Source organism: Mastacembelus armatus, chromosome 1, assembly GCF_900324485.2.
Source record: "Mastacembelus armatus chromosome 1, fMasArm1.2, whole genome shotgun sequence".
NCBI lineage: Eukaryota > Metazoa > Chordata > Actinopteri > Synbranchiformes > Mastacembelidae > Mastacembelus > Mastacembelus armatus.
The window spans coordinates 12,761,183-13,049,540 of record NC_046633.1 but is presented as its reverse complement, the minus strand read 5'-3'; the positions used below and the strand labels follow the sequence as shown (position 1 = coordinate 13,049,540).

Sequence of the window (288,358 nt, the reverse complement as noted above, 5' to 3'; positions counted from 1 at the left end):
ACTTTCTGCCTTCTCTCCCCCATTGTTTGTGTTTTCTCTCTCTGTCCTCTCCCCCTCTATACCTTCTACAGGTGTTCCTGGTCCTGGATCTTGTGCAGTTACTGGCTCCAACAACCTGCACATTGTTTATTTATTGTTTATTGTTGTTCTTTTCCCTCTACTCTATCCACTCTAATAATAATCATAATAATTATCATTATTATGACTATTAGTAGCATTCTTCTTCTTCTTCTTCTTCTCCTTTCGGCTGCTCCCTTCAGGGGTCTCCACAGCGAATCATCTGCCTCCATTCAACCCTATCCTCTGTATCCTCCTCACCCACACCAACTATCCTCATGTCCTCCTTCACTACATCCAAGAACCTCCTCTTTGGTCTTCCTCTAGGCCTCCTTCCTGGCAGCTCTAACCTCAGCAGCCTTTTACCAATGTATTCACTGTCCCCTCCTCTGAACATGTCCAAACCATCTCAATCTGGATTCCCTGGCTTTTTCTCCAAACCATCTACCATGAGCTGTCCCTCTAATGTACTGATTCCTGATCCTATCCATCCTCGTCACTCCCAGAGAGAACCTCAACAACTTCAGCTCTGCTACCTCCAGCTCTGCCTCCTGTCTTTTTCTCAGTGCCACTGCCTCTGGTATTCAGTGTGAAAAACATGTTCAAAGAGCTACAATGAACACGAAGCCATAATCTGGTGTGATCAAAGATTCTCAATAATTAGGATTTGACAGACAGAACTAAGTTCTTTGGGTTGTTTGTATTGCATAGTCACTGTACGACTCTTATATAATTTATTTTTAAATTTATTTTCTTTCTTCCCTTTTGTCTTTCTTTTTTTCGTTTTTTTCTATATCTCTTCCTTGGTGGCCTGATATATTGAGTCATGTTTCATGTTTGATGTCAAGTCATTATCAGAATCACATTATCCATTCTATCCTGCTGTATAGGGCTACTGTATGGGGCCTGTGTGTGTGTTGTACTGTCTCATTTTAAGGCCAATGTAATTAGCAGTCTGACCTCATGGCACAGCACAGCACCAGTACTGCTAATGACCTCTAATGACCTCACAGCCCCACATATGTGTGTGTGTACATGGAGTCATAAAGCTTCTGCAGCTTTTCTATCTGCTCTTCTATTTGGAAGAATATAATGCTGTTCATAGTAGTTTTGATAAGTGTATTTACATCCTACTGAAAATCAGCTTTATTATGATCTTAGATTAGGTAAAACACATTTTTGGACACCAATGTGGCATTGCATCATCTGATATTAAATACTTAACGTGTAAGTGTTTGTAACTCAATTTAGATAAATTTACCCTCTCTAAGCCAGAGTTCTGTATTATTTACAAATGACATGAGTAAATCCAGCAGGCCTTTTCAGCTCACTGGACAACAGAATTGGGATTGTTGCAACCATAAGATGTGTGTATTTTGCACTAAAAATGTGATATGTCAAATTTAAAATGTAAAGCAGCATTTTGAATAAAGATTAATAAAAATCTTTAAAGTGATTTTGATGAAGCTGACTAAATCAAAAGGCCAGTGTAAAATCTGACCTTTAAAATAGCTATAAAAATTGAGGGTGTTGCCAAATAGATACTTTATTCAACCCCCCATGGGGGAAAATTCAGATTGTCCAGCAGCTCTTATATTTACTTCACACAGAATTGTGGCAAAGCTGTTTGCCTGTGCTCCTAGGTCCAGTTTACATTTTAGTTACTAGTGGCCTACATCACAACATGGTTTTGTACGGTAAGTATTCAGACCCCTTCACTTTTCAGTTATGTTGCAGCCTGATACAATTGTTTAAAATAATTCTTTCATTGAGCTACACTCAGTGTTCCATAATGACAGAGTGAAAACAGAATTTTACAAATGTGTTTAAATTTATTAAGATAAAAACTGAAATGTCATTTACAGAAGTACTCAGACCCTTTTCAACAACATGTGAAAATTAGCTCAGGTGCCTCCCATTTCTCGAGCTTTGCTGAGATGTTTCTACACCTTGATTAGAAAATAAAAATGTGAAGGGTCTGAATACTCTGAATGCACAGTATGCAAGTTACAAATGTCTGAAAAACTGATTTTCATAAATATGGTCAAACATATATTTCAATTAACTTAATGCGTAGATTGAATATAAATTAGAAGCACATTAATGTCACTGGCACATTGGTCATCTTTTTTTATAGAATGACATTGTTCAGAGAGAAGGCTGCTCATCCCTGCCCCGAAACTGGAAACAAGTGGCCCCAAAGTCCAGGTGGGTGGGTGACTGGTGAGATGGCCGCGGGAGCTGGAGCTGCGCTAGGCACCTCTGTCTGGGCTTGGGGAAGGGGAGACGCCGGGCAGGTGGGAGGCGGCGAAACAGGGAAACAGGGAACCGCCGCTGCCTCACAACCTCCTCCAGCCGGGAAGTCAAAGGTGAGTGCCTCCACGTGACTGTCGGCAGCTCCGTGGAGGTCAGAACACGAAGGAACCCCGAGGTGTACTCCTTCTCTGCAATCCCCTTAGCAGCGTCCGCTGGGTCCATGAACTTTTGGAGCATTCTGTTATGATGCTGGTGGTTGGTGGTGGTGGTGGTAGTGGTGAAGGAGAAGGCGCAGAGCCCCCTCCTTTAGTGATATGAATGAACATAACACTAGTAACGTCACATTCATGCTCCAACAAATGAAATAAGGGGGTATATATACATACATTGGAAACCAAGGACTAATAAAACACAGGTGAAACTAATCTTACTAACAAACATAAATCTACCTATCACTACACAGGTCAGAAACAGGAACTCAGGCATCAATATAAAAGTCCATAACCCAAAACCGAAAACTCACTTCATGACAATAAGTTGGTGTTAGCATTATATTCACAAATATATATCTGTGATTGAGGCGCAAAGATAGCATGTTTCAACAAAGCACAAAAATAGCTAACATATAAGACAGATAAGAGTTCACCACCACTGCAGTGTTAAAGAGTGAACCACAAAATTATCAGGTAACACACTGAACATAAATTACCCAAAACTGTAGCCTAAATATATTTTACTTCTACCTAAGTGTAATTTTATGCTATACTAATGACTTGATTAAAGTATAAGTTTTAAAATAACAAAACAGGATGAAGTCCCTCTGTGTTTTGTGTTGGTTTGTAAAGTGTATGCCACTGTCAGCACTGTATAAGCTTTGAAGCACAGCTGCTTGGAGGCACATCTCTCCCATTGCACTGCATGTTAAACTGTATGTTCAGGCTTCTAAACATGCTAAAACTACTAGTATGCCACTCAGTCATTTGTACCATCATTGCTATGTTTCCTGTCTTACAAAATGTAGAATATGTCAACAAGTCGTTGAAATGAAATGTTTTATCCATTTTTAGGTTTCTTTTGAGTAATAAGCTGAATATGGCCCACTTTTTTAGTGCTCAAAGTAATGTGCATGAAAATAGATAGATAGATAGATAGATAGATAGATAGATAGATAGATAGATAGATAGATAGATAGACAGATAGATAGATAGACAGATAGATAGAAGTTCAGATTGTCCAGCAGCTATAGATTAATAAATTACTAGAATTAGTACAAATACTGAAATATACTAAAAATACAATCACTTTCATGCCACTTGGCACTTTGGCACTGATATCTTCGTCTTAAAGAGACATTAGTACTGTGATCACTACACATCATGTTAAGTCGATGTTAATTCTTAATTTATTTGCAGTTGTCACTGAATTGTCCGAATGAAAGAACAACAATATGACATCTGCCATGATTTACAGATTATATAAGCTTTATTGTAATCCTCATTGTCTGAGCTTTTAATGGTATTAAAATTACTTTTATACCTTCATGTAGAATTTTTGGTTGTGTGAAATCTAGCTGATGTTTCAGAATTTCCTCCCCTAAGGTGAAGGGTTTGTTGTGTGTCAAGGAACAACAATGCCCTATTCATGTTGAGGCATTACTGAGACCTGGATGAGACCAGCTTTGACACAATCACATTTAGTTGTCAAAAATGCTCTCAAAAATCCACACCAAGCAATGGAAAGTGGAGGGATATTTTAGATCCAATGCACAGCAAATGTAAATGCCAATTAATTTTTCTATTTTTTCTGTTTTCAAGTAATTTGGCAATTTTTACGGTACACGTAGCTCGTCTTTTCTTTCCTATGGAGTGTCTCCTGCAGTTTCAGGAGCAGCTAGGAAGTTGTTGAAGCAGATTCAAAAAGGTTGACACATAGTGTAGTAGTACACTACATATACTTAATTGGCTGTTTAATTTGAGAGAGTCAATTGGCACTGACACACTAAAACTGACACAGCTTTAGGTGACATCAAAAAAATGCCCAATTTGGTGTGGTTGAATAAATATGCTGCCAGTAGAATCCAATGTTTTCCCACTTACAGTAGAAGATTAGTATAGGATCTTAGAAGAAGATAGCTATGTGGATGATGTCCTGATTTCTTACAATGGCCTGAAAAGTCTTGACAAAAGCACAGAGAAGGTTGAGTGATTCTAATAGCTGGTGGATTCAACCTTAAACCTTGAGTCTGGTGTGAGCAAAATGGAAGGGGCCAGCAGGCACCTGAAAGTCCTGAGCGAGAGAAAAGAAAAAGACAAGGTCTTTATACTTAAACCAAAAGAATAAGGATGAAAACAAGACCTTAGGTGCCAGATACCTGGTGGCAGAAGACCTGCACAAAGACCTGCAAAATGAGCCTTTCAGTCAGGAATGTGGTTGAGAGGGAATTAGTGCAATACAATGCAGATCCAAACGTTCGTCATTTGAGTCATGTTTTTCCTCTGAGGACAAAATAAACTATTTGTGGCTGTCTGGAACATATGAAGCACTTCTTCACCTGCGTAGCATGTCAAAAAGTGCACCAGGGTTCTTTTTGTTTCGGGTCTCCCACAGACCGCCGGGTTATTTTACTTTGGGTCTCCCACAGACCGCTTTATGGGTTCATCCCGAGTTTCTGATTTCCTGAGAGCCCTGCTTGGTTTTACCAGAATTCGTTTGAGCCAGTGTCCCCGAGGCCACACAAATTCTGGTTTTGATTGAATTTCATAACTCAAGTCCTGATATTTTTAGCTGGCATTTCGCTGCTAACCCCTCAGCCTGATATGAGCCAGTAATCCACTGAGACTGTACTCAGCTTGCATGACCTCAACGAACCAGGACCCACCTGGGGCTCCTAGAGAGCCAGAAACTCCCAGAGACTCCCTTCACACAAAACTCAATAATTTCTCTCTGTTTTAAGTCCCTACTCAATTCACTTATTCACTTATAAAATTCCTCTTATCTTACAGGAGTCCGTCTCTGGTCTCTCTTTTCAAAATTCAATCACGTCACTCCTCTCCCCTCACAGCAGAGCCCAGCCTCTCAATGCTAAAAACCGTTCTCTTATGGGACCGGGGCGGAGGACTTTCAGTCAGGAGTCTTAGACTCCCCCCGTGCATGGTTTGTAGGTTCAAACCTGGAAGGAAGAGGAGATGTTGCGATCCCGGACGAGCCTCCAAGTTTGTTAGGTAAATTCTTTAACAAATAGACAAATAGAGGACAAACTTCGGTAAGATTAAATAGAAGTTTTACTTGCAAGGAGTAACAGTCACAAAGCACTTTGGTACAGCATGAGAGTCACTGGCTGCTTGCAGCCCAACACATCAGTTTTAATGGTAACACAAAAGGGAGGTAATTTCCCACAGAAAGACATCTGGGCCCTTATCAAATAGGCAAGGTTAGTGCAAACTGTTCTCATTATGAGAAAAATTATATTTCCACAATACACAATAGGCCCTATTCAGCACTGTTTCAGTTATACTAAAGTAAGCTGGATTAGGTAACTTGAGGGTAAACATTTTTAATTTCTCTAACACACTCCTGCCATGCATTCCCACACTTAAAGTTTGAGAAGCCCAAAAACAAAACATGAATAAATAGCAGGAACACTGCTGAGGATGAGGAAAAAGTCTTGAATATTAAAGGGATGAAAATTAGCTAAACAGATGTTGTTTGACAACTGAATAACTGTGTGTAGAAAAGACAGAGCAAAAGTGTTAGCAAATTATGAGTGACCTTCCACCAGAGCATACACGGCCAGTCAGACCATTTGTATACACAACATTGGACCTGCTTGGACCATGTGAAGTCAAGTTAGAAGTGAGGAAAAAAGTAAGACTCAAGGTGTGAACTTGAGTCTGGAGCCCAGAAAAATTTCCAAAGAGAGTAGAGTTGAACTCCAAGGTCAAGTTCCATCGGTGTCAGATCACACCATCCGTCGCTGTTTGAGCCAAAGTGTACCATTATTTTTGTCCAGGCTAGTTTCATTAGTTTGTTTCTTTAAATGCTTCTGTTGAACTACTATTCAAAAGCAATGTCTGCTTTTCATTAGTTAATTTTCAGCAAACTTTTAATTTATTATTTTTGCCAGTTTCAAGGTATTTCAGTGACCATTGTGGGTTTTTCTTTCTTTAATGGAAGGGTCCCAACAATTTTGTGTGTATATATATATATGTGTGTTTTGTTGTATATATAAACCTTACTAGTACTGGGTGGGACACCCTTTTACCTTCAGAACTGCTTTAATTCTTAATGGCATAGATTCAACAAGGTGTTGGAAACATTTTGGTCAATATTGACATCATAACATCATGCAGTTGCTGCAGATTTTGCATTATCCTGCTGGAAGTAGCCATTGGAAGATGGGTACACTGTGCTCATAAAGGAATGGACATGGTCAGCAACAATACTCAGGTAGGCTGTGGCATTTAAACAATGCTCAATTAATACTAAAGGGCCCAAAGTGTGCCAAGAAAATATCCCCCACATCATTACACCACCATCACCAGCTGGAACCACTGATACAAAGCCGGATGGATACATGCTTTCATGCTGTTTATCCCAAATTCTGACCCTACCATCTGAATGTTGCAGCTGAAATCGAGACACATCAGACCAGGCAGCGTTTTTCCAATCTTCTATTGTACGACTCTGGTGAAACTGTGCAAACTGTAGCCTCATTTCCTGTTCTTAGCTGACAGGAATGGGACCTGCTGCTGAAGCCCATCTGCTCCAAGGTTTGATGTGTTGTGCATTCAGAAATGGTATTCTGCATGCCTTGGCTGCAACAAGTGGTTATTTGAGTTAGCATTGCCTTTCTATCATCTTGAACCACTCTGCCCGCTCTCCTCTGACCTCTGAAGAATATAGCAACATGTGGTATTAGTACTTTTGTCAACCTTGATGATGTCACTGTAGAGCTTTCAGAGGAGAAAAGACTAACAGGATCCACTGTCATTCCACTAATGGAAGTTATTCCATACCTGAAGATATTCCATCACTCGCAACAAAAAAACCATTTGGTTGGGGCAACACATAATAAGACATTTGCAAGAAAGGCTTGCAAATTTAGTATCCATGAGCATAATGTTGCTCTTGAATTTTTCAGCCAGCTTACAGCTGCAGAAACTGTAAATTTCAGCATCAGGAGCAACATCATTGGTGTCATCATCTGCATCAGCTGATGTTAGGGCTGCAACCTTGCCAGGCTGTGTTGTAACTTTTTATTGTATATTTCACTAAACATACTAAATCACACATTGTCTACCATAGTACAGAGTTGGCTCTGTTAATAAGTTTGTCCAGTCTCTTCCTGTCTGTGATTAAAATCCTGCTGCCCTAGTGTATATGAGTCGAGGGAAACTCTCTTTCTGTTCCAGAAACACAGATTATTTAAACTTGGTACTATGATACTTTCTGAAACCAAGATGCTCACTGGCAAATGTCTACAAGATGCTCTGAGTTTCTGTCTCCTCCTTTGTGTCAAGACAGTTAACTGACAGAAACTGACAGAAACTGTCAGACAGTTAATTGAATTTCCTCATTCATACAGTTCATATTGAAGTGCTGATGGGAACAAATTGATTTTCAGAAATTTGGATCGTGAGAAGCAGATAAAATTCCAGATTAGACAGAAGGCAATAATTTATCTTTACTGATGTGAATTTTTTTAATGAACTAGTCAGTGTAAGGACATCAATCTCTCCTCGCTTGTACAATGTGGATTTATCCTCAGTTAAGTATAAAATCTATAGGCTGCACAGTCCCTTATTACGCTAGCACTGTGTGGATAGGCCTTTTGGAACAACTGTCAATTTGTTAATCAGATCACCTCCTGGCAGACTTCAAGGTTTGCCATCAAACCAGCACAGCACAATATTAGAGACACCAGGGATTTTTTTTTTTTATTTTGCAGGTTGACAATAAAGTTGAAATGCTAAGAATAAATACGAAATATAATGTCAAGCAGGAGGATTGTAATCATCATTTGGAATGAAAGCCACTGAATGTGTCAAATATGCTTAAAACATATGAGGTTATAAAAGTGAGCCTATACAGTATGTCTTGCATGATGTTCTTGTATTTCATTTTGAGCTGCTGTCATGTGCACTTTTGGTCCATTGGATTACACATAAGTGAATAAACTTAGTCACATCCCACCACTTTTTCATCTCTGACCAACTGTTAAAGACACAAAGTTGGTTGAACTAACTGATCAGCTCTTCTGGACCCCTAAATACAGATTTTCCCATCTCAGGGTTAAGTCAAACCTGCTTTCTGGAACACAACCAAGATCACTTCATATGGCAAATGAATGCAGAAAACTAGTTAATCCACAGGCTGTTCACAGGCTTTTTCTTGGCACTGTATAACTTAAGTGGTTTAGGACAGACATGGTCTCTATGCAGTTATGGATTTTCATGACATTTGGTTTCTAGAGTTCCTTGGATTGGCCCTGCTGGGAACAGTCATGGTCCTTCAGGAGGACTGGCAAAACCATCAACCTAATAGTATATTTTTTGTATTGAAGTTTTTGTTTTGAAGTGATTACTGCAGTGATTTTCATAGTGACAGTAGAGCTAAACTTGGCTAGCAGAGTTCAGAGACCACCTACAGAGATCAGGAACCATGTCTGGAATTGGTAGGTGGTTCCTAAGGGGATGACGGCTGGTGCTGAATAAATGGACAATGTGAGGAAAATAATGTGTATTGTATTGTATGAACTATAAAGCAGGTCAACCTTTTAAAGTAGACACCTGAATCAAAAATATCAATCAGAAAATGATTATACATAAATATCTGTTTTCCAGTGTCCTTTGTTGTCTAGTGTAATGTCCAATTTAATCTTTCTCCTAAAACATTATTTATCACTATTAAAACATTTATCACCTCCTAACCTTTAGCATTGGTGGGTCTGGGCTACATGAACAAATCAGTAACTCACATGCAATTTTGTGGCACACAGAGTAGCATAATTTAAAGTTTACTAAAAGAACAGTAACCTGTATGTATAAATTACTGCTGTATTGAAATTTTGTTACAAACCAAGTTGTAACAGCTTCCATGAACGCAACATCATATGCATCTGTCATAAGGTTTATATGTATACCTATATTATAAACAAGAGTGTTTTAAAGAGTAAGGTATAAGGAATATCACTAATAAACACTGGTTCACCATCAGTGAGGTTAACTCTGTTTGACCCTATGATTCACTCCAATGAAATCTGACATCTCAAAAAATAACTATATTTAGGCCAGCTTCTGTGACTGTGTGTGTTTTGTCTCCAACATGGCCTCAGGCATGTTGTTGCTTACCTCATTAGTTCATGAAAGAATCACCAGACCACCATGACACACACACATGCACACACTGCTGCCTATTGTGCTGTGTGGCAGCTCCACAGCAGTGATTAGTGTCCAAGTGTCTTATCTCTTTGACAGACAAAGACCCAAAATGTCACTGAGTAGCCATTCACACACTGATGAGATACGTGTCCAGTGTGTGTGTCTTTTGTGCAGTCCATACAGTGGTCTGGAAGCTAAAAGGATCATTTCTCTTCGTTAGTGTTCATTATTAACATGTAGCCTGCAGACACAAAAAGACTCACTGTATGTGGCCTTGTCCCCTGGGTGAATATATCAGTGCAGTTCCACCCATGTAGAGAGATAGGCAATCAAAACTCACGAGTATATGGCTTTAGAGAGAAGTCACATCTTGAATTCAAACCAAAGCAATCTAGCCCTTTCCATAGAAACCGGAAATAGGACCAAACAATTGAACTTATTCATTCATGCATTCAGATCTCATTTCCAGCAAGGTCAAAGGTGTAAAAAATGGGGACACCAGGTAGTGAGAACTGAATTTTTAAAACAACTGACTCCCTAAGGTTTATACTATTTGTGGTTTAATAAAACCATTTTCTACAAACAACAGACATGCCACCCTGTTATCAAATTGAATGCTGCCCAGCCCTGCCCAGTCTTGATATCATATCCATTGATGTCACAAACAGGAAAAGGTGATAATGGCCATCCTTCTCACAGCACTATGCCAACCTTAACCAAACCAAACAGTAGACAGCTTTCCTGTTGGGTGTATGGAGATAGCGGGACTAAGTTTTATTTTGATCATTATAGCTACTGATGAAAAAAAAAACAGGAAAAATATGTTGAGAAACATAGAATTGACAGTATATATTGTTGCACAACATTTCTAGGTTTTTATTTAGACTGAATAATAGTGGAAATAAAAAAATAAATATAACTTACTTAGAGTATTTTTATTTGTTGTACATACGGAACACTGGGTCTTACTGGATGGTTGAAGCAACAGTGTACAGTAATGTCTGGTGGAAAGCATACAACCCCAATACCAAATTCTTATGTTTGATAATATGACCTTATACTATATGATATTTAGATGTACAGCTAGGAGTTGATGCAAGTCCATGTGCAACAAAGAAAACCAAGACAAGAGACCCCAGCATCTGAAGGCAAACAATGATTTTGCATGGACCCACCAAGCTGCTGAGCAGTGTCACATAGTGTCACAACATGCAAAGATCTGTCTGCACGTTCATCAACAAAAACCTTGCTACAACTTCTTCTAGACAGTCAGGTTTGATCATTTCAGCTGTGGCTGAATTAAAATGTCCAAATTTCAGATATTTCTTAAGGTGGGACTATATATGGTTAACATATGTTAACCTGCCTCTGCACAACCTGGAAGCTCCTTTCAGGCATCATAGCAGATAAGATGAGTAGGCACATGGATCAATACATGAGCGGGCCCAGAAAGGAACAAGTAGAAACACCAGAGAGGCTAAGCACCAACTTGCATCAACTCCAGGTAAAACACCACCTGAGACTGCAAGACCAGACAGACCAAGCTGTGCACTGGATTGACCACAAGACAGCCTACGACTCAATTCCACACACATGGATCATCGAATGCTTGAAATTGTACAACATCAATAGGACATTAAGAGCCTTATTAAAAAACTCAACAAACCAAGAGGTCAACTGCACAAGTCACTATTAACCCTCTGGGGTAGACAAACGCACCGGTGCATTCTGTAGCATCTTCTCCTGATATTCTGAAAATAATTTAAATTACTCTGTCAGTTTTGATCTTACAGATAAGAGCAGTATATCATTCAAATCTGTAAAGGGTCTACTTTTATTTGTATACACTCATAATAACAAAACAACAAAATGATGTGCTTTTGTAAAATAAAGAAAGCAGACAGTGTGCACTCTGTCTTCTCTGTCTCACCTCTCTTCACAGACATAAATAAAACAACCTGAATCTCAGCAAATACTTGCCTCAAAGACATGAAAAATATATGTATAGAAAGCTTGAAATGTCGTCTTTTAAATGAAACAATTCAAGTTGAAAATAATCTCTTTTTATGTAATCTGTATGAAAGTAAGCAGTGGTACAGTTTCTCCTGTCTCACCTCATTACAGCTAATGTGATCCCACCTCGCACTGAGCATACTGTTCATATGGGAATGATCTGAGGTGAGCCAGGTAACTATCTATATGCCCCTGAGAAATAGCATAAAACGTCAAACTTCATCACATAATTGACTTACTTTTTCTGCGAGTTCGGATGATTGCACATTACATGGGTGAAGAAGCACTTTGAATGGTTCTGGACAGCAACGAAGAGTTTACTTTGTCCTCAGAGGAAGAATGCGACTCAGATGATGCACATTTGCATTTTGAAGAGCGACTGGACCCAGAGGAGGATATAATTCTTGATGAGCAATTCCCTCTCAGCCACATTCCTGACTGAAAGGCTCATTATGCAGGTCTTCTCAGGTGAATCACATGATTTTTCATGATCATGCATGCCTTCTTGCATATGCCCTTTGTACAAAAAAAGGGCCTTCGAAAAGTCAGTGTATTGTTTTCTGTGGATGATTGAACAAGATGATTTTCACATCATTTTGAAGCAAATACTCTAGGCTACAAGATCCAGTGTTCAAAAGTCTTGTTCCGTATGTGTTTTATGGTCTTATTTCAGTGACTTAAAAATTTTAGGTTTTCAGTAACCATGCATAAATTCTGTTTTCACAGAAACACAATCATGTATAAACATGCTGCTCACATATTATTGTAGCCCAGTTTGTGCTGATTACAGTGTTATCAGACTTTAGACATTAATTTGTGTAAAAGCAACTGTCAGGCCATGTCAAAACTTTCCCAGGGGCCCTAAACACCCTTAGACCCCAGAGGGTTAAGTGTGGTATCCACCAAAGAGATGCATGTCCCCGCTGCTGTTCTCCATAGGTCTGAACCCCCTCAGCGAGATCATCATCAAAAGTGGTTATGGACGAATGTTGCAACCATCAGCCACTTCCCCTACATGGATGATATCAAGCTGTAGGCCAGGAATGAATGAGACATCGACCCACTGATCAATTTCACTACATTCTACAGCATCAACATTGGAATGTCATTCAGATTGGATAAGTATAGTCGGATGGTAACAAGAAGAGGGAAGGTAGTCAGACATCAAGACAAGGAAGCTCCTCAATACTTGGAAGGTTTCACCCCAAATCCAGCATCCTGAGACTGTACACTAAGCGGAACCAAGGAGGCTGAGGACTAGTGAGTATCAGAACCACTATCCAGGACCAAACTGCTAAGATGCATGACTAACATCACTAAGATGGCCCCATATGATGATGTGCTTAGTGAATACCTCAAGCAGAAGAAAACTGAGTAGATGGAAAAGGACCAAAGACCCTTCATGGAAGGAATGGAAGGAAAAACTCCTGCAAGGTATGTGCCATCGGCAGATAGAAGAATTGGCTGTGCCCACCATTCCTATGTCCTGTGTCCCATCAAGGTGTGTGTACTCCAGTTGCTTTATGCAAATACTTCTCTGCGAGCTCCAGTTTCTGAGTGGTGGCCTGCTTTGCTGCCTTGACCCAATTGGCTCCCATCTGATGCTTCGTTGGTTGGTCTAGAACTCCACTCCGTACCACTCAAGCGCGTCCACCTGCCATTGCCAGTCTGGATAAAAAACCACACCTTCAGCCAGCCGGGGCGGCCGGGATCAGCTGTCAACAGCTCTGTGTCTCTCGTGTGCTGTCACTTAGTATGATATACTAGTAGTTGTGTGACTTGTAGTTAACTGAGACACCTATAGTCACACGGGAGAAAACTTGGACTTATTTTCTTCCCTTTTCTTTCTTTTTTTGTTACATATCAAAATTAGGCAGTAGAACCTGATATTGTGGTGGTATAGTTAAACCTCCTTTCTTGAGTTCTTTTCAATCTGTAAATGATTTATTGTTACTTACATTCACCCTAGCAGAGCTCATCGTAACAGGCTATTATTGAAAAAGCCTACCAGTGGCTGGATAAAGCTGGACTGAAAGACAAATGTTAATGGCTAACCAGTGGACGAACAGGAGAACAAGGCCATATTGATAGATGTAACAATCCCACATGGTTGGTAACATCAGAGAGAAACAACATAGGAAACTTGAGAAACACTAATGTCTAAAAGAAGAACTGGAAAAGATATGGAAGTTGAAGGCAACAGTGGTTGACATGGTAACTGGAATACATGTGTCTATAACCCCCAATCTGGCTCCATCAGGTCCCAGGAATAACATCTGACATCTCTGTTCAGGAGAGTGAGGTCCTAGGAACGGCTAAGATACAGCACAGGCCCCTTAAGCTCCCAGGCCTCTGGTAGAGGACCTGAGCTTGAGTAGATAAGTGGGTAAAGATAATGATGATGATGAAGTGCAGATGACAGTCAATAATACTGCAGAGAAAATCATTAGGCACAAAAATGTAAACACGTTTGTGTTGCAGTATTTAGAAGGTTTTCTCTTATATGGATGCTGCTGCTGTCACTTGCAGAAATGCAGGGTGAGTGTTGCAGACACCACTCAGGTCAGAGAAAAAAAAAAGATCCTCAAAAGCCTAGTAATAGCTTAAAGCTGCACTGCACATACTCACACAAACACGCACACACACACACACACACACACACACACACAAATAGCTGTAGTAGTAATGTTATTATTGTAATTGTGCTGCCAGTTTGTCTGTGTGTCACCCTCATCCTGTCCCTAAATCTGACTGGACAAGTCAATGTTTGAAGAGCCAATTAGGACACAGAAATAGCCAGTGTTAGTGTCATCTAGTATTACTGTGTTAGGCAGGGGTCACCTTAATGGATGTGTGGTCTAAATCACATTGTGGTGATACACATATTACTTAAAATTATCCATGCAGTACACCTTGTATGGAATATGATATAGCTATGATTCATTGTTGAAACATCATCTGGTCTGCATTTTTGATAAAATGTCAACGTCTCTGCAACAAACTGCCAATTCGCAAAAATGCTCTAATTGCTACATCTTGCCTATTTAACTTCATATACTGGGTTGACATCAGCTAGATGTATGTGTGCTAAAACAACATCTTTCTTTTTTGGACAACCTGAACTTGAGTGACCCAGGCAGCTCATTTGAGATAATATTTATTATTCATTGTAATATTGCCCTTTAGTTAATCGTTATATGTATACAGCAAAGTAGGACAGTAGTTGTCAAAAAATATGTCAAAAAAGAGTGAAAATTTTATGAGCTACTAGACTTTGCTGCCTCCTGCTGAGGTGCAAATTCTAGAATGTTACTGTTGTAAATTAAAATAACATTTCAAAAATTAATGTATACATTTATTTAATTAATTTATTAATGTATTAATTGTTATCCATTGAAGTATGTGGTTTACCTTAGTAAATTGTACACTTTTGGAAGGTTTCATTTTCATTAGTGGCTAGGCCCCCTAAAGGTCTGGGGTGTATCCACAAAAGATCATCATCCATGGACAAACTGTAAAGAGTAGGAAGGACTTTTAAACATTCTGGTACTAGTCAAGTTCCTTTTTATTTTGACTGGTATTTATTGCTATTTCCAGACTTAGCGCTCGTTAGCCTACCAGTTGGCTTAGCTAGCTAGTAAAGTGTAAAGTGTGTAAAGTGTGCTTATAAAGTGCCTTGAGATGGTTTGTATTGTGATTTGGTGCTATACAAATAAAATTGAATTGAATGAAACATAGCTGAGGTCTTACTGATGATTCAAGAGCTACTGTAGTAGAAGATTCATTTATGGCAGCTATAGAAAGCATCTGATGAATTTTATCTCTAGTAGTTATTTGTAAAGAAACTCATGAAGTCATCACTGCTGAGAGCTAAGGGAACACTGGGCTCAACAGAGCTGTGACCTTTTGTCAGTCTGGCTACAGTGCTGAAAAGAAACCTGGGATTGTTCTTATTTTCCACTATTAGTGATGAATAGTGTGCAGTTCTGGCTTTACAGAGAGATTTTTTACATGTTAATAGACTGTTTTTCCAGGTTAGATAAAATTCCTCTAAATTTGTGGAACGCCACTTCCTTTCCAGCCTTCGTGATGCCTGCTTTAAGGTACGGATATGTGAACTGTACCATGGAGCTAATCTCCTCTGATTCACTAACTTCTTTTTCAGAGGGGCCACAGTATCAAGAGTTTCACACAGTGAGGCTACAGCACTGTCAACAACATGATCAATTTGGTAGGGAGTAGGATTGAGGCAGCTGCCCTCCACTGTGTTGGCACATGGCATAGATGTAAATAAAGATGGAATCATTTTCTTAAATTTATTAACAGCATTGTCAGATAAACATCTACTGTAGTGGAATTTTCTTACGAATGTTGCATGATCCATTATCTTAAATTCAAAAGTTATTAAAGAATGATCTGACAAAATAGGATTTTGGGGGAAAACTATTAAATGTTCAATTTTGATGCCATATGTCAGAACAAGATCAAGGGTGTGATTGAAACAGTGGGTGGGTTTATTAACATTTTGAGTGAAACCAGTTTAATCTAATATTGAATTAAATGCAGTGCTGAGGCTATCATTTTCAACATCTACATCAATGTTAAAATCTCCCACTATAATGACTTTATCTGAACTAAGCACTACATCAGACAGGAAGTCTGGAAATTCAGTTAAAAACTCGGAGTAAGGGACAGGTGGAGGGTACACAATAACAAATAGAACTGGTTTTTGTGTTTTCCAGTTTGGATATGAGAGGATAAGAGTGAGGCTCTCAAATGAGTTATAACTGTTCTGAGGATGAAAGTTTAATAATAAGTTTGAGTGGAAGATTGCAGCTACTGCTCCACCTCGACCTGTGCTTCAAGGAACATGACAATTTTTATGACTGAGGGGGGTTGATTCATTCAGACTGACATATTCATCCTGCTGCAGCCAGGTTTCAGTGACACAGAGTAAGTTTCACCTGGGTTTAATTAGTCTTTTGTTTCGAGTCTATATAGATATCTCTGTGTCCTTTGTTGGGGCATTGACTGATGCATGCTTATGTTAGCACCCGTTTGTGAGGGATTTCCCTTTTGTTAGACGCTGTGTGGCAGATTATGTTTAGACGCAGAGCGGCGGAGTTACAGTTGCCTAGACAGCAGTTGGTGTATTGTGTATATGCCTGAGCCTGGGGGATCCAGGCATAATAAATGTTTGAGTGTCCTGCACTTGGGTCCTACGTCTCTCCTTCACTACCACATCACCTCCACCTTACACATTTGCATGGAAATAGTAGCATTACATTGTCATTGTCTGGAAGTGCAACATAGACATTTCTTTTACAGATGAAAAGCAGCATAGTTCATATTAAATATGTTTAATACTCATATAAATACACTATGATATCAAAAGAAACACCATTACATCCTTCACAGAATGATAAAAGAATTCACACACATGGGCACACATACACACAGACACGCACCTTGTTATCTTCAGAGTAGCTAACAAACTTGTTTTTATGAGGATCAGGTGACCAAGGCCCAGATCTTGAGTGGAGGAGACACCAGGCTAATAGAAGGCCACCCAGCTTTTATGCCCTGTCTGGATAATCAATCTACTGGCCAGAGCAGAAACACACGCACATACACACAAAGGTAGGGGGCCAGGCTTTACAGCATGAAAATGACATAACGGAAGTATTCTAAACCACAGGTGAAGACCAGCAGAATTTCACAGTGTGCCTGGAAAAGTTGAACCAGTAACCTGACTAATGCTTTTGACACTGTTGGTGTTGACAAAGAATAAACAAATGGAATGCAGTTTTGCTCATTATTTTTATTTTTGTTTGTCTGGTTTCTGTAACTGACTTTATAAGATATTGGTTACATGCAATGCAACAAATATATCTTTTCAGCTACATTTTATGGCAAAGCAGGAGAGCTGCACATGGATCAAGTGTTTCGAACTGAGAATAATTCATGAAGCAAGATTGTGTGCAAAGTTTAATTTCACTGTATATTTCACAGTATATTGGCCGCACAATCAGTGATGTTCTACTCCTTGACTCAAAATAATAACATCTATCCTGGAGATGTTACAGGAGGAAAAACGTTTTGGTTATTAAAAATACTTCCACAGAAGAATTAATTTTAAATGTCCAATCTTCCAGGCTACCATTTAATGCGTGATCTAACAATTAAACTGACAATTTGCTAAGTAGGTGTTCAGTGTTGTCTTCACATGTTCGTCTGGTCCTGTGAGATTAGTGATAAGACTCGTAACATCACTCAGTTAATAAAAACTAAAGGATGTCAGTCACATTCATATGACATGTAAAATGAGCATCAGTTGTCAAGACTGGAATACTTCCCACACATTACAGTACATTCACACCATGAAGACCAACAGAGACCATCCTGAGAGCTTTTCAACATCCCTTCTCCAGCCATTTCTGAAACCAATTTCTCCCTTTTTGCTGCCCCCACTCTTACTCCATGCTAGTTTCTGTGCAGGGAAAGCTCAAAGAAATTCTGCACTATTTTTATGGTCACATTCCAGTCCATATATCTGCCACACAACTCATCAGCTGCTTTGTAAGTGTGTGTGTGTGTTGCAGTGCCAGCTAGTTCTCTGCCCCCTACTGAGGCATGGAGATAAAAACACAACTTTACACTGCCCTCATCAGAACGTGTTTTTCTTTTTATTTTAAAGTGTGTGTACATGTCTTTTGATGGTTGTGTGGACAAATTTTAGTTTGGCTGGTCCTTGTCACTTCAAAGGGCTCTTTGAAGGTTTAGATTTAGTTTTACGTTGAGGTTAGATTTAGGTTTTTGTTAGAGTAAGGGGCTGGGCCCCGCATTAGGTAAATGAGTGTCCTCACATTTAGGATATAGTAAGACCAATGTGTCTGTCTGTGTGTGAGACGGTGTGGTGTGTGTAAATGTATGCACATGATTTAGTTTTGTCATTACACGCAAATATGCAACTTTCAGTTTATACAGGTGAGTGTAAGCACATACGCATAGGTACATGGTTATGGTTTGAGGGGATTATTGAAATTCCTCTGAAATGTGAATTAGTGTGTGTGTGTGTTTGCATCCTTGTACTTGTATTTTTGTGAGGACCCTTAATTCTATCAGAATAAGGAAACTGTGGCAAAGAGAGGACATTTTGGCTACCTCATTTTTCATGCTCCTGTCTGAGAGTTAACAGTTGGTTTTAGGTTAGTTTCAAGTTTTATTCTCATGTTCCTTGCAGCACAGGTCAAGGCGGAGGAGTAGCAGCAATCTTCTACTCAAGCTTATTTATTAAACCCTCAACCCAAACATACTTATAGCTCATTTGAGAGCCTCACTCTTAAGGCCTTTACACACAGGAATGACATTGGTAAATGTCTTGAAAAAGCAAAAAAATTGGAGGCAAATTAAACACATCACAGATATTCACATCAAATGCAACGTAAAGATATGCGACTACAGCTTCTAAAAGGTCACGCTACAAAAAATGGATTCCTCATCAAGCGATGATGACCTTGTGCTGATCAAAAAAGAAAATTTGGGGTGCACCAGAACAGTCACTACGTTGCACACAGTCACACTCATCATGCGGTCTCAAAACAATGCAGAAAAACTGGTTCATGCATTTGTTAGTTCAAGGCTATAACTCGTCATTATCAGGATGTCCCAGTAACTCCATAAAAAGCCTCCAGTTATTACAGAATGCTGCAGCCTAGACAGGAAAGATCATATTTCTCCTATATTAGCTTCTCTTCAGTGGCTCCCTGTAAAATACAGAATAGAAAAATCCTTCTTCTCACATACAAATCCCTTCATGATCAAGCTCCTTCATACCTTAAAGACCTCATAGTACCATATTATCCCAATAGACCACTTCGCTCTCAGAGTACAGGTCTACTTGTGGTTCCCAGAGTTTCTAAAAGTAGAATGGGAGGCAGAGCCTTTAGCTATCAAGCTCCTCTCCTGTGGAACCAGCTCCCAGTCGGCGTTCAGGAAGCAGACACTCTCTGTACTTTCAAGATTAGACTTAAAACCTTCTTTTTTGACAACGTTTATAGTTAAGCTCAAGAGATCCTGAACCATCCCTTAGTTATGCTGCTGTAGGCTTGAGGACTTCCTATAATGCACCAAGCTCACCATTCTTTTCCTCTCTTCTCCTCTCCTCTCTTCTCCTTGTCCTGCTAGAGGGTTCTTCTGTTAGAGGGAATTTTTCCTCTCCACTCTCACAAGTGCTTGCTCATAAAGGATTTGTAAAGTGCTTTGAGAAAATTTTATTGTGATTTCGGTGCTATAAAAATAAACTTAATTGAAACTGACTTCAGAAACTGAAGAGAGTCTCTGCATCCCATTCCCCACTCTGGATTGTCAAACTTCAGGTTGCGTAATAAAGTCAGCCATATTTCTAAAGATGAGAGCCACACCATCCAAAGTATTATGGATGGATGGTTCCTCGCTATCATACCAGATTTTCTGCAGAAAGTTGCCCAATTAACTACGAAGTCTATATCGTTTTCTGGACACTGTCTAGATAGCCAGCTAGGAAACAACAAAATGTGGCTGGACATGTTGTCACTGGTCTGTTTGGGGTCCGACATTGTTTTGGCAAAGTTACACACAGACTAATCATTCATTTTAGTGGCTGTGCCATTGTAACTGATGACAGTAGCATGGTGCCTGAAGGCAGCAGGTGGCTGTAGTTGGGTGCTAATATGGTGAGGACTGGGGCTGTAGATCTGTGGTTATGTTCTGTTATGTTATGTGGTTATGTTCTGGCTATGGCATGCCTTGATGATGGCATAGTCATTGAGGCCTTGCCGCTGAGCCCTGGAGAGGTAGCTAGCTGATGTACTGGCTGATCAGATCTGAAGAACTGACTGGTAACTGCAGCAGTGGTATTTCCTGGATGATTTACATCCAAGGATCCCAAGATGGATGACAAGATGGGTTCCCACAAAGACAGAGCATGACTGAAAGGAAAGCGGAAGGTATAGTTCTGCATAATCCAGGAAAGCATTGGAGTCAGTCTGCCACATAGTACTCAGGGGTAATAGGAGCAACATTTTTAATACTTTCATTTCTTAGGAAGGTCCATAGATCTACAACCTTATCAAGTTCAGGAACTAGGGAATTCACAGGCTCAGGAGACGATTCAAGAAACAACCCTCCAACTCATAAGCATGAGGGTGTTACCTGAGGCTGTGTAGCTAACACAGATCTGGCCAGAGAACAGTCCCTTTAGGGAGCATTTGTCTGTGGAGCCCATCTTTTAGCCATATCCTTCTGTCATTTTCTGTATTAGGGCTGGTCTCAAACACATAAAGGTAAGGCACAGGGCACAGGTTTTTATTAAACTAAAAACAACCAACTTAGTGTGTGCCAGGGAACAAAAGAAAACTGAGATAAATGTAAAAGCTAACCCTGAACATGAAAATACAAAACAGAGGAGACAAATAGGCCTAACTGTAATCATTTGAACCAGTTCATCCATCCATTATCTATAACCAGGGTTGCTGCGTGCAGGAGCCAATACCAGCTGACATTGGGCAAGAGGCTGCGTACACCCAGGAGAGATCACTAGCCTCCTAGACACAGAGACACAGAGACAGACACACACACTAATATTCACACATACAGGCAATTTAGAGTAACAATTGACCTTAACCTGCATGTGCTTGGATTGTGGGGGGGAACTGGACTAGCCACGTAAAAGGCTACAGGTCAGGATTTGAACCTCAGGTGTTTTTGCTCTGAGAGGCAAAAAAGCTTGCGGCATGGTATTGCCAGGCTGTCACTTACTTATTATCTCTTATTTACTATTACCTACACAACTACTTTGGGTATGACTAAAGTTTATTTTATCTTATCTTATCTTATCTTAATCTTATGTACTAACCAGGCAAAATCCTACTTGATGACTGAAAGTATAGATTTGGCTTGACAACAGTGGATGCAAAATAAACAAATTAATAACTAAAACATTTCATTCCATAAGTTTGTGTTAAAACAAATTGAACAAACAAGTCTTAATCATTGTATCTTATAGATGCTTGTGGAACTGAAAAAAAAAATTAACAAATGAAACCATACTGAGAATAATTCAAACATAAGCTAATTTCACAATTTCAAAAAACTAAACCATAAATGCACAATTAAACTACAATGAAAACCAAAGGTTAGATTTTACTTGAGTCAACCACAGTTCTGATTAAGTATACATGCAACAGTACAGACAGTTCATCAATCACCTGTTGAACAAGCAGAATGCAAACCTGGCAAAATGCAATGTCTTTGCGTTTCCCTCAGTCTGCTCATGCATTCTAAGAGGTGAGTTTAATTACCGCATATGAACATTTGTTCAGTTCTTGTAGAAACTGGGCAACTGACATCCTCCTCTCCACCAATGTACAGAGCACTGGGTGTGTGAGTAGGTGGAGGGGCAAAGGCAACACAGAGGGTACTATTAAAGTAAATTTGGATTGGATCACAATTTGATTTTTGAGGATGCCCAATATTAAAAGACTCAGATTTGGATCTGAAAAAAATCCCTAGTCAGGAGATTCTTAATATTCTTACTTTGTGGATGAATTTGTTTTGATGAGGGCAGTAGAGAAAAGGTCACAGGTTCACCAAATACATTTCATCCTCTGGTAGTCAGAAATGTCTACAGAAAGTTCTGTGGCAAAAAAATAAAAGGACCAATGTGATCATGTGACACGAAAAAAGCAGAAGACAATGTAGTTGATCTCATGTTACAGACAATACTGATTGATTCGTGGATTTTATTTCAGTATGTGCAGTTGTTAATAGCGCCTTCAATTTTCCATGTCTTGGGGCAAAGGTGAATCTATTTATATCACAGACACAGCCCAGAACTAGACCACATGACATAACCATTAACCAGCGGGGTGTGTATGTGTCTGTGGACATGTGTGTGCTCGACAGGAAGGATCTACACATTATGACCTAGGCACAAGCCAGGGTTAAAGAGCACAAATTTTCTGTCTGCCTATTTTAACACTCTGACCCCAAACGGCTTCTGTGACCTTCTAAACATAGATGCACTACATACACATAACTCTCAATACAACCCCAGGACTCTCCATTTATATTTTTCAGGCTATTTTGGGTTCTGAAAATCTGCCAGAATGACAGATTTGGTGGATACTGTACAGGAGTTGGGTGTGTTTTTCTTAGACTAAAAAAAAGCTGAAGCATAACTGAGTGTTTTTTGTTTGGTTTAACTGTTTATAAAACTATAAATCTTAACAAGTAGAACAGTTACAGTGGCACAGAAAGCAAAGAAAGGCAGTATGCTGACAATTTCTGGAGATTTAAAGACTAATATAAGTGCTTCAGAATTCAGTTGTTTAATAATTTTATCTTTTGTATATCTTTGTTACAGTAATACTGTGTTTGTGAGTTACTGTCTATTGGTTAGCAGCCATAAACTGGCTGGAGCAAACTACAGCTGAGCCACAAGTGTTTCATTACTTTTAGAATGACACATTACTGGTGATGACTGAAACAATACATTGTATGTAGAATAGGTAATTGCAGATTGATATTTTTGAGGCTATTTTATTGAGATAATTGACTATTTTAAATATTCTTTTGCAGTTCTGTCGGCAGATGCAAATTGGGTGTTGCTGAGAAAGAACTGGGTAGAAATGAAATCTAAATCAGTAGCATTCGCAATTCAAACTTGGAATTTGTGACTTAATTCTACTTTTTTGCAGTTATTCACAACTAGAAGTGTTACTCACATTTATTTGTTTGTACTTCCATCCATCCATCCATCCATCCATCCATCCATCCATCCATTATCTATACCTGATTATTCCTATTTAGGGTCAGAGGGACCTGCTGGAGCCTATCGTAGCTCTGATTTGGGTGAAAAGCATGGGGTATGGCCTGGACAGGTCACCAGTCCATCACAGGGCCACATAGAGTCAAACAACCTGACACTCACTCCTATGGGCAATTTAGAGTCACCATTCAGCCTGACATACATGTTTTTGGACTGTGGGAGGACCCAGCGAAAAAACCAATACAAGCACAGAGAGAACATGCAAACTCCGCACAGAAAGGCCCCTGCCTGAATCAGGAACCTTCTTGCTGTGAGACAACAGTGCTAACCACTCATCCACCATGTTGCCTTAGTTTGTACTTTAACATAATTGTGGACCTGCCTTTTCCTTGTTTCTCGAGAAGGGTGTGAACAGGAGATACATACCTCAGCACCTGTTCAAGAGCTGTAGGAATCAACCATGTTAATGAGGATGGGGGATAGAGACAGAAGAAATGTTCATTTTTGTAAATATGTGAAGTAAATGTGTGTTGAATTATTTATAGAATTCTGTATTTGTAAATATTTATTCTTTGTATTTGATGTGATATGGTGTTGGTTTATGTAAATATTTCTGATTTTCTATAATGGTGGACTTTGTATCTTCCAAGTGGTTGGCATTAAAGACATTAGGTTGCTTTGAGAAAAAGCTTGTTTTCTGTTTCTGGACTTAAACACATCAGCCATTTCACTTTATACTCATGGCTCTGTGTGACTTAAAGCTTCCTCTGGTCAAGTTGACACACCACGTCTATAAAGGCTCTTCAGAACATTATTAGTAAGCTTTCAAACATGAGGAATTAATGTGTGTATTAGTACCTCTTTGGTGGAGAACAAACTTAAAACAGTGTGAGAACCTAATGTTTCTGCTGACCCCCAGACCATTTGTGTGGTGCCATCATCAAAACAAATATTTCACTTATACGAAAGAAATACTAAAATCTATAAAAAAATAGTGTATTCATACAAATTTGATCTTCATCTAGATCCAGAGCAAAAGGGAAAAATGATTTATTACATTATTTTTCTTTCATCTCTGCCATCTATTATTTTCCTCCTGTTTTATTTTGTTGTAAATGCTATTTGCCCTTATAGCAATCTGGTTATGAAACTAATTATTTTCTCCAAAAAAAAAAAAAAAAAGAAAAAATCTCAAAGAATTGTATTTATAATCATAAATATAAATGTAATTAATGAGTTAGTCAATACTAAAATTGTTAATATAATCAAACTTCAGTAAATTCTTGTTTCCACATACTCAGTTTGAAAGAAAAAAAGATAGACACAGGTAATTCCTAGTTGTTTGGGGTCCCTGGCTATATAAATTGAAGTGATTTAGCTGAAGACAGATTACTACTGAGAGGCCTATTACAGCTAACAGTGCTGTGTGTGTGTGTGTGTGTGTGTGTGTGTGTGTAACATATGGTTTCTGATGACAACCATTTAAAGGTGTCAGACTGGAGCCACAGCAAATTATCAAAGGCACGCACACACACATTCTATTCCTGTCCCTTTTTCTGTGTCTTTGTCTCTGTAGTCTAAACAAAGCTGTTATCTGGCTTGTTATTAGATAATGGATGACAACAGGTCACATGACCCAGGTAGTTGCTAAAAGCAACATCTTGATGGCCACAGGGACTTCATATTCTGTGTTTATTGGTTTATTGAACAGGTTATTTAAGTGAAATGTCTTATTAAAGAAAATAAACATGAGAGCAGTTATCATTGGCAAACAATGAAATGTGGCTTCACAAAATACATTAAGACCAGAGAAATGCATGGACTTCACTGTTTTTATGTAGGTTTATTTCAAAAGGCCACAACTTTGAAAACTGAACAACTTTTTTAAGGAAATCATTTTTTTCTTTCAGTGCTGTAATGAATGACAACCACAATCAAACTAGCCACTGCTTTGCTTAAATTGAAGGGCTTCAAACATCTACAGTATAAACTATAAAAATCACTTGAAGGCAGGATGTCCAAAAATGTAATAAAAGTTTCAACAAGACAGATGTTTGTCAATCTTGGTTTTTGTTTGCTGACTGAAAGTTCCACATACAATCAGGGAAACAGACACACACCACTGGTGCCATGACTGGCGCCAGTGATTACGCTGTTAAGCCAATTCAGTTTCCTGTGTTTGGTTTGATGGATGCCATCATCTTCATGGATCTAAAACAGGTAAGTGTGCCCCCACTACCAGCTCCAAGTAGCAGGACAGACACATGCACACACTTAGCAAAATGTGCTCCCTAAACTCCTTCAAAACATATAAATTGGTATAAAAAAATAAATAAATAAAATAAATGTTTAAAAAAAGAAAGAGAAGGTCTGATAATGACCCATTAATTGCTAATTACACAACAAGAAACATTACTTTTCAAACTAAAAAGAATTTTTCATCAATATTATGAATAAAGAATATTTATTACGTTATTCAAATTCTAAAAAATATGGTATAGGAGTTTTGATTGTATGCCTCATCTTCTCCTCACTGGTTGTGAAATCATCCCTTTGTAACATGTCTCAAAGAGAAAAATCCACCATTCTCATTCCATATGGCCTCAGCAGTGTGTGTCAGTTCAAGGGTATAATTTTGAATTTTGTTCTTTTACAATGGAGTCAAATTAATAAGGAATCCCTTCACTGTCAGTATAGTCTACCAACCAGCTTTCAATGTACATACAGTATGGCATGTATTTCAGTAAGTAACATAAAAAATGTTTGTAAAAAATGGTGTGTGTATTGGATCTAACGGACGACGTTGATGCGTTGTAGGTTTAATTATATGACAGCATGAAACACATCGGTGATAGTGAGTAATCTTAAATGTTACCAAAGCATTAATTGCACTAAGAATGTGACAGAAATTGTAGTTTTTGTGTGTCAGTGAGGGAAAGAGAGAAGAGAATAAGAGGGGAAAGAGAGAGAGACAGCTGGACTATGTCAGCACTGATGAGAGACATTCCTGTTAGTGTAACATAACCTTCCTACTTCTGTGCTGATAACACTGGCACCTCTTTCTCTCTCTCTCTCACGCACATGCAAGCTGCGCACACACACACACACACACACACACACACACACACACACAAACACACACACTCATATCTCATGCAGTGCATCACTACTACTAATATTATGGGAACCAGAATGTGGGTCCAACTGTGTGTTAATTTATTCCACCACACAAATACACATTGCTTGTGTTTCAGTGACCTCATGGTGGAAAGAGTTAAGATAACAGTTCTTATCCATTGTACACACACACAGCATGTATGCTTGTGCATGTACACAAGCACACACATGTCAAAGTAATGGGTTTAAAAAAGTACATACAGAGCTGCTGTAGAACACACCTTTCCAGGATTGTATGTATGTTATGTGCATGATTTGTGTGTTTGTGTCCACATATTTATAATCTACCAATATCATATTTTGTGCTTATTGTGTATTGATTTTTATTATTTTATAGATTTGTGAATGGTCTCTGTTTAAATGTTGTCCATAGTGTAGTCTCCATATTATGTGACTGAGTTTCATATAATGATAGCAATAACATTATCACATTAGTTGAACATATCTGGAACAGTAAACTAAGTCTGATGGTAATATCATTATCTCAATTGCTATATAGGGAAAATTTGTTGCAACTATTTTATTTTACACCTAGATGGCACTTGTTGCATGTTTAGGAACTGATGTTCTGCAGATGAGCAATACATTTATGCAAGAGTAACTATCTGAATGTTTTGTCTCTCCAAACCTATGCAACACTACATAGGGCAGTGAAAAAGGATACTGAAAGTTTTCGTTGTGCTTCACTTCGTCTATACCAAAAACACGCTGTAAGCAGGGTAGCTGCAACTCTTGTGCTTCATGTGTATCTACACATACATATAATGCACATATAGTGTTGGATTTTTAATGCCCAAATCATTGTTGTCACGTGCCTACCTTGAAGCTTAAAACTATATATTGTTTGGATTCAAATTTCGACACAAGGGAAAGTAGGCTGCTGCTTTTTGCAAGTGTTAATCAAGAAGGAAGAAGTAATGCTGTCATGGTGTGGTGTGTGAGGGACGAAGGAGAGGCATAGGATGCAAATGCAGGACACTCGAAGTCTTTATTTACTCCTGGATCTCCTAGGGCTCAGGCACAAACACGCACAAACTGTCCGGGAACAAAACACCGCTTTGGCAAAACACACTAAACTCACCACATACATAAAGAACAACAGTAGACATTAAAGCTCCGACAAGGAACAAAGGAAAAGAACAGGTATATATAGGCAAAGGACAAAAACTAAACTAACCCAGGTGAAACAAATTCTTATAATGAACCTAAAGCTACCTATAACCATTACAGGCGCTAAACAAGAAATTAGACAAAATAAAAGTCAAACCGGAAACAGAAACCTAAGATCACAACAGTACCCCACCCTCAAGGGGTGGCTCCCAGACGGCCCCAAAAGTCCCAACACGGAGTCCCCGTGTGGGTGGGAGGGATCTGGGTCCAAGTCAGGGTGTCCCCTTGAAGATACACCTATCGTCAAAATGAGCCATCCCTCTGGCTTGATCGAGGCGAGGTCCGGGGCCGTTTGGGAGGATGGCCCCTCAGGAGAGCCGGAATGCTGTCGTACTGGGGTCAGGTGCATCTCACCTGAATGCCGAGAGACTGGAATCTGTCTTTGGACCTCGGCATGAGTGCCTTTGCCATGACGCCGAGGGACTGGAACTGGTTGTTCGACCTCGGCGTAAGCTCCTTCACCGCGACACGAATGGCAGGGTGTCTTTAAAGCAGTCTAGTCGGGATGGGGTCTAAGAGACATGTTGATAATTTAGATGAAGCAACTACTGATGTGAACTCAGAGAGATCTATGGGAGAGAAGCAGTCTAAACATAACTCGGGTCTTACAGATGATTCAAGAGCTACTGTAGTAGAAGATTCATTTATGGCAGCTATAGGAAGCATCTGATGAATTTTATCTCTAATAGTTGTGACTTTATTTGTAAAGAAACTCATAAAGTCCTCTCTGCTGAGAGCTAAGGGAACACTGGACTCAACAGAGCTGTGCACAGCACTTTTTGTCAGCCTGGCTACAGTGCTGGAAAGAACCTGGGATTGTTCTTATTTTCCTCTATTAGTGATGGATAGTATGCAGTTCTTAGCTTTTTTATATGTTAATAGACATTTCCAGGCTAGATAAAATTCCTCTAAATTTGTGGAACACCACTTCCTTTCCAGCCTTCGTGATGCCTGCTTTAAGGTATGGATATGTGAACTGTACCATGGAGCTAATCTCCTCTGATTCACTAACTTCTTTTTCAGAGGGGCCACAGTATCAAGAGTTTCACACAGTGAGGCTACAGCACTGTCAACAACATGATCAATTTGGTAGGGAGTAGGATTGAGGCAGCTGCCCTCCACTGTGTTGGCACATGGCACAGATGTAAATAAAGATGGAATCATTTTTTAAATTTATTAACAACATTGTCAGATAAACATCTGCTGTAGTGGAATTTTCTTCCAAATGCTGCATGATCCATTATCTTAAATTCAAATATACAGATCTGACCATCACTCATTTCTTTCAAACAGTAAGTTGTCTTCTACAATCAAGCTGCAAGCACAGTCACATTGTGCAGAGCACCTGGCAGAGCACTTCAGGTATTTCTGTGACACTACAAATGTAGTGTGCTTAGAAACTGGACAGGAATAAGAAGTGTATGTTATCATACTGTATCAGTCATGAACAATTAATTGTTCATGTAATTGTAATTGTTGTAGAATGTTTATTTTCATGTCAATACTATCAGTTTTTCAAACAGATATTTTGCTATAGGGGAATGCTTTGAGATCTGGACTGTAGGCTGTACAGTTGTTCGGAATAAAACAGGTAACAAGGGGAGAGAATGATGCACCGTGATGCACAATATACAACAAAGGAGTCAAACTATGGTGATGCTGTAGTTATGTTGTATATAGTAACCATTCAACTACCAGTTTATGCAATAGAAAGGTTGTGTTCAAATTACAATTAAAGAAATCATAGAATTACATACTATTCCCCAAATGACATATATTGCTTTTCCTGTAGTAATATTAAATATAAATAACGTATGATTTCTTTTTTCTCTTTTTGTGAAATAAAGATATTTTAGCTACATAGCTTTTTATGGGCATGAAAACAAAATGTTTTACATTTAATATAAAAATCCAAATTTTCTAAAGACCAATGTGTGGGGGCGATCACCAAGTGCCTTGATTTTTATTGTGATTTGGTGCTATACAAGTAAATTCAACTGAACTGAATTGAAAAATTGGTTTTAAGTATACTGTTTTTGTGATTTTCTATGTCAGTTACATCCAAATAGACTCTTGGGGTAGCACCAAACACCTCTCAATGTCTACACATTCTTGTGCATATCTGTAGTTCATTTATTTCCAGTCCTCCCTGTCTCCCATATACTTGCCTTGTTACATCTTTTGAACCCCTTTACCAGACAATACCCATGCTTGTGCACACGCCACGCATCCATTATCCAGAGGGTCACAGGAAATAATCTACTCAAAATAATAATTAAAAAAAAAAAGTTAGTGATACCTTTTGATTGGAAAACACTTTGGAGCCCAAGTCTGAACCATTTCTGTGACAAACAACTTTGTCACAGATCAAACTTGGTTTCTGCATTCTTTATAAAAATGCAACTTTTAAGCTGTGTTTCTTATATTTTCTTTTATGCAGTATGTAAACCATTTACATATATAAGTCACTTCAGTGTATAAGTAGCATTTCTAGTTATACTATTTATAATCTAAATTAGCCTATGAAGAACGTTGGCTAGGCATAACAAGCACGAAATTCATTCATCCGTTAAACTGCGCCAACATTGGCGTAGAGGGAGATGAAACTTACTTTATTACCTGCACTTTGAAATCTGCAGTATAGCTCTTTCTCTTTCTTTCTTTCATTTTCACTTGTATTACAGTAGGAGTTTAGTGTGAACATAAACATTTTTACTTTTTCTATGGTACAGTATTATCTTCAATTGAGTCAAGAGTGACATCTAACACTAATGACTGCTTGACAAAATTACTGTAAATATGCACGCTGTATAAATTACAGGACAAGCCAGAGGAGCAAAAAAGTGCAATTTATAATCTGGAATATATGGTACCTTCCCTTGCTTTAGACTAAAATGCACCTAAAGTAGCACTGCCAAGGCCAAAATGTCCCACATATGTAATGGTGACATTGTGCATATTGTAACTAGGTGGACAAAATAATGCTTCTATGTTTTAATAATTCTAATCCCACCCAGTGGCTGAATGCTGTACTGAGAAGGCACACTCCTACCTTCAGTGTTAGCATTAAACAGGTCATTTGGGCCCAGGATGAGAGTGTTTTGTTGCAATGCAACAGGGTTAAAGTTGAGTGTTTGACCTTGTCCCATCTTTCAAAAGGCTCTGGATAACTATGTTTACCATGTTCTAGGTAATATGAGGCTTTGCTCTGTCACTCTAATGGAAGGAAACTGGCACTGAGACAAATATACACTTAAACTCTTTTAGCTGCCACTGGGCACAGCTAAAAGTGTGTGTTTAAGACAGAGATAGAGTGAAAGAAACACTAACTTTCTCACTATCTTGGCACAAACACTTGGCACAAACCCTCTCTACGCATAAATATATTGACCCAAATCCCCTACACACACGTACATGCACAGTGTTCCCCCATATTAAGCCTTATTGTTACTGTGTAAATACTACAATTGGCCGGAGGGCTAACTTCTCCATATATAGCTCTATCAGAGTGGTCTTCAACCCTGGTCCTCAAGAGCCACTGTCCCGCAGGTTTTCCAACTAGCCCTGCCCTTCCAGTTTCTGATTGGCTGAACACACCTGATCCAGGTAATCAGCAGTGAGTAGAGCAGGGATATCTGAAAAACAAGCAGGACAGTAGCTCTTGAGGACCAGGGTTGGAGACCACTACTCTATCATATTCAGTCATAAGACATACCATATGTTTATATAATGATTAAACATTTATCTTGGCATCAATAGAAACATTGTCTTATCATAATGTTGTTTCACTGTGTGGCAACTATTTAGCTTCAACATTGTAAACTTTACTATTTACAGTATATGTTTTTCTGAGAATATATACCACAGCCTGTCTATGTCACCACGGTGAGCATGCAATATACTTGAGGTGGTTGTGAGTGAATGAAAAGTTTATGCTTTCAAACATCATACTTTGATGTGATATTGAGCAAATATGTTCCACCTCCCCAACCTGGACGGCAGCAAACATGCAGTTTGACACAGAGAAGACTTTTTATGTTGTTACAGACAAAGAGTAATATGAATAACTTTTTGGTACTTAATAAACCCAAATTTGACAGAGGTTTGCTCTGGAAAAGAGAGGAATGAAGGTTAGCTGCAGTAAAACAGAGTACATGTGTAAATGAGAGGGACTCAAGTAGAACGGTGAGGTTACAGGGAGTAGAGGTGAAGAAGGTGGAGGATTTTAAGTACCTAGGGTGGTCAACAATCCAGAGCAACGAAGAGTGTGGAAAAGAAGTGAAGAGATTTGTGCAAGCAGGTTGGAATGGGTCTAGGAAAGTGTCAGGTGTGATGTGTGACAAAAGAGTGTCAGCAAGAATGAAAGGAAAGGTGTACAAGACAGTGGTGAGACCAGCAATGTTGTCTGGTTTAGAGACAGTGGCACTGAGAAAAGACAGGAGGCAGAGCTGGAGGTAGCAGAGCTGAAGATGTTGAGGTTCTCTCTGGGAGTGACAAGGATGGATAGGATCAGGATTTGTAAATGGCATGATGTATTATGGAGGTGGCATGGTGGGGTGGAGTTTTCATGTTCTCTCTTATATAGTGATCCCCTATATAATAAGCAGCATAGATCAATGGATGAATTCATAAAGTGAGTAAAGGTAAAGCATGTGTTATTGATGTATGAGCTTCAGTGCATAGCAAAAATTTTATAAAAGAGCAATATCATCAATTACACTGATACCGAGTAGCTACAGCCCAGCCCCTGGTGGCTTCTGCCTGAAATATTTGAGGCAGCTGATGCTTCCATGAACACATAAACAAAGATAGTCATCTTGTTGTCTCACTGGGCAGACAGTGGATGTAGAGTGGATGCTCTTTATGTAAGGCAGAGGCAGGGGTGGCCTGCAGCTCCACTGCGGTTACTCCAAACTTTGAGGAAAAAAATGTATGAATAACAGTTACCACAGCCTTTCTTAGAGAGCATCATCTTGATTTTGGCAATAGACCTTAGCTGAAAGAAACTGCTTTAACAATAGCACTAATCTGCTTATCGAAACTCAATCAAAAATGACACTAAGATTTTCAACATAGTCATGAACCTTTGAAGATAGAGAACCAAACTGATTAGCTATGTGAGGGGTTGTATCTGGTGGGGCAAAAACAACAATTTCAGTTTTATCATTGTTTAACTGTTAGAAGTTCATGTCCATCCAACATTTTATCTCACACAGGAGCCAAACAGGCCAGACAAAGAACCCTTCTTATTTTTGATAGGAAAGTAGAGCTGAGTGTCATCAGCATAAAAGTGATAAATTGTGTCTCTGTGTAATATGACCAAGTGGAGGCATATATAATGCAAACAGAAGAGGACCCAAAATGGAGCCCTGAGGTACACCATAATGTATTGGAGCATGGGAAGAAAAACAATTCCCTACTTTAAAAGAAAATGTTCTCTCTTTGAAGTAAGAAGCCAACCAATCCAACACAGAGCCACAAAGCCCAGCTGAAACTTGTCAAAATTACTAAAAGCACTCAGGTATGAAGAGATCTGATGGTCAACAACTTTTTCCAGAACTTTGGAAATGAAAGACAGTTTAGAAATGGGTCTGTAGTTATTCAAGTCATGCTGGTCTAAATGAGTTTTTTTATAACAATGGCTGTAGCATGTTTGAAGTTAGTGGGTACAACCCCATTGACCAATGAACTATTAACAATAGTGGTCACAACTGGACTTAGAACTGAAAAAAACCCCTTTAAAAATGTGAGAAGGCAAAACATCAGAAAGGCAAATTGAAGATTTCATACTACAAACAATATCATGAAGCTGTGAGGGCGACACAGGTTAAAAAAAGTTAAAGAGTACTGTCACAGGGGGCATTTCAAGGGATGAAAACCTCTAAGATGGAATATTAGAGCGAATACCCTAAATTTTATGGATAAAATGTGTTAAAAACTAGAAACCTCAAACAAAACAAAACATTCAGCCAAAAGCAGTGCATCATTCCTTCTGCCTCGTCTCCCACACGACCATGTTGAAAAAGCAAGTTAGCCTGAGCGCCACAAAAAACCACCCACAAAACTCATTGGGTAGGAAAGGAGCAAACTTGACAGAAATGCCACAGACATTTAATCCCGAAAGATAAAAGCAGGTAACAGACCAGTGAGAAAGTGGAGACTTACCCATGGGATGATACATAGCAAACCTGGGGGTAATTGAGGGATTGAAGGCTCGCGAACCTTCAGTGACGAGCCGAAAAGAAGCTAGTGTAGTAGGCTGAAAGTCCAATCACAGATGCAAAAGTACAAAAGTAATCCACATATGAAGGGTGCTAATATTCCCAAAGTCAAGGGTAAAATCCAGGGCAGTAAAATGAGATAAAACAAAAACATAAAACGGGGATCACCGGAGAGCAGCGGCAGACAACCATCCCAGCATTCATTTGTACTGGTAGTACATTACAGAATTGTTGCTTCTCAAGTCTCAGTGGGTCTAGTACTACAAGTAGCATTTTTCACTCAAATATTCATATGATCATTTCTTTACACCTGTTACATTCCCTCACAGGGGAATGTTGGATTTGGATTGCTCCGTGCCTTGGTGCTCCCCTTCTCACTGCCCCCAGTGTTCTTTCGTTTCATTGACTGATTCCTGAGCTCCTGAAAAGCCAATTGTGGTTCACCAGCACATATACTGTATAGAAATGGGAAGCTGCACTAATGAGCCTTTCAGCTGCTTCTGTTGCTTGACTACTGACTGACTGTAAATGCAAGGTATTTAGTCAACAATTTAGTCAGTCAGATTGAGCTGGGGTTTATATAGAATTGTTGCTTAATTTAATATTAAATATTTGTTTTAAGGGTAGCAGATTAGGATTTCTCCCTTTTCTACTATCCATTCAGTTGTCATTTTACCAGACTTGACTTTTGAGGCACGCTCAGATGCATACTGGTCAAAATGCAAGTCTGAAATATATGTACTATAGTAATCTTTTCCCCGTCAATATAAACCCCGGTTTCCTTCAGTCACATCAGCAGTTCGTCAGTCTGCCTACCTGCTAGTAACTTACCTTGGCTCATATTAAAATTACACATGCACACACCCGGAGCGGTGGCCAGCCAGCGCTGCGGCGCCCAGGGAGCAGTTGGGGGTCTTGGGTGCCTTGCTCAACGGTCTCACCTCAGTCATGAGGTGTACAAAAACAGTAAATTAAATAAAAACAATAACATGCAGAGATAAATTCAAGGTAAACACGAACATTTCAATGACATCCCTCAATACCCAGTAGAATTGAAAACCTGAGATAATAAATTAATTTTTAACCAAGTTTTAAGTGTAAGTAGAGTTGGAGCTTCCACAGTCTATGTGCAACTACCAAAAATGCCCGGTCACCCCTAAGTTTTAATCTAGACCCAAGAATAATTAGAAGCAGCTGTGTAGCACATTAAGGCGCATATAAAGTGTGTTTGCACTAATACACATACCTGTGCCACTTAAATCGTCTCATCCTCAAAGTCAGGGGGAAGCATGGATCAAGTGCCTTAACCAAGATGATAGGTCTAGATAGATATAGATATAGATATAGATCCCTGTATCAAATCATTTGGACGGGTGTATATGTAGTTGTCAGCAGTTTCTCCTGTGCAGTGCATGCATACATTTCTAACACCATCTGAATATCCCTTGTCCTGTGTAGTGTGGTTTGTGGAGGATTTATACTGTATGAGCTGTAAATTTGGGTTTTGAATCCAAATTAAATATATATCTGATTCAAGATATTTTGATCTAGGCTAATGGATAGATCTGCCTCATATTTTGAGGTTGGGAGAGAAATCAGCTTCAGATATTAAATATATATTTTGGATAACAATTGACAGGTTGATGAAATTGCTTACCATTGAAACTAGGGATAAGTCAAGTTGATTACATTTGAATTTAGCTCGAATAATGGATTTTAATTGTAGTAATTTTAAGGAACCCACAAGGCTGTCAGAGAAATATTTATGTTAATGCCTTTAAAGGAATTATCTATGTACTATGCTGTTTGATAGCTGATGAAAGGTAGGTCACAGATGTTTTCTTTGCAGAGCATTTGCGCTATCTCCCTACAGTAGTTGTCTCGTGGATTATGATGAATCCACTTAGAGATATATTGTAATCTATTTGCAAAGAAATTGTGAAATTGTGCATGTTTAGTATTTTGGGATAGCACAAGGTCTAGTTTATGGCCAAGGTCATAAGTAGGGCCAATAAGAGAATGATAAAGCAAGGTCATGCCTGCACACTCACTCCAAAGCCACAAAATTATTAAAAAAACAATGTTTCGATCCATTCTGGAGCATCATCAGGTCACACTCTTACAAAATATGAAATCAAATACCAAATCCTAATATATTACTGAAAGCAAATGGGCTGTGATGTTTTAACAGGGACACAAGTGAAACCAATCAGCAATTAGAGCAGCAGAAACCCTTAATAGTATTAACTCATTGAAAGCAAAAAATCTTGGTAAACAAATGCATATACTCAAAAACATATGTCCAAATTTTCCAAAAATTTGTTACCAAGACAGATATGTGAACAGAAGATTTCTGGCTTTAGAGTGAATGTGCAGGCATTATGTTTCTTTAGTTAAGTCATTTGGATAGTCTGGCACCTAAAGAAGGGATGTGCATATAACTACTTATTTATTTTTGCTTCAAATGCTGCATGAAAAAAAGCTTTCCCCTTTTTTCAGCATAGGCTCTGTCATATCATACAACAGTGCTAAAAGCAATAAAATACGAAATTTCTTGTACAACTTTCCCTTGATGAGTTGTACCAGTTCTGAACAGTGAATCTGCAATCTTCCTGCTCACTGTAGCTTTGGTTCCCTGAAATGAGCTTAGCTTTTCATAAAGACTAGAAAATTGCTAGCCTGCCTATGTAAAAGATCAACAAAATCCACCGACCAGCACCATAGAGCTCAATAATTCACACCTTATAAACACAATATATCTTGTTTTATACATAATAATAATAATACCAGATCTGTTTTTCAAATAAGCAAAAACTGCAGAAAGTTACTGCTCACAGCCATAAAAGATTACTTGTAAAAAATGGTGGATGTTTTTGCCACTGGCAGCCAGACTAGCTGTTTCCCCATTTCCAGGCTGGTGACTGTAGCCTTATGTTTAACAGGGAGATATGGGTGATTGATATTTGATACTTGATATATAAGGTTAATTCACGTAGCATACTGCTCTCTTACTCATCTGAAAATATAAAAGTATGCATAAAATATTAATATATAATATAAAAGTGTTTCTAGTGTAGTTCCTGTACACACTGTTCCTGCTTGTTTAAAGATGCAGCTTTTGTTAAGATGAGATAAACATTTTATCTGGAAACTGTAGACCTGGGTAAAAAAAAAAAGGCAAATAAGAGAGAAGTAGGGACACATCAGCAGAGAAAAGCAGTGCTGACCAGATGTCTCAGTGATGATGTCCAGACTAGGTTCTGGACCAATGTAAATTCAATTATTGTGGACCACAGACCTGTGTGGTGTGCATTTATTCTTTTGTGTATTTATGTGTGCATGTTTGTTGTGTGCTCGTTGGCTCCCTTGCCCTAGCCCTGTGTCTCTGGCCCAAGAAACCAAAGGTTAATTGAATTTGGTCATGAGATAATTGGTGCATCCCCTCTCTCTGTATGTATTTGTGTATGAATGTGCATGCAGTGGTTGATAAAATAGCCCTTCAAACCATCAATGTACTCGGACAGATGTTTTGGCTTTGACTAACTGTTTCCCTGTGTATTTGAATTTGTCAGATTTGTATAAGTTGGCCAGGTTCTATACAAAAACAACATAAAAGTATGAAAATCCAATCAAGGTTTTTATGGATAAAAATAGAAGCACCTTGTTATTCAGTAGCATGACATTGCAGCCATCAAAGGTCTTTATCAAATTATTTAAGACAAAAACAAGAATGTTGAGCAACTTTTCAAGAGCTGCAGAATTAATGATTACTAACACATCACTAAAATAATTTTAATACTGAGCTGTCACTGTAAAATGTAGGTGCCTAATGGTTCATATTGTTTGTCACATTGTCACATTGTGCTAATAATATTTAATAATGTACTATTAATGTTATGCTTAAGATTAGTACTTAAGCTTGATACTTAAATGTTGCAGGTCTGCACAATAAATAGCTAAGTCCAAAAGGGAAATCATATTTTGTAATTTGTCTAAATTAGGGAAAAGTGTGTTAGTGTGCCTGGTGTGAATAAATTAAGATGCAGCAACTTCATTACAAAGGTGTTGCTGACTTTTAGAGCATCACAGTGATGACTATAATGGAAAATTTAACTGCCCATTAAGTTTCACTGTTTCAGGTACCCAGACTTTTTAAATAACACTGACATTACCACTTTAATACATTTTTCACTTTAAGGTGAGTTTTTTGTTTTATTTACATTTTTCTCCCTGCTGATTATTAACTGGTTAGACAGTCTGACTGAATTTTTCCTAAAAAAATACACATTTTTTTTGTGTGTGTATTTTTGAAATACAAAAATAAATGGGCAGATAAATGCTTCTGCTCTCTGCATGTATAAGTATACCTAATACTACCTATTAAAAATCTAAATTAAATATTTCATGTCACAACAGTTTATGGTACTTGTCTTCAGCCGAGTCAGATTAATTTTAAGGTGGGTATAGACCCAACAAAATTTGGTGTGGTCAAAATTGGTCAAATACGTTAAGTAAAAAATCAACCCAAAAACATACATAAGGGGTCCATGTTTGAGAGAGAGGATGCATCTAGTGAAACATTAGTCCACTAAGATTATTTGAATTATAAATATAAATGCAGGACCTGAAGGGATAGGGTGTTTAGTGCCTTTAGCTGAAAAGTCTGTGATTTCTTTTGTACTATAGGATTTACTGTGTGACCAGTTCAGGTAAGTAACCTATTAAACCTGCCTCATAAACATTCTGTGTGTGGGCGTGCATGCATGTGGTGCATGTGTATCCCTTAAATTATAAAACCACTTTGCAGTCATGCATCAGTAGCGTTTTTGCTTGTGTGTCAAGCAACTTCAAACATCAACATAATCCCAGTACTTTTAAAACTTTATGATTGTTTTCAAGATGGTTTTAAACTGAGGTTGTGTAGTTTTATTAATGCATGTTCTGAAGTCAGTAGCTTGATCGTTGAAGTGAGTAAGGATAACCCACCATGCTTGTAGCACGAGCAGCATTACAATATGTCAATTGTTCATCCACCAAAGCTCCATAGTTTGGTGTTTTTTGGAATTGCTGTAACTAGAACTGCATTATCATTTGCATTATCACAGCCTTTTTTTCTGATCTGGAAATTGTCTTTTGAGCTGGACTCATTGAACCCATTAATAGTGCTCTTCTAAGTGAACAATATTTCATACACTCTTTGAGGATAATTTTTCCACAATGTATAAGTTTTAAGAATAACTGGGAACAACCACTTGCTGTTTTACTGTTGTAGAACAATCAAGACATCTCCATTGACTGTATGTTTCTTTAACCTTTTTCCTTGATAAGGCTATAAGACTGTGATGAAACCTCCTGATTATTAAAACAGAAATGATCTCCAGATGCATGCTTTTGAAAAAACATTCTGATTTCTTTTTGATGTAATATGGTCTTGCCATATTTCATCCAGAAATTTAACATACTCTTCTATTGAAACACACTTAAGTAATACTGAGTAAAACCGGCACTAGTAGTATTACCAGCAGCAGTACCCAGAAGCTTTCTCCCTTCATTGAATATTTTTCAATGATACTCCCTCTATGTCCAAAGTCACTAAAGTATCTCGCTAGTGGGAAAGTGATATGTTTTCTTCTAATGTAACTGCAGTGTTCACCGATTCTTCTTTAGCATGCATTGTATTATATGTATGTAGGTATGTATTTAGCTGTTTAACAGCATAGTGGATTTTAGAAAGTTTTCTGACCCCTGCTGGTCATAGAGTCTTTAATTTCAGTCAAGTGCCACATGCTGGATTACAAACCAAAAACCACTAAACAATGTCCAAGTATGTCTGAATCATAAGAAATTTTACCTGGCTACTGTCAAGTTTCCCAGGTGCAGTCACAGAGAGCCTCAGCAGTGCACATTGTTGTGGGTGAGCTGAATGGATGTGTTGTATCTATTAAGGTAGGCATGACAAAGGGAAAAACATCTATTATATTTATTAGATTATTTATCTAGGCTACCCACTACATTCACACATCCACTGTTTTAATGTTAATTATAAAACAGCAATATCAGAGTAAAAATAATTACACGTCAAAACATTTGTTTGTTGTTTGTTTCATATGTAATTTGTTAACATTTTTTCTGGACTAATGTGCATGACACAGAAGTTGTTATAATATGGTTTGGCCACTAAGCCAAAAAACATGGCTTATTAACTGCTGGATCCAAATACTGAAGGCCCAAATTTCATCTATTAAGTTTATAAAATTGAATTATTAATCTTTAACTGGGAGAATGTAACTCCTGAAACTGACCAGTGACATTTCAGTTGGAACTAAATAAACCTTTGGGCCCCTCACTGGTGGAAGAAATACACCGAATCTTTACCTAAGTAGCAATACCAAAGTATTAAAACTCTCTATTAGAAGTAAATGTCTGCATTTAAATGCTTACTTAATTAAAAGTACAAAAGTATAAACACCAAAATATTCTTGAATTAAAAGTAGTGATTATTCAGAATGACACATTTTATATTAATGTATAGCCTATTATACATCTGGATTATAATTATTGATGCATTATTGGGTTCAATAATTATATGATGTCAATTACCTTTTATACTTATATTTTGAAGTACTTCATATACTACAAATGTCATATATCAAACAGATGTATTTGTTTGCACTAAGAATAACAGTACTAAAAAATCTGAATCTACTATTTGAGCTTACTATTAACATGTTCACTCTGTAACTAGCAGCATGTAGTTTAAAGGAAAACTCTCCTTGACTAAAGTCTGTGGGCATGTAGCTAAAAAGCCTTTTGTGCATGTGTGCATTTGTGTGTGTGTGTGTGTGTGCGTGCGTGCGTGCGTGTGTGCGTGTGTGTGTGTGTAAAAGTGACCAGGAATTCATTAGTTGAGAGGAAGCTCTATGCTGCAGTCTGCTTTCTCTCAGTCTGTCGCACACTGTTTTTTTCCCAAGGCCAAGGGGATATCCCTTGCACACACATACACACACACACGCACACACTCGAGCATACACACACACAAACATGAATGCTGATAGAACCACACTTGGAAACACAGAAAGTAAAGGAAAGAGTCAGCACACACATGCATAAAGACTAACAGATCTTTCCACACACATGCCCTGATCAGCGAAATTGGCAGCTGAGTGTAAAATGTCAACAATAAACAATTTCTGGACTTTTATCTGAGCTGTGTCCTTCATTAATATTTTGTAGCTCCATTTAGATGTGCCTTTCACTTACCTATAACAAGAAATAATACAGCTTTTGGAAAGGAAAAAAAACCTTGTTCCAAAAATGTCAACTCTTCAGGAGCCAAGAATAAATATTGTTTATAAATATCAATAAGCGGTAGCCTGTGTTACAGTCTGTATTCAGAATTTATTTAATATTGTAATTTTCATTTTCTGTGTAAAATTACTACAATGAACCAACACAGCTAAGAAATGAGAATCTAAAAAACATAAATCAAAACAAGAGGCACAGGTAGTCACCCAGGCTGAGGAAAACTAATCGTATGTTAGTTGAATGTAAAGATATTAACTATTCTTGTCAATATTCAAAGAGTTTTAGATATTGAATGATACACTCTGAATCTCTGCTACAGAAAGCCTGCAGCAAAACTTGGAAACCTACATATTTGTGTATGGCTACACTCACTCCTTCATTGAACAGCATTCAGAGAGAAAGAAAGTGTTACTTCTGCCTGTGTTTTGTGGTTGAAAAGCGTGTGTCCGTGGTCTGCTAGTTTTGTTCCAGGCTACTCTGTGCGGCAGCTCTGCACTGACTCCAGCCTGACACTCCAGGACAGGACCGAAGGTAGGTCCCATACCAACCAAACAGCCAGCATGTTACTGCAACAACGTGCTGTCACTCATTTTGTAGAAGTAAACAAATTCAAGATGGATATTCAGGGTGGATTAAGAATTAAAAGCGGTTCTGTGCGCTTCGTCTGCAGAATGTCAGCTGAGCATGACATTAATATTTTCTGCATATATCGCGCTGATGCTCTGTTAATGACAGAAACTGCTTCATTTCTGATTCCTTCATAGTTTAGTTTTTTAGACTGTGGTCGACGGGGACGAAGACAGAGAGAGAGAGTGAGTAATGAATAACAGCTAGAAGAGGCTTAACTCAATAGCAGCGATTAAGGTTTTAAACAGCTCATGAACGAGGACACGCAGCCTGTGTGAGCGCGCAGATCCTGGATATCTGACACAAGAAAGTGAGCAGGTAAACAACCGGAACCAATAGCAAAATGAACCTTAAGTACGAGAAGGTCTATTTATATCGGTAAATCACATTACAATGCAAGGAGGCTTTGATTTATAACAATAATTGACTTTATATAGCCTAATGTTGGACTCAAGAATATCTGCTGCTGTGACTTTCATCTCTAACCAATAATTATTGCTCATGGACTGTTCGACGTGTTACACGTGATAGATTATAATAATAATAATAATAATAATTAATATTATTAACAAACATGCTAAATTACATGTAGCCTAAATCCATTAAGAAAACTGGCTTTGCCTTCCCTGTTTGAAAAATTGTATTTATTTTGTTATATTTACCATATTTTATATTTATATATTTTCTTTAAAATGAAGTTGTGCAATATTTTCATGTAGGCGTATTGTGGTCTATAAATATGCCAAAAGGTTGTTATTATTACTATTACAATAGAGCCCCGTGCACTTTAGCCTACTCTAGGCCTATAATCTAAATTGCAATTACACTGTGTTGTATATTGTTAAAAAGAAAGAATATAGGACTTACCTTTCATTGTGTTATAGCATATATTTAAGCTAATATCCTTTTACTTCTCTAGAACAATATTTCATGCGTTGGGGTTGATAACAGTTTCACTAAACTGTAAACAACTTGATTGAAAACACTAGGTAGGTAAAGTGAGACACTTTTTTGATAGACTTTCAAAAAACTTTTTAACTTAAGTTATATGTAAATAAATAATTCAGAGAGAGTGTTAACATTTTTATTTTTTATTTATTTGGATAAAGACATTTTTAAGAGACTACAGACCTTCAGACATGCACAGCCACCTTGATCAGGCAATGTTAAAGTGGGATAGCCATCCTTGTATTGAAAACTAGTCTTTTAAAACAGAATAATATGAAACATGCATACTCATAATAACTATCTTATGGAAAATAAAAAAAAAATGTTGGGTTTAATATTGTAATAACAACAATCATGTAAAAGAACATTCATTTCAGTTATGAAGAAAATTTTAATTCTTATTTATTGGAATAGCTTTACCAATGTTTCATTGTGTTCATGCCATTACTGCAACCATATCAGAACATTAAGAGGAATAAAAGAATTAAATAGGCCTTGCCTCATTTTCCCTCTTTGCTTTCTGGGTTTTGAGGACCATATTCCTTTGACCGGTCTCTGCAGAGTTGATTTGGGAACATTCCAAGCTCTCGCTAAAAATCAGAGTTTTCCCTTTTCTTATTCCCTTTCGTCTTGTTGACTGTCATTGCGTCTTTGTCTCCCCCTTTCCCTTTCTTTGCTTTCCACTGCACTGACTTTCATGGCACTCTCAGTAATAGGTAGTTAAAGAATCATCAGCTATTTGGGTTTAAAAAACAGTATATCTTAAAACAGTGTCCCACTTTACCTGAACTTACAATGTGGTTGCACTGTACAGTCTTCCTCTGATCAGAGACCACGTCCACTGTGATGATGTCAGACCAATGAAAACCACTGTTTTGTGGAAAGAAGTGTTGTAGAACAATTTTAATATTGGCTTTGGTGACTGTGACTGATTCTGGACATATTAAAATTCGAAAATGATTAAAAGTCCCAGTTTACCTGATGTTCCACTTTCCCTGAATTCACCCTACTTATTAAAAAAAGTGTGAGACAGAAGTCAAAACACAATAGGCTATACTATAGAAATTTCCTAGAAATTTTAATGCCACTTATGAAGAGCAATTATATAACAGCTGCGTGAGGCTGAATGATAATTCCAGTATTTGTCTTCAATAAAGTCAAAGCCACAGCAATTTATGTCTTGGTGTTAATTTCCACATACTACCATGCGGATGTTAATGGCACCGATGATTAAAGCGGGGTAGGGGCTGACCTTTAGTGTGCGTGCCTTACAAGAGTAAACAACTCACAAGAGCCTTATTTTCTGATGAGGGTCGGCTCTAGATGATAAATGTTAACCCACAGATGAAGCCCATAAAAAATGCAACTTGGAAAATATGCACACAAACACAGGTAATCTATAATACGTGCATGTGTTTTTGCACACACAAAGTAAATTTGTCACAGCATTTGTTTTGTCAGTGTTTCTGAGTTGCACATTTGGTCCAGCTGTATTTTTCTTGGTTGGAGTTGGAATAGACCCAACAGCACCATAAACATTTTTTCTCTGGAGTTTTAATCTCAACTCTACAACCGTTAAGTTGCAACTGATGGAATTCATTACTATAATACACAATTTTAATGATCTCTTGCACTGCATTTTTTTGCATTGGAAGTACATTGGTAATTTCACTGAGCACCATTTGCAGTGTAATGTGTGTCTTTTGTCTTACTTTGTCTTTGTCTTGTCTTTGTCTTCCTGTTTAACCCAGAAGACAAATACTGCTGATTTGCTCTGTAAATTGTAATAGCTGTACGAATTTACATCAATAAGTTAACTTCACTTGGTTATACGCAGTTCTTACTAGCTTTTATAAATTAAGGAGTATTCACAGGGTGAAGAAACCAATTTAGTTATTGAGTGAAGCTAACTTCAGCTGTCAAGTAGCAACAAATGAAACAATCACATCACTACACCAGTCAGATGCAGCAATACACAAAACTGCCTAGTCTACTGGAAGGAATAACAAGAAGAAGTAACACAGGGTCAGTGGGTCTGAGCAGGTGCAGTGGTCATCTTCTGCATGCAGAGGTCGTACAAAATTAGCACCTAATTCTTGGGAGTGTTGGAATGTGGGCAAGGAAAGAGACGCCTGGACCATTTCATGAAGTCTATTTTTGTCTTAATAAGAATAATAAGCTACCAAGCAATCAATATCACCTTGCCAAATTAATGGTAGGGGAAATGTTACTGAAATCAAAATATTTCAAATTGAACTAAACCCAATATTTTTTCTGTAATACTTTTAATCATGCACATATAAAGGAAAATGTAATATACAAACTACAACAATATGTGGAACAGTAAGTGGAACTTTCAGGTATTTTGCAAAAGCAGGCCTCTGCACTGAACGTAAGTTGCCAAAAACATACACATGTGGACAAAATTGTTGGTATGCTTCAATTTAAGAACAATCCACAAGGGTGACTGAAATAACTTGAAACTGACAAAAATAATAATAAATAAAAATTTGCTGTGAATTAACTAATGAAAATCAGAAATTGCTTTTTAATTGTGTTCCAACAGAAGAATAAAAAAAAAAACTAATGAAACTAGCCTACCGCTAGAAAGGATTGAAAATAATTTGGCCATAGGAACATGTTACACTAAAGTGGGGCCTGTAATTAGCATCACAGGTGTCTTCAAACTTGTAGTCAGTCAGTCGGCCTATTTAATAGTTGAACTCACTGTTGCTCCTGTTCATAACAAAGACACCATTGCCTACCTGGACTGCAAAATCACATAACACAGAGATAGGTTCTTGGAGCTTTATCCTGCACAACTCTTGCCAAAACACCACTATCTTGATCATTATTCTCAAATGATTGAATGCTTTGGGCCTTTATTAGGGCAATGGACTATGAGGTTTGAGGCGAAGCATAGCTTCTTTAAGCAAGTAGCTCATCATACCAATTGTTTCAAGAACATACCACTTACATTAGCAGCCAGACACCAGCAAATGATTGCATATTCACTTAAAAAAAAAAAAAGGCTGCAGTCGTGGCCTAATGGATAGAGAATCAGACTTGTAACCTGAAAGTTGCAGGTTTGAGTCTCAGGACCGGCAGGAATTGTCGGTGGGGTGGAGTGAATAGCCAGTGTTCTCTCCACCTTTAATACCACGACTGAGGTGATACCGTTGAGCAAGGCACCAAATCCCCAACTGCTCCCTGGGAGCTGCAGCACCCCACCCAGGGTGTGTGTTCACGGTGTGTGTGCACCTTGGACGGGTTTAATGTAGAGCACAAATTCCGAGTATGGCCACAAAGTCACTTTCATGTCATATCATATCAGTGCATCCCACTTTAAATCCACATTTTAAGTTACAAATGTTTCCACACGTTCTGACCAAGGAAGTACTCAGGCAAACCTCAGGAAGAAACACCCTGAGATCAATGAGGTGCATTTTGCCCAACATGCAACCATCAAATGACTCACCTACAGAATTGGTGTGTTAATTCCTTATGGTTCAATTAGTGGTCTGCTTGAGTTTGTAGAAATTCTTCAAATGTAGATTGTCAAAAATAGTTTGACCTTTGTAGTAAGAATATGGCGTGCATGGTATCATGAGCACTTCAGAGCTTATGAGTTGACTACATTTCCTAGTACAGAGGTTGCCTTAGTTGAACTTGATGGTCTGACCGATGCCTATCCACTCTGACTACATAAGCCGGATGGTTACCTTATAGGTGCCAGGAGATTGTCCAGGATGCACCTTTGATCTCACAATTTATAGATGGCCTGCCCTGTTACAATGAATGAAGTGAATATGGATGATGTTGATATTTTGTTTGATGTTTTATTTTGTTACTGCGTATCCAACTGACCCCCAACTTGACAAGTACACAAGTTACAGTTGAATTATTTATTCAGTAAAATCTTATTTTTCCATGTAACACTGGTTTATACAGAGTTCCCAAACCAATTTTACGGGGGTTTATAAGTATAAACTTTCACATTTTAAGTCTTAATATTTTCTTAGTCCAGACTCAGATGTTAGGCTACAGTAGCATGACTAGATATTTATGTATAACGACAGATGCACAATTAACATTGAGAATTATTGTCTGTTTGAGTTTTTATATGCTTTTGTTATAAACATAAAACAGGCCAGAAAGGGTGTTAAAAGCTGTCTTCCACTCATCTCCGTGTCTGATGTGTACCAAATGCGTTGCGTAGGTCCAATTTAGTAATGAGTCGTGCTCCTTTAAGTAGTTCAAAGGCTGAGGTTAATGAGGGTAGTGGATATGGAATCCCCTGTGATGGACTGGTGACCTGTCCAGGGTGTACCCCTGCCTTTCACCCGAGAGAGAGCTGGGATAGGCTCCAGCAGATCCCTGTGACCCTGGCTTTCAGGAAAAAGCGGGTATAGGAGATGGATGGATGGATGGATATGGAATCGTCACTGTGATCTCATTGAGGCCTCTGTAGTCAATACATGGACATAGGGATTTATCTTTCTTTTCCACAAAAAAGAACCCAGCTCCGGCTGGAGATGAGGAGGGCCTGATAATGCCAGACTCCAAAGAAGTGTCTATGTAGTCTTTCATAGCTTGTCTTTCCTTAGGTGACAATGAATACAGGTGTCCTTTAGGAGGACAACTACCAGGTAATAAGTCAATTGCACAATCTATGTGTAATCTAGTATCTATGTGGGTGTAGTGCTGTTGCTCTCTTTTTATAAAACATCTCTTTTAGGTCCCAATAACAGTCAGGCACCCCTGAGAGATTGGGGTAAGTCTCATCTACCTCATTGATATGCTCCTGGGATAAGCTGGAGAAGTAGGGCCCCCTTTGAGAGCCTGAGCTACCTTCCCTTCATTCTGAGACTCCAGGCTCATCTTTTCCCGCAGGAAAACAGTTCTTCTGACAATAGTTGCTCCACAGATTTGCCCGGTCACCCAGTCCACTCTGTGGTTATGTTTTTTTAGTTCGTTCTCTAGTAACCGTTGATCTACTTTTACGGCAATCAATCCGTTCAGGTCTGTGGGCAAGTCTACCGAGGTTAAGTGATCCTTCAGCTGAGGTGAAGAACCCAGTGTCACCCATCTTCTCACCAAAGGCAGAAGGTATTCAAAATTTTGTTTAAAATTGTAAATAATTATTATATTTTAAAATTATTTTACAATAAATAAATGATCAAATCTGTTTATTATTTTATATTATCCTGCATTACCTAAGCATGTAGACCACTGAAACTGTTGGTTGGTGTGCGCTAACAAGTTTAATATCCTAGCTGCAGCACAATATCGCAGCTGCAGCACAATATTGCAGCAGACGAGCCAAAAAGCAGAAGGTGGACTGGGAAGATGAGACACCGAGAATGATGGGTGAAGTGGAAGAGTGCTGTTCTTCAAACTTTCTGTTTCTGAGTCCTCAAAAGCGCAAGTAGGATCTCTTTCTCCCATAGTCTCTACTGTCTCTGTCCTCTCTCTCTCTCTCTCTCTCTCTCTCTCTCTGTACCTTCTGCAGGTGTCCCTGGTCCTGGAGCTGTATATTGTTGATGTGCAGTTACTGGCCCCACCAACCTGCACATCCATTCATCCATCCATCTTCTACCGATTATCCGGGGCCGGGTCGCGGGGGCAGTAGCCGAATCAGGGATACCAAGACTTCCTTCTCCCTGGACACTTCCTCCCGCTCTTCCGGGGGGACACCGAGGCGTTCCCAGACCAGCCGGGAGACATAGTCCCTCCAGCGTGTCCTGGGTCTTCCCCGGGGCCTCCTCCCGGTGGGACATGCCCGGAACACCTTCCTAGGAAGGCGCCCAGGAGGCATCCGAAACCAAAGTCTTTGGGTTCCGGGGGGAGTATGGTTGCAAAGCTGAAACTTAAAGGATTTGGAACCTGCACAATTGTTGTTTATTGTTGTTGTTCTTTTCTCTCTCCTCTATCCACTCACCCCAACCAGTCGAGGCAGATGGCAATGAGTGCACATTTCACCTGTGAACAGGCTAGAGAGCTGATTTTTTTTAGATCTCCATTAAGGTGTATTTGATTTGGAAGATCAGGAGGTATCTGAAGAAGAAGATGAAAAGGAATGCAATCCAGAGCATGAGGCATCATCTTCAGATGAAGAAACCCATCAAGCTAAATGAGAAACGTTTTTGTCAAAAAATGGTATGATGACATGGTCCTCATCACTATATAACAACAAGAGCAGGATGGCAGCACTAAATGTCATAAAGATGAGTCCAGGTGTGGAGTTTGCATGTTCTCCCTGTGCTTGTGTGGGTTTTCTCCAGGTACTCTGGTTTCCTCCCACAGTCCAAAAACATGTATGTCAGGTTGATTGGTCTAGCTTTTCTGGACTGTGAGGTCTGTTGAAAACCTGGAAACAGAAGTCTACGGAAAACCCACATACATGGACCATTACCTTAGAGAACTGCAGCTACCCAAAGTAGTTAGGGTGTGAGGTTTTTATGCATGAGCGCAGGAAGTAGCTTGACAGAAGGACTGAGTTTTAATGTGTTATTAAGCATAAGAGTGGCTGTGATAGAGGTTCAGGTGAACCAGGCACAATACAGAAACCAAACGTAGAATCCTCATAACACAACTCACATCAGTGAAAAGCTTAAACTTAAATATTCAAGGCAGTAACAAATTAGAAAACAGGTTCAGGTCAGATAATTAACAGAAATGAAGGGAAGCCCAGGAACAAGTAATGAGTAGCAGACAGGAATAACTTCAGGAAAACATATCAGTCTTACTGTTCCATTTAGGTCAGGCAAATAGAACTCTTACTTAAAAGTCCTGGTTAGGAACTCAGGAATCAGGTTAGGCATTCGGGCTAAGCTTATCATGAGTCACTAGCGACACCGGCGATTCTGTTCCGAGTCTCCCCAGTGGGTCGGCCGTTCCAGCCGATGCCACTGAATCTCCTGTTCCTGACCTAAGTGGGTTGGCCAATCCTGCTGACACCACTGCCGTCTGACCTGGGCTAAGGGATCACAGACTCAGAATGGCTGTCCGGAGACACAGGGTGGTAAAACAAAATGGCACTCATTTGAAGAAAAGGATGTACATATTTTGGACAGAGAGCATAGATGGTTTAAGAGAGTGGTCAGAGAGGCCATACATGTTCAAGTGAAAAAAGTGAAACGAGCTTATTTAGGTTAGCATTGGAGTGAAACTAACTTGGAGTATAAATTTGAGATTTCTAACCAACCAACTCGGACACGTGGTTTCAACTTAACTACTAGAGATCCAGTTGCCATGACTCAGCTTCTAGATGAAACAAGACTTTACAAATTTGATTTTGACTTAAATTATTCATACAGTACTGTATCTAAGAGCACTTACATTCGCAATTTTGCAGTGGTAATTAAAACCTAGTAGATATAGCTGAGAGGGATGCAATGGTTCAGTTTGGTTTGTACATTGGTTTTGGGGTCACAGTTTCAGTTTGCTTTTGGTACGTTTTGTGCCCAAGAGCAAAAAATTCTACTATTACCAGAATTCTCTTTTAATTCCACTAATAAAAAAAATAAATAAACCTTTTAATTTCAGACAAATTTCTGTATGACTGATGCTACTTTCAAATGCAAACATGAAAACACTTAAAAATGTTAAAGTGCCTCTTAGTCTTGCTAAATCTTTAGCAGTACACATCCCCACTGCACAGGTTATTTTCTTGTGTTTCTCTGTACTGGCACTATAGGCTTGTTGCATGACTATGTTGGAAGTGTTTCCAGCTGCTTATGGGATATGTATCAAGGAATCTGTGCAGATAGTTTTATTTCTGTTCATGTTTTATATACCTCATCATTGTATTCAATGACAAACCCAAAGTGTCCCCATACCACAGATTTGTATGAAGACAGTGCTTCTTCAAACTGTTGCCTCTTGACTCCGTTCGCCATGGTGTTTTTCCTTTGTTTTTTCTTTTTAGCACTTCTATGAGGTCAACTCGGCTCCAGTTACAAAGGAATAGAGGGTGGAGCATAACAGTGGTGGGATATACTTGCGGGATTTATTTTTTATCTTCAAAAGACCTGGTATAAATCAGTGCAGTGGTGGCAGCATGTTGCGTCAATCAGCCTTTGGCAATGTATGCAGTAAATACTAGAGCAAATACAGTGCTACTGAGCACAATGCATCAGTCAGGGTGAAGTTAATAAGCTGTCAGTGAGCTCAGTGCCTAAGAGAGGTTTTTTTTTTTTTTTTTTAATTCTACCCATAAAGCATCTCTGTACCACTTAGCTCAGTTCACCTCTCCCTCAGTCAGAGGAGGGGTCAGAGTGAGTAACAGGGCAACAGAGTGAGACCTCATTCCACAGCTGGTTAACAGATGGCTGGAGCTGATATACACCTCACATGGTATACACTGTATATATCAAGCTAACAGGCTACAGCTAAGAAAATAGCTAACTACAAACACTTTTTGGTTGGAAATATTTTTGATTCGCACTGATTAGCTACATTGCGATGGACTGGTGACCTGTCCAGGATGTACCCCTGCCTTTCACCCCTAGAGAGCTGGGAAAGGCACCAGCAGATCCCTGTGACCCTAAATAGAAATAAGTGGGTATAGATAATGAATGAATGATTAGATACAATGTATGTCAAGAGTGTGTTAATGAGGACATGAAAAAATATTGCAGACATATTGGTCTCCATGTTGTGTTGAAAATGTCAAATGTTTAAAAACATTTTCAAAGGAAATATGTGAATATTTGTTTTAAAATAATCTTTGATCAGACAGCATCAATTGCTGTTCATCTAGAGTTTTTATATCCCAGCCTTAGCATTGACAAAACGGCTTTTTTTTTTGTCATCCACATAATGCTCAGTGCTCACCTCATTCAATTTCCTCCTTCCTTCCTGTCTGGAATGAAAACATAAGCTAGCAGTTCTCTGCCATCCTGAAGCTGCACTAGCAGCAATAAATCTACCAGCAGACGGACACAGGGAGGCAGAGGGAAACAGTGATCATGTCCTTGTGTTTCTTGTGAACTCATAAATCATTGAGAGCATCTCTGTTTGGGCTTCGTGGCCCTGCCAGCTGTTGCTGAGTGTTGCACAACATCTGACAAGGAATGAGACACGGGCAGCAGAGTCTTCAGCAGAGAGCTCAAACTCTGGTTAATAGCTGTTTAATAAACAGGGCAAAAAATATCAACAGGTCTTTTGCAAATTTCGTATTAGTTCATTCACACTGTTAGTTTTGCTAAATACAAAATATTATTTATACTTACTTAAACCTTACCAAAGCAGCAAACAGTTAACTCTAGCCAAGTTTTATAATAATATTACCAATACATTTTATGTATAGATGGTTTTTAAGGTCACTGTAAAAGAAGAGGAAAAAAACAATGATAAATAGTACCAATAAATACAGTAATAATAAAATGAATAGGATAATAATAATAATAAAATGGAACAGTCATCAGCAGGTGTAAATTAAAACATTATATAAAAGATTTGATTTGACTTTGAAGAGCAAAGAGTGTGAGAGGGGTATACAAGGCAAGGCTAGGCAAAGTTGTGAAGTATGGTGCCCCAAAGTGTTCAAAACTACATAAATAAATATGCCATTATTATTATTATTATTATTAAATTATTTATTTGAATAAATAAACAATTTATATAATATGACCATGAAATTGTATGCAACACGTCTTTGCTATTCTGCTCAATATTATGAAATTGTTTTCATTGTGCTATATATACACACATATATATATATATATATATATATAGCTCAAATGACCCAGCTGCTAATGGATGGGACTCACCCAGAGTGGCTAACTGAAGGCAGGACAGTCCTGATCCTGAAGGACCCCCAAAAGGGAACAGCCCCAACCAACTAACGCCCAGTAACCTGCCTCTGCACAACATGGAAGCTCTGGTCAGGCATCATAGTGGCTAAGATGTGCAAGCACATGGCTCAATACATGGGCGGGGCCCAGAAAGGAGCAGCACCCTGAGACTGTACACTAAGAGGAAGGAAGGAAGCCAAGGACTGGTGAGTGTCAGAGCCACCATCCGAAATGAAACAGCAAAGATCCAGTACATCAAGAAGGTGGCCCCGAGCGATGGAGTACTCTCAGGCAACAGAAGCCCGAAGTGGAGGGAGAGGAGCAAGAACCATCATGGCAGGACAAACACCTGCGCAGTATGTACCACCGACAGATAAAAGTGGCTGATATCGAAAAGTCCTACCAGTGGCTTGAAAAAGCTGGACTGACAGACAACACAGAGGCACTAATCATAGCAGCACAAGAACAGGCCCTGAGCACAAACTCAGTAGAGGCTGTTGTCTACCACACCGGTCAGGACCCCAAGTGCAGGCTGTGCAAGGATGCCCCTGAGACAATCCAGCACATAACAGCAGGTTTTAAGGTGCTAGCAGGCAGGGCATACATGGAACGCCATAACCAAGTGGCATAGTGTACAGGAACATATGTGCCGAGTATGGGCTGGAGGTCCCAAGGTCAAAATGGGACACACCTCCAAAGGTGAGGGAGAATGACCGAGCTAAGATCCTGTGGGACTTCCAGATACAGACTGACAATGGCTAACCAACCAGTTAGCCACAAACAGCAGAAGAAGGGCGTAGTGGTAGATGTAACAATCCCAAGTGATGGCAACATCAGGAGGAAGGAACATGAGAAGCTTGAGAAATACCAAGGGCTGAATAGGTGTATCTGAATCTGTGAATCTGTAATCGGCACCCTCTGGGCTGTGACCCCCAAACTGGGAGAGTGGCTCCAACAGATCCCAGGAACAACATCAGAGCTCTCAGTTCAGAAGAGCTCAGTGCTAGGAACAGCTAAGATGCTGCGAAGAACCCTCAAACTCCCAGGCCTCTGGTAGAGGACCTGAGTTTGAGGAAGACACACACTTTTTTTTTTTTTTTAATGTCCTAATTTATTCAATTTTAAACACTTTGGGGCGCCATAGAATTCTGGATCAGTTGAAGATTATGCAAGGTCCTCTTTGTTTAGCTAGACGTTGCCTAGCAATGCAAATAACAATGAGATTAAAATTAGTTATATGTGTGGATTATGGCACATTCAATTTCTAATTTGATTATGTATGGTATTTTTTGACATTTGCAAAGAACCAGTGAATGAGACACATGCACATCTCATTTACACAGTTGCTCCGTCTAAAAAATCAGTACAATGAGGTTAAAAAGGCCTCACAAATCTGTAAGCTGAAATTTATCAGGTATTGACGCTTGTGTAATGAACTAGCTAGACAATAACATCTAGTCACAATGCACTAACACCCAGCAAGAACCCCATCATCGGCCTGTAACCATCATTTGGTCTTCTGGGTACTGTCCACACTGTAACCCTTCTGCATATGATTGTATTTTTCAGTAGACTGTTACGTTCATTTGTATCATGTTGAAATGTTTTACTGTCTATTCCCTCCATAATTCATACTTTATCATATGGGACAGTCAAATGCTTATTTCTTTAAGATGCTTATAGTTTCTGTAATCCACATTCTGATAATGCTGTTAAAAAGTTAAGATTACCAAGTTGCTTTAAGAAAAGGAAGCATAGAAATCTGTTTGTTTGCTGATCCTAGTCCCTTGCTGTATGTGCATAGTTCAGCTCAAGTATAGTCATTGAATACACTTCACCCTGGTGCATTAACCTTTACAACCACATGTGTATCCATACTGTACTTGAATAAAATACACATCCATCTTGACAAAGCTCCTGTCATTTTTAGGCATCTGCTTAAGGCAAGTAATTTGTGGTGATTTATTGCACTTGTATACTTACCTATATTTTTTGCAGTTGTATTTCCCTTGATTTATATTTTATTTAGCTACATTTTAAGTGGTTAATATGATATTCCCTGTTCTGATATATGAATAATTTTTACTGCTGTGCTCCTACAACTCAAGTTTTTTTGGTGCATCAAAAAAAAAAACTATATTAATTGTTGCTGTCTTTGGACAGGACTGTCTTTGCTCACTGTCTTTTAACACTTACCTCCCCATGTCTCTTTTCTTTGCTGTTCATCTCTCTTACTGACTTATGTGGCCCTCCGGCTTCTGATTCTTCCTATTCATGCAACTCATGTCAAGATAGACAAAAATGTATTTATTCAACAGATAACATTCATTTGATACTTTTGTCCAAAGTGGTTTAAATTTTTCACCTCATTCTATAATTTATTCTTTTTTTTTTCATGACTAAAAAATTTGGGAGCCCCGACCCAACAGACAGCGAATAAATATTTAACTGATGATGACAGTACTACCATAGTTTTTTTCAGTAGATTTCATTTCATCTTGTGGTTTACAAGGACGTAATCTGACTCATGAGGACCTAACCTGATTCCTGAGTGTCTAATCTGATTCTTGTCTACCTTGATTCTTGAGTATTTGACCTGGATTTAAGTGTTAGCCTGCCGGACCTGAACTGAATACGTAAGCTTGATTTGTCTTGCTGGCTACTCATTACCTTTATCTTGAATTCCGAGGAATCCGTATTTGTTTAAATTGATTCCTTCCGGTTAAAGACCTTTCTCTGCCTAATTAAAAAGTATTTCTACCTGCTTATCCCATGGACCAGTTAAGTGATGAATTTTGAGTGGGAATACAATATTCTGTCAAGTTGTAAATCTGAACACCCTAGAGAACTCAAAAAACATGACCATGCTCGCTGGCTTGTTCAGGTGGGGGTAGACAACATTTTTATTGTAGTTTTATATGTGATTTTGGAATAGTTTTGGAATATTTCTGTCACATATATTTTTTCCTACAGTGTGAAAGTTTCTATACAATTGCAAAACATGTATGATATCCCAGTGATGAAACACTGAAACATGTTCAATTCAAGATTTATTGTCATTTTTATATGCACTAATGTACGTTAAAAAAAAACACGACATTTTGCCCTCCTGGCATATAAATACACATATGTATAAAATATATAAAGACAATTTAAATATATAAAAACATTGAAAACAACACAGGGAATTAGTGGGGGGAGGCATGACAGTGGGAGTGTGCACAGTTTGTTAACGATTCTCACTGCCTCTGGGATAAACTTTGCAACATTCTGGTTGACGTGGCGTGAAGGCTCCTATATCTCTTCCTTGATGGCAGCAGGGAGAACAGTCTATGACAAGGGTGTCAACAGTCTCTGATGATGCTGATGACCCTGTGCATGCAGCAGTGGTTGAAAATTTCTTCTAGAGAGGGGAGAGAAACACCAATCTTGCTTGCAGTTTTTACTATCCTGCTGAGCTGGTGCTTCCCCCAGTGCCTTGCAGTTCCCGAACCAGAAGGTGAAACCATATGTCAGGACTGATTCCACAGCACCTCTGTTAAAATTGGTAAGGGGCCTAAATTTTAGAAGACTGCAATATCAATAAGCTCCAGCCTTAATGGGGCTGTTATCGGTATTGAATTAGTCACATGAAATGTGCACGTTTAGACCACGTGGTCAAATATCCATCTATGTGTAATATATTTTTGCTATTCGCACATAAAATGACACACCCCTCTCAGCACTTCACTCTGACTGCTGTGTCTGTGAGCAAAGAGCGAAGAGATGGGGCTGTTGTTCATACCTGCGTGATGTCACCCACACTTGCTGCAGCAACAGACACATCAACTCAAGCTCTCAAAAGTTGATGCCCGCACTGCACGCTGTCACAAGTGTAACAAATGCAATTCACGTTCTAAATTTCTTTCTTCCTCTGAAAGTATTGATAAGAGCACCGTAAAAATACTGGATCAATAAACAGTATCGATAAGAGTAGTACTATTGTTAAAGTATTAACTATACCCATCCCTAGTGTTGAAATCTGAGGAAAGGTCAATGAAGAGGAGCAGGAGTATAGGTGTTTTTAACCTCTAGATGTGACAGGGTGAGGTGTAATACAGTTGAGATGGCATCCTCAGTCGAGTGATTGTTCTTCATGATCAAGTTCCTTCATACCTTAAAGACCTCACAGTACCATATTATCCCAATAGAGCCCTACGCTCTCAGAGTGCAGGTCTACTTGTGGTTCCCAGAGTTTCCAAAAGTAGAATGGGAGGCAGAGCCTTTAGCTATCAAGCTCCTCTCCTGTGGAACCAGCTCCTGATCTGGGTTCAGGAGGCAGACACTCTCTGTACTTTTAAAGTTAGATTTTAGACTTCCTGTTTGGGACTTTTATTTTGATATTCACTTCCTGCACGTCCTCAGTTAGTTTCTTGTAACTTGGTTTAATCAGATTGATTAGTTTCAACTGTTTCTCCTTTGTGCCCAGTTCAGATCAGCCACACCTTTGCCAGATTGTAAGTTATCTTATGGTTATCACTATCTGGGCCACCTGCCTGACCTGATTTCTGCATGAGCTAGACCTAAGGAGAAATTCTAATTTGTTTTTTTGGATTTTTGTTTTCCTGATTGCTTGGCCTGAGAAGGCCTAACCTGACTCCTGAGGACCAAACCTGATTCCTGACAGCCGAATCTGATTCCTGAAGGCATAACCTGACTCCTGATGGCCTAATCTGATTCCTGAAGGCCTCACCGAACCTTCTGGTGGTTAGTAATTCAACTCAGGGTGGAAATGACAGGTAATGCTGGTCTTATCCTGGAGAGATATCCAGTATCTGGAGCCTGAAGGAAAGCTAGGAAGATCACAAAAGTGTCTCAGGTAATTTTAGATACTGGATTACAAGAAGACGGGATCGTGAAACCAGGAAGAGTCACTGGAGGACTGGTGAGTGCAGCAGAGACCAGCGGACGCAGAAGGGTTGAAAGCGCAGAGAACTTCAGAGTTATTCACACAGGTTAATAAGTGCTGACTGCTGCTCAGACATCGGGTGGAACATAACACCCGATGTCACCCAACATACCTATCCAGGTACATAAACCTGGATAGACATCTGCTACTGTCAAATGCGTCTTTGTGTAGAAAGAGAGAAATGTATTTTTTTGTAGACACTTGCTAGAACTGACATATTTTATACCTGTCAATGACAAAACAGTTGAAGAGACCATCTCCAGTCTGAGTTCATCCACCTGCTGCCTCGATGTTTTAGCCACTAGATTTCTGAAATCAGTACTAAGTAGTTTGTTACCACAACTCACTCAATTATTTTATGACACATTAGTCTGGAACATTTCCAAGGGCTTTGAAAATTGCTGTCATCAAGCCTCTCCTGAAGAAGAGCAGTCTTGATGCTACGGTACCAAACAACTATCAGCCCATATCAAACCTGCAGTTTGTATGTAAAGTTCTTAATGAAGTTGTTGACCAACAACCTATTGACTTTCTCCTGCTAAACAACTGCTCTGACATTTTCAGTCAGGTTTTAGGCCCCATCACAGCACTGAGACTGCACTGACCAAGGTGACAAATGACATTTATCTGAACACTGATGCTGGCAGTCTCTGTCTTAGTACTCTTGGATCTTAGTGCTGCTTTTGACTCAGTGGACCATGTGATCCTGTTAGAAAGGTTAGAGGACTAGATAGTTTAACTCGTATCTTGAAGTATTTTGGTGTATTTGGTAAATGTGTCTCAGCCGTAATGGCCTTGATGTGTGGGCTCCCTCTTGGGACCTCATTTGTTCAATTAATTTAGGACAGTTAATATGCAAATGGAACACAGATTTACATATCACTGACAGCAGGTGAGTTGGTGTGGATAGGGCAAAATATTAAAATAATTGTTGAAGGTAAGTGAAATAAAGGCGCTTTTGAAACTGCAACAAGAGCAGCTTGATTGGCTGACGCAGAGTATCGTCCTTCTGCAGACTGCACAATAGTGCAGCTGTTCTGGAATCTTAATTTACAGTAACTATGTAAATTATATTTTCTGTCTTAAATTCATTCAGCATATATTTGTCTTTGTTGTGTCAATGGATATGGGATATTAGCCTTTCTGTCATTCTGTCTAAATCCTTTGTTTTTTGTTTGAGCTTTTATTGATTAGTCATCTGTGCTTCATGTGGTTGTGCTTTTCATTTAGAAGTTACATTTTACTGGAGCACTTTGGCTGCTGGCTGTATATTTACCAATATCTGAGATCTGAAAGGAACAATCCTACCATGTTTTACACATCTTTAGTCAGTCTTCTTCTTTTCCTTTCGGCTGCTCTCTTCAGGGGTCGCCACAGGGAATCATCTGCCTCCATTTAACCCTATCCACTGTATCCTCATCACCCACACCTATCCTCATGTCCTCCATCATACATATATATATATATATATATATATATATATATATATATATATATAAACTATACACATACACATCTGTATTTTGTATATTGCAAAAAGTCACTTCAGCAAAGCGTAATTTTATAAAACGTCTGGAGGCATGTATGTGAATATTAATAGCTCTATTATAATTAGAAACCATTGCAATAAATGGGGAATGGGGGTTAAATGGGGGAATTTAATAGAATTTATAATACAAAAAAAATGAAATGAAAATATATATTTTAACAACAAACCTTGTTTCTTTCATATCTCCTTTGTTCCAGCTACTAATTAAGGTGAAATATTAAATGGTGGCACCATTTAATCAAGTTGTCTCAGGTGCTGTATGACAACACTAGAACATTAGTATTTAGATTGCTGTTTCATTAGCAAAACTAGGCTTGTAAGAATCTATTAAAATAAATACTTCACCAATATGATTTGGCATTTGAGCTATGAAATTTATATTGATCCATTTTTTTGTGCACTTTATTTTTAGTCTTTTTTTAAAATAAATTTTGTGCAAACTAATTTACAGCAACATGCAAAATTACAGAAATTATAAAAATAAAGAGTAAATAAAATATTTTATTAAGGTTATCATTTTTATTATTACATCACATTGTAAAAAGCAGTACACATCTAATGCATCATAATAATAAAGTTATGTTTGTACTTTATTACTAATAGCAGTAATAGTAGATAAAGTGCTGTTAGTAACTGCAGTAACAGTAGCAACATGTAGTGTCAGTAGAGTATATTAGTAAGAGCACTGGGTGAACCAGCCTGGAGTATGCGTGTGTGTTGCAGTGTCAGTGCCGTGGCAGCCCGTTGTGATGAAGTGCAGAGGCTCTGGGCTTCAGTAGACCATCCATCATCTCCATCAGGCTTAAATGAGGCTCTCTGGACTCGGACGCCACCAGACAGCAACCTGGCCCTTCTAGTCTCAGCTGGACTAAATAAACACTGGCCCCTACATGGGGAGAAGCTTCCCTCTTCTCCTGAGAACTAACTTGGGTCAACATCATCAGTAGTAGCAGAGAGATCTGGTGGGCTATATGATGTTGGTTGATGATGTTCATTCTATTCACAGAAAATATACATCCTGGCAGACTGATATTTGTCACAAAGTTCCTTGTTGCTAACACACAATAGATTAACTGTTAGCACCCTGTTAGAGAAGCTCTCAATACTGCAGCCAACCAAGAGCACAGTCACAAGTAGCTTATTCCCAGTGTACACACATAGCTTTTCCAGTAAATAGTGAGTTGGTGTACTTTTTTCAGTAGTGTGAAAATGATAATTTAAAAAAATGTGAAACACTAAATCAATTATACTAGCACTGTTTCTTAAGTTCAGTTTCAAGAGGCAGATTTCTATAGAGTCAAGATGAAAAAATGAACCCAAAATCACAAGCAACAAATTAAAATTAACATGACAAAAACATTTTTAGACTTGATAAGTATCATTTCATATACAGTCAATGCAAAAATACTTAGAAGAAACCTCCTCCTGAAGGCAGTATTCCTTTAGTTTACATCACAGAAATATGGACAAAATGAAATACACCAAACCTTTTTATTTCTGTGAGAGAATGTGAGTATGCATCAGTGTCTATGTGTAGATGTATGAATGGACAGATCATGCATCTCTACCATCTGTGCTCTTTTCATTTGCAGTACATAAACCAAACACTACCTAGGGATAGAACACACACATACACACACACAGACACAGGTCAAGGGTCAAAGGTCATATTTTGTCTGGAGAGGATTTACTCTTTTACCTGTTTGATCTCAAACACACATGCACATGAACACACTGAAACAGAACAGGAGCCATGTGGCCTGTTTCAAAAGAAAAGATTTCAAATAGAATGTCTATTAAACCAAGAAGGCATATTGCTACCAAATCACTGAGAGATGGTTCTTCCTTAGGATGTATTATGACCTATAGTTCCATTTAATGGTAAAATAAACAATCTGTATTACAAGATATGACAGTCTCAGAGAAGGAATTCAGGCAACATTGTCATAGAGTCTCAAAATTCCCCATCAGTACAAGGTCAGAACCGTTAGACGTGTTGAAAAAAAATTCAACTTTACCATTGTTCCTTAATTATTGTTCTGTTTCTGTTTCAATCTGATGATCAACATTGTTTCTCTTAATCATGACCACAATTGTTTTATAACCTTAACCACACGATCCTCACCCCAACAAGTCGAGGCAGCCCAAACTGAACCTGGTTAGCAGGAGGTTTCTTCTATTAAAGGGAGCTCATAAGGGATTTGTTGGGTCCTATAAAGTGTAAAGTGCCTTAAACATTTTTGATTTGGTGCTATAAAATGTAATGTTTTATTATAGCAATGATGACCACAGTTCACTAACCTTAAAGTGCTTATTTTAACAAGTCCTAATACATCAACTATCCTTTGTTGGATCTTTTAAACCAAACCTTCACTAGAACATTATGAAGTCATAAAAGTGCTATTTGTAAACAGTGATTATTGATGGTTTAGCTGTGGCATATCTCTTGCTACCAGCAGTGGCACTATGATGTATTTTAACAAAAACAAGGGACCTAAAGGTTGAAATAATAACATCTGCTATTAATTGCCTGGATCAGACTAATATTTGTTCTGTTAGTTATCTTGTATTAAAAACAAATAACCTATTGCACCTGATGATGCAGTTATTAGAGATTACCATTACCATTATTTTATGCAAATTCACACAGTGGTAAAGTGGTTAGCAAGGAAAAATCTCAGTTAAGATCAATCCCAGATTTAATAATACAAATATTTGGAACAATTTAGTACACAGTACATGTTATAAGTCATAAAGTAATAACCACAAAGAAAAAAAAAAAAAAAGCAGAGTACAGGATGAATTTCATTCATAAATTAAAGAAACAGCAATAAGCAATCAATAATTAGCGATAATAAATCTTCAGTAAAATGAAGCTTTACAGTCAAAATAAGACTATTTAAATAATTTACTTGGATAGAAAACTAAAATTTAAAATAAATAAATATTGGTTATTAAAACTAGCTATGATATGAACTCCCTTCATTAAAAAAGGTTTAAATACAAAACTGCTGTACTCATCCTGTTTGTTGCTATGCTTACATTCAGAAACCATTGTGATACTTGACTTAACTGTGGGTACATGCAAGTTGCTGGTAGTCATTGGTAGAAGCTGCTAGCACATGTTGCTTTCAGGTCCGAGGGTTATCACTGTTAGATTGATTTATTTTCAAAGAACAACAGCTGGAAGTATTTCATGTATGTCAATATGTCAAGTCATCAATATGTCCCAATAAAAGGAAGGAAGGCTATAAAGGGACAAACGGAGGAGCAATTAGTAGGGGGCATGGCCTTGTGGCTACGTAATGTGTGATGTGAAGGGTCAGAAGATGCAAGTCACACTGACGACCACTTGTTACAGCAGTGCAGTGCATATCGCATCAGAAAAAACAGCCATGAGAATCCACTGTTTTACTTAGTTTCTGTTTTTTTTTTTTTGTTTTTTTTTATATATTGTAGATACTACAGAATAATGAAGACATCAGAACTATGGAAAAATATATAGAATTATGTAGTAAGCAAAGACATGCAAAACTATTAAAATTTTTGTTATTACATATACCTGAACTACAGTAAGCAATGAGGTTGGCTCTAATCTGCAGTGTAGTTATTGGTTGGTAAGAGGCTGGTAACTAATGAACTGAGTCTTCCTTTCTTGGGGCAATTGTGTTTGATGGTTTTTGCAACTGAACTTGTGCTTCCAGAATGACTGACTTCATAACTTAATCATGCACAGTCTTTCTTTTTACTTAGTTGAGCAGCTCTTGCCATAATATGGATTACCTCAGTAGTTGAATAGGGATATCTGCTATATACTGTACCTATACAGTATATAATGTCTTCAATATTAATCTACAAATTGCAAAATAACAGGAACAATCAAATAAAAAAGCAATTTAAACAGAAGGTGTCTAAACTTTGACAGGCAATACATGCATTTGCAAGTATGATACTGCTACCCCTCCATCTTCTTTACTGTAGTGTCACTGTTTGAAACATCCATTAAAAACACAGACTGAGCTGAATTCATGTCTGTGCTCTTTTAGTAAGCATTGCTGGAAGGCTAAATTAAACTTCAGGTTGGATGTCACATTTTGAGATTGATACTAATCTGTCATTTTTTTAAAAACAGCTTTTTTGGCAGGATTATAGCTGTAATAGTTGTGCTGTTATAGTGTTATTATAAAACTGCAGGTCTAATTTCAGTGGATGGATTATGATATGTCTTGGCACTAAATGGGCTGTTATTCAAGGATTTTTAATATTCTGTCTAGAATGTTTATGTTTTCAGCATGAAACATGTCAACCTCTTCCTTTCTGTTAGGGATAGTTTATGATAACCAGTTCCATTACAGAACAGGTTCTAAGCTGATTAAAAAAATATATATAATTAAATCAAATTTCTTATCAAAACTTCTGCCCACTTCTTTGGGTGACTAATGATGTTTAGAAACTTGTGATACTGAGCCATTTATTCAACTGATATTCAACTGTATAGAACTGATATTGTTTTCACTGTGTTATTTTCACAACACAGGGTTTTCAAATTCCACAGCTTCTCCAGCTGTAGCTCTGTCTCCCAGTGAGGAGCAGGCTGAGTGAGGACATGGATAATGAATCTCACCAGGCAGTGATATACTGTAATATTAGTTAAAGTTATACAACCCTTCAGCCCAGCTAAGCTTTCCAGGATTTAGGTTTGACAAAGCTAGATTCACGAAGTTCCAATGGGTTTTGCTACTGTATTGCATAATACAAAAGCAGTACAGTGTTGTAAACTGACAAATTACTTAAACATATTCAATGAGCAGATTCAGATTCAGTAATATACTGCTGAACCCCACTTCTAGTTGCAAAAATGGTTTGCTTTGACGAGACACCTATTTTTGTCATTTTTTCAGGTCAGCTAATGTCTCACTTTACTGCAATATTTCTTACATTTTACAGAACTTGAACTTGCATGTGGCCTAATCCATTATCTTCTTAATTTCACTCACAAAATGCGAAAGAAAAAAAAAAAAATCAATCATCTGTAGTTGTCTTCAAAAAAATGATGAAAGTAGACTTCTGCAGAATAGCTCAAATTACAGTGGTAAATTGTATTGTAAAACCCTGTGAGTCACCTTGTGTTAGCCTTGTTTTAATGTCCCATGTGTCACATACTATAAAAATGGGTGGGAGAGTCTTTGTCCTACTGGTGAATAAGAAGCAGCGCCTTTCCAATAGGAAATCAGCATGACTGCCTCAGCATCTGTGAGAGGCTGAGGGAAGTGTTTCTCTTTTTTTTAACCTTTCCAACCGCCACCCATCACCATCTGTTAGTGCAGTATCAGAGCTCCTCTTCATAGTTCTTCAGATGTTTCACACATTGGAGTAAAATCCATTACCATTACTAATATTTGGTAGCACTGGCAACAGTGTCACAGTGGATTGGTGAATCTTGTTTATATTTCTAGTAGGATTTATTTGTTGTTACATTCCTTGATGGACATGAAAATTGTTGCATTCTTTCCAGACAGAGATAAGAACCGAATCACCAATCCCTATCCTTCAGTGCAATATGAGAATTTCTGTTGGACAAATGAGTGGTGTAGTTATGCAGCCACATGGCCAATAAGGTATATATTGTCATAGAGGTGGCCTACGAAGTCATCCGAGACATTATGTGCTGCTCTGCGAGTGTTCCTGATAAATTCCCTCTTAGACATTTTGTTTTTGACGTGGGGGCTGGTCAGGTCAATGGACAGCAGGATCAGACTATAGCAAAGCACATACACAGCATCTGCAGAGAGATGATAGTAAATTGAATTGTAAACACTATAGAATTTTACATATAACTCTATAAAAACTAAAAAACTACTGTGTGTGTGTGTGTATATCGAGAGAGAGAGTATGGTGTTACTAATAAAATCTCCACTGTTGTCACCAATTCCTTCCAGAGTGAATGGAGCGGCAAAGTAGCAGTGAAACGAAAAGGTTTATTTCTAAAAGCCAACCATCCATCTGTACCCTTAGGCTTGGAACCATTACACTAATCCCACTAGTGCTACCAATCATATAAGTAGGACCAAGGAGTTAACAGTAACAAAGTCAGGGATAGGTTTCTGCATGGTCTGCTGAAATTCACAAAGCCCACAGTTAGTAAATACATGGTCCACTGAATTATGTTATTACTTGAAAATAAAACTGTAATGGTTTTCTTCATTTTCAGGCTGGACAAATTAGTCAAAATCAATTCTACTATCACAGCAGCTTTTGGCCTTCCAATTGCATGTTTAGGAATGATGATGTCTGGTTAGGGTCAAGAAAGATTGGATATTAATGCTCCAAATACAATGTTTCTGAATGTTTTGTTGACCCCCTGACCTCTCGATAGCTTCACCATCAAGATAAAATGGGCTTTCCTCTAGTGCCATCTTTAGGTCAAACTTTACTACAAAGACATGCAGCCTTCAACTCACATATCGAGTAGTAATCAGTTTCAACCTTTTTGACAGGCCCCTTTTGCTTTCAAGGGCATGTTATTTCACTGAAACTGCCTTACTACAGTGTTGAAAAATGTTTTGCTTATTATGGATTCAGAATCCAATTTGGTGCTGATATTACTGGATGTTAGTGTAACTTTTAACACCAGTGATCCTTGTATATTCTTTGATGGGCTGAAAGTAACATTGGTGTCTCTGACCTTGCGCTCAATTGTTTAAAGTCTTACTTATCTCACTGTCCATATGTCATGATATAATTATTTCCTATAATAATGCTACATCTAAATTATACAATAAATTCCCACCATGAGATAGTGAACTGGTGAGCTGGACTACCTGATCTATTTCTTTTCTTTATACCAGCATAAACACATTTTTTATAATTTCTTAACAGGAAGGGATTTTCATGTCTATTAAATACCTACTGCATAGGTATTTCAGTAATAAAAATGAACATGGGTCCACAAAAACTATATTAACATACTGTATGTGTTTTGCATACACTGTGTGTGTGTGTTTGTAAGTACTAACCAGGACTGAGGCCCAGCTCTTGGACAAGACCTGGGTTACAGGTGCAAAACCTGTGGCTGAACTTGGTGATGAGGGTTTCTAAGTACTCTCCCCTCTCTTCTGGTGCGTGGATGTGTTTGAAGAAATCCCGTAAAGCATTGGGGAGGAACTGGTTACTGAAATTATGGAGGGTCACCAGCTCGTCCAAGACATCCCGCCTGCACACACATACACATATACAAATGCAAACTAAATAGAGATAAATCCTAAATTACACATGGTTCGGACTTATACAAGGTAACACAGAAAGGTCATAAAGACAAATAGGAAATTTAAACATGTAAACTTTTCATCTGTGTTTATTTGTGTCTATGTACTAACCTCTCATCAAGGTAAATCCTCAGCATCTTCCAGTTGAGCCGTCTGGTGTAGAAGATGAACTTCGCCAGTTCAGTTGGATGATCAACTAGTATACCTTTAGACATGAAATAACTGATACCCTGAACACACACAAGACAAAAAAAAAAAACATTTCTTCTGAGTGAAGGTCTAGCTAAAGCTCCAGACACACACAACAACACACTTTGATATTGAAGTATAAGAATGAAACATCATCAAACACATAACACTGTAGTGACATCATTGTTCCTAATGTGGTCACACTCAACACATGCACACTGCAAAAGGTCTGATATAGTGTGAGCTCTTGGATGATTGGTATGTGTTACCTCTTTTGGGTTAGCATTAAATGTTAGGCTGCCTTCATCTAGTTGTAGATATAGTCTTCTATATGAAAAGCCAGCAGGTAGTCTTCTGTTGTAGATAGAGCAGTGACCCCACGTGGACTTACACAGCCTGATGAATCAACACACATAGGTTTCATAACAGAAATAAAAACTATACAGGTGATGAAAAGGATTATGGATGTTATGTGGACTCTTTATTCAATTTGAAATTTACTTTGCAATTGCCAATTCAAAAATTGACAAATACATCAGATGACATAAACACAGGTCATGTATTTTCAAAAAATTGAAAAATTTGTCTTCTCTGTGTACTATCATTTAGCATAGCATACAGCTGTTGCATTGTTCCAAGATGCATTTATCCAATCAACCCTTAATCACACAAACAGATAAGAAACTAGTGGTGAGCCACCATACCCCTGCCACAGATATTCATCATTTCCAAGGTCCTGCCACACACAGCCAGCCAGGCACAGATCAGTAGCATTCAAGTATGACAGTATGGTGATGCCTAATTCAGGTGGCAGCATCTCCAAATCTATAAAACCATGCTGCTCTTTACCTAAAGGAGCGAAGAGACAAAAGCAGAAAGAAAATATTTAGATTTACTTTGTATTTCTTATACTTAACTGGACTGAACTTAATCTCAGTGTGACATGCAGTTTTTAAGATAAGCGGTGTTTTTGAAGCCTTTTGTTGCATTCTAACCCCACTTTCTCCTTCACTTAGTAGTTGCCACATACCAATCAGAGCCATCACAATCGCATTCATTCATTGCTCGTAAATGACAGTGACAGGTTCCATCAACCCAACCTGGAGATGATTTACAGAGCAGAATCTTCAAGTGCAAATGGCCCCATTTCAAAATCAACTCTGTGGCAGATGGAACAACAGACAATATTCTGACCAATTAAATATGTTTGGATCAAATTCCCAGAAAAAACCCTAATAGCATAAATCCTGTAGGCTACTGATAGTCCTACAATAAATTAATTATTTTATTATTATGAATAAATTCATAATTCTAGAATCTGTGGCTGGCCTGATAGCAGCAAAATATTGTAGCTCTTGAAATTTTCACTCTTTTTTGATATATTTAATGACCTATGGATATTTATGCAGGGAAAGGAGAGAAAGAGATGACCTCCTTTCACTACAATGGAGCAAATGTGGAGTATATCACCCTATTCCAGCTGAGCTGAAGAGGTCTCTGTGGATGCCAAGCTGGTTAAAACCAAGAGAGCATTTCGTGAGTGTAGCCTGATGTGCTTTACTAGACCTGGTTGAATAAGACTCCTGTGTAGATGTCCTAACTTCACCCTGGTGAAGACAGAGCTGCTGAGGCAAGTGGCAAGACAAAAGGTGGAGGACTGGCTTTATTTGTTAACAAGAAACAGTGTAACGCTGCTCATATTACTGTCAAGGAAAGGACATGTTGTCAGGACACTGAGCTTTTGGCAGTGGTCTCAGCCCTTATTATGTTCCCAGGGAGTTCAGTCATATCATCACCATACTTGTTTACATTCAGCCAAGAACAAATGTTAATGTTCCATGTGAAGATATCCATGGGACTGTTGCCAGGATACAAACTCAACATTCTGAGGCCCTCATTATAACATCAGAAGATTTTAACCATGTGACTCTCCCCTCACACCTGACTGGATCTTCACAGTTTGTCAACTGTCCTACCAGAGAAGGTAAAACACTTGATGTGCTGTATGGAAACGTCAAGGAGGCCTATACATCTACTGCCCTACTACCACTCGGCAGGTTAGATCACAATCTGGTCTTACTGCAGACCTGTTATAAACCTTGTGTACTGAAGCAACCTGCATCCACTATCACAGTCAAGTAATGGACACCTGAGGCAACTGAGTCTCTAAGGGACTGTTTTGAATGTACAGATTGGAACATAATGCTGGGAGCAGAAGGGAACAGCATGGATACTGACAGACAGGTTGACTGCTTCACAGATTACATCAACTTCAGTAGAGATGTTGTTATACCTACAAAGTCTTTGTGCTGTGTTCCTAATAACAAACAATGGCTCACTAGTGACATCAATGCAATCCTTAACCAGAAAAAGGAGGGATCTAAAGCTGGAGACAAAGAAAGGCTCAAACATGCCCAACATGAGCAGAAGACGAGATTAAAGCAGACTGACGATGACTTCAAAAACAAAATAGGGAGAAGTCCACAGCACAACAACATCAGACAGGTGTGGAGGGGAATGAACAACTTCACTGGCTACAAAAAACGAATAGCCAACCACAAGTGGGTAATGTGGACAGAGCCAAAGAACTCAAGTTCTTCAACATGTTTAACACTGCTGCAAATGCCCCTGCCTGTCCATCCATACCCCCTCAATCTTCCTCAGTGTCTCTTCCTTCATCTCCTTCTCCTCCTCATCCTGCACTAGTGTGCATCTGCACTGCTGCACCTACACCCCCTCCCTCACCTGGGCACGCTCAAACATCTGTCACAGTAACAGGGGTGAGGCTGCGATTACAAAGACAGTACTGGGGAAAGGCAGCTGGCCCAGATGGTGTATGACCAAGCCTGCTTAAGGACTGTGGTCCCCTACTGTGTGAGCTTCTACAGAGGATCTTAAATCTGAGTCTACAGTTGAGGAGGGTTTCAGGCTTTGTGGAAAACATCTTGTATTGGTGGTGTTGTATTGTTCTGCTCTCACATCCCATATTATGAAGGTCCTAGAGAGGATGATTCTCTACATGCTTCACCGTGTTTTGTCTCATCTGGGAGAATCTGCTAGTTATCTGAGGATTATGTTCTTTTTTCAAGTGCATTCATTACCATCCAACTAATCATCCTCAGAGACAAACTCAAAGGGATGGGGTGGACCCCTCCTTTGTTTCCTGGATTACAGATTACCTGACAGAAAGGCCACAGTTTGTCAGGTTGGGAAACTGCATGTCTGATAGAGTTCTAAGTAGCACAGGGGCTCCACAGGGGACTGTTTTGCCTCCATTCCTGTGCACACTGTACACAGCAGACTTCACAATTTTGAGTTTTGCCACATTCAAAAGTACTCTGATGATTCTGCAATTGTTGTATGTATCAGGAATGGACAGGAAGAGGAGTACAGGGGCCTGATAAAAGCCTACAGTGACTGGAGTCACAAAACTGCCTCCTACTGAACACCTTTAAAACCAAGGAAATGATATGCACTCTGCATGAATTAGATGAAGTAATGATTTATTCTCTAGGTAGGAAACCAAGGTGTTTTATTCTAACTACGCAAACAAAAAATAAATGGAAAAGAAATTATGGAACCTACATGGTCAATGCAAATAGTACTGAACAACCAAAGACTGCATGCAATTAACACATTATAATGACTCGTATCATTTATATTTATTCACTTATTTACTTAGAGTGTGTTTGTGTGTTCATACCCCCCCTGCGTGTTCTCAGCAGATGGTAGATGTCAGGCCCGTAACAGTGCTGAAAAGCTCTTCTCTGGGGACCTCCATCTCTCCCTAAGAACAAAATTGAATTTTTATTTTTTGAATGTTTTTATTCATTCACTGTCCTAACATGCCATGACAGGAAAGTTCAACAACATCTCAGCTTGCATTGCAGCTAAAGACTAATCATTTTACTTTTCACTTCAAGGACTTATTCATTAAAATGTTTGGTTATGAATTTTTTACAGTTGTGCATACTTTCATAAAATATGGTTTGACTGTTGTCTTTATAATAGATGTACGTTATTTATTGCCATTTATCAAGGTTAAACTTAATTTGCTCTACTGTCTTAGCCTCTTTTGTGTAAACCATTTTCATTTTTGCCAATGTGAAACATTGTTACTTACTCAGTCTCTATAATGGAGTAGTCTTAAACATTTACGAGAGAACCTCAACTTTATATTATATTTATATTATATATTTATATTGATTTATACTGTATATTATATTAATACTTCAATATTTTCAGGTTAAATTATTTTAGTTGGTGCTTGCTTTCCTGCTTTGAAGTTTATTTGCAAGGATAAAAGTCAAAACCAGTTTATTGTGTAAGCAAGCTACGTCTGAGAAAAGAAAAAACCCATTAATGTCAAACATTCTGATAAGAACAGCCACCCACAAACTACGAAAATCTAAAGTAAAGATGACATCATTGTTGAAAAAATAAGTATATACATAAATAAATGCGAGGATCACCTGGCTCTCGTCTTCTTCCTCCTTCTTGGTCAGCCAGTCGGTCAGCTAGCTCTTCCTGAAGTTGCTGCTGTTGTCTGGGAGGCAGTCGCCACAGTGCCTGACCCATCTAATATGGCAGCGCAGTAACAGAGTACATGAAAAAAAATTTAGAAGAAGACATAAATACATATGCATGTTTTATCCCCATGTGCATGAAATCCTGATTGATAAAACTACCTATAATCTTCAATTTAGCCACACAATATATGGTCTAACCACCAGGCAGAAAGTGTCTGAGAATGTAACATATTGTCTTGTACTGTTCTGGTCAAACTATCTACTAATTAAATAATCTATATGTGGCAATAATAAAAGCCTATTGTCATATTATGTCTCTTTTCCTGTATGAAATAAGGGCAGTGCTTATAATAAATATTTTCCAGTGCTCAAATAATAATAAGTAATTCCACGTTTAAATTACTGTGATTATATTAAAAACCAGTGACATAAAGTATATGTTTATACTCCTGCTGGCATATTAATCACACTATTGTCTGAATTCTGTAACGATGAACTTCAAAGTTTGCTTCGTGTTTGCTAATAAACAGAGCAGCCATGCACTGCCCAGTCGCCCTTCTCAGCCTGTATAATGTCAGCTGCGTTGCATAAACAAATCGATTACACTGTTGTAAACATCAACGTTGGAAGTTGCAAGAAGCAAGGTAGTTTGATCTGTAGTCCCGCCTTCCCTTCACTACCATTGGCCACACGCAACAAAATAGCATTTAAAATGAAATATTATTGGTTAAATTGATTTTCATTCGTAATCTGTTCTTACAAATCCCAAGTTAGCATACCGAGCTAGGTTAAGTTGGTCAAACACAGTTTCGACCCAAACAGATTAACTGTGCTACCCTATCAAACAACATTATCTTGTTTCTTTAACAGCCATAGTGCAGTATTTCTCCAGGACAATACCCATGATCTAACCCGATCTAGCGTTACCTACCTGAGTTAAGGGATTTCACTGACAACCGACCTGCACACAAGGACAGCTCGAAATGCGATTTCCTCGCTATCAAACGTAAGCGGGTGTCATTTCATTTAGCTAAGTAAAAAAAAACAAAAATACAACAGTTAACGCTACTCGTTAGGTTCAGGAGAAGCCGTTCACACCGTAGTCCAGACACAATTATCATCTGTTTTCAACCTCCTCCTGTCACCTCGGCCACTCCCACTTTCCCCTCCCCTGTCATCATAGAAATACATGAACTGAAATATAATGTACAGTTTTACAATGATATGTCAGACTCATTCGTTTTCTACACTAAAACACTCTGCCTGTGACAAACGATGAATAAAGCAGACGAAGACAAGCAGAAAGCAGTGTGTGCGTGCAGGTTACGACATGACGTCAACTCGTTACCATAAGTTGACAGACGTGCGTGGATGTGTTTGTGGAGTTTTTTTATTATTATTAAAAAGAACACAGTTCTAGCGTAAATAACTAAACCTGGATTAGGCTGTCTTGAGATTTTGAAGCAGATGATCTGGTTCATATCAATGTAAAATTCAGTTTGAAAAGAGCGTCGCTTACCACATAGTATAGATAAAACCAGGCAAAGTAGGCTGTTAGAGGTAGGTTAGGTCTTTTAACTGATTATTATAAAATTATATTAATAAATGATCAATTTAGAAAATGGGAGAGGAGCTGGACAGACATTACTTGCAGACAAAGGTGCCAACAGGAAAAGAGGAAATGTTGAAAGGTATGAGACAGGTCTCTGTAGAATCTGAGCAAATAAGTTAGGTTTTATAATCTCCTCTTCTAAGACTAAATACCATTAGATATTTAGTGTATAGGTATTATATTTAGAGCTGACCAGAACACAAGGAATAACAAGCAAGTAAGATCAAATAAGTATATTCAAAAAAATTGTACAAATGTTAGTGTTCATGTGTCTTTTGGTACAAATTAAGTAGGTAAGTAGAAATGCAGTGGCCCTACCTGTTTAATGGAATAAATGAAGAAATGATAAGATGTGGAATGAAGAATTATTAATTAAAATTAGTAACTTAGAAATAAAAGGTGGAGTGTTGAAAACTTGGAAAAGTTATTCAGGTAATTTTGTTGTTAAGACTCCTCATATTAGTTATAGTGTTTTCTATTATGATAAATTATTATTCTAGTATGGAAAATGGATTAGGATTAGAACAAGGAAGCTACTGCAAAGAATTTACAAGATATCACTGAAAAAGTAGAGAAGTGGTCATTTTAGTGAGCCTTAGATTTTCAGTGGATAAAACAAAAATAGTGCTAAAGTGATTAAATAGCCATATCTAACTAAAAGTATATTATCAAGATCCTAAAAGAGCAACTTTTAAATTCTTAGGGTTATGATTTGATAAATGACTCACTGTGTGTGTGCATATCCTAACATGACTAATAAATGTCTGCGTTTGTTTATGTGTAGTGAAGGCTGCTGAAGTTTAACCAGTTTTTAATTATCAAACAATAATTTGATTTGAATGCTGAATCAGCATTGACACTAATAAATTTATAATTCAGCAGTTAAGCAGTCTAGTAGTACTGAAAACCATTTATACTGAGCTAATTGAACAGCTGGGAAGTACTCCTGTTACTAGGGAAACTGAAACTTTTTCAGAGGAAAAAAACATAAAATATTACTAAAATACTCATAACAAATTTTTGGAAATATGGTGTATGGAGGGGAAAGGTTTTGGATGGGGAATATTAGATAAAGTGAAAAAATAAATCAGATAGTATTAAAAGTACCTCTGTGATTGTAAATAGTAGTGTAATCCAATTGGTTTTCGCAGAACAAAAAAATAAAATTAGAAAAAATTGATAAAAGAAGAGGCTGGGGAAAAGGAAATGATAATATTCAATATAAGGTGCAAGAATATTTGAATAGTTTGTATTATATGCATTTAATCATATACACAGATGGAATTTATGAATGCATGAAAAAAGAGGGCATTTTGGAATAAGAAAACAGTATGGCAAATGGACTTATATTTCCTTTTCTACCCTGAAGTGCACTCAAAGCGGTGAGAGATGACTTAAAAATTGAAATATATATGATTTCAATAAATTTTCAACTTACAACTGACCTTAGTTTCTGTTGGATTCTCGCACATATTGGAGCATAAGAGAAGGAAAGGGTAGATGCAGGGCTATTTATAGATAAGTGAAACAGTTTTAAGTAAGAGGATACAGCGATATAAACATAGTGGCTTCACACTTCAGTACAGTAGGTGGCGGCATGCACATTTAAAGATTGTTTGCAACATGCCATTACAAAAAAGAAGAAGAAAAGGTGGCTGGGGGGAGGGATGTCGGCTCAACAGCCAATCAAGTTTTGCGCCGTTGATCGCCCGGCTGAAACAAAACTACTTAGCTAACGTTACGCAAGCTAGCAGCTTAAGGTTATTCGACCTGTAGCTAACTAAATGGCAGTTGACTGCTGACTATTCAAAGACGACTTTGTTTTTTTTTTTTGAGAGAAAACTAGCCAGGTAGTGTCCTCTAATTTCGTGTCTACTTTAATTTTATGTTATCGCTGCAGGTTTGTGATGTTATTATATCTGACTAGCTAACTGTAACCTCTGAAAATATGTAAGGTGTAGTATGTTATATAGCTAGCTAATGCATGCAATGAAAATAAGTGATTGACGATTGATCTATACTTTTTACGGTTAAAGATGATCTCTACCGGAGATGTCCAAGGTTGTCTTCGTAAGCTGGAAACCCTCCTGCGGGTCATAAAGTACCCAGGATGTGTCGACTACAGTGGGTAGGCCATTAAACTGCCAGTAACACCATAACAGTGCCACACAACATAGTTATTTAATAACAAAACAGCATGTATTGGCGTAACTGATGCCTTTTAAAAACTCAGTAACCTCACCTGCATAGAGTAACTACTATCGTCAGCGCCAGAAGCCCACATTGTTGGGCAACACCAGGTGTATTTAACTAACCTAGCATAACCTCAAAAAAATGCGTTCACGTTAGTTTAAGTGACGACAGAAATCGTTTTTTTTTTGTATAATTTCATTGGTACGGACTTGAGACTATCTTTAAAAGTGTAGATAATCTATTCTTGCTCTTGTTATTCTTTATTTCAAAACCAATGTAGTTTGACGTTCCCTGCTTTTATGGATTGATTGTTTCATTACAGTTGCATTGTCTGATTTATGACCAGAATCTAAATCTATAAACAGAACATCTTGCCCATACTCACACAAATGAATAGGAGACTGAGATTACTTTTCTAGTTATCTGAGATGATAAACTTAAATAGTGATCCAAACACTCTTGTATTTCAACCTGTGAGATGAAGAACAAAGCTGCATTTTCACGCAACAGTTTGTTGGAGTTTGCAAAATATATGCTAAAGTTACCAAAGCATTTATTTTTGACTTCATAATTTCAAATATATGCTGACTTTGCCTGCTGCTGTCCACTACAGAGAAATTAAAAACATAATAATGTTCAGATTTGCTAGTTCCTGAATATGACAGTTCTATGATTGACTATGATTTAGGTATTTTGCAATGTAGACAGCATACTGGACGTTGTTTATCACCTGCAGTGTTTCCTGCAGTTTTGGCATTGTTGTTTCTTTCTCCACCAGTCTTTCCAAAGGAGACCCCTCAGCTTTTCTACAAATAGTAAGCTTCACCCTCACCTCCTTCTCTCCACCTTTTGCTGAGGAACTAATGGCGGCTGGACTGGAGCTGACTGGCAAAACTGACCTCCGATTCACAGAGACTCTTTATAAGGTCCAGTCACACATGAACGCATTCTGAACACTGTTTTCTCTGTCTGTGTGTGTACAGACTGTTATATGGAGTATTGCCAAATGCTTTCAAGTTTCCTAATCCCCATTTACCCCCTCCCTCTTCAAGGTTCAGTGACTGTTAGTAATAGATAATGGATTTTTTTTCATCACACACAAATTAATACTAGCCAGTAGTGATCTGTTCAATTATGTGTGTGGTCTGTATTTGTAGGTACTACGAGATATCTTCCACTATAAACCCATACTGACCAAGCAGCAGTTCCTTCAGTGGGGTTTCTCTCAAAGGAAAATCTCCTTCATTTGTGATGTCATTAACTTGGTCTTGCAGAAACACAATCAACTGAAGAAGGTATGGGAATATTTTGTCTTATTTTTATATACATATTGTCTGTCCCAAATGTGTTTGCATAATCTGTACCAAAAAGGCAGCAAAACATTTCTGCCTTTTTTTTTTGTTACAGAAAAGTGTGAGATTTTCAATAATCATTTAAGCACTTTTGTCAACTTCAACTTGTCTAATCAAACTAAAGTAACTAATAATCACCTCTGTCAATATGCAAAGTTATAGTATACCAGATAAACAATTACCCATCACGTCAGGCTAATTGTAAGTAGGCATACAACAGAGAGGACTGTCCCATTACTAGTACTGAAAATACAATAAATAAATGATGAAAGAATCAGAATGAGAAACAGGTTAATTGCCAAGTACATTTTCATATCATAGATTTGTTTTGGTTATGTGGTGCACACTGTTTGAAAAAAAATACATTAAATAAAGAGGGAATTTCTAGCTAATAGATATATAAAATAAGGTAAGATAAAATAACAGCATATAGTGCTACACTATACATTAGAACAATTTGCACATTAGTGTCTGCATTATAGTGCAGTAAGTTGGGTCATGTTAACAGAATAAATGGAAATGGATCAAATATATGTGTGTTCAGACAGTCAGACTGAGGTTGTGCAGTGTTCAAATTGTGTAAGTGTACAGCAAGTACCAATAATAATGAGAATGTGTTTTGATGGTGCATGTAATGTCCACAGAAGTTGTGTGCCGGTGGGGGTCCTGGGCCTTGTTTATTAAGGCAACTGCAGATGGGTATGAGGCTGTTTCTGTGCCATGTGGTTTTGGTCCTGATTGACCACAGCTTTTGCCAGGAGGTAGTGTTTTCAACAGTTTGTGCCCTGAATGGGAGGGGTCAGCCACAAACTTTCTCACACACTTAAGTGTCCTGGAATTGTGTCATTCCTGGAGCAATGGCAAATTGCTGCTGATCACTCCCTCAGCAGAGTGAATGATATGCTGCAGTCTGATTTTGTCCTTAGCTGCGGAGGAAGCATAAATGATGGTAATGGAGCAGGTCAGGATGATGGCAATGTAGAAGTGTACCATCATTGACTCTGGCAAGTTGAACGTTTTGAGCTGCCACCAGAAGTACATTCTTTTCTGTGCCTTTTGGGTTAGGGAGCTGATGTTAAGCTCCCATTTGAGCTCCTGGGTGATAATGGTGCCCAGGAAGCCAAAGGGAGCTACACAGGGTCATGGACATAGATTGTGGTGAATTCTGTCGAACGTTCCCTAGCATCTCTACTATCTTTAGGGCACTGGGCTTCAAGTTGATGTCTCTGCATCAGGTCACCAGATGAGTAATCTCCTACCTGTAGGCAAATTCATCACCTATAGAGATGAGCCCAGTCAGTGTGGTGACTCAAGGTGCAGCTGTTTGCATACAGGTGAAAAAACACAGCCTTGTGACAAAGGGTGTGCTGATGGTGAGGGGCTGAGAGATGTTTTTTCCCAGCGTCACATGCTGTTTCCCGTCAAGAAGTCTGTGATCTACCTGCAGGGGGGATCTAGCATGGTCAGCTGGAAGACCTTGTCTTGTAGTTAGTAGCTGATACAGCTATAAGATTAGTCCTTAATAAAATGAGTAATGAATATATAATTTGTGTTGCAGCTCAGAATCAGATGCCTGGCTTTTCACCAACATGGCAAAGGAGAAGCTTATCCAGCACTGACTGATGGAGACACTGTAAGTATAAAGTGTTATGCCACCACTAATAGTATAGCATACCATAAAGTTTTACAGATAGCAAAGTAAATGGTGTACAATTCTGGCTCTTAACATTTTTAGCATGTGATGCCTAAAATTCCCATCACAGAAAAGCATATGCACAACAGCAAAAACTTAATTTTCCCTTTAAGATTTGTTTCATTTATGGATCAATGCAAGTTTAGAAATATTAGTGTGCCTTTTCAGTACAATTTAATAACACAATTTTTAGAATAAAATAGTAAAGTGTGTATCTAATACTGAGTCATACATGGTCACAGGCAAATGGAAGCCATGTTTATCAAATACACAACACATCAACTAAAATGTCAAATGATTAGAAATGCGGATCTGTGAGTTAATATGATGTTAAGAAAGTAACCCAGTAAGAATAAATCTTAATACAGTATGTCGTGTATTTCAGGTGTCTGAGAGGCTGATTGATGTCAGTGGCACCAGAAATCCTCCCGCTTTTCCCACAAACTCCTCTTATACAGAAGCATTCTCCTCTGATAATGTAACCTGCTTTTCTCTTAACGAAGTACACTCTTCTCCTTCTCCTGAAATTGGAATCACAGACCTGCCAGGAGGAGATGAGGATAAAGATAACATTCTTCAGACAAGCATTTGCCAGGTCAGTATACGACTGAGCAAAGCTTGTGATGGACTTGGTAAATGGATGCAGAAGTTCAGGACAGTCAGTAGATGGTGAGGATTTAAAAAAGGGCTGCGGTCACATATTCCCAATACAACACATATAGTGGACTAAGAGGATGTCTTTGGAAATGACGAACATGTACTGAACATGTAAACCTTTTGTTTTTTTGTTTTTTTTGTTTTTTTTTTTTTTACTGTTTTCACTTTTACTTATTTTATTTAGAACTAGAAAAGGTAATTTCTGAAGAAATTATGTGGGAGAGCTGATACGTTGCATACAAGACATTGAGTGTTTCAAAACCTAAAAGTGGATGAAAGCATGGAAAAGTAGACTGGGAGAATGCAATTGAAACCAAAAAGCAGCAAGAAAGGAAATAAAGCTACAAAGTTGAAGAATTTAAAGTAAAGGACCTAAAAGACGATGAAAGTAAGGAAAAGGGCGAGAAGCAAGTGTGAGGACAAGAAAACAAGGAAAGAGTGGAAGAAGGAAGTATAGGAGGAATAAAGGAAGGATGAAAGGGAAGAAATGTAAGAAAGGAAGATGTGTACAGAGAGAAGAAAGAAAATAATCAGGAAAAATAATATGAACATGTCCTGCTTACTGAAAATATAATACATACTGAAAACATAAAGGGTGAAATTAAAACTGGCCTCCATTCGTGCCTAAAGCAGTTTGCCAGCGGCCAATATCCTTGGTGAGCTCATATTACTGCTCAAGTTTTATTTTGGGGCAATTTAATAGAAGGGCTTTAATTTTGAAAGTATGGCATGCTGTGGGGCAGACACACACCGTGAAATAAAACCTGAACTTTAATTTTGAACAGTCATTATACTTAGGAAAATTGCAGTAACTTTGTCTGAGTAACTGGAGATTTTCATTTTCATTTTTTTCTGAATATGTCCTGCTGGGACAAACAAACTTGGCTGATGTTAAAAATGGCCTCAGCTGGTGCCTAAAGCAGTATGCCAGTAGCCAAAGTCCATTTTAAGCTCATATTACCATTTCTTGGCTTTTATTTTGAAATAATGCAAAAACAGGCTTTTATTTTGAAAGAGGGCCATGCTGCAGGAGACTCAGCTGGCCGTAAATTAAAATCTGAACTTATTATATAGCTTTTATTTTGAAAGAAAGGCATACTGCAGGAGACTCATGTTACCTGGAATGAAAATCCAAATTTTAATTTTAAATATACATTATACTTTAGACAGGTGAATCATTTCCTTTAAATAACGGAGTGCTTTGTAGAATCACAGTCATTGGTTGGTCACCTTTAGCGATGTAGTTTGAGTTCTGCACTTAACAGTGCACAATCTTAAAGTCTCTAAAGTTCTGAGGGCCACTAGATACACATGCAAATATAAAACGTGCTTTTTCTCTCATTTAGTCATCAGATTTGGAAGGACGGCTCTCAGCGTTAGAAGCTCAACTAGAGAGTCTTCAGTCTCGATTAGACAGTCTCAGCACCCTGGAGAAACCCCTGGAGGAAGTTGAAAGAAAGAAAAACACAGACAAGGTTAATAACGTATTCTCTACTTGTCTTTACCACATCCATCTATTTATCTTTTTCCTCGTTTGGGCAAATACACAGAAAAGAACATTTTAAATTGGCCACAAATGTGAATGTGGCAGTTCCCTGTTACCCTGGATGTACCAGCATATTTGGTAGATGGATGAAATTACACCTGAAATGTTCCTTATGGGTATCATCTTTTTGTTCATCATATTCTTTTCTAGAATGATGGACAGGTCATCACCATATGCAGAGAAAGCTGGGAAAATCTGATAAGCAGAGTCCTATTATTGGAAACTAAACTGGCATTGAGCAATACACAGGTAGGACAAGACATTTTAAATTCTACCTCAATGCAGAAGTAGGTATGTCCTAATCAAAATTTGTGGATGTGGGCTTCATACATCATTTGTATGTATATGTATTGTATTCCTTGCCCTGTTTTTACTGTTGTATACTTGACACCTTTTCCAGCCTATCTAGTAAAGAATAGTCACCTGCACATGATTGCTGCTCTGTTTGTGCTGCTCCACTAGTTTCTCATGCTCTGCATAATGGCATGATTACCTCCAGTACATGCGCTCTGTTTGGGTGTCATGGTGTTGCTCACTGGTGTATGGCACAGATGAATAAGCTAAACCAAGTTCTGGATTGATGATTAATAAATTTTGGTTAGTCTCTGTATGGAATATGTGGATGATTACCAAAAACACAAAAAAATAATTGTTTTGAAGAAGTTCTTGAAGTCCTGTAGACTACAGCAGGTGCACATACAGTGTAACTCTTCAGGTCACAGTTTGAGCACACCTTCAGACAGTCAAGACAATGACTCAGTGCCTGCTTAATGTTAGTTTAGAGGGGCTTCAACAAAGATGGGTGAAAAGTGTCAGAAGTTGCAATATGATTGAGTTTGAAGATTGAAGTTTTATTTGCCACAAACACTAACACAGATCAACACTCTAAACTAAAAGCTTACAAGCAGCAATATTTCTGCTAGTGCTGCTTTCATGCTCTGTTACTCACACTGCTGACAGTTGATTGCTGAATTTATATAGATTTTTGTGGCATAAGTAGTGAATTTTCTGAATGGAGCGTACCTTCTGTTATAATGAGACCAGTTTCTAGGAATAATGCTGTATGTGGTGGTAAATTCTATTCATAGAAGGAAACTCTTCAGTAAGCCAAACTGTAGTATTGGGCACCTTCACAGGTGGTTAAAATGTGATAAGCTTGAAACTAGCAGCAAGCAAGTTTTTTTTCTGATTAATTCTTGACTAAGCATATGTTCACATAAAATGATTATTTTGCTGATTCATCTCTTTTTCTCAGTTAACTGTCCCTGTGCCATGTTCGTCATGTACCTCCGCCCATTCTTTCGGGTCCATGTCTGATACTTCCAAGGTGAGAGGGAGTGACAGATACTGTAAATACATCAAAACTTTTTTTTTTTAAGCTTTTTAGTTACTGAGGACATTATTTTGTAAATTAGTCTACTGGGTGTATTATTATTTTCATATTCTGTTTTGTGTTGAAAATACTTCAGGGGATTATTGTCCTTGGCGGTGTATTTAATAACTCATCTTGTGGTATAGCAATACATTGCACTGTTTGTAATTTCCTAGTTTTCTGCAGTTGGTCATGAAATGTTATCTGATCTTCATTAAAGTCACAAATATCCATAAACTATTTTTCTGAAGGGATAAAAACACAAACAGTCATGATATTTAATGTCTTTATTCAACACACCAAAAAAAATATTGGAAAAAGCTGATGGCAATATTAGGCTTCTAATGTCACTAAACATTAGCTTGAGTTGGGTATTAGCAATTTTGGACTCTAGTCAAGGAAACGTAAATGGAGGTGTGGTTTAGAAACGCCTGACCTTAAAAATATGTCATAGTGTTACAAAACAGTGTTCTATACACAAACATCAGCTGATACGAGCCATATCTCTGAAAAAGGAGATCCCCAAAAAGCATGTTGATTGTTGCTTTGCATATAGGTGGAAAGGTTTACAGATTAATCAATCAAAAACTTCAGATATTCATCAACCCGACATACTGTCTGTAAATGGAAATAATTTAGAACTATGGCTACTCTCTATAGAAGTAGGTGCCCAGCCACGATCCCTCCGAAGGCACAATGCAGAATGCAGTTCATTAGTCAACCATGTGCAAAACATTGAACATGCATGGTATCTGTAGCAGGACACCAAGGTGGAAGCCACTGCTCTCCCAAAAACAAATTACAGCTGAAGCTCAGAAGAAGCTGTGTGATATAGCAGCATAATGATGCTAAACATAAAAGTAAATTCACTACAAAATGGTTTCAAAACACAATATCAGCCTTTTTGGAGTGACTCTGTTAGAGCCTAGAAGTCAACCCTATACAGGTGCTGTGGAATGGCCTCAAGACATTCACCCCAGACATCCTAAGAGTATCGCTGAGCTGAAGTAGTTCAATGAAGAATGGTCCAAAATTCTTTCGAGCATTGTACAAGTCTGATCCCCAGCTACAAGAAACGCTTGCTTAAGGCTAATGCTGCCAAACGTAGTTCAACCAGTTATTGAAACAGTGTTGCCATTATTTTTTCCACCATCTCTTTGAGTGTTTACTACAGTGTTGAATAAAGGCATAAAATATCACAATTCTCTGTGATTTATCAGCTTAGAAATTGTGTGTTTGTTGATATTTATGACTTTGATGAAAGTCAGGTCACATTTCATGTCCAATTTATGCAGAAAACAATTGCAAACAGTGGCATTACTTTTTTTGGCTTTTATGGCAGCAAAATACTGAGTGTTTATCTAATATGATTTTGTTGTTTGTTGCGTGACTGGACTACATAATAGTGTTTTCCTGAAGTAGCCTTCATGCAGTATGATTTGACTTGAATTATCTCTGTTTTTTTTTGTCCAGGATGACTTCAAAGGCAAGCTAGAGAGTATCACCAACATGTAAGTTCAATTTCTGTTCCACATTAATAATGCACATCATGAAATTGTGAAAATACAACTCCCTTCTTTCTACAAAGCTAAGAAATAGGGATGGGTATCATTAGGTTTTCATCAATGCTGTTATCAAAATTCTTACACATATCACTCTCCATCTCCACCAGTCCTTAAACTGTCTCTATTCTTATCAATATTCTTTCTAATTTAATGGGAAATAGACTGATGCTCATACTGCATTTTAATAAATTAAAAAAGTTTCGAAGTGAGCATAACCTTTAATTATTGTTGGCTGATAGGACAAGTGAATTAAATGTTTATTTATAGTTGTTGCAGATTAATTTAGTGTGATATCTACAGATTACTGGTTATATGTTATTGGTAGAGGGGAAACAAACAACACAGATGCTCGTGTTAAGTATAGTGTATCTTAATGTATTTCAAAAGGCTTCATAGTCAACATTAAACTACTCACAGAGTAGTTTAATCAATCAATCAATTATCATTAGTGGGCAGTTAGAAACAGGAAAAAAGTTAATTTAACAGTAGGCAATAGGGCTGCACATTTTGTTTTTTAATAGCAATCTGAAGTCATACCCCTATTCAATCTCATTCTTACAACACATCTGTTATGTGTAGTAGTGATGGATAAAATGCGGCTTGCCATCCATTATCTATACCGCTTATTCCTATTTAGGGTCCTGGGGATCTGCTATAGCCTGTCTCAGCTCTCTTCAGGTGAAAGGCAAGGATAGACCAGTCAGCACTGTATCAAAATGAAGCAATTGTGTTGAAAGTAGTTCACTAACTTTGATGCGTTTTGGACAAAGTCAAAAGCGACATCTGCTGGTCATATTCTTGACACTGCAGTTATATAGGTAGAGTTAATTTGAGACTGGGCAGCACAGTAGCTTGGTGCTTACCACTGTTGACTCACAGCAAGAAGGTTTCTAGTTCGAAACCTGGCAGGGGCCTTTCTGTGTGGAGTTTGCATGTTCTGCCTGTTCTTGTGTGGGTTTGCTCCAGGTACTCTGGTTTCCTCCTACAGTCCAAAAACATGCATGTCAGGTTGATTGGTGATTCTAAATTCTGAGTGAGTGTGAGTGTGAGTGTGTGTGGTTGTTCTATGGGTTATATGTGGCCCTGCAATGGACTGGTGACCTGTCCAGGGTGTACCCCTGCCTTTCACCCGAAGAGAGCGGGGGTAGACTCCCTGCAGATCCACGTGACCATAAAATAGGAATAAGCAGGTATAGGTAATGGATGGATAAAAAATTTGAGACCTTGAGGAAACCTTCAAAATATAAGCTGTCTTATTTTATTCAAAAAGCTTTTATTGTCAAAACGGATCATTTTCAACACTTCTATGCTGCAGTTTTTGTAGATGTGGCAGAATAACAACAAGTAGTATTAAAAACCAGCTTGACACCTTAAAAACTGAGGTTTGTTTAAGATCTGGTTCAGGGGATTAATCAACTCATCACAGTTGCCCCATCAACATTTTATTGATTTTTCTTGTTCTTACACAGAAGGTGATGTTGTACATGCTATTTTAATGATATTATATATTTAATATAATATTTTGATCATATCAATCACCATAATTGTTTGTGTGTGTGTTTGTAGTCTGAGGAGCACCTCAAGTCTGTTGAAGAACACTGAATATGACGGAACATCGGACAAATAAAGTATGTTAAATGTTTACCTTAGTTGGGTTTAAATGTAACGTCACACTATAAATGTCACATTTTTATGTATTGGCATTGTTAATGATTATCTTGCTTTTTGCTAGCTTTTCTAACAAGCTGTTTGTACTTTCAGACAAGTTGTGAAACTCCTGTGCTTTTATCTGAAGTTTAAAGTGAAATTATTTTGAAGAATAAATGCTGTCATGTAAAATTAAAAGTTGCCTGTATTTAGTTTTTACTGTTTTTTACTAATGGAATCTATGATGTCTGGAGAAAGTATTTGTCAATGTACACACAGTAGCTATTGTACATACCACCACACATGCACTGCATCATTAATTTCAGATTTAATATTTTTCAACATGTCATGACAGCAGATACCTTGATAACCAAAAGTTGGTTAAATGAATGTTGTAGTGAATTTTAACAGGTTGAATCCTGTATTAGAATTGTTTTTGCCTTTTAATGGTAAATGGTCTTATATTTGTATAGCGCTTTTATACACTGAAGTGTAGTCAAAGTGCTTTTACACACTATTTGTCCATTCATCCATTTACTTACACATTCATACACCGGGGGAACAGCCAATGGGGGCAAATTGGGGTGTCTTGCCCAAGGACATTTTGACCTGTGGACCAGGGAAGCTAAGGATCGAGCCACCAACCCTTTTGTTCATGGTCAACCTGCTCTACCTCCTGAGCCACAGCCGCCCAGTTTCTAAGGTTTACCTAGCTTAGAAAAACAGCTTAATAACATATAAAACGACCTCTGTAAAGCCAGAGCTGCATACTATTCATCACTAATAGAAAAAATATATTTTTGACCAGAATATGGTAGTTGGGATTGATGGTCTTAAATAGATGGTATGCATCTATTGCTTACACCCTATTTTAGTAGATTGGACAAATATTACTTCCACCCACAGTGAACCATATTTCAAATATTATTTTTTAGTGTTATATGTATAAATTCTCACCTAGTAATTTCATACACTCATTTAATATTATCTTGTGAATCACATTACACTTGTTGAAATTTCGATTTATAGGTTGTGGAAATTATGGTGTTATTTGATCCAAAAGTAAATAACATTTTTTCACACAGTTAAAGCTGTTAAAGGTCTATAATAAATAAAATCTCTCTTGACTCCTTCCATGTACAGTATGTCACCTAATATGAACAGCATGCAGTTCATAATTTTCCTTTATCCCATTTTACTTTGTATCTTACTTTATTTTCTTTGCATTTTTGTGTTTCTTCATGTCAATTGCTAGGTTTTAAAAAAAGAATCAGTATTTGTTCATACCTGCCATCTTAAGTTATTAATACGTTGATATAGGGCTTTTACAGTTTTTACGGTTCACAGAATATGTCATTTAAATTTAGAATTTCCATATGCTTTAAATGTATGTAGCTGCACAGAGACGGACTAACAAACAATAGTGAGTCGACAGTGAGCGGCAAAACTGAAATGTCACATACTAAAATATCCCGACGTGTGTATGTATGTATGTATGTATGTATATATGTATATATATATATATATATATATATTAGGGTCAGGGAAAGGGTTGAATTTAGCCATTTAATTGTGATATTTTAGTTTAAGGTGAGGGTCTAGGGAAGACATTATGCTAGTGCATTGTGCCAATGAGTATCCTAACCATAGTAAAATGACCAGTGCGTGCGCGCGCGCGCGCGTGTGGGAGAGCAGCGAAAGGGTGGAGCTCGTTCTCGTGAGATTTGCGTTGTTCACGTATTCGTGGCGTCAGAGCAAGTCGTTTTTCGCGGGGTTTTAATCTTTTGTTGACGGTGGATTTTCTCATTTAGCAAGTACAGCCGCGCTCCAGAGAACAGCAGAAAGATTAGGAAGTTATGGAAGTTCAACGGCTGAAGTCTGGTCATCTGAACGGGTAACTGGTTGGAACTTAGTCTACATTGGACATGATGTTAGAGGAAACAGCGTTAACGTTAACGTGCTGTCGGCGTATTGTCTTTTCACGTTGTCTTACCTCGGCGTATATTATTTCATTAATTTTGCATATTTGACAGCTACTTTAGTACCTTAGTATTTGAAACTCCGCACTGAGTGAATCTGCACCGTTGTTACTTTATCGTGAAGAGAAATTATTGTCTTGAACTGCACGTACCCTTTATGCCTTACTCGACATAACCTAGCTTGTTAAATTGCACGTTTGTGGGTTGTGTTTGTGAATGAAATGTTTAGTTATGATTTATGTCCTGGCATTGTATGGCCCGTGAAGAATTAAATCAAAATCCTACAACTAAAATCGTAAACTATTGAAGTACACGTATAAGCAACTGTTTTTACTTTATTATCTGCTATTGAGTGTAGATTGACAAAAATAACTTAAACAATTGTAGTATCTGGCTACAACATAACAAAATTGAAAAAGTGAAGGGGTCAGAATACACTGTATAATATCTGCATTGTATTTGCTAAGGTTCTACAGTGGCTGGGCCAGCTAGCTAGGCAATTTCATCTGAAAGCCAGGCCCACTGTCCACCTACTGTCCACCTACTGTCACTTGGTTCCAGTAATGCAAGGCAAATTTATTTGTATAGCACCATTCATACACTACGCAATTCAAAGTGCTTTACAAGGCATATAATTACATTAAAAGCATTGAAAAGAGCATCTAAAAACAAAGACATTTAACATAAAATAAATTTAAATCAAATAAAGTAAATTAAAATAAGACATAAAAGCACATTAAGAAAACAAGGATGAACAAGTATTTGAAGGCAGCAGTAAACAACAGTGTTTTCAGTCCTGATTTGAATGAGCTGACAGTTTGAGCAGACCTCAGGTGTTCAGGAAGTTTGTCACCAATAATCACAGAAAAAATCACTATCAGCAAACACCAGTTTTTTAGGTTTGAAATATGTATGGTCTGCTAACAACTCTGTTTTCCTGTATTTTCTATAAGAGACATCACCATTACATTATGTTTGTAACAAAGACCACTATTTAAATAATGTCACTGTAACAGGAACACGGAGCTGTAACCTGTTTTTCTTTTTCAGGATTACTACATCCACTAACATCAAGAGGGGCAATAAGTGGCTGACCACTGGCTTTAAAAGACCTCTGCTTAGTAGTTTTATCAATACATTACCCTAAAATTAAGTTAAACTAACATGCTCATCTAAGAGATCATAGTCATAAAGGCAACCTTCTTCCAACATGTACCCAATTCGAAGTAAATCCCTTGTGCCACCAACAACTGCTACAGCTGGTTGCCATTGTTTTATTGTTCACCCATGATCATGTGCTTATTACTCTCTCCTATCATGTCTGCAGCACTGACAGACCTTCGGTGCAAAGTTTCCAATTGGAATGTCGCCATGCAAAATGCTGTCTCACCTCCATCATAAAGCGCATCAGATATTTTAATTATTCTCTGTGATGTCTGATACTGTAGTCCAGTGCCAGACCACTGTCATTCTCTGCTTTGAAAACATGCAGTATTTCTACAATCTGTCTGTCATGACATGAATCCATATCTGTTTCTGATTTTCTGACAGATGCAAAATCTCTTCCGTAACTGGAGTAACAGTTTCAGAGGGAGTAGAACCATAGTCTCTGTTCTCTGTGGTTTCTTCCAGTGGTTCCTGGTTGTTAAGTAAAGCATGGTATTTTCAGATTCCTCATTTTTAAATGAACCCTGGTCAAATATGACTTAACACACTTTCCTCATAGATATCAACACAGATATCAAAGTTAACACAGATATTCTCAGTCATGCTCTGTTCACAGTTATGCACTTCCATCACTTTCTCATATTTTCTAACTCAAACATAACTATGCTGATTAGCAGACTTCAATTTAACTTTTGAGGTCTCTAAAGAGACATGTCAAAATTTATACTGATCCCTTTGCCCTCCTGCCCTCCCTACCACTGTTCTTTCTCATTTTACTGCAGGTCTTTTTTTTTCTTCTTTTTGTGAGAAAATTTTTAAATATCAGCATCTTCTTGAGAGGGGGCTGGGAGAGGCAAGTGGTACTTCATAGGGTGAATTGCATACAATGACAGTAGACATGTCTGGTGTAAACAGGCTTGCTCGTCATAAATATTAAGTAATCATATTCATACAAGAGTTGGTTAAATGTTCATCGCTATTCTCAGAGATATGACCCGTATTTGATTTGTGGGTTTTAAAGCCACTGTTGAGCTGAAGTCGCGTCTGCTGCCCGCATCAGATTCTGCCCCCCAGGTGGGACTCTGGGGTCAAATGAGGAGATGATGCAATGTCTTCTGTACAGGAAAACAGAAAAAAAATATTTCCGTGTTCAAGGTTTTAAATAAAAGAGGTTTTAAATTTCAGTCTGCCCCTACTGTGATTACATTGCAGGTAGAACTAGTATTGCTTTTCTGTTGCTTTTTTCTGATAAATGTTAAAATTGCTGATTTAAACTCTGTTGCAAATTATCAATATAAATACAACCGTGCATGTACACAAGTTGAATTCAAACATAGGTTAGCCATGTAATCAGAGGCTATTACTGTTCAGGAATGAGCTGTGATTTGAGTTAATGGAAAGCTTGTTTTACAGTTTAATTTTTTACTTAGATCACAAAGCTTTACACTTGTCTTTTTTGTGTCCCTGTATAGTGCCACAACCAGGAAGAGAGAAGACTATCTTGAATGGCCAGAGTACTTCATGGCTGTAGCTTTTCTATCAGCCCAAAGGAGCAAAGACCCAAGCTCACAGGTGTGTGTAGTGGGTACAAACAGCTGTTCTTAAAGTGGCACTGAGCATATGGTAATGCTTCTGGTAATGGTCATTTGTGTGGTCACACTTTCCTTTAAGCCTGATAGTTAGACATGTTCTTCGTGTTTAGCTGGATCAAAAGCTTTTCTGTGAATGTCCACCTAATGCAAAACGTACTGGTCTTTGCTGCTGTTGCTCTCCTCTGTTTGTTTTTACTGGTCTGTGAGGAGCCAACATTGAACCATGCCAACAGGAGATATGTGCAGAGAAGTGAGGAAACAAAATCTGATTTGGTTTGTGAAACAATCAGATCGGAGGCACTTTGAGAGAAATAAAATTAGATTTGGACCATTTCACCATGTAATGTGAACGTACTATAGCTGTCAACTAATGATGATGTGGACATTATTGTTGCAGAACTATGTTGTCACCATGTTTATATTAACTAGAGTTATGTTACACTAGGCAGGTTAAAATGCTAAAGGGGCTACCTGGCACAAAGGCAAAAAGAAATCCTTATAATTAATGTTGTGAGCAGTTGCATGTAATGGTGGAAAAACTGGCAAACTAAAGGGATAATATACAGTGCATTCAGAAAGTATTCAGACCCCCTCTACTTTTTTCAATTTTCTTTTCACTACCAGTCAAATGTTTGGACACAATGTACCGTTGAATTGAATGAGAAAGTGTATCCAAACTTTTTATTGGTACTGTATGTTGCAGCCTGATAAAATTGTTTAAATTAATATTTTTCTCATTAATCTACACTCAGTACCCCTTAAAAAGTAAAAGTAGAATTTTAGAAATGTCTGTAAATTTATTAAAAATAAAAAATGGAGTAACAATATAATACAATGCAGCAATAGCACAAACTACAGCCTCCAAAATGATCATATAGTTCAGCTGACACTACTCAGAACTGAGAAAAAGATTGCAAAGCCTTTGGGAATGACTTGGTTTTCTGCATTTAGTGATCATAAAATGTGATTTGATCTTCTGAATCACAGATTTAGGCAAACAAAATATGCTTAAGCTAAATAATATCCTTAAAATGCCTGACATGAATGGCTTTCTGAACACATTACACAGGAAAAGAGACCTTGGCAGAGAAAACATTGAGGTACTGATTTATCTGACGTACAAAATAGGGAAATGGCCACAAAATGAGTTTAGATATTTCAGTCCTAAATTCACTTTGAATTGCTTTTATAATATTAATGGCTCAAGAGCCAAGTGAGCACTGATGTACTCATTCAAATAGGAAGAATATTGATAGGGATAAAGGTAAATATCAAAGTGGTGGCGATGGGGAGTGCCCCCATCCCTGCTTAGACCACCGCAACCCGGGCCTTGATAAGCAGCAGAAAATGGAATGGCTAAACTCAATTGTGGAACCTCTTTCCCTCTGCAGGTTGGGGCATGTATAGTGAACCAGGAGAATAAGATAGTTGGCATTGGTTACAATGGTATGCCCAATGGCTGTGATGATGACCTGCTACCATGGGCCCGGAATGCTGAGAACAAACTCGACACTAAATACTTGTATGGTGAGAAAACACATACACCTGCACAAATTATTCAAATGTTGTATTTTCTATTATTTACGTGTTTTTCTATTCTATTTTTGTTTTTATTATTTAATAGTTTTCAAGATTGTCTGTATGTAACTGAGCTACTGTGACCAAGGAATTTCCCTTGTGGACTAATATAGTTTATCTAATCTAATCAAAATTATTATGCATATGCTGTTTTTGTTCATTTTTTCCTAGAAAGTCTATATAATTGGCAGTCAGTAGGATCTGTCATTCCTCAACACTTATTTTGTAATCTGGATTTTATCAAACAAAATTACCAATGATGACAATGGCATTTTTTTTGCAAAGTATCTTAAAATGTAGTGTTCCAAATTATTACGCAAAACAGCATTTCAAAGCACTCAATTTCTGATGGATTGAAAACAGAAATCAGTTGTAATTGTCTTGCATTGGGGTGTCATTTTTCTCAAATCAAAGCTATTTCCATAAAAAACCATCTTTACAGATCAAGTTACATATTAATTATCACCTTAACAGCTCTCTCATCCATTGAACTTGTAAGACCATGTATAGTTTCTGTCTGTATTTCCTTAGAGGAATTGCTTCCCAGAGCTGCTGTTTAGAGGTAAACTGCCGTCCACCCTCATAGAGCTTGCTTTTAAGAATGCTCCTCTTGTTCTCAATAGGCCTGAGGTCAGGGGATGATGGTGGCCACAGCATGATTTCTTTGATCCCTTTATTCCCATAGCAGCCAAGGCCTCACTGGTATTTTTTGCAGCATGGGATGGGATTATCTTGTATGAAAATGATTTCACTCCGGAAGGCACGGTTCTTCTTTTTATGCCATGGCAGGAAATGGGCAGTTAGGAACTCCACATATTTTGCTGATGTAATTTTGACACCTTCGGGCACCTTAAAGAGGCCTAGCAACTCACTTCCTATGATTCCAGCCCAAAACATCTCTCCACCACCTCCTTGGTGACGTTGCAGCCTTGTTGGGACATGGTGGCCATCCACCAACCAAACTCCATCCATCTGGACCATACAGTCTAGCACGACATTCATCAGTGAATAAAACAATTTGAAAATTAATCTTCATATATTTCTGTGCCCACTGCAATCGTTTCGCCTTGTGGGCATTGGTTAAGGGTGGCCGAAATACAGCTTTAGGCATAGAAGCAATCCTCTGGACGATCCTACATTGAGAGGTTCTTGGGAATCCAGAGGCACCAACACCTTCAAATACCTTTTGCTACTCATCATTGGATTTTTCACATCTGCTCTCTTAACACAATGAATTTGCCTCACAGAATAAAGTGTATATGCCTTTATCTGAACGAACCCATCTGCATTCTGAATCACACAAATTTTTTACAGTACAATGATCTAATTAATTTTTGTGAAATATCTAGTGTTTTCATACCTTTTGCAAGACACTAGACTATTTCACACTTTTCATCTGCAGAAAGATTTTTCTTTTTCCCCATATTGCATTAAACCTGTGATTTGCTTAATAATGTGGAACAACCTCCTTAAGTAGTTTCACTTTAATTTGGCTCAGCTGGCAAACTAATTACCACACGTCTGAGATTGATGTCAGTGATGCAAACTGACAGAAGCAGCAATTGAAAAAATAGGAATCAAATGTTTAATTGAAATTGTATTTGCATAATAATTTTGAACACAGTGTAGTTTTGATTTAGGTTTAGACAATTTGTAACAAGTAAATATACATATACAAAAAACATAAAGAACTCTTGATTCAACCACCACAGCACAGAAGTTCATAGCTCATATAGTCATATTCAGCAATAGTCATAATCATTAGTTGTCTATATTAAGCAGATGAGCTCTCTTCATGTATTAAGTGCTAAGAAGAGATGTGCCCACTGTACTTGGCTGAAATACAGAGTAAGAGATGAGCATAAAATAGAATAGGATTACATATACAATGCTGCACTGTACATTAGTGCATGACAAATTTGGATAGTTTAAAATTTAAAAGCATTCACTTTCAGTAAGTAGATTAGAGTGATGGTCAAAAATGGAAATGTTAAACACAAAAGTTTGCTACACTAAAAAGATCTTAATACTTAAAGGTTTCACTACTTTTTTTTTTTTTTTTTTTATAAATACAATAAAATTCAAAGTTCAATTCTAAACTCAAATGTCTTTTATTAATTGGGTACTATGTCAATACTCTTTCCTACAGTGTGTCATGCAGAGCTGAATGCCATTATGAACAAGAATAGCTCTGATGTCAAAGGCTGCACATTGTATGTTGCTTTGTTCCCCTGCAATGAGTGTGCCAAGCTCATCATCCAGGCAGGTAAGTGTTGAAAACACACACTCTGGATTGTTGTTCAGCCGGCTTACATTGCTTCAGTGTTCCCACTGGCAGTGTGATTGCAAACGCAAAAAACAGCATTTAAGGTCTGTAGTTCATGGGTCTGTTCCTCAGTGAGTAGAACCATTTGGCCTGAAAGCACCTATAGAATTGTATTCACTGTATTTTTCGGGCTATAAGTTGCGCTGGAGTATAAGTCGCTTTTAACAAAAACATGGACTGTTTTTTTTCTGTTGAACAAAAAAAAACCATATATATGACTTTTGTGTATGTCGCTTTTCTAATTATACTAATTACAGTGTAAATTAGCCTATGAAGAACGTAGGCTAGGCATAACAACAAGCAGAACTGCATTACAAAATACATTAATCTGTGTTAAGTAACGTTAAACAACTCCACCAACGTCGGGGGGAGATGAAACTGCATCTTCACCTCCTCTCTTGGGTTGCCTGAATGCCAACATTCACTCCAAACTTTGTGCAGACTTTATTACCTTACCTACTTTGAAGTCTTTCTTTTGGGTGGCATTTTCACTTGTGTTACACTGGGAGTTATACTTTAGCATGAACATAAACGTTTTTACTTTGGTGGTACAATATTATCTTCAGTCAAGAGGGCCATCTAACGCTACTGTCTTGACAAAATTACTATAAATACTCACGTATAAGTCCTTTCGCTGTATAAGTCGCAGGACAAGCCAGAGGAGTATAGAGGTCACTGGCCCCACCAACTTGCAGTGTCTATTTGTTGTTTATTGTTGCTGTTCTTTTCTCTCTGCTCTATCCACTCACCCCAACCGGTCGAGGCAGATGGCCGCCCAAACTGAGCCTGGTTCTGCTGGAGGTTTTTTTCTTCCGTTAAAGGAAGAGTTTTTTCCTCTCCACTGTCGCCAAGTGCTTGCTCATAAGGGAATTGTTGGGTTTTTAGTTTTAGTTTTTGTAAAGTGCCTTGAGATGATTTGTATTGTGATTTGGCGCTATACAAATAAAATTGAATTGAATTGAATTGAATTGATCCATTACCACTCTAGAGAAGCACTCACACTCACTACTATCAACACTCACTCTAATCAACCTGACATACATATTTTTGGACTGCGGGAGGAAGCTGGAGTACCTGGAGAAAACCCACGCAAGCATGGAGTGACCATGCAAACTCCACAACTCCTTGCCAGGTTTTTGAACCTGCAACCTTTTTGCTGTGAGGCAGTAGTGCTAATCACTCATCCACCATGCTGCCCATTATTATTATTACTATTATTATTAGTAGTAGTATTGTTGTTGTTGTTGTTGTTTCCTTCCTTCTGCATCCCTTGATTATACTTCCTTTTGTCTAGGTATTAAGAACGTTGTCTATCTATCTGACAAGTACCATGATACGATGGAGATGACTGCTTCCAGAAGACTGCTTGACATGGCATGCATACAATACAGGTGACTAAAACCTTTTCTCTGGATAAATTGTTTCTTGCTTTAAAAATTTTATGCTGACACTTGGGCACTGTTCCTTTGTGATTGTATTGTAATTAATCTGATTGCTTCAACTTCATCCCAGCTTACATTCTCTATGCCCAACTTTGTGTTTACTTACTGTTTTTAATAGTTCCAAGAGAATCTATTTTGTATCTAACTCAGTTTCAGGTCAACAGTAAAAATAGCTTCACATTGCAAGTTGTTAAACATTTGTGCTTTGTTGAAGCTAACGCCCAGGAGTCAGGCAGTTTGCTTTAGACTTACCGTGGGGCTCAGTGTTCTAGCAATAAAGACCAGCTTTCTGGTCAATGGCTATGTTCCACCCAGTTTTAAATAAATGTTGCCATATGTGATCAAAGAACTCAATCTAGGTCTGCTTGAGCTCCGACTGGCCAAGGTCAGATTTTGGGAAGCACCATAGCACAGGGTCAGCTATGAGGGTGACAAATGAGTGCAACCTGCTTCTGTCTTCAGGTTCAGGATCACACACTTTATTTATTTTTATTTATCAGTCTGCTGCCTTCCACATGCTTGATCACACTTTTGGACCAATTTAGTTACATTGTTAGTATTCAGAGACTAGACCTTCAGTGGTTTGCCTCCTATCTCCAGGACAAATCAGTTTCTGTCATAGATAGATAGATAGATAGATATATAGATACTTTATTCATCCCCCATGGGTCATATAACATAACATCATGTGATATAATATAATAAATTGTCCAATTCCTCTGCACCCATCTTTTGTAGTATGCCACACAACTCTGTGTTGGCCCTGTTTTATTATTTTCTTTTATTCCTTCTTTGTTTGGGGTCTAATTTTAGGAAATCTAAAATCTATTATCTTAAGAGAACATACAGTCGCAGTTGTACCTGTCACTGAAAACTGATGACCTGTGCTGCTTCATCTCTCTTCAGAACCGCATCGCTGATGAAAAAACCTAGACCTTGCCTCAACAATATTAACTCACCCATTTTGAGAGAGTAATCAGAGTAATTTTTAATTTCAGAGAATTCACTGACAGCTGAACATCTTTTTGGCATAATTTTACTAATGTGAACACTGGACAAAATTTGCAATAAAGAACAGAAGCAAATGTACTACCAAGTGCTAGTTTTTGTTTTCAATGAACCAAATGATAATAAAGATAAACTAATTAATTAATATCACAATTTACAAGTACTCAATAAGGATAGTCAGTGTTTGCTCTAGATCCAGCAGCGCAGTATTCATATAGTCCACTATATAGTGCTGCACTATATGGTGATTGAGGGGATAGGGACTAGGGTGGACATTCAAACACATTTCCCCTATATTAGCTTCTCTTCACTGGCTCCCTGTGAAATCCAGAATAGAATTCTCCTCATATACTGTAGAAAGCGCTTCATGATCCAAGCTCCTTCATACTTTAACCCTCTGGGGTCAACAAACGTGGCGGCACATTTTGTGGCATCTTCTGATATCGCTGAAAAGAACTTAAATTACAGTAAATTTTGATTGTACAGATAAGAGCAATACATCATTCGGATCTGTAAAGGGTCTACTTACAACAAATAACAACTAACAACAAAATGCTGTGCTTTTGTAAAATAAAGAAAGCAGACGGGGTGCGTTCTTTGTCTTCTCTCTCTGTCACCTCTCTTCAGACACATAAATAAAACAACCTGAATCTCAGCGAATACTTGCCTCAAAAGTGTTAGTAATATATGTATAGAAAGCTTGAAATGTCTACTTTTAAATGACACGATTCAAGTCGAAAACAAATCATCTCTTTTTATGTAATCCATATGAAAGTAAGAAGTGGTACGGTTTCTCCTCAATATAGCTAATGTGATCCGACCTCCCACTGAGCACGCTCATTTCATTTGGAAATTATCTGAGGTGAGCCAGGTAATTATGTACACGCCCCTGAGAAATGGCATAAAACATTAAGCTTCATCATAGAATTTACTTACTTTTTCTGCACGTTTTTGGCACGTTATTTCAGTGACTTAAAAATTAAGTTATAAAAATTTCTTGTGTTCTTGGTCCTGGAGCTGTATATTGCTGATGTGCTGTGTACTGGCCCCATCAACCTGCGACAGAGTAGTTGTCATTTGTTGTTGTTCTTTTCTCTCTAAAAGTTTTGAGCTCTGAGCTAGGATGGGAATCTACACTTATTTGTGTTGTGCAGTTGGCTGAGGCCTGGATTTGTGTCAGGGACACGCTAGCATATACGTTTAGGGAGTGGAAAAAGTATAAATAATTTCCTTAGGAAAACCTGATGTCAGGGAGAAAAGCTATTGCACTTTGGGAGAAATTGGGAAAAAACAGTCTTTGTGGTTTTATTAATCTCAATAAAGGACACTGCGAAAATAGTTTTGCTCTTTTCAGTCTTGTCCCGCACACTTTTTTCTCATTACAACTTGCCAGGACCTTGGGATGGTTGAAAGCATAACTTTAAAAGACAACAAAAAGGTGACTTTCTTCCTTGTACTGTACTGAGTTTTCTGCATTTCCTTACGCTGGTGTCTCTCTGATTTATGTGTTTTTTCCTCTTTTTTTTTTTTTTTTTCTGTGTTTTGGCAGGCAGTTCAAGCCCAAGAGGAGTGAGATTGTCATTGATTTTAATTCCATTAACCACCCTGTAATGCTGAACAGTTCAACCAAGTGAAAATTGGAATCGCTCACCTTGGATAACTGTTGAACGAGACCAGGAGACAGAAGAAGCCTGATGAAATTGAAAGAAGCTCTGATGTTTCTTTTCTGTATGTCTTCTTGCCCCCTACTTAACTCAAATGAAAACTCACGGGTACCATGGTGTTGGTCTTTCAGTATTTGTTTTAAAACTTCTGTTTGGTCCTGTATTCCACAAGAACTTTAAACATGTCTTTGTGTTTGATTTTAAGGTCTTTTATGTTGTGCATCTAATCTTTTTATGGCTTTTAAGTTGTGTGTACACTTACTCTAACTTTCTTATCATCTAGCCCTGATACAAATTATACTTTTATTCACCAGGAATTTCTTTCAAATGCTAATTGGTTGTGTGCAGTGGAATCTCATCAGATTTGATTGATTGATGACTGAAAGTTCCTAATTTGTATTAGGTTTGTGTAGTTTGAAGATACGTTTGTAAACTGTAAAATTTAGCATGTGTTCTGCATTTGTTTTACCTTTAAACAGAAAGTCTCTGAATTCTATAATGTAGTTTGTTGCTGAAAGATTGAAAATTTAAATGGGCACCCCTTGCTGTTGTGGCAAGTAAATTCATTTTAACAAAGATAACACTGTCCTGCCATTTTTACACATTATGTATATGTTACTGTCTGCATGTGGGATTTTTAATATATTCCCTGTAGTGAATACGTATGTTAGTTTTAATGTCCACTTTTTTTTTTCCTTTTTTTTTTTTTTTTTTTAAGTTTCTTTAATCGGAATCTGTTACTTAAAATGTCTTTCTGTTTTATAAGTATTTTAACATTGCTGCTATGGATTCAGTATAATGCATTCAGGAACGCCTCATTGTGATACAGGATGGGTCTAAAGTAAGGGTGTTTAAATCTAAAAATTAGCAGATACTCTTTTAATTATACTTTTACTATATTCTCTTCTCTTCTAGGACTACCTTCTGTGATCCTGTAAAGTTTATCTTTTTGCTCTTATGCTGCCTCACATGCTCTTATGACAATTGTTTAAAAGTGAATCATTTATAGAGCAGGGAGATACAGAAAAATATAATATTTCACAGCAAACATGGACCAGGATCCCCAATGGTCCGTCATTTAGGGTCAGCGACACAAAACCACAAAATAATGTTAACAAAATTTATAATCAGCTTTAAATAATACTTTCTGGTTAATTTCTGTTTATTTTTAAATAACCAATTAAAAGCAAAACTGATACAATTCCAATAACAGCAATTTTATTTATTGTGAAAGTCTAGTGTGAATTGTAATGTAGACGATCAGCAGAATTTGAACAGAAAACCAACAGATAGTCACCATACATAAGGTAGTTAATGAAAGAATTAACTATGAACACTATCAAACATCTATTTACTGTAAATGCACAGACAGGTCATCCATGTAAATGTTGAAAAAGAATAAAATACCACCCTGTTAACCCCCATGGAAAGCATCATTTGGCAGAATTCCCCCATTATACTTGCATCATCTGATGTGCATACCACAAAATCCCAAATCCTAATCCTAACCCAAAATATTCATAAAATTCGTAGGAACCAAAGCTTTAGAAGTATTGACAAAAATGGCAGAATTTTGCCTAATGTAGTTATATAAAATTTCCATTTATCTATCCATTTGTCTTCTCCTGCTCATCCGGGCTGGGTCACAGCGGCAGCACCCTAAGCAGGGATGCCCAGACTTCCTTTTACTGGACGACGACTCCAGCTCTTCCGGGGGGACACCTGATTCCCCTCCCCTCCTCTCCTGACCCCTCAGATGTATATTCCACCATTGCATGTCACTAACTTTGTGCTTTCTCCCTCTCTGTCCTCTCTCTCTGTACCTTCTGCAGATGTCCCTGGTCCTGGAGCTGTATATCGCTGATATACAGTTACTGGCCCCACCAACCTGCAGTGTCTATTTGTTGTTTATTGTTGCTGTTCTTTTCTCTCTCCTCTATCCACTCACCCCAACCGGTCGAGGCAGATGGCCGTCCAAACTGAACCTGGTTCTGCTGGAGGCTTTTTCTGTTAAAAGGAGTTTTTTTTCTCCACCGTTGCCTAGTGCTTGCTCATAAGGGATTTGTTGGGGTTTTTTGTAAAGTGCCTTGAGATGATTGTGTTGTGATTTGGCACTATACAAATAAAACTGAATTGAACTGAACTGAATTAGCTCCTAAATATTCAATAAACTCACAGCCATTGCTTTCGGAGGTGTAGGAGAAATATAGAACACAGGAGCAGCTTGGACATGTTTAGGCAGGCTTACTGACAACATGCTTCCTGACTGAGCCTCCAATTTGGCATTTTTACATGACAAAAAATTCATCTTGAAGGCAGTTTCACTGTCTGGTTGATTTGGTGTTAATTTCCATAGTTAGTCTCTTATCGGCATACTGGAGTAATTACTTTTCACCCTACAATACATACTCTGACATCCCTTTTTATGGTGGTGGGTGTGTGCTTAGGTGGTGGGTTTACTTGATGATTTTACAGCAAACATTGCTTATTGTAGCATTGTAGACATTTCTCATATCTCTATTCGAAATATTTTAATATAAGACCAGCCTTGGGCAAATGTTTTTGCCTTCCAAGTATACTTGTGTGTAGAATTATAGTAATAAATGTTAAGCACACTAGATTTCTAGTTAGTTAGCTAATTAATTGTGAAATTAATAGAAGCTGTTGATTTGAGATAAACACTGCCAAAAATGAAATCTGTGTAATCATTTAAATTCCTGCTCAGCAACAGGAAAATATGGAGGGTTAGTTATGATTTTAATAATTTGAATGTGAACACAACAGAATGTTTTTTCCAATTATTTTCAGATTTGTTACAATTCATAGAGGTAAGGACATTCCAGGCACTCAGTTTGGGCCCACACCTGGTTCCTGCTTGTACACATCACTGAACAAAGGTTCACAGTGGGGGTAGTTGAGAGTCTGGCCATGTATTAAAATGCCTTGGGGTGTGGAGTGTGCAGAACTTCAGAAAATGGCACTGACACTTGCAGACTCCCACTGATAAATATTCATTTTGTGCAATGAGGTTTTAAATTAGTAAAAATTTGATAAACTGCCACCCGCTTGAGATTCCAACATCCTTTTGAAAATAATTTTGCCGAGTCACATTAAGCACTTTCTACATCACTGGACTGGACTGCTCTTTAATTTTGGCCTCCAAACAAAAAGCAAGAGGTACACATTACACAAACAAGGGGAGCGGGTAGAATGAATCACACGCTATATTGGCCACGGCATTGCTGAAGGAAGAACAGAGCATGAGTGACAAAGCAGTCCTGGGGGGAAGAAGCAGAGGCAAACTCGAAAAGATAGAAAAAAGAGAACCAAAATAAATGAGTGCACCAAATCAAAGGCCTGGTCTTCATTGCTAACATATTCAGGATGTAAAAACCCCTAGCAGACATGTATGAGGTGCCAAAGGAAATGTGCTAAAGAAAATATTCAGCAGTGGAATACCAGCGCCTTTTTTTCTCCACTCAAGCAGGCAATGTTTACATGTTTGTTATTTCTTTATTTACATGCTTAGCAGTTTCATTTCTGCTTCAAAATATTAATTGTGCGTGACACCAGGTCTAATTCATTAAATTGGTGAGTCTTTTATTAATAGCCATAACAGTCCTAAACTATGACAGTATGAGACCAAAGTGATGAAAAGAATGAAATTTCTCACTGGACATGCAACAGTGTACATAAGACGAACTGTGGATTTTGTCCCTGATCATTTTAGAGGCATATTAGAAAGAAATCTCTAAATGGCCTGTAAACCACCAAACAACTTTTTACAAGCCTCCTGGTCTCCTCCAGGCTACTGCTGTCCTCAATGCAGTCAGAGGAAACCATGACAGTGGGAGCAAAGCTCTACATAAATGATCTAATGTGAATCACTGCCCAAATAAAAGACAATGTATTTTGACATAACCTAAATGACTAGTGAGTGTGATGCAGCGGAGATAATGCTTCTACTGTGTAAGCGAGAGAGAGAGCATAAAAAGTCTCAGCCTAAATATGCTGTAACAAAATTTGAGTGAGAACGAGAGGAAGACATAGTTCTAAGAATAAAGAAAATAAATAGCAGTGTTGAAAAGTGTATTTTCTCACCACTGGGACTAGGAGAGAGTGCAATCCAGTTCTCTGAATACTTATAAGATCTAGTTGAAGCAATAAAATAATGTAGTCTGAAACAATAAAAATCCAGATGCTGGTAACAATGTGTTCAGAGAAGCTTTCCTGTGTTTTTCTTTCTATGAGTTTATATGACTGGATCATCATTAACTCGATGATTAACTGCTACCTCCAAGGCAGTTGTTGTTGGAATCATGTAATGATCAGCTGAGCCAAAGGATTACGCATTCCTTACTTTTTTTTTAAAGCCAGACTTAAACAAGTAAAATAAAGTTAAATAAACTTATACAACACATTTTGTTGTGCATTTTACAGCACATAACAGTGCTGGATTGTCTCAGGGGCATCTTTGCACAGCCTGCACCTGGGGTCTTGCCTGGTGTGGTAGACCCCAGCCTCTATTAAGCTTGTGCTCAGGGCCTGTTCTTGTGCTGCTATGATTAGTGCCTCTGTGTTTTTTTTTTCAGTCCAGCTTTTTCCAGCCACTATTACAACTTTTTGATATCAGCCACGTTGTCTGTCGGTGGTACATCCCGTGTAGGAGTTTGTCCTGCCAAGATGGTTTTTGCTCATCTCCCTCCACTTCGGGCTTCTGTTGCCTGAAATATTCACTAAGTATTCCACCACTCTGGGCCATCTTCCTGATGTACTCATGGATCTTTGCTGTTTTATCTCGGATGGTAGCTCTAATGCTCGGCCTCCTGCATTCCTCTTAGTGTACAGTGTCAGGGTGCTGGATTTGGGGTGAAATCCTCCATTAATTGTGAGGCGCTTCCTTGTTTTGACATCAATAGCCTCCTCTTTTGGCCAGCTTATTATGGCAGTGGGGTATCTGATGACTGGCAGGGCATAGGTGTTGATAGCTTGGGCTGAGTCGTTGCTTGGCGGTCTCCAGGGTCTCTGGTATGGACAGCTTGTTGTAGCTGTTAACTGACTTCTCTCTGTGCTCCCCTTATTTTGTCTCCAACCTTCTTCTCTAAGCATGATACTGCTCCGTGGTGATGATGTTGATGTTGTGACCAAGCATCTCAAGGATCACCGTTGCCGTGGTGTATATCAGCTTGTTGGTGTCAGTGATGGTCACAGTATGGATTGTTCATAATGCTGCATTGTAGTCTTCTTTTCACTCTGGGTCAGATGTGATAGTTGAGACTCATGTGTGGTCATTTCTGCTATTCTGTGCCATAAAGTTCTGGACATTTTCCTTGGCATTATTTAGCACAGATGTGACTGTTGCTATTGGGAAGAAGGCTGGGTTTTCTTCAGGCCTCATTCCTGTCTAGGCTGACTACTAGTTTCAAGAGTCATTAGATGGGTTGACTCTGAATGTTTTCTTTCTAAAACAGGCCCCTGATGTATTTTCTTTGCTTATATGAAACATGCATATTTGCTGTTTCCATTTTATGTATTGCAGTTTCACTCAACCTTTTCACACCACAATTTCACATTGTAAATTGTCCTAAGAAGACTGTAATAAAAGGCGCTCAGATCCTGGCTTGTGGAGAAACAAGTTTGGCTTTCTGTTTATCTACGTTAACATACACTGAATCTAACACGTAGTGGGAACAGTACACAGTGCATTCGGAAACTATTCGGACCCCCTTCACTTTTTAACATTTTCTTAAGTTGCAGCCTGATACTATAATTGTTTAAATTCATTTTTTTCTCATTAATCTACACTCAGTACCATATAATGACAAAGTAAATGGTAAATGGTCTTATACTTGCATAGTGCTTTTTTTGTAGCGCTCACACACACTATCGCTCATGCACATACATCGATGGAACAGACACCAGGGGCAGCTTGGGGTTCAGTGTCTTGCCCAAGGTGAAAACAGAATTTTAGAAATGTCTGTGACTTTATTAAAAAGGAAAAACAAAAATAACACATTTACATATGTACTCTGACCCTTTACTCAGTACTTAGTTCAAGCACCTTTGGCAGCAATTACAGCTTTGAGTCTTTTGGGGTATGATGCAACCCGCTTTGCACACCTGATTTTCTGCCATTCTTCTTTGCAAAACCTCTCAAACTCTCCCTGTACAGTTATCTCAAGGTATTTCACAAAACACAAAAACCAAAACCCAACAAATCGCTTGTGAGCAGCACTTGGCGACAATGGAGAGGAAAATCTCCCAGCAGAACTGGGCTTAGTTTGGCAGCCATCCTCCTCGACTGGTTGCGGTGAGTGGGTAGAGGAGCGAACATAATCGACACAACAACCAGGACAACAGACTCATAACTGTGGTTCACACTCAAACAGAGGGGACAGTAATGCATCCGGTTCTCAACTGTCAACCAAAACAAAAGAAAAAGAAGAGTTTGTTTTTGTTTTGTTTGTTTAGCAAACAAACATGAAACACGACCAAACAAACTAGCCACACACGCTGCTGATGCTCCATGTTTGTTTCCCCAGGTAAACAACTTCTTCTTATATTTATTTATATGGTATATAACAACATATGGTGCATTACTGCCACCTTCTTAAATGATCTGAATGGATTCCCCGGTACTCTTCCTGCTTCTGAGTAAGATTACTGACCAATCAGAACAGCTGGTTTGCGCATGGTATTTGTTTACAACTTTGGACTGGTTGGGACTGTTACCCTGTGAACACAGACAACCCAAAAGAAAAATGCAACATTGTTTCTTTTTAGCCCCCTGATTTGGAACAAAGCAAACAATCCACAGGTGTGAATACACCCTATTACTAGTGTAGCTAATACTCCAGACAATGTCATTATGTCAGGCAATCAGGACATTGTGGTATATTGTGTTCACCATTTTTATATTGTTTGCCTTTGAGAGTTGAGATAAAAAGACAGATGGATAATGCAGCAAAAAAATCAAAACAAAAAATAAGCAAAAAAAAAAAAAATAGTTTCAAAGAGTTTTATTCTTTACTGTAGAAACACTGTACATAAATTACTTTCTCTGAGACTAATATTGATGTACTGATTTTAACCTTCAAAATAAAAAAAGATTAACCCAGAAAACATTGTGAGCTTGTCTTCCATTTTCTCTGAAAATCTGGGAGCATGTGATGTCAGCTCTCTGTAAAGTTCATGTCCTTTCTTTGAAATGATTAAAACTGTCTTAAACACACATACACACAAAGAAAACTCTTCTACAAGAGTACAGAGTCCCACAATCAAAGAGATCGACATTGATTTTTGATCTATAACCGTTATTCATTAATGTCACTGATGGTGAGCAAAAACGTGAAGAGAAGCAACAGTTACTACACACAGCAAACCCTGTCCCCCACCCCCCCAAAACTACGCCCACATATTGCTGTTTTAAGCATTACCACTACCTTTCACCAAAGAAAACATACGGGCTATGCGTTATGAAGCTGAGCCACATTTTGCAGAAGTGAAGGACTTGTTTTACAGGATCAGTGTGCCCACTCAGTCCACAGTGAGTACATCCACATCTTATCGGAAACAGCCATGGCACAGTTGTTGCCCTGCTTCCTCAAACATGCTCCTACGGACCTTGTAAAAGGGATGAGGTGGAGTGATTTTACCAACCAAACAGATCACAGATCTCCAATAAAAGAAAATGCAAAAACGCAACTCAAAGTTTCTCATTTTTGCAGGGTTCAGATCATGGTTCATTCTGGTGGTAGTGGTGGAATAATAGTAGTAATAGTGGTACCCTATAAGTAATAATATGTAAACAGTTTTTTGTTCACTTTTATAATCCCCTTTTTGTCTGAAGTAAATACAGGTTTATATATAAAAACAAACATAAAAAGTAAAAACGAGAATCCAAACAGAAAATCAGTCTTTTTTTTTTAACCTTCATACAAATTATAGTCCTTTTTGTGCCTGTCTCTCTTAGAGAGTCCACAGCAGTTTTACAACAGTTCCATTCAAAGACTTAGCCATGGAAACAAGGGATCCTACTGACATGGCTCATACAGATCTATTACCCAGAGCAAAAGTCACATCTGGACCCACAGAGATATGATAACATTTGTTTAGGATCCACAGACATTGGTTCTGTTGACAGCACTGATAGTTTACAACTGTCTAAATGCTTGCAGGCTCATCTAGTTTTGATGGCTGTTGAAGTGTTCTATCTGAACAAGTCTTTACATCAGCTAGATAGCACATGATTGCAGCACTCAACCCAGCCTAACAAAGAAAGGGGGAAGGTCATGCGTGTAGACTGTTTGAAGGCAGAAGGCAAGGCAAAAGTAGATAGAAGTAGTAGATAGAAAATTAAAGAGAGAAAAGGCATTGGTCAAAACAAGCCTTCACACGCCCATGAAGACACAAGTGCAGGTTAATAATGTTTTGGGTCCATTGTGTTGAAATAATTACATCATCATCAGTCTATAAATTCTACTTAGCATCCTCAAAATAAAACAAATTTGCATCTTTGAGTCTCAAGACAGTTCAGGCTGTGACATCCATTGTATGATAAAAGAACTTTTGTTAGTCTTTGACAGTCAGCGGGGTGGTGGTGGGTAATAATTTGACTAGTTTCTTCATGCGCTGTTACCTCCTACCTATCTCACTCTGGCGTAGGAACTGGATATTGTTAGCACTGTCAGCTAGCTCAGGGTACTGCTCTATGGACAAGATGTAGTAGCCATCATAACCCAGAACCTTCCCGCTGCTCAGCAGCTGCCTTTTTTCCCCCTCTGTCCACAGACGAACTCCTTCCTCCCCATCTCTCACCCGCTGCTGTTCACGAGCCCAGGCATTCGTCAGTGCCCTCTGTCTCGCATGTTCCAGGATTCTTGCTTTCTCTTCATCCAGTGTCGTCCCATAACGGACATGAAGTGCCAGAGTGCCATATTGCAACTCCACATCAGCGAAGCGCCTTGTTCTCCCATTCAAGACTGTTGTAGACTGGGACACTGTGACATTCACACCATTTTCCAACGTTTTCCTGCCTGATGTGAGCCGCAGTGCACTGAGGTCATTCTCAGGAAGGCTGGTCTTTATGAAGTAGTGCGTGTCTCGTCCCTCTACTGTGTAATGCAGGTCTTCAAGGTAAAAAGCATTGTTTAAGATTGCAGCTACTTTGATGCAGTCCTCATTAGCAATGTTGAGAGCGTTGGTCACCACACGGCCTTGGATCACAGCAAGCATCACTCCCTTACCAATCAGAGACCTTACAGTAGCAAACCACAGCCAGGGTTTGGTGTGGTCTGAATGCCGCCGGCTGAGCTGAATTTCTGGCATGCGCTCAAAGGATAAGAAAGCTTGAGTCTGACGAGTCACCTCCTGCTGGACGCCTGAGATAGACTGCAGACAAAGGAAAGAGGAAGTAATGTTTGACTGAATTTTGATGTTTAATATAAAATTAAGGTATGATAAGGGAATTACAAAAACAGAAAGAGCACTACAACACACTCATAAAAGATTGCATGATAATACTAAATATGAGAAATTTTGGTCAGAAAGATTTTTTATCAGAAGTATAAATATAAAAATGCAAGACTTTCAGAGAAAGATGTGAGTTGTAGGTTTAGATGAGCAGCTCTGTTGTCCATAGGATACTTTTTCAGACAGTAAATTTATGGTACAGTAAATAGGTTAATCCATTTATCCATCTGATTTATATCAGTGACATTACGTTGTATGTTTTATAAAATTGAAGATGACTGAATACTAATGGAATACTGATCCATCACCATATGTTGAGGGAGCTACTGTAGTGGCTGTGTCCCAATTCAGGGGCTGTATCCTTTGAAGGCTCTATTTGAGGACCAACTGTGTCACCACAATGCTGTCCCCTTCTGAAGCCCAACAAATGCAGCCTTCTTCCATCCTTTCTATCCTTTGCAGCCCAACATATCTCTATGTTGCACACCAATGACGGAAAGCAAATATGTTTGGATGAGTTTTTTTGCACAAGTAAATGAAAGTAAATGGGTTTCTTACCTTTACCTTACCCAACTATACAAATAAGTCCAATATATTTACACTTTGAATAATGCCATCAGTGAGTGCTAGTCTGTCTTGTTTTCACTGATTTTTTTCTCATTTCCTCACTGACTCTGCTACATCTATTTTTGACTCTGTTCTGTGTAGGCACTTGGCATGCTACTGCATCAGTTTCACTGGATTACAGCACAGCCTCACACCCTTTGTGTGAAAGTGTGACTTCCTGATAACCTGTCCACCAAAAACGTGGCAGCTTTAAGCTGAGAAATGCATGAATGATTGTTTTCACTTGGAGGATGCTTTATTGCCTTCTTTCCTAATTGGCATGCTTTTCTCCTCATTATTGCTCCTGTATTTTCCTCTTTCCTCCCTATTTTTGGATTTTCTTTATTCCATGACTGTTAGGTTGGCTCTTTATTTCCTTATCTTTTCAGGCTTGTTTTCTCATATTTTCAGCTGTTCCTTCTTAATTTCCTGTTCATTTTAATCCTGATTTTGTAAATATGTCATGTGCATGACTTTCTTCTCCATGCCATATTTTTTTTTGTTTTACTGTACTTTTATTTTACATGAACTGTATAAAATTCTTGATCTTCCTCATGGTGATTTTAATAATTAATGTTCTCTCATCATTACTGTGTCTATGGGTATGTATACATATCAATATTTTAGTTGTTTTATTGTGTTAACAAATGTCCTAACCATTGTAGTGACTCATCTGCTGTCATGGAAAATTCTCTGGCCTGGGTCAAGTGGAGCCACCTTCCCACAGACACTGTTCCTCTCTTTTCTTCTCTCCCAATGTTTGAAATCAAACTCTCCATTCCAAAAGTCGGCCTACTGGGGGCAATAAACATTATCCTTGACAGTTTTATGGGCTGGTTGGGATTTTCCCTGCTCTGAAGCTGCAGATTTACATATTTAATGCCCTGCCTTTTAAATTCATTTTGCCTGATTGATTAATCCAACCTTTCTGTAGTCACGTCAAGTCAAGTGGCTTTTATTATAATTTCAACCACATACAGTTCAGTACACAGCGATGTACGAAACGAAACAACATTCCTCCACGACCAAGACAACAGACCTAAACACAGGACGGACAACAGACCTGTACTGTACATGGAATACATACAGGCAGATCATCCCACAGCTGGCTCTTTTTCATCTCCAGTGACGGCTGTGTCAGGTCAAATTTAGGAATGGGGAATCCTGGGATTGCATTGTGGAGATGGAAGCCAAATGTGACCAACCAGATATTGACATCTATAGGAAGAACAACAGTAGAGGAGGAAAAGTGATATAGAAAAAAAAAAAAAAATCAACATACTGCATATTGAATGTACAATATTCTGTTATGCAAGAAAAGAAATTTTAATTTATTTAATAGAAGCACCAGCAGAACATATTATAATAAATGATTCTATAAATTTTGTATATTTCTTATGCCAATTTCAAATAAACAGTTCTCTTAAATGACTCACACTGTTACAGCTCATTACTATGAAAAGCAACATTGCAACTCAGCAATGGTGGATAATTCAAAAATTTATTGTAAGTTTATATTCCTCTAGACAGATGGAAAATAAAATATTTAGCACCTGATAAACTGGCACATTTCACCATGCTGTTCACAGAGACAGATATATTACTTACTTTAGTACAGTATATACATATACAGTATATGTTCTTCAGTCTATCATGTGGGATAGCCTAAACTTTTAACCTTTTATAATATCTATTTAGTTTAAACAACTGTTAAATTTGGGCTATAACCCAAATTGCATTTGCTGTCTTTATTTTTACAGTATAAAAATATAATAGTACTTTTTAGGTCTAGATCAGTGGTCTCCAACCCTGGTCCTCAAGAGCTACTGTCCTGCTTGTTTTTCAGCTGATTACCTGTGTGTTCAGCCAATCAGAAACTGGAAGAGCAGGGATTGGAAAATCTGCAGGACAGTAGCTCTGGAGGACCAGGGTTGAAGACTACTGGTCTAGATGGCCCATCAAAGGAAACTGAAGCAACAGTTTTCAATGTTTCAAGCCAAGTGCTCTTTCGGTAAAGGTTCTGCAAGGTTCTACTGTAATTTTTTTACTGTGGTTAAAAATTTCTGTGTTTCTATACTCTAAATGTTTTCTTGTTACCTGTGACATATTCTTTGACCTGATGAACCTTGCTAATGGGGTTGTTGCCTCGGAACATATAGAGGTTGAAAGGCTGGGGATCTTTACCAACACGTGTCCATGTGCTGACATCAGGAGTGGTCCACCTTCATAACAAACACACTCTGTTCACATATGATACTGACAAAGCTAGAAGAGCATCCTGATACAGAGAATCACATTTTAAAGTTGAAGTGAAAGTGCCAACCTCCCAGCAGGAATATCATAGTCTCTGTCTCCAAAATGCAGCAGTCGTGTCAGTGGATCGTACAAGCCTCCATGGAAACCAATTACCAGCACGAAGTCTGGGTTGGAATCAAAGTAAACCTCACCATATGCTGTGTACTGCACCTACACACAGAAACAGACAATGCGATATAAAGACACAAAGCAGTTCTGTTAATAGAATTTGGAATTGGAATTTTTGGAGGACTGGAGCGGAGAGAGGAGCTCAATGCCGGATTGGTCCTCTGGCAGTCTAGGCATATAGCAGCATAAATAAGGGATGGTTCAGGATCACTTGATCCAGCACCAGAAGTTGTAAGTCTAACCTTAAAAGTCGAGAGGGTGTCTGTCTCCTAAAACCAGATGGGAATCTGGTTCCACAGGAGAGCAGCCTAATTGCTCCTTTCTCAAGTCCTGAATTGCTTCACAAGAAAACACACACAGTCACATACATACCTGTTTTAGCAATAGTCCATTGTTGCTGAAGACGGCCAGTGGGGTCCCAGTGTTATCACAAGCAATATAAAACTCTTCACCACTGCTGATCTCCATAGCAAACACATGACCCTGTACAACAACAAACATTTGAATTACTATATACACTTTATTTACATAATAATAATGATTATAATATTTATTATAACTCTATAAGTGTTAACTGGAGGGCTATAAGTATCAGTATCAATTATTGTGGGTCTTGCTATTATAGATTCAGTGTTTAAGTGTTTCCAGAACAGGAGTGTCACTGGGTTACAGGTTCTCTATCCTGAGAATCATTTTGAGTAGTAAAAGGTTTTTGCAGCAGTATTTTAAATGATAAAGTGAAGGTGCTACAGTGAAAACCATGCCCTTCTAAACATCAGTGTGTGACAACTCTGTCCAGAGAAACTACACTCATCCAAATTCATTGTTTTGTCTGTCTCTAGCTTGAAATCCATATCCCAATAATTTGACCTACATTCCTTATCTAAGTACAGGAATAATTCCACTCTAACACTTTTCCATTGCCAATACCTGCAGATCATAGTAGAAAGACGTGATCTCTGAGCTGGAGTGGTTATAGACATGGGTGATCCTGGTGGGATAGTTGAGGTCAGCATAGAAAAACTGCAGGTGTTGGCCCAAACTATTTCTGGATGCCACACGCCGACCCAGACCATCATATCGGTACTGAATGGTCCAGCTAGCTGCTTTACTGTAGACACGAACTAGAAGACCTGAATAACAGATGATATAAAGGAAGAATAAGGATGTATAGAATAACAAAACAAGTTAAATTTGCTGTGTACAGACATGGTTAGCCCAACAGTGGTAGTACACAGTCACAGTGGTTGAAGTACATTCAAGCAAGTCTTGCAAAAGCAATGGTTTCTAGAGACACCAGGCAATGATACAAATACATCACTTGTATAAACTGTGTGAAGTTGGTAATTACTAACCAGGTTACAAGTAATTGACATTTTCAAGCTAGCTACCTCCGAGAGCCAATGTGACCATGATAAGTGCAAATCAATACTTCACCAATGCACTAATGAACTTAAGGCCTTTAAACACCACAGGCGCATTTCCAGAGTGATTACTTTGTGTGTTTCTTTGGGTGAAAGGCAGGGGGGTAGGCAGTCCATCACAGGGCCACATAGAGAGACAAACAACCTCACACTCACTCACTCATATGGGCAAATTAGAGTCACCAGTCAACCTCACATATATGTTTTTTGGACTGTGGGAGGAAAACCAGAGTATCCAGAGTAAACCCACACAATTACAGGGAGAACATGCAAACTCCACACAGAAAGGTCCGTGACGGGTTGCGAACGCGGACCCTTCTTGCTGTGAAGCACCAATGTGAACACTGTGAACAACAACACTGTGCTCTCCCTTTATTGATCCCAACTGGTAAATTAATTTGCCACAGCAGCAAGGTTTAGACAAGCAGCAGACAATGCAAGAATAAAAAAAATAAAACCATAAAAATGTAGTAAAGTATTTACAAAGTATTTACAAGTATATTAAAACACAGTGTGTGTAAAATGTAACAGATTAGTACGCAAAATGTGCAAGATAGTAAAACAAGAACGTATATAAGAAAATATATAAGAAGTAAGTTCATGATAAACCTAAAAAACCTATACATTGTATAAATATCTTTGCAGTTTTATTGTGCAAATGATTCGGATACAGAGATGTATGTTTTTTATATAATATTTTTTTTTAATAACTTGACAGGAACACCTCTGATCAATCACAGTGCAGCTTGTTGGAATGTCACTTAAAAAATGATCAACACTTTATGATAAAAAGTACAAAATTACAAAGACAATGAGTGCCAGGACAAAAAGACAGGCTTCGTCATGACAGTGTTGTGTTTATATCCTCTCAGTAGTTTGCAGACAACAGTGACTACGTGAAATCCTATGGAGGCGAAGTATTGACGTGAGAAGTAATCTCTCGGGACATTCACCTATGGGGTGTAGATGTGTAATTTTCTGGTGCTGACTGGGGCTTTACATGTTGGACCAACAAAATAGTAAGTAAAAAATGAAAATTTCTACCTTTAGAGTTGTATTCGAATATCTCAGCTCCTCTCTGTCTCAGAAAACCATCTTCATCCAGCCTATACTGAACATCTCCCAGACGAGTGATTCTATCCCTCAGATCATAGCGTAGAGGAGTCAATCGACCACTGTTGCCAGGGTTCAGCAAGTGGAGATTCCCATTCAGGTCATAGTTATATCTGTAAAATTATATCGTTAGTATTTGCATCACCCCATGATGGTGTTTTTTTCAGTTTAATCTCTGATCCTACCTCCACATCATCTTCTCATTGAGGGAGACTGTTTGCAGCTGTCCATCAACGTCATATTCATAACCATACTTAGTTGTGTTGGCGAATGGTCCAATCTTAATCTCACGTTTGGTTACTCGGCCCATGTTGTCGTACTGAATTGTGATCCAGTACATCAGAGACCTGAAGATCTCATACTGTATTTCCTTGATGCGGCCATGCTGGTCAAAGTGTTTGGTATAGGTCATCACTGCTGTGGAGATGATCTGAGACAAGGAAGACAAGTTCAGAAAATCCACATCCCTACACCAAAAGAAAGTCCTGCTGTCCAGCGTCAATAGAAAATGCTAACTACGCATGACTACGAAATCCATGCTGAAGGTTTTGTAGACACAAACCCAACAAGTGCAGAATTTGAATTTGAACGAATGGTGTGTGTTTGTCATGCATCATAGAATCAGTCCTAAGAATTAAACAGAAAGTTAAATTTGTACTAAAAACTGTTATTTGCAAAGCTTTCTACACTAACTCTCAATGAGGTGTAGTAGTTCTAATGTGAGAAATGTTTGGCTTGTGAGGTAGAAGAGAGATGCTGTGGTAATCCATAGCGTTTCTCAATTTTAATTTAAATTTTTCAATTTTTTAATTTTAATTCACAGCAGTTCTCAATTTTAGTTTTCTTTCTTGTTTGCTATGGATATTTGAGATATTTAAGACACAACTTGCTTGCAACTTTCTGAATTAAAACAATATTTCAGTATATGTTCTTGAGGGATGCATTTTTTCTGTTTAATTTGTTTAATATAATTCTGTCAAATTCAGACAGAAAATAAAAAATGATGTGATGCCTGATTAATATTTTCCCTTATTAAGACTTATGTCTTAATAAGGGAAAATGTCTTGCTTACATATCAGTGAAGCACAGTTTAAATAATTCAACCAATCCTGTCTTACCTGATTGATATCATAATAGATGACTCCAAACTTCCCAAACTGCTCGACTTTCCCAGATATATCATCAAACTGGTACAGGTCGATTGGCAGTGGTGTCTCATTGATTACAGCCTGCATGCTGGTAACTCTGAAGCTATTGTCGTAAGTGTAGTCAAAGCGAGCATTCACCATCCCGTCTTCGCTGAAGCGGAATATTTGCCGGTCAACCAGTGGGCCAATCTGGCGGTACCGAATGGAACAAATGAAGCCTTCGCTCTGCAGGTTGACGGTCTTAAGTACACCAGCGGTCTCATCATATGTGAAACTGACCCGAGTTGAGTCATACAGGATCTCTGCCAGCTTGTTCTGGTAAGACAAATAAACAGTGCAGTATGTGTTTGCTCATATGTATATATTAAACTATTAAAAAAAATTAAAATCAACTATTAACACTGTATTTTGTACTGAATATCCTAAAAATATCAAATTTGGAGGTTTATTGCTAAGAACAGAGAAAGGGTGACACCACTGATTCAAATAAAAGACCATGCATTTACTGTTTATAAACTTGATATGGATTTGAAAATAAAAAAAACAGACAAGTTTAGATACTGATTATTGTTAATGATTTGTCTATATTTAAGTCATATTAATTGTTTAAAAACATAAATAAAATACCTGTCTGCGATATTTGTACAGTACAGAGCGGCCAGTGCCTAGATGGGCAACTCTGAGGAGCTAGAGAGAAAAAGCAGCAGTGATTAGCAGTTTAGTTTCCAAAACAACTGAGACTTGATCAAAAAAGATTCATCAGGGCCATCCAGAAGTGACCACAGTGCAAAAAAAGATTAAAAAATAGTGCCTTGTGGTCATAAACCTATTTTATATATAAGTGTGACAAGGACTACTACTATGATCAATAAAGTATAAAAACTGGAAATCATATCAAGTTCTGTAAGGTACAACACACTACACCCACATATGGACACACTCACATACCTGTCCATCTTCAGAATAATCCACTGTTACAGAGGCATTGCTCTCTGGGGGGGTGTAGATGTTTCTGTAGTATCCTATGGATCTGATAGTCTGCATTGTGTGTCGAGCCACGCTGGGCATGGTGACTGCTGACAGACGGTCCCCTGAGTCATAGTCAAAGATATACTGGTGCTGGCTGTGTAGCAGCAAAACCATGGACTGTTAGAGAGAATGGGCAGAAGACAAATATGTAACATATCATCAGAGCAGTAAAATTCACAGATTAGACTACATTTACAGCGTTGTGGAACATTCTTTCAAACCCTAGTATTATTTTTTTTTATCTGACAAAGTTAAACTGATATAATAAATAGTGCCAGGGAGGACCGTATGTGTAAATACGGTCGTGTTTACGGTCGTAAACAGTGAAAAAAGTAGTCAGAAGACCAGAACAAATTCCACAAATTTAGTGTCCCTGGTGCAATCGAAATGCAAAACTAAAGCTGTTAGAAGGAGAAAAAGAAAATAGAAAAACTAAGGAAAAGTTAAAAAATGTCAGAGGTGAGCCAGGACCGCTGTGACTAGGCTGCCACTTGTGCGGCACCGGAAGATCCTCCAGGAAGCAACCTCTAGAACTAGTGACTGTGTGTACACTTTGGAGTGTGTTTATGCATTTCATTTTTCTTGATTTCCCCTCTCACATTTCTACAGAGTTGAACAGAATCTCTATCAATGTGTCCTTGAGACTTGCGAGTGTTTGATCATGCATATGTGATATTCATTTGCCACACTATGCTCTCAGTGGCATATTGCTTACACACTGCAGTTAGTGATGTGTGTGCATGGGCCTGTACCTTATCTAGGTAAGTGTAGCTCCATGTCTTTCCATCAGCAAAGACTCGGGAAATGATCCTTCCCTGATTGTCATACTCCCACCTCTCTGTGGTTGGACCCCTTTGGAGCCCTGTCACCTGTCCAGTACTGGATAGACACACAAATTTAAGATTTTGTTGAACACTATAAATATTCAGTTAATTTAAATTCAATTCAATTTAGAAAATTTTAGAAGAAAATTTAGAAGAATTTTATCTACCCTGGAAAAATAGTTTATTAACATATAAAAAAAGCTCTTCGTCAAGCCAGAAATGCATACAATTAATCACTAATAGAGGAAAATAAGAATAATCCAAGGTTTCTTTTCAGCACTGTAGCCAGGCTGACAAAAAGTCACAGCTCTGTTGAGCCTTAGCTCTCAGCAGTGATGACTTTGAGTTTCAAATCTACTTTTAGGATGCCTATACTTTTCAGGTTTAGTTCACACTGGCTTAGGATTTTAATTTGATCTTCCTGAGGTCATAGTTTATGTTGTTGAGACGTGTCTCTAATATTCAGTCCATCCATGTAGGTGGACACCCTAAAATAATAAATACCCTTGTACAGAAGGGCTTACCTCGAGTATGTCAAGTTGACTGACAGTAGCTTGCTGCTGGGAACCCAGAGTGTTGGATGGCCTTGGGTGTCATAGATGATCTTCAGCAAAAATTTCCTGTGGTCATCGTAAATTTTCTCTGTTCTCAGCGTACGGTCATAATCCACGGACAGCAAGTTCCTACCATTCACCTGAAGAGGGGTGGTGACACACAAATAACCAATACACTCTTGTGGTCATATGAATCTTCAATCAGCTGAAAAATAAAATGCTTAGCAAACGTCAAGAAGTTACCAAAACTAAAGGAGTCATCCATCAAATTTCACAGACTTCATTACTGTGGACAGTGCCACCAAACCCGGCCACATTGCCTGGTTTTGAACCTGAGGGCATATTTTGTCAATTTGGGCTAAATTACTTGTACACTAAAATATAAATAAACAAATTCTGAATTATTGCTTCATGATGAGGGATTATGCAAAGTCAATACCTAGCTGTTTAATTCAACATCTGTCTCTTGGCCAATGAATTTAAACAAGCTTTTGATCCAAGACCCATGAAACACTATAGCATCCCAACACCGGTTAGCTTTGCTTCCATCATAATCCATGTTACAAAGACAGATAGTTCTGGTGTGGCGCTAAACTCACTTTAGGGATCCTTTAAGAAAGGGGAAATGCTACAAATTAGTCAGTCAAGTTTAGTTTTTCATAGACCCGTTTCATTAAAGAGAGAGTTTTGCTGGGAACACATTTAAGGCTAATATTTCCTCATCATTTTATCCATTGGTTTTTCATGTAACATTTTACTGCTTTTTCTATGAAAAACTGACCGAAATGTGGGTTGGTTGGTCCCACTGCTGTGTAGCTCCTATCGTACTTTGCCGAGAAGTTATGAGGCATCATGATTATCAGACACCCTGCTCCCTTGTAGGCAAATATACTTGTTTGTGTATAGATAATAATAAATCTTTACCGTGAAATATCTTGAAACCTTTAGCCAACCAGCACCTTTATGGCCTTTTTTCTAATTCATCTAATTAAAATATGTATCTTGCAGTCGTCACCCTAGTCTTTATTCGCTGGTTTGACATGTTTACGCTCACAGCTGTTGCGATCAGTTTTTTCCTCCAATGAAATTCTGGCAGTGTCAGAAGATATCAGATGCTATCATGCGGTGACTTCTCCTCCAACGACCAAGAACCAATATGAAGTGGTGAACGTGATGCTGCAATTATTATTGCCGTGGGAGTGAATGAATGTATTCACATATATTAACGAATTAAAAATAACAAACAGTTCATATGGGGACACTTTTGATGTCATTATTTGTAGAAACAAAATATGAACAAAGTAAAGTTTATTTATTAAGGGGCAGGATATTTCAACTTGAAACAAAATTATCTTAAACAGAATTGGAAGTCCGTAATGTGCAGCCATGACTTGCTCCACACACGTCGCCTTCGTTTTGTCTCTGTTTGTTCATGTCATGAACAAAATTAATGCTACAAGATTGTTTTGGTTTGCTGCTAGCTACCATTTATGAAGGCAGGTCTAAATGCGTCACGGATTGATGATGTAAAACTCTTCATGTGTGCGTCTGTTTTTGACGTGTCTTGACTGTCATACATTCTGTCATTATGACAACTGATTCTACAGTGTGACATGGACATCACGTTCGTACAGTCTGGCAAGAAACAATCGCGAAGGACTATTAAAAATTGCGCAGTGTGTGCCATAGTCTTAAGTCATAAGACTATATATTTCTCTGTTTATGAAAAAGCTTTGCCTAGTGAGTTCTCACCCTGAGCTTTCTTCCAAATACGATCACTTTTCCTCTTGTCTGCTCCTTCCTGAACCGCCACTCCACCAGATTTTGGCCATTATCTCCTGGCAGTGTCATGTTGCGTCGGGCTACAGTTGGGTTAGCAGCACCTATAGTTCGATAATGAAAAGTACATAAGTATCAATAATAATATTTTATCAATAGAATAGAATCAATCAATAGAATCAATATCACCCAGAATATGCAAAGCAACAATGCAGCAAATTAATATATGAGGTTCACATGCATAACACTTGTGTGTGCAAATAAAAACCAGGGAACATGGTGTACTGAGACTTAATTCATTTGACTTTTGAGTCACTATAATTCCAAAAGTGAATTTTGTCAGATTATTTCTACATCATATCAATATCTTGGATACGTGTGGCACCCAATAGCTTTTTACAGTGGATGATAAAAATAATGGCTTTTTTAAATAAAGTGCTTTTCAGAATACTCACAGATTACAACACAGAACACAGTACTGTAAGTAGCAGGGGATATTCAAGCAAATTAAGTTCTAAAAAGTGAGTTTTAAATGTGGGTAGGTTGGAGGGCTTTGTAAGGAATGGAAAGCTGTTTAAATTGGATGTTTCGTGGGACAGTCAGTGGAGGTTCTATAGGACAGAGATGATGTGGTCACAGGCGAGGGAGTAGACAAGCATAAATTATTCTAGTATTGTAATATTACTGAGCTCTTTTCTTTATTATGCTAAACATATTAAATCAAACTAGGTGAAACAATTAGCTTTACAGGATTGTTCATAGCTATGCAAAATTCAATCATTTATCTATACCAGAGGTAGCCAACACAGTGCCTGCGGGCACCAGGGACCACATGAGTTGCCCACAGGGCATGTTCTAAAAACAGCACTCAGGTCACCATGGAGCTCCTTCTAAAAATTTCATTTAATTGTCTCGCTGTTCTTTTTGAGTCAATAACACTTGCTTTGCTGTAGATTTGAAAATGACAATACTGAATATGATATTTTTTAAAACAAAAATGTTTTATACACTTATGAACTCTGATGTTGCCTGGGGACAAAATTCAATATTACGTGATCTGGCACAGATTAAATGAAGAAATGAAGTCTACATCATAATAGCTGAACAAGCGGTGGCTTGCACTGTGTGTCAGAGTAGAACTGAAAACATAACATGGCCACAGATTTCCTACTATGATCCTTTTCAGAAACATGCATCAGATGGTGTTTATCTGCAGAGTTTTGTTGATATCTCTCACATGTAGCATGCAAGACTTAAGTTTATATTAAAATATGGTATGTATGGTATTTAGCAATTTCAACAACTTGTAAGCATTCACCTTCTAGACACCCTATGCCCAATGTCTTTTACACGCTGCATATTGTCTTGAACATGTTGTCTACTGTTCAGTCAATATCAATTAATCATTGTGACATGAAACCTGTACATTGTACATTTGTGCTCCTAACTACATACCTGCCAGTATATGGGGCTCTGTCTGGTAGTGTGTGTCCATTCCATTGGCATAGATGACTCTCAGTGAATGATCATTACCCACCTGGTAGCTGTTACGAAGCTGGTCTATATGAGAGAAAGACAGAGACGATTATCATGAATGATATTTGACAAATTTTCAAAAATACTGCATTAATACTTGAGGTAAAGACGGGAAAAAAAAACAAAGGAGAACAGAAAAGTGCAAAAGATTGAAGGAGATAGAGGAATACAGAAAGAGAGAGAAAACGGCACAATTAATTTCTTTGGGCAGTGTTTGAACCAGCTAATGAAGCACTGAGCAGGTATTTACATCTCCCAGCCTGTTTTAATTAGGTTCCCCTTGACCTCTCACAGGGTTAATGAATGTGTGTGTGAGAGAGAGTAAGAAAGAGAAGCTCTAAAGACTATAGACATTTTTCTTCCTGCCTCCTTCTGATATACCAGCAGGAAAATGATTCTTTGGCAGATTGTCTTTTTTTAACAACTAAAGTAAAATTTAGTTCCATACATTCAATTAGTTTTAAGTTTTTGCTCCAATGAATTTTTAACAAATTATTTTCAATAATTTATTTTCATTTGAGAGCAACTACAGTAGCTTTTACTAGAACTGGGTCACTAAATTGCCATTAATATTAATTCTATCTTTGGCCCAATAATTTGTAAAAGATTTATTAACCTTTCAAAATATTACACAATGTATCTAGAGGTTGAGTCATGGCAACTGGACTTCTAGTTTTTAGGTCAAAACGTTTCACTACTCATCCAAGTAGCTTCATCAGTCAGACTGATAAGTCCAGTTGCCATGACACAACCTCAAGAGAACTTCACCTGGATGACTGAGAATCTTCAAGATTTACACAATGTAACTGTGTAAAACAGAAACTACAGTGTTACTTTTTAAAAGTCTTTGTTAAAATGTGATTTCACATTTCCTACACTGTTTTACACTGAATTAAAACCTGTTTCACAGTGAGGCCCAAAATAAGTCTAGCATGACAAACAATTCAGAGCCTGCGGTCTATACAGGAGCAGAAATGGAACATAAATTCACAGTTTTTGGCATACAAGAGAGATTGTCTAGTCACCATCAAGTTCATGTTGTGAGTAAAGTCTCCATTTGCTCATCTTTCAACTTTCTTGTCTAGTCATAAGTCAAATACCAGATGGATCAGGTGGGTTCTGCATTTTTGAAGTATGGTGTGACACCATGCTGTGAAAATGTTTTGTGAATAAGTTCTCACCAAATGTCACTGCATATGTGAACGAACATATGTTAGCACACTCAGAATATTAACCAGTGGTCTCCAGAACTCTTTATTTGTTCATTTCCCTCTGTTTGTTTGTTTGGTTCTGCCATCTCACCACAAAACCATTTCAATGGCACGCTCACCTTCTACATGTTCTTGTACATGCAACTGCAGTCAAGTACTTGCACACCCAGGAGTGTAGATCACTGGCACACATTGTGCAGGTGAGATGATAATGGGGATTGTAAAGGATAAATAATGTACATTCATGAACTGATGGAGAGGAATACTACACTTCTGGATGGCTTTGAAAACGTTATTAACCTGTGGTAAATACTCCTCTGTTGTGAGGAAGAATCGACTCCATTTTCCCTGACACTCTAGGAACCTGTAACTCACTCTAAAACAAATCACTGCTTATCACTTGAGGCCTCACTTCAACTGACTCATTAGTTTAGATTTAACAAGGGCATCTGTGCTAAATTACTGTTTTGGCCATTGAGGCCAAATGTCTAACCGGAAGACTAGTGAGTTTGTTAATGTAAAAGCAAGTACTGGTGATCTACACAAGTGAAAGGAAATGACGTACTCTTCAAAATAAAAGTGAAAGAGCTGTATTGCGACAAAAGTTGTTTTAGATAGTAGTAAGATATTTTAGTTTGACACTGATGTTTCACTTGCTCATAGAACTCTGGGCACCTATTGTACTTCCAGCTATATTTAAACTCCTGGTATACAAAATAAATTAAAACAATGTCTTTTTCAATGCTGCAGGTGGATCAGTGTCATCACATACTGTACACTGGCACTTTCTTACAAGCACTTACTGGTCTGTAAGCCAAATGTGCTTGTAAGAAAAAAGTTGGAAAATTATAACCAACTAAACAACAACACAGGTGAAACGAAACAAATCCTGTCAACAACAATAACAAACCGAAAATATATTAATTTCCCTCCTAAATACATTTTCAGACAGACCAGCTATATTATAAACCATCATCTCTCATAAAATGCATCACACCATCCTGTATTTTGCATTGTGAGCCACTGTGTGGCTGAGTGGAAAGCAATTTGATTTACAAAATTTACTATTTTGCTATTGGCCAGAAAAAATATGGTCTTATTGATTTGTTTGCCCTGGGTAAGTGCCAGGACAACAACACACAACAACACACAAAATTTTCTTCTTCTTCTCCATCTCTCACACACACACACACACACACACACACACACACACCCTCACACACACACAAACACTTGTGTAAACACCTTACCCTGCACTAGAGTATAAAAGGAATCTACTGATGACAGGTTGGTTGTTATGGAAACGTCCTCATCCCTCCCAGACATCTCAATGTCTATAGCAACAGCACCCGATGACATGTCGCTATGGAGATTGGTCACCACGCCAGTGGGGAAGGTCACGTTAGTCAGACGACCCTCACTGTCATAGCTAGAAGGACAAGGAGGGTGCAGAGAGAGGAATAAGGGGACTTATTAACTGTAACCTGCTTTATACATAACTAAAAATACCTTACTGTCCACACATTTGTTTACATCTCTCACAGAGATGTTTTATGGACTTTCATTAATATTTTGTAAACATATCTTAAGCATATGGAAGGGCAGATCCCCACAGTGTGATCGTGTAAACAGATTTCAGTCCCCACAATGTGAATAACACCAGCTGTGGCCAATTTATAATTCAGAGCTAAATGCTAGAGATGGCTGTGAGGAGCAACAGTTAGCTGATCAGGTCAGCTTTAAATGAATTGAATTAATTACATTTAGTGAACTCCTGCCATGATAAAACTATGTTTTCAAATATTTAATGCAGTTAAAACGCAAAAGTTTGGTGTCCATCCGTTTCCATAAACGGTTATATATAGCTATAAACGAAGAAATAATGCAGAAATTACAAACTGCGTGTTAAAGTTCTGTCACTTCATCTTGACACTTAAGTGGGAGCAAATTATATCAGATGATGCTATTCTGTTGTTATGTGGGAAATAATTTTGTCAATGTTATAAAACATGCTTAATATGGCTTTTGCAATTTAAAAATTGAGTTGTCCATATGTCCAGTATATAGCAGTTCAGACATGCATCCAAACATAAATACAGCAAAGCTGCTCACTCATAGAACGTGGTCCAGCCTATCTGGATGCTCTTGGTAGCCAGCAAGCCACTGTTGCCATGGTAACTAAACAAGACCAGTTCCTGACCCTGAGCTGTAAGAGTCTTCAGACCTCCATTAGTCCCAATGGTTAACCAAATAACCTATAAACACACAAAACACACACAGTTACAGGAGTCTGCCAGTACAGCTGAGTCAACATCAATATATAGTATGTTTGTTTCACTTAGATAAATATTCTGGGTGGTAACAGTGTCATTCTTGAAACTTTTGAGAGAATCAACACAAGAATTACTGGTATCTGTCGTTGTCTTTAATGATACTTTGATAATTTGCACCTAACAGTTGCCCACTCACTCTCTGCCATCCATTCACAAAATAGGGTCCTTAAAGTTTAACCCTCCCATGTTAAATTGTTATTATAGCAATAACAAAAAAACAAAACTTGTTTTGATAAATAATTGACCTTAAACCTAAACTGGTGGAGCCTCTTGTTTAAATGGGACAGCTGTGGCTTAGAAGGTAGAGCAGGTCGGCCATGAACCTAAGGGTTGGTGGCTCAATCCCTGGCTTCACCAGTCTGCATGTCAAAGTGTCCTTGGGCAAGACACTGAGCTCCAAGCTGGTGTGTGATTGTGTGAGTGGATGGGTAAATGGGCAAATAGTGTAAAAGTGTTTTCAGTGCACCTGAGTGTAGAAACGAGCTTTACAAGTATGAGAACATTTACCATTTAAACAAATGCCTGCTTTTGAAAGTTCATCCTGTTACAACATAGTAAGTTCTGGAGCATGGCAAATAACTTGCTCATCTCACCTGATTGTCAGGGGCAACTACACGTACAGGCATCCTATTGGTATCTCTACGGATACGGAGGGTGTTCCCACTGCTGTCTGTCACTGCGGTTAGATCCTCCTCATTGCTGAGAGTAAAGGAATGGAGAGAGGAAAATAAAGTAAACACTGGGTTAAGTTTCAGCAAACATGTCTGTATCCACGAACACCAACCTGTAGCTGAAGTTGTATTTGTAGTCACCAGTGACCAGAGACATGGTGAACTGGTGAGTCCCATTTGCATCAAATACATAGAGCTCTTGAGAGGCTGGAGAAGCCACTTCATAGGAGCTGGGACCTGAAGCTAAAGAGCCTGAACACACATACAGTAGAACACCAGAGAGTGGGTGAGTCAGAGGTTTTAGACTTTATTACTTGATTTATTTTTTATTATTATTTGCTGATTTTTTAAACATATTAAACACTATCATCACTGCACACTTTACAATTAATGCACTGGAATCCAGTATATTTAAAAGAATTTTATTCATGATTGATCACTGTCTATCATGGGGATGAAAAATATTTGTGGCAGGTGAAACCATGTCAGAGTTGCATTACATATTTGGTTTAAAGTGAAAAAAGGAGAAGGTCTCTTTTGTGGTTGGGAAACGCAAGTTTAAAGTGGAAACTTTAATCATATAAAATGTAATTTCCCAACAATTAAATTGTGGCTGGTGAAACTTTGAAAACCTACTTGCTCACTACTCACAGTAGCTATGAGCTAGTGGTTAATGTAACTATGTACTATAATATCAATGAGCTAATGTTAATGTATGTGAACTGTACATACCAGTAGGTGGTTGGTTGTGTTGAATGGCTCGAATCCGGATATTTCCCAAATCAGCCACATACAGTGTCCCATCTGGAGACACCACCAAAGAGGAAGGGCAATTAAGCCTGGCATCTTTAGCATAGCCATCTCCTGCTTGATAGCAGTCACAGTTGGCATCATTCTGTAGGACAGAGGTATCCCGTAATGTGAAAGGAAGAATTAGCAAACAGACCGAGAATAAGTAAGTAAGTACAGGAAAAGTTAAACTTGGAAAGTTCTAATGAATTTATTGATTTGTGTTTTTCAGTAAAACACTGATGTTAAGCAGATGCCACTGACTACTGACTGATTCTGAAATTACTAACCCAAAACCTAACCCTGAAATGTGTAATCTAATCCCAATCATTAATGTCATTATTTGGCTGTTACACATTCATCTTGAACGTCAGTGGGTTTAATGAGTTACTGGACAAAACAGCTATATATGGGAATTAATATTCAGAAATAAAAATAAGATATAAAAGAACTACAAGTGGCCCTTATGACCTTTATATAAATTAGTTGTGGTGTAGTACCTTGCAGTCACATTCAGATGGCGCTCCAGCTAGATGGGTAATTTCTCCATCAGTTGACACCTAGGGGGTAGTAGCAAGAGTTTAAAACTAGGGAAACTGTAAAAACAAAACAAGGTGCTTCAACTATTTTGTTTGCTATTAATTCAAAGCCCTTTTTTAAGTTGATGATCTTGGAGAGGGTGAGTCATGCTTTCATGTAAATTTATTGTGGCTCTTATTTGGATTACTTGTAATGCCTTGTAGTTTGGCATTAATTAAAATTATTATTATTATTATTTTTTTTTTTTTTTTAGTGAACCGATCTGAATGGCAGCAAGTCCAAGTAGCTCCTGTGGTTTTTTTTTGAAGTTCTTTTTTACTTACAATGTGCACTGCCTCAAGTAGAGTAGTGTACACTAGAGAGGAACTGCTGGCCCTGTCAAAGATTGGACACGGAGTAACTCAATCCCGATTATGCCGAGGAGTTTTGTGGATGTAGAGCCGGGTCTAAGCTAAAGGCTAAGAGCAACAGAGATACAAGCCTTTTCTGCCCTCTGTGCTCATGGGGAATGTTAACTCACTGCATAACAAGTGTGATAAACTGGAGGCGCTTGTGAGGAACCAGAGGCTGTACATGGCGTGCAGTCTGATATGTCTTTCTCAGTCCTGGCTGAATGACAACATACCGGACTCATGTCTGGATATACATGGCTTCACAGCCGTATGAGCGGACAGAGACCCTAGGATGAGCGGAAGGTCAAAAGGTGGGGGAGTTATCCTATTTTTCAATCAGAAATGGGTTAAGCCCCAAAATGTGACTGTGAAAGAGTGGTTCTGCTGTCTGGATATTGAACTGGTCTCAGTTGGTTTCTGCCCATACTATGTGCCAAGGGAGTTTATATATATCGTCACCATTGTTGTTTACATTCCACCTAAGGCAGCGCCTGCAACGGCGTGTGATGTCATCCATGGTGCCGTTGCTAGGATACAGACCCAGCAGCCTGATGCATTCATTTTAATTACAGGGGATTTCAATCACGTCTGTCTGTCGTCCTGCCTGACTGACTTTGTACAGTATGTGGACTGTCCAACACGTGGAGAAAGGACATTTGATCTGTTCTATGCTAACATGAAAGAGGCTTACAGGGCTGTACCTCTTCCACCACTGAGTATATCTCATCACAACATGGTCTATCTTCAGCCCACATATAGACCTTGTGTGCAGAAGCTTCCTGTTACCACTAGGTCTTTCCGGAAAAAGTCACTAGAGGCAAGGGATTCATTGAGAGACTGCTTTGAGTGCACAAATTGGGATGTACTGATGGGAGGAGCAGGAAATGGACAATGACTTGGACAATGACTTGACAGGAGTCAACATCATCACTGTTTACATTAATTTCTGTAGAGACACAGTACACCCAGTACAGTATGGCGCTATCCTAACAATAAACCATGGATCACCAGTGACATTAAAGACCTTCTGAACCAGAAGAAGAGGGCTTTCCAGGACAGGGATAAGGAGAAGCTGAGGAGTATACAATGGGACCTCAAAAAGACACTGAGGTGAGCTCAGGTGGAGGACAAGAAAAAGTTGGAAAAACAGCTGGAGAACAATAATACCAGGGGGGTTTGGAGAGGGGTAAGGACCATCACTGGCTACAAACTGAACAACTCTCAGTCTTTGGATGGTGATGTGGATAGAGCCAATACCTTCAACCAGTATTACATCAAATTTGACAATGTGGCTACTTCCACCTACATCTCTACAGCTACTCCCTCCACCACCACCCCAATGGTTGCTCCCTCCACCTCTGAAGCTCCTCACTACGCCTCATCCTCTATGACTGCTACCTCCATCTCCACCTCTACGGCTGCTCCCTCTACTTCCACCATCCCTCTGTTACAATCTGAACAGCTCCTCCTGTCTCTAACAGTGGAAGAGGTTGGAGCTGAGCTCAGGAGACTTCAGCCAAGGAAGGCAGCAGGACCAGATGAAGTACGTCCAAGGCTTCTGAAGGACTGTGCAGGACAACTAGCTGTCCCCCTTCAAAGGTTCTTTAATATGAGTCTTCGGCTGGTAAAAGTCCCGGTGCTGTGGAAGACTTCTTGTCTAATACCGGTGTCCAAAACAGGGCGGCTGGTAGAGCTGAATGACTATAGACCGGTGACTTTGACATCCCATATCATGAAGACCTTGGAGCGGCTCCTTGTCCGTCGCATGAGGCTGCAGGTTGAGGAGGATCTTGATCCCCCTTCAATTTGCTGAAACACATGGGAGTGGAAGATGCAGTACTTTACATGCTGCACCGGGCATATGCCTATCTGGATGTGCCTAGTTCATATGTGAGGATTATGTTCTTCAACTTCTCCAGTGCTTTGAACACTATATGGCCTCCCATAATGAGAGACAAGCTTCTATGTGTGCGGGTGGCCCCCTCCCTCACGTCATGGATTATGAACTATTTGGACCTGGGGCTCCACAGGGGACTGCTCTTGCTCCTTTTCTGTTCATGGTCTACACATCGAACCTTAGGTATAACTCAGAGTCTTGCCACATTCAGAAGTATTCTGATACGGCTGTTGTGGCACGTGTGCATAGTGGACGGGAAGGGGAGTACAGGGCAATATGCTGTCACATTGTGTGTAGTATTTATTATATTTTATATTTTAATGTTGTATTATTGTTTTGCAAGCACTTTGGTTGACCTTGGTCATGTGCTAATGCTCTACAAATAACCTTTGTATAATTGACGGAAAACAGTGACATTTAGTCAGCAATCTCCTACATACAGCAAATGATGTGGGCTTCATAGATAATTGGGCCACTTTCTGGGGAAAACCTGGTCTGGTAGCGAGGGACGGCATCCATCCAACTTTGGTGCGGCACTCAACTCTAGAAATTTGGCCGTGTTTATTAGCCAACCTAAAGTTTGACAATCCAGAGTGGGGACCGGGACGCAGAGACTCTCTGCAGTTTCCTTAGAGCCGTCGCCCTCCTCAAACCCCAAAGAGATTGTGTCTGCCCCTCGAACATCTAAATCAGAAGTTAACACAAGAGGAGTTATTCATAAAAATTAATAATAAATTAATAAAACTAATAACAATTAAGACCACTCCTCTTATTGAAGAGAAAAACAGAACAGTCAGATGTGGATTATTAAATACCAGGTCTCTTTCGTCTAAATCTCTGTTAGTAAATGATTTGATAACCGATCACCAAATTGATTTACTGTCTTACTGAAACCTGGCTGCAGCAGGATGAATATGTCAGTCTGAATGAATCAACCCCCCTCAGTCATAAAAATCGTCATGTTCCTTGAAGCACAGGTCGAGATGGAGGAGTAGCTGCAATCTTCCATTCAAACTTATTATTAAACTTTCATCCTCAAAACAGTTATAACTCATTTGAGAGCCTCACTCTTAGCCTCTCACATCCAAACTGGAAAACACAAAAACCAGTTCTACTTGTCATTGTGTACCCTCCATCTGTCCCTTACTCAGAGTTTTTAACTGAATTTCCAGACTTCCTGTCTGATTTAGAGCTTAGTTCAGATGAAGTCATTACAATGTCATTATAATCCAACCTACCATTTATTTCTAAAATCCTTGAAAAAGCTGTTGCTAAGCAGCTATCAGACCACTTACAAAGAAATTAACTATTTGAAGATTTTCAATCAGGATTTAGAGCACATCATAGTACAGAAACAGCACTGTTAAAAGTCACCAACGATCTTCTTTTAGCCTCAGATAATGGACTTGTTTCTATACTTGTCCTCCTAGACCTTAGTGCTGCATTTGACACTATTGACCACAGCATCTGATTGGTATCAGAGGAACAGCATTAAAATGGTTACAATCCTATTTATCGGACAGATTCCAGTTTGTTCATGTCCATGATGAACCTTCCACACGCACAAAAGTTAGTTATGGAGTTCCACAAGGTTCTGTGCTAACAGAAGTTATTGTATTTGGGCCTAAAACCTCAGAAATAGCTTTTCTAAAATTATAGATACTTTAGATGGCACAGCCCTGGCCTCCAGCACTACTGTGAAAAACCTTGGAGTTATTTTTGACCAGGACATGTCCTTTAATTCACACAAAACAAATTTCTAGAACTGCCTTCTTTCACTTGTGCAACATTGTCAAAATTAGGAACATCCCGTCTCAAAATGATGCTGAAAAACTAGTCCGTGCATTTGTTACCTGTACCATTTGTTAGCTGTATATCGCTGATGTGCAGTTACTGGCTCCACCAACCTGCAGTGTCTATTTGTTGTTTATTGTTGCTGTTCTTTTCTCTCTCCTCTATCCACTCACCCAACCGTTTGAGGCAGATGGCCACCCAGACCCCGCCCGGTTCTGCTGGAGGTTTTTTCTTCTGTTAAAGGGAGTATTTCCTCTCCAATGTTGCCAAGCACTTGCTCAAAAGGGACTTTTTTTTTTTTTTTTTCTAAAGTGCCTTGAGATGATTGTATTGTGATTTGACGCTATACAAATAAAATTGATTTTAATTCAATACAGTTAAAATATTCCCCTTCTATCAAAAGACAAATAGACACTGCAGGTTGGTGGGGCCAGTAACTGCACATCAGCAATATACAGCTCCAGGACCAGGGACACCTGCCGGGGGGGGGGGCACAAAGTTAGCGGTACAGCCTGGGCTCTGGAACCCAACTCGGGCTGGACTCTCTACTACTCTGGAGTTGCCCATGGTGAGAAGCAGGGGGCTGGTGGGGGCTTGCTTCTAGCTCCCCAGCTCAGCTGCCAGGTGTTGGTGTGTTCCCCCAGTGAATGTGAGGTTCGCTTCCCTGGGTCTTTGGGTTTTGGACAGGTCTCTTACTGTTGTTTCAGCTTACAGGCCGAGCAGCAGTACAGAGTAAACGGGCCTTCTTGGAGTCCTTGGGAGGGGTGCTGGAAGATGCTCCAACTGGGGACTTTCATTCTGCTTTAGCGCTCATGTGGGCAACGACAGTGAAATCTGGAGGGGCGTGACAGGGAGGAACGGCCTCCCCAATCTGAACCTGAGTGTTGTTCTGTTGTTGGACTTCTGTGCTAGTCACAGCTTGTCCATAATGAACACCATATTCGGCTGGAGGAAATGACTAGGGAGAAGGAAGTCTGGGCATCTCTGCTCAGGCCACTGCGCTTGCAACCCAGCCCCGGATAAGACGGAAGAAAATGTATGGATGGATACTTCTACTGATTTAAAGAGACATTCAAAGTTGCACTTCCCAGGGGAAAAAATTTATTTGATAATTGGGAATTACAATAAAGGAAGATGCCATATGTGTCGGGAAGATTACCTGGCGAATGCGGTGGATTTTTTTCTCATCTGTCTCTGCAATGTAGAGGACACCATTGTAGGACAAGGCAATGGCTGTAGCTCCCTCTAGCATGGTCTGGACTGCTCTCTTCCCCATGGTGTATTCTATTCCAGGCACCTGGCAGTGCATAGGACGACCTGCTACAATACGAACCTGAACACACACACATCAATAATTATGCAGTAATAATGTACCACTGTGTATTTTTGTTTTGGCTAAGTGGAATCAAGAGTTTAATTTTATTAATTGACATATTAATTTAATATTTAATTTTACTGTGAAAAAATCCAAAATGCAACACATTACAGGAAGGTGGTAAAACATGCCCTCCTGTCTAAGTAGACAATACCTGTCTATTTTCAGTGATCTGAAGTACAACATTGTTGTCCAGGACATAGATGGAGTTGTCCATGGGATTGATGGCTAGATCTGTTGGCCATTCTAAACGGACCTGGATGTAGAAACATAGAGAGGGACCAGGGGCAGAGGTTAATTTAACATGCTAATTACATTAAATTTATTATACAATATATATTGTATTTTGGTATCTGACACTATTTATTCTAATTCTGTAATACAGTATAATCCTGCCAACATTGTTTGATTTAACTCAATTTCAATGAATTAATATCCATGATTAGTGATACTAATTAATAATGACAAATGTTCTGTAAAATAAAACTTTTCATGATTTCAGATTTCAGCAGCAAACACTGCTGTGAGGTCCAGTGAGGAAATAGGTCTGATGCATCACCAAAGAGAAACCAGGGAGAGCAAACAAAAAAAAAGTTTCTGAAAGCCAGTTCAACTTCACAAACTAATATTTTTGTGCTAACTTTTGAATTTAGGTTTTTATAATTAGGTGTAGTTTATGCAGGCAAAAGTATGAAAACCTTAAATTGAATCCCTTGAATGAAATGTATTCCATTTAATATATTTCTATTAAATGTCTTTTATACAAAATATAATGGTGGATTGAAGACATTTATACACCTTGCATCTTACCTGTCTTATGTGCATGCTGGTATCACATGTCAAAGGTCGTGCAGAGGTCAGGTCATTGCTGCCCAGGACAGTAGAGATTATCCCATTACGATCCACTTTCCTGATCATAGTTCCATCCACAAAGTAGATCAAACCATTTTTATCAACTGCAATACCTGTGGGAAAACAAAGGACACACACACACACACGCACACACACACTTCAAAATATTATCATCCAGTTGACTATGTCAAAAAAAAGTCAGCCTAGATGAATATAATGTAAGAATGAAAAATGTCAAAGGTCATAAAAAGCATCCTATAGTTCAGCAAAACAGCAGCTGTGCATATCAAAAATCATTTCAAATTTTTTTTCTTTTTGCGCTATCGGCTGCTCCCAGGGGTGGCTATAGCAGATCAATTGATTCGCATGATTGATCTGGCACAAGTTTTACAGTGGATGTCCTTCCTGACATAACCCTCCTCATTTATTCAGGCTTGGGGCTGACATTAGGACCGCTCTTGCTTGTGCAACTTCAGTGGCTGAGTCTAGCAGCCCCTGGTTTTCCAAGGCAGTCTCCCATCCTAGTACTACTCCTAGTACTACTCTTGCTTAGCTATGGCCGCAGTCAAAATCATTCTAATTTATGCAGAATTAAACTCAACTCTGGAAATAGTTAAACATATATGGGAACTTAAACATAGTATATGCATAGTACATCCATGTTCAAATATTTTCATTCTCCATGCGAGACCAACACAAACACTGCTGAGATGGTAAACACTTTCTTTGATTCGTTTTAGACTCGATGAGCTTGATTAGAGTAAGTTACTGTTGTTAGACCTCAGCCAGTAGCATTCAGCACCTTGCATGACTGCACAGATGCAATTTGAAAGAAGATTCTGTAAATGATACATTGGCTGATTTGATTTTATATTCCACTCTTGCAGAAAAACCATTTATAATTCTAATATATACTGTAAATGTGGGTGTGCAAAAATGCTTTGCAGGAAAACAGTTATACAGGAATGGGGCAGCACAATACCCAAATGTGTCATCTTCCCTCAAGCTTATTTAATTTAAACTGCAATATGGCTAGCTTGCGGAGAGTTTGCACCTTCTGCACCAGTTTCTTTTAGGGATACTATTGATTGTTCACTGCCTCAACACACTGTCAGAGTGCTGTGGAGGAAAATGCACTGCCTTTAAAGAGGTGATCTTATTGTTCATGACTGGACCCTCCACATGTATAAGAATATGTTACAAATCTTACTGGAATTAAATTAAATTTTGCTCAAATTTACTAAATCCTCCTGTGATTTCCCAGTAGTCTGAATTTTGGCACTTCAACCTGCACCATAGGGAAAATAGTACAATTGCTTTAGTTATGATACAAGATTAAATAACAACCCCCAATGAATATCAATCTTTTGACTTTTGAGTTGTGTGTGTGTGCACACACCTTTAGGTCCCAGTAGCTGTGCCTCTGTAGCTTTTCTTCCATCTCCACACCGTGCTTCATCAAATGGAGGGCACTGCTCACCTGTACCAGCCACTACTTCTCCATTACCTGAACATGCACACACAAACACACATCATGCATTTATCACAATAGTCCCTGTTTTTTACCTTTCCTGGTGATATTCAAAGAATTCCAATGGTAGTGGACATGTGTGAGTACACTGCATTAAAACTAACAATTGGAACCAACTGCTTTCATTTCGACCAACATAGTATTTTATTGGGGGAAATGAAATGCATGCTTACTGATGAGGTCGCGGGCACCGCTGAGCATCTTGGGTTGGTAGATTCGCCGTGAATTGGTATCTGACACATATACCTGCCCTGTTACTGGGTCGGTGGCTAGATAGTAACGGTGAGCAGGGTTGTTGCTATGGAGGGTAGTGGTGGACAAAAAGAGAGGTGGGTAACAAACAGGAGAAACAAGAAAAATTTGCTTTAGTCATGCTGTATCTTTTAATTCTGTCAGTATCACTAACCTCAATTATTACAGAATAAAACATTTAAAGAAAAAACACCAAGTTTGAACATAGAACTAGAGCCTCCAGTTCACCCTACTAACCCCAAATTCAATTTAATTCAGTTTTATTTGAATAACATAAATCACAAAAATAAAAATATAATAAAATCTCCTCAAGGCACTTTACACAGAAAACAAATCCCTTATAAGCAAGCACTTTGTGACTGTGGAGAGAAAAAAAAACCCTTTAATGGAAGAAATGTCCAGCAGAACTGGGCTCAGTTTGAGAGGCAGTCTGCCTTGAACAGTTGAGGCCAATGAATAGAGGAGAGAGAAGAGAAAAGAGTTAGCCCAACATCCCACCTAGCAAAATATATAAGAATCTGTGAGTAGACATTTCCATCAGTCAGCCATGGAGGAGCTCTTGTTAATTGGTAGATGGAAACAGTGGCTTGAAGGGTGAAATGATGGTTTGGCTTTCTGAGAGTGTTAAAAACAGCCAAAGGACTCAAATGACTAAAGATGTTGCATTGTTCCTTTTGGGTGTGTTAGTATCTAAAGCTGGCATGTTTGTTTTGGTAACATTTGCAACCTAGCATAGTCACAATTTTACTTTGTCTTTAACAAATATGATATTAATTTGTGAACATGATGAACCCAGGGCAGCACTGAGTGGTTGGCATTGTTGCCTCACAGCAAGAAGGTCCTGGGTTTGCAACCCGTCAGGGGCCTTGTGTGGAGTTTACATGTTCTCCCCATGCTTGTGAGTGTGAGTTGTTTGTCTCTATATGGTCCTGTGATGGACTGGGGACCTGTCCAGGGTGTACCCCTGCCTTTTACCCAAAGAGAGCTGGGATGATCCCTGTGACCCTGGTTACGAATAAGTGGGTATAGATAATGGATGGATGAAATATGATGAACCTTTCATAACACTTTGTTTCATATTAGCAGTAGCCAGAGCATTTTGCTCAATCAATCACATTTACTCAACAGTCAGCTGCCTTTTGTAAGCTCCAGTTCGTCCCAGCCAGACACCTGTAGTTCATGTCACAACCTCAGGAAGGTGGTTTATGTTATGAGCTGGTTTGGAGTATCACTAGATCCTATAGCAGCTACTGAAAGACGGTATAATAACAATTGTACAACCTTACAAAGGATTTAAAATTTGGTTCTAACATCATTATAATGGACATGGATGGGTAATATAATGGATAACATAAACTTTCTAGACTTCATGGTAATGAACTAACAAATAAAATGAAAGTTGATGAGATGGAAGCTAAAAAACTACAGCAGTAGAGTAGTGGGAGTCTAGTGAAGTCTGTTTTGTGTGTGAATTTACAGCAGCTTTGTGTGGCTATCTCGACTATCTCGAGCTAGTCTGAACAGAGCTATTTGGGTGCAATTGGCCACTACTTGTCTGTGACACACTCTTCATGACTGTCATGTAAAATCCATCATACACAGACACACAAAGGCATGGGTATATGCATATCCACTCGCCTCTAGCCATAACTCGCAGCAGTTGGCGAAAATTAACAGATGATCCCAGCCTGTTAATTAAGACAACTAAAAACAGACACATCTGTGAGATAGTTTGTGTTTTTCTGTAACCTGCTTCTGAGGGTCCCAGATGTTATGATAATCGAAATTTCTGGTTTTCATATAACCTTTTATTTATGCCGAAAAATAGATTTATAGAGTTTCAAGGTAGCACCATAGACATCCACGGTTTCACAGAGTGAATACAAATACAGAAACAGCAGTGAAAGGAAGAACATAATTAAACTGAGTGAATCATTTGACCTGTCCGTTCTGTCAGAATTTAGAAGTTAGTTTCCATATATCTTTAAGATGCATTCTGTTAATTTAACACACAACCACAACAACCCAATAATTCTGCAACCATTTTAGATATCCCTAAATTTTAAACATATGGTTTTGTATTTCAGTTTTCAGTGGGGACTCACCTTCTTCCACATAAATAATCACATTTTTCAGTGATAACTTGGTTTATTGTTAGGATTAGTGTGAGTGTCCAGGAAATTAATGTAAATCAATATAACAGAATTAAAAACAAACATATGTGTGTGTTCAGTTGAAGTAACATGCAGCCTGAAGATGGAGCTAGCATGTGGATGGCACTTGATTAACAAATATGCCAGGACAAAATAAAGATGTGACTGACCAAGAAACTGTAAGAAAACAAAAAAAAAAAAAAAAAAAAAGGAATGGAAATGGAGTAGTAGTAAAATGACTGAACAAAGCAAGCAAATCACAGGAGATAATAAATCAGAAGAAAATAACTTAAGGAAGGAAGGAAATATAGGCAAAGAAGTTCAGCTAATAAGGAAAGAAAATATGATGTAAAAGGAGTTGCTTCATCTAAATCTTCAACATGTTTCTTAGACCCCATCCTGACTAGACTGCTTAAAGACAGTCTGCCATTAATCGACTCATCTTTTTAGACTTGGTAAATTTATCTCTAGTAACAGGCTATATACCTCAGGGTTTTAAGACTGCAGTAATCAAACCCCTACTCAAAAAGCCAAGTCTTGGCTAATTACAGACCAATATCCAACCTACCTCTTTGAAAAAGCTGTTAGCTATATAGCCATGTGACCACTTACACAGGAATAAACTATTTAAAAATTTTCAATCAAGATTTAGAGCACATTATAGTACAGAAACAGCACTAATAAAAATCACCAACAATCTTCTCTTAGCCTCAGATAATGGACTCATCTCAGTATTTGACCTGCTAGACCTTAGTGCTGCATTTGACACTGTCAATCACAGCATCTTATTACAGAGACTGGAGGATGTGGTTGGTTAAAATGTTAAAGTGGTTCCAGTTTTCTTTATTGGACAGATTCCAATTTGTTCATGTTGAATCTTCCACACACAAAATTATGGAGTTAGACAAGGTTCTGTGCTAGGACCAATTCTCTTCACCTTATACATGCTTCCTTTAGGCAATGTTATTAGGAAACACTCTATTAATCATGATTGTTATGCAGATGACACTCAGCTGTATCTATCTATGAAACCTGATAACACAAACCAGGTAACCAGACTTCAAGCGTGTCTAACTGACATAAAGGCCTTGATGACCAGTAACTTTCTACTCTTAAATTCAGAGAAAACAGAAGTTATTGTATTTGGGCCTAAAAACCTCAGAAATAGCTTTTCTAACAACATAACTACTTTAGTTGATATAGCTTTGGCCTCCTGCACTACAGTGAAAAACCTTGGAGTTATGTTTGACCAAGCTATGTCCTTTAATTCACACATAAAACAAAACTCTAGAACTGCCTTCTTTCACTTGTGCAATATTACCAAAATTAGGAACATCCTGTCTCAAAATGATGCATTTGCTATTTTAACGTTTATTAGTTTCTCTTTATTGGCTACCCGTAAAATCCAGAATAGAATTTAAAATCCTTCTGCTCACATACGAAGCACTTCATGATCAAGCTCCTTCAGCCCTTAAAGACCTTGTAGTACTATATCATTCATTCATTCACATAAGTTAATTTTCACCAAATTTTTATTTATTATTACTTTTGTCAGCTTTAAGTTGTTTCAATGACCATTGTGGGTTTGTCTTTCTTTAATGGAAGGGTACCAACAATTTTGTTCACATGTGTATGTACAGAGTCTGTTGCATATGCAGCGTTAATTGAAAATGAAATGAAAAGGTTAAAGGTTGAAAAAGATTAGTCACTCTTACCTATGTCTGAAATCTTTGTTTCTTTAATACAGTACAAGCGAAGGAAATAAAACAGAAAAGAAACAAGAGTTAGTAATTAGATTGGTGGTTACTGGAAAATATAAAAGGAACACTTAGAAGTTGCAGAAAAAAATCAGAAACTGAATCATGCTTCATAGAAGTCAGTAGGAAAATTTCAGGTGTGAGGTGTTTTTAAGAAACGAGTGCATTATAATACTACTAAATCAAGGACACTAAACCAGACTCTTTCTTATAGCACATGTTCAATGGTTCTTTCCTCTTTACACACACAGTGAGTTCTCATACTACTGTAATGTCCAATCTAGAAATGAATCCATCCTTCTGTTGCTTTTTGCTTTAAGCACTGCTGCTACATCCTCCAAGATCAGGGATACGGAGGTTAGTACAGATGAGTTCACAAAAGAAAGATTAGCATAAAAGCTGGGTTAGAGAGGAATTCTGATGCTGAATTTAATTTAAAATCAATGACTTAAACCAATTTATTTTCAAAAATATTTTAGGTCTTAGGTTTATTAAATTCAACATTTTTTAATAGACTTTGGAAAACCAACATTAAAATTTTTAACAAAATTGTAATATTAGGAGATTTAAATTACTAATCCAGAAGCAGCAGCAGCCATCCTCCCTTCTTCCCCTCTTACCTCAGCTCCATGACACTGGTAACATTCCCAGAAGGGAAGATTCTCCTGATGTAGTTGAAATCTCCAACAAAGATACTGCCATCTACTCCACAGGCCAGAGCCAGAGGCGCAAGCAATTTGTTGCCCTCTGCCTGCCCATTACAGCTGGGGCACGAGATGCTGCGGCGACGCCCATTTCCTAGGACAGGAGGTTGAAATCCATTTTTAGGGACTGTAACACAGGTTCCTGCCATTTCAATAAAACAGACTCACTATTTGGAAATCCATTCCTATATTAAGATCTGAATGATCTTGTGGGCCAAACATTTATTAGAGTCCCAGAAGGTGTCCTTTTCTGGGTCCCATGACATTCTGGTGATTTTCATACATTTCACACATTTAAAAAAAAAAAAGATTAACAACCCCCCACAACAGCCTGATCAAAGGCAATTAAAATTGTGCAGGTATTAAAATCTCAAACAAGTCAATAATATTTGAATCTGTACTTACCCATGATGCTGCTGATGACAGGGGGCTGCTGGGAAATGAAAATGTTCTCACCATTGCCCTTGTACAAGATACCTAGTGGAGAGTAGACATAAAAAGGTGAAGAACATATAAAGCACACAGAGAAGCAACAAAGATATATTACAGCCAGATTAATTATACTTTGCATTAGTGCCTCTGCTGTGATTGAGAGTCCTTATAAAACAGATCTGGTCCTATCACCAGGGTTCACAATGATGTCACTTTATTGAACTACTGGCTTGATCATCACTGTAGCGATCAAAGATTAGTGCTGGTTTTCTTAATATTTGTCTTTCTTTCTGGGGCTGCTCAAACCTGCTGCGAGACTTTTACCAAAAGAAATGGACACTGCTGTTTTCATCTAGGACTAGTGTGCTTCAGCCAGTTAGTCTATCTATCTATCTAGCTATCTGAAGTAAAATGTAGCTTAAATATATTAACACATACATTATATTACACAGGACTTTCTCTTATGATCAGGGGTACCAATAACAGTTTCAGTCAATAAATTTTCTACTGCATAGTGACAATTCATCTCCAGGTCAGAACCAGGGACTCGAAGTACAGCCAACACTTTGTCACCAACTTTAAATTCTCTATTAAAATATTTCTTGTCAAACTGTTTTTTCAGCCAGAGCATCTGAAATAGAGAGCTACCACAGTGTCAGGCGCAAAATCCTCTGCACCAGCAGAAGACTATGCATAGTGTGACCAAACACCAAACCTGCAGGGCTGAACTCCATAAATTCCTTTACACTTCCTCATAAAGCAAGGAGAAAGATTTAGTAATCCCTCATCCCATCCTCGGGAAAGATTTAAGAAAATGAGTGTCAGTGTACATCAAACTCAGAACACACTGGTGACCTGATTTTGTTTTGGGGAGTGGACCAACACAATTAAGGATTATATACTCCTGTGGTAGGAGTTCATCTTGCACAGAGCCAGAAACAAGAGGAAAGTTCAAAAAAGCTGTAAAAACACTGATTGTTACACACCAAACAAGCACATCAGGACTGCAAATTGAATTCTGTGAAAATGGCAAGACCCACGTATCATGAGAGACTGGGTAGCTATAGTTTCCCACAAAATAATGATTGACACCTTAACTTTTTCCTCTGCTGATACTGTATCTTGTAAAATGAAAGGCAGATAGCTCACATCAATGACAGGCTTTTTATTAATGGTGTTGGAATCAGATGTCTCTATTCTGCTCCTTCTCTTCTAGTGCAGGGCAAGTGGCAATGAGTAGCCTGCTCTGTTACAATAGAAACATTCACGGCTCTCAGACAACATGGGATATGTCTGGCATTGGGTTTTTGGTGGTTTGCCTTTCTGAAATGGCAGTTGGCATGCAAAACTGTGGATTTAACATCATAATTCAGGCTTTGAAAAACTTCTTCACACTTCCTGGATTTTTCCCACCAATTTACACTGAAGGAGCAAATCAAAGCAAATTTATGTAGGACATATAGCATCATAAAGTTGACTGAGGTGCTTTACAAACAAACAAATATGCGATAGATAAAAAAAACAACAACAGACAGACAGCAACAATCATATATGGGGTAACAGGATATCCTAAATAAATAAGGGTTAAGTTTAAATTTAAAAATTCAAGATTCAAGACTCAAAGATTCAAGATTCAAATCTCAGAAGGAAGGGAGTTCCAAAGTCTGAAAGCTGCGACACCAATCCATGATTGCCTCATCACTTGCATCTAGAACTTCCATAGCATTTAGAACTAACAGAAGTACTTCCAGATGCTCTTAAAATACCTAAAAGATGAATCGAGAAAACTCTCCCTCAGATTGTAGGCTGATATTCTGTATTACTCATTAATTGACTGGTTGATCAAAGGATCTGATGCCCCAAAATTATTAAGATGACTTATGATATTCAGAATTCATAAACCAGACATAGTAAACCTTAAGTCTGGAACAAACAAAATTATTGTGTTAAATACATTAAAATAACAGTCAGTCCTTTTAAATTAGAGGCCTCCTGTCATTGAGGCATTGTGTGTTTGTTCTTGCTGCTGTGAAAGCTACAGGCCTTAGCTGTTAACTCTAAAAGATACTGAGCTCTTAAGAAACAGTCAATGTCTGACTTTTGAACTCTGCCAAACCAAAACAACTGTCCACCTAGTGGTCAGTGTAATGAGTTACTGTGAGTGATAGTACCATGCTGGTTTAACTTAACCCACTGTAGGAGAGTACAAATATCACTTATTTGGAGAAGCTTAATTCTCTCACTGATGAATATTGCACTTCTGTTATCAGCTCAGTATTGTGTATAACCTCAATCACTTCAGAATTTATATCAAATTCATTAATTCAAACCAAATTATTAAACTGCTTATTTGTTTCAAATATCAATGTTCTAATTTTAACATTGTAAATTTTTGAAACCTGGAGAATGAACAATTCTTAAAGTGTTAACTTGTACATAGCTCAGGCTTATGAACAAGCTCCAATTATTGTACATTGTAGCAACCTAGCTCATTGATGTTTATCATTGATTCTAACCATTGCTGCTAATAATTAATGCTAATGCTATCCATAATAAGCTAATGCTAGCCATGCTAAGCTAAAAGTAGAGGATAGCAAAGCTATTGCTGATGCTGTTTATACCAAGAGATAAGTGCTGAACTAGTGGACCTGAAAACCAAACAAGCAGGTGCAAAGCTGTCCCCTTATCATGTTTCTTTGAGCCAGTTGACCACCACATTTTGATTTTTCGATTTTGCTTTAGGCTTGTTAGCCTACCAGTTAGCTTAGCTAGCTAGTAGCATGACTTCTCCCTCTCACTCCTGCTCGGTGTGCCACATGTTTAGTTATTCCTCTGCCTTCTTTAGTGATAATGATACCTGTAAACTTGTAATATGCAAGGTTCTGATAGCTTTGGAAACGAGGACTTTTGAACAAAAACCAGCTAGCCTAGTCCCGTTAGCTGGTGTGGAGCCACCGATCTCAGGGTCTGTTAACTGTCCAATGGCAGCTCTGGAGCAGCCCAGAGAATTAGCCTGGGTGACGGTCCCACGGAAACATACTCTTAAGCAGAAGCCCAGGGCTCATCACCTGCCTGTTCACGTTTCTAACTTTCCCCGCTCAGCGACCCGATGAGAAACCGACTCTGATAATTGGTGATTCCATAGTCAGAAACGTGAAGCTAGAGACACCAGTGACCCGAATATGCCAATCGGAGGTCACTAAAATTAATGTTGAGTCGGTGTGTAACTTTGCCAGAACAATGTCGGATTTTCTCTGGACCCCTCCCCAATCTGACCAGCAATGACATGTTTAGCCACATGTTCGTTCTGTCGCTGGCTGTCTAGGTGTCCAGCAAACCATGTGGGCTTCATAGACAATTGGGCCACTTTCTGGGGAAACCTGGTCTGGTAGCGACGGACGGCATCCATCCCACCTTGGATGGTGCAGCTCTCATGTCTAGAAATCTGGCCGAGTTTATTAGCCAACCTAAAGTTTTACAATCCAGAGTGGGGACCAGGATGCAAAGAGTCTAAAACGCCTCTCTGCAGTTTCCTTAGCGCCGTCACCCATCAAACCACACAGAGACTGTGTTTTCTCCTTGAACATCTAAATCATATAAATCAGAAGTTAACTCAAGAGGAATTTTTCATAAAAACCTAATAAAAATTAAGACCACTCCTCTTATTGAACAGAAACACAGACCAGTCAGATGTGGATTATTAAATATCAGGTCTCTTTCGTCTAAACAGTGATTTGATAACTGATCACCAAATTGACTTACTCTGTCTTACTGAAACCTGGCTGCAGCAGGATGAATACGTCAGTCTGAATGAATCAACCCCCCTTCAGTCATAAAAATTGTCATTGACCTTGAAACACAGGTCGAGGTGGAGGAGTAGCTGCAATCTTCCACTCAAACTTATTATTAAACTTTCATCCTCAGAACAGTTATAACTCATTTGAGAGCCTCACTCTTGGCCTCTCACATCCAAACTGGAAAACACAAAACCCAGTTCTACTTGTCATTGTGTACCCTCCACCTGAGTTTTTAACTGAATTTCCAGACTTCCTGTCTGATTTAATACTTAGTTCAGATAAAGTCATTATAGTGGGAGATTTTAACATTCATGCAGATGTTGAAAATAATAGCCTCAGCACTGCATTTAATTCAATGTTAGATTCAATTGGTTTCACTCAAAATGTTAATAAACTCACCCACTGTTTCAAACACACCCTTGATCTTGTTCTGACCTATGACATCGAAATTGAACATTTAATAGTTTTTCCTCAAAATCCTATTTTGTCTGACCATTCTTCTGACTTTTGAATTTAAGATAATGGATCATGCAACATTTGGAAGAAAATTCCACTACAGTAGATGTTTATCTGACAATGCTGCTAATATATTTAAGAAAATTATTCCATCTTTATTTACATCTATGCCATGTGCCAACACAGTGGAGGGCAGCTGCCTCAATCCTACTCCCTATCAAATTGATCATGTTGTTGACAGTGCTGTAGCCTCACTGTGTGATACTCTTGATACTGTGGCCCCTCTGAAAAAGAAGTTAGTGAATCAGAGGAGATTAGCTCTATGGTACACTTCGTACATATTCGTACCTTAAAGCAGGCATCATGAAGGCTGGAAAGGAAGTGGTGTTCCACAAATTTAGAGGAATTTTATCTAGCCTGGAAAAACAGTCTATTAACATATAAAGAAGCTCTCTGTAAAGCCAGAACTGCATACTATTCATCACTAATAGAGGAAAATAAGAACAATCCCAGGTTTCTTTTCAGCACTGTAGCCAGGCTGACAAAAAGTCACAGCTCTGTTGAGCCCAGTGTTCCCTTAGCTCTCAGCAGTGATGACTTTGAGTTTCTTTACAAATAAAATCACAACTATTAGAGATAAAATTAATCAGTTGCTTCCTATAGCTGCAATAAATGAATCTTCTACTACAGTAGCTCTTGAATCATCTGTAAGACCTCAGTTATGTTTAGACTGCTTCTCTCCCATAGATCTCTCTGAATTCACATCAGTACGTGCTTCATTCAAATCATCAACGTGTCTCTTAGACCCCATCCCGACTAGACTGCTTTAAGACACCCTGCCATTAATGAACTCATCTTTATTAGACTTGGTAAATTTATCTCTAGTATCAGGCTACGTACCACAGGCCTTTAAGACTGCAGTAATCAAACCCTTACTCAAAAAGCCTAGTCTTGATCCAGGAGTCTTGGCTAATTATAGACCAATATCCTTCTAAAATAGATAAAGTTCAGCTTTATCTATCTATGAAACCTGATAACACAAACCAGTTAGTGAGACTTCAAGCGTGTCTAAATGACATAAAGGCCTGGATGACCAGTAACTTTAGATGGCATAGCCCTGGCCTCTAGCGCTACTGTGAAAAACTTTTGGAGTTATTTTTGACCATGTCCTTTAACTCACACATAAAACAAATCTCTAGAACTGCCTTCTTTCACTGGCACTGACCACAGTTATATCAATTTTGTTTCTCTTTGAGAAGGGTTTGCAACATCCAGGAAATGCCACTGACACCATTGAGGTAAAGCCTAGTACCCTTTTCTCTTTTGAGAAGGAATTGCAACAGCCAAGTATTATCATCAGCACTAAAGCAAAGCATAGGACAAAGAGAGCTAATGTTGTGCCCACTTTTGTCTTTTGGAGTAATGAGAGACAGACTTTACAGTTTTGATTTCTGCAAAGTAGCAAACTGATGATGAGAAACAGGAACACTTAACATTGTCAGATATGTATGTTTGTGTCACTGAAGAAAGAGCTAGAGAAACCTTTAACGTCGAGACAGTGTTTGTTGATAGAAACGAGTGGCTCCACTCAGCTCAGCCGCTTAATATGTCTATTGTATTGTTTGTACAACAGCCAAACCACAACTAGGAACTATGTCCTTTAGATTCAGCAGGCCTGAAATGCACATTGCAGTTGTTTACTTCCACCTCCCCTCCAGCCAGTAAGCAATGTCAGTCTTTGCATTACTTGACGCCACCTACTCCTGTTGTTACTTAACTTGTGCTCTTGTACCATTGGTAATGCCATTTTATGTGTTACCTCTGTCTGGTTCTTCCCTAGAAAGCCCACACCGTGTGAAAAGAGACACTGCAGCAGCAAGCAGTTTTGATAACAGAGTGTACATTGAGGCCATTGGAGTGCCTAGGGGAGTCCCTGACGAGTACAAAGCTAGAAACCAACTTGCAGCAGGGTATGAATCTTTCATGTTTTGGTGGTCAACCATCAATAAAAATTTTGATTGGGTAAACTATTTGTGTTACAACCAGCAGAGATTCATTAATTACACTACCGATGCTGTCAGATTTATTTAATTTACCGAAGTTTGTTCTCTATTTCTTAAAAGAATTTACCTAACAGAGAAATCTGTACACTGCTTTCCCAGTAATAAGCCATGCATCACCAGTGAGCTGAAGATACTTCTGAACAATAAGAAGAAAGCCTTCAGGTCTTGTGAGAACAGACTCCTGTTGTTACAGTCAACACCAGAGCAGCTTCTCTGCTCAGCTTGTCTCCTGCTGTGTTTATCCTTTCTATGCCAGAGCGAGTGCGCAATAATGGTGGACAGAGGAGTTCTGCCGAACTTTTCCGTGGGCGATGTTTGAGCAGAGCCAGAGGAGGGACTTGACTCTGTATATAGGCTGTATATGTATATACACTGTCTGTATAAGGCTGTATATATACAAGAGAAGGAAGTGGAAAATCCATCGTTTCGCGACTTCTCTTCAAAAAACAGGAAAAAGGAAAAAAGGAGCCATGTAAATGTACCAAAATGGCCAAAAGCACCAACACAGCTTGACTGTGGCTGTGCTGTTGCACAAGTTTGAATAATAGGGTGTAGTACTTTACCATGCAACTTGGAATACAATAAATAATTAAACATGAGCTTTAAAAGGTCACAAGGAGTAGAGCTGAATGGAAATATCCCCTCTCTCTTTCTCTCTCTCACGCACCCACGCGCACACATACACACACTTGTACTTCCATCTTTGTGAGGACAGTCATTGACTTAATGCATTCATTACCACCAACTAAATGCCTGAATTCAACCCTTAACCTGACCCTAACCTAAACCTAATTCTGACCTTAACCCTCACACCAAGTGTTAATCTTCAAACAAAAGTGAGGACTGGCCAAAATCTCCTCACTCCAATAGAGTTATGCTCAAAACGCTATGTGAGTTGTTCAGCAGTGCTCACTACTCAGTGCTCACAGATCAGACACCAGGTGTGGATGTAATGGTGTGGACAGGCCTCTGCACCTTAATTCAGCATGTGTATCCTCCCTGTTTCACGTCCCTTTTCACACATTTTCGTAATCTCTCTCTTTTTCCTTTGGTGCTTCTTGTTCCCACAGTGAATGTGAAAATTATCTACTTTCTGCAATGGTTTTCACATCATGGACTTCAGAAAATGCATACCAAATCTATACCAACTGTTCACTAGTCATGATAATGCACAAAAATACTGGGTTGATATATTGACTTCAATCAGTGAAATCAAATCAGTGAAAATGCTGCACTGCTCCTTATAAAGATAACAATCAAATTTGTAGACATAGCATTCTGTAAATAGGGAAATAGTTGGTCTTTCCTGTGAAAACATGAAAACAACGAGCAACAATCAATGGAATCACTCAACAGTGTCTAATTGCAAGGCTGTTAGAAGTTGACACTAAATTGTACTGGCACATAGCATTTTGCCACTGTTAAATCAACACTTAAAATTGTTTTTTTGAACAGTGGAAACATATAAACACTTTTTAGTGTTGAAAAAACACTTTCAGAGTTCATTTAACAGGGGCAATTTTGGTGTTCATGTCCCAAATTTAGTACAGTAATACATCCACATTATGGGACAAAATACAAAGAAAATATAGCAGTATTTGATGGTCTTTTTTAAACAGATATTATATATTATATATTTTTTAGACACTATGTGCACTCTGTCCACTATGAAAGATGTTTTTAGTTGATTATTTTTTCACCTAGACTGTATTTCATATTTTTATTTAAGTTTTTCAGTTTTTTTATTTTGTGGACATTCAAACATTTAGGTAAAAGTGATATTTTTAACCAAACTTCATGTTTATTCTTAACAATGGCACAAAGTAAAATAAAAAAAAAACTATATGACAACACACATAAAGACAGTGGTGGTTTCCAATTTGATTATTGCTTCTTTTTGAGTTTTTTGTTCTTTCTGTGCATGAAAACTTGTCACACTAGTTGCACGTGTGCACGCACACACAGACACACACACACACACAAGAGTCTTGTGTTTGTTATGCTCAAATCGTATTGCCTGTAGAGCTGAGACTATGTGATCATGTAGCTGATTTATGTTATGACACCTACCGTTTTGTACATCAAGGATGTGGTGTTTATCAAGTGTCCATCCTCCCATGTTTGAAGCATCCAGCTCATAGCCTTGTAAAATGGCTGTTCTCTTCTCCCACAGGATGAGGTCCAGACACGACTCGTATTCAAACCCCACTGACACTGTTAAACACATACAGGGCAAGGCCGGTTATTTAACCCCTTCCAGTGACTGTGCCCTGTATAAACATAACCAACTGGGATTGAGACCAAAGCAAACAAACAACAGGTGTGAAAACACAGTGAACCACAGCTGACTTTGATCTGTCTGTGTTTTTAACATTCACTTACTCCTGCTGCTGGTTCATAGAGAGGGTACACACACACACACACACACACACACACACACACACACACACACACACAGACTGTCTATCTGTGGAAGGAACAACACTGTAATGTCAAAGGTGGGACACTTGCCAACTTATACACACACACTGCTATGCTCTGCTATTCCATTTTGTGCCATTTCTATTGTGTAAACTGGCAGCCACAACAGTTGCATGATTATTTTTTTTAGAAGATAACAAGAAAGGTCTTAATGGTTTTAATGTTTCTGTAATAGAATTGGAAAAATATTGTATTGTCTGTCTCCTTTATTGTTCTTATGGTGTATTCATCAAGGTGTATTCACTAAGGTTTACTTGGGTTATTGTCATTCCCTTCACACAGTTTGAAGAAGCTACACATGTGAATCATCAGCACAAGAGTTAGACCATCATTCATCCAGGGGTGCTACAATCTGGATTATAAAAGTGTTACAACTATTTTTTACATATTTACTTAAAAGTATAAAATGTATGTCAATGCAATAATATTGTGCATTTTTGTGTATTTGACTGGCTATTATCCTTTGAATACTATATTTTTTTAGCAATTATTTACTATATTGCTTAAAAATGTTCTATGTTGAAGTATTAGCACAGAAAATGAACACTAACACAACAACTAATTGCATTTCATTTTGTGTGACTAGAATTATGTAGAGGAGAAATGTCATCTCAGCAGAAAAAATGTGTAAAAAGGAAAGAAAAATGAATTAGCATGAGTGCAGGAATAGGGGAAGGACTGGTGTGTTCTGGCTTGCAATAGGTTTAAAATAGGTCAGAAAAAGAGACTGGGTGAGAGTGCACAGTAAAGTTGCAGGTCAGACAGCTTAATGAGTTGAAATGGCCTGTAAAGTTAATAACTGCAGGTTTGTATCTGATACAGTGCTATGACAAAAATGTCAATATAGCTGCATTAATATTTGACTTTTACTTAGCCAGAGTAAGTCTGTTTTAAAGGTTGATTAATTATCACTGTTTGATATTAACTATGGTCAGATGGCACAAGGCACAAAAAGTTACTGTGTAGCCACCGTGCTGAATATCGCCAGTAGGTGGCCCCCTGTGGCCACAAAGTTTTATCTACTGGGTGTCCCAATGAGAGTACCTGTTTAAGTAATGTTTTTTATTTCTCATATGCCCACATGTGCAGACACCCTTAGCTACCGTCATCATTTCACTTTGATAGTGTGATTATCCAAGGTTTGTTTGTGTTAACATAATGTCATGCATGCTTGGTTTGGCTGTTCACTGCCAAGGACAGCAGACAACAGGTTTCTAAGCTCCTCAGCTCATCTGTCTTTCTGTATGTGTTATTAATCACTGTCTGGGCCTCTGCAACAATTTATTCATTCAGCCTTCAAGCTCTAAACTCTATCTTGAAGAGGTTTGCCATCTATATTACATCATCTTATAATTACTGATGAACATCCCAGATGAGCTAGTCCCTTAAGTCAAAAAACAACCATCAGTGTTCGGAAAGCATTATTTTTAAAGATGAACAGATTTTACACCAGAAAACAGAATGTTTGAGATTGTGCTTTTCTTCAGGAAAGAAGAGATTAAGTTGAATCAGATTAAAGAAGTGTGTATGCCTTTTTTGTGTAAGTGTTGGTTGTATTTTGTAGCACATTTAACTAACTTGAACAAAAAGAAACGTAGACAAATATCAGCCCAGTAGCTGTAAACATTTTTGATTTCAGTTTTATTTTTCCATAATGCAATGTCATTGATGGACATCCAAGTTAATGGAAAGTCGAGTGTCAATAGATGCAACTATAGAGTTGCCTTTTAGTGAATGCAACCTCTACATTTGTGTCTCAGCTTTGATTTTAACAGTTGCCAGACATGCACTACAAATATTATTGTGATAATGCTGCCTTATTATAACTTCTGAGTGCCAATTTCAGAAGTATTACAAAACAGCTGTAAATCATCTTGATGTTCAACCCATTAAGCTGCGCTCCTACAAGTAATAACTCACTGAGAAGTAGGGCTGCTGGACTTGCCCCTCATTAAGGTGTCAGAGGGGTTAGCATACCTATTATGGCCAAGCCATTTGCCTGTCCAAGAACAGTGGATCTTTGGTGGGTTTCTACAAAATGTTTTAACTTAATGATAGCTGTCTACGGCTTTATATATGGGAGAAGTCAGTGTTGCAGAAATATCCCTCCTCTTGACAGTTACTGACCACAGTATAGTGTCAAATGAGAGCATTAGTGCAAAATTTGGCTGCTTGCTCAGACTGTGCTGCTGATGTCTTATTTTGTCCTACTGTTCACACGCTTCTTTGCATCTTGGACAGTACTGTTTAAAAGTTTTAGGCACTAAAAATACACAGGGGATTCTTTTAATATAAATTACATAAATTATGTTTTCATTTGAAAATTAACTTCATACCAAATGTAGTGAATGGAAGAAAACCTAAATGGGGTCAGACCACCTGCTGCAGGACCCCTGGTTCTTCTTGCCTCTGAAAATAGTTCTTCATGAACTCTAGTGGGTTCTTTATGGACTTGATGTCCTTCACAATGAGCTGTAAAATGAACCTGGGATCAATCTGAGACCTGATGGTGTTGTGTGATAAGAATCTAAAACATCTATAGTGCCTAAAACTTTTGCACTGTATAAATCTAACCTTAAATTCTAAAAAGATCAGTGAATGAAATGAATTCAGATATGCAGCTAGTTAAAAGCTTATCAAAGGCTTAGTATTTAATAATTACTAGTAGTCCAGCAACAGCTTTCACAATCCCATTGGTCACTGACCAGTTTTCAAAAGGGAAGAGAGCTACTCATTTACAGCTGTCCACCACATTATGCCCACTTGTGTCCATTTGTTTGATGTAAAAGCAGCAGAAAGTAAGTTGAAAAACTATTAGGGAAATCCAGATTTTTTTAAGTGTATTTCTATTCTGTGTTGTAAATGAAAAGGTAGTCTGTTGCGATGCTTTTCACAAAACCATGCTGCACGTCACATTCTGTCACCTTTTGGACTCGTTTTAAAATTTTACTTTAAATATATGATGCATGGTCAGACCACACAGCTAAGTTCTGTCTGCTTTTATTGTTGTTACTTAAATAAGCATTCATTTAAAAACGTATATATGTTTTTTGCTTGCTTTACTAATGGGATCAAACTCACCAACTGCCTCAGATAGGCCAAAGACACGTTGGCCATAGGCATCTGTCTTGTCCCAGATAAAGGTGTAGGATAGATTTGGCTGGGCAGGGAACCATTTCTGGAAGAGGCGACCCACAACTGCTACCATAAGGTGAACCTGGGAATACAGTACAAGACACAGAGCTCATTAAATGGTAGCAAAGTCTTAAGTTCCATTGATTTGGGATGCTGATGCTGATTAGTTGACTGAAGATGATAATGGTCAGTATTATGTACTACTATTTAGTACTACATCATAATCGCTATGAGGAATTTCAAATTATATTACATATTAATATAACTCACCTTCATCAGGTTGAAAGGTATTGATGAGTGTGTCATGGTGACTTTGAGGACTGGTTTATATCCTGCAGCTCTGGAGCTCAGATAGATCAGGTTTAGATCACTGCCTGGTATTGAGGTTTCTTCTTGTAAAATCTGCAGTAGGATAAAATAACACAGAAATACATTAACATTTGGTATCTGAAGCATCTGTTTTAAAGTGAATGTGCTGCTAATTGGCAGACAGGGTCATAGGGTTGGCACTACCACTAGTAATACTACTTTATGTTGTACAAGTGGGCAATATACAGCATTATAAAATAATGGATTTACATTTTCTTCATGTATTCCTGGGATCACAATTCTAAGAAGGAAATGTCAAGTGAAAGAACGATTGGCAGGAACAAACACAGTGCCCCACCAACTACTCCGAGTAAGCAGCAATAAGCTATGAAAAAGAACAAATCCGAAGACGTAAAACAACCTGAAGATATAGTTTCGCCAACGAAAATACTGGAAACAGTAAATAATCTAGCACATACAATGAAACTGAAACGCCTGGTGACCAAAGGTTTGGCTATAGCAGCCCGGCCTTGGATATTGACCCTGTGGAGCTCCTGACGAACAGTTTTGGTGGAAACAGGAGAGTTGAGGTGCACATTTAATTCTGCAGTGAGTTGGGCAGCTGTGGTTTTATGTTTTTTGGATATAATCCAGGTTCGCACCCAGACATCCCTTTCAGACAGCTTCCTCTTGCGTCCACAGTTACTCCTGTTGGATGTGGTTCGTCCTTCTTGGTGGTATGCTGACATTACCCTGGATACCGTCACAGAGACTTGCTGCCTTGGTCACAGATGCGCCAGTGAGACGCGCACCAACAATTTGTCCTCTTTTGAACTCTGATATGTCACCCATAATGTTGTGTGCATTGCAATATTTTAAGCAAAACTGTGCTATTACTCTGCTAATTAAACCTTCACACTCTGCTCTTACTGGTGGAATGTGCAATCCATGAAGACTGGCCACCAGGCTGGTCAAATTTAGCCATGAAACCTCCAACACTAAATTGGCCAGTGTTTCAGTTTCATTGTCCAACCCCTGTAGGTTTGACATACAAGGAAAGAAGATGAAAGAAATCTCCGCCAAGATGGAGGAAAACTGCAGTCTGATAGAGAAGCTATGGGTAGAGGTAACTGACTACAAAAATAAGACAGCGGTACTTGAACAACAAATTGCTAAACTTCAGGTTGAATTAATTACCATGAAAGAAAAATGCAAAGAACAAGAGCGATATAAGTGGAGGTGGAGTTTATGTATCAAGGCGCTGAAAGAAAAACAAAATACGGATACGGTTCATCGCATTGACAAAAAAGAGCCAAATCGCACATTTAGTTTGTGAAACAAAAATGCAGAGATAAGATTTGGAAACTTTCAAAAGACTGATGTCTGCAAAAAAGCTGGCATTAGATTTGCTGAAGATTTAATACAAGAAGACAGTGAGGCAAGGTATTTGCTATGGCCAAGGATTAAAGACGCAAGGTTATCAGAACAAGAGAGCATACTTTCGGCCTTTTGCTTTCATAGAAAACGTTCAGATATTCCCATAAGGATCTGAAGACATTAAATGAGACTCAAAGGTATGTTAGAGGGATGGTTCTATCACTTTTTTCTTCACTAAGCTAGACAATGGCTGGCAAGTTTACATTTTTCAGTTTTTCTGTGTTCTTATATGAGAAATGAGACATGGCTTATATCACTACATGTGTCTCTCTCACCTCTGTAAAAGTTAGCCAAATTTTGTTCATAGCATCCCTCAGTTCGGGGTCCCACTACAGGCCTGGCGCACTTTCATTGCGGCGTTTCTCTTTTGCATGTGTTTTGGCTGTTGCAGCGTTTCTGTCTTGAATGTGTTTTGGTTGTTGCACCGTTTCTCTTTTGCATGTGTTTTGGCTGCTGTGGGGCGTTTGCCCTAGTCGGCCAGGATTACATGATTAAATTACAGGAATTTCCTGGGAGATAAAACAAAATGGGAGGAGGGCAGGTGATGGGTGTGAAATACGGGAGACTCTTGGGAAAAACAAGTGTTGACAGGTATGATGGGGTGTCTATCTTTACCTTTACATAATAATTTGTTCACTTTCCATATTCCATAAAAAAGGACATTTTTGCTTTAAGGTTATTGGGTAATTCTGTTACATGTTTGTTAAATGAGAGCTTTTCATCAATCCAAATGCCAAGGTATTTCTACCATGGTATTTTCGCAATCCCAGACCCATCAAGGGTCAGAATGGAGGTATTTTGTTGAATGGTGGAATGCTTTCTGTTCATTAGTAATTTAAGATTGATAAAGTTCTGTTGTATGCATTAATATCTGAATATTTTGACTTGCTTGGACAGTAGAGCACAAAAGTACAAAATTGCATCGTCTGCATATAGATGAATTAAGCTATGCTTCAAGTTATGCCTAATTGAGTTTATGTAAATTGTGAATAACAATGGGCCCCAAATAGACCCCTGAGGAACACCCTTGTTAATATATGAGAAATCTGACTGATGACCATTTGATTCTTTAGGATACAGTTCAAGCTGTGACTGCTGATGGCTAACAGTATCAAAAGCTTTTGACAAATCAATAAAAACAAAATACAGTCTTCAGTAGAAATATCATTTATAACCTTGGTTGCAGCAGTTAGAGTGGTATGACCTGGTCTAAAACCAGATTGATAGTCTTTTAAAATGGAATAATTAGTTAAAAAATATCATACTTGTTAATACTAATTTTTGCAATACTTTTGCCAAACATGACAGCTTTGAAATTGGATGGTAATTATTTAGCTCATTTGTTTGACCTCCTTGCAATGGAAGGACAAAAGCTGTTTTCTAAAGAAGAAGGATGGTGTCCGTTTGAATTGTCATCATGTGTGGGATCAGCAGCAATGGAAGGAGCACAGTTAACAAAAATATTTCCTGAAGCAACAAAATGTTGATTAAAGGAATCACAAATGTCCTGTTTGGTTGTTATACTGATTGTGTCTTTAATAATCTCACTGGGTAAAGCTGGAGCAGTGTTATGAGACAAGAATTTGACAGTTTTTCCAAAATTTTGCAGGTTTACGATGTGTTTCAGTGAGAGCAGATACATAGTATGAAAATTTGGCTTTATTGATAGCAGGTATACATTTATTACATTTATGACAAAAGTACTGCCAGTCTGCAGGTGATTTGGTAGTTCTAGCTTTAACCCAGGCTGCCTGTCATTCACAGAGTAAGCTGGCAATTATGACAAAACCAGGGACTACTTTTGGTTTTGACTCTGACTCTTAAATGGAACATGTTTGTCAGTAATATTACTAAAAGTTACAGTGTTCTGTAGTGCTGACCAAAGGGGAGGAGCTCAGACAGTTTGTGACCCAGATGTAAGGGGTCTGCAGAAATCTTCTCTGCCCTCTTTCTTACCCGTGAGGTGTATAGGTCCTCGACGGAAGGTAGGTTTGCAGCCCAAATTATTGGGGGTATTGGGGTATTAATGGGTAGGCAGTCGGACTTGTAACCTGAAAATTGCAGGTTCGAGTCTCAGGTCCGGCAGGGGAAATTGTCGGTGGCACGTAGCGAACAGCCAGTGCCCCGTCCACCTTCAATATCATGACTGAGGTGAGACCCTTGAGCAAGGCACCGGACCCCCAACTGCTCCCCGGGCGCCGCAGCATTGGCTACCCACTGCCCCGGGTGTGTGAGCATGGTGTGTGTGTGTTCACTTGCTGTGTGTGTGCACTTGGGTTTTGGGCAGAGCACACCAATCACGTTAAATATATTTGCATTCATTTTTGTTGCCTGTATGTGAGCAGTACAATACAGGACCAATCACGTTAAGCAGAGCACAAATTCTGAGTATGGGTCACCATACTTGGCCAGTTAAGTCACTTTCACTTTCACTTAATTTGTAAATCTTCATACTCATACAAAAGTTTGATCTCTTCAGAAAAGTGTGAGAATGTGAACAGACATCATTCAAGAAATGGAAATGGGGAAGAAATATTTATAGAATACAAAAAAATGTCTTTGGGGAATGATCCATCTGGATTGTTCTGGTGTTATATTTTCAACTGCAGTATTGCCTTTTCATTAGCCAGGCATTTAGTGTTCATTACAGATCCATTATATCCTCTTTAAGACTACCCTTTCTACTGCCCTCCTCTCTAATGGACCCCACCAAAAGCTAAGTAGCAGCCTTCCATTTACTTGCTTTGATCTGCACTCACACACAGGTAGCTATGTGTGTCACAAATAGGTACATACATATGGTTGTCAAATAAAAAATAAGCACTGATTTATCATTGTAAAAATATATTAAAACACAGTGAGTTGTGTCTGTTTCATTTCCTCTGTGTACTGGTTAACACACTGTCTTGTGATGATAAAGAACCACACAACTGCATCTCTTTGTATTCCATTCTCAATCTCTCTTGCAGGCACATAGTTAATGTACCCATTCCTTTCTCTCTATATGCACGCACGCACGCACACAACACACACACACACACACACACACACACACACACACACGCACGCACGTACGCACGCACGCACACACACACACACACACACACACACACACACACACACACACACAAAGATAACATGGTGTAATGCATATGCAATTACATCTTTCCATTATGAGCCTCAGTCACCCCCAAAAGAAAACATACTATTAGGGTTATAGCCAATTAGAGGCAGAACACAGGGTGGCTCACCATGTGTGTCTATGTACATATACCTTTAGTTTCCTTTAAAAATAACTATTGCAGAGCTGTGGTAATAGAGTGTGTGTGTGTGTGTGTGTGTGTGTGTGTGTGTGTGTGTGTGTGTGTATGTGTGTGCAGGACCAATCACGTTAAATATATTTGCATTCATTTTTGTTGCCTGTATGTGAGCAGTACAATACAGGACCAATCACGTTAAATATATTTGCATTCATTTTTGTTGCCTGTATGTGAGCTGTATTGCTCACATTTTGCATTTTTGTTCGCAACATGGTTGGCTACCTCAGGAGGTAGAGCATGTCATCTACTAACCAATGGGTCAGTGGTTTGATCCCTGTTTTCTCTGCTCCACATGCTGAAGTGTCCTTGCCTTGGGCAAGACACTAGTGGCACTTCCATCAGTATATGAGTGTGAAATTGTGTGCGCAAATTGGTGAATAGACAAATTGTGTGAAGTGATTTGAGTGCAATTAAGTGCAGAAAAGTGCTATATAAGTATAAGATCATTTACAATGGTATTTATGAAAAAAAGATTTGGTGGTAGATATAGCAATCCCAAGTGATAGCAACATCAGGAAGAAGGAACATGAGTAGCTTGAGAAATACCAAAGGCTGAAAGAAGAGCTAGAAAATGTGGAAGGTGAAGGCAATAGTGGGCCCCGTGGTAATCGGCACCCTCGGGGCTGTAACCCCCAAAATGGGAGAGTGGCTCCAACAGATCCCAGGACCACTGTAGTGCTCTCGGGCCCTCTGGTAGAGGCAGGTTTTATTTCACAAAGTAATGCTGAGTTACTCTGCTACTGAAGAAAACTTTAAAATATGATGATTCTCTATGTTGCACCCAAATGAAAAAAATGTGTACCATGGGCAGCAGGCATCACAAAGGCTGGAAAGGAAGTGGCGTTCCACAATTTTATCTAGCCTGGAAAAACAGTCTAATACCATATAAAAAAGCTCTTCATAAAGCCAGAACTGCATATTATTCATCACTAATAGAGGAAAATAAGAAGGTTTCTTTTCAGCACTGTAGCCAGGCTGACAAAAAGTCACAGCTCTGTTGAGCCCAGTGTTCCCTTAGCTCTCAATAGTGATGACTTTATGAGATTCTTTACAAATAAAATCACAGCTATTAGAGATAAAATTCATCAGTTGCTTCCTATAGCTGCAATAAATGAATCTTCTACTACAGTAGCTCTTGAATCATAGACCTCAGTTATGTTTAGACTGCTTCTCTCCCATAGATCTCTCTGAATTCACATCAGTAGTTGCTTCATTTAAATCATCAACGTGTCTCTTAGACCCCATCCTGACTAGAATGCATAAAAACTCATCTTTATTAGACTTGGTAAATTTATCTCTAGTACCCCTAGCTATGTACCCCAGGCTTTTAAGACTGCAGTAATAAAACCTTTACTCAGAAAGCCTAGTCTTGATCCAGGAGTCTTGGCTAATTATAGACCGATATCCAGCCTATCATTTATTAGTTATGGATTTCTACAGGGTTCTGTCCTAGGACTGATTCTGTTCACCTTGTACATACTTCCTTTAGGCAATGTTATTAGGAAGCACTTTATTAATTACCACTGCTATGCAGATGACACTCAGCTGTATCTATTCATGAAACCTGATAACACAAACCAGTTCACCAGACTTCAAGAGTGTCTAACTGACATAAAGGCCTGGATGACCAGTAGCTTTCTACTTTTAAATTCAGAGAAAACAGAAGCTCTTGTATTTGGGCCTAAAAACCTCAGAAATAGCTTTTCTAACCACATAACTACTTTTGGTGATATAGCTTTGGCCTCCTGCACTACAGTGAAAAACCTTGGAGTTATGTCTGACCAAGTTATTTTATTTGGGCCTAAAAACCTCAGAAATAGCTTTTCTAAAATTATAGCTACTTTAGATGGCATAGCCCTGGCCTCCAACACTGCTGTGAAAAAATTATTTCTTGACCAGGACATATCCTTTAACTCACACATAAAACAAATCTCTAGAACTGCCTTCTTTCACTTGCACTACATTGCCAAAATTAGGAACATCCGGTCTCAAAATGATGCGGAAAAACTAGTCCATGCATTTGTTACCTCAAGGCTAGATTACTGGAACTCATTAGTATCTGGATGTCCCAGTATATCCATACAACCCACCAGTTAATCCAGAATACTGCAGCCAGATTCCTGACAGGAACTAGCAAGAGAGATCATATTTCTCCTATTTTACATTCTCTTCATTGGCTCCCTTTAAAATCCAGAATGGATTTTAAAATCCTCCTTCTCTAATACAAATTCCTTCATGATCAAGCTCCTTCATACCTTGAAGACCTTATAGTACCATATTATCCCAATAGAGCACTTCGCTCTCAGAGTGCATGTCTACTTGTGGTTCCCAGAGTTTCCAAAAGTAGAATGGGAGGCAGAGCCTTTAGCTATCAAGCTCCTCTCCTGTGGAACCAGCTCCCAGTCTGGGTTCAGGAGGCAGACACTCTCTGTAGTTTTAAGGATAGACTTAAAACCTTCCTTTTTGACAAAGTGTAGGGTTGGCTTGAGGTAACCCTGAACCATCCCTTAGTTATGCTGCTATAGGCCTAGACTGTCCGAGGACCATCGGTGCACTGAGCTCCCCTACCCTAACCCTCCCCTCCTGTCCCCTCTCCTCCTCTCCTCCCCCCTCACATGTATATTCCACAATGTCACTAACTTTGTGCTCTCTCTCTCCCCTAGTTTGTGCTCTCTCCCTCTCTCTCTGTACCTTCTGCAGGTGTCCCTGGTCCTGGGGCTGTATATTGCTGATGTGCAGTTACTGGCCCCACCAACCTCCAGTGTCTATTTGTTGTTTATTGTTGCTGTTCTTTTCTCTCTCCTCTATCCACTCACCCCAACTGGTCGAGGCAGATGGCCACCCAAACTGACCCCAGTTCTGCTGGAGGTTTTTTCTTCCGTTAAAGGGAGTTTTTCCTCTCCAATCTCGCAAAGTGCTTGCTCATAAGGGATTTGTTGGGATTTTTTGTTTTTTGTAAAGTGGCTTGAGATGATTGTATTGTGATTTGGCACTATACAAATAAAATTGAATCGAATTAAATTAAATTATTGGTCTTGATCTAAAGTTTTTAAAATGTCTCTTCTGTGGTATATCATACCTGTGTTTCAGGTATGATGGGACCGTCCTCAGATGAACTTCTGTAAAATGTAGACAGAGGAGAGGCAACAATGACAGGACTAGGTCTGATGAAACCACTCAGATCACAGCTTGGAATGTCATTTTCCTCCTGAAACAGCCAGACAAAAAGTATGCCATTTAGGCTTTTTGTTCACTGAGTCATCGATTTTTAGACTTTACATTAGTTCATTAGTCAGCCGTTAAGTAACAGTTAAATAGTGTATAAAATAGACCGCAGCTAAGAATGTCATCCTCCACATGGTAGTCAAATAATTATGTTAGTAACAAAATCAATAAAGTAAATTCTCGATAGTTCAATATAAAACAATACAATAGCAGAGATGAAGGCTTCACCATTTACCTTCTTCATGACCAATGTGTCCATCACATAGAAGACATTCCATGGTACCCACACAGTTCTGTACTGAGTGAGGAATGGTGCACGCTCAAAGCTCAGTGTTAGTGATGCCCCACCATTGGCTAGGAGATCGAACCTTCAACACACACAAATACAGATAGATACATAGATAGATAGATAGATAGATAGATAGGGAGAGAGGGCAGAGCAGAGTAAAAATGTGAATGTGGTGCACAGTACCTTTTTGTTCTGCTGGACTATCTGTCTGTCTGTCTATCTATCTATCCATCTATCCATCCATCCATCCATCCATCCATCCATCCATCCATCCATCCAGCATGCCACATATTGTTGTTTTCAGGATAAAAAGGCTACACAGAAATGCAGTGCTAATCACTTTGGATGTTAATTCTACTAAACACATTCACGTAAAAATATAAACTTTTACACAATTTGAAATGCTGAGCATCTTGCCTGTATGTCCACAGAAAATTAATGGATAGAGAAGAGTACCTGTGACTGCATTTTACATGCACTTATCTGACCAGTTTAGTTGGGTTTCTCCAATAAGCTGATTTCCTAACTCAAATGAGAAATCTGGTTTTATAATTGGGGTTGGCAGCTAGAGAAACCTGATTTCCTGAGGCAGATCTTTCCTGATAATACTGTTATGCTGCCATGTATATGTGCAACTGGCTTTCTAATTGGCTAAACTTCAGTTCTGTTTTGTATAGGCTTTGCCCCATAAAACTATTGCTGTCAGGTATATCCCTCACACTTGTGCATTGACTTTTGTCTATTGCCACCATTGTGGTGGGCCCCACTGAGCATAAATTGTTGTGAGATGGGACAGTCTTCTTCTTCAACACTCTAGACACTATGGCACCCCAGTGTTTCTGGTGTTAGGTCTACTGGTTAAAGCCTGCTTTGAGCCTTTGGACCATGTTCCTCTCAGATTTTTATCTACAAAGACCACTTTGCTTCTAGCTTTGACATATTCAGAAAAGGCTACTTCTCATCTCTTTTGCTCGATGTGCCCCTTGGTGTACTATGTCATGCACATAACAGATTTTCCCCTTTCTGATAGGATCCACTATAAACCTTTACTAATTCATACACTGCATATAATTAAAAAGGTGAAAAAGATCTTGAAATAGCTATGTTATGTTGGCAAGACTGGAAATTTGAGATGAACTAATATTTATGGACGTTTTGTAATTTTTTTGTTTGCTTATTTGATGAATATATTTTGATACAGTCAACTTTTATATTGTTACTATTGATATTGAGCAAGTTAACTAAACAAAACCTCGAAATGTATAATAATACAAATAATAATAAAATAAATAAATAAGCAGCATTTTCACCAACTTCACTTGTGGAACCCCAAAAAGCAGGTTTTAGTTATATTTTGGTTATTGCCTCGTACAGATACAGTCAAAACCTTGTGAGTTACAGTATATTTTGTCTAAAACACTAGAAATTATGATAGCCTCTCTCTTCAAGTTGTACATTGTCAGGTGCTCTGTTAGTGTTTAGTAGCTCTATGTTCTATGAATTCCACTTTCACTCAAGTAAATGTAATAAACTTAGAAGGACTAATACAGTAAGGGTCAGGTGAAACAATTTAGAGAAGGATGCAAGAAAACAGAAGGTAAGAGAAATTGTATATAAATACATACATGCCATCCTTGCGTGTTATAGTGTATCCATGTTCAGGATAGTGGACAAATGTCACATTGACTCCAATCAGGGGAGTTCCATCAGCTGTTAACACCTGACCTCGAATTACTGACACCAAGCTGGAGATAGAGAGAGAGGGAGATGGTAGAAACAGGTTGTTTAAAATGCATTATACAACATTTATGCAAGGAATAAAAATTATTGTATTGCAATTAGTTGAGCAAACTTTGACAGACAGGAGTTATTTGACTCAGTCCCTGTGGCTGTATAAAACTAGTGGAAAATTGTCTTTGGTCATATATCATCATACATTTACCCACACAGAGCACATCCTTTCTTCTCATCACTATTATTCGTGAGGGAAACTGCAGAGTGCAGTGAGGCATCACTTGCAACAACCACTGCTCTGTGGTAACTGTTCAGTGCTGCAAGGGAAGTATAGTAATGGGAAACCAAAGCTATGACAGTCCCCACAGTATGATTTCACACCCCTCATTGCACTCATATTTTTATACCACAGCACTGTTTCAATAAGCCACATACACTACAAGTGAATTAGATAATGTTCTTCATTAGAATAAGTATTCTTCTCCTTCTCTTTATTATTATTTTACTTTATTTTCAGGAATAGTTAGCTCAAGGGTAAATTAAGTAATTTCATTGTATTTTAACTAAAAGAGTAAAACACATATACACACACACACCAACACATACACACACAAACTCAACACTGTTTTGAAGTCAACTAATAAAACATTTTTATTGTAAGGTTGCAGGCCCATTCCATTATGGAAATACAGGACATTTTATTACAGGGTTGTGGCCCTCAGCTCTTATGAAAAACTCAAGCAGAATAAAAAACGTGACAAAGAAAGACAGAATGATGGCTGAACAGAATTGTAATTATGTTTCCTCCCTGTCACTAGTCCTGCTTTTCACTATTTTTTTGTAGACTGCCACCCGCTTGTTCTCTCTTATATTTAATGAATGTTATGTCTGAATAAGATGTGAGCAGGAAAGGCTTTTTGGCAAGGAAAAATCCAGTCCCTGTACTATGATCTCTGGCTTGCGCTCACTTTTTCTGTTATATCAATGCAGCTGAAAGCTCTCCTAATATTATGGTAAATAAAAGTAGGGTATGCATTGACCTGTTGGCAGAAGCACAATCAGACAAACAATAGGCACTATAGAAAGAAAATGGTAGAAAAAACAAACAAAAAGGATGCAAATTATTCATGAACCCACTATAATGAAAAACAACATTTAAGTAGAAGAATGACGAAGGCACTGCCTTACTGCACAAAGCTTTTCCTCATACCCCAAATCATCCTCTGTGACACTCCAGTGACCTCAGTTGGGTCTTTCCACTTCCTGGGCATCACCATCACCCATGAAGTGGGTTTCACCTCCCTTCAAAGATGTTGGTGAACTTCTACACTGCCATCATCGAATCTATTCTCACATCCTCCATCACAGTCTGGTTTGCTGCAGCGTGTCATCCACTTTGTTAAGAAGGTGATTGGGCTGCAGTCTCCCATCTCTCCAGGAGCTGTACGTCTCCAAGGTTCTGGAGACGTACAGCTGGAGACGGGCAGCCAAGATTGCAGCTGACCCCTCTCATCCCGGACATGAACTCTTTCAGTTGCTCCCCTCTGGCAAGAGGCACGGGTCCATCAGGACCAGAACCTCACGCCACAAGAACAGTTTCTTCCTCACTGCAGTCAGCCTGCTAGTGCCCCAATTACCACCAAATAACCCCCCCCCCATACTTCATATATGTATATATGTTAGCACCAGACATAGAGACAAATTCCTAGTACTGTAAAGTGTTTTTTGCTGCACCTGGCAATAAAACTTATTCTGATTCTGAAGTCTGCTTTCTTTGCGAATGGTTGTAAATAATGACTAAACTGAATTGTTAAAACCAGATAATTCCTGTTGGTGCTGTACTTCCCAAAAAACAACCAACCAAAAAAGAAAAAAAGTGACAGAAACATAATTACCTTTTATTGAATGGAGTCTCTCCTGTGACAACATGAGTCGATTCAGGACCAACAACGAAGTGTATGCGCTGGTAGAACGACCTGGCAGCCTAAAGAAAATAAAAGGAAAAAAGTATATAGCTGCTGCTTTGGTATTGTTTGTATGAGGAAATTATGTTATTATTTTAATTTTATTTCTGATTAGAGTTCTCTACCTGTTGAGGGGACAGTGGGGATGGAAACTGGTTGAGCACCTCCCTTGGGTCAGGTGACCCTTTGCAGTATAATTGGTTCTGACATGAAGGCTGCAAACAGCAGTCTGGATCCATGCAGTCAGCCAAGCCATCTGAAACACACATACAAATTAAATGTAAACAGAATGTAGTGCAGAATGATGTCAAATTGATGATACAAAAGCTACAGGTGGATGAAGTGGAGATTCAGGGATGAAAATAAAAAGGATGGATGTATGAAGAAGTGAGGAGCCATCTGAGGGACTGGAAAGCAAGAAAGAATGAAGAAGGGATTAAGAATACAGCAAGGAAAGAAGAATTCAGTAGTAATAAGAATAAAGGGATGAAAAAGATAAAAATGAATGTTGGATAAGTTGAATGATCACATTAACCATCTAAAATCTGAGAAGATAGGAGGACATATCTAAATTATTATCTAAATTTGCTAAGTAAAACATGGATGGACTTCTGATGTAATTATTAATGAATAAAAGAAGTCATAAATAAACGAAAAGAAGTAAAGCTGTGGAAATGGAAGAATAAACATAGGAAATGGAGTAGATGGACATACGGCAGTATCACCAGAAAAAACAGAACAAACAAAAACATTTATTAGGCTGGGGACACACTAAAGTATTTTATGCCCGATTCGCGCCCTCCAGTCATCGTGGGGGTATGGCCAGATTCGAGGCTTGTCATGACTGATTATATGTCTAAACAATCCTGAAGTGTGTAGTAACAGCTCTTCCTAATTCCTGGTCGGGGAGGCTCCAACAGAATACTCACAATAGCCAATGACAGCGAGCAGCCCAAAAAACGTCACCAACTGAATATTGTGTACTTTTGCGCCTCACTGGTTTATTCTCCTTACTCTTCTCTTGTTTTTGAGTGTTTGCTTGGCAAAGGTCTAAAGTGTGGACAGCTTTTGTACTTCTTAGTCATGGTAACATTCCATGTCCCAATACCAGTGTCGCCTTCCAGAGTTGAGATGCCGAGGCACATGCCTTTGACTGCCATCCAAACCACAAAACACTGAACACCCCGCATGACCCCTCCTGTGAATGGTGAGTCCATGGGAGGGGGAACCCGCGTAGCTCCTTTGGGCTAAACCCAACTGGGCCACGCAGGCAGAGATCCGGCCACCAGATGCTTGCTGGGGGGCCCCTCTCTCAGGCTTAGGTCCAGGGTGGGGCCCCAGTGTCCCTTCAGGCAGGGTATCTATCCTGTATATCCTCCACCAGCTCTTCGCCTTGGTATTTCTGCCAAATTACTGGTGGAGGTGTCCGGGGAAAGGGAGGTCTGGGCATCATTGCCCCAGTGACCCAGCTCCGGATAAGCAAAAGAGAATGGAATGGAGTCTTGGTAACTGGCACCAGAGGTTTTCATTATCCATTCTTTCCAGCTGCTTGCAGGTAATGGGGCCCAATTTTGGAGTGTGGGGGTGATGATGGCATGCCCTCTCTGACCTGTCGACTTGGCTCCCTCTTGCTGTAGCATTTGCATCATACCTCATCAATCTCTGGTGTGATAGCATGTGCTTCTAGCAGATGTAACACTGAGCTAGTAGTTGTTGAGATGTTAGTGAAGATGTTGGGTCCCCCAACAACTGGCACAGACCCTGTTGATCCAGGTGATGTCTGATCCAGCATAACACTCTTTGTTCAGATCCCTCTCATATTGGAGTGAGTCAGAGTCAAGCATGAGGAAGTCTTGCCTAAGGACCCCCACTAGGATTTGAACATCTGTATCCCAGTCAAGGGCGGTGACATGGGGCGGTGACCACTACAATATCCAGCTGCTGGGTCTACACTATTATAGCAAATGTCCCAGCAAGAGTAGTCCAGTTTGCTATCAAATTTGTTTATTATGACTATATACAAAGCCTAAACAAATGAACAGCAACATGAAAGATGTGAGGTAGAAAAATTTAAGACATTGGATCAACCACATCTAATTTTATCAGACACCTCAAATTCACCTGAAACGTCAGCTGACACAGCTCAACAGAGACGAAGGGAGAGAAGGAGGGATGTAAGGTAATAAAGAATTTCATGCTATTTGTCTCTGTTAGTTTATAAATGCCGATTTTACATCTGGTGAAGAAGCACCAGGGACTGCCATTAAATGCATGCACATGCACAGACACACACACACACACACACACACACACACTGCCAAAGTAAGTCACTCTTCTCCATTCTCTGTCTTGTTTTCTTTCTTTCTCACCTTCCAAATTAACTCACTGCTCTAACCAAACCGATTCCTGGTTTTAGGGGTTTTATTAGGAATGTGCTTCTGTGGCTGAACAGCATGTCATGAAGAGGGTGTGAAGAGTTGTCCAGTATTGATGTTATCTTGGACAACATTCTCGTCTCTAACACTGCTGTCAGAGAGTCCAGCTCCTGTCCCACAATATGGCTAGCCTTGTGAATGAGTTTATGACTTGTAGTGGACCTAAAGCAGCAGAATATGTTCACATTCCGGATTGAGGCAGGAGTGATAGCCCTCTGACAATGTATGACTATGAAACTCTTTGTGACCCACTAAAGTAAATAACAGGAGATGGTACAGGCCCTCGCCAACAAGCACTGCACTGTCAAGACTCCATTTGATAACACCCCCACTTTTTGTTTTACATCCTGCTATAAATACTTTGAAACTATTCCCTTTTCAGGCAAAGACCTGAAACCTATACAATAACTTATGAATTTATAACATGTGTGACCAAACCCTACAGAGCATTGCTGTCAGACTACGGTGTGATATAGAAGTCATGCTATTGTTGATTTGTTATTCATGCTTGTTAATCCATATAACAATGAAGTTTTATTGATTTCATTTATGATGTTACTGAACTATTGACTCTGGTTAGTTACTAAGTTTGTCATATGTTTGAACTTTGCTGGGTGGAAAAAGATATTGTTCCCATCTTAGAAAAACATTCTTTAAACTTACAGCACAATAAGATACTCTCTTGATTCACACATGACCAGTGAGATTTAAACCAATCACCAGCAAGCATGCAGCACTTCCTGGACCAATCACATCGTGCCAAGCACAGTCACGGGACGAACCAGATGGATTGCCAGAATCTATCCTCACATCCTCCATCACAGTCTGGTTTGCTTAAAGGCCCAGAACAAACAAAATTACTGTGTGAAATACATTAAAATAACAGCCAGTCCATATCAGAGAAAATTAGAACCCCTTCTGTGTTCACAGAGTTAAACTGTCTGCTGCTGTGAGTTGATGGAGGCATAACATTGAGCTTAATATGGGTGTTGCCATTTTACCTTATAATGCTTCTAACTGAATCTAAAGGCTAAAAAGTTGTTACTGTGCATTTGTTACCGCAGGTGGTGAAATAAATGCTTTAACATAAACTTTAATCCTGTGATGAGTGCGGCCGCTCTCTCTTGTTCATAAACTTCATTAAATTAGAGGCCTCTTGTTGAGGTAGACAGCCTGCGAATCTCCAGCCTCTAAGCTGCGTCTTCTTCTGAGAAAACCCCAGCCTGTGTGTGTATTCCGCACAGATCAGAGGGACCCGGAATCCTCCAGTTAAACTATTCAGACTAGCTACCTGGTCATTTAACAGTGGAATGACAACATTTCTGTGAATTAAACCGGATGATGAAACTTTGTCCCGTTAAAGGAACAGGCGCCGTTGCTGTTGTGCAAGTTAAAGTTGTGCTGAGACTGTTTATTGAAGTTTATTGTGTCTTTATTCTTGCTGTTGTGAAAGCTGCTGACATTAGCTCTTAACCCTTTGAGTACTAAAAGATACTGACCTCTGAAGGAATGGCCACAGTGCCAGACTCAAATGGGCGGTACTAAACACCTCCTTTTGATAAAGTCTCCTGCCCCAGCACACAACAGCTTAGAGGTTACCACAGACTAATAAAACATCCTCAGCATCGTCTGACAGATGCTCAATCGTCTGATGTCACTTCATTAGGGTTAACACTCTGGGGTTTAAGGGTGTTTTGGGACCCTGGACAAGTTTTGACATGCCCTGACATTTGTGCTTTTTTCAGTTGCTTTTAAACATATTAATGGCTAAAGTTTATGCAGGGTTATTGAAAAATAAAACTTTCACTGAAATAAGACCATAAAACACATACAGTGCATTGGTTCACAAAACGTTTGAGAACTGCATCTTGTAGCCTAATGTGAGTAAATTCTATGATGAAGCTTGACATTTTATTCCATTTCTTGTGGGTGTGCACATAATTACCTGGCCCACCTCAGATTATTTCAATATTAACAGTGCGCTCAGTGCGAGGCAGGATCATATTAGTTATAATGAGGTGATACAGGAGAAACTGTGCCGCTACTTATTTTCATATGGATTTCATAAAAAGAAATTATTTATTTTTGACTTGAATTGTTTAATTTAAAAGAAGACATTTCAAGCTTTTTATGAATATATTTCTCATGTTTTTGAGGCAAGTATTCGCTGAGGTTCAGGTTGTTTTATTTACGTGTCTGTGAAGAGGGGTGACAGAGAAGACAGAGAGCGCACACTGTCTGCTTTCTTTATTTTACAAAAGCAAAGCATTTTGTTGTTATTATGAGAGTATAAAAGAATAAAACCAGACCCTTTACAGATTTGAATGATATATTGCTCTAATCTGTATTATCATAATTTAAGTTCGTTTTGGCGTTGTCAGGAGAAGATGCCACAAAACACGCCGGCGTGTTCGTCGACCCCTGAGGGTTAAGGCTTATATAAAGTTTCTGTTTCAAAGCCCACTTAATCCTGAAGCCTTTCTCTGTGGAATTTGGATGATGTCTTGGGTTTGTCATGGGTTTTCTATGCATACTCTTGCTTACTCCCACAGCCCAAAGACATGCAGGTTTGATCGATTGATGACTCTAAATGATTAACTAAACGATCTATGGCTTATATCATCAGTTTACACATACACAAACACACACACACACACACACACACAAAATCAATAGAAGGAGACAGGTAATGATGGTTTCCTCCCCAACTCAACAGGGATCCTCCCATCAGTACTGTAGGACTGCATAAAAAATATGAATTATAAAAATATTAATTAGAAAAGATATTACACCTGAAAAGACAATATATAATACCTGATTAAAAACTAATGTTTGGAAATCTGTCTAAAATTATTTTAAACCAATTAGTTTGATTCATTGATTTTCTCAATGAAGGAAATGAAGGCTGAACAATTGCATGCTTAAATTTGGAAGGGAAAGGTGCCAGTTTATATGAAACTAGTAACTAGTAATGGATAAAATATTAGGTCCAGTGGTGTAAAAAACAAAATTGAAAAAAACAAATACTGTGGGTAGAAAGTGTAGAGTAGTTCAAGAAGACAATTTCTTGGAGACAGCTGTATTTACAAGAGCTGACACTAATTGGCTCAAAATGAGCGTACAAAGGAACTGCTTCAGGAGAGATATAGATTTCAGGTGATGTACCCTCATTTATTTAGTTTTAACGTGTTTGATGAACAAATTGCTTTGGTAGACTGGGTAAGAGAAGGGCTGATTAGTGTTGGTTTAAAAAAAAATCCCGGTTTGCAGCTACATGACACTTTTCATTAGACTTCTGAGGATACACAAACAGGTAATGTCGTCAGCTAGATCAGCTAAAGGTGAATTAGTGGAATAGTTAAAGTGAGGCAGAGCATCATTGTTCAAGATTTCAGGTGACTGGTTTCCAACGCGTGTTAGCCATGATTTGGGAGAGCGAAGAGTGCTAGGAAATTTGCAATTTGATCTAGCAGGTGGAGCAACAGAGATCAGTCAGAGCTCAGTGATCTGTGTCTGACTGTTGGCATCAGTTGGTAGAAAGTTCTCTAAAAACTCCAGAAGTGAAGCAAATCAAAAGCATAGGTAGGTGTATCAACTGATGAGTGGCATTATGAAAGTTTAGACAATTTTTCACAATATTACAAAAGATAAATGTGGTATAGGGCTTCACAAACTGCAACTACTACAAATTAACATGTTAATTGCAAGACATTCGGATAATCTGCCCCAAACCTTATTGTCTATTTATTAAACAAATAATTCTGTTCAAGTCTTTAACTTTTTATCTCCATATACCTCCTTCATTGTCCTTGCCATCAGTACAGATTGTTTCCATTGCTACGTGACAACCGGCCCCCCTCCATCCTGACTGACAGATGCAGTGCCAGCCATTGGCCTCCAGGGTGCATCGTCCATTATTGTTGCAGAGTCCTGGACAACCCTCTGTGACAGTAAACAAACACACAGATAAAAATGTTAGAGCAATGCAAGTAAGTGGGGCTGGGTCAAGGCTGGCCAACAGGGCGTGACATTGGTTTCAACCACTATACATTTTAAAGGTAGTTTTGTACTGGAGCTGTGAAATATGAGAGTCATTAATATTTTTTGGCATTGTTCAGGCCAAAAATACAAAATATTAAGCGTTTCCTTCTGAACTTGGAAAAGCCACTGAAACTGCACTGACGCCATCATGGATAATTAAACTCCATTAAGAGAAACAACCCCAGGTAGCTTAGCATCCTCCAAAAATGTACAGTAAGACACTGTTCAGTGTGAAATCTGTCCATATGAAAATCAATATCAAATACACTTGTGGTCTAGAAATAAACCAAAACACCATCGATACTCATTAGACCAAGATTGGATAGACTTTTACTATGACCTACAGTAGATAAAAGTGAAATGAAAATTAGGACATGTCTAAGTTTGTAAATTTAAGTTTGGTTTAAGTCTTCTTAAACCGAATTCATTTATTATTAACTTTAGTTAAAACAACACAGGCAGTCCCCACAGGCCAGTACACAATTGTAGTTATGCATGTAATTTGTTTATAAATAAATCTGTTGAAAGCTGTGCTAATTCACCTGGGGCTGTATTCATAAAGATTCTAAGAATCCTCTCAGAGAGCTCCTAACTTATCTTTTAGCTAGGATGCTTAACTTAAAAGTGATTTAGGACCAATCTTAGAGGAACTCTGAGCAAAGAAAAGACAAAAACTTATTTCAGTGAGGAAAGTGAATGATATATTGTAAAGCTTTACTTTGAAAAAACTGGCCATTTTTGTGTATTTCACTTTAATCACACACACACCTTTATTCTCTTTAAAAGTATCTGGAGAAAAGTGGCCCTGCTGTCAATAGTACTCAATGAAAGCAACTTGAATGTTGATTCTATGGTATCTCTTTCTATTTACAAAAAAAAACTTCATTTTCTGACGTGCAAAAATTTGGTTATGCAATCGATCAATTACTCCGGCAACATCGGTGAAGTCCATATATGCCTTTTTTAGAGCCTGCATAGTGTGAATGTCTAATGGAAATGAAAGGAACTGCGACAGATTCGAGGTTCTGAGAGTGCTGTACTAATTGTTTGTGTGATCATTCTGCTAATGTATAATTGAGACAGACATCACTGCTGCATTTTCCCAGCTGCCAAATATTGCTGAGTTGTGAGGACTTTTAATTGTTGTATTGTGGCATATTTGGACTGAATAGGAGATAAGATGAGAAAACTTTACTAATCCTCAAAGGAAAATTCAGATAGTCTTGCAGCGAAAGTAAAAGTAGTCAGTAACAGATATGGGTGCATATGTAATAAGGTCAACCGCAAACATTATTCCACACATTATTAGATTAAGTCACTCTCACTCAGAGTTTCAAGCACATTTGTTCACCGTCTTTGTCTTTCCGGCATTTTCTGGAAACTCTGAAGTCTCTTAAAAGTTGTCCTCCCTACTCCTAACAGTTTCCACCCTAGGAGCTCTTTTAAGGGTTAGAATGCTTCATGAATAACTTTGATGTTTACTAGGATCTATACATACATTTTAAGGGAAACTGAAGTGAATGCTATTTCAGAAGCTTAGTCTTATTCAGGAAATACTTAATATCTGTTTTTGGCATAAGAGCAGAATATGCTAACAGTCAGCAGCTTCAGTCCAAAAATAGCATACTTCTTACGACAGATAGTAGTTGTGGAATCCTAATGTGCATAAAGGCATTTGGCCCTGCAGCAAATAGACTGACAGACAAATTGGTGGACAAATAATACAGATCAATACACTAACCCACATGTGAAAGACACAGACTGACAGACAGACAGACAGTCAGTCTTCAGTGAAATGCACTGATGTTGTAGTTTCACATGAACCTCTAAGATAGCCTAAAGCCAAAATGGCTACTGTGTGCTACATGATTTCATTCTAAAATAAACTCATTATAAAATAAAAGAAGATGGTATTGTTGGATAATATGATGAGGAAAAGCTGGGAATACAATCAAACTGAAACATTTAAGTTTAAAAGCTAAAAATTCCGAAGATGTTGAAAATAATCATGCTTATGTGTCTAAGTAAAGTCTAATTCAATCTGAGTGAAATTTAACACCAACCAATGAGCTGAGCAACTTCTCTTGGAAACTAGGAATTCTGATTTGTTGTTCAAAAAAAAAAAAAAACTTGCAGGTTAAAATCCATGTGAAAACACAACTGGTAGACAGATACACAGTGCACAAAGTATAGGGAGGACAGGATGGTTTGGACTGCATGCCTCCGAAGGTTATACTTTATGCCTCTGTTTGACATTCCTTGATCACAGAATAGACACTGAAGCTTGCAATCAGATAGACAGATTAATAAACAGTGAGTACTGCAACCAAGCAAAGCCCAGCTGCAGAGACAGAATAAAAGAAGGAGGTAAAGATGGACGGACAGGTGGTGTAGAGGGGAAAGGGAAAGGAAAGTAGAAAGACAAGAAAGTGAAGACAGAGAGCAACTGGCTAAATTAACACATACATATATATCAGGCTTCTGGATGCAAGACAAACAGGAGTCACACACTTTGTGTTTGTGTGTGTTTCTTAGTATGCACGTCTATTTTGTGTGCATGTGCTTGTATGTATTTTCATCTGTATTGTCTGTGTTTTGTGTGAAAATCAGAGACAGGGACACAATAATGTAACCCGAAAAACAAATGAGACAGATTAAAAAAAAATGAGACAGAAATAATACAAGACGAGACAAAGACAGATAAATAGAGATTTGAGAAATACAGAAAATGAGAAAAAAGAAACCGGAAAAATAAAAAGGAATAAATTAGAATCAGTGGAAACTGAAGTTGACAAAGGAGAGTGTGAAGTGGTTATATTTTGGGACATTAAGGTCCCTATTAAATCTGATTTGGCATGAATTACCTTTATATCCTGAGAATAGGAGAGGGCACGAGGGAGAAAGGGAGGAAAATTAGGGAAAAAGAAAATCGAAACAAAAGCAGCACTGTGAAATATACTTTCTGTGATGGACTGATGAAAATGGCAGCCAATGGTGGGGGAGAACAGGAAATTGGGATCACAGGAGTGCAATAACATCGGGAGAGACACAGTACTAAAGTAAAAATGACTTAATTCAAGTCTGTATTCACATTTAAATTGAACGTGAGGAAAGAAGGATAAAAGGCAGTTGAAAAGTGCTGCATAAAATATATTTTTAAAATAAATCAGGGAAATATTCTCAAATAACGTTTCCAGTAAACACAAAAGTGGCCTAAAAGAAGCGAAGATAATACAGTTGCAGTCAACTTGAAGTTGGAGAAAAGTGCAAAATGTATAGTGCAAACTAACATTTTTACATATTATTTAGTAAAGGCAGGGTTAAATAATAACCATCACAGCTGAGGATGCTAATATGTGGGTTTAGTATCAACCTAGGGAGTGTTTACCTTCTACAATTAAAAGCTCTTGGCCTATATTTTGTTTCAAGTACTTTGAGATGTGATATATTTAATAGTTTTTGACCAAGAAATAAACAGAGAGGAATGACTATATTTAGGTCTTACTGTTGGGAAATCGTCTTATACAATGAGACAGAAAGTTGTATGTAGCCTCACTCATGGACTCATAACCTCAGTGTTTCTAAAAGTCTGTGCTTGTTACTGTTTGGTCATTTAACGTCAATGTCAGGCTTGCATGCTATCCCTTCTACCAACATCTTACAGTGATACTAAGTCTTGGAAAAGGCCTTTAGAAACAAATGGCATCTCAGCCATTACATCCTAATTTAGAGAATTTATGAGCAGGATTCAATAAGAAGCAATAAAAAAGTAAATCAGGAAATTGTCTTTTAGCATTTTCAGATACAGTACAAATAACCTTTACCAACTAATTTGACTGCAATGGTATTTAAAACATAAGACCATAACCAAGCTATGCTTTTTTTTCATGCTCTATAATGCATTGCATCTTCATAAGTATAATTAAAGGCCTTATCCAGTCTACTCCCATGCTGCACGGTAGGAAACTTTAAACCAGCTAAAATGATTCAGTACTGTCACAGTACAATGAGCATTTGCTTCACAATTATGCCCGCACATGCAATTACACAAATGTTCTGTTGATAATAAAACAACTGACATTTTTAGCACAAAATTCAACTATTTAAACCCATTCAGACACACGTAGGCATACAACGTCAGGGACAGGGTCATAAGAGGAAATAGCTTAGAGAAAAACTGCACAGAACCAGGACTTTAAGGAATACATCAAATGCATATCTAGAGAATAACTACCCAGAAAAATTGCCAGTGTTAATTTAACCCTAAAAGGTTTTTCCACTGTTCACCTGTAAACACGTTAGTGTTGATTTAACACTGGCAATTTCGCTGTGCAGAACAGTAATAGAAGAGTAGTGTTTTTGTTCTTTTACGCTTAATTTTCTTCAACAGATCTTTAACATACTGTATGGTATTACAATCACGTGCAACTTGATTAATGCACTGCATATACAGTAAACATACATTATAGACACTAACAGCTGTACAGAAAACTTAAAATATAACCCTAAAGACCCTAGCCAATTTCAAGAACAACATTTTTTAGAGGTTTTTCAAGTAATTAATCAGGCTTACATAGGTATTCCAGCTGACAAAAGTACAACATTTAAAAACTAAAAACCTTCTAAGGATGCAGTGGATAATATACAGAGAGAAATGCATTCAACACATTCAAAGCCAGCTGTAAAGTTAGTATACTCCTGAGGTTTCAATTCCATTTTATCTGAAAAAAATGCAAAGCTACTTAAAGGGCAAAAAACTTGTTTATTTGGCTAAAGACAACATCGATATTCTGAAATGTTCCAAGTAACAGTAAAAGTGCATGGCATCAGAATTGGCAAAGTGATGGTAGAGATAAATGGATAAAACATAATATACTCAAGATAACCAAAATAATAATAAAAACTGTCTAAATAAATACAATAAAACTTATTACTGATGCAGTGACAGCACTACAGTACATGAAAAGAAAAGCAAAGGTTGAAGGGAGGAATAAAGCTAGTGAGAAGGATAACAAACAGTAAAGAGTACAGTACCTTTTACTCTAATGTCCGGATTGTGAGCTTCAAGAAAAAAGGGAAAAATAGAAAGAAACAAAAAATAGATAGAAAGAGAGCATTTAGTCCAGAGGGAAAAGGCAGAAGAATTGGAAAATATAAACATCCATTATCACCATTACTAAGGCCAGTTGACCAAAGAATTCAGACTGTGATGCATGAAGTTTCATGAAACAGAAAAAAGAAAGACAGGATAACAGAAGCTCTGTATTATTGATCACATCCATTTGAGGCATCTTAACCACTAGCATGGCTAGAGTATTTTCAGGATTCATGACCGGGCTGATGAATCCAATTTCACATTGGTAAAATATCCAGATTCACTAAGCTCTGAAGCCAAACACACTGGATGTTTTTCTATTCTCTATTTAGTGTAGTGTCTTTGGCCTGTCTCAGTTCTATAGACATAGATTAAAAACAAGAGAAAAAAAAAAGAAAGCCAGGCCAAAAATAAAAATAAAAAAGACTTAACTTGTATATATTACATGTTAGTGATGCTGTTAAGTGATGTGGCACACAATCATAAACATTGTGAAGTCAATATATGATATATATATATATATATATATATATATATACCTTGATATATATATATATATATATATCAGGATGTAATCTGTGGGATGCTACTTACAACAAAGGGACAATGACAAAACATTTAAATATTTAGGTCACCTCCAACATGTTAAAGTAAGAACTTGTATTATTTTCAATGACTTGAAAGGTATGAGTGCTTGGCCTCAGCCTACCCACTGTACTGAGTAAAATTCAAACAATGCAACAAAATATTTAGTATTTTATAAGAGCACTGGGAACTGCATTAAAGTTTGATAAAATGCTATTGTTCCCCTTCGCCGGCTACAGTTAAAATTTAGTTTTCTTGTTAAACACTGACTTTGCAAAAAATCAGAAAAAGTTATTTAAGCTGGTCTATTTACAGTTAATGAAAGTAGAAAATTAAAGTTGTCACATTGCCTTGAAAACTCTAACACATGATATAAATGGAGTTGGACGGAAAGAAGAAGAAAAGAGTGAATCCTCTCCCCAGCTGTGAAATCTGTCTCAACAGACGAGCAGTTTGTTGTTTAAACACTCTTAATGGATTTCTCTACATCTTTACCTATCAGAAGACAACAGAATGGAGTTTCTGAACACGCCATGGACAGAAGCACGTTATCGTAAACACTTAATACAAAAACACATCATATATATATAAATACATAACACATCAGCAAGCACTGAGCATTACATTCAAGCTTTAAGCTCAATTTATGTAACTGTAATAAGTCAAATACATGCATACATAGTCAATATAGATGTCTTTGCAGTGACCAGATTTCAACACAGATTTCTATTGCAGATCTCTATCAGAGATTTTGGACCAAATTGTTAATCAGTGCTTTCTATCACAATCATTAACACTTCAGATGAATAGATATTTTTGAATGGTGTTCATCCCTCCAGTAGAGTTCAGACACTTCAAAGCAAAGGAGCACTGAAACTGTTCTGGAGAAACCTGTTGGCCTGACCCCATTTTAATGCAGTTAATGTTGGTTTTTCCTTTACGTTTCCAGCATTTTAGGAGTAATTAGTAGATTATTAGATAGTTTTCAACAGTGTTGGTAACTGACAGCCTACAGAGATAACCTAGGGTTATAAAAAGCAATTGATAATAATATGTCAGATTCTAAAAGTCAATTTACTGTGTGTGTGTATATGATCCACTCACCGATATTGCAGTGCTCTCCTGTCCATCCCTGGTCACACTCACACTTTCCATCTTTACACACTCCATTCTTGCTGCACAGGGGGTGGCAGGCCTTCTGGTCACATACAGTCCCTGTCCAGCCCTCCTCGCACCGACATACACCACCATAACAGACACCATGACTGCCACAGTCCACTTCACACATCTCTGTGGGTCAAGGAAAGAAGCATATAATAAATGTGTGTATGTGGTTGAAAGGATTTTAAAAGGATTATAAACAGCACAAACAACACTGTAATAATCAATGAAACGTGTTTCCCACAATTTTCTGCCTGATGACAACTCCAGACGATCTCTGGACGTGATTTTCATGACATTGTTGGGAGTTTATATATGAAAACAGAACATTTAATCCATGACACCCCCAACCTGTCATCAGAACAGCGGTGTGTGTGCTGTTGTCATCGTCAATCTGGCACACTGCGGAAAAAGCTAAACCACTATTCAATTCTATTGTAACTGAAAACAGCAACGGAGGCAGTAGAAATGGTTAGCAATAAGATACATGCAAAGTTCTGCTAACAATTATCATCATTGTTTTTTATTGGCCTAGAGAGTATAATCAAACATCAAAACCGAAGTTGCCTAAAGAATACTTCAGATATTTTAGGAAGAAACACAGCAAAAATAATTGTTACATCTAGGTGGCTTCTGTAGTTGTCAGGTTGCAGAGCAAGCCAATGCAATAAGTTGGAACAGAAGATCAGCTATTATCAATTCAATGATCAAATCACATCATGACAAACTTTTCCAGGGCAAACATGGAGGGGGCAGCAGCAACCCTGCACTATCTAAAATAACTTTAACTGTCATTATATTATCAAACAAGTATAAAAATTCTGGAATTTACACCTGAGCAGATGGCAGCAAAGTCTTGTAGCTCCTGAAATTTTCCCTCTTTTTTTGATATATTTTGACAACTACTGTCTTATTCACTTAGTGACATATGGATAATACTCTGGGAAGAAGAATCTACACAAGAAATTACCTTCTTTTACTACAAAGGAGCACTGAACTGAAGAGGCCAAGCTAAAGGCTACTAGATGGAGATACAAACCTTTCGTACCATCCATCATCACGGGGAATGTCAACTCTCTACTGAACAAAAGTGAGGAGCTGGAGGAACTGGTTAAGACCTAGAGAGCATTTTGTGAGTGTAGTCTGATGTGTTTTACTAAGACCTGGTTGAATCAAAACATTGAAGACACCTGTGTGGATGTACCTAACTTCTCCCTGGTATGTGCAGACAGAGATTTTGAGGCAAGTGGCAGGACAAAAGGTGGAGGACTTGCTTTATTTGCAAATAGGTGTACTGCTGTCAAGGAAAGGACATGTTGTCAGGACACTGAGCTTTTGGCATTTGGTCTCAGACCTTATTATGCTCCCAGGGAGTTCGGTGATGTCTTCACCATACTTTTTTACATTCAACCAGGAGCAAATGCTAATGTTCCATGTGAAGATATCCATGAGATGCCAGGATACAAGTTCAACATTCGGAGGCCCTCATTATAACATCAGGAGACTATAAATATGTGACCCTCACCTCACACTTGACTGGATATTTATTCTCAGGTTGTCAACTGTCCTACCACAGAAGGTAAAATACTTGATCTGCTGTATGCAACTGTCAAGGAGGCGTATACCTTTACTGCCTTACCACCACTCAGCAGGTCAGATCACAACCTGGTCTTACTGCAGACGTTGAATGCACAGATTGGAACATATTGCTGGGAGCAGAAGGGAACAGCATGGACATTGACAGACAGGTTAACCGTTTCACAGATTACATCAACTTCTGCAGAGACATTGTTATACCTACAAAGTCTGTGCACTGTTTCCCTAAAAACCCTGGATCACTAGTGTCATCAAGGCAATCCTTAACCAGAAAAAGGAGCCATTCAAAGATGGAGACAAAGAAAAGCTCAGACATGTCCAACATGAGCTGAAGAGGAAATTAAAGCAGTCTAAGGAGGACTACAAACACAACAACATCAATGAGGTGTGGAAGAGAAGGGTCTGGAAAAGGCTTGTAAAAAGAAGAATAAGTTATATGGATTTCATGAAGTGTTGAACAAAGGAAAAAGAAGAACAGTATAATATTTATAATCAGAAATAAAAAAAAAGATTATTATGATCAGCTGTGGTTGTAAGGTCTCTGGTGCCTGTCGTGGCGGCAATCCCCGAACCCGGTAGTGGACACCAGATGTAAGGGAGGCCATCAAGCTGAAGAAGGAGTCCTGTTGAGCCTGGCTGGCTTGTGGGAGTCGTGAGGCAGCTGACAGGTACTGGCAGGCAAAGAGTGCTCTGGCCCGGATAGTGGCGGGGGCAAAAACTCAGGTCTGGGAGGAGTTTGGTGAGACTATGGAGGAGATTGTAATTGTGTTCATCTTCCTTGCTATTTACAACTCATCAGCTCTACTGTCATATGATCGCCTGACACTGCTGGAAATATGGGGCTCTGTGAAAAACTTGCCTAACGGCAGTAACAATAGTCAGTCAAAGCCTCTGCCACACTTTCTAGCATTGGTACTGACTCTGCAGTCTGGAAGCCAGAAGCCGCTATTTATAGCGCTACTGAACATCCGTTCGCTCACAGATAAGACATTCATTCTCAATGATTGGATCCTCACCAATGACCTGGATTTTTTCTTGCTCAATGAGACCTGGTTAAAACCAAGGGACAACAGTGCTTTCTCCTCCCTCCTCCCTCCAGACTACTCCTTCCTGAGCACCCCACGAGTGTCTGGCCACGGTGGGGGTTTTATTTTCTTTGTACATGTTACCCTTAGGCTCAATCATTACAAAATATGATATTCCGTTTCATCTGTATGCAGATGATCTGCAAATTTATCTGCCTGTTGTTTCTAAATCCTCTGATACTCTTAGATCCCTCCGTAGATGTCTGGATGACATCAAATACTGGTTGTCACAGAATTTTCTTAGTCTAAATGAGAACAAAACAGAATGTATTCTCTTCGGTACCTCCAACATCCCCAGTTTCACGGCTTCTGGTCTGGACTCTGGGATACCTCACCTCAGTCAGATGGTTAAAAACCTGGGGGTGACCTTAGATAATAATTTAGATTACAATAAACAAATCAACTGTGTGGTCAAGGAAAGATTTTTTCAGCTGTGCCTTCTAGCTAAGGTTAAGCCCTTTATGAACCGCGATGATTTGGAGAAAGCTTTTATTAGTTCCAGGCTAGACTATTGTAACGTCCTGTATGTTTGCATTAATCAGGCTAGCATCCATGGAGGTGGGAAGCAGCTGAGCTCGACTGGGGATATTGTTGGACGGTGGAAGGAATACTTTGTGGATCTCCTCAACCCCACCGCTGCCTCTTCCATAAAGGAAGCAGAGGCTGAGGAGTCAGAAGCTGATCCGCCAAGCTGAAGTCACTGAGGTAGTTCGGCAGCTCCTCAGTGGCAAGGCACAGAAGGTGGATGAGATCCGCTATCAAGTCTCTGGATGTTGTTGGGCTGTCATCGCTGACACACCTTTGCAACATCATTTGGCGATCAGGGACAGTACCCCTGGATTGGCAGACCGGGGTTGTGGTCAGAGTGTGTGTTCCAACTATAGAGGGATCACACTTCTCAGCCTCCCTGGGAAGGTCTATGCCAGGGTGCTGGAGAGGAGAGTCCTGCCTATGGTACAACCTCGGATCCAGGAGGAACAGTTCGGTTTTCGTCCCGGTCATGGAACACTCGACAAGCTCTATACCCTCTGCAGGGTGCTCAAGGGTTTATGGGAGTTTGCCCAATCAGTTCACATGTGGACTTGGAGAAGGCATTCGACCGCATCTCTCGTGACATCATCTGGGAGATGCTCTGGGAGTATGGGGTCCAGGGCCCTTTGCTAAGGGCTATCCGGTCTATGTACAACCAGAGCAGGAGCTTGGTTCGCATTGTCGGCAGTAGGTCAGACCTATTCCCAGTACATGCTGGACTCTGGCAGGGCTGCCCTTTGTCACCGGTTCTGTTCATTATTTTTATGGATAGAATTTCTAGGCGCAGCCAGGAATTGGAGGGAGTCCAGGTTGGGGACCACAGGATTTCATTTCTACTTTTTGCAGATGTGATGTTGTCCTGTTGGCTCTATTGTGCCAGGACCTTCAGCGTGCACCGGGGTGGTTTGCAACTGAGTGTGAGGCAGCTGGGATGAGAATCATCACCTCCAGGTCCCAAAATAAAATTTGGGAAAAATAAATGTATGATATTTGCAGGTAGTAGGGCATATTGTAATGCAAAGTTACATTTAAATGGGTTGGAAATTGAAAGGGTTTATGAAAATCAATTTTTGAGCTGTAATTATAGATAGTAAAATGTGTTAGAAACTGCATATTGAATATTAAACATAAGGTGGCAAAACCTATTGCTATCTTGTTAGAAATAACAGATTTAATAAACAAAAATGGTTTGTATATGATTTATTCCTCACTGCTTATGCCCTTCTTGTCATATTGTGTTGTGTTAGCTGCATTTCCCCATATCTCAAGTATAGACATGCTCATTAAATTACAAAAAAGAGCAATAATAATAATACAGCTGAATATTTTGAACCAACTAATAAATTATTTATTCAAACAACTACTTTAAAAGTTAGGGATGGTGTATATATAAACATATTAGAAATCCTGTACAGAATATTTAATAAGATTCTTCTAGTTTTATATTCAGAAATTCTAAAAGTTAAGAGAAACTTCAGAGGTTTATATATTTTTGAATGGGCTACAGCAAGAACAATGTGAATTCAAAATGTGTTTCGGTGAAATTATAGTGAAATTATGGAATGGATTATGAGTCATATATATATACGTGTGTGTGTGTGTGTGTGTGTGTGTGTGCGTTTGTTTTGGCTAACACTCATAGTGTTCCAAGTCACTTTTGACCGTTTCATTCCATTCTAAATCATACCACTTGTTTTTTAGGGAAAAAACATTATATAGATATTATTTTGACTATAACAAGTACTAAGATGAAAACTATTGTACTGTTTATCACAGAGAGTATTTCACTGAAATGTTTACCAAAGTCCCTTTTTTGAAACCAGTTGAATTTTCTATTTTTCATCCTAATATTCCTCAATTTTGCCCTTTGTCCAAATATTTTATTGTACTTAAGCAGATTTTTCAGGTATCTGTACTTTACTTGACTATTTTTCTGATGACCTTTTAGTTTTACTCCCTACATTTAAACACAAATATGAGTACTTTCTACTCCTTACATTATCAAAATAGGCTTGTTACTTTTTCAACCTCTGCGGATGACGACACAACGTAAACGACGTAACTAACTAGGGAGGGAAATCGAGTGTACAGGTTATGATAGAGAGAAAGCTTGCAGTGCGACATAAAGGAAGAAAGGAATCCAGGGAGTATTGCCGAGTCCGACAACTATGCAGCAGATACGGAAAAGCAAGACATTCCCCATCCATGGCCGTGTTTAAAAGAACTGTTCGATGCCGTCGGCTTCAAGAAGTAGTTCTACTTTTATCAGTCTTTTTTTCACACCAGTACTTGTGATTCTACTTAAGTATAGAATGTGAGTACTTTTGCCACCTCTGGGTCATTGTGTGTACTTTGCAAATATATACACAAAGCTTGTTTTTTTATATCTTTGTGCAAACAGATGGCACCTCTTTCTTTTGCTTTGCCCTTTTCTGGTTGGCATGGATGTTACTTGTGTTGCTTTCATGTCTCTCATCAATGCGGCAGAGGATGGTGTTCATGGAAGGTGTTGCTGACCTTTAATGAAGGGCTCCACCATGCTTTTGCCAAATTCTTCAAAGAACCTGGTTTGTAAATGAGTGGCATGCGCTCCACCCAATTCTGCCAAACTTCCTTGATTGGTGCCAGCTTGTTGTGTTGAGGGCGGGCTGCTCTTGTGTGGCAATCATCAAAGCGAATCACATATTTACAGGATATAGATGGTCTGCAAAGACATGGTAGCATGGAGAATGACCAAGCTAAGATCCTGTGGGACTTCCAGATACAGACTGACAAACAGGTGATGGCTAACCAACCGGACATAGTGGTCAACAATCAGCAAAAGAAGGCTGTAGTGGTAGATGTAGCAATGCCAAGTGATAGCTACATCAGGAAGAAGGACTATGAGAAACTTGAGAAATACCAAGGGCTGAAAGAAAAACTAAAAAGATGTGGAAGGTGAAGGCAACAGTGGTCCCCGTGGTAATCATCACCCTCGGGGCTGTGACCCTCAAACTAGGAGAGTGGTTCCAACAGATCCCAGGAACAACATCAGAGCTCTCAGTTCAGAAGAGCACAGTGCTAGAAACATACTGCGAAGAACCCTCAAACTCTCATGCCTCTGGTAGAGGACCTGAGTTTGAGGAAGACACTACCCGTAGGAGTGAGAAAGGAAATATGCATATACATATACATATAATATGCAGATTCTCTATAGGTAGATGGAATGAATAGCATAGGCAAAACTAGGCCTTTGCTTCAGCCTATTCCTTTTTTGGTTATTTATTTAATTATGATATGTATCTGCACTGATTGCAGTGGTGTAAGTTGACCAAAATAAAACAAATAATAATAGAAAAACTCAAATCATACTATAGTGCTTAAATGGCTTAACAGTGCAGGTGGCTATAACAACAGCTTTTTATTTCCATTTCCCACCGACAGTATATTGTGATTTTATTTTAATGATCATAATCTTCTTAAGTGAGCCGTGAGGCTTTCTGCCTAAATCTAACCAAAGTACCCACAGCATGGGCAGATAAGAAAATAACCATATGATTTTTGTAAGAGTCATATACTGTACATAGAATGAAGTTGTGCTGCTGAGTTGGGCATCAGATCAAAGAAAAATGAACACAGTTCATTTATTTCTGCTAGATTTGCAGCTACTACAAACCATAGCTGCAGAACACACTGTAAGTCATCTTTAGTTGATTTGGATTACTGATTTTTGCTGAAATTATAATATGGTTTGCCTCCTAGCTACTGTATGTTGCCGATCTTGTACCTGCCCACAAACTGAAGTGTGAGATCCTCAAGCAGTTTCACAGTTCTTGCAAACTTAACTAAGGGCGAATGTGTTTTGCCAAAAGCATAGCCAAATGGTCTTATACTTGTATAGCACTTTTCTACACTCAAGCATACTCAAAGCACTTTTACACTATTTGTCCATTCACTGGAACGGCCACCAGGGGCAACTTAGGGTTCAGCGTCTTGCCCAAGGACACATCGCCCTGTGGACCAGAGAAACCAAGGGTCAAACCACCAACCCTCTGGTGCATGGTCAACCTGCTGTACCGCCTGAGCCACAGCCGCCCCTAAGTGTAAACTGCTTGTAAAAATAAGCCTAGCTCAAATAATGCATAATAATAACTAATAATAATAATAACTCTGAAATGTATTTTGAAGTAGTTTATTTTATAATTTAAAGTGCTATTCACCATATATCTTATTATTTGTTTTATAATCTATGTATCCCATCTTTTATGCCTGTTCGGTGCTTGCAACTCAAACACTGCTATTATAATTACAGCCTGCTCTATGATTGCAGTTTTATATTCATTTTATGTTGCTCCTATTCTTTTTTATCCTCTCTATTATTCTCTAAAGCACAGTACACACTATTTGTGACATTAAACATAACACAAACCTAAAGAACAGTCAGGTCCAGTCCAATTCTGCTCACAAGCACAAGTGCTGGTCTCGGCATTGTACGTTCCATGACCTGAACACTGGTCCGGACACATGGCCTTGGCAATCTCGCAGTTGGTTCCACCCCAGCCTGGCTGACAGTGACACTCGCCATGAATACAGACGCCATGGACTGAACAGCTGGGGTCAATACAGTCCACTGGAAACAAACATAAAATTCAATTAAATTCCATTCTGTTTATTTATATAACGCCTAATCACAATAAAAAAATAATTTCAAACCACTTTACATGAAAAGATAAAAAGAAAGCATTAGCAAGTTAACTATATACCAAAGAAAGCATATAGCATAGTGGACATGGACAGAGCACATGTATAAATGCATGAGAGTTTGAACAATGTCTGAATTCACTGTCCATAAATGTGTATAAATTCTGTGTGTAACAGTATAGCCAATATGTGTAACTCCATCGTAAAAACGGCATGTAACTTTGCAGTGGTTTGTTAATTTGCCATGTAGAGCACAGTTACTATTATGTCTATTGTAAACATAAAACTGATTTTTCTTGTGGATTTAATCTCCACCATGAAATCCACCACTACATTATTCTTCTTCTACATTGCTTTTATGTCTATGGAAGTTTATAAAACAAGATTGAAAAATCTGACATTACTTAATAATAGGTCTAATGATTAATAATTATCTTTCGGGGTGCTGAGATGAAATGGAGGTGTGCATGAGCGCCGCTAAAAAGGGTCTAAAATCACCCGCTTAATGACCCCTGTTTTGACAAGTAGAGCATGATCAAGACGATGCACAAACTGTATTTTAGGTTTTGTTTTTATCTCACCAATGCTTACACAATTTATGGTTTTCATTTTTCCAAATAGACACAAACAAATGAACATTACATTGTATTTCAATAGCTGTAGTATTGTTAATGGTATGACGAACCTACATAGCATTATTAACATAATGTGAAGATTCAGCAGCCATAAAAAGAGATTACACATACACATACTCAGACATATATGCATGCACAAGCACCTGTGCACGCACACACGCACACACACACACACACACACACACACGTGCACGTGCACACACACATGCGCGCGCGCGCACACACACACACACACACACACACACACGCGTGCTACACACAAAAGGGTGAATTATTTATGGGTGAAATATTTCACTCTCTCCTTTGTCTCACTCATATACTTACTCACAAAGGATTAGTGTGACCAAGGATTGACTGAATCTGAGCGTAATAGTTAGTGTCCCTTGTGATATGAATTTGCATATATGTATGTGTGTCTATTTATACACAGCATGCAAGTCTTTGTTTCTATCTGTCCCCATATTTGACATATAGAACTACTATGTTATAGTAGGTTTGTGTATGCGTGTCCAAATGGATTAGTGTTGATCAATAAAGATAAATTAGTGTTGTGTATAGCTTGCAGGATATTTTCGCCAGCTCCCTGCCAGCGCTGGGATTGTTTATGTCTGTAAGAGTGGGACAAAGATTTCTGCAAATTAACTTACTACGTACTGACAATTCAGTTTTAACAGACTAGCTCTCAGCAGATTCATATTAATAGTGATTGTAGCTGGTAGTTGTGGGCTAGTGAGCTTGCCAAGTTTATGAAATGAATACAAATCTACAGTACAACATGTGCCTTTAACCACACAGCAGCAGAGTACATGTATAAATACATGTTATTTACTTGGATGTAAAGAAAAAAATGGAAAGAGCAGAAGATGATGTGGATTACAAAACCTTGCTTTTTGTCTTTGTGGATTATATGCTATTATTCCAACCAGATATGAGAAATGTGACAGACAGACAGCACAGAGCCAGTTTCTTCCAAAATACTCATACACTTCATTCTCATCCATTTACCAAGTTACTATTTACTTTTTATCCAAACTGTCACCTCATAACATTTATCAATCGCAATGGCAGTTATTCGAGAACAAAATTAAAAATTAAAAATATGTTATGTTTGTAAATGAAAATGGTTAAAAATTATTATCCAAGTATAGATTGCATGGGTGTTTCTGTTTGAAAAGTAAATGTCATGAGTAGCCATGTGTGCCAATGTGTGTTAAATCAATTATTTTTGATGACATTTAATTATGTAGTGATCTCTCCACCAAATCACAGCATCCATGTGATGGAAAATGATGCAGAGAACTTTTCCAGAGCAAGGGAGCCAACTATTGCCAATGATAATATATAACTAATTTACCTTTTTTGGAAGAAATTATTCTTACCTTCCTCACAATTATCGCCTTTATAACCAGTATTGCAGATGCAGGCTCCCATAATGCAGATGCCGTGTCCCCCGCAGTGGATGTCAATGCACTGGTTGGCTGGCACGTCACACTCAGTGCCTTTCCACCCGCTGTAGCACTGGCAGCGGCCACGAGAGTACTGGCCATTACCACTACACAGCACTGGACAGGCAGCTGGACCAGACACATGCAGGCAGATGGATCAATTAGACATACTGGCTTTATAGAGCATACACATAATAAAATTCCAAAGTTCCCCTTAAACTCCCAAATTTTCAGTCAAATTCTATGGTGTCTGATGTATGCAAACAACAAAGTCCTATACAGGGCAGATTTTTTTCCAATTCGCACTGCAGAAGAATTTTTAAGGCAACACATCAGTGTATTCCTTGGATGAAAGAGCATCTAGGTAGAGGGGGAGAGAGAGACAAGAGAACATGACACAGCACAACCTTCACAGTGTGCAGGTCACACTTACTGCTGGGATAACAACCGCCAACAATTACTGATTCTCTACGGGTGGCAGAGTGTGTCTGTGTGTCTTTACCTCGAGAGCAGTCAGGCCCCAGAAATCCTGGGAAACAGTGGCATATTCCTGAGAGACAATCTCCGTTTCCATGACAATTTTGAGGACACTCCATAATCGACTCTGATTAAGTGAAAGAGAGAGAGAGACAGACAGACAGACAGAGAGAGATGGTTTAAGGGTTTAATTTAATTGGATGGATATGCAACTGTATGTCTTATGAAATAACCCACACAACAGTACATATACACAACACTGAGTGACGGATCATCTGTGGTTGCTGTAATTACAGCCAGTCAGTCCAATGAACACATTGTAATGTCTGAAGATTCTCAGTCATCCAGGTTAAGTTCTCTAGAGGCTGAGTCATGGCAACTGGACTTCTAGTTTATTAGGTTGAAATGTTTCACTACTCATCCAAGTAGCTTTTTCAGTCCAAGGGAAAGCTGGTAGGGAACTCACATTTATCTTTCAGGTTGTTTCATTCCACCCCTAGCCTAACTAGGCTCATTAGGTGAGCTATGTAAATAGGCAAGAGTCATAAGACCCACATTCCTGAGTTGGTTTCACTTCACACCTGGCCTGAATAGGTTTGTTAGATAGAGATGAGCACAGGTGAGGGTCATTGAGTTGTTGAGGAGTGGATCTAATGGTGGATTAGAAGGGTCACAAGAGTGGACCAACTGGGTGTAAAGCAATCTCCAATTACCCCCCCCGCCTTCCTCTTGCTCTCTCGCGCTTTCTACCACACACTATTGCTAACTCTGATGCACATAACCGGTCATTTTCTGCACAAACACACACACTCCCACATCCACACAACAAAACTTTCCATCTTCACAATAACTAAATGGTACACTGTGCCTCTCAGTGTACATAGTAGTATTAAGGGAAGCATATCAGAGATAGCAAACAAAGATTTTTGTCAAGCCATTTGGAGGTAGGTTAAAGTTGAAAAAAATTGCTATAAGTCCTGTAATAAAAAGCTGATAGGTTCAGACTGAGTAGTTAAATGTATGGATTGTGTCTGCTGCATAAACGCATGACACACTACACACACAACACTCACCAATCTTTCCAAACATAAAGTGTTTTATTATATTCTATTATAAACATTCTGCTGTGTCTCACCTATGATGATGGTATTATAAGAGACTTGTTCTGTGTTGCGTCCATCATTGTAGAATGCCAAATGCCAGATTCCTGTGTCCAGATACTGGATAAAGCCTGCTTCATGCACGTTCACTGAGCGTGCGTGTCGGGCTCCTCCCCAAGAGTCCTCCTCATGCGTACCATCTGGGGGTTCATGTCCTGCATCTGTATCACTCAGTGCTCGTTTGTCCTTGGAAATGAGACGACTACCATCCAGCAACTCCACAAAGTCATACTAAAAGACAAAAATGCAAATATCGCTGTCAAGATTTTTTTCAGCTTAACACAGGAACTCAACTCCAGAATGGCAAGATTTGGAATAAGCAGAGGGTGAGCTACCAATGAAAGGTCGATCCTATATGTGGTGTGATGTGTTAAAATAAACAGAGGCTCAGAGCTGCTGCTGGACAGTGAAGGCATGCATCCGGTGCAGGATAATGTTGGGGCACGATGTTGTAAATAATAAAAAGAAAATGCGCTAATATGGTAGATTGCAGAGACAGAAACAACCTCCATAATTTCAGTGGATTCTGTTAGTTTTTAATTCAGCCCAACTAGCTCCACAGAGTAGCTGCAAGCTTACAACTTTCCAAAATCCTGCTTGCTTTATGCGCTGCTGACAAAGCAGACTGGTGGTGATGATTATTAATATTTGGGTGTTGTTGTTGGGTGTAGTTTTTGGAACTTCAAGTTGTTCCTGGAGTGAGTATTTGCTGCTGCTGCTTTTAAAGGGGTTGAAAGGTTGTTTTAATTAGCTATTACTGAAGCCTGCTCTGACTCCATCTGCACTTGTATGGTGGTGGTTACATTGTGAACATGCCCATATGCACCTTTGCCCATAACACAGACTTGCATTTGCAAGGAAGAAAGTCCTTTGTCTCTTCAATTATTTTCTTAGGTGGTCTTGGTTTCACATGCTGTACAACATACAATTGTTTTGTAAATGAATTAAAATTAATTTGAGGCTAGAGATACTATAGTCACTTCCTGATGTATCTCCTGTGAATAGACTAGAAAAAGATTTTTTGCGGTACGTGTTGCTAACATGAGCGATGTCTTTACCTCATGTGGTTATACCAATTGGAAAGCAGCACTGGAACTCTATTTTTATATAGACTCAAGCTATTAACATTTGTCAGAACCTCTAGTAAATTACACGTTCTGTTTAGTACTCTATTCAGAATCATGGAAGCATTGTAATGTGTGTTAAATGAATAAAACATAAATTAGGGCTGTCAAAATAGTAGTAGTAGGAGAAATCAAAAATGCAGCCATAGTAAAGAGTGCAGCAGCAAACAGAAATGGAGAAAGAAAAAGGTTCTGAATGGTTAATTCATTTACAAAACAATGTCTGATGGTTCTGTCAACAAGACAAAAGTGTCACGATTGTGTTACGGAGGAGACTTCAACCACAAATAACACCAAAGGATTTGAAAGGAAAAGGGGCTTTATTTAAATACCGAAAATAATAATGAACAGATGACCAGTGGAAGTACATGAAGGGTTAGTTCAGACATGAGACCAACATCCAACAGCATACAGATTAGGAGCCTCTTTTCTCCGACGTATCTGTGAGCGGGATATCCGTTGCAATCTCCGAGTCTCAAAAAAGCCGACTCCTGTCGGAACAAAAAGGGGCACTGCGCTTCCTTGCACCGGGGACAAGCTATCCGTCCATGTAACCGGTGACAACACAGTATACAAACAAAAGGGGTACTTCCCTGGTTCAGTAGAGTCCTTGAGGGGAGTGCTGGCGGAAAGAAAGTTACAGTCGCTCCTCCGACGACTGGCACACATGCGTCTCCTCAACAACGTCCTTAATCAAACTAACCGTGGGTAACGGGGAGGTTGCTCGACAGACAACCTGGCGTCCGTCTAAGGCACCGCCAGGTGTATAAAAACCCCTGCGGAGCCAACTAGGCGCAGGTGAAAACAATCAAATCAGAGTACTGAAAAGAAAACGAAAACAACAAAAACCAGTTCCCGTCATGATCCTTCAAAGTAAAATCAAGCGGAAGTCCCGACTGCGGATCATGACACTACCCCCCCCTAAAAAGGCTGGCTCCTGACGGCCTACAAAGAACAAAAAAAACAACCCATCCCCAACATCCACGAACAGGGCGGGCGGTGGGTGGTCCTAGGAGGGGGGCGTCAGAGGGTGGGTGGGCGGGCAAAACAAAAAGTCCCAAGCCGAGGCTGCATAGGCAGGTGGCCACTCCGGAGGCGTGGGTCCGAGGACGCTCTGGGGGGCGACCTCTCCGGCAGACGTGAATCCGGGACCGCTCTGGAGGACGACTTCTCCGGCAGACGTGGATCCGGGACCGCTCTGGAGGACGACTTCTCCGGCAGGCGTGGACCCGGGACCACTCTGGGGAGCGACCTCTCCGGCAGACGTGAATCCGGAACCGCTCTGGAGGACGACTTCTCCGGCAGGCGTGGACCCGGGACCACTCTGGGGGGCGACCTCTCCGGCAGACGTGAATCCGGGACCGCTCTGGGGGGCGACCTCTCTGGCTGACGTGGACCGTAGGCCGGTCTGAAGGGTCGCTCCTTCGGCCAACAGGTCTCCTGGATCGCCTTAGGGGAATAGGTCCTGGCGTTGGTCCAGGGGGCAACACCGTCTCCGGTTCAGGCTGCAGAGGAGGCTCTGGTACTGGCTCCGACCCTGGCAGCTGTGGAGACCCCAGCTCCGGCTCTGATTGCTGCGGAGACTCTGGCTCCGAACCCGGCTGTTGCGGAGACCCCGGCTCTGGCTCCGCACTCGGCAGCTGTGGCGACTCTATCTCCGAACCCGGCTGCTGCGGAGACACTGGCTCTGGCTCCGCACTCGGCAACCGTGGAACTTCTGGTCTTGGCTCCGCACCCGGCAGCTGTGGAGACCCTGGCTGCGAAACTCGCTGCTGCGGAGACCCCGGCTCTGGACCCCGCTGCTGTGGGGACTCTGGCTCTGGTTCCGCACCCGGCAGCTGTGGCGACTCTATCTTCGAACCCGGCTGCTGCGGAGACACTGGCGCCGAACCCGGCTGTTGCGGCGACCCCGGCTCTGGCTCCGCACCCTGCAGCTGTAGGGACCCTGGCTCCGACTCTGGAGACCCCGGTTCCGGCTCTGGCTGCAGAGGACGCTCTGGTACCGGCTCAGACTGCCGATGAGACTTTGGCTCCGACCCTCGCTGCTGTGGGGACTCTGGCACTGGCTCCGCACCTGGCAGCTGTGGAGACCCTGGCTCCAAATCTAGCTGCTGAGGAGACTCTGGCTTCAAACCTGGCTGCCGCGGAGACTCTGGCACTGACTCCGCACCTGGCAGCTGTGGAGACTCTGGCTCCGAACCCGGCTGTTGCGGAGATACTGGCTCTGGCTCCGCACTCGGCAGCTGTGGAGACCCTGGCCCCGAACCTCGCTGCTGCGGAGGCTCTGGCTCCGCACCCGGCAGCTGTGGAGACCCTGGCTCCGAACCTCGCTGCTGCGGAGACTCTGGCTCTGGCTCCGCACCCGGCAGCTGTGGAGACCCTGGCTCCAACTCTGGCTGTAGAGGAGACGCTGGCTCTGGCTCCTGCTCTGGCTGAAGAAGAAGCACTGGTACTGGCAGCGGCGGCTGCAGCACTGGAGGTGAAGGCGGCTGCTGCTGCGGCGGCTCGGGAACCTCTGGTGACGGCTGCTGCTGCGGCGGCTCGGGAACCTCTGGTGACGGCTGCTGCTGCGGCGGCTCGGGAACCTCTGGTGACGGCTGCTGCTGCGGCGGCTCGGGAACCTCTGGTGACGGCTGCTGTAGCTGAACCAAAAGCTGGGAAAAAGCATAGTTCAGCGGCAGGTCCAGCTCTTGGCTCATCCGGATCAGATCCCTAGCGGATGACAAGGTCGCGAGGAGAGTACCACTGCCGTCGACTGGGGAGGACACTCGCGCGGCCTGTAGGAGACGCTCACAGGCGGAGGTGGCCTGGGTGTAGTTATCCAGATCCAGAACTGCCCCAGACAAAAACTGGAACAGCTGTGCCCGCCAGTTCCCCTCGAGAGCGTCGACCACAGCGATTCCCTGGGCTGTGGGGACGCGAGGCGGAGTCACAGGCTGAGTGTTCGGACGAGGCGACTCCGTTGACTGAGGGTCTAGGGGCAGGGCTGGCTTGGGCGCCTTAGCCCGACGTCGGACTCGCTTCTTCCTCGGGACCCCAGGTGGTGAGGTGTCCCGCCCCGGAGCCGAGGGTTGCAACGCCGGGGATTCCGGGACTAGCTGTGGTGCAGGAGGTTCCGGCTGTGATGGCGAGGGAGGTCTTGGCGCTGGACGCTGTGGAGCTGGGTGCTGTCGCCGGGACCTACTCCTTCGAGGTAGACCTCCGCGCCTGATTGCCAGGCGGGTTCCACGAAAAGAGTCTCGATGGGCACTCCCGACCCAGTCGTCTTCCTCGAGGGGCACTTCGTCCACAGCTTCATAGCGCGTCTCCCATCCCGCCTCCCAGGCGGTCGACACAGACGCTGGCGGGTAGCCAGGGCCAGTGGCAGACTCCTCCCAGGGGTCCTCGCAGGAGTAATCACTGTCCAACGGGTCATCCAAAAATGACCCCGGGGAGTAACCTCGAACCGACCGATTCCCAGGGGAGGGCCCGCTAACTGGGTCGTCAAGGATCAGACCCCCAATCCTACAACTGGGAAACGCCGTCGAGAATTCATCCTCCAAATCATCCTCGCTGTCTAAGTGGTCATCCAAGGAGGGGCCCCTGGAGTACCATGGATCGTGCCTCTTCGCCTGATTGCTGAACCAGGAAAGAGGGTGGATCCGATCCGAGGCTTGCTGCGAGGGATCTGACCGAACTGGGGAGAGGAATTGAGATTGAGTGTATAACCCCCCCATCCTTAAACACCTCACCTCTGGTGCAGGAGGGGAGCATGGCAGAGGCAGGGGATGAGCTTTGGACCTGGTTCTTCGGTTCCGTCGGGAAGGCATGATGAATACTGGTGTAGGAAGTCCTTTGGTGTCTGAGGCTAGCAGATGAAGTCTGGTCCGTCTGCTGGCCAGGTTGTTCTGTCACGATTGTGTTACGGAGGAGACTTCAACCACAAATAACACCAAAGGATTTGAAAGGAAAAGGGGCTTTATTTAAATACCGAAAATAATAATGAACAGATGACCAGTGGAAGTACATGAAGGGTTAGTTCAGACATGAGACCAACATCCAACAGCATACAGATTAGGAGCCTCTTTTCTCCGACGTATCTGTGAGCGGGATATCCGTTGCAATCTCCGAGTCTCAAAAAAGCCGACTCCTGTCGGAACAAAAAGGGGCACTGCGCTTCCTTGCACCGGGGACAAGCTATCCGTCCATGTAACCGGTGACAACACAGTATACAAACAAAAGGGGTACTTCCCTGGTTCAGTAGAGTCCTTGAGGGGAGTGCTGGCGGAAAGAAAGTTACAGTCGCTCCTCCGACGACTGGCACACATGCGTCTCCTCAACAACGTCCTTAATCAAACTAACCGTGGGTAACGGGGAGGTTGCTCGACAGACAACCTGGCGTCCGTCTAAGGCACCGCCAGGTGTATAAAAACCCCTGCGGAGCCAACTAGGCGCAGGTGAAAACAATCAAATCAGAGTACTGAAAAGAAAACGAAAACAACAAAAACCAGTTCCCGTCATGATCCTTCAAAGTAAAATCAAGCGGAAGTCCCGACTGCGGATCATGACAAAAAGTTGTCTGCGTTTATTGTCGATGTGAATTAAGTTGGCTTGTCTGTTTGAGCAACTGGCTCAGTCCAAAGAAAGAGAAATAATAGGAACGTGTGCTTTTTCTATGTTCTTTTTTTCCATGTGTTTAATAGACATGAACAAGTTCTTTGAAAAACATGTCTATGTTCTTTATGCTGTATGTTTAGGTCAGTTCCACTAATAATAAACATACATTTGCATTAGGCATCCATGTTTGTCCATGCCCATGTTGATTAGAGTATTAAAAACTTGAAAAGATTAAGTTGCGATTAATCACAAGTTAACTCATGACAATCATGCGATTAATTGCGATTAAATATTTTAATCAATTGACAGCCCTACAATAAATAAATAAATAAATCATTATTCTGAATTTATCCCAATAATTGCACACCCAGGATATCTGCCAGCCCACCCTTCCACAGCTGGCAGGAACCATCCCTGCTCTACACTCACTTCAACTCTCTCCCTTTCTTTATCCTCCTCACCGGTGCTGCCAGTGTTGCCAGCAGCCATGGAAGTTGATGAAGGTCCTGCTGCGGCTGCAGTAGAAACCATCTATGTTATTTTGCAACACTTCACAGCATCCCTTTGAAGAGCCTGTCTCTGTTTTCCCGCAATTTCTCTGCGCCTCCCTTCCGTTTCTTCTCCATCTCTCTGACTCTCTCTTGACTATTTTGACAGATACACACTGGCGCTGCACGCTCACACAGAGCCCAAAAGGGGACTTGTTTAAAGGTGTGATTGGGTCAGCCCAATGTCAATTAAGAAAATGGGCTGCTGATTAAATGTCCGGTCTGTCTGCAAAAAAAAAAATCCTATGCCAACTTTTTTTGACAAAACAGCACACACCCGCAAAGACAGCAGCGCTGTCCACTAATTAGGCAGAGAAAAAAAAAAAACTATATGGGCTTTATGGGCCAATCCGACAAATATGGTATGAGAAGCTGCTGCAGCCTCTATAGTAATCTGATTGCATTCAGGTCAAACATGGGACATTTTAAAAACATATTGGAAATGTTAGTAGGTCAGACCTTGGAAGATTGTGACACATGACACCAACCATGTTACATTGGCAGAATAATGTAGAGGAACAGGTGTATGAAAGGGGCTTTTAGGTTTAGTAACAATTAAGTCTCTAGTCACTCACCTGTGAATTGCAGCTTGAACAGAGTACTGTATATGCATATACATACATGTGTTTGCACCACGAACCTGTGTATGTGATGGTGGTATGCCTTTGCGTCCATATACCCCAACAAGAGCATCTTTTTGGACAGAAATATTGAATTTCAAGAACTGCGGTTGGTCAATATATAGTTGTGACCTCCAAAACACACCTGTAATATGGTGGGAAAAAAAACAGCAGGAGTAAATCACTGATATTTTATATCAGTGATAATTACAATATGATTTCCTATATGAAATATGAACACTTAAAGCTATGAGCTACGAACATGTCCACTTGAATCACCTTGCAAAAACAAAAATATTCCTTTATTAACAGGACATTACACAGTATTACATGTACCTAATAAACAGTCAACTCTGTGTATTATGCTTTGGTGAGTATTATTTATTGTATGAAAAATGTTAAACTTTGTTAACATAAAGGAAAGATGGTTTGGCCTGACAGGCTTATACAACATGTGTGCATGACTGACCTGGTGGGATATCTTGTATGGCTCGTCTCCCCACGTCCACCTCTCCTGTGTCTATGGTGTTGTTCTCTAGGAGAAACATTTTAACTGCAGAGGAAAAAAAAATGGATGACCGGAAGTGTATATATATATATATATATATATATGACACCATAGTGAGTTTAAAGATGAAGATAATGAGAGGAGAAGATAGTGGGTGTCAACAAAGTGAGGACTGGGATGAAAGTGGATATAAATAAATAAATGTTATGCAACAAAACTCACAACTGCCAGGATCTTCTAGAAATTGGTAGAATGAGTACACATGAATAAAACTGCAGTGCCTTTACATGAGTTGCAAACTTTCTATGTTTTAGAATCCCTAAAACCCATTGCGGAAAAGGAAGCACTGCAAAACTGCACTGATTGATCTGCTCTACTGTTAGCCGTGTTGGCAAATGTTTGCTCAGTGGACAGTAAATTGGACTGTATAAAGCTTCAACACATTATCCAACTTTAAATGAACAACTGTTGAATGTTTTACTTCATTGAAAAATGGCTATACAGCAAAATTGCACCTATAGCCATTCAGTGGCATGAGGTCAATTGCTGCCAAACCGAAATTACTGCTGTTTATATCAACAAAAGCCCTGTTCTCTACATGCAGAGATTATGACTGTAAAGTGCCTACTATCGGCTGAGGCAGTTCATAGCTGTTGATATTGTAGTGGACTTCCTGCCCCCAGGCACTAATATGACAGGCACTGTGAGAGCTGTACAGCAGATTCAGTGGTCAACACATTTCAATACTAAATACCAAATTAAAACCAGCAAGATGCAAGCATTTTTGCAAGATGACAAAATACACTGAAACTAATATACACAAATTTAAAAAACAGATACAAGTTATTACCCTGCTGGATATTAGTGAGGATCTGAAGCATGCTTTTCTGATCTGGGGATGTTCTTGCTGGCCATTTTTGACTTCCTGCTGTGGTCCAAATTCACTCCAACAATCCCACTCTATATTGCAGTTATTCACAGTCCTGACATTCTGATATTTATACTTTGGAGATGTAAAACCCCATTCGTACCTCTAAACATTAAAATGTCCCAGATGGGCCTAAATTGACAATTCCATGTTCACACTCCTCACTTACTCATCACTAATTCCTCCTCTCCATGAACCTTTAAAATCAGTGTTGTGGTGTGTTTTTTTTCTAGTGAAATAGCAGCCGATTTGACTGTCTTACTATTGAATAGACATTATCAGCATATATTAGTTCCATTTATATAGGTCAGTAGGAGCCTCCTACACCTACTGGATGCAATGAGAGTCAATGGTGATTAGTATTAGCGACTGGCATAAATGTACATTTTTGTTCCTTTTTATTCCCTAAAGCTAACCATGATGTTTTATTTCCTAACCCTAACTAAGTTGTTTTATTTCATAAACCTAACTGTGGTATCCGATGTTTGTCCTGCTATTCAGAGTAATTATGTGGTTACATGTAATGCCCAGTAAGTGGTGCTTGAATTGCACCTGTATGTCGACACATACTAGGAATGCAGTGGAAGAAGAGGTTTGTGTAGTCATGGTAGTAGCAGAAGACTTTCAGCGCAAGAGTCCCGATAGCATGCAGAGAATGTTCTGGTTCTGTAATGCCACTATTCCTAATTAAAGCTCAGACAAGAACCAAGACATTTGTGGAAGAGTGTTTCATTTAAAAAACAAAATCCTTTTGGCGATGAGGATCGAGGCCAGGAGTCAAGCAACAGTGCTACAAGTTTGTTTCAAACACAGACTTTTTTAGCACCTCTTTATAAGAGGGGGGGAGAGTGAAGCAGTATGGCTACCATAGGCACACTAACAGCGTTTGATGCAAAAAATCAGACGTGGGAAAAGTATTGTGAAACCCCCAGCCAAGTGAAATTGTACAGAGATACAAGTTTCATTTACAAACCTGCAAGCCTAATGAAAGCGTAATAGACTACAGAGCTGAGCTATGCAGGCTTGCACAGGACTAAAACTATGGTGACACCCTCCAGCACATGTTGAAAGACCGTATTGCGTGTGGCATCAATGATGACCAGATCCAGAGAAGACATCTAGCAGAAGCAGATTCAACATTTGAGAAAGCCTTGTCAATTGCAGTGGCAGTGGAGACAGCAAATAGAAATGCCCAGAATATGTAAAGTCCAAATGCCACTCTTAAGTGTTTTAAAATGCATAAAGGCCCAGATTACTCATTCATAAGTGAAGTGAGAGGGTGCTACAGATGCAAAGGAACAAAGCAAGTAAGTAAAAACTTGAAAAATGTCATGCATTCGGCAAAGTGGGGCACATAGCTAGAGCCTGCAGAAACAAAAACACAGTCAGAGGTCCAAGAAACCAGAGTTTGTAAAGAAAGACCAAAAGCAGACTCCATGTCATTACTGCCATCAAGATAAGATAACAAGATACAAGATAAGCAAAGCAGCAGTAAAAGTGACAGCTCAGAATAAGAGACACTTAATACCCCAATGGCCCAAGTTAACACCACTAAAAATCCAGATAGAAACATACTCAGGGGATCCTGTTAAAGTGATTGAAGCAGTGCTGGTCTGGATGAGACACAAACAGCAGCAACGTAAATGGTCCCTGGTCGTAGTTGAAGGCCTCATTGAAGCCCCTAGCTTACTTGGACAAGGCTGTTATGAGGTAGCCCTTGGGTAGCTGTGAACCTTGATGACATCTTGGTGAGCAGAGAAGATGAGGCAGATCATCTCAGAAATCTAGACATGGTGTTAAACAGATTAAAGGAAACTGCACTGTGATTATAAAGGAAAAAGTGCTCTTTTCTCCAACATGAAGTGGAGTATCTGGGGCATTGAGTGGATGTTCAAGAGCTTCATCCAGTGACAAAGAAAGTCAAAGCCATCATGGAAGCCCTCACTCCCAAAAATGTCACCAAACTCAAGTCATATTTAGGGTTGCTAAATAATTACAAGACCTACCAAACCTGGCAACCTTTTTAGCACCCTTGCATCATCTCCTGAGACAAGACATGAGCTGGACATGGAAGAAAGAGCAGGAAGAAGGTTTCCAAAAGTCCAAAGCAAAACTGGACTCAGCTTAAGTGTTAGTTCATTATTCTGCAGACAGAGTTGATACCGTCATGCAATGCCTCTCGGTACGGCGTCTTATCAAAGTGTCAAAGCAATGGACCTTTGGGACTTATGTCATGCATTCTGTCACCAGCTGAAAAGAGATACTCTCAGTTAGACAAAGAAGGACTGACAGTGATGTTCAGTGTTCAGAAGTATCACAAGTACCTCTATGGACACCCTTTCACCATCTACACAGATTACAAGCAGCTGTTCAATGAAAAGAAACCCATTCCACAGATGTGATCACCAACAGTGCAAAGATGGGCTGTGTGTCTGAGTGCATAAGAATGCAACACTGTGTACAAACCAGGAAAACGCAATGCAAATGCTTATGCTCATATCCTCTTACTTTGTCCCTCCCATTGTTCACCCTTCACAATCATTCATCCTCTCTTCTCTCCTATTACCTATATTTTCAAGGTATATCTGGGGCTTATAATTGTCTTGGGTGGAACCATAAAATTCAGTCTCCTTTTCCCCAGCCATCAACATGGAGTCGTCCTAGGCAATCCACTTTGATCCCAGTCCTCATTTTGACACCCATTTCCGCCTCCTCTCATAAAATCTTTAAACTCACAATGTTGTTGCATACTCCTTGTTAAACAACCCTCTTTTAAAAATACTATGCCTTGTCTCTCCATTTAAACTTTTATAGTACTTTCTATAATACCATGTTGTGTAGTATAACTATTATCACACTTTGAAGGTGAAGCCTTTAAAGGCCAACTTTACACAGTACTTCCCACTGAAACTGTCTAACTATAGATATTTGCAGGTTTTGAAAATTATTTTGATGGTGGTGATACGTTTCATTTTCATATGGTGGGAAAAAAAATGAAGCATGAACTCACCATTGTCTGTGGACACCATAAAGGTGATGGGTGTTGTATCTCTTCCCCCTCCCCCATTTTCAAACGCTCCATATCCCTCACTCTCCTGAAGCTGCCAGTTCAGACCAAACAGATGCATAGCTGGGAAGAAGAGGAGGGAAAGAAGGAGGGGAGACAAAAGCAAGATGCAAAAATGGGAAAGGAATGGTGAATAACAGTAAGAGGGTATGGGACAGAGAAGGAAAAAACAAGAACAGAGATATGTGCATTTATCTCTGTGCATGTTGGGTTGTGCTAAGCATCTTGAGCACTAAGACTATGTCTTGGAAACATGAATAACATATAATGGTTCACAAATTAATTGAGCAACACACGCACACACACACACACACACACACACAAGCAGTTTCTCTCTTTCTCTCTATTATACAACAGTACCCAGGGATTGACTGAGTGGGGTGTGTTAAGCATAAAAAAAAAGCCTCCAGCAGCAAATCTGACATAATGTAATACAGCACTATACCTACCAGTGTTCTCTCACTCTTTCTGTGTGTGTGTGTATGTGTGCATGCACCCTTGGGCTTGTAAATCATCTGCTTTCATTCTTCTCCATGTGTCTCAATTAAGATTTCACCTGATTTCTCTGGGGCCAGAAAACAGTCAAATTGGTCTAAACTAAACAGAAAAGAAAACTGTATGAAAACAATTTGTGTTCACCATCACACCTTTCTTATTAAACTTTCATACATTACTACAGTATGTTCTGTGTGGCATCTGCTCAATCATGCCTACTGTCTAATGAAGAGCTCTAGAGCTGAGTGGCATTTTACAAAATGACACAGAAGAGGGGGAATTTGAGTTTCTGCATGAGTTTACTGAAATTCAGATCAGGGTTGTGTCCTGGCTCAGATCTCAGTTAAGAACCCAGAGAACCTATGAAGACCACTAGTCCAAACCCCTGCAAACCAACTGAGATATACTGACTGCAAAGACTACAGGGCAATTAAAATGTTTTGGTTTCAAAATGTAATTAAATGGGAGCCGTATTGGGGAAACAATGATATATCAATCTGTCGTATGCCACTGTAAAAGTTTCTGCCAAAGCTGACCTTGGGTGAGAGGCAGGGTACACCCTGGACAGATCTGTCACAGGGCTGACACACAGAGCCAAACACAGTCACACTCACATTCACAACTATGGGGGATTTAGAGTCACTGAATCCCATGCAGGCACAAAGAGAACATGGAAACTCCACTCAGGAAGACCCCCGGTTTCGAACAGGATTCAAACCCAGATGCTTTGTAGTCTTAGCCACCACACCACCATGCTGCCCATAGTCACATTGGCCTACTATTTGTTCAATAAAATATGTTCTACAATGTAGCAATTCACATTCAAAACCAATGACCTCTAATAGCATTTAGGAGCCACCTTATGACGTTGAAATAAATAAATCCCCAATTAGTTTACATCAAACAGACATTAGATGATATGAACATATCAGGATATCCATGTCTGATGACAGTGCACAACATAAAGACCAAAAGCAGTAAACTGTATTGGTTCATACTCGAAGAACATGAAGAGTGTGGACTAGATGCTACACACAGCAGATATTAGAGTGACTAATGTCAAGGACCAATTAGTGAGAAAGCCCCACACTCATACGCTGTGATTTGACACGCATATACTCACCACACACACCAGCTCATTAAATTATAGTCATGCTGTGCTAGCCCATTACCCATAACCGCACTGGGTGAGGACAGAAGCAAAGGGTCACGGGAGAGCGCTGGCTAATCAACAGGAGCTTGTTTCTGTGTGATAATGTAAGGGGATTAATGACCATGGTAACAGTCATAGAAGGCTGGTTCTCTCTAAAAAAAAAAACTAAAAAAAAAACGTTTTACAAATTTTGGGAATTAATAGAACAATTTAAAGAAATTTTGTGGTTAAAACAAAGTAGTAGAAAAATGCCTAGTTTAAACCCATATAAGTCCTTAGTACATGCCAACAATGGTAAACGGGTATTAAGTATACACCCATACATTAGAGCCCCAGTGTGGACAGTGTAAAATTTACACTGTAAATTGATTCAAAATACATGTTTTAGTTCTCAAGTCTCCAATCTTCTATTCTTTATAATATTAATTGGTTTGTAAAGATGAAGCTGTCAGAAAAGGAAACCAAGCTGTTTAAAAAAAAAAAAACATCCCCAGGCAGGGGATCAGATGAACTAACCTCCTTTGGTTAAAGGAGGAGTTGAATCAACAATTTGGCATGTATTATCAGCGTTTACTGTTTCTTTTCAGAAGATTCTGATCCCAGTCCAACTTTAAAAATATTCAAAATTCAAGATTTAAAGCATTTATTGTTATATGCACAGAAAGGAAAACACGTTTCCCTGTACAATGAAGTTCTTTCTTTGCTGTCCACAGTGAATGCCAAATTCAAGCAATATAAGGTATAAACTAGGTACATACAAAGTAAAGGTACTTTGTACAGAAAGAAATAATAAAAATTAAAACAATAAAGAAATAGAAATATAGGCTATGCACAACAGTAGTGCAAAGTATGGGCTTATGTGCAAAGCAACCGATGCGCAAATTGAATAAAAACCACAAGTGATAAAAATAGCAGCAGTAACAGTAACAATCTGACTGGAACTATATAGTAATGATAAAGTAACAGCAGTAACAGTAACAGATGTGTAAACTGAGTAAAAAAACAACCATAATAATAATAATAATAGCAGCAGTAACATTATCAAATGTGCAAATTTTGTTGAGGCAGTTCAGACTGGCCCGATCCCCTGGAAATCGATCTCAGCTGAAGAGATTTCAGACTAATTCTTTGTATAGAATAGAAAAAGAGTTAGTCTGGCTGGACAGGCTAGGAACATTATACATTTTCTGTTGATGAGACAGCAGAAACAGTTTTGTTTCTTTTTTGTGTTTTTTTTTTTCCACAATACTGCACTCACAAATGAAGCCAACTCATTCCCTTTGTGTGTACCCAGAACGTTTAGCCATTATAAATGCTGACAATGAAAATAATGTAGTAAACATCCACAGTCCACATGTGTTTTCACTAATGTTGTGTGATTAGATTTCCTCTCAGGACTGTGTGGGGGTATACAGAATATGTTTAATACTCCTTTGTTACAGCGAGTATTTTAAGTTGACGAAGCAGAACACGCACAGATGTAATTAATAACATTAATAATGGGTCTGGTACATTTTGCAGTACAGAGTAGTTCAGACTCCCATACTTGGAAGTTTAGATTTGGGAAATTCAAACTCAGACCTGAGGATTGTATTTTCAATCATCACTCGGGACAGCAGCATTACTGATATCGTAAGCCCAGCATCTACACTGCTACTGCTGTGTGCACTGTAATGTAATACAATATAACAAAAGTAGGATCAAAAAGTCATGAGATTTCATATTAATTAATAATTAATAAATACATTAATAAAACTTTCCCCATAAATATTACTGTAGCACCTGCTGTGCGGGTATTTACAATGGCAATGTGGGGTGTGTGCATGATGCTCTTCTCTGCTGATTACAAGCAGGGGCCTGTATCCACCAGCTGGCTTCTTCCTTGTAGGAGATGGAAGCATCCTATTGCCACATTGACACCATGACAACAGCCTAAATCAATTAAGAATGCTATTCTTTATCCTCCAGTGTCTTTATTAGGACACTTCAATGCATTCCCAATACCTTTATCCTAACCTTAACCATTACAACTAAATGCCTAACTGCAACCCTTACCCTGATCTTAACTTAAACCTAAATGTTAATTTACAGGCTTATTTAAGGCAACAGACAACAGGCACAAAGCAAAAGAAAAGGGCATCACTAAACACATCTTTTGTAAGGATTCAGGGGTTTTGTTGTGTTTTCGCTGTTTCCGCTTTTTTCCTCCCTTCTCCCTTTTAGTCCCTTCTCATTTTCCCTAGCCTCCTGCAGCTTGGCGAGGCGCATGGTTGTAATGGCTGAAGAGACCCAACTGCACATGATCAAGAAATCAGCCAGCACATATATAACATGGGGTTTCCGATTCCAAGCTGTCAGAGGATTTAGTCACTTAGTCTCTCTGTCACTGGTGTGATCCAAAGAAGCAAGCCAAAAAAAAGGACGCTACAAGTCTTTAGCATCGATTTAGTTTCACTTAGTTTTCAGTGTCTAGCATAGCAGTTTAAGTTACCAGCTTTTTTGTATTCTTCTCAGTCGTGTTATTAATAAATTCATATTCATCATTATCTAAGCTCTGCTCCCATCTCTGCATTCAGGAAAGAAGACGACCCAGTCCCAAATGATAGCGATAATGACAATGATGACAATAAAGCACCTGTCGGTAAATGGTGTCTGAGCAAGTTTTGTTCCCAAGTGTCTGCTGAGCTGGCACATAAATTAAAGATTATTTAAACATTACATATTAATCAAATATCTCCAGCAGATCCCCCTGACCCTCAATAGGAATAAGCAGGTATAGATGATGGATGGATATTAATCAATATATTGTATTTGTGTTCTTGTGAATTAAACTCTTCAGTGTTTAAAACATACAGTAAATGTTTTTAATTGGTGAAAAACTGCCTGCTTTATCACATACTGAGATACAAAAACAGACAGGAGTTAAAAATTAATGGATTGGATTCAATTGGGATATATATATATATATATTTCAAAACTATTTAAACATTTTTCACAAAGGTAGATACTGATTTGGCCTCTGTGTAGACTAGCTTTGACCGTCTTCCTCTCTGTCAAGGAGAGCCTTGTTGGCCCTGGTCTCTTCAGACGGAGTAGAGGTTAGTGTAATGACCACCTGTATTGCCAGTCAGGTTGGATGGAACAACCAGTGGTGGATTTATAGTGTGCTGCTCCCAGGAGAGCAGCATCTAATTTCCTGGACCACTGATGGCAGCACTCACCCCACTAGCCTCTACCACTGTCCTGTGGAAGGGTCCCAAAAAATCTCTAATTATTATGCTGTGAACTAGATATTAAATATATTCTGAGGTACATGAAGCCTGTTTTCCCATAGATATGTGTTCTATATTATCCTAATCTGAACCTAACCTAAACCCTAATTCTAACCAATCCTAACCATCCTACCTACTTCCTATTCCTATCATCCAGTCTTCATGGTTGATTGTTTGGCCTGCTAGCAAGAATATTACTTGGACCACAAGCATCTCCAAAATGTTGGAGCAAAGTAGACTGATTGGCATATTCAAAGCATGGAAGACATACAGTTTTAGTATGGAAAATTGAAAATCAATAAAGCTTTACACAGTTATATGGATTAACCACAAGCATGAATGAGAGATAAACAATGGCATGGCTTCTATATCACACTGTAGTCTGACAGCAATGCTCTGTGTAAGTCTGGTCACACATGTTCCATATTTGGCAATAAAAGCAGAAATATAACAAGAACAACTTATAAGTCATTGTATAGGTTTCAGGTCCTGTCTGGGAGGATATTTATGGCAAGATGTGAGCAGGGGAAGTTTGTTTGTTAAGAGGGGTTAAGAGGATCTCTTTGCAAGAGCCGGCCAATCTAGTCTTTGTCAAATGGAGTCTTGACAGTGTAGTATTTGGTGGAGATGGCTGTGCCACTTCCTGTTGTTTACCTCAGTAGGTTACTAAAAGTTTTAGAGCAATAAATTCCGTAAGGGTAAAACTCCTTCCTCAGTCTTGGAATGTGAACATCTTCTTGCTTTAGGTCCACTACAGTTCTAGAAAGAAAGTGACTAGAATCCAGGATGTGACTTTCGACTAGTCAAAATGTTTGTTTCACAAGCCAAACATTTTACCACGTTGTTCATGTAAAACTTCTAGTTTATCCATTGTGTATATGGCCTTTTACTTTTGGACACTGCACTATAACAATGATGTGAGCTAGATATGAAATAAATAAAAAAGAAAGCTTACAGCAATGTGGTTAAATGTTTGGCTTATGAAACTGGCTGTAACAGGCTAACTGAAACTGAAAAAAACTAAACTGAAAAATTGAAACTAAAACATTGAAAATTTTTAAATTTAAAGTAAAAAACGAGACTTGAAACTGATAAAATACTTATTTACTTCAGTTCTTATTTCTCATATCTCATCCTATACTCTGAGTCAACCAAAGCAGCTATGGCAACTGCACATTCATTCACTGAGAAACAGGAAGCAGTGGCGATTTTTAAGAGGTGCTTCTTCATTAGCTTGGTAAAGAGCATATCAAAACCGACACACTGACCAGCAAACACCAGTTGGCTAAAAACACACCACGAAACACCAAACACCAGTTTCATCCCCACTCTATTTACACACCACGCTGTAATATCCTACTTCAGAACCCAACTACTATGAAATCATCAAAATATAAACAAAGTTATGAAAAAACAAAATCAATCAATCTGACAGCACTCACCACTCACATTCACATGGCACCTTGCTCAGAGAGAGAAAGCGAGAAAGAGATAGACAGAAAGAGAGAGAGGGAGAGAAGTGTGTGCAAGTTTACCTATGCAGTAGCAGAGCAGGACAGAGAGCAGTACAGAAAGTCCTACTGCACTGAGGGCTGTGCACCTGAAAAAAATAAACAAAATGTTGCTGTGTTACTGCTGTACACTATGAGTTTTGTTTCTAATAACTTTCAAACTGCTTAAACATCTTATGGATTTACTGTTGTAGTGTCATAACGTTTCAACTTCCACGGTACACTCTTATTTGTAAATGATTGTAATGTGCAATAGGAAAGTAAATTAAATTCTTTATTGAGTCACTACACCACTCCTTTATGTATTTACTTTTCTAAATACAGCTTAGAAAATGTTTCTACCCACTACTGAGCATTCTCATCTGTTCTAACAACAGCCTGCAACTGTTATAGCATTATAGGCCTTCATCTTGACCATCATCCAATTATGTTTTCCATGAAGATACCAAAGTAAGAGTTGGGGTTCCTGGTTATTGGAAATTATATAATAACATTGTACAAATGTGCAGTTGGACAAATACCACATCAGCAATTACAATTACAATAGTCAAATACACCTTTATTGGTGTGGGAAATGTTTATTTCTCTAGGGCCATCTCTGAAGATTCAAACCCCTACTGTAGAACACACAGCCCGGCAAACATCCTGGATGTTCAGAAAGCTAGCCAAGTCTCTCAACAATTAGGTGAGGCCTGGCTGGTGATTGACTGCTGCTCTTATGGTTGAAGTGACTTCCTAGATTCAGTCAGCTGTTACATGTAAACCAAAAATTCAGTAATACTATCTTTCATGCCACATATCCATGTAGCCTGTGCATGTAACATAGTATAATGATTTTGTTGTAAAAAACGTGAGTTTATGTTCAAGTTATGTTCACTAAAACCAAAGATCGCCCAATCTTGTCACACATTTGGTAATATAACACAATGAACTGACACATCAATTTTTCACATTGTGGTTAGAAAAAATGCCTTGTAACAGTGGGAATTATATATGTGTTCAGCAGTGTACATGAAATTTATGTACTATGACAATTCTGTATAGTTGTACAGAATATAAAATATACAAGCAGATTAAACATATTGTTATAATACTGTTTCGTTTTTTTGTATTCTGCATTAAAGGAAAGACATCAATAAATATCAGCTACTGTGTGTGTTTGTTAAGCCTTGGCAGAAGAGAATCAGAAATTCCTGTCTATGTCCTCTGGGATGAAAGGGTTCTTAATAAAGAGATCTTCACAGAGTGACAGTGGTCCCAAAACATATTTTGTGTGATGTAGTGAAGTCTCTCTATCCTCTCCTCTCCTGTATATGCCACCATTAAATGTCACTTAATTTGTGCCTTCTCTCTCCCATAGTTTGTGCTCTCCCTCTCCCTCTCTCTCTCTCTCTGTTATCTTCTGGTCCTGGAGTTGTATATTGCTGATGTGCAGTTACTGGCCACACCAACTTGTTTATTGTTGCTATTCTTTTATCTCTCCTTTATCCACTCACCCCAGCTGGTCAAGGCAGATGACCACCCAAACTAGGCCTGATTTTGCTGGAGGTATCTTGCATTAAAGGGAATTTTTCCTCTCCACTGTCACCAAGTGCTGCTCAAAAGTGATTTATTGGCTTTCTATGTAAAGTACCTTGACATAATCTTTATTGTGATTTGGCACTATACAACCCACAGTCATCCAAGGCTCCTAATGAATGGTGTGCAACAATCATTCTATGAACTTGACTGATTCCAGGTGATAATACTGAGTTGAGCACAAATTACGCAGAAGTCCACCCTATGAAAGCTATGTGACAGCCATAAAAAATATATATAGGTACATTTATACTAGCAACAATTTATTTAAACTTCAATTTACTTTTTGACTGAACAGTAGGTTTACTGCACTTGTTACTTGTTGAAAAGTTAACTATGTACCTGAGTGAATTGCACAGAAAGGCTAGCACCACTTTGACTGAGAACTCATCCCAACCTCTACTAATTATGCTCATGGTGTGCCTGGCTACAGTGCAGAGATGTTTCATTTTCAACTTTTTGAGCAAGCCTCAACCTTTTAGCCAATCAGAGAAGGACAAAGTAGAATACATTCCAAAAGATGTTTTTGTTCCTTCCCTCTCATTCTATCTTACCTCCATGAGCAGTATTTGGAGGTTTTCTTGAACTTGAAGGCAGAGCGGGATAGGGTATTCCTTGGCAACGGTCTGGTGGGTGGGGAGTACACTGAGCCTGTTGCCATGGTGTAGCCAGGAGTTGCCGTGGAGAAAAGGGGCGTAGTACCTGTACCTGTCTTAAAGAGGAAGTGCCTGGAGGGCAAGAGAAGAGACAGACAGAAATTGTTGTAGTAAATTAGTATGAGATGTTGGCTTTGTTTACATACAAAAAACATATTACAATTAACTATCACACCACCACACTATGCCTCATCAGTACCTTTTTCATTCTGAAGTAACTTCATCTGTCATCCTCAATAATTTTGCGCTCTGGCTCAAACGGAATAGATTACATTTTTGCACGACAGTTGGCTCAAAATAATGGAGCCAAGCTCTCGATAACTATGTGATGTCACTTTATTTATTATACTAATAATTATTTTTATTTTAATTTATGCTAGGAATGTTCTGGAGGTGAAGAGTGTGTCAGATAGGGTGATGAGTCTGAAGCTAGAAGTTGAAGGTGTGATGTTGAATGTTGTCAGTGGTTTTGACCCACAGGTAGGATGTGAGTTAGAAGAGAAGGAGAAATTCTGGAGGGAGATGGATGAGGTGATCCAGGGTACACAAGGAGCACACAAGTTGATTACATCTTGTGCAGACGTTTCAACCTGAAAGAGATCAGTGACTGCAAAGTAGTGGCTGGAGAGAGTGTAGCCAGACAGCATAGGATGGTGGTGTGTAGGATGACTCTGGTGGTGAGGAAGATGAAGAGGACAAGGGCAGAGTGGAGGACCAAGTGGTGGAAGTTGAAAAAGGACGAGTGTTGTGTGGCCTTCAGGGAGGAGCTGAAACAGGCTCTGGGAGGAAAGGAGGTTCTTCCGGATGACTGGACAGCTACAGCTAAAGTGATCAGGGAGACAGGTAGGAGGGTACTTGGTGTGTCATCTGGAAAGAGGAAAGCAGATAAGGAGACTTGGTGGTGGAATGAGGAAATTCAGGAGTGTGTTAAGAGGAAAAGGTTAGCTAAGAAGAAGTGGGACACTGAGAGGACAGAAGGGAACAGACACGAGTACAGGGAGATGCAGCGTAAAGTGAAGGAAGAGGTGGCAAAGGCCAAACAAAGGGCATATCAGGATTTGTATGATATGAAGAGGATGGAGAGTGGAAAGGCAGTTGGTTCTGACCACATACCTGTGGAGGTATGGAAGTGTTTAGGAGAGGTGGCAGTAGAGTTTTTAACTGGGCTACTTAACAAGATCTTGGAGAGTGAGAGGATGCCTGAGGAATGGAGAAGTGTACTGGTCCCCATTTTTAAGGGAGACTTGGAGAGTTGTGGAAACTACAGAGGAATAAAACTGATGAGTCACACAATGAAGTTATGGGAAAGAGTAGTGGAGGCTAGGCTGAGGTCAGAAGTGAGCATTTGTGAGCAGCAGTATGGTTTCATGCGGAGAAAGAGAACCACAGATGCAATATTTACTTTGAGAATGCTGATGGAGAAGTACAGAGAAGGCCAGAAGGAGCTGCATTGTATCTTTGTAGATTTAGAAAAAGTGCATGACAGGGTGCCGAGAGAGGAGCTGTGGTTTTGTATGAGGAAGTCTGGAGTGGCAGAGAAGTATGTTTGAATGGTGCAGGACATGTATGAGAGCTGTAAGACAGTGGTGAGGTGTGCTGTAGGGGTGACAGAGGAGTTCAAGGTGGAGGTGGGACAGCACCAAGGATCAGCTTTGAGCCCTTTATTGTTTGCTGTGGTGATGGACAGGCTGACAGATGAGGTTAGACAGGAATCTCCATGGATCATGATGTTTGCAGATGACATTGTCATCTGTAGTGAGAGCAGGGAGCAGGTGGAGGAAAATCTAGAGAGGTGGAGGTTTGCTCTGGAAAGAAGAGGAATGAAGGTTAGCCGCAGTAAAACAGAGTACATGTGTGTAAAAGAGGGACTCAAGTAAAACGGTGAGGTTACAGGGAGTAGAGGTTAAGAAGGTGGAGGATGTTAAGTACCTAGTTTCAACAGTCCAGAGCAACAGAGAGTGTGGAAAAGAAGTGAAGAAACGTGTGGAAGCAGGTTGGAACGGGTGGAGGAAAGTGTCAGGTGTGATGTGTTACAAAAGAATGTCAGCAAGAATGAAAGGAAAGGTGGACAAGACAGTGGTGAGACCAGCAATGTTGTCTGGTTTAGAGACAGTGGCACTGAGAAAAAGACGGGGCAGAGCTGGAGGTAGCAGAGCTGAAGATGTTGAGGTTCTCTGGGAGTGACGAGGATGGATAGGATCAGGAATGAGGACATCAGAGGGACAGCTCATGTTAGATGTTTTGGAGAAAAAGCCAGAGAAGCCAGATTGAGATGTTTGGACATGTTCAGAGGAGGGACAGTGAATACATTGGTAAAAGGATGCTGAGGTTAGAGGTGCCGGAAGGAGGCCTAGAGGAAGACCAAAGAGGGGGTTCTTGGATGTAGTGAAGGAGGACATGAAAGAACAACACATAAATAAAACAATCTGAATCCCACCCATGCCGATCTGGAGGGCAGATTACCACCATTAATTTGATTGATGAGCACTGTTGCTGAACAAATGGTCTTGACTCAAAAAATATACATCATACAGCTTCAATATTCATATTGTATGAACATTTTGATAATATGTCAAAATATTCAGTTTGCAATTGCAGTTTGACTCACACAACTACTCAAAGCTAACTAGATAGGTAAAATTAGGTAGCTCCTATAAACATCTATTAATATATGTATTATTGTTGTATTTGCTATAGTAATGTAATAGTAACCATGATATTTCTTTCTTTATGTCTTTCAGGAATAATGGACTATGCACATTTTATGGGCATAGTAGCAGGCACACACTGAGCATTGTTGGTTGATATATGATAATATATTACATTGTTTTTAAATGTAGACGTAATTTGTGAAAGCCACACGTTGGGGTCACGTAGGGGTCATAGTGGCTCTATCAGCAGCAGTATTTCATGACTGGTATCTAGCCTAGCTCTGAGGTCTTTGAGGTGCACAGGTCAGGATGACCAGTCCATGGGATTTCCAGAAACTGTGTGTGTGTGTGTGTGTGTGTGTGCGTGCGTGTGTGTGTGTTTTGATCATTGGTTATAGCTTCAGTAGAGTGTTCTGTTTAGGTTTAGCTAGAGCTCACTGATAAGATGGTCCTTGGGTGTTTGTTTTAAGGCAGTTCTCTTGGTTGATAATAAAGCATTACTCAGTCCTTCCATCTTTTATGGTGAGGGTCTTTGTTCTGGAATTGTTGATCCCAACTTCTCGGGATGCTTGTGAGCAGATTAAGCTTGGTGGTTCTTTTTGCTACACAGGCTGCAACATAACAAAATTGAAAAAAGTGAAGGGGGTCTGATTACTTTCTAAATGCACTGTATATCCTCCAGGGCAACGTAATCTAGTAAGGCGTACAACTATTAATAGCCAGAGTTCCTGTGAAATTCTTTTTCCCATCCATCCATTATCTGTACCTGATTATTCCTATTTTAGGGTCATGTAGATCTGCTGGAGCCTATCCCAGCTCTCTTTTGGGTGCAAGGCAGGGGTACACCCTGGACAGGTCACCAGTCCATCGCAAGGCCTAAATTATTTTTTATTTCTGAAAACAAGGCTGTGTGATTAATAATTAGAGCCTATTATAGGGCTGATGAATTAATACCAGCCTATAACAAGAAGACAGAACAATAAGACAGAAAAAGAGCAAGTAGCGGTTAAAACGGAAGTGCACAAAATACATTCTTGAGCAACAGCTTCAATCAGAAGCATGTGGTGTGCAGTACACAAACCTAAATTATCAAAAGGAGATGCTGTATTTCTGAAGGGTTAGGATGACATCATGAGGTGAAATTCCATACAGCGCTACAATTACATCATGATAAACAGTAAAAATAATCAGTTTAAACAAATATGACAATCTTAACATACCTACAAGTGAAAAAAATGAACGTGTTATATAGCAGAAGGTACTGATAGATGTAAAGGCTTGTTAGATGTAAGGCATCCCAAGCATGTAAAGTGATCCCAACCTGAGCCCTTTAATATTGGGCATCTGATGAGAAGTCAAATTGAATATTTAAATTTACCTAGTACTCTCCAAAGTTTTATGGTTTTGTATTGTCCTTCGACACACGCACACACGCACACACACACACACACACACAGTTCTCTGCAGTGCAGAAGAGGAGCTGGTCAGTCCTAATTTCCAACTCTACAATATTTCAACTAATTTTCCTATATGTATTTAGTGAACTCTAAAATAAAATTAGCTTTTGTGTCCATCTTATTCACTTAAATCAGCATAACAATCAGTGCATCACTCTGTAAACACATGTAGGTGTAAATGTGAAAAGGTAGCCTTAGTGAAATGACTGAGGGCAGAGATATTATATAACTGCAAGTTGTGTTCTGTTTTTCAACAGGTGTGTGAAGTTGCTCTTATTGATTTACCTACTGGAGGATTTTGTTGCAAATATGGTTAACAAGCTGTGGTATAATCTCCTTTGTACTCTATTCTGTGTCTGAGCAGTTCACCCTTGCCTTCAGACAGAGAGAGAGAGAGAGAGAGAGAGAGAGAGCGAGAGAGAGAGAAGAAAGAGAGAGAGAGAGAAAGAGAGAAAGACAGTTCAGTAGGGATGTGGTATATTTTTATGGGTTTTATGTTTGGAGCAGAGGCATGTGATGGTGGGGGGCAGTGGTACACTGCATCTATTCTGTAAGTATACCCAAAACTGTATGGAACTCAATTGCATCCAGCTTACAGTCTGATTATATTTATTCGAATAACAGTGAAATGGGTTTTGAATATTTTGTTCACTCTATTTATATACAAATATTAGAAGTATCTTTCAAGATGCACTTGGCTGTGTATTTAATTTACAGAGTTGTAAAAACTGAAATCACATCTACATCTAAAAATAAAAATATGGAAGTATATTGTATACTCCCAATTGCCACACATATCCCCACAGAACATTGTAGCTGGATGCCATGGCCCTCATTCAGCCTTCCTGCCACTTCCTCGCGCTCGTTTGATCACCGGTCTGCCAGCCTGTGCCCCTGTCTGCGTTTCTGTCTCCCTGCTCCTGACCCTCAAGTCTCCTGTTCTTCCCCCGCACACCTCCAGTTAAGTTTTCCCTTTGTCTGTTTTTGTAACCTTGGGTCCAGTGAAAATTCATTACTACAAAACATAAAACTGCACTGGTTACATTCAAACCCACTCAGATCAGTCTAACACAAGAGAATAAATAAAATATCAGTTCTTGTTTTAAAGAAAAATAAACCTTTTGCTAGTGACCTTATAGACAATTTCACAGCCAAAACAACCACAGTTTTCTCCACATGTGTATTCTCTACTATCCACACTTGCAGAACACAACAAAAAAATGGGTTTGCTCAGTAACATAAAATACTGGTTATGGTGAAGATATACAATATATAGATGCACAGATACAAATACTGTGTACTGTAACATGAACAAGAAACACAGTCAGTGACACACTATCACAAGTTAACCCCTTGTAGACAATTGTCAAAAATTCACCCCAAACCATTAAAGTTTTTATCCTTACAATTTGGTTGTAAGAAACAACACAGGGCCACAGAGCCTGCGTCATGCTGTGACAGAACAGAAAGCTTTCTCAACCAGAGAGGACATATTTAAGCCGAATTTAAAATACTGTGACGATGGAGCAGTAATGATTGAACAGAAAGATATGTTGTTATTCAATTTAAAAGCCCAGTTTCAGTAACGGTGTTATTCATTCATTCTGATTTTTGGATCATTTTTGTTTTGTTTGGATTGTTGATTGAAGGAACTGAACAATAGCAGCATCAATAAAATAACTGAGAGTGGAAAATCTCTGTTATGCCTATTATGCCAATTTTGCCTAATGTCACTAATTTGCATCATAGCTAAATTTATATCTATTGTATGTGCTATATTCAAAGGAACAATCTTAATTTAGCATCTGCTTGACAGTAAAAACACATTTATTTTTTTATATTATTGTAAATAAATTTGGTTAATCTGGAGTCAGGCTTTGACACAGCATCTCCACACTGCTTGCATGCAAAATGCCAATGTTAAATTGTAACTTTAAGCCTTGTTTGTCTGATGTTTAGACTCACATCAATAACTTTTTTTATCGAGGTAAGTGGTTATTTGAGCAGGCATCGTCAGTCACCTATAACTTCCCTGGCCTCCCCAACAACAGTCACATGTACCCCAGTATAATCAGTTAACATGCCTCAAGTTAAGCCGGAACACCACCATGCCATCCGTCTTTCCATCTGACCCATTTCGGTTTTGTTTCCAGAGTTACATCTATAATTTGAAGGTGCATACTACCACCTATAGTACTGGGGTAGTCATTACACCCTACACTGCCAGACCTAAATCAACACTACTGATGTGCTGTCGCTTATGTCTGACACAAACAAGCAGCCAATCACATAACTGGCCCAGCCCTCCTAGTCTTTACTGACAAACAAAATCATTCTGCTGAAAAAGCTGTGATTGGAAAAAAGACATTTTGAAATTAAAACTGCTACAATTTACAAAAATTCTCTGTTTTTGTAAAAACAAGCATAATGAAATAATATTTTAAAATAATGAAGAAATTTAAAAAACATAATGAAAACAACGTTATAATAATGAGCTAAATTGTAAAGATGTGTTGTATTAAGGTACAATTTCATGGTCATATTATAAAATTGTGATCTACCTCAGCTTTGTTTGGATTTTTCAGATTGCTTTCCTGGGTAAACAAGCCCTCATGTTTTCTCTTGGAGCTTCCTTCCTAATATCTCCCTTCATTTATTCTCCATTCCTGGACACTAACTATATTTATTTTTCAATGTGCATTTTTATTTAAATAATTAGTTATTTCATAATGTCCTATTTATTTATTTAATTTTGAACAGTCTGGGGTTCCACACATATAACACTGTCTATTTTCATTCTTTGATGTCTTCTGTGAAAGTCTTATGCCAGATGAGGAAAGGGGGCTAGAATCCTTTTATAACTGGGGGCAATACATTTTCTACCTATGCAGTGCAGTTTACAACCCATTACCCAGGAGGGTGTCACTTTCCCCATTTATCTTATATTTGATTTATTCCTCAACCCCAGAGAGGAATTTCCTTGTGGAAGTGAAAATTTTTTTGTAGGTTGTCCCTTGTGGATGCAGTGGATACTAGATGTCTGTACAGATCTGCAAAAAATTGCCAGGATGAGGTGATTCTCTCCCAGGTGTGCTACAAAGGCGGACAAAAGGAATGCAAAAATGGATAAATAAATGAATGCCCTTTGTGTTGGAATGGAATCCTGACTAATAAAAAAAATCATGAATAAGACTGGCTGTTGCCCCTCTAAAGGAAAGTTGGTAATTTGATTGAGATGACCAAATAAATCAACAATACATAAAAGATACTGTCACACTACATATTTTTAGTGTTTTTGTAGGGTAAAGTGTTGTGAACCCCCATCAGTTGCTCTATCACAGTAGATATTCTTCTAGGGTCCTCATACAAATACATTACAAAGTACATATATGTACAAAACTAAAACTTCCTGGTACTTCTGTAGTCACAAGACAATATTGATATAAAAAAGTACATATGACTTTAAAATATATATATATAGATATGACTAAGTTGCAGGAGGAAGTTTGGGTCCCTAAGGCGTGACATGTGGTGTCTCAGAGAGAAGTTTCCAAGGGTTAGACCAGTGCTGGTTGATTGATAATTGATATATGCCAAATGGTGGCCATAGCAGTCTTACAATGACGTTGATAAACAGGCAGGCAATAACAGTTTAGGAAAATTGCCACAAAGAGAAAGTTAGTGTCCAGGAATGGAGAATAACTCTGACAAATGAAATGAGTAATTAGTCCGTGAGGGCTTGTTTACCCAGGAAAGCAATCCAAAAAATCCAAACAATGAAGCTGAGGTAGATCCAAAAATCAACAGTCACAAAATCAAAAACAGGTCTAATAACAGGTAAGTCTAAGGCAAGGAAATTTACTAGTGAAACACAGTTAAATTCTGGAAGATTCCAGCAACTCTGCGTCTTCACTGGCCACTGTTAAGTATCTGAGTGGCATGCGATGTGCCTTCATTACATCCCCAGAGCACAGGACAGTTGGTCAGATCACTACTGCTCTTAGAGATGTGCTCTCTGATCACTGTTTTGACATTACCCCCAAGGGATGACCCCTGCCTATCCTCCAGGCTTTGAATGAGGTCCTCCTGAATGAGGTCAGGATCAAAGATGTCCTTAGGAGATACCCAGGAGCACTCTTTGGGCCCATATCCTTCCTAGTCAACCAGATACTGCCAACTTGCCACAGTACACCCACTGGCCATCCATGATTTGGGTGGAAGGAGGGGAATCTGAGGTGGGTTGAAGAGGACTGGACTTGACTGACTTGACCTAGGAGATATGGAAGATGGGATGGATGGACAACCCCAGCAAATTGGTTATGGGATAGGGTTCTGTGTACTGTGTACTGTCTTCTGTGTTCTTTGTTGTAGGACTCTTTACTATGGGAATGAAATCAGTCATTTTGGAAAAGAGGTCAACAGAGGTGTATTATACTGTCTTCCCCATCCAAAGAGATATGGGACCATGGGTAAGGGAGAACCTCCAGGGACTTTAAAAAAACAGCAGGGGCTTGGGTTTCTCTTTCAGGAGCTGAGAGCGTCAACCTCCTGGATAGCAGGCCAAAGAGGAAGAACTTTTTTTTTTTTAATTGAATTTAAATAATTAAATAATAAAAAAATAATGTTTTATTTAATTTAAAGAACCCACTGAAGAGCTTTTTAGGTGATGTCCCCTGGGGACCTAGATCTGGGCTGCATTCACTTCCTCTTCAATGCTTCATGTGATAGCAGAAACAAAGCAGTTGGGTAGAATAGTTTCCATAGGGGGGTCATTTCTTCTGGCTGCCAGTAGTGAAAGAGGGCATCAGGCTTAACATTCTTTGATTCAGGGCAGTAGGACAGGGTGAAGTTGAACCAATTAAAAATAAGGACCACCTAGCCTGTCGGGAGGTGAATGCAGGTAGACGAGATTACAATGGTCAGTCCACACCAGAAAGGCTAATCCATCCCTAATCAGTGACACCATTCCTCTAGTGCTGATTTAACCCGCAGGGGTTGACGAATGTGCGAACACGTTTTGTGGCATCTTCTCCTGATAACACTGAAACAAACTTAAATTACTCCGTCAGTTTTGATTGTACACATAAGAGCAATATATCGTTGGAATCTGTATAGGGTCTAGTTTTATTTGTATACACTTATAATAACAAAAAATGCTGTGCTTTTGTAAAATAAAGAAAGCAGGCAGCATGTGCTCTCTGTCCTCTCTGTCTGTCACCTGTCTATACAGACACATAAATAAAACAACCTGAATCTCAGCGAATACTTGCTGAGAAATACATGCCTAGAAAGCTTGAAATGTCTACTTTTGAGTGAAACAATTCAAGTCGAAAACAAATCATCTCTTTTTATGTAATGTGTATGAAAGTAAGGAGCGGCACAGTTTCTCCTGTCTCACCTCATTATAGCTAATGTCATCACGCCTCGCACTGTTCATATGGAAATAATCTGAGGTGAACCAGGTAATTATGTGCACACCCCCGAGAAATGGATGGATGGTTCCAGACAGCGACGAAGAGTTTACTTTTGCCCTCAGAGGAAAACACGACTCTGATGACAAACTTTGCATCTGCATTGCATTGCAGTAATTCCCTTTCAGGTACATTCCTGACTGAAAGGCTCATTGTGCTGCTCATTGTGCGGGTCTTTGTCTTCACATGATTATTCATGATCAGACACACCTTCCTGCATATGTCTTTTCTAAACAAAAAGTGTCTTAGAAAATTTAAATCAGTGTATTGTTTTCTGTGAATGAGTGAACAAGATGACTTTCACATGATTTTGAAGCAAAAAGATGCATTGCATGCTACAAGATGCATTTCTCAAAAGTCTTGTGAACCAATGTTCTGTTTATGTTTTATGGCCTTATTTCAGTGACTTAAAAATTTTAGTTTTTCACTAACCATGCATAAATGCTGTTTTCCCAAAAACACAATCATGTATAAACATGCTGCTCAGTTTGTAGCCCAGTTTGTGCTGATTACAGTGTTATCAGACTTTGGCCATTAATATGTTTAAAAGCAACTGAAAAAAGCACAAATGTCAGGGCATGTAAAAACATGTAACAAAACCCCCAAACACCCTTAGACCCGAGAGGGTTAATAACTAACAGCTCCTTGTCGCCTATGTCTTGGTTTCTCTCTCTTTCTCTCTCGCCATGAGCTGATGAGAGAAAAAGGCACACAAGTGCAGCTTGTTGTCATACTCTGCTTGCTGGGACAATACTACGTTATCCAAGGCAGCTTGTGCAGCAGGTGACCAACATAAACTGATCTTGGTGGATGTCAGTTGATGCAGGGGTGTGGCTATCACGCTGTAGTTATGTAAATAAATTATTGTTAGAAGATGGCCTGTCACTTAGCGCTAAGACTTTGTTTAGGGCCATTTGGATTGCACCCTGTGTGATTATGAACCCCAGAGTGTAAACACAGTTTTCCATTCCTTCCCCTCTCGTATCCTGATCAAATGATATGTGTTGCAGAGGTCTAGTTCGTAAAAATTTGGGACCCCTGGAGACCTTCCAATGCTGATGGACAGCAAAGGTAGCAGGTAACGATTCTTGAGTTATATCAATTAGACCCCTGTAGTCAATGCAGGGGTCTAATTGTTTTGCCCTTTTTCTATTTTTATAAAGAGGATTCCTGTGGTCTAGAGTGACACATCACAGACTTATTTACTTAAGTGGAATTGGGTTATAATCTTTCTAAAAGCCAAAATATTGCAAATACAGGGCCAATGTTGCATTTTTGTGAGAAGAATCACAAGTTTATTTACAATAAACAGTAACTCAAATAAAATGAAATATAGTCAATTTTGATACTGTTTGAAACAAAGAAATATGGGAAACGTGCTGCTTTAGTTTTCCCAAGATTATTCAAATTCCGATTCAGATACTGCTTCATTGAAATATGCAACAAATACATGCATTTTATAAATTTATATTTGTATTTCTCCCAGAGGGACAACACATCAAAACTGAATCACAGCTATATGTCTAACCTCAACCTAACCTAAACCTGATTCTAGCTCAAACCCTCAAAGAGATAAACTGATTACCAGCCAAAATGTCCTTATTTCATAAAATTAATAAGTGGCACATTGTGCTCAAAATGGTCTTCACAAAGACAGAAGCACACACACCACAAACACACACACACCAAGTCCAAGTGAGGTAAAATCATAATAAAAAAAGTGATGCCCTCAGTTAATTTTAGTAGATCTGTAATCACTTTATTACACAATAAGGCTGATATATGTGTTTATATATATATATATATATATATATATATATATATATATATGTGTTTTTAGGAATGGGGCCATAGCTACACTATAAGGAGGAACTTGGCTTCACTTTCTGTACACAAATCGCAAATGGTGAGCTTTGATTAGTTGATTAGTATACTTTTAGACTCAGAGGGCTGTTTTTCTCTATCGGAAGTCAAATGAGTCACAATTATTTTCCTTTTCCATGACATTTGGTGTTCTAATTCTGTTTTATTATAGTTTTAGACCACCAGTGTGCATTTCTAAATGCTGTTGCAAAAAAAGATCTATAATTGGCTGTTCACAATGTGTTATACGTAATAAGTGTGGAAAATGGTTTCAGTATCCACAACGTAAGTAATACCAGTTGCACACACTCACCTTGGCCTTTCTACAATTATGTTGACACTCAGTGACACAATGCATTCCATTGACCTTAACCCTGTAACCTCAATCAACAGAACTATACCTGACCTCAACCCCAACCATTACACTAATCCTCACATAAACTCAATATTAGAACCAAACTCAAAAACAGCCCTTTGAAGATTATGCTGCAGTTTCACTGAATACATATTTACTCCATTTAATAAATGGTACTTTAAACTGTAACTGTTGTGTTCCACAGTGAGCGTTTCTCACTCTATGCAAATGCCTGTTTTTGGGCATTTGTTGAGACTGAAGACAGTTTCCCTGAAGACAGTCTCAAAAAGAGGCTCTTGCAGTTTTTATCTATTATGATACTCTCATCATTGTACAATACATCGTAATGTCATTAGCATGGCACATAACTTCAGACTATTATTTGCCGAGGATTTGAGTAAGAAAGAAACAAACAGTAAAAGAAATTGTATACATGCAGATGAACAAGCCCCTATTTTAAATTCAGCTTCAGAAATGGTAGATTTTTCTGCTGACTGCAGTGTCCAGCAGAGGATGGATGTGTTTGATTTGCCATGCAGGGAGTGCCTCCAGCTCACACAGCATTTATCTTTTAGCTCCACCCTGACAACTGATGTTTCTTTCTTACCACGTCTCCTGGAGGCCTTGCAGCTTGTTTTGTTAGTCTGTATGCATGTGTGAGTGAGTGAAATGGTCATACAGACTCGCTTTTTAATGTTGCAGAAAAAACATTTACCAATTACTACAGACAAGTAAGTATGTAGCTTTGACCTTTAATTCACCAGACAATGAGTACCTAACACTTTCTTTTTTCTTTTCTTTTCTTTTCTTTTCTTTTCTTTTCTTTTCTTTTCTGTCACTCTCTTTTCCTTATTCCCTAAATGAAAACAGGGGATGCTAGATGCTAGGAGAAGGAAACATTTTCCATCTATATAAGACATCAACAAGAGTGGGATAAAAAAGGAAGGAGTGAAGGAGGGACTGGGCAAAAACTGACTGGGGAACAGAAGGGCAAGGTTAAAGCTGCATCCATAAATTGCATTTGTGTGAACGGTGAATGAACAACAGGCCTTTATACAGCCGCCAGCATGATGTTACACTCTGCTGGAGGGACCTGTGTGTGAGGCTTTTGTGTTCTACAAAGACAGAACGAGAGAGCTACAAATTGTTCGGTGAATAGGGAATCAAGGTTCAAATTATCCAATAAACCCTGTGTCACAGCTGAAAAGAAATGCACTCTGACCTCAGGATATTCTCTATTCGCAGTTGTGTGTTCAAAGCACTAGAGTGCCAAAGATCTAGAAAACTAAAATGTAAAAAGTTTCAACAAAGAAGCAATTTTAGTGTTTATTCGAATTCAGTGTGTCTAAAGAAATTTGATAATGACCAAGTTTGCAAAATAATATGTTAAACCACTTTTGACTGCTGTCTAAGATATTGCAACTTTATATCTTATATCTACCATGAGAAGCAAGAAATTTGTTTTCTCAAGAACAAACTTTGTTCTTGCTCTCGCCAGCAAATTTCATACTCCATGAGAAACTCAACTGCTGAACTCCTGGGAGGTCCCTCCCACTGCAGCTTACATCACACGCGCTAAGCATTGTGGGAATCTGACAGAAACTACAATACAGCAGATAAAATATTGGATATCACCATGTTTTGCGACAGACGCGCTCCTCCGCACACAATGTATCCTCTATCCACAAATTATTTGCCATTTGTGTCTTGCCATATGTGTCTTCATATGCCTTACAAGATGTGCTATAAAGACTTTCATACCGCCTCTGGCAGCTGTTCCTCAAAACTATCCATTGCTATGACAACCGGCAGCAGAAAAAGCGGGAAGACAACATTTCCAACTGTCGGACACCACACAAGAAAAAAGTTCTGCCCAGATGATGTTTCGAGAACAAGCTGCGAGAACTCCCAAATCAGGGCTGCGAGAAAAAAATTACGTCATTCTTTTCTCGCAGCCCTGGGAGAGAGAACAAATTTCTCGCTGCTTGCAGAGTATGTATAGGCCTTAATTCATGTGTTGTCTATCCAAAGCACTTGTCCATTTTAATTCTTTTTAAAGTCCAATTTTTCAGTTGTGGTATTCAAGATAGGGCCAACTAGGCTTTAACTCTTTCCTGTTAACTACATTATGGTAAGCTGGCTCAGTGTTTCATCAGTTCTTCTACTGGAACTTCTGACAATAGCAGTGTATTTGAGGTGTCAGTCCAATTCACTTTCATACACAGTCAGATTGCTGCCGCTTCCTGTAAATCCTCTTGGTACAGAAGATAGAGTGGCAATTCTGTTTCACTTTTAATATTGGTTGACTCTGAGTGTTACATCTAAAATATATCACACTGGGGCTTCTATACACAGTGAAAGTAAAGGCTAAGTAATGATACATGAAATGGGATCCAGTGTGTAGACAGCACAGATCATGTTGACTCTTGCAGACACTTGGATTTTCTCATAATACTTCAGTTGTGTTTTAACACAACATTTAACATTTTAAATGATTTTACTGCCTTCAAAGTTAGACTGGACCAATCTACATGTTTTTATGACATATAATATCCGAGTGAAGTTTAATACAACAAAAGGATTTCTATCAAAATGGAAAAATATACTGATTAGCGCCGTGAAGGACTGGTGACCTGTCCAAGGTGTACCTCTGGCATTCACCCAAAGAGAGCAGATTCCTGTGACCCTAATTAGGAATAAGTGGGTATAGATAATGAATGAATGGATGAATACTGATTAGCATTGCCATATCACTTACTAACATTTATCACAAAACATTAATTGCAGAAACAGATTAAAAAATGTAGAGGTTCTCCATAACATATAAAGCCAGAACTGCATACTAGTCATGACTAATATAGGAAAATAAGAACAATCCCAGGTTTCTTTTCAGCACTGTAGCCAGGCTGACAAAAAGTCATAGCTCTGTTGAGCTCAGTGTTCCCTTAGCTCTCAGCAGTGATGATTTTATGAGTTTCTTTACAAATAAAGAGGTAAAATTAACCTGATTCTTCCTGCAGCTTCCCCAGATTAAACTTCTACTACAGTAGCTCTTGAATAATCTGTAAGACCTCAGTTACCGCAGTTATTTTAAGACTGCTTCTCGACCATAGATCTTTTCCTCTGGAACTAGCTTCCCCATCCAATAAGAGGATATGTACCTCAGGCTTTTAAGATTGCAGTAGTCAAACTGTTACTCAAGCCTAGTCTTGATCCAGGAGTCCTAGGTAATCAGAGTTATTTTTGACCAAGATTCAGTGCATTCAGAAAGTATTCAGACCCCCTTGAGTTTTTTTCAATTTTGTTATGCTGCAGCCTGATACTACAATTGTTTAAATTCATTTTTTTCTCATTAATCTACACTCAGTACCACATAAGGATAAAGTGAAAACAGAACTTTATAAATGTGCAAACTGATGTGCAATCAAATTGATAATAAATAAAAAACTGTGAGGAATGAGGACTCTGGTCTGATGAAACCAAGGTTGAACTGCTTGGCCTCATTTCTAAACGTTATGCCTGGAGGAAACCAAGCACCTCTCAATAGCTGCCCAGTACCATCCCAACAGTGGTAGCAGCATCATGCTGTGTGGGTGTTTTTCAGCAGAAGTGACTGGGAGGCTGGTCAGGGTTGAGAGAAAGCTGAACGAAGAGTGGGATAAAAAAGGAAGGAGTGAAGGAGGGACTGGGCAAAAACTGTTCCACAATGTTCAGGACCTCAGACCTTCCAACATGACAACGGCCCTAAGCACACAACCAAGACAACACAGGAGTTGCTTACAGACACCTCTGTGAATATCCTAGAGTGGGCCAACTAGACCCCTGACTTGAACCCTGTCGAACATCTCTGGAGTGACCTGAAAATGACTGTCCACCGACGGTCTCCATCCAACCTGACCAAGCTCAAGAGGATTTGCAAAGAAGAATGGCAGAAAATCCCTGGACAGGTATGCAAAACTTGTTGTGTCATACCCAAAAAGACTTGAGGCTGTAATTGCTGCCAAAGGTGCTTTAACTAAGTACTGAGTTAAGGGTCTGAATATGGTCAGGGTTGGCTCAAGTGACCTGAACCATCCCTTAGTTGTGCTGCTATAGGCTAAGACTGCCTGAGGACTGCTTCTTGGTGCACTGAGCTCCTCTCTCCTCTCCTGTCCCCTCTCCTCCTCTCCTCTCACCTCACATGTATATGCCACCATTGAATGTCACTAACTTAGTGTCTTCTCTCTCCTGCAGTCTGTGATCTCTCTCTGTACCTTCTGCAGGTATCCCGAGTCCTGGAGCTGTATGTTGTTGATGTGCAGTGTCTAGTATGTATTTGTTGTTTATTGTTGCTGTTCTTTTTTCTCTCCTCCTTTCCTATCCACTCACCCCAAATGGTGAGATTGCCAGGCTCCCCAAACTGAGCCTGGTTCTGCTGGAGGTTTCTTCTGATTAAAGGGTGTTTTTCCTCTCCACTGTCACCAAGTGCTTGCTTATAAGGGATTTGTTAGGTTTCTATTTAAGTTAAGTTATTACCCTTATTAGTACCACAGTGGGGAAATTGCATTACCACCCAAAGTGCACACACACAGCAGTGAACACACACCCGGAGCAGTGGGCAGCCAAGTGCATTGAGATAATTGTATGGTGATTTGCTGCTATGTAAATAAACTGAATTAAATTGAATGTTAATAAATTTATTAAAAATAAATTTGTTGGACTGGCTGTCCATATTGCAGTTTTTGATTTCAAGTATGGGTGAAAGTACCAGCTGAATTTGCTGGTACTGTTTTGTCTATGACTTCACATACAGCTGAGTTAACTTTCATTTCTCAGTCATTTAGGAGGTAAAAGTAGAGGATGCTGCTTAAGGGCAACCCGTCAGTTCAATGAAAGCCCCACTTAAGTGTCAGTCATCCAACAACCCCCACAATTTGTAATGCTGACACAGTCATACTAGTGGCTACATGTGCGAATTGGCTATACGTACTAGGCTGAGAGAAAGAACAACATATGACAAGTAAGATAAAGTCACTTTACCTTGTTTCCAGAGGCACATTGCTACCCAGCACCCAGCTGTCTTGCAGCGGGACGCTCTCGGGGGGCGTGGTCTGCAGCTCGGCTGGTGATTGGCCAGCCACAAGGGCCGGGCTTCCAGTAGGAGGAGTTAGCTGCCGTGCTGAATTCAGGGATTGGCCAGAGTGGAGTGTGGAGCCCAGAGATTGGTTGAGAGCTGTTACTGAGGGCTGCTGGCGGTGAGGGGGGGGTAAAGGAGGCAAGGTGGAGCCGTGGTGATTGGATGGTTGCTCTGTCAACAAAAAAGAATCATAGTTTGAGCAATGTGTTTCCTTGAATTGCATTTATTACACACTAATTTGCCATGTAGTAACAAAACTAACTGACATGTCTAGTTTGACTTTTTTCAGAGTAAATATGAATTCCTGTGTATTGGCAAAGTTCTAACTGTTACCTTTCTTGTTATGTACCAGCTGAGCCCTCTAAGGCACAATTCACAGTGAACAGCCAGTAACAGTCAGGTGTTAAGTATCATTTCATGTTTGTTGATGTCAGATGAGATTTTTATCTCAAATTTAACATAGTAGTGAGTATGAGCAGGAAAATGTAATGACAATCATTTTAATTGCTCGTGAAGCCATCTTTGAATTTGAAAGTCTTTAAATTTGCACTTCCTTCTTTTTTTCATATGTGTGTCAGTTGAAAACACCCTAAACATGTTTACAACTACAAATAAACTTCCTTTGGTTGATTCCTGTTTTTTTTTTTTTAATGTCACAACTCCAACCCTCCTTCTTTATGGGATCAGCCAGTTGCAGCTTCTCGCATGCGACCCTGGATGCAAAGGGGTGAATGTCTGCTGTGATTGCAGCTTGGAGGGACTGTCTGCTCCCTTCTATTTCCTTGACATGAGGAAATCACTATTAAATGCCTGATCATTTAGCCTCACCATAACCTAAACCCATAAGCGAAGTAAAACAACTCTTTGGAATGGTGAGGACCAGCTAGAATGTCCCCACTATGTCAAAATATCCTGATATTACTGAACTAAAATTTGTTGACATAATCAAGGAAAGTCATACTGGAATACAGTGGAAAGTCGAAGACTTCTACAGCTGTATATATAAAATTCATGAGAGGGACAGCATGCATGTACCAAATCAGTGTGAGAGATGCCACTCTTGACTCTAATGCAATTATGTTCACATTAAACCTAACTCCTAGTGTAACACAAGTAAAAATGCTGCCCAAAGCAAAGAGCTATACTGCAGACTTCACAGTGCAGGTAATAAATTATGCAGCTGAAACAAAGTTGGGAGTGAGTGTCATCAGTCAGGCAACCCGAGAGAGGAGGAGGAGGACATGCCACTTCACCTTCTCCCCGAAGTTAGCAAAATCGTTTACTTGACATGAAAGATTAAGAGTTCAGTGAATTAGGTAATGCACTTCTGGTTGTTGTTATGCCTAGCCTATGTTCGTCATAGGCTAATTTAGACTATAATTAGTATAATTAGAAATCTGACTTATACACCAATGCGATTTATATAAGTAATATTTTTTTCTGTTCAAGAAGACCATTTTTGCTAAGAGCAACTAATATTTCAGTGTGACTTGTAGTCCATGAAATACATTCATGGCATGAAAAAATTATGTTAGGGGAATAAAGAACTAATCGTGAAAATAAGTAATCAAGGTAAGAAATGAAAGACAGTTGATTTATGGTACATTACATTATTTATGATAGAAAACAAAAAAAGTAATGAAGAATAGACCCTATAGAAAGAATAGGAAGTGGCACAAGAAGTCAATTAAAAGTTCCACAGCAACAACTGTCAACATAATTTTACTGAACCTAAAAGGACAACAAGGACTGTAAGTGAGACACAGTAGAGGGCCAAGGCAGAAAGATAAAAGAAAAGACATCAAAGGCAGGTGTGAGAGATACAAAAGGGGAAAAAAAGAGTGGAGACTAGATTCTGGAAAAAATAAAAGCCTCATTCACAAGGTGAAAAGTGTCAGTAGAGGAATTAAGACTTGTGGTTCTTGAAGCATTAAAACTCATGCCACTTCAGGACTCCCAGCAAGGAGAGGGGAGCAAAGAAGGTCTCTTTCCAAAGCTGCAGGCTGGCTTCTTTGTGGGGTATGTAGGTAGAGAGTGCCTAACAAATAGAGCTTTGAAAATCACTGACTCCACACTGGCTTTAAACAAATACATGGCTGACAAAGTAATTGCAATCATATTAAACATATACGAAACACAGGTCCTGCCCTTTTAAAAGAATGACTCTGTAAGACAATAAAACATCTGCATCACAGTTCATCAGCTTATGTGTTCTAACCTTGTTACTCTGGCTGTGTTTTCACCCATGTTCTCACCACATCAGGATCTTAGTATTCTCTCAGTTTTCATGAACTGTCACAATCCACCTTGCAGATGTCCCAAGATCTTCCCTCTGTCCATCAACTAGTTCTGGCCTCCCCACCTATTCATCATCTATTTATTAGTTTCTTGGTATATACACCATATACCAGCAGTTGTCCCTGTGCCCTCTTTCAGTTTGTGTATTGAACTGCCCTAGCTCTAGTGTTGCAGCCAAAGCTGCCTATTCCTGTTTTCCCTGTTTTAGCCTTTGTGTGTGAGTGTGTGTGTGGCTTTTGAGTGGTTTGTTGGTTTTAGCATGTTGCCCATTCTGGTTGCACTGTCAGGAGTGCTGCTTCCATTTTTTTCTTCCTGGATTTATCAGTCATGACTCTGAGTAAGCTTGTTATCTTAGTCATTACAGCAGTGCTTAACTGCCTCAGCCTCCAGTCTGTTTATGTCTGTGTTTGGATCAGTTCATCCACAATATTACATAGGAAGGTTAAAGCAGATTCAACTTTTGATAAAAAAACAGATCTGTAGATTTTGTGGATTTTAGGGACATTTATTTAATGCTATTCAATGCTACAGGTCAGATGAAATTAGATGAGATAATCTTTATTAAGCCCCAAAGGGAAATTCAGGCAAACATTAAAGTTAAATGCAGCTAAAGGTCGGGTTATGGTTAACTGGTGAGTATTAGGGTTTGGGGCAAAGGATATAGCGAAACAATGTTCTAAATCAAAGCAGAGGTGGTGTAGTGCATAAATGCAGGCGTCCAATGTATTCCCACTTCTGGGAAAGTGGTAATCATATGATTATTCTTGTACAGCAATCTGTGGTGTTTATGTAAAGGAGAGTTTTGTTCACTGACTTTAGGGCAGTGCCTCCCAACCTAAGTACCCTGCTAAATCTGAACCAAACCCTTGGGAGTAGCTCTGCCTAAAGGACACACTTAAGGAACAAATAACTTACAGTCATTCTACAGTCATGTTTGGCAACATTTATTACTAAGACAATTAGGAACTGGAAGGAGGAGCATGTCCACAAAGCGATGATGAAGAGAAAACTAAAAGCTGGATACACACCACACACTAGAAAAGGTGTGGGTCACAAAGTCACATTTGATTACACCAGTTTCTGAGATTACATACCTGTGGCACTGCCACCGTGAACTTGTTACTACAAACAGTAGGTGTGTTGTCTAACGGTCACTTGGTTGAGTAGTTGATGAGACGTTGTCATAGTAGAGTGTGTTATTGATTACTGCTGAAAGCAGTTCAGTGAAATTGTTGCACAAGGAAAGATAGCACTAGAAGAGCGGTTACTAGAGTTTGGGTTAGTACTGTGTACTAACAGAGAAGTAAACGCCTGGCCCTGACTAGTAGTAGTTGTGTTGTTGATTACTATTGTATGTAGCACAGTGAAATAATCTGGGTTACATGAGGAAATGCCTCACCAGAAGAACAGCTACTAGAGTATGTGGTTAGTACTGGATAATAGAGAAGTAAACACCTGGCCAGTGCTGCACATCGTACACCATTGTACAAGTTTGTAGAACAGTTGAGCTCACTAATGGTTATAAGACTGCCAATGCTGCAGTTTTTACCATCACAGAAACTAGTCTCCCCAAGTACACACAAATCACTCAGGTGGAAGGCAGGGAGTACACCCTGGACGGGTCCATCACAGGGCCACATATATAGACACAGAGACAAACAACCAAACACACTCACTAACTCCTATGGGCAATTTAGAGTCACCGATCAACCTGACATGCATGTTTTTTGGACTGTGGGAGGAAACCGGAGTACCTGGAGAAAACCCACGCAAGCACAGGGAGAACATGCAAACTCCACACAGAAAGGCCGGGTTGCGAACCCAGGACCTTCTCGCTGTGAGGCAACTGAACCTGCATGTTTGCTTGTACCATATTCCTACACATGGATAACTTCTTGAAGATCCAGAATGCATAATGAACAGTGTTAAAGTTGTTTGACTGCATTATCACTCAAACCTCCAGACAGGTGACCTGGGACACCAATGGCATCTTGTTCCAAAATGCTCAATACAGACAGCTGGTTTGATGTTTGGAGAATGGAAAGTTTTTTGTGTCTCTCTTTAAAGGTGTTATTACAGGCAATACTGTGCTGACTTTGCATACCTGTAGACTAATAATGCATGCAATCAACAACTCTGTCCCAAACCACATGATGCCCTCACTCAGAGTCAAAATTTTCCCTGAACCACAGAATGCTAAAGTTAGTGTCTAGCTTTTGAGCATGATTTCTGGAAAATAATGACAAAATGTTTTGAAAATTGTAAATTAATATTTCTCATGAAAAATCCCTAATATGCTCAGCATTGATGAATCCTGGCCATTTTTTTAGTTATCATAGAATGATAAAAGGACGGATGTGTGAAGGAAATTTTCATATAAAATGCCACCTTTGTTCCAGCACAGACAAGCAAATGAACGTTCCGTGTGTGAACTCAACAAAGACCACTAAAGTGTATTCAGGTGGCAGGAAGACACAGCTAGTCACACAGACTTGCTAATTACATTATTGACCATTTGCTGGTATAAACATGATTTACATGTTGTGTAACTCAATCTCTCAGTGATAATAAAACCCTCAGAAGCAAGACCTGTAGTCTTGGTCGATCAAATCGACCCATCCAAATGTACTGCTTGTGTTTCTGTCTCTTGCCTATTAAACTTGCCATCCTGTAAATTGTATTCTGTCTGTACTTATATTTTTGCTACGACAGTAGACAGACAGTAACAGTGGGAAAGAATAAGGGGTTATGACAAAAAAATTATGCAACTGCACATTGAACCATGCCTTCTATTTAAAAACACACACAAAGCTGGACAGTTTGATCTTGCAACATTTGATTGATTTTGTAGTTTTCAATTACAAAAATGGTAATTCACTTCAATCTCAATTATATTGCCATTAACTTAGCACAGGTATATCTTTCTGGATACTTTCCACCCTGGTGGAAAATAAAGATCTATTCTATTCTATTCTATACCTTTGCATAGGTTTGCAGACCACTCAGGCAAACTCCTGATATAACACATTTTTAGCTTTATTTTTTTCTACATTTATATTAGTGTTTTTGAAAGCAAAATAAGTTTGTGTCAGTTTTGATCTCAATGCTATTTGAAGCCTATGACCTTTTACAGGGATAACACTTCGCAGAGGACACTTTTGTTCTTTTGCTGGCAACATGATGTGTAATGAGGCTGAGTGGTTAGCACTGTTGCCTCACAGCAAGAAGGTTGTGGGTTCGCAACCTGTCCTTTCTTTGCATGTTCTCCCAATGCTTCCATGGGTTTACTCCAGGTACTCTGGTTTCCTCCCACAATCCAAAAACATGCATGTCAGGTTGATTGGTGACTCTAAATTGCCCATAGGAGTGAGTGTGAGTGTGTGAGGTTGTTTGTCTTTGTGTGTCTCTATGTGGGCCTGTGATGGACTGGTGACCTGTCCAGCGTGTACCCCTGCCTTCCACCCGAAAGACAGCTGGGATAGGCTCCAGCAGATCCCCGTGACCCTGATTAAGGAATAAGCGGGTATAGATAATGGATGGATGGATGAATGTTGTGTAATGAAATGCTCAACCAAGAACTGCTATTTCCTGTTAATTATTGAATCCTACTCTGTTTCTTTCAAGTGATTTGCCACATTTTTATCCAAAATAATTAAATTATTGGAGTGTCTGATATAATACTACCTTTTTTTCCATGTCTTTGGTGTAACAACATCCATATCTAATCAGCCATGAGGCCCACGTACACAAAAGCAGAAAATCAGGATTACCTCTTTGTATGCAAGCTAGTTGCTTTGGGTCTGTCATTTGTCATTCTCACCATGTCACGGTGATGGACAAAGGAGATGAATGAATGAAGTCATGGATTAATTCTACAGGCCTAATGGCTGAGCTTAGATGCCAATACTGTATATTACAACTATAGTACAGCTCTCTCCTGATGGCGAAAGGGTGAAGTGTGGGTTTTAAGGTTGATTTAAATACGGTTTACAAATACTGATGGGACTTTTGGTCTGTCTGTACACACATACACACACACACAGACACATGTTTCTATGGTTGTGAGGACACTTTCTTAGACGTCCACATACCTTCACCTAATTTATTAAATAAAGGGGATCAAAATGTGTTGTCCCTGTGAAGTGAATATTAACTACAAAAAAGTGACAGCTACAGCCAACTAATTTGACTGCAGGGGATGTAGATAATCACTATGAAAGGAGAAAGTATTGTACAGTTGGCTATTGCCATAAAAAATATTTGTGAAGGTTATAGTAGATGAATAGACACACAAATCACATGACTTTGACAGCAAGAGACTGCAGTTATCTTAATTTCTTTTAACATTAACCAAACAGTTACAGTTACCTAAACCTAACCATATTAGTACAGAACAGGTCTTTTGGCCTTTGTCCTTGCTCATTTCTATAAGTGTCCTAAGGTTTATGAATAAAGGTAATAAAGAATGTTATCATTTATGTTGAGTGGCAGGTTGGCAAGTCAACAAAAATAGAAAAAAAGACTATTTAAAAACATCACATTCAGTTTGTGACAACCGAAACCCTGCCCTTTGTACACTGACATTCAGTTCTGCTTTCAGTAATTGAGTCTGTGACTTTCTTTTAAAAAGCAACGCAAGGATTTTTATTGTGTTGACAACACAGCCTTGACTTGCTTGTCTCCTTGTCAATTTGAACATTTGTGTAATTCATATAATAAGAAATGTTTAGCTGATTTGTATACACTATTGACAACTGAGAAAAGCTTCTCTGTAATTGCTGTGCACCCATTACATGTATGATTTTCTTTAGAACCATTTTATCAGCATCGAGTCTGTCGTCCAGACTGATGAGAACAGGCTTTCACCCCAAACTGTTGACACAGAAATGCTGGTTGACAGGCTCATTGAATGCTCTGAATGTATTCAAGACCAAACACCTAAGGATGTAAGAATAATATCATTGTACACTGGCCATGGTTCCATTTATTCTGGCTCAGATACAATATGTCTTAACTTAATGCAGTGTCAAGGTTATGACTAAAGCCTGTTTCATGCGTTGCTTTAGTGTTCCAAGTCCTATATGTAAGCTCTCTGGTTATTCAGCAGATTTGCGTATAGTGACATCTTGGGCTAACTCTAATTATAAGCCACTAACCCATCTAACCACTAATCTGAAGCAAAGTGTACATTTTCATGAAGTAAGTTATTTAAATAAATCAGGGATAAATTTATGAATGTGAATATGCATACAGAAAACACATCAATCAAATCCATAGAGTCTTTTGATTTTCGTGGCATTGGGTGGAGAATGTGTAAACAAATTATATTAATTTGCCTTTGTTATACAACTTCACTACATTGAGAAATCATTTGGGCTATCATTTCCACAGTGACTTTACATCTTCACAGATCTCCAAAACATGTGAATCTCTTCACGCTCAAGATTTGCCCCAGTCCTCCTCCAATGATAACACTCAAAGATGTATTTAATACTAATATGATCAAGTAAAATAACAATGACTTGCAGGTAAGTTCTGCAAATGTCTAAAACCGATGCTAAGTCAAAAACAGCAGAACAAGTATAGCTACCACCTGTGACTAGGAAAAATCTCAAATAAAGTGAAGAACCCTTACATAAAATAAAAGCTGAGTTAAACTGTGACAAAAAGGTTGTAATATATCATTTCAAACATATGTGTCTCATTTCACAGTGAGAACAGAGCACTCGTTGTCACACACACACACACACACACACACTCCCTTTCTCTTCTAACCCACTTTGTCTGCCTCTATGCATGCATGTGTGTTTGAGCCTCAAATCCTACCCATCAGCCACTAGTCTGAGGTTCATTTACCTGATCAATGATTGACTGTCTTTTCTTTTGTCTCTTTCATTTTTTTTTACAGATCTTTTTGCAGTGTGGCCCTGATCTTTGCCACCTGCTGGTTGTTGTGTCAAGAAGGATATTTATTTCTCTTTCTGTCTTTTATCCATCCCTGTCCTCACCACAGTCATTGATTAGGTTTGGTGATGAGGAGAAACAGTTTTTTAATTTGCTCTTTCCCTCTTGCCTTCCTCTTTTGATTCAATGACTCATTGATTAGTTTCTGGTGTTGAGAGAATTCCCTACCTGTTTCCAAAGGAAAAAGCAGTAAAGGTTATTTTTTCTCTCTCTACTTTGGTCTGACCTTGCTTTCACTTTCACTATAGATACTGTCAATAAGACTTGGCGTCATCCCACTGTTTGCAAACTTGTCTTTTTTCTGTTAAATTTCCCACAGATAGCGCTGGCATCTCTGAGACATCAAAAGGCTGGATGGTGGTGGGTATTTGGTGTGTTTTTACTCCCAGGAAAAAAACATAAAGTAATTTTTTTGATGAGTGGCAGGGTATGTTCACAGCGACCATAACTGCCACTGCTGGATTAAAACAATTTATTGAGGCCACTGGCTTTTAATTAGAAAGATACCCAAAGCAGTGTGTTTGATTACTTCCTGTACTTATAGCATTAGTTAATGCTACACTGTTTATATAAAAGACACCATCCTGGACTGACAAGTGACATTCAGACAGCCTGTATGGTCAGCTTTGATACAATTAACAATTCAGTTTCTTCACATTGTAAAGTTTGGCCTTTCAATAGTAAAACAATGAAGTTTCTTCACATTGAAAAGTTTGGCCTTTTAATAGTAAAATATTATAATATAATATGGCAATATGAAGCTAATACATTCATGGCCGTACCCATTATTGAGGACACCGAGCTCCTGACTGTCATGTAGTATAATTACATCTGTGTCTTTAACCCTCAGGGGTCGATGAACATGCCAGTGCGTTTCGTGCGTTTCTTTTCCTGATAACGGAGAAACAAACTTAAATTACTCCGTCAGTTTTGATCGTACAGATAAAAGCAATATATCATTCGAATCTGTAAAGGGTCTAGTTTTATTTGTATACACTCATAATAACAACAAAACGCTGTGCTTTTGTAAAATAAAGAAAGCAGACAGGGTGCGTTCTCTGTCTTCTCTGTCTCTGTCATCTCTCTTCAGAGACACATAAATAAAACAACCTGAATCTCACCGAATACTTGCCTCATAAAAATAAGAAATACAGTATATGGCTAGAAAGCTTGAAATGTCTTCATTTAAATGAAACAATTCAATTCGAAAACACATCATCACTTTTTATTTAATCTGTATGAACGTAAGGAGTGGTATGCTTTCTCCTGTCTCACCTCATTACAGCTAATGTGATCCCGCCTCGCACTGAGTGTACTGTTCATATGGAAATAATCTGAGGTGATCCAGGTAATTATGTGCACGCCCCCGAGAAATAACATAAAACGTCAAACTTCATCATGGAATTTATCCAGTTTTTCTGTGTGTTTGGATGATGGCATGCTACACAGGTTAAGAAGCGCTTTGTATGTTCCAGACAGCAACAAAGAGTTTACTTTGTCCTCATAGGTAAAACACGACTCAGATGACAAACGTTTGCATCTGCATTGTATTGCACTAATTCCCTCTCAGCCACATTCCTGACTGAAAGGCTCATTATGTGGGTCTTTGTGCGGGTCTTTGTCCTCTCAGGTGAATCACATGACTATTCATGATCAGACACACCTTCTTTTCTAAACAAAAAGTGTGTTAGAAAATTTAAATCAGTGTATTGTTTTCTGTGAATGCGTGAACAAGATGACTTTCATTGTGAAGCAAACACTTTAGGCTACAAGGTGCAGTTCTCAAAAGTCTTGTGATGTTGTGAACCAATGTTCTGTATGTGTTTGATGGCCTTATTTCAGTTTTCTCAAAAACACAATCATGTATAAACTTGCTGCTCACATATTATTGTAGCCCAGTTTGTGCTGATTACAGTGTTATCAGACTTTAGCCATTAATATGTTTAAAAGCAAATGAAAAAAACACAAATGTCAGGGCATGTCAAAACTTGTCCAGGGCACACCCTTAGACTCCAGAGAGTTAAGACAAGTGAGCACTAGGCAGAGCAGTAAAGACGCTGTTGGTAAAACATTAACTAGCGTGTGACTGATTTAATCCAGTAGAATGTGCTTTCTCTGACAAGAGATTTGATAGTTTAAGAAACGGATACATAACATTGGCAACAAGGATGCAGCCTGGAGGGGGTGAGCACTGATTGCATGCAACGGAAACGTCAGGTATTCCTACGTTTGCTACAAAGATCCAGCAACTCTTGGGCCAAGATGGACAAGGTGGCTGACATCATTTTAACTTTATGCAGATGGAAAAGGACTTATTATTGAAGAAGGTGTCGCTGTGTCAGTTCATCAACAATGCAGAGCGCTCCTTTTGCATCATGGTGGACCTGATGTCCAAGATGTATTCTCCACGCTGCCAGGGAATACAGGGAATGCTGACGATTATAATGCGGCCATTACAGCCTTGAACGCATACTTAGTGCAACGAGTGAACGCTGCGTATGCGTGACAGTCTTTTTATAAGCTTTCTCAAATCTCCGGTGAGACGGTTCAGCGGTTTGCAATGTGTCTTAGACAATGTGTCTTGGAGTGGTGGGTTTTACGTCTCCAACCATATAACTTCAAGATTGTCTATGTTTCAGAAAAAAAAATATCGCTGACCCTTTGTCACGACTTCTGGGGAGCACAGCAATGAGACAGAAACATTCATGAATCGGATAAGTATGTGAGATTCGTAGCCATTAGTGCTACCCCAAGAGCCCTAACCACAAGGGAGGTGGAAGAGGCTGCAGAAAAAGATACAGAAGTGATTGAAGTAAGAAAAGCCATCAAAAGTGGACACTTTGAAAAGTGTATCCCATATGCAGCCATACTGACCTCGGTATATTTTCCAAGGCACATACAACAGAAGTTGTGAAATAATTAATAACTTTATTTGGGTGCCGTAAATACATTGTACTGCGTCAAGATAAACGACTTTATTAACTGACCACTGGTACATCTCTTTACATTAAAAGAATAATCTCAGCAGCCTCTGGATTTGTTACTTTACGAACTAACGTTAATAAAATTCACCTGACCCCTCCTGGCGCTAAGCTGCCAAATTGAACCTTTCTAAAATCAAAACGTAAAGAAGAGGGTTTAACTAAAGCCTGTGGACTGGACTGAGTTGTTAGGCTATTAGAATACAAAAAGAAAAAGACTTCTCCACACGGATAAACTTTTGGAATTGTGTAGAGCAGTGGTCACCACCCCTTCGATTGTGATTGACAGGTTGATCTTTATGCCATTCAAAGTCGATCTTCAAGGATCAAAAATTATTTACTATGTTTCACCAATCAGAGCACTGTTCCAAATATGTTTCCCATAAGACCAATATTCCATATAACTGATTGGTTCAATTGTGTGCCAATCAAAATTTCAGCACTACGCTGTGTACAATCTGCCAAATTTTACCAGAAAAGCTGGCTAAGTCGCAGCAAAGTGCTGCTGTGGTTCATTGACCTGTTGCCTGAGATCCAATTCATCCTGGTGTCACATAAGACTCATAAAGAATTGTCTGATGTGTGGCTACTTGACCTGGGATTCCTCACAGACTTGACTGCCAAAATGTGGCGCACATGATTAGCGCTGTCAATGCATTTAAGGCCAAACTCCGTCTGTGGATTTTTCAGTTGAGAAACAGAAAACTAACACATTTCCCAAACATGGAGAGCCTTTCAGATAATGTCAGAGAAGACCATCTTGAACAATTGTGTCCATCTGGATAATGTGAGGGCTGAGTTTGACAGGCGTTTTCATGAAATGCAAAAAATGGGGGACATTGTGCGATTCAACAGAAACCCATTCATGCCATCTGACACAGAGGCAGTTGCTGTTAAGTTTCAGGAGGCGTTTTCCTTGCCAAATGGTGTGGACATGGAAATTATTGAACTGCAAAATAACACTGAATTACAAGTAAGGGATAATAACTTTTGGGTCCTTGTGAACAGAGGGAAGTTTCCCCTTCTCCTGTGCTGTAAAGATCAAAGCATATTTTGGCTCCAAATATCTCTGTGAGATGGCGTTTTCACAGATGAAAATAATAAAATCAAAGCACAGCACCCATCTGACTGATGGGCTGCAGGCACAACCATCACACTGTGTGATCCTTCCGTGTTGTCAATTCGACATGATGCTTCAGTTTTTGTTGGAGGCCAATAAAACTGCAGTGATTATTATTTGTATATAAGTTTTCAGTACTGTGTTCTATATTTGTACACCAGCTGCCACATTTGTGGTAAAAAATAGTAAAAAGATCAAGCATTCTTCCACAATTAATCTTCTGTATGGGATTTTATTTTTTAAACTTCTAAAAAGTATGGTAAATCTTTGCTTTTTGTCTGACATGAAAAGTGATCTTGGCTGTGAAAAGGTTGGTGACCATCGGTGTAGAGCATTGGTCACTAACAGGCGGACCGCGGTCCGGGTGCGGACCCAGAAGCCGCCCCATACGGACCCGGCCCTACAGCCAAAACAGAAGATTGTGATTTAAAACCTAACGGGGCGCTTCTATTTCCACCGGCGCAGCTTTTTTAGACTTTACGGTAGTGGAAATGCACAGACCAATTGCATGCGAGTTGAGCCATCCCACGTGATACCACTCAGCCAATCAAGTCTGTGCATCCCAGGCGGTAACGACTCTACAGTGTAAACTTCGCTAGAGGCAAGTTACACATGAAAAGACAGGGCAAAGAAAAAGAAAGAGCGATACATGTAGAAAACAAAGGGAGAGAAACTGTAAAGTGAGACGGAGAAAGAGAGAGAACTTAGTTAACGAGAGAACATTATACATATCTACAGCCATACAGATATGTTCAGTTGTGTGTTACATAACAATAAATATTGTCAGAAAGTTTTTGAATTGTACTGAATTCATTTGATTTGACAGTCAGGTATTGATTACATGCAGATGTTGATAAAACTATTAGGCTACTTAAATATATATCACACTAACTAGTTAGACATTATGGTCTTCCGGACCTTTGCTTCAAGAAATTTTCTCTAACTGGACCTCTTTAAATTTTAGTTGAATACCCCTGGTGTAGAGGATACTGTGAGAAAAAGAGAGAGAGGTGATGGAGGTAGCGTCAGGTAAACAGCGACCCTCCTCGACAATAGATAAATATATAAATATAAAATATATATTACAACAGAACAATCAAAATATTGCACATTATTGTATGAAACACATTTTTTCTTAATTTATTAATAAGTTTCCCCAGAAATCAACATTTAAGGGGTTATTTTTCAAAAGTTTCTGCCAGGAGAGCCTGCCCCCAGATCCCCCTAGCTTTGTTGACCTCAGTATTTCTTACAAATATGAAACAAAAATGACGGAAACATTTGTGTACCAATATAGAAACTCTGACCCAAACATATTGCAGACTGGCGAAACTGGCAGCACAGACGGTGAGTTAAAAGCTGGCTTGCAGCACAATGGAGTCAAAATACACCATTCTCACCATTTCTGTTTGCCATTTTCATTGAACCATTAGCAGCAGCAATACGACAGAACAATCAAATTAAAGGAATGTAAGATGCTAACTCCCAACATACAATTAGTCTTTACGCAGATAAGTTGTTGTTATATTTACAGGACCACTACAATTCACTAACAACTGTAAGGCTTTTAACAATATGAACACATTCTCTAGGATTTCAAACTACACAAGCTGGAATAAATCAACCATACTACCATTCTATGGGATTATGCAGCTCAAGTCCCACAGAAATCCACCTGATTGTAATTAATAATAATGTAGTATGTAATTAATGTATGTAATTACACTAAAATATCAATTATCCCAAATTAAAAAGTCATATAACATCTTCTATAACAACTTCTGCTGTTAGTGACATGACCAAGAAACGTGACTGCCTTTGTGCAGCAGGTGACATTTCTTTGGGGGCTCAGCTCAAGAGTATTTTCCCACAGCTTCTGGAAGACCACATGGAGCCTGCTCAGGCGGTCCTCTTCAGTGGGAGCAAAGACAAGTAAGTTGTCAAAGTTGCAGAGCCTGTACCAGAGACTGGTGAAGTTGAGGTCACCAAAGATGTTTAGCATGTGCATGAACGAAGTTGCAGCCCGACTGGTGTTGTAAAACCCAGAGGTTAAGTCCATGGTGTTGAAGAAAGCATTGCCTCCACATGCATGACAGTCATCCGCCATCCTTCTTCCACACCAAGACAAGGAGATGCATGCTCACTGATGGATTTATGGATAATCTCCTTCTCCTTATCTGTGAGCACCTGTTTTTTTTTTGATAAACTTACTGGTAGTGTGCTGGTGGCACTCTCCTGTATGGCATGCAGAATGGGCGGTCATCTGTCAGACGTATACAGTGCATACAGCCTTTGGCCTGGCCACAGTCAAGGGGGTGTCAGGAGAAAATATCCTCATACTTTTCCACAAGCTCAACAAGCTTGCTCTATGAGCGGATGCTGGCCTGGCATTACTGAATATCAAGGTCAGCCAAACCCAGACCAGCAAGTCTGTCCCTGAGGTCAGCATCAGAAACACCTGGTTTGTGGGACTGTTCTGGCTCCCTGTCATCCATTTCACAAAAGTCTTGTTGGATGTCAAAGTCCTCCACTGCAATGCATGGTGAGACATCAGCAACTTTGGCACTGCTCTTCCCACACTGCCACTTTCCAAGTGCGGGTTTTCTAGTTTTACAATGGTCAACTGCAGCTAGTGTCAGGCAGCCCCTGTGCACTTTTGTTGCAGTCTCTCTTTCAGTGGCCAGAGGTGAAGCATGAGAGAGACAAATTCTTCTTCCTGCAGTGTGTAAGTGTGGAGTGGCTGATGTCACCACAGACTTGACAGTTCTGTTCATCGAAAGGGCCTAAGGAAGACCGATGTGGTGCCGCTGGCACAGGGACTGAAGCAATATGATGTGTCATCACATAGTCCATGAAACTGAGCAGAGCCTGCATGCCATTCACATCTACTGCTGGAGTGACGACTGGGACAGGTCGACATTGAAAAGAACGAGTGAAAGAATGAGGTCCATGCAATGCTTTATGAACACCATAGACACCTCACACCCTGGATTCTCAACACTACACCCTTGCCTCCATAAGCACTTGTATGCGACATCAACGGCATTGTTTACTCTAATCCAGTCTCACACCCTCATTCTGCAGTGGCTTGGTGTTTCAGAAAACTGCCATCGGCCTGGAAATGTAGGTCAACTCATCAAAGTGTTGTTTCAGGATGTCAAAGATATGAGTGGTGGGGCCTCTGTTTCAGTGACGAGTTTACTGTGTGAAATAACATAAACGATGCCAGTCACAGATGCCTTCCAAAGATTTATTCAACTATTTACATGGTAGGGAAAACTGAACAGAGAAACTAGATGAATTAACAAATTAAAACAGTATAATAGTATAAAAGTAGGTGTCTTGTAGTGGTGGAAAATACATTTTTTAATGAATTTATGTTCTGGGTTTCTGAGTCTGAGGGGTAAACACCAGTGTAGGAAGAAGCTTTAGGTAACTATGGAAACCAATTGAGATCAGTTTGAGACAACCAGCATAGCCACAGGGTACTTATCTGACCTCAAGTTTAGTGAGGCTTCGCTGGACAGACATAGACCTTCCCCAAATTCTTCGGCCTGGATTCTGTTCAATGTCGTTCATCTCTCTCTGTCTGACCCATGCAGGGTTGTCCCATAGAATTTTGTTGATGTGAGACGATCAGTTGGAGGTGAGCTATTTACTATATAACAGCCACACGTAGGGAGGATGTCTTTAGGTTCTCTCCTCTGCATGGGCAATAAGCAGTCTCTACCTCATCATTCTTCTGTGGGGCTCTCTTTCTGAGAGTCCCTGACTGTCGGACTCTGGGTAAAAGCAAGTGTGTGTTCTTCTAGAGAGTCTTTTTCCTGAGAGCAAGAGCCGAGCATGAGTCTCTGTCTGCATGTCTTTTTGTGTCTTGCCACGTTGGGCAGGGAATCCATCTGGTTGGTCAATCATTGTGCTTGACACAATGTGGCTGGTCCAGGAGGTGTTCCATCCTTGCTCGTGATAGGTTCACAGTTACCCACGTGTGATGGTGCAGTTTCACTAGTCTGAGCACTGTGTAATGTGAAAGACCAATCTTTGACTTAAGTGTTGTAAATTTTAAAGATTTTTTTCTAAAAAGGGAACAATATTTTTTTTTTCCAACAAGCAAGTTTCAAACACATACACCTGACACACATAGCAAGTAACCAGAGTCAATAGTTCAGCAACAACATGACCGGTCAATAAAACTTCACATAGATACATGGATTAACCACAAGCACACATGACAGATCAACAATAGTACAGCTTCTATCTCACACATAGTCTAACAGCAATGCTCCTGCATAGGTTTGGTCACACATGTTACATATTTAGCAATCGAAGCAGAAATATAACAAGAACAATTCATACGTTTCACGTCATTTCTGGAAGGGAACCAAGAATAGTTCTAAGGTATTTATGGATGGCTCAGGGGAAGTCTGTTTGTTACAAAGGGCTCTCCTAGGAAGAACCTGTGTAAATCCTGTGGTCTGATCTTGGTCAAAGGGAGTCCAGACAGTGCAGTATTTGGTTGAGATGGCTGTGCCACTTCCTGCTGTTACCTTCGTGTCACTCAACACCTGGGTTATCAGTTTCAGAACAATAAATTCCTTAAGGGTAAAAACTCCTTCCTCAGTCTTGGAATATGAAAATATATTCCTGCCTTAGGTGCACTAGAGCATGCACACTTGAACCAAACTCACACACACACCTCATTTTTCTTTTACAAGGAGCTAAAATATGTCTGCCTGTTTTTGTTCCTTTGTTTGCTTGCATTTTTTGTTTTTGAAAATTTGTTCAGTGGTACAGCGCTGTATAATGACCAAAGAGATGGTCATTAAAATCTTCAGGATGTACATTCATAGCTTCTGACTGATCTTGTCTTAGTGTTGGAGATATTTAATAATATGATTGATGACATTACACCATTAGGTGTGCGCAAGATGCACTGCTGCCATGTGTCTATGTGACTGTTTCTCTTCTGTTTCCTGTGTAAAAAATATCTAATGAAGTTATGAGATAAATAATACTTATTGCCAGAACAAATCTCAGACTGGAATCGTACCTAAACAGCTTTTTTCACAGCATGCTTTCTACCCTCACCATCTGCTGGTCTTCCTTATAGATGGGAAAGTTGATTTAAAATAGCAAGTAGAATGGTACAGTCTCCATTCTCTGTGGTCCGTTCTACTGTTTTAATGAAGCCCAGTTGACAATATTTTTGCTGATAAAATGAAAGGCAACATTGTGAGAGCAGCTATGCGATATATCAGATTTTAAATGAGTGTTCACAAAGATGTTTTAATTCTAGAAACCTGCACATGGTGTTTACTATCTTACTAACTTGGTGTTGTGCTACATGTTTAATAGATCTGTGGTGTAACATTATAATTTTTATCTGCAGCAGTACCTGTATCCATGAATGGGCTAATAGATTTTGTGACACCTTTTTTAAGCCTGGCGCATTGCTACATCTGTATTTCAAAATAATAATGAAGTTATGCCACTACATGTGTGCGACATGCCCTGCATCTTCATGTGTCTATATCACTGTTTCTGTTCTGTGGTCTGTCTAAAAGTTAAGAGACAAATAAAACTTAAAAATTTACCCCAGCCTTCCTGCAGAGATAAAACTCTGGACTGGAATCTGAAGTAATCTTCCACTTTCGACAGCACTTCATTTAATAAATCTTTGACTAGATACATGAAACCTGGTCTGTGTATCCACAAACAGGCTGACAAGCTTTGCGACACCTGGTGGAGGGACTGCAACCTGCACAATATGATGTGTCATCATGTTGTCTAAGAAACTGAGCAGAGCCTGCATGCCATTCACATCTACTGCTGGAGTGGCGACTGAGACAGGTCGACAGTGAAAAGAATGAGTGAAAGAATGGGTTCCATGCAATGCTTTATGAACACCACAGACACTTCACACCCTGGATCCTCAACACTACGCCCTTGCCTCCATAAGCATTCGTATGCGACATCAATGGCATTGTTTACTCTACTCCTGTATTCCATCACAGTGGCAAATAGGGGAAATAGTAGTTCATACAAAAAATGGCTCAGTGGGTGAGACAAAATGCTTAAACTAAATGTTTAAAATTGATTTGTTGCCAGGAAGTAATTTTGTCTTTACACAACATTCACAGTAGTTTGCCAAGTGTGGAAATCTCTTTGACTTTTATGCCCTGTGGCTTCCTCTCTAAAATCCATTTTTAATGTAGGACAGTGAGGCACAATTTCTTGAACTGCCTTCATGGACTGAAAATGCTGTTTCCTACTGTCTCTGATGCTACTGCACTTGGATGTCCCAGTAAACAGCCAGTGAAAATGATATGTTCTGCCAGAAGAGAACAAAAGAAAGCCCTGGATTCTCTTCCCTGTTCTCACATTTTTTTCTTCTCACACTATTCCTTTTCTCCCTGCTCAGTTTTCTCCTTCTGTAAACATGTACTTCAAGATTGTTTTCTGTATTTCTGTGTGTGTGTGTGTGTGTGTGTTCTAGTACCGGAAAGTAGGAACTAAAGGCCTCTCATATACTTTGCCTCAGTGCTTGACTTGCCACAAAATCACTGGTGTAAAAAGAAACAGCACATCTAAAAAGTACAGGAAGTGGTGAGAGTAATATTTTAGATGTTTGGCTGAACATTGTGAGTTAGGTCAGACTGGGAATACTTTGGAAAAAGAGGACCACACAAACAGACACACAGGCACATGCACAGAACCTTTAAGTCAATTCAAAGCCCTATTGTATAGCTACTTCTGATTCCATTTAGATGGCTTAGATATATGTATGAAGAACCGTCTGCCTATTTCTCTATTTCCATCACTCTATACAGCTCTTTCTTTTCTCACTCTTTCCTTCCAGATCTCTTCCCCCTTCATTTCTCACTTTCATACCAACTACTATTGATGTAGTCTGAGTCAAATTGTGGCTGTCTTGGTTCCTTTCTTCAAACCATCAAAGTGTGTTTCCTATCAGCCATTGAACTAAAAGAAGACGGATCTAGGGTCATTGGGCAGCCAACATGACTCGGCATCTGGTGCTCGTCAACTTACACATTCAAACAGGTCTGAGATCAGCACACTGATTTAAACAAAACTCAGCCCCTCTGACCCCAGTGGTTTAAACCGCAAGACTAGAGTTTCATCCTCAACAGTCCAACATTTGCCGGGTGGAGATCCAAACGCATTCCTTGCTTTTATCATATGCAAACTTACTACATGCAAAGGTCCCATGTGGGTGCACAGCACAAATTAATTGAATTTTAAGGTTTTAGTGAAAACCTTACATTCATGCATACCTCCACAGCAATAAATACAATAGAGTAACAACACATTTGGGAATGTTAATCAGTTACAAAATACAATCTTCCAGTTAAATTCTGTTTACTGAGTATGTTTATTGAACATACAGTGATTTTTAATAGGGACCGTCTCAGTCTAAGCTAACTGTGTGTTATGCAGTTTCAGAAGGATCTGTCAGTTAAACCTTTGAAAACAACTAACAAAGCCTTTGTGTAAGGGTGTGGCTGTAACAGATCCCTGAATATGGCTAGTGCAGCCAGAATATATGAATCTCTAACAGCTGTTTTGGGTTTCAAAAGATTATTTTCAAAATACCTTACATAACATTTTCCAGACACACTTTTTGTACCAACTGTACTACAAATTAAACAGGAAAACGCTCTCACATTAATTTTATAGATTGCTGACCTATAAATAGACTCTCAAACCTAATTGATCCCATTTTTGTTAATATCTGGCATATGCACTCTGAAGGTAGCTAAAAGCTAAAGGTTAGGTTAGGTTTTGTGTGGCATAGAGGTTTGGGAATCAAATAAGCAATAAAAAAGTGGAACTTGTGACAGATTTTCAGAAAGTGGTCTTAGTCCTTACCACTAAGGCCTGCCGATTTATTGAGCACAACCACTGTCAGCACAATGGACGTTGTCAGAAATTCAAGCCTCTATACTGCACCTCTTGGCTATGTGTCATGTGTGATGTCAATCACTATCATTAGCAAGCAACATGAAAAAACAGTCAAAGCTCATGTGATGGAGTCAGATGTTCATCATCTTTAAATTTGAAAATAAAATTGTCTCATAAATGAATGTCACAGAGCTGATATTTAATTTTTAAAAAAAGAAATCGAAATCCAATAAATCAGTCCAGCAGTTTAGAAATAACTAAATGAAATTGCTTTTAAAACAGTTGCTAATGAAGCAATGTCCCTTTACCGTGTGTTACAGGTAAGTACAATTTGGTTGCATACTCCTCGTCATCTTGTTCCTCCTCCTCTTCCTCCTCCACCACCTCCTCCTCTTCTTCCTCTGAGTCTGGCTCAGGAGCGTTGCCTAACAATGGGTTGTCATGTGGATTGCCTGACTGTGGGTGTGATTGGTCAATGACAGATGATGAACAGGAGGGGGAGGACATGGGAGAACCTATGAAAGAACACATCCAAATAGGGTAAACAAAGAAATGATGAATCAGATGAATGAATAAAATAGCAATAGCAACTGAAAAAAAGACTATGCAATGAAGATGGTAATGTTTGCCAGTGTAAATGAATGACAGTAACTGGGACTAGAAATGGAATCACATAGCTGAGCATCATCACATTGAACTGCTGCCATTAACCATAACATACACTATTCATTCAGGACTCTGGTGTGTCCCTATCTTCAGCCTAACAACAAATTGTGTGAGGTGTGAGCCTCATAAGCAAAGTGTGCAAAATCACTGAACATTATACTGATGACTATATTGTTTTGCATGACCAGGTTAAGGATTTCAAAAGACCCGCAGATGGTGAAATAATTCGGTCATTTCCAATATACAGGCTTCTTGTCCCACTCCCTGACCTGAAATACACAAATGACTTATTTTCACGTAAATGTGTATTGCACCACACAAGAAACACCACACTAGTTTTGGTTTTAGCCCTTCATTTATCTTTTTTAAAAGCCACAGAAGGAATATGTTGATACATTTGCTAGAGGTTGACTGATATCGGTTTTTCTATGGCCGATGCTGATTTGAAGAAATTGGGGCAACTGATGGTTGATTTATGATACAGATATTTTTGGCTGATGTGTTGGTGCTGATTTCCTTTTTTGGGTATTCACATTATCTGTCTAAAAGTCATGGTGTTTCTAGAATCAGACTTCTAAGGGTGCTCAGCTCCTAAGCCAAATGTGATTTTTACAGTGCCTTATGCTCAGTGCTCGCTAACTCCAAACTGCTCTCTCCCCTAGCAAATGTTTTAGCAAATGTATTTGCTACTATTAGCTTCAAACGTACTGCTGGTTGAAATCTCCACCATTAAATCAACCGCTTCATTCTTCGTTTTCTATGTTGCTTTTACATGTGTGGCGGACAAGAATACTAGTTCACAAAATTAACACATTTACAAAAGAAAAAAGTTAATAAGTCATTTTTATTGATAAATATTTAGATTTTTCAAGGGTGCTGAGATGAAATTTAGGTATGTTGAGCACCCCTAAAATAGTGTCTATGATCATGACATTTCATATCCAACTAATTAAATATATAGGGATTTAAAAAATGAAAAATTAATATATCAAGTTTCTTTTCACTATCGCAGAATACTGAAACAGACAAGGCATTTTGATAATAATGACAAAAGAAAATTCAAGTGTAGTTGTTTTATGACTGATCAGTCCTAGTGAAGGACTTCTTGCAACGGGGATCTCAGCTCCCTTTGGGTGAAAGGCAGGGGTACACCCTGGACAGGTCACCAGTCCATCACACGGCCACACAGAGACAAACAACCTCACACACTCACACTCACTCCTATGGGCAATTTAGAGTCACCAAACAACCTAACATGCATGTTTTTGGACTGTGGGAGGAAACCGGAGAAAACCCACGCAAGCACAGGAAGAACATGCAAACTCCACATAAAAGGGTGCGAAGCCAGGCCTTTTTTGCTGTGAGGCAACAGTGCTGACCACTAATCCACCAGTGCTGATCAATTCTACACAAATTATAGAGTCCAACCAGTGGATATTATCTCTTATTTAATTTTTCTCACAAGTAGCCCTAATCAATGTTATAAAACCAGAAAAGAAAAGCTTTATTAATCCCTGAGGGGAAATTTACAGAGTGTGTGTGATATAATTCACTAGGTGATTACTACAAAAACTATTTTAACAGTATATTTGTGTGTTTTAGAGAAAAAAGGGCAACATTCGGGAGTGGTGTGTTTTACTCTCAGAACAAAACAACAACTATAATATGTTTGCATATATTGCATATAAGCAGCCACCATGCCAAGAGCTGCTAATGAAATGTTCTTTTCAGAAACACCCACCCACACACACACACACACACGTTTTCATTCCTCACTGGGACTTTACATTGACTTGCATTCATTTCCTAGAGACTTACCCTAACCTTAACCATAACCACTACCTGCCTAACCCTAACCCTCACCCTAAGCTAAACCCTAACCCTAACCTCACTAGTTCCTCTGTGTGTAGTAGAGGAGAGGATGCTGGCGTTGATTGTCTGCCACTTCTCTGTGCTATTCACTCCTACTGAACTGTTGTTTTGTTTGTTCTGACTGGAATAGATCAGAACAACATCGCTCTGTTTATATCCAGCGTTCTTCTAGGTCTAGCATTAGCCGTGGTAAGCCACCTCTTCCTCCCCTGATGCTTTTCTCATGCCCTGTCATCCCCTTCTCTGGATACGGGCTCTACTCCTGGGACTGCTGCCGTGGTCCTGCCACAGTGGTCAACTCCAATGTGGACTGCAGTCATCCAACTGTGTGCACTGGGACTGTACCTAACTGCTTACACTGAGACCACATCTCACCCACCCGGTGCCATGCTTCAATACTCACCATCGCAGCTGCTGGAGCTCAACAGCCACAGTCTCCCACCTGACATTGAAGTTATTAAACAACTAGGACTTCTCTGTTGACCCTGCTATTTCCATAGCAGTCAACAGTATGTTTACAACAAGACTGGGAACTCCGTTCCATCTTTGTGGTCTGAAACTCACTCTGTCGCAACTCGATCATGTTATCGGAGCATCGTCACCATAGAGACTAAATATACTGTACGTGCTCAGCCGTGGACCAGACAAATCCTTGAGTAGATTTCAGAGCACTCCGTTCGTTAGCCAGAACTAAAACAATACCAAACACTAACACTGAACTTTTTTAATGCAGAGCCCCTAACAAATAAATCCTGTTTAATTTATAGCCATATTTTAGATAAAAGAATCAACATCATGTGTCTGACTGAGACCTAGCACAAACTAGAGGCCTATTCAGCTCTAAATGAGTCCTGCCCTCCTGGCTATAATTACCATGAAAAAGCTTGCAGTATTCGCTGCGGTGGGAGTCTTATCGTTACCCATCACTCTGACTTCAAACTCTAACCACTCCCTCTCGCCAAATACCCACTCCAAATAACAATACTCATTTATCAGCCACCAGAACAACACCCTGCCTGTATTAATAAATAGATGAGCTCTTCTCAACGTTTTGTACTTTATCTTCCAGTGTACTGATACTTGGAGATCTGAATATCCATGTGGACACGCCCTCAAATCATTCTGCTGCAGAGTTCCTAGAACTTTTGGTTTTTAATTGTCATGAGGTGGATGTGCACCTCATTTCCCCTTTTTTCCCTCGTGTCTCCTTTTCCCTTTTTGCTTCTGTGTTTGTCGTCCTCGTTTGTCCAATTCTCTGCAGGTGTGTGAGGCGAGATGGCATGCCCTCCAGCAACCACGTCCCTGACAATAAAAACTCCGGTCTTCCTCAGCCACATTGCCAGTTTGTCATACAGACAGCCTACACGGTAGTTACTCGCCTTGGCAAACTTTCTCTTTTTGATTACCTTTCTTACCCGAGGATTTTCTTTGCAGGTCGCCGTCTCTGCCTTAGCCACCTGCGCTTCTTCAACCTTGCAGATCTCACCACTCCTTCCCCAGACCAAGGCACCACTTGCCTTGGTCCGAGCTCCTCAACTTCCTGGACCAAGAGTCCACTCGCCTCAGTCCGAGCTCCACTCCTTCAATGGACCAAGACGCCACTTGTCTCGTCTAGCCTTTATACCAATAAAACTATTCTTTACTACTGTATCTGCGTCTGGGTCCTCCTCCCTCAAACACACACGACAGCCACACGTAACATTAATAAAGATTGTGTCCTGCATTTGGGTCCTGCTTGATACTTCATCTCACCCCACCCACCACATAACATAACATGAAAAATTATATATTGCCACGAAAAAAGCCATAAAAAATTGTGGAGGATTTTTGTGGTAGATTTTTTTTTTTGCGAATTATTAGATAGGTTGTAAGGAAAAATCCTCTGAACCGCGACTTTGCAGGAGTACACTGTATATGGTGGTGTGAAAAAGTGTTGGCCCCCATTCTGATTTCTTTTTTTTTTTGGATGTTTGTCACACTTTGTTTCAGATCATCAAACAAATTTAAATATTAGTCAAAGATAACACAAGTAAACAAATTATGCAGTTTTTAAATGAAGGTTTTTATTATTAAGGGAAAACAAAATCCAAAACTACATGGCCCTGGAGACTATACACTAAGGAAGGAGGGAGAGGACTGGTAAGCATCAGAGCCACCATCCGTGATTAAACATCCGTAAATTAATCAAAATCACACATATTGATGACATGTTGACTGGGGCAGTATACATGTTTTAGGCAGCATGTAGCTGCTCTATCAGTAATCCAATAGAGATCAATAATTATGTCTTGTATTATTAAATTACAATAGAGAAGGCTGGCAACACTGAACAATACTAAATGCATCAACATATGTCTTCCATATGTTTTTTTTTTGTTTATATAGTATAGTTTGAAAACCTTGTACTAAATGTGACCACCACTAGAAAAAAAAAAGACAACTACTGCCAAGAGTTACAGAATGTGCATGGACTGCTAATAAAATCTCATGATAAATCACACAGAGTGATCTGATAGTGAACATTTAATTTAAGCAAACCAACAGCAGAAAAAAATTATTTATGAATCTACAGTGTCTCAATATGTTATGAAATGCGGGTTGAAGGAGACGAGCAGGTTCAAATGCAGGCGCGACATGAACAAACGTTAATCCTCCAACAAGGAACAAAGAAGCAGGGAACACATGGAACCAAAATACTAATAGAAGACAGGTGAAACTAATCATACTAATAAACGGAAAGCTACCTGAACTCAACTAGTGCAACCAGGAAATTCGGGAAACCAAAATAAAAGTCCATACGGGAAACAGAAACATAGCTCTAAAAATAGCTCCTTTTGTGAGTTAGGCTGCAGTTTTATAAAGCAAATATGGCCTGGAGCTACTTTGGAAAATCAGATGGTTCTCTGATTCGGTGTGGTTATATAACCACTTTCTTTTCAGTATATTATAAGTCTCCAAAGGATTATGAAAACATTGTCACTTTAACAGAAACGCTAGTTTACACAGTTTAATAGAGTTTGGCCAACCGCCTCTGTCATGTTAACTAAAATTATTTAAGACAATGTGTATGTTCCTGTGCTTATGGTCTTTAGCTTCCTGCTAAATAGGCATTGGCCAAGTGTATGTGTGTGTAATTTGTGACAAACTTCCCCGCTTTGTTTTGTCTGCCTGTCTTGCTCTGCTTTGTTCTCCCTCTCCGCAGGTTCAGGGCAGGATTTACAAGTGAAGTGTGCAGGTTTTCTGTCTATGGGCTAGGTTTGCAAGGCTATAAGAGACTGCCCAACTGCATTGTCTCTCTCTCTCTCTCTCTTTCTCTCTCTCTCTCAGCCTTTTGTTTGGTTTGATGCACCTTACAACCCACTCACCACATCCACTCATCCATACACTCCAGACATGACTCTTATACCTTCATACCCCTATTGTTAATTATTTGAGTTTATTTTTGATAAATAAATTACTTTTGTTTAATAATTCTCCATGTGGCTTCCATTTTAGTTATCAAGCTTGAGCCAGGTGGTAACAAATTCATAAAATGAGGTATCAAGCCAGTGCATCATATACATGCTAATTGCATGTGGGCTGCATGCTCTCTTCTTCTTTCTTTCTGCAATATACACACACAGTGCTGCAATTTTGACATATGTCAGTATGTTCATATATTCTTCCAATTATGTGCCTTGCCTACACATACATGCATGCACTGATTGTTAAAAATTTCAGTGAGGAACAATATGTGTAAACATGCTTTTTTTTCTTGAGCATGATTGAGTTGGTTGACTTTCATTCTCTCAAAACTATTTCTTTCCCTTTTATATGAGCCTTTAAGATGTCAGCCTTTTTTTAGTGGACTGTGAGCATGTGTTAAGCCACTGAGTGTGTCCCCTGAGTACAGTTACAGTAATAAACAATGCTGGCAGAGCAGCACATGTTAAAACTTTCTAGTTACACATCTCCAATCTTGACATACAAGTGAGTGTAGAAGAGAAACAGTTTGTGAAAAAAAATAAGAGATACTTCCACTACATTAACTCAACCATTGTTCTGACAATTTTACTGTTAGTTGTGATTTTAATTTGTTTTCGTGGATTTCTGCACTGATGTGGTTGCTCTACCACAAATGAAGCATGCAGTGATATTAATAAATCATATCAAATAGGGGTAGCTAAACAAAAGGTGCCACTTGTGATTTATGGAATGTGGCAAACAGGCTCATCAAGTCGATAATAATAACAATAACAACAACAATAATAATATTACAAATTTACAAATTTTAGGCGCACTACAAATTTTATTGATACCCAAAAAACAATGATAGCAAAACAGCAAAACAAACAGCAAAACAAATCAAATCAAAACCCTAATTAACAGCTGGATCATGATAAGCAATTTTAAAAAGATGGGTTTTCAACAGTTTCTTAAAGATACTTAGTATAAGAGCACTTCGAACATTCAAAGGAAGCGCATTCCATAACCTTGGAGTGCCACGAGAGAAGGCTCTCTGTCACATAGTTTTTAATCTGGAGTGGGGCTGATAAAGAAGAAGAGAATCAGCAGAGCGAAGAGGACGAGAAGGCATGTAAGGGGTAACTTAATCACAAACATAAGACGGAGCCAATTCATGCACAGCTTTATAAGTTAAAACAAGCGTTTTGAACTCAATGCGCGATTGAACTAGAAGCCAGTGCAAGTTACAGAGGACACCACCGATGTGCTGCCGTGAGGCTGTGTGAGTGAGAACACCTGCTGCTGAGTTTTGAATATATTGTAGCCGCTTAATAGATTTTGCTGGTAAACCAATGTAGAGAGAAATGCAATAATCAGTTCTTGAGGTGATAAAAGCATGGATGAGCCCTTCAGTAGCAGATAGGAAAGGCCGAATCCTAGCAATATTTATAAGATGATAAAATGCTGATTTTGTAACACTCCTAATGTGAGCCTCCAGTGTCAAATTAACATCAAATATCACGCCAATGTTATGAGCTTGTATAGATGGTAATACAGAGCTGTTATCCAGCGTCAGATAAAAGCTGCTGGTGTACCAATAAGAAGAACCTCAGCTATGTAATTTTAGAAAGTTGTGAAGCAATCCATATTTTCATGTCCTGCAAACATTCAGAAAAGATTGCAGAACAAACTATAGCATCAGACTTTGAGCTGATGTATATTTGGATATGATCAACATAAAACTGATACGCAAGACCATGTTTTCTAATGATTTGAGGAAGCATATAAATGCTAAATACTATGGGCCCCAAAACAGAACCCTGAGGCACACCATACTGGACCAGACTAATGTCTGATTTCTTATTTCCCAAAACAACAAACTGGGATCTATTTGTAAGGTAGGATCTGAACCATTCAAACACAGTACCAGAGATACTGAGCCAACTCTTGAGTGTATCAAGTAATATAGAGTGACATACTGTGTCAAATGCTGCACTCAGGTCTAACAAAACCAAAATGGTAGAGGCACCAGAGTCAGTTGAGACCAAGAGGTCGTTCATGGTACGAACCAAAGCAGTCTCAGTGTGCCCCTACCTAAAGCCAGATTGGAAAGGCCCTAAAAGTTTGTTTAATGACAAATGAGAATGTAATTGTGCCATTACAACACGTTCCAGAACTTTAGCCAGAAAAGAGAGATTTGAAATCGGCCTGTAATTTGTTAGATCAGAGGTATCACATCCAGGCTTTTTAAGGACTGGTGTGATAGCTGCAACCTTAAGTTCACACAGAACAATTCTAGTAATGAGAGAAGTATTAACAATATTTAATATGAGGATGATGTTTTGAATAACAGGTGTTACATTTCTGATGTGAAAAGGAAAGCAAATGTACCACAATTGCAACATTTCCATGACGTAACTAGGTGTTTAATCAACTGCACATACAGATGAGAGAGTAAACACACGCACATACAAGGTGTGCCCTGTCCCCTGACATAATTTTTTTCTGCTAATGTGTCCTTTGGAGGAATGATTTATGCATGTGTGTGGGGTATAAATTAGGCCTACCCATTGGGAACGCCACAGAAGACAGCAATACATTACTCTCTCTTTCAACAGCCACACTGTGTTGACCTCCTCTGAGAAAAGCAGCCAGCCAACCAAATCTCTTAATCTCTCAAAGACGAAGTTAGGAAGTGGAAAATGATGAGATCAGCATTGTAAATGTGCATCTAGCTATTCACCTATTGCTGAGCTCCTCCATTCCTTTTTATGAAGTTCTACTTAAATACACTTATTGTAGATGCATTTTTCTTTTTTTCTCAAATATTTCAAATATCAACATCCAATTTATAAGAAACCTCCAATCAAACAAAAAGTAGCTGAAGTTCATCTCACTTTCTTTCATTTCATTTCACAACCCTAGGTTAACTTTGAAGGAGGCAAATATGGTGCTGTATTTATTTTTGCTGGAACTCAGGTATGTGATTAGTTTCTTCACCATGCAATGGCAGCTGAGTCTTACAGGTGTTTTAGCTTAGAGTGGGGAAAAGTGAGGAAAATATGATCTCTTATAAGTATAAACATTAAATAAAAAATTTTTTTAAAAATGTGTGGCGATAGCATAAAACTGTAGCATCATTAGATTGTCTATGCCTTTTGTTGGGGTCGGAGAATATCATCAAAAACTTTGAAATGGAAATTCACATTGCATAAAAATACCACATGGTCATCTCACACATTTCTATTACTAGTGCAGCTACAATGGAATTTGTAAATCTTTGAACTATCCAAAATATACATGATAGACAGACATTAGAAAGGGCCACAACACACACCATGAATAGTAGCTGACTCTGTTTAAGGCCTAGAGTAGTCCAACCTTCAGTCCTGAATTCAAAAAATGACATGGCTTTCAAGCCATAAATTCCTTTGGTTGAAAAACATTTGCCAACCGAACCAGAAGCACCACAGTCAGGGATTAAATCCACGTCCCCTTTGGAGGAAATTTTTACTTCTTCTGCTGTGCCTGGAGCACAGATAAGCTTAAGTTTCATGTTTTCTTCTGTGACATAAATCAAACCAATAAACACTGTATTTGTACATTCTAGAGCGTTTCTTTGGCACAATTCAATATGGTGTTATAAATGGGTTTTGGAGTCAGTTGGTTTGTCCTAATGCTTCTTGTTCACTGTTTTAATGCATCTGATCTCTGCTGTATCCACATCTTTGATCTATTCATTCATCCATCATGCTTATCCTTAAGGGTCACAGGGGGGCTGGAACCAAACTCAGCTGGCACTGGACAAGAAGCAGGGTACACCCTGGACAGATCACCTGTCATAGGGCTGACACATAGAGACAGACACAGACATTCTCACCTACAGGCAAATCAGAGTCATCAATCAACACAACCTGCATGTGTTTGGACTGTGGGAAGTACCTAGAGAAAACCCACACAGGTACTGGGAAAAAAATAGAAAACTGGACACAGAAAGACTAACCACTGCACCTTTGCCATCCTTTGATATACAGCATTTTCTTTCTAATTATACTTTATTTAGAGGCTTTAACTGTTGTAATGTAACACTTGTAATTTTAATTGTAAGCAGCTAAAATTTTAGTAGATATACCTATAATTACTTTTACAACAGTGTAATTACAAATGTTACAGTGAGGGATTCAAAAAGTCATAATGAATAAAAGAATGAAATACCTATACATTTGTTACCAAATCCTGTACTCTGACTTTTACATTTCTGTTTATGTTATTTCTTCTATTTTCAACACAACAGCTTAAGCCAGAATCTGTTAACATAGTGTGTGAGTATCCAAATGAGCCTAAGGCAACAAAGAGGCAAAGAAGTGGCTGCTTCACATCACACAGAGAGGCGCAGAGTGTGACTGTTTCAGTATGTCTATAAATTTGAATGCAGTTAGCCATGCTCTTGGTGCTCTGTGTCCCCAGTGACTGCTCATCCTTTGCCTTAAGACTCCAATTTGATTCTCTCTTTGTATCTGTATCTGTGTGTGTGTTTACTTGTATCCTGAGGATCAATTTGAGTTTTACACCATGAAATTGAGGACCTTCTGGGAAAAGGAGAACTTTCTTATGGAAAAGACTGAGATTTGGTTAGATTAGAATCAGGTTTAGGTTTGGGTTGTAGTAAGTGTCGAGTTTGGGCATTTACTGTAATTGTGATGGTTATGTTTGGGTTAGACATGCGCATGCTGCAGGGACATATACTATTGGATGTGCACCAAAGCTGAGCACAACAAACATTGCAGAGGCTAAGTGTATTTAGAAATTGCTTTTTAAAAGTTTTCAGCATATAGTTTTTTATATTTCATGTAACATGCTCTTGTTAATCTTGAGCATGCTTAATTTTGGTCTTACTTTTATTTGATTAGTAAATAAACACATTCACACCTACAGTCAATTCAGTATTTACAACTACACATTTTACTATGTATGTACATGTATAGACATATATTACATAAAGTCGCAGCTTGATGACCTCCATTAATGCATATAAGTTTTTTTGTCTAACTACCTAAAAGCTCAGTCAGTTATATGTATGATGTAAATGCTAATGTACAGTGTTGAACTGGGACACATAGCTGACATGCAGATGCTCAGTACTCGCTTCAGGATATGTGTTTATTTTTTATTTCATTCTTTTGCCTTGGAAGTTTGACATAGTCAGCCTTTTTAAACCAAGATCAAGAGTAATTAAAACTTAATGATCATCTCTAGATTCTGTGCAATTTTCTAAATTGCTTGTGTTGAATCACATTTTACCAGAGGAAAATCTGCAATTTGTCAAATGGAAACATGTCGAGGACGATTCCCACTGTGTAAGAACTCTCATTAAAATGATCTGAGATGTTTTATTAATGATCAATCAAGCTGATATTCTCAGATCACAGCCCTGGAAAACACTTATGGATGGCCAATACTATTTTCTTAGCAGATCATTCCTTTTACGGCACATATAGTCACAAGAATCTTATAACCCTATCTTGCAGATTCATATCAACCTAAATGTTAACATGTTTTTCCTCACCTATACTGTACATAAAAATGTAATGTTGATGAAGTAGGTGGGCTGGTAATAAATACTCTGCAGTATTATGTAGTAACAATACTAATCTGGCACAGTGTTACTGTGTGCTAGATTTGAATTTTTCCTTACATCTGTTGTGTAAAGTTGGTCTGTTCACTGAGCAAATGAAATGAAATCCATCCCTCATCTGTCAATGAAATCATTAACTGCTCTGCATGTGTGGTCAGCAGCATACACAGCACATTCAGTTCTTGTTTATGGCACTGCATTGTATGGATGTGTAAATGCCCATGCCTCTCCTCAAGTCTGAATGTGTGTGTGTCTGTGTGTGTGTGTGTGTGTGTGTGTGTGTGTGTGTGTGTGTGAGACACAGATGGTACTATGCAGATTAACATTTGCAGTAATCGTCTGTATTTCACTACCTCGTAATTATCCTGATTGGAACTACATGTTTCCTTAATGACTTTGACATGTGACACATGCCATTTAGTCTATTACTACTGTGGGGAATATAAACTGTGCTCACATCTGACTTCCACTGTTTCACTATTTCACTCAGGCCAAAGTGTTATGTAAATATAAAAAAGATATGATAACTAAAATAGAAACTTTAAACTAATGGTATGGGAATGACCTGAACGCATAAGTCTACCTGAATTATCTAGTCACTGTAAAGTAATACATATCTGTTATTAGCATAGCTGCACAACACTGATGCTAAATTAAGATAAGATAAACTATATTCATCCCCAAAGACAAATTTAGGTAATTTACTGTATTTAGCATTATATACACATTTTAATCACTGTATTTATTAATGTGTTATGAATGAAACCTTTTTTTAAATTATATTTCACAAACAACATGTTTGGTTTTATCCTGAGAGGATGGGTTCCATGGGTCCCTTATGTAAAACATGAACACTGCCAAGTTCAGGTGTAACATCAAACTGTGTTTATGGGTGTTTCCATCAGTGTTTGTCTCTCCTGTAATCAATGTACTATAGCACAGCACTGTGGGAAACCTGGGCACAGGGATTTACTAGTCACTCAGTCACTCACAGAAACACACACACATTCAATACCTGAGCACTCTCAAAGACAGTGCATTCACTACCCTATGACCCCAACCTCCTTGTAACCTGAACTATATAAAAAGTCTTCTCAAACAGCTCCTTGAAGTTGTGAGGATGAGCTTAGTCCTCACAGTGCCAAAGTGTCCTTACAAGCATGGTTTCACACTGAAATCTGTCCACACGACAGAAAGATGTGTACACCCATACACACACAAGCCAGCAGCACTTTTTACTGGATAACATACAACTAGGTTCATTACAATGGTGGAAGAAAACCTAGGATTAGAATGATAATGCTTTTGAAATCTTTTTTTTTTTTTTGGAAAAAAACTGCAGTAGTAATCAATATGTGGCCATTTTGCAACTCCATATACATATTCAAAATGTGTGATATATTTTTATGCTTGTTATACTAAAATACAATGTGGAATATTTAGTTGGCTCTATTAGCAGAAATGGACTATCCATGAATATGTTGTCATTAGTATGTAATCACCAGAAAATACCATCAATTGCATTTTGTTAATCTGAAAATGGGCCATTAATCTTTCTATAGGGAGCTCTATCAGAAATCAAGCACAAGAGCTCCTTTCATGGAGGCAACTATGTTGTGCTGCCATGTTTCTACTGTAGCCCAGAATGGACAAACCAAATACTGGCTCTAGACAGGGAATCACATTTTGACATGACACCCCACAGTCACTGTACCATCTATTGCATATGCAAATGGTGGTGTGTGTAGCATGAGGGATGCTTAGAAGTTGCATTCTGCAATCTCACCACCTGATGCCATTCAAAGTTTAGAGGGTTTTTTTTTTACTGATGCTAGAAGAAAACAGTGTATACCACATGCAAATACTCACCTGCAAATAGAAACATGATTTACCAGGTTAAAATATTTGTTGTGTAAGTTCTGTTTTACAGAATGTGTAAATAAACAGTGAAAAATAAAGTACATAAATACATACAATTATTAAGAAAATGGTTATCATATTTACAGTTTAAGGTCCTTTAGTGGTTGTTTGGTATGAACCAATCACTTACCTCAATACCCCTGGCTCAATATGATTACCTTTAGCTGCCAGGGGTTTTAATTTGAAAATTGGTCAAACTGCCCTAAAAACAGCATTCAGACTAGCTGAAAAAGGCTACTGTATATTCTATGTGACTACCTACACACAAAAAGGCAGCAGCTCTGGTTGTATAGAAGTGAACAGAGGTAACGCACCTCGTATAAAAGTGCACATCTTTCTCAGAGGGCACATCTATATTTTAAATCACACATAGATTTTTTAAAATAATTAGTGTTTAATAATAAGTGTTTTTTTATATACTGTAGTCATGTACTTGTATGTGTCTGTATGTATGTGTGTGATTTTCAGACAAGCAGAAAAGAAAGCCCCCATTCAGACAAATGGGTCAGCAGTTAAAATGCCAACACTGACCCTGCTGTCATTTCACATGAAAATCCACTGCCTGATGTGTGTGTATCTGTGTAAGGCAGTGTGTAGCGTACACTGCTCTTGCCAAGTCATGGAAAATGTGTGTGTGTGTGTGAAGTCAAGGATTAAAACAGATATGTGTACAAGAACAAAACAGTTGACTGCATAGATAATTTTAGTCCATTTAGCATTCTAATTGATAGATATGGCTCTGCTTCCTCTCTGTCCCTTCATTCCTCACTACCTTCTAATTTAGAGATACAGTATGTCATGTCAAGCACAGTATATCTCTTTCTTTATGTTTTTTCTATATGTACACTGTTCTTATGGAGGCATTTAATTGCCCAAACACAGACTTCTCCGATAGTGTCCTTCTCTTAACAAGACATCACTTTAAACAAAATGATTTCTGCTGTTCACTTTAATTTTCTCTTGTTTCTCCAATCCATATCTGTATCTTTCTCTTTTATATGAAATCTTCTTTACTTATGCAAATATGAACTGGAGGTTGAGGGGTTCTGTGAGAGAGTTGGGAGGGTGAGAGATAACTGTGTTCACTTGACAGATTAAAATCTAATCCCCATTCGTTGTTTAACTCCTTTTGCTTATTCTACTTACTTTTCTGACAACCATCATCTATGCTAGTCTGTATGTTTAGCTTGCAACTTTACTGATATATACTTGTTGCTCTTCCATTTAAGTCAGTGATGACTGATGCATAACTTATAGTGAAAGACAATCACAATTTGTATCAATACAAAAACAAACAATACAATCATTTGTATGTGTATTCCCCAAAGTTGACACTTGGTACAAATGATCTGGCATTACTAGCAGATGTATCCAGTTAAAATTCTTTTAGCTACTAATAATTACATAAGAGTATAATGAATTGAGCAAACTCAACCCTAGCGGGCTGACAAAAAAGGTGAAAAGTGCATCACTCCTTATACGTCTTCAACACTCTTATAAATAATGAAATTTACAGAGCTGCTGGAGGTGGTTAAGACACTGATTTTTTTTTTCCCTGTTTTTTCACCTGATTATTTGTTCCACTGGCCAAATAAATGGTACTGGAAACTGCCTTGGATATACTCAAGGCAGCCACTAGCCGTCATGAGGTCAAATGAGTTGATTGGTATCCCATTTTTACTATGAAATAAGTAAAATCACAATTAAATGAGTGATGAACAATTTCAGACACATGTCAAGCCAAAGAAACATAGACATTGTGGGTGACGAAGTTTAGTCTGATGTAATGTTGTAATGTAACATAATGATGTAATTGTTATGTCATTGCTGGTTGTATTAATAGGAAGTAGTTTAACAAATGTGTTTAGATTAAGCATAATTTCTGCTTTGATTATGTTCATTGGAAATGTTTTTTACCTCTGGAAGTATGATGCTTTAATAATGCTCCAAAATTGTGAAAAGCTGGCCATATAGTACAAAGCAAAATGACCTTGGTATCAGAGATGTGGGTTTGTGTCCTGGGTAATTCTTGAATGCGCAGTATTTAACAATGACCTCAGTTTTTCTCAAACCTTCACCAAATACTTTGTTTCCAACACACAAATATAAAAATATTACTACTCTAGTAGTTACTACTGTTACTACTCCAGCCACTAGAGGTTCTGGTGAGACTCAAAACAAACTCATACCATAAACCACTCCCAATTGCTCTTTAACACTCCCTTTCATCCTGTTTCCTAGTGATGACAAAAAAATCTGGCTTCCAATCCAAAGCTAGTGTTAGCTGACCAATGGCTCCCAGCTTTAGAGCATCATTAGAGTAGCACAATGTCACCTTTAGTTTAATGAGTTATGATACATACTTTATATGTATGAGCAATGTTTGTAGAGGATGTATTTATTTGTTCATGTAGGGTTTGATGAGGACAACCACTAAAATAACTGTAAATAGAATTTTGTTAATATAATGCATAGGGCTGCCTTGGTGCGGTTACAGGTACTAGTGAAAAATATGCATGCCCCCATTTTGACAAGACTGCTTTAATGTTTTCTTATCAAGAAAACACTGATGTCAAACTGACAATTCAATAAAAAAAGGTGTATTCCTGCATTTTTTCTTTTCTAATCCATCCATCCATCCATTATCCATTATCTATACCCACTTATTCCTATTTAGGGCCACAGGGATCTGCTCAAGCCTATCCCGGGGGTACACCCTTGATACAGTCCATCGCAGGGCTCTTTTCTAATTGTGTTTGTAAATATTTTAAGCAGCTTTAGGATCATTTAAAGACTACGCAAGTTAAATAATTTAGTTCAGCATTAACTTGATCACGGAGCAATGTCAATTAACTCAGTGTCCTCATATTATTGTGGTGCCAAGACTTAATGAAGGTAGAAAGACAAGATTTAATTAAACTATTTTTATGTAAGTTCCCTGCTTTGTACAAGGACAGCTGAAACATCAACAACTCAGGAAATTACCAACGAGCTCCTGTCCCAAGGGCTGCATATGCTCCCACATGGTAACATAATTGTATCTCACAATAAAATCTGGGGTTCCCTACAGCTTCCTCTGTACTGTCTTGAGGACATAAAAGATTGGATGGCAAATGGTTGTCTCCAGCTAAAAAACAATAAAACCGAAATTAGGTCACCTCTTTGCTAATGAAAAATCACATGTAAGAAATTGTAGTGTTATCAATATTAGCGAGACTGGAACATGTGATTAGAACTAGAGCTAAATTGATTTAATTCTAATTTATCAGATATATTCTAATTTGTTCATGTTCATGATGAACCTTTCATGCTCGCAAAAGTTAGTTGTGGACGTGGAGTTCCACAAGGTTCTGTGCTAGGACCAATTCTCTTCGACTCATGCATAGGCAATGTTATTAGGAAGCATTCTATTAATTACCATTGCTATACAGATGACGCTCAGCTGTATGTACCTATGAAATCTGATGAAACAAACCAGTCAGCTAGACTTCAAGCATGTCTTAAGGCCTGAATGACTAGTAACATTCTACTTCTAAATTCAGACAAAAGAAGTTATTACATTTGGGCCTACAAACCTAGCTTATCTAACAATGTAGCTACTTTAGATTGCATAGATTTGGCCTCCAGTACTACTGTGAAAAACCTCTGAGTTATGTCTTTGATCTTGCACATAAAATATCTAGAACTGCCTCCTTTCACCTGTGCAATAATGACAAAATTAGGGACATCCTTTCAAAATGATGCAGAAAAACTAGTCTATAATTTACAATCTACTTTATGTATTTTGTCCAGCACACAGTCAGTGTAAGCTGTGTTTAAATGTGCTTTAGAAACAAATATTACTTACTAACTAAGTTCAGAAAGTGTAAAACACAAAGTGTAAAACACAAATTAATGTTTTGGTATTTAAACCCATCACTTTGTTCCTAAAATTTATTAACAAGTTTGCAAACCTACACACACATCCTTAGATATTAACTGTAGAAGCTTTTGTAAGTGCAGCATTACACACACAAACATTCACACACACAGACCAAAAGCTTAAAATGCACATACAAAAATTCATTCTGCCCCACAATGAAATGGTGCACACACAGACACACACACACAAAAAACAAACAAACACAATGGCCACCTAAATGTCACACACACATAACCACAGTGTACCTGAGTGGGACCTTGCTGTGATTTAGGTCACTAATCCGTTTCCACAGTGATGGCCTGCTGCAAATCAGAGCACTAAGCTTTGTCCATTCACTGGAAAATCTGCATGCACATCTCTGCATCTCTGGATGGGACTAGATTTGGACTCACTCTCTCTATGCCACTTGCTTTTCTCATTTGCTTTCTTACAACAATACTTTCTTAAAATATCTCTCTCCAGTTACTGCTCACGCTCCTGTAGTTTGATATTCATTGTAAGGGTGTGCAATATATATCGTCTGTGATAATATCCTGATTGTGGTTTTCACGATACGAGAAATCATTTTATCAAGTATGTCACTCATTTTAAGAAACCAATCAAAACACTGCATGAAGTGTTCAGTGCTATAGCTAAGTATACTACTGTGCATGTGCATTCAGAGCTTGGTGTAGCGTGAAAGATTGCTGTTTTTGACATAAGTTAAAATGAGAGGAAACTGTGCGAGGAGAAGCTATTCAAATGCCAGCAACCTCACAATCCACGCTAGATTTAATTCCTAGATGTGGGTCGTCATCACTAGCATGGAGGTGGTTTGGTTTTGAAAGATGTTAATGAAAAGACGCCAATTTGCAAGCTGTGCCAAAAATTGGTTGCAGTCAAAAGCAGCTCAATGACCAATCTCTTTCAACAGCTTCGAACTACCCACCGCACTGAATATGAAGTTTATGAAAAGCTTCAGGAGTCAGCTGAACTTGACGCGCCTGCAGCAGACGGTAAAATTTTGAAAAAAACACACGTAACAAATTGGCCGAATCATTTAGCAGGAAAGTTCCTCATGACAGAAAAGTGGCAGATGACAAGATGTAATAAACGCTGTCACCAATTACATTTCAAGAAACCTGATGCCAATTCAAGCGGTTGAGAGAGATGGTTTTAAACAGCTTTTAAAGATGTTAGACGCAAGATACACACTGCTAGAGCAAAGATAACAGGCCTGTTGGCCTGAAAACAGTGCTGCCTAACTTGTATGAGATCATATCGCCAAACTCTTGTGAATGAAGTACAGAAGGTTTTACATTTAGCCACAACAACCGATCTGTGGTCATGCAGAATGTCGGAACCATACCTCTCCCTGACAGCACTTTTCACTGATGGGATTTTGGTATTGAAATAAAATTGACTGGAATGTATGTGTATTAAAATAGTGTATATTTAAAGACATTTAGTAATTATTCATGTTTAAGATAATATTGTATTGGAAAATGCAATGCTCATTTGTGTTTTCTGACCTTCTTTAGGTCAGTTTTTTTGTTGTTGTTGTATAAATTCAAGAACCGGGAATCAACTCTTCAAGATGGCAAGCTACCCAAACTGACTACCACCCGTGTGGTAGGAGAAAACCTGCATATCTTCCTTTTCCCTTCTCCACACTTCTAAATCTTGATACTGTGGACCTACTACCTCAGACATTTCTTTGAACATCCAACTGAACTGATATCCAACCATTGGAAAAAGGACTTTGGTTTTTCCCACACACCTTTCTTTCCTTTAATATATATGCATACATATATTACTTTTAATTAATATTTATTAAAAATAATAATGCTATTGACTTGTTATTGTGCATATCTGAACTATCTTATTATATACAGATATCATATCTGAATGCTATTTGTTGTGTTAAATGTGTATTTAATATAGTGAATTAAAAACTTTTTGGCCTCATGGTCTCATTCTCACACTCAGACTCCCACAAGAACCATCTTCTGATGCTGCTTTTGTAGCTGTAGTCACACCCCTGGCCCAAATGCATTACACAAGTCTCTGCACAATGCTACTGAAAAGGAGATCCAGAGCTACTTAACGATACCTGAGGTGGACAGTGACGGAAATCCACTTGACTGGTGGAAAGCAGAAGAAATAAATTTCCCTAGACTTGGGAAACTAGCAAAAAGTACCTGTGCATCCCTGCCTCAAGCAGCCCCTCTGAGAGGGATTTCAGCACAGGAGAAAATATTGTAACATGTCACTGTGTTGCTCTCAAGCCAGATGCTTTACCTTTTAGTCTTTAAAATGTAGACTTTGTTTACAGTAGACGATTTTCCTGAGAACCTAAATTTCACTGTTTTAATTGGGTCTATAAGAATAAAAGCTAAAGATTTCTATACTGAAGAAAAAAGGCATGTCATATTCCTTGATGATTTTACAGATACTACACTACAGACAATAGCATTTATGTAGTATAACAAAATCAATTCTGCATAGAAATTAAAATGTGTAGGCTACTTTAACATGAAAATAAATTGTACACTGGCTCATCTGTTGCATGTGAAACATTAGAAACATAAAATAATTTCTGAATAGAAAGCTAAACAAAATATATTTTAACTTTAGCCTACATAACAGAAAATATTAACCTAGTAGGCTACTTAACCCTCTGGGCTCGACACATCTTTTTCTGATAAGGCCGAAACAAACTTAAATTACTCCGTCAATTCTGATCGTACAGATAAAAGAAGTATATCATTCAAATCTGTAAAGGGTCTACTTTTAGTGGTATACCATCATAATAACAACATTGTGCTTTTTTTAAATAAAGAAAGCCGACAGGGTGCGCTCTCTGACTTTTCTGTCTCTGCCATTTCTCTTCACAGACGCGTAAATAAAACAACCAGAATCTCAGCGAATACTTGGCTCCTAAAAATAAGAATTATATGGCTAGAAAGCTTGAAATGTTTTCTTTTGAGTGAAACAATTCAAGTCGAAAACAAATCATCACTTTTTATTTAATCCGTATGAACGTAAGGAGAAATCCGTTTTTTCCCGTCTCACCTCATTACAGGTAATGCGGTCCCGCCTTGTACACTGTCCACTGTTAACATGTAAATAATCTCAGGTGAACCAGGTAAATACGTGCACGCCCCCGAGAAATGACACAAAATATCAAACTTCATCATAGAATTTATTCACTTTTTCGGCGCGTTTGGATGATGGCGCGTTACGCACGTGAAGCGGCGCTCCTTACATTCCACACAGAGACAAATAGTTTAGCTTGTCCTCAGAGTAAAAACACTGATTTTAACTCAAATGAGGATCGTTTGGCTCCTCATTGTGTTGTATTGTACAGCACTAATCCGTCCCATCTACATTGACTGAAAGGCTCATTATGCGCGCCTTTGTCTGGACGTTCAGTGCGTCTTTTGTGTTCTCAGGTAAATCACATGACTATTCATCCTCAGACACACCCTCTTGCATATGGCCTTTCTGGACAAAAGTGTCTTAGAAAATTTAAATCAGTGTATTGTTTACTGTGAATGTGTGAACAAGATGACATTCACAGCACTCTGAAGTAAACACTTTAGCCTACAACATGCTGGTCTCCAAAGTCTTGTGAACCAATGTTCTGTTTGTGTTTTATGGTCTTATTTCAGTGAGTAAAAAATTTTAGTTTTTCACTAGCCATGCATAAACACTTTTTTCTCAAAAACACAATAATGTATAAACTTGATGCTCACATATTATTGTAGCCAATTTTGTGCTGATTACAGTGTTATTAGACTTTAGACATTAATATGTTTAAAAAACACTGAAAAAAGCACAAATGTCAGGACATGTCAAAATTTGTCCAGGCCCCAAAAACCCCCTCAGACCCCAGAGGGTTAATATGAAAAACTTGAAACATTAGCAGCACTTATAATCTATCGTCACATACTCGCCTTCCCAACACTGCAGTGATTGTAGGTTGTGAAGGTGATGCACTTGCACGGCTGCATGCAAGTTATTTTGGTGGTAACTTAGCAAACTTGAGCTGCTGTACTTAAACATAGTACTACATAGTGTACATTTGGATTCTTTGTCATCATTAATTAGTTTGAAATGTCCCACACTGCACTTCGTTTTGACCACTTCATGTTTGTGTGCTGGGTTTCTCACTGTGAGAATTTAACGTTGCGTTCAAATCCTGTATTAGGCAATGGTGCCCTTAACTGGCGATACCACTACATATCACAGAATTACTGTGGGAAAGGAAAAGGGCAATTAACTGACAATTCATTTAATTTAATCGAGCAAATTCTTACCGACAATTAACTGATAGTCGATTAATTGTTTACATCCCTGTTTCAGATGTAGTAATCTTCCTCTAGATGTATTAGCCTCTATTGTAGCCTTGAATTAATCTGATTTGAGTTTGGGAGGAACTGGAATGTTGCATGACGTTTGTATATTCTGTCACCTAAGCAGTAAGCAGAATGGATTCTCAAATTTACTTGTTAGTCAGCTAATGTAGCTTTGGACTGGGGCCTGTCTTTTTTACAGTTTTTGCACAGTCTGTAGTTCAGTTCGTAACAGGAAACAGGGTGGGATAGGAGGGGCAAAGAGAGGAGGGGAAAAGCAGGGGTTTCTGGTGGGAGTGTAAAGGAAATTTTAAGGACCAATAACCAGACAAACCAGAGTAATGACAAATAGTCAGTGACAGAATAGCCACTAAATCAAACTGTGAACACTGATGAGCTGAAGCGAGAGAGAGAGAGAGAGAGAGAGAGAGAGAAAAGAAAGGCTGGATTATGTGGCAGCCTAGGACAAAACTAGAAGCTTGGTCAGTGATGACAAAATGAAACATGTATGCTGTGTACACCTCACCTATTTACATGTGTGCGTGTAGGGTGGTGAAGAGATTTTTTTATTCAGTGCCTGCTGTAGTTAGCTCTTCTCCGTCTGTCTCTCTATCTGCAAGAGAAAAGGTAATTCTATCCTGAGATTACAGTTAAGCCAAATCCGCTCTTCTGCACTAATCAAATAAGGTGCAATCCATAAATTAAATAAACCTGTCTATGAAAGTGTAATTAAAAAACATGGAAGAATGGCTGTCCAAGTGTGTGTGTGTGTGTGTGTGTGTGTGTGAAGCATGCATCCTGTGAAACTATGTGTGGGCAGGGGGTGTTACAGTACATATGGAAGTCAACTTAATTGGTTGACTTACACTAGCTTCAATACCAGCATTAACTGTACTGCAGTGGGCACCGCTACCACATATACACATGCTGCATACATTAAAGCACCTTCCAAGAAGTGTTTTTCTGGCTGCCTGGCTTCTAATCAACATCAACATATAGTGAGGAATAATAAGTTGGCATTTGCTTGAACATAAAGTATATCACTTGTTACTGGTAAAACAGTAAAACATTTAAAACTAAAAATATTTTGCACACAGCAGTCGGAGTATGTGTGACTTCAAATTTTAGTAATTAATCTCCATATACAGTACTGTACAAAAATTTTAGATACTAAAAACACATAGGTGATGCTTTTAACATAAATGACAAATACTTTTTCATTTATCAGTTCACTTCATACAAAGTGCAGTAAAGGGAACCAAATGTTATCAGTATTTGTAGCATTTCCTTTGCCCCTAAGCCAGCAGCAGTTCTCTCTTGACCTGCACACAATTTCTCCTGGTACTTTGCAGCACCTTGGAGAAGCTGCTGCAGTTATTCTGTAGATTCAGGCTGTCAGGGGCTTCTGTCTCTGTATTGCAGCATTTTTTTTTACCTGATCAACATAGGCTTTATGTCCTAAGCCTAAGCCTTATCTTTTGTTTTACATCAGCTGTCACACAGGTGGCGTCAACAGAGAATACAATTTGTAGCCCAACACAGTGAAAATGTCTGCAGTGTAGAAGAGCTACATTCAATATTGCCAATTTAGTATGACACCAAAAAAAAAAAAAAAAACAATATAAACTCTACAAAGTACAGAAAGTTCACTCATCATGTTTTACTAATGGAATATTTGTTGGTAAGGTGAATGTTAAACTATTACAGCACACTGTGGCATTACTCATTTTGACTTTTCTACTTTTACTATTACAGTGCTGCACTAAGTGGAATTAAGCTATTGAAGACATGTTTATCAATATACAGTGATAAAACATAAATACATACACGCACATGCACACACACACACAAAGTGACAAACTTGAAAAGCTGTTTTATGTTTCACTAGGCAGTGACCAATGTATATGTTTAGGTGTGTGTGTGTGTGTGTGTGTGTGTGTGTGTGTGTGTGTGATGTATGAAACTGTGCTATATACACTTATGTGTTAGGCTAATTCTACAACCCTCTGTTGTAAGGTGAAAGAACTACTGCATGAACAAAACCATGTCAGTACAGGTGATACACACACTTCCTGTAAGTTGACACTCGTGGCTTGATGGAAGGGCAACCTTGCGTTGCCCCTGACATGACTAAACAAAAGAGACAGAGAGAGGGAGGAGAAAGGGTAAAGGAGCATGATAGAGAGGTAAGAGGAGCGAGGAGGTGCCCATAAAGAGGACAAACTCCCTCTACCTCTCCACCGTGTGTGTGTGTGTGTGGTTGTGTGTGTGTGTGTGTGTGTGTGTGTGCGCGCGTGTGTGTGTGTGTGTGTGTGTGAGAGAGAGAGAGAGAGAGAGAGAGAAAGAGAGAGATTTTCAGATTTTAAGCATCTTTATTAACAGTGAGTTTGTCTTTCAGAAAACTGAATACCTCAGCATGGTTTGTACTCTACCGTAATATTTACATGATAACGTGACCAAACACCAACTCACCCTCATCTACTGAACCAAAACCAACTGGAATCCATTCAAGTTCTGAATGGAGTTGTATACACAGTTTAGAATCAACATCATGCCATCAACAGTCAGGTTGTCCTCCACCTTCCTCCTGAGACTGATGTAGACAGCCATCTTGGCCTGAGTCAGGACAAATTTCACCAGCTGACCATTCTGTCTGTGCTGTCTATTGAACTTTAACCCCCCAGTGAAGACCTGCTTAGTAAGTATCTGTCCAAAGGCAGAGAAGATCTTCTGTAGGGCAAACAAACAGAGGAGCTAGACAAGAGCATTCAAGAAAATAGTGAAAAACGGTTTTAGATTTCTCACAGAAAGGGCAGCTGGTGTTTATGGTGGGGTTGAAGATCAGTATGAAAGTGTCCACAGCTACAGAACCATGCAGGATTCTCCACTGTAGGTCTGCATTCTTCCTCATCATAGGGGGTTTATATTGGGACCTCCAGGCTGGTTTAAATTTGGAGAATTAAGAGTTTGGTCTTGTTGACCTCCAGGCTAGTTTAAATTTGGAACCCCTAGCAAAGTAGTCCCTCCACACTGAGTCAGTATGGCCACTGAGTTTAGATCTGTTCACAGTTGTTACCAACTATCTGGAAATAGCCTTTCATGAGGTTTCACCTAACAACATAGTCTCATTATCAGTGTGGTCCAGAAGCAGACCAGAACAGTCCTGAGAGCTAGTTCAGGAAACGGGTCCTTTTTGTCAGCATGGATGAGGCCACAATAGAAATCCTTCAACATCACAGAATCCTGTGACTCTTCCAGCTTTTTCAAGATAGGTTCTACAGTCTACAGGGTGAACCTGACTCCCAGACGGACTGCTACAGCAGTTATATTGTCGAGGTTCGGTCCAGCCAGGTTCACCACTTGTCTTAATGTTTTTAGTCCCGCTGCGCATAGCTGTCAAGTCATGTATAGTCTTAATTGATGAGGGAGTTTCAGATGGCCTTACAAACACCACTGGTTCCTTCAACAGTCAGTGTAAGGCCTGATCTGGCCTTTGCTTGTTCAACAAGGACCACACCATGAGGACACTATGATAAAAAACTGAGGAGAATAAAAAAGGTTATAGGTCTCCAGTCCAGGTCTCACGGTCCAGTCAGTAGTCTCTGAATTAACTGCAGTCGGAAGGCAGCACCCCTACTGGCTAAGTAAATCAGCCCCTGCCCCACTTCATCCTTAGAAAGGAACAGAAAGGGATCCAGTGCAACTTGTCCCAAAAAAAGTCCACCAGGATGCTCTGGATCTGAGACAGGAGTTTAGCTGGAGGGTTGACCAGCCTATGGCACAATGCTGAGGAGATTAAATTATTCACAGCAAGAACCCTTCCTCTAAGACATTTTAGGTAAAAGCCATTTCCATTTCTTAAGACAACCTTTGAGCTTATCTCCCAATTTTTCTGTTAGTGTGACTGCTAATTAAGATAAACTCAGCAGCACTAGTTAGTACTAGACGTATGTCTTTGTGGTAGTGTAATATCGCGAGTCAATATGGATGACTAGGTATAGTCTAGAGAGTTAAGTTGAGGAAACGTTTAAAAATGCAAACGTCTATTTTATCTGATTACTCAGATAATTGCTGAAATATTTGGTAGAATACTCGACTCTCAAAAATAATTCGATAGCTGCAACCCTAGTTTTAACAATACAATGACATCATCGGCATAGGGTGACAGTTTAAAATTAGTTGAACAACCTGGTAAAGAAACCCCAGACAGATCTCCTTAGTTTGTGGAGCAGGGGCTTGATGGCCAGTGAATATAATACACCCACAAAAGAACATCCCAGCTGAAACCCCCTCCCAAAACTAAAAGGAGCACTCAGCCCACCACTGATCTTTAAAACGCTCACATCACTGCACAACATCCAGATCTTGACATTTCAAACTTAAAAAAGATAACAGGATGAAATGTGTATAATGTTAAGTAGAACTGGAGTACCACAACAGCACTTCGTTAATGCTTCAACATTTGAACAGAAAGCATCCAGCTGAAAACATAAGTAGTGAACTAAATTAATAGTTCATGTTAAACTGCAAGTAAGCAATGCACCAAATAAGCTAACTCCTAAAGCATCCAGTTGTGAACCAGACAGGTGCGGCTCATCCAGCAGAGCCGACACAAGGTAACATCATTGCCGATTTTCTATTCAACATTCTCTGGCAACATTGATGTTAGCATGATTGCTAATTAAGATAAACTCAGCAGCACTAGTTAGAACGTAGAACTTTGTGTACCACAACAGCAATTCAGCAATGCTTCATCTGAACAGAAAGCATCCAGTTGTGGACCAGACTGGCTCACCCAGCAGAGCCAACACAAGGTAACATCATTGATGTTAGCATGATTACAAAGATAAACACAACTGCGCTCGTTAGAATGTATGTATTTGTGGTAGTGTAATGTTGTGTGTTAATATGGATGACTAAGTATAGCCTACGTCTAATGTAAAGTTGTGGAAACATTAAGTAGTGAGCTAAATTAATAATTCATCTTAAACTGCGAGTAAGCAATGCACCAAATAAGCTAACGCCTTAACGCACAGAAACACACACAAACCTTTACTCCTACATCAAGTAGGACTAGTAAATTGCTAGTGCTGTACATGAACACATCTAATACATATACATAAAGCAGATATATTAATTTACCTTAAAGTGAGTACAGCTAGATAGCAGCATGACATTTTGTACATTATGTTAATTTTTTTTTCTTTTGTCTTTTTTCAGTAAATCACATTGGTGTATAGACAACTATGTCAGGACAGCACCTTCATGCACAGTTGAAGAAGCTACAGTTTCGACAGCATTTTGAACATGCTCATTACAGATATGCGCCCACTATCCATGGTGGAGGACATAGAACTTCGCAATATGATTTCTGCTTTCAATCCAAAGTACAACATTCCATCAAGAACCTACTTCACAAGTATGATGAATAAAAAATATGACAAAATCCAAGAGAAACTGAAGAATGCTCTCAAGGTAAAAACACCGGCCCCAGAATGCATTCTGTCCAAACAAGAATGTTTCAGATGCCCCTCCATACCATAGCCATGGTTTCAAATGAAGCAAAAACCATGTAGTTAAACCCGTCCACTCTGAAACTGGAGGACAGCCTTAACTCGTCTTTGTTGTCTTTGAGAATCATAAAGCCCTGTTTCCTATGATGCACAATGTGCTTCAGTAAGGAGAATCAAAGCCCAGAGAAATCATCTTTATTGGGGACACAAGTTGCCCATATCGAAAGAGCTCTTTAGCTAAAGATCGTTTTCAATGAACGAAAGGGCATTGATCACTGTAGTGACCAGTGGGAGAACTGGAGTGAAGGTGTCCTGAATCACTGCACCAGTTTCAAACAACTACTCAACTCAACTCCTCAACTTTATTCACGCTATCCAGAAAAATGACCATGGCACTATTCATGCATAAGGCTGATTTCACACTGCCATATCTCACCACGTTCCACAGCGTGAAACTCACCTCTTCCACCAAACAGCTGGCTGCTGGTGTCAGCTTACCAGGCAGCAAGTTAGCTTCTCAAACTCAGCGCCGCCATCAAATACTGGCATGCTGCCAGGTGAGGCGGACAACTGAAACCACCCACTTAAATGCAACACAAACCAACTAACCTCCACCACCAAACAAACAAACATTAAACAACAAAAACTGAGAAAAAGGTAGAAACTCACACGATGCTCTGACACACCAACTCTCACTCACCATGCCCACAGACAGAGAGCGAGAAAGAGACTGCATGAATGGAAGAATCACACATTTATATTCTCTATCAAAAATCATCCTGATTGAAGGGTATGTGTGTGTTTTGGTGGAATTAAATGATAGAAGATCTCCATGTTTTAGTCATCAATTTGTTCTGTTGTCATTAAGATGTTTAGTCAGAATTAACAACTGCAGTTTTAAATTTTCTTTTCTTTTAGACATTAACCTGCATGGTGTGTTTCCACAAAAACTACAAGTGACACTGACAAGCTCCTCACAAATATACAACAGACACAAAACAGAAGTGGTTATGAATCAATCCATAATCATCATCATAATAATAATGATGACTGATAAACAAAGACATTGCCTTCTATTTGTTGCTAAATTAGCTGAAGCTGTGATGTGTCTTGATAAGCATCGCTATAGTTATAGTCAGTCAAAATATATTTACATGAACATTGCAAATTAGCAGATTTGTCAGTTACCCGATACATTTTGTTTAATCAAAAAAACAAACAGCAGGGATGGCTCCCTGCAGGATACTTAACAGTAGAGCAGATAAAACACATCACTGCAGTCTAACAATAGAAAGGAGCTTCCAGACATGTGCATGCACGCACACACACACACGCTTGTCTTTCTGCAGTTGTGAGGACACTCACTGACATAATGCATTCTCAGGCCTCTTACCCCACCTAACCTTAACCATCACAACTACCTGTCTAACCCCAGCCCTGACCCAAATCCATTCTCTTCACCTCTCTCCATTCTTCTCTCCTCTTCTCTCGTCTCCTCTCCCCTCATATGTATATGGCACCATTGAATGTCACTAACTTTGTTTCTTCTCTTTCCTACAGTTTCTGCTCTCTCTCTGCCCCCTCTCTTTCTCTCTCTCTGTACCTTCTGCAGGTCTCCCTGGTCCTATTGATGTGCAGTTACTGGCCCCACCAACATACACACTGTTTATTTGTTGTTTATTGTTGCTGTTCTTTTCTCTCTCCCCTTCTCAACCAGTTGAAGAAGATGGCCTCGCAAACTGAGCCCAGTTCTGCTGGATGGTTCTTCTGTTAAAGGGTGTTTTTCTTCTCCACTGTCACCAAGTGCTTGCTCTTAAGGGATTTATGGGGTTTCTATGTAAAGTGCCTTGAGATGATTGTATTGTAATTTGGCACTATCCAAAATAATTGAAATTGAACCCACAGACAGCCCTTTAAATGGTGAGGCCTGGCCAAAATAGAACACAAATCTGTCTAAACAATTATATAAAACATGTATTTATACAGAACATGCCCAGGTACCCAGACACTTGGACGGTCCTTCACAAACACCACCATCTTCAGGTGCTCATGTTTAATTTTCCCATGATGTCATTAATCTTCATTACCCAAAGTAGTCAGATAAGAGCTTAAACAAACCTGCTATTGATTCTGTGTGTATGTAGATGTCATTTACATCTCAGGTTGAAACCTAAAATTTATTTGTAAATCTGTTATTACAGAGAGTGAGAGAGTGAGTGTGTGTGACAATTGACAGAGCAGGGAGTGAGGAATAAGTCTCCGTTCAGGAGACCCACGCTGTTGCCTTAGACAAGCTTTAATACAATTGACCCATCTGCGCAAAAAGACAGATGGGTCAGACATTCTCATGCTGACCAAACAAATGTAAAATGTGTTTTCTTTGACCGTATTAAACCACTGTTGCCATCATACAATAACTGGACTGATTCATCTGTCTGCAGTGATTGCTACTACTACAGTGCTGCGTTTATAAATTGCACATAAATCCTCTAATTTTCACAGGGTAATTCCATTAATTATTTAAATCGCTAAATAAAAATAAGACAATAGATAATACTCAGCCAATAACTTACTATCTCAGTACAAAGATACATCTCCTTTCTGCATCTTTTCTTTCAGATTTATCTAAACAGTTGTTTTTGCCACATTACCAGTAAATGCACTTTATTTTTATACAAAATCTGATTTTGCACAAAATGAGTAGTTGGTGATTTGAGGCAAATGCTGGCCTGCACATGATAAAATGTTATCTAATGTGGCACATAACGTCATGGAGATTACACGGATTTTCCATGAAAATAAATCTTGGATGGTATTTAATGAGAAAAGGATGAAAAATAAAAAAGAAATTAAGAACTGCAGAAAGGAGTACACTGACCAGGACAGGCAGAGAGAGAGACAGGGGGTGGAGGTAGGGGCAGGGGCTAAGAGGATGAAGAGGAGGAATGTTTGCAAACCATCTAGTATCATTCTATGAAGAAACAGCAAGCAAGCACCTCATCACTCCTTCTTTTTTGCTGTAATTTCACCTTTGTCCTTCACTTGTGTAAATTACTAAAAGAATGATAAGATGTCATTTGGAATATTAAAAAAAGAGATGTCAAGAGATCAACTTGGATACTGTAGCAATATAATTTAGTAAACACAGAAAGCCTGGGAAGAAACAGGGAGGTGAACATGGAACCAAATTGTGGCTCTTTAACTTTCTCATGTCACACACTGAAAATAGGGCCTTAATATTAATATAATTTAATGTTTCAAATTGAAACTCATATTTTAATTGAATAGTAATAAAATATATTGTTTATTTCAGTGTCCATTTACATGAAACATCTACTTTTCTACAAATTAGCTAAACTTTATATATTTTTATATATACTTTTAATTAATATAATTAAAATGAGAGATATATAGACAGACAGATAAACAGATAGATGGAAAAACATTATGTGCATCTGTAGTTTTCCACTATATAATGCAACTATTTTGAGTGAAATTCTAACATTCTACTAATATTATAACTAACAAGGGTGTAGAAATCCATTAGTCTGGATCAGTGCAGTGATAAAATCACCAATGACCAGATGTCATGGTACAAAGTATAACATAGCGTAAGCATTACTTTTCAATGATAACCTTATATTTAAGTTCTTTTTAACTAAGTTTTAACTAAGTATTTTGTTAATGTGGCCCAGTGTGTGAAGGCTTACACAAAAATCCCGCTATAATATAGGCAAAATTGTTGCTATTATTTTTATTTATTCATTTATTGGTTAGCTTTTCTAATAGGTGAGTGTAATTTATTAAGTTTATGTTAAATTAAAAGATGAGTGGGTCCTTATGCATACTATAGAAGCATTTTATTTTGAGGAACTCGATAAAATAATAAAATTATGCTTTGGTTGCATTTGTGAGTTAACACAAATATAAAGGACTGTGTGAAAAGTTTAGATTAATCACAGGCTCCTGAATCCAATCCCATTGAAATCACATTATGGCCTACTAGGCTCATTGGCTAAAAGAATCAATATAAGATCATGTTGTGATGATACTTGCAATTTACAACCTGATTAACTACTATTACAGCAGAAGAAAATTATGACACTAACCACCACCATCCAGAATACCATTTGTAATATTTATAAAATGTGGAGGTTTTAACTGTTTCTTTTGTCTTCAGTTCTACAAGGAAATACAGGATGTTTGTCTTTTTTAGTTCGGCCTATTGAATTATTAATGAGATAACGGAGTGGTGATGTGTTTACTCTGTATGTGTGTCTACAAAACACGCACACAGAGACAAAGTAGAATATAACACTGACATGTATGAGGTATGTCACAAACCAAATGAATTCCCACTAAAAGGTGCTCACACCCTCGTTACACAATCAAAGGCACACATGGAGTATACAATATACAATAAATACTTGTACACTTTTACTTCCTATAAATGTCCATGCATGTAGTGAAAAACAAGACATTGAAAATATGGCCAAAGTATTGACTAAGCTAGACTTATAAGCTACCTCATCATTTAGTAAGTGAGTATTAAATACATACATAATTTAGTAAGTGCGTATTACATATAAAATACATATAAATAGTATACACACACACACACACACACGGTGAACTTTTGCTTTTGGCCCGATCTTGATTAATGCAGTCCAACAGGAAAAAATACAACTGCATAATTTATGTTTAAAAGTTATGTCCTTCCTCTGATGATTTTCATCATTTTTCTACAACTTTCTAGCTTTGAAACATAAACAAGTACACAGACAATCACACACAGAGGTCCCTATATCATAGACACCCAGTCTATCTCACACATCACTCTCAAAGGCGTTGTTGCTAGGAGATAGTACTCTATTTGTGGGGAGAGAGCGACACAGAGCGAGATATATATGGGGGTTGGGGGGTTGGGGCAATGTTGGTGTTTGTGTGGAATGTGTGTATGTGACAGAGCGAGAGCATGATAGAGATAAACGAAAGAAATGTGCAGGAATGAGAAATGGGAGGCGATAGGAAATTCAAGTCTCCTTATAGAAGGATGAATCTCTCAAGACATGTTTCTCTCTCTGTCCCTCTCTTTCAGACACACGTGCACACACATACTTACATAAATACGTACTATCTTTGTGTGTGCACCCACTAACAATACATTCCCAGACCTTAACCTTAACCTAATCTTAACCATCACAACTAAATGCCTAACCTTACCCTAACCTAAACCTCTAAGTCTAACCATAACCCTAAAACAAAATGTCCCCACTTTGATAGAATTATGCTCAAAATGGTGCTCACAAAGATAGATGTACAAGAACATACACACACAGACACACACAGTAAATAACACTGCCAGTTTCTTTCTCAAAGCTCGACCAGGAACACAGCTATGTCTATTGCAATGTGTGTGTTTGTGCAGCCCAAACATGATAGCTCATGTGAATGTGAACATATCCATGCAACAACATGGATGTGTGTGTTCCTCAATTGTAGCTGTAGTGACATCCAGCAGGTCATAAAACGGTTGACTGGTCACATTGTCTGCCCCAGTGGTCAGTCTGACACACACTGTTCCTTTAATCTGCAAACCAAGGTTCAAGGTCAGCTTAACTGTCATTCCAAACACATGTGTATGACAGGAGACAAAATGTCCTCTTCATGCATCAGCACCAGTATAACACAGAACAGACCAAGAACAAGTGCAATAAATAGGTGAAAAAATATATATAATTTGATATAAAAAGTGACTAGAAATGAGCATGACATAACATGCTTTAAGGGTAGCATCAATGTAAATAAACACCAGTGTGTTTTATCCTCTTGTAATAACTTGACTTGTTGGTGAAATGTCAGCCTGTAAACAGTCTGATTGACTGAAGTCGCCAGTGTCGATAGCTCTGGCAGTGGCTCCTGTTGCATTAGTGTTTGGGGGCATTTAGATTGCTACAAGGGTGAATTCCTTGGCAGATTGTATGGGCTGTACTTCACAGCCATCACGTCTGGAATGCTGCAGTGTAAAGATTTCATGCTGGGTAGTTTCCATTGTGCTGTTTAAATTTTGTTAATTTGTTTGTTTTTCTTTTTGTTTTGTTTGTTTTTCTTTTTGTTTTGTTTTTTAAATCTTTAAATCTATTATAATGGAATAAAACAAACAGACAAATTCTCATCTGAAACACTGACACTGCCTTCAGTGTGAACCTTCAAACCAGCAGTAACACATTTATGTGATATTTTTACTGATACACATACAATAACTGATAATGGACAGCTGGTACTGATAAACATATTAACATTGCTGTACCACTGCTGTACCACTGCTGTACATGAATAATTTACTGTTACTGAATACAAGGTTACTGAATCAGAACATTATTGCTTCTTTCTCTAGAAGGTGGGTCCTTAAATTCATACTGACACTGCTAACTTACATGAAATGTGCTCCCTTCAAGCAACACAAAAGGTGTTACACACTCTGATGAAGATGGATTTATTCCATTCAAAATCGGCTATTAATTGCATTTGCAGGAAATAGTTATGTCTGCTACAATAGCAATTACCATGGATGATCCAAATCAAATATACCCACTATAGTTTTTTCTGTTGAATAACTACTGCTGCATCAAAGTTTTTTAAAAAGGGCTACTGCCAGTTTAAAAGAAACTGTTCAGTAGATCTCATTACTCAAAAATAAATTTTAAAAAATTGAATAACGTACTGCTTCACAATACAAATGAAGCTTCTTTGTGTTCACAAATCCCTATTGCTTTTACTATTAAGCTGTGACTACTTTAATTATTGCAAACCCATGCTATTATGAGTCATGAGTAATACAGTTAAAACACACACTCACAGTGGTTGGGCTGTAACTTACAGTCCTCACAAATCACTATAACATTCCACAGAAAAAAGGCCCACAGTTGTGCGAAAAATTACCATAAACACCAGTGAAATATTATTATTCATATGCCAAAGCACTTTTGACAAAAAGGCTAAATCACACACATACATGATTGAGATTATTTTTGTCACACCCAACCATATTACATACATCATCTGTTAACATCCACTGTAGTACTCAAAAATGTTCTTCCTCTTACTAGTAACACCATCTCATCACCTGCACATGCTTTCTGCTCGAAACACTTTTACCAAAGTCGAACAAAGTGTAGGAGATATTGGACCATTATGTAATTTAAATTTATTGTTTTTTTACTACTCTTTGTACAAAAACATGTGAGCACATAGAAGCAGATGATGTTTACTATTTGGACTCTTATGTAAAATCACCCATCAAGTGGATTGGATCGAATTGGATTGAAAAAAAAAAACATTATTTCAAATATGTAAAGCCAAAACAAATACAGATGAACATTCATGCTGTCAATCAAAAGATAAAAAAAATCACTATCTACAAACAATACAAAAAACATAAAGAAAAATAAAGTATCAAACACTTGATGATTTAGCAAATGAGTGAGAAGTAGTAGAAACTTATTTAATCTCGCCCCTTCTCCCGAAGTCATTTACTGATAATTATTAAATCAGCTTCCTATATTATCTATAATTTACAATATATAATATACAATAACTAATTATGAAATATACGAATTAATATACAATTTATTCATATAAGCACATTTATACACCCACATATACAAACCAAAAACTGAAAAATGGAAGATAAGCTAGGAAATACTAAGTATTAATTAGTGCATTAGATAAATAAACCTTAACCTCTGTAAACACCTTGTGATTGTCAATCCCCATCTTCATCCCTGTACCTCTTGAAAATCCTGTCTTTATGCCTAATTTTAAACTGATTCATGTTTGGACTATGCTTTAATTCCACTTCAAACGTCTTCAAACTTCCATGTCTCCTACTCATGCATGTACTGTTGATTTTGTAATTAAATTTTACCGTTAAATTATAAACCCGTTGTCCACCGAATAATTTCTTTTTGACATATGAAATTCCACTAGATCTGTAAATTTGAATAATTCTGACTGTAGAAATAATGTGTAGGTGTGATCCAGATATCCAGCTTCATGAATGATCTGTATTGCTCTTTTTGGGAGAATAAACAGTAAATGCAACAAGCTTTTCTAAATATTGCCCCAAACCTGTGCACAGTAATTTATATATGGTAAAACTAGTGAACACTACAGATTGTGAAATGATTTCTGGTCCAGAACCCGCTTTGCTTTCTTAATACCGAGATGCTTCTTGACAGTGTATATTGTATATGTTTAGTGTGTGATTTTCAGTTGATTCATCTATTACTACACCAAGAAATGTGTTATCGTGTATTCTTTCAATTTCCACCCCATCTAATATTATCATTATCTAATGATAATTTGTTTTTATGAAACCATATTTTTAAATTGCCAACTTCTTTGGTTATATCCTTCAATATTTTTTTTAAATCCTCTCCAGAACAGAAAAAAATGTGTATTATCAGCAAACAAAACTATCATTCATGTACAGAATGAATAATTTAGGGCCCAACAAAGACCCCCTGGGGGGGTCCAAACATCTCCCAAGTTCACCAACTGTTTTCGCTTGCTAAAATAGCTTTGAATTCAGTCTAATACTATCCAGGTATAACTTTAGCTATTTTCATTTGGTTTGAAAATGAATCTGTTTGAAATAAGTTACAGATGTATGTTAGTGGTTTAGAAATCCCCGCGATGACCTTCTTCACTAATGTCATATCAATGTCAAAATCAGTAGTGTTTGTTTTTGCATTCTTTAACAATATCCAATATTTCTTTCTCGACAGTTTTGAGAAACACTGAGCTGGGATTTCTCTCTATCAACTTTTCTCTATTTTATCAAGATGAATTCAATACGAAAAGGATATATAATTTTATAGCCCTTTAATTCTCACCCTGACGTCATTCCTAATAGGCCCGCTGGAATCTTAATCAGGTACATATGTTCTGCTCTCCACCACCGTCGCTGCCCTCTTTGCTTTACTATCTGACTTTCCACAGCCGTTTTTGAGCATGTTTCCTTTCACAGTGACAGTTTAATTCCTTTACTCCATCACCAGCTTCCTCTTTTGCTTCATTACTCCTGTGCGTCTTTAGGAGCATCTCAAAATTTATGTTTCTAATTGAAAAAGTTTGGCGGAGGCGTAAAGTTGGGGGGGGGAGGAGTGAGTAAAACAGAGAAAAAGAAAAACACACACACACACACACACACGAAAAATGGTGGAATGCAAATCTGTGTCTGGAAGTGATTAGGCACAAAAGCAAAAGCCGGTCTTCTCTTACAGTGTCTGAGGAGCAGCACACAGTCCAGCCACCACAACCCTGACCTCTCCACACATAAACAAAATGCTAAAAGCAGAAGCAATAAATTGCCACAAAGCCAGATCATATCATCTGAGTCTTTCCTGAGCTGACACGTTTTACTAGGTTAAACCCAATCTACCCATTTCTATTAAAGTCACAGGCTACAAGGTGTAAGGACGCGCAAGACATTCTTTCCATTTTAAATTTATGATTCTTTTTCAATTATCAAAAAAGTCTCATCATTTACTCAACCAATGACAAATGTTTTTTATTACATTAGCATCCAGTCCTCCAACTTAAGTCTTTGCCCTTACTCTCATGTGTGTCATAAATTAGTGCTCCTACCATAACTTTGTCACCATGCATCCCAACTTCCGCCCTACTCCTTCTAGTGTCACCTCATCGTCTCTGTTCCTGTCACAATTACTAAATTTCGCAGCACTGTAAATCATCATAAAAGAAAGTTGTGGGCTCAACTATTATCTTTTCAGTAATATAACATTGTTTTGTTTGTTTTAGCAGAGTGGTTTCAGCGACAAACTCTAAATGTGAGCTCAGTGTGTGTCCTTCACAGTTAGGGTGCAGCAACTGATAAGCAACTAAAAGGCAAAATGCCTCCCAGAAATAAGGGAAAAGGGGAAAATTAAACTGTTCTGATTTAGGCTCATGTGACGTACATCAATGATTTGAAAGCATGAACTGCTGAGAGTTCACTCAGCTCATCAGAGTTTTGCAGACACAACTCTAGCATATTACTGCATATTCCAGAATTCACTGTTTGAGAGTTAAAACCCTTCAAAGATGGTAGTTTGGAGAAAAAAAAATTCATGAGGGTAACTTTTAGTGTGTTTTTAATACATAGGTCATAGTTGTTTTTTCTGAGTAATAAAAGCAACCCAAATCTTAAATACTGATATTGATTTTAGTTCCTCCCTTAAACTTAGTAGCCTACTTTAGTAGAGGTTTAGAAGTCATTTAGGATGTATTAACCTGATGCCTTTGTAGTGACTTTGATATAAAGTGACTCCAACTGGAGCAAATTTATCATTTATTATAAATAAAGAACCATAACTGAAAAAAGACCCCCTCAGACTAACTTTACACTAACGACCACATTTGTTAAATAGGTGTTTAAGTGATGAACAAAAAATGTTTAATTAATCGAGAAATCAACCATTAAATATACAAGACAGATTCAATTTAACATGATGCAGTTCAATGAATTAACACATCTAAGTCAACTAAACTAAGACAGGAGTATACACAACATGCAATATTTAATGAGGAATATTTGTCTGTGTTAAATTGCACTTTTTGACTTGACAGCTCTTTCAGTCATTTTTAATTTGAAACAAGAAGTTATATTTCACATATTTTTGTTGCTAGGCAACAAAAATATGGATCCTAATAACTTGTTTCTAAAGATGACTTATAGGGTTGTTTTTCAAGGGAGGAAATTTATATTTCAGCAAGATTTGTGTTGAAGATCATTTGTAAAAATACATAATACAAGAAAACACATATCTTGACATAGTATTTTTGTATGAAATTAATGGCAGTATTTAAATACTGTATATCTATACTGTACTTTACTGTACAGATTTTGAGATGAGATCCAAACTCTTTTCAAATGTGTAAAGCAAAGGCATATCTACTGTGCCCGATGAATAAAGTGAGAATACAACACCACTGTAACTACTTCATGTAGAAAACCCAGATCTGGGCAAGAAAAAAGTGGGCTGATGTATGTTCATCTACAGCAAGAGGAAGAAGAAAAATCAATGACCTGAGGCCTGCTCAAAGCCTCAAATATATGCTGGAATTGACAAAAAGCATTTTTAAGCATTTGTACACACAAAGCCTTAGGTCATAAAAATAGTACTGAGCATGCCTCCTTCACGACAGTGTCAGTATACAAAGAAGAAAGGCTAACAAAATAGTGTAACCACTTTAAAAGCATATTTTTAATAATCTGTCAAGTTCTCTGTAAGGTTGTATACTTTTTTTAAAATGTATACAACACTTGACAGGAAATTTTACAGTAAATTTAAAATACACACTGCAATGTGTGTAACAAATTAAACACGAATTTAGAAAAATCGGCATAAATGAACACAAATAACTGCAATTCATATATATGTTGGCTGATTTTTGTCCAGCATCGTACTTTACAGTCCATCCCATCTTAGGTGTGTGTGTGTGAATTCAAGAGTTGTAATTTCAATATCCTTGATGTCAAAAGTCAAACTATTGTAAGTTATTATAGAACATTTTAAATTAAATATGCCATTCATTAATCCATAATGACGATTGTTGATGGAGATCACTGGCTGGACATAATTCAGCTTTCTTTCCCAGTGCATCACAAAGAAAAATAACAGCAGAGCTGTATATTAATTCCGGGTCAGGCACAGACAACATTTCTACAAGTTGTTGATAAGAAGGAATGTTCTAAAAACGTATTCAGTATCAGTCTCAGGCCTGAAATGTCTTTTGTGGCTTTGCCAAAACTTGACTGACTGTTGGCTCACTTACTAATTTGTCGTTTGATTTGACTTCTTATAACAAAAGGGCAAAAATGGAGACGGGAATAAAGAAACAATATATGATGAATACTGAAAGAATTGTAAGAATAAGAGAAGAATGAGAGAAAAAATAAAACACAGGGATATAAAAATATACAGTGCTTGGCTGGAATGCAAAAACGGATTTTCCCCCCTCCCTCCCTCTCCTACTCGCTCTCTTTTCACCACTTTCTCACCAGATTAAACTATTAGGCACCAGTCTGACACACAAACACACACATACTCTCTCTCTCTCTCTCATCCTCTGTCCCTCTCACCCACAGAAATTGACTTGTTTTTATCAATGAGTTTACACTCATTGAATTCAAAGAATGAAAGGCAATTGACTAGAGACCAAGCAATTTCCCAAGACATGCAGACACACTGCCACTGACACACAAAGTCTCTCTCACACACACACACACACACACACACCGACACACTGCGTGGCTCGAAGAAGAAAAGAACACTGTTGTCTACCTTGTCTGTGCGAGTACTCCAGTTTCGTCCGGCTTAAAGGGTTAATTTTAATGCTCCCAAAAAACACATAGGATCCTTTCAGGCTGACACGGACGCTGTGAAACGTCCTGCTTATGAGGAGAAAAAAATAATACACCTCCGTCTCTCCGTCTTCCCTCGCTCCTCTCCTCTCTCTCTTCTTTGGAAAAAAATAGGTCTAAGAAGCACAAGCCGCTGCTTTCTTTCTCTGTGGGACTGCCTCAATCTTCTCCCATAGTACTTCTCCTCAGCCAGCCTCTGCGCTTCAAGTCAGGGATGGAGATAAAAAATAACTCTGACTATAACACGAAGACCTTGTTTTGTCTTGTGTTGTCCCGTCCTTCCTCGCTGTCAGTTCAACAGAATGCAACAATCGTTGTGGACAGAATATGTGCTGCTGTTCCTTTCTGCCTTTGCCTGCCGCTATCTCTCGGTGCCTGCGTGCGCGCCGTCTCCTCGCCTGGCTCTGCCACTGCTGCTGTGCGTGCGCCTGTTCGCCGCGCTCCCTCTCTCTCCTTCCTTGCTTTTGTAAGTTTGAAGCTCTCTTGCTGGTTGAGCGAGGAGGGAGGCGGAGCCGCGAGGACAGAGGGAGAGCGGAGGGAAGAATGGGATTGGCTGGAGGTGGGGGTGAGTGGGATAACGGGAGAAAGAAACGGAAGGAGGGGCTGCATTTCTGCTTTCTGCATTTGGAGGCTCGCGGTGTAGATGTGTGGAGAGAGCGGAGAAGAGGAGGAAGACAGGTCGACAGGCACTCCCTTTCTTTTTCACTCACACACACACAGACACACACACTGCATTCTTTTGCTCTGATCTCTCCTGATTTCCCGACCACATATGTATTCATAGCACAGCAACTACACCTCTCAACCGCTCAAACATAATCCCCCTCTTTCTGTCTTACTCTCTCACACACCCCGCATTCGTGTGTCCGCACGCGCTGCTGCGCGTGCATGCAGTTAAGATTTAGCAGCAGCAGCTGTATAAACCTAAGGTACCGAGAGAGGAGGGGGAAGTGACGGGGTTTAACTAAGAGGGAGTCGGCAGCAGAGGGACAAACACGCATGAGGTTAGGTATCCACAGGCATATTGTGTTATATAAGAACACACACCTACGAGCATGGGCGTCCATGGACACAGACAGTTACAGTTCAACAATTTTTGTCAAATGATTCCTCGTGTGTGTGTGCGTGCGCGCGCGCGTTTTTTTTTTTTTTTTTTTTTCAAGAATGGCATGTGTTCTTGAGTGGCCCGAGCCTGTGCAGTGGTTGAGTGTGTGCATGTAGATTTTTTTTAAACAAAATAATCTCAATGTTTTTACTCTTAGTAATAATTTATTCTTGAATATAGATGATTTAAATGCACTGTAATAATTTTTAAACACAACAGTACGGGGAAAAAATACATTTTAATACAGTTACAAAAAACGTGTATATTTGTTAATGTATTAATATTATTCTACTTCGGTTGGGTATTTTTCTTTTTGATCTTTATAGTATTTTTTATTAATTAAAGTGAACGTGTATAAGATGTGTAGCCTACATTTAACATTAGCTTAAAGCAGCAAAGAAAAAAATATATAGATAAAACAAAATAAAAAAATGCAAGTTTGGAATTAACCTAGTTTTCTTTTTCTACGTGCCTGGAAGTCCTTCGAGTAATATCTGTGTGAGGGGGGGCTGACGATGTTGCTTGGTGGAAAAGGACTAGTTATTCCAGTATTCCACTCTCCTGGAAAGAGAAGAAGTGCCTCTGACGTTTTACAGAACACGCTAACGTCGTCTTTTCCTGACCTCTAAAGAGATGATTGACAGACTAACATGAGCTCAGTTTGGATGACTTTACTGCACAAGAAGAGGCATGGTAGGCGAAGAATGGTTCCAACAGAGGATAAGGGGATGATCACACACAAAGCACTGATAAATACACATCTGCCTCAACAAAGCTATGGCAGGCTGAGCATGAAAAGGTCAATGAGCCTTGAGCTCTCTGCACCAGCTACTGACACTGACATGCACTATGAATCCATATCCATGATTTGCCCAAAAAAGTAAAGTATATCCTGTCTTTTTAAGGGGTAGATAGAGAAAACAAAAGACCTGAAAATACAATAGTAAAATCACAAGCAAAAATCATTTTGCAGAAATTATACTGTGGGGTCTTTATGAAGAGAATAATGCAGAGGGAAACAAAGTGCGATCCACACTATCTTAAGGTTGCAGTGTGTAACATTCAAAATTTTCTTCGAGATAACTGTTGCGGCTTTATTGAGCTATGCGTTTGCTATGTGTATGCTATATACCTGCTTTTGAATGAGTTCTTTTGTGGCATGTCTTATGGGCCTAAGATTGTGGTTCATGAATTCTGTGTGTTTTCATTCTTACTGCACACATTGGATTCTTGTAGTTTCAGCCAACATTACAACAAGCAAGTCTATTTTACTTCAGATGTGGCTATTGTAGATTGGTGACAGTATAACTCATTTAAGGTTAACTATTGTTACCTTTTTTTAAGGAAACAAAATATAATTTTCAATTTTTAAATGATAAAATCAATTTTAGACATTATTAATAAAAAGAATACTGAATACGTTGATTATTTTTTCTCTTGGTATTAGGTGACTGACAACTGAGACTCGGTGTTACTAGGACTGACTGGAGGAGTGTCATATGTGGCACTTTTTGGTTTTCCATTTACAACACATCCAAATAGTGTTAGCTGTTCAGCATATGGGAAGACCCCTCAGCTGGTTAAGTGCCTGTTAGGCTTTTGGAACATTTACTTTATTAGCAAGAAATAATGCTGCAAGTAAGAAGGAAAAAAGGAATGTGAACAGTACATAATATACAAATAAGATAGTTCATTTTTATGAGCTTGTTTGATTCTGAAATGCAAAAAAGAATAATCTTATGCCCAAAGAACTAATTTTGACATTACGCACAAAAACATATACACAGCCTAAATAATATATTGATCTATATATCATGACTACATATACACACAAGCTAATGATGTAAGCATCATTTCCAATAGAGGTTAATGGAATATTGATTTTGGCATAGAAACCACTGGCAAGGAAATGGGGATATGAAGTGTGGATTTATCCTTAATGCTAATACTTCTGCTTTTATTACATATCTCCCTGGCATACATGTATATATGTATGTATGAATTAATCTGTCTGCATGTCTTTTCTGTCTTGTAAATGCTTCCATGTCTGATATAACTAGCCAAGGGTCTCACTCAGGGCCCATATATTGGCTACCCTGCTATAACACCAGAAAACCTATTGAATGGGTGTCAGATTAGCCAGTGAGTAATTTGACAATGATCATGACTCTTGGCAATGAATGCACTAAGGTCAGATATTTAAAAACATTAAAGTTCTAAAAGTCCTGAACAGCTGCCAAGGTTTTACTGTCATTTAGTGATAGTGCTTTATTATACTACAGTTAAAGGTTGCAAAGTTGTCCTATTCTAACTACTAACAACAATCTGGTGCTTTGGATTTCCAAAGCACACTCATTGCCCAAGAGTCATTATCGAAAAAAAACATGGATAACTGGGAAACTGGAACTTATATAAATTAATTATAATAAGTAGCGCTGTCAATTGATTAAAATATTTATTCATGACACGATTGTCATGAGTTAACTTGTGATTAATTGCAACTTAATCACACATTTTTATCTGTTCTAAATGTACCTTAAATTAATACTTTTCAAGTTTTTAATACTCTAATCAACCTGGGCCTGGACAAACATGGATGCTTTATGCAAATGCATGTTTATTATTAGTGAAACTGCCCTAAGCATACAGCATAAAGAACATAGACATGTTTCAAAGGTGGTAGATATGTTTTTCAAAGAACTTGTTCATGTCTATTAAACACATGGAAAAAAAGAACAGAAAAAACACAAGTTCCTATTATTTCTCTCTTTGCACTGAGCCAGTTGCTCAAACAGACAAGCCTGTTTAGGCTGGGCAGCTCGCTTTTTCTGAACAACATGCCCTGACAGTGAAAACAATCTTTCACAAGGCAGGTGATGCTAAGTATCTGCAGACAT

The 288,358-nt window shown here is 38.9% G+C and overlaps 4 protein-coding genes across 12 annotated transcripts; 2 read left to right on the top strand and 2 right to left on the bottom strand.

The window, feature by feature from the left end:
- Positions 1–62,709: 62,709 nt before the first annotated feature.
- fbxo8 (F-box protein 8) lies at positions 62,710–72,507 on the bottom strand. The gene is made up of 8 exons (XM_026304091.2): positions 72,174–72,507; positions 71,186–71,291; positions 70,417–70,500; positions 67,418–67,562; positions 66,983–67,109; positions 66,636–66,754; positions 66,276–66,472; positions 62,710–65,041 (listed from the first exon to the last, which is right to left on the bottom strand). Exons 2-8 carry the CDS (start codon positions 71,289–71,291, stop codon positions 64,854–64,856), a joined length of 966 nt encoding a protein of 321 aa, XP_026159876.1. The 5' UTR covers positions 72,174–72,507; the 3' UTR covers positions 62,710–64,853.
- Positions 72,508–74,567: 2,060 nt separating this feature from the next.
- Positions 74,568–85,058, top strand: cep44 (centrosomal protein 44). 5 transcript variants are annotated; one of them, XM_026303631.1, is made up of 12 exons: positions 74,568–74,704; positions 74,891–74,982; positions 75,823–75,973; positions 76,205–76,342; positions 77,958–78,032; positions 78,478–78,687; positions 80,096–80,224; positions 80,446–80,544; positions 81,551–81,622; positions 83,141–83,178; positions 84,799–84,860; positions 84,994–85,054. In XM_026303631.1, exons 2-11 carry the CDS (start codon positions 74,891–74,893, stop codon positions 84,857–84,859), a joined length of 1,065 nt encoding a protein of 354 aa, XP_026159416.1. In that variant the 5' UTR covers positions 74,568–74,704; the 3' UTR covers position 84,860; positions 84,994–85,054. The 5 variants fall into 5 exon arrangements, with proteins under 5 accessions (XP_026159416.1, XP_026159418.1, XP_026159417.1 ...); XM_026303633.1 differs by having other exon boundaries at positions 74,891–74,978; positions 75,826–75,973; positions 84,799–85,058; XM_026303632.1 differs by having other exon boundaries at positions 75,826–75,973; positions 84,799–85,058.
- Positions 85,059–86,635: 1,577 nt separating this feature from the next.
- Positions 86,636–98,213, top strand: dctd (dCMP deaminase). The gene is made up of 6 exons (XM_026303639.1): positions 86,636–86,773; positions 89,498–89,597; positions 91,009–91,144; positions 93,345–93,461; positions 94,816–94,912; positions 97,521–98,213. The coding sequence occupies exons 1-6, from the start codon at positions 86,736–86,738 to the stop codon at positions 97,603–97,605; spliced, it is 573 nt and encodes a 190-aa protein (XP_026159424.1). The 5' UTR covers positions 86,636–86,735; the 3' UTR covers positions 97,606–98,213.
- A 6,483-nt stretch (positions 98,214–104,696) lies between these two features.
- Positions 104,697–284,798, bottom strand: tenm3 (teneurin transmembrane protein 3). Of its 5 annotated transcripts, XM_026302846.1 has the most exons (53): positions 284,277–284,798; positions 244,926–245,132; positions 224,235–224,502; positions 207,317–207,490; positions 205,209–205,273; positions 198,697–198,816; positions 194,720–194,803; positions 194,271–194,395; positions 187,338–187,593; positions 186,228–186,329; positions 185,660–185,854; positions 183,374–183,574; positions 175,697–175,882; positions 173,947–173,973; positions 171,777–171,785; positions 168,667–168,813; positions 162,562–162,692; positions 162,368–162,456; positions 160,364–160,483; positions 158,685–158,817; positions 158,304–158,432; positions 150,429–150,560; positions 150,105–150,240; positions 146,613–146,756; positions 138,200–138,271; positions 137,711–137,888; positions 137,049–137,069; positions 133,102–133,226; positions 132,797–132,904; positions 131,356–131,510; positions 130,700–130,801; positions 130,330–130,503; positions 125,048–125,107; positions 124,491–124,653; positions 123,872–124,010; positions 123,681–123,786; positions 122,867–123,009; positions 122,005–122,183; positions 119,463–119,567; positions 117,981–118,111; positions 116,199–116,368; positions 115,603–115,729; positions 114,770–114,967; positions 114,449–114,508; positions 113,792–114,136; positions 112,859–113,103; positions 112,605–112,786; positions 111,067–111,269; positions 110,509–110,619; positions 110,036–110,178; positions 109,810–109,934; positions 108,800–108,930; positions 104,697–107,025 (listed from the first exon to the last, which is right to left on the bottom strand). In XM_026302846.1, exons 2-53 carry the CDS (start codon positions 245,122–245,124, stop codon positions 106,270–106,272), a joined length of 7,929 nt encoding a protein of 2,642 aa, XP_026158631.1. In that variant the 5' UTR covers positions 245,125–245,132; positions 284,277–284,798; the 3' UTR covers positions 104,697–106,269. The 5 variants fall into 5 exon arrangements, with proteins under 5 accessions (XP_026158631.1, XP_026158632.1, XP_026158635.1 ...); XM_026302847.1 differs by lacking the exon at positions 137,049–137,069; XM_026302850.1 differs by lacking the exon at positions 284,277–284,798 and having other exon boundaries at positions 244,961–245,012.
- Between the last annotated feature and the right edge of the window lie 3,560 nt (positions 284,799–288,358).

What these genes read in the sequence shown, in the direction of transcription:
- fbxo8 (XM_026304091.2), bottom strand. Translation starts at nt 71,291, where the DNA reads ATGGGTCAGGCACTGTGGCGACTGCCTCCCAGACAACAGCAGCAACTT. An exon ending in GCTGAGAACACGCAGGGGGG is followed by an intron (nt 67,563 to 70,416) that starts GTATGAACACAC and finishes TCGCTCCTTTAG; the next exon opens with GTAAAGAGCAGCATGGTTTT. An exon ending in GATGAATATCTGTGGCAGGG is followed by an intron (nt 67,110 to 67,417) that starts GTATGGTGGCTC and finishes TTGATTCATCAG; the next exon opens with GCTGTGTAAGTCCACGTGGG.
- cep44 (XM_026303629.1), top strand. Translation starts at nt 74,891, where the DNA reads ATGATCTCTACCGGAGATGTCCAAGGTTGTCTTCGTAAGCTGGAAACC. An exon ending in GGATGTGTCGACTACAGTGG is followed by an intron (nt 74,983 to 75,822) that starts GTAGGCCATTAA and finishes TTCTTTCTCCAC; the next exon opens with CAGTCTTTCCAAAGGAGACC. An exon ending in CTAGAGAGTATCACCAACAT is followed by an intron (nt 83,179 to 84,798) that starts GTAAGTTCAATT and finishes GTGTGTTTGTAG; the next exon opens with TCTGAGGAGCACCTCAAGTC.
- dctd (XM_026303639.1), top strand. Translation starts at nt 86,736, where the DNA reads ATGGAAGTTCAACGGCTGAAGTCTGGTCATCTGAACGG. An exon ending in AAGTCTGGTCATCTGAACGG is followed by an intron (nt 86,774 to 89,497) that starts GTAACTGGTTGG and finishes GTCCCTGTATAG; the next exon opens with TGCCACAACCAGGAAGAGAG. An exon ending in CAAGCTCATCATCCAGGCAG is followed by an intron (nt 93,462 to 94,815) that starts GTAAGTGTTGAA and finishes CCTTTTGTCTAG; the next exon opens with GTATTAAGAACGTTGTCTAT.
- tenm3 (XM_026302846.1), bottom strand. Translation starts at nt 245,124, where the DNA reads ATGTCCTCCCCCTCCTGTTCATCATCTGTCATTGACCAATCACACCCA. An exon ending in AATGTGCCTCTGGAAACAAG is followed by an intron (nt 207,491 to 224,234) that starts GTAAAGTGACTT and finishes CTTGCCCTCCAG; the next exon opens with GCACTTCCTCTTTAAGACAG. An exon ending in CATCCTTGATGTACAAAACG is followed by an intron (nt 138,272 to 146,612) that starts GTAGGTGTCATA and finishes ACTCTCCACTAG; the next exon opens with GTATCTTGTACAAGGGCAAT.